At 41.3% G+C, this 288358-nt stretch overlaps 4 protein-coding genes and 1 long non-coding RNA gene across 24 annotated transcripts; 2 read left to right on the forward strand and 3 right to left on the reverse strand.

The window, feature by feature from the left end:
* Positions 1-29739: 29739 nt before the first annotated feature.
* LOC138747302 (uncharacterized) lies at positions 29740-33886 on the reverse strand. The gene is made up of 3 exons (XR_011347421.1): positions 33781-33886; positions 31885-32114; positions 29740-29888 (listed from the first exon to the last, which is right to left on the reverse strand). It is a non-coding gene; the product is annotated as an uncharacterized lncRNA (long non-coding RNA).
* A 905-nt stretch (positions 33887-34791) lies between these two features.
* On the forward strand, positions 34792-137948 carry LOC138747119 (katanin-interacting protein). 3 transcript variants are annotated; one of them, XM_069906062.1, is made up of 29 exons: positions 34792-34846; positions 38086-38194; positions 47133-47200; positions 49483-49574; positions 53681-53829; positions 55853-55962; positions 57281-57412; positions 59376-59510; positions 59834-60074; positions 63760-63900; positions 77013-77191; positions 77781-77881; positions 78523-78625; positions 78907-79131; positions 82735-82872; positions 84598-85645; positions 89271-90008; positions 94711-94916; positions 99751-99820; positions 106987-107164; positions 110398-110563; positions 113882-114045; positions 116914-116978; positions 118220-118330; positions 124478-124617; positions 126446-126547; positions 129125-129285; positions 134996-135081; positions 136730-137948. In XM_069906062.1, the coding sequence occupies exons 2-29, from the start codon at positions 38170-38172 to the stop codon at positions 136786-136788; spliced, it is 5133 nt and encodes a 1710-aa protein (XP_069762163.1). In that variant the 5' UTR covers positions 34792-34846; positions 38086-38169; the 3' UTR covers positions 136789-137948. The 3 variants fall into 3 exon arrangements, with proteins under 3 accessions (XP_069762163.1, XP_069762164.1, XP_069762165.1); XM_069906063.1 differs by lacking the exon at positions 38086-38194 and having other exon boundaries at positions 34804-34846; XM_069906064.1 differs by lacking the exons at positions 34792-34846; positions 38086-38194; positions 47133-47200; ... (2 more) ...; positions 55853-55962; positions 57281-57412 and adding an exon at positions 58880-58967.
* A 3169-nt stretch (positions 137949-141117) lies between these two features.
* LOC138747120 (cytochrome c oxidase subunit 6B1-like) lies at positions 141118-154739 on the reverse strand. 3 transcript variants are annotated; one of them, XM_069906067.1, is made up of 5 exons: positions 154616-154739; positions 152611-152686; positions 152394-152504; positions 147622-147722; positions 141118-141248 (listed from the first exon to the last, which is right to left on the reverse strand). In XM_069906067.1, exons 3-5 carry the CDS (start codon positions 152497-152499, stop codon positions 141195-141197), a joined length of 261 nt encoding a protein of 86 aa, XP_069762168.1. In that variant the 5' UTR covers positions 152500-152504; positions 152611-152686; positions 154616-154739; the 3' UTR covers positions 141118-141194. The 3 variants fall into 3 exon arrangements, with proteins under 3 accessions (XP_069762168.1, XP_069762166.1, XP_069762167.1); XM_069906065.1 differs by lacking the exon at positions 152611-152686; XM_069906066.1 differs by lacking the exon at positions 152611-152686 and having other exon boundaries at positions 152394-152527.
* Positions 154740-166342: 11603 nt separating this feature from the next.
* fam234a (family with sequence similarity 234 member A) lies at positions 166343-208880 on the reverse strand. Of its 10 annotated transcripts, none has more exons than XM_069905772.1 (13): positions 208588-208880; positions 200688-201048; positions 200323-200433; positions 197652-197840; positions 194742-194872; positions 188666-188825; positions 182538-182688; positions 182137-182283; positions 177341-177422; positions 175626-175775; positions 174331-174436; positions 171577-171787; positions 166343-169517 (listed from the first exon to the last, which is right to left on the reverse strand). In XM_069905772.1, the coding sequence occupies exons 2-12, from the start codon at positions 200965-200967 to the stop codon at positions 171579-171581; spliced, it is 1716 nt and encodes a 571-aa protein (XP_069761873.1). In that variant the 5' UTR covers positions 200968-201048; positions 208588-208880; the 3' UTR covers positions 166343-169517; positions 171577-171578. The 10 variants fall into 10 exon arrangements, with proteins under 10 accessions (XP_069761873.1, XP_069761872.1, XP_069761871.1 ...); XM_069905771.1 differs by lacking the exon at positions 208588-208880 and adding an exon at positions 208173-208565; XM_069905770.1 differs by lacking the exon at positions 208588-208880 and adding an exon at positions 208024-208125.
* luc7l (LUC7-like (S. cerevisiae)) lies at positions 208200-237701 on the forward strand. 7 transcript variants are annotated; one of them, XM_069905786.1, is made up of 11 exons: positions 208406-208427; positions 212091-212161; positions 213074-213168; positions 215841-215939; positions 224906-225016; positions 226634-226777; positions 228739-228915; positions 229135-229223; positions 229410-229439; positions 232459-232644; positions 235142-237701. In XM_069905786.1, the coding sequence occupies exons 4-11, from the start codon at positions 215844-215846 to the stop codon at positions 235287-235289; spliced, it is 981 nt and encodes a 326-aa protein (XP_069761887.1). In that variant the 5' UTR covers positions 208406-208427; positions 212091-212161; positions 213074-213168; positions 215841-215843; the 3' UTR covers positions 235290-237701. The 7 variants fall into 7 exon arrangements, with proteins under 7 accessions (XP_069761881.1, XP_069761882.1, XP_069761887.1 ...); XM_069905780.1 differs by lacking the exon at positions 212091-212161 and having other exon boundaries at positions 208200-208427; XM_069905783.1 differs by lacking the exons at positions 208406-208427; positions 212091-212161 and adding an exon at positions 213268-213345 and having other exon boundaries at positions 213081-213168.
* Positions 237702-288358: the final 50657 nt, after the last annotated feature.

Here is a 288358-nt window from a genome sequence, read left to right on the forward strand (position 1 = left end):
CCTTCAAAAATGTAGGTTAATGGGGCGTAAAATGGGCAGCATGGACTCATAGGGCTGAATTGGTCCGTGACAGTGCTGTTTGTCTAATTTTTAAAAATTGTTTCCCTTCCACCGATGCTACCTAATTTGTAAGTGTTTTGAGAATTTTCTGTTTTTACTTCAGTTTTCTAATAGTTGTAGTTTTTTTATACTTTCATTTGCTATTTTAGTCTCCGGTCTTGACTATGATGAACCTTCCTGAGTTTTTTGCTTAATGTCTTAAGTACAAGCCTCTTGTCTATTTCCCCAAGACATCAACCTCACCGCAGTTTAAGTGGAACCCCTCCCAGCAAAACAGAGTGAAACATGAAAGTCTGAAGACACTGGGATTGTAATAAAACTACAAAAATGCTGGAGGAACTCAGCAGGTCAGTAAGATCGTGGCTGATCTGATTGTGTCCTCATTCCTCTCTACCCTGGTAACTTTTCACCCTCTTGCCCACCATGTTTTTATATACTATACCTGCTCCTCAAAAGTATTCAAGGACTTTGCATCCACTGCCTTTGTGGTGGAATTGTCTAAAGATTTAAACCTCTCTGGAACTTTAGGGGATAAGTGGGCAATCCTTATTTTTAATTATTGATGCCTAGTTCTAGATTCACCCACAAGGAGAAATATTCTCTCCATATCTATCTTGCAAATATTTCAAACAAGCCTGCTCTCACTGCACCACTGTATCCAGTAGATACAAGCCCATTCAACCACGCCTCAAATCACCTATAAGTTTTGATCTCTTTCAGTTGCATGGGTGGGGTAGTCTTTCATTTTGTTTTACACTCCCACTGCTGGGTTTGGACAGCGTATGCATTGGTTCAAGGAACACAAACTGCCGCTGACATCTAATCAGCATTCCACAATTTTTGATGGCATAATATCCCTGTTCTTCATGTAGCTGCCAGTCATTAAATACGTACATACAACCTTTTTCGTTCCACTGTCCAATGTACTTCTCAATGGAAGGTGCACACCACTATCAAGCATTATATGGCCACACAGCACCTGGTAAAATGGGTATCACTGTCTAATTTTACTTTATTGTGCATAGAGTAAGAAGTTGATTTTAAGTGACCCTCACCAAAGGTTGTTTCTGCAGCTAATCGTGTATTGAAATGCAAAACCATGCTTAGTTGTTTGTTTTAACTGTGTGTTATCTACCAAGCTCACATGTTCCTTATCATTGAGCTGCAGTACCTGGTTTCTAATGTAGGAGAAATATGCGATCACAGATCTATTGACAGTAATTCAGACATTGTGTTCTTGAGTCCCTGCATCCTATTAGCTGTATGAATGATAATGCCACTGGCATGTTAATGTTGTTGGATTGAATCAATGGTGATCATATTTTGCCAATCAAAATGAACAAAATGAATATTTAGGTATCCATGTGAGAAAATCTATAGAGCTCGGAAGGACCCCATAACTAGAAAAAGTTGGCCAGATGGTCACGGTTTCAGAACCAAAGCTGATCGTTATCCCTTTTGCCTCGAAAACTTATTATTGAAGTCATTATTTTTTTCAATGTACCGTGCTGATTTGGTCTGAAATTATTTGGTCTGAAAGTGGAGATTTTACAATCCTTATGGGACCCACACTGACACACTCAATCTTTACATGCTCAGTTCTTGCCTACCCAGGCCTTCACTTCTTTGCTGTGTGGTTAAGGTAGCACTATTACAGTGACAGCACCTGGGTTCGAACCCACCACCATCTTTAGGAGTCTGCATGGGTTTTCTCTGGGTGCTCTAGTTTCCTCCCACCCTCCAAAATATTTAATTTAAATTAATTGGGTGACATGGGTGTCATGGGTCAGAAAGGTGTACATAAAATGTTTTCTTTCTTTCAGAAGTTATTTTCCAAATATAAAAAATCTCAAATGCTTAAGTTTTTTTTAACATTTAAAATAGAAAAGATATTAAGTAAACAAAGGAGACACACCAGTGTAATTGTGATGCTATTTAGTACAGCTGGCTGAATATTAAATTGCTTGGCTTCTTCAACTGAGCAAGCAAATCTTCTTTCTTTGGCTTGGCTTCGCGGACGAAGATTTATGGAGGGGGTAAAAAGTCCACGTCAGCTGCAGGCTCGTTTGTGGCTGACCAGTCCGATGCGGGACAGGCAGACACGATTGCAGCGGTTGCAAGGGAAAATTGGTTGGTTGGGGTTGGGTGTTGGGTTTTTCCTCCTTTGCCTTTTGTCAGTGAGGTGGGCTCTGCGGTCTTCTTCAAAGGAGGCTGCTGCCCGCCAAACTGTGAGGCGCCAAGATGCACGGTTTGAGGCGTTATCAGCCCACTGGCGGTGGTCAATGTGGCAGGCACCAAGAGATTTCTTTAGGCAGTCCTTGTACCTTTTCTTTGGTGCACCTCTGTCACGGTGGCCAGTGGAGAGCTCGCCATATAATACGATCTTGGGAAGGCGATGGTCCTCCATTCTGGAGACGTGACCCATCCAGCGCAGCTGGATCTTCAGCAGCGTGGACTCGATGCTGTCGACCTCTGCCATCTCGAGTACCTCGACGTTAGGGGTGTGAGCGCTCCAATGGATGTTGAGGATGGAGCGGAGACAAGTTCTTCAAATATGAGACAGATGACATTTGGTAGAAATAATCTCATAAACGTCTTGGGGCTAGAGAGATTCCCAGTGATAGAGTGAGGGGCAGTTGCTGAGGTTGAAGTGGAAGGGTCAGGGATTTGGAGAGGGCAATAAGTAGCTGTGGATGGGGAGAGGCTGTGGGTTTGGCTTGTTGATTAAGCAATCATTTGCTGGGTTCAAGTACACTGATAGGAGCAGAAAATGGTCAATTGGCCCAACAAGTCTGCTCCACTCTTCAATATGACATTGGCTTATCAGCGTAAGGCCCCAACTCCTTCCTCGATGTGCCTTTCAAAAATTTATTCATCTCCCCTTCAACTAGCTCCACTAAGCTAGCCTTCACAGTGTAGGGTAGAGAATTCCATGGATTCACCACTCTATGAAAATATCAATTACAATACATCTCAGTTTTAAATGACTCCATACATCCAAGACTCTCCCATTGAACCCCAACATCTACCTTGCCATGTCCCCTCATTCTTCTAAACTCCAATGAATGTAGTTCTAACTTTCTTACCCAGTCTTGATATGATAACTTTCGGATCCTGGGAATCAATGGAATGAATCTCTTTAGACTGCCTCTTTTGGATTGGTTGAGAATCACATGCTTCCTACCTTAAGTTCAGTTTGGTGTGGCTTGGATCAAGAAGTTGGTAATCAGGGGAGTTTGTCCACACTGAATATGGAAGATTCAAATCCATAATTCCAGCTGGGCAGAACACCATGTAGTCTGAGCTCACAGGGTAGTGACACTGTGGCAAGAATAAGTGCTGCTGACAACATCAGCGAGTGAATATTTAATACAAGTATTAGTCCAGAGGGAAAGAGACACATGGGGTTGCAGACTGAATGGAACTGCCAAGGTTGATTTCAAAGCTTCTCCCTGAACCTATTAACTTTTGAAGTGGACGGCAGAGACCCTTCAACCTTACCATCCAATTGGTCAAGTCAGGACAAGCTTCCGGAAGGCCACAAGTAGGATGAAACTAATTTCACATCAGCACTAGAGGGAGGGACATGTCTGTCCTGTTGGCCAACAGAATTTCAACAGAGAAACCAGTGAGGCCCAGTGACAGTCAACTTTGAATGTTCCTATCAAGGGACCAAAAACAGCACTAACATTACTTGACTAATCAAGTACACATGAATGTAAAGAAATTGTTGCACTAACTTCAGACTCCAGCAGCCCAGGGAAGACATCTGTGACTGGCCCAGAGTTTGATAGAATAGTGACTGGGATTTGGACAGATAGTGTGTGACAGAGTATATAGATAAGTATATAGATAAATTGGGAAAGGTCACATACAAACATATTAAAACAGATCTTATTTAAAATACTGGAGGTCTGTCACATGTTAGACATATCGGCTCCACAGCTTTTGCAAGAGCTTTGAAGAGTGGATTGTTGTTTACAAAAGGCAACAGATGAAAGATCTTGTTCGAGCTGCAGATTGTCTGGAAGAGAACTTCTTGTTCTAAGAGGGTCATGTAGTTTTGCAAGCAGATAGAGTCAAACAGACTTTCTCTCAGAGGGAGGGGGAGAGAGACACCACACACACACACACACACAGATCACTTCTACAGTGTTACAGCCAGCAGAAGCAACTGGGTCCGGAACAGGACAAGCTGGCAAGCTTATGGAAAGCCCTTGTGGTTCATGCAAGAGGAGAGGACTGGCTGTCTAATGTTTCACTTGGAATAAGTGAAACAAAAAGGAACTCTGTGATGACCTGAAAGAAAGAGGTTATCATCTGGAGAACCCTGAGGAGGCAAGTTTCGTCAGCAAGACATTGAAGTGGCTGATTAAAAAGGAACCAGTTGTGGAGATCCTGGAACAACAAATCTCTCTCTGAAAACCGACAAGAACCTTTCTGAGTGGTAACCATTTACCTTTCAAGCACCAAAGCCTGGTGAACTTTATAAATATTAAATTCTGTGCATAGTATAAGAATTGCCTGCAACCAGTGAACTTGGAGGAATGAGAAGTGAGATTGGACTGTGAACCAAAGAACCTTTCTGAACTTACACACACATTACATACACGTGTGCTTAGAATTAGAAGGGGGTTAAGTTAAGTTAAAGTGTGATTCTGCTTTCATGTTTAAAGATAATTAAAAGCAACTTTTAAGTAACCATTTGTATTGGTGAATACATATTGCTGCTGGGTTTTGGGGTCCTCTGGGCTCATAACAATAGTTAAAGCCAAAGTATTACATGATTAACAGTGTGTGCATGAATCAATTTGCACTTGCACTGGGATTCAACTAGTGTCCTTCTGTTTGTCTCAAAGGTATGGAACATCTGAGTAAAACACTCTTGAGGAGATATTGGTTGAAGCGCTCAGAAAAACTTTGGAATCTTCTCAAGCAATTCCCCTTATGACTCTCTGAGTGACTTGTGAGTGACCCAGGGGCTGTACACACATATGTGTCATAGAAGTGTCAAGGCTAGCAGTGAAAACTGTCTACCACTTTGAAGCACATCTGGAGTTAATAATGTTTTTGAATCATATACAAGGAGCATCCAGCATAAAAAAATCACATACCTTGTACAGCATGCAAATTCCTGATTTTGGATTACTTTTGGTTTTAAATTGAAATTAGATTACTCAGCATCCAAAAATTTGGGAACACAGAATCTAATTCCTAGGCACTTACGGAATTACTGTCTCAGGATAGCATTGTGAAAGATGCAAAAGCCTATCAAAACCAATTTGAAATACATCCTAAGATTATGACTATATTGCGCCTTTGTCAAATCCAAATAACTGTATTTATGACAAAGTGTAAATGAAGGTTACTGCAACAATTTCTTTGCATTCATGTGTACATGCCCTGCATATGAATTGAAGGTATTAGCATCCCAGCACAGAACAAATAAGATAGATAACCTCTTTCAATAGTTATTTTGCATATTCCAAAAAATATCAAATGTACAGTAAAAAATTGTTTTTGTTTAAAACAGAAAATATATTGATTTAGCAAGCAAAGAAAACATATTGGAATATGATTGTGATGTAACTTAGAGTTGCTGGCTGAATGTTAAATTGTTTGGTGAATGCAATCAAGCAAACAAATAGTTTTTTGAATTTGGGTCAGATAATGTTCAATAAAGTTTCTAACAAAAGTATCTCAGCACGATGCAAGCTCAAAGAACAGAGATTAAAAAAAACACCAAACTAACCCAATACACCACCATGTCCCCTAGCCGGCACCCTTCAAACACCACAGGCTGAGCAGAATGTTGGTTGCTGTAGATCACACATGTCAAACTCTGGCCCGCGGGCCAAATTTGGCCCGCGATATAATTATATTTGGCCCGCAAGATCATATTAAATATATATTAGAGTTGGCCCGCTGGCCGCCGCGCCAGTATAGCACATGCACACTGAAGGTGAAAATGAAGACGCCGGAGGTGTGGAGGGATCTCAGAGTCCCGAATCCTGGGGATCGGAGCGCCGCACTCAGCCCGCCCGGCTCCTGGACACACAGACGCGGCTGGAGTTGGGGACTATCCTCGCTGGGTCTGCGCTTCAGCGGCAACGCCGGACCGAACGTCTCGTTGGCAATGCCTTCCCCCTCGCTCCATGCGCGGCGGACCCTGCCTCCTGCTCCTTTTGTTGGAGACAAGCCCGGTGCCGTGAGATCACAGTTTAATCCCTCTCCAACCATGGGAGGGGGGTGGGAGCAACGCGCTCTTCTCAGCCAATTCCTCCACCGCCCCGGACGCCGGCGTTTCAACGGGGGGTTCGGGTGCCTTCATCAGGTGACCGACCTGTTGGTTCAAGACAAGGGGAGAGCATACAAACTCCACACAGACAGCATCTGAACTCGGGTGAACGTGGAGCTGCAACCCCACATTCCACATCAGGACTGTGTGTAAGATTGGGAGCAGTGAGACGGAAGCTTATTTTGTTCCTGTGATTTAAGCCTTTCTTGGGGTGGGGGGGGGGGTCCTTCTCTGACCACTTGCCTAACAATTAACCTAATCAGATGTGGAGTTACCACAATACAACAGTTCTCAACCTTTTTCTTTCCACTCGTGTCCCTGTGCCATTGGTGCTCTGTGATTAGTAAGGGATTGCTTAAGGTGGTCTGTGGGTGGAAAGAAAAAGTTTGAAGACCACTGCTTTAATCATCCCTCATTGACTCGTCATGTGCACGGTTTCAGAGCTCCAAAGGAAATGGGCCAGTGACAATGACAATGAAAGAGTTTATCCAAAACTATTATTAAACATTTATTTTAATAAGAAAAAGTTTAACATTACATATGTTGAAAGAAGAGAAAACACGCAGACGTTGTTGAAAATTTTCAATAAATATTTAGTTCGGCCCTCGACTTAGTCCAAGTTTTTAATTTTGGCCCTCCGTGAATTTGAGTTTGACACCCCTGGTGTAGATCATTTGCAACCTTGTATCATTTATACAAAACATCCAAAAAGAGTTCACAGAACTCTAAAGTTGGAAACCTCTTTTAAATCAACATTGTTGATGATTTAAAAATGTATTTTTTTATAATAACATTTTAAACAGCTTCATAATGGAAAAAAAAAGCCCCCAAGAAGCTTATCTTACTGGAGATTGGAACATCAGTGGTCAGGTCACAGGTTTGTCAGAGCAGCCTTTGATCAACCAATCGTGACAGCTGGGGAATTAATCTTCAATGACACAACTTGCTGGTCTTTAAAATTAATAGGAAGCTATCAAATGTGCTTCATTATATAGTGGTATTTGATTCTCAGATTGATAATTGGAGCAAGAGAAGCGTAATAATGCTTTGTGGTTGGAGTTCTTAAATTTACCAGCAGTGTCTGCTGGAGGTACATCCACAGGCACCAGTGACTCTGTGGTTTGATACCAATCACATCCTCATACAAAAGTCCAGACATCATCTGTTGCTGGCTCACAATGGCCAGAGAGAGTAATTAAATTGATGAAAATATATATATCACTGGTCTATTTGCCTAAAAGCTTGTGTATATGGTTATATAGTTATATGATCTCCTTTAGCTGTCCTAAAGCCTGGCTATCTTTGTCGCTGATTCGTCTGCATTAAATATGTCAGTCCACTGATTTTATTCTAGTGTTTCCTCAGTTGGTTCCTCCCTATATACTTTCAAACATGTCTAATTTGACCCTGCATTCATCCACACCTATGAAACTAGTTTCTTCCTGTCCACTGATCCGTTGTTTTCAGGACCTGTTTCTAGCAATTTGACTTGCTCTTCACTCAATATTTGAACCAACGTTTGGAGCTGAAGAGTCTTGGTGAACCCTAAACTGAGATTTGGTCACTAGATTAATAAATGGATTTTAGGAGTAAAAAACTATAAAATTTGAAGCACCTAAGAAAAACTAAAACATTTAGATGTTTCACAGCTAAATGGTCCATTGAATCCTGTATTAGGACCCCGACATGAGAGGCATCAGATGCTGAGTACAAATTAAAATCAGCGGCAAAACATTTTTAGGTCACTGGCTACATCCACAAAGCTGGGGAAATTCTGGTCAAGCAGTGTCCTTTATATAACAAAGATAACGAAGATTTTGTTTCCTGAACACTTTTGGGTGTATTTTGTGGGTTTTGGGCTGCTGATCACGAAAATCATCTTAAAATGTTCCTATCGTGCACCGTTTTTTTTTAGATAACCTATTTTTGTGATTTCCTCACATACAAAAGCATGAAGTGGAACATGTCATTAAATATTCATTTTATGTATTTGCACTTGGACTTCTTCCCCACTGATCTTGGTGACGAACATGGTGAAAGGTTTCACGAGGACATTGAGACTACGGAAAAGAAGCATCAGAGCAATTGGAATCCATTAATGCTGGCCAACTACTGTTGGACCCCGACATGAGAGGCATCAGATGCTGAGTACAAATTAAAATTAGCGGCAAAATATTTTTAGGTCAGTTGAAGCAAAGCAATGTGGCAGTGTCATGATGCGATTAAACATGCTAAATTCAATAAAAGTTATTTTAATGTTTCTCCAACTTCCTATGTAGTACAGCAACTCTGAAATTATCTTTGCGTTCAGCTTGAGGTTGTCTATCATAATCCCCAATTTATTTTCAGAAAGAATTGTTTTTTGAAAAAAAATTGTTGTCCAGTGCTAATTATGGTTAAAATACAGTTCACCAAACTCTGATAAGTAATTTAAAACATTAGAGGAAACAAAATAATGGTAAAAAGTAATTTTATTCCTTGTGGCCTCCAATATCTTTTCCCTCAAGTACCCCTTAAAATTAGTGGGGTCTCAGAATTCAGTTTAGGTCAGGTCTGATACAGGATTCAATGGACCATTTAGCAGTGAAATGCTGTGAAACATTAGAAAGACTACACTTGACAATCTGACTCCTTATGGAATTGGCAGATCCAGTCTCGTAGATCTATCAACAAGTCCCAAAGTTTGTTAATAAATGTGTGGTAGTTGGAGTAAAACATGAAAATCCGCAGACATCACGGTGACGAACATGGTGAAAGGTTTCACGAGGACGTTGAGACCACGGAAAAGCAGCATCAGGGCAAATGGAATCCATTAATGCTGGCCAATTGATTCCCAATGTTGGACCCCGACATGAGAGGCATCAGATGCTGAGTACAAATTAAAATCAGCGGCAAAACATTTTTAGGTCACTGGCTACATCCACAAAGCTGGGGAAATTCTGGTCAAGCAGTGTCCTTTATATAACAAAGATAAAAATACATAAACAGCGTTTCAGGTTAGAGCCCTTCATCGTTGGAGAATTAGTTCAGTTCCAGTGGCCAAATGTCATTGGGTATGAGGAACATTTGAAGGCTCTTGGACTGTACTCCTTGGAGTTCAGAAGGATGAGGGGAGAACTCATAGAGACATTTCAAATGTTGAAATGCCTGGACAGAGCATTTGTGGCAAAGTTGTTTTGCATGGCAGAGAAATCAAGGACAAGTGGGCACAACTTCAGGTTTGAAGGGTGCCATTTAAAACAGCGATACAGAGGATTTCTTTAGCCAGAGAGTGGTGAATCTCTGAAATTTTTTGCCATGGGCAGCTGTGGAGACCAGGTCATTGGGCGTATTTAAGGCAGAGATTGATAGGTATCTGAATAAGTTTCAAAGGTTATGGGGAGGAGGCAGGGGGTGGGGCTAAATGGAAGAATGGATCAGCTACTGATGGAATGGTGGAGCAGACTCAACAGACCAAAGAGCCTACTTCTGCTCCTTTATCTTATGAACATTAACAATTGTAATGAATTTGATCAGGTTGTTGGAAAACATTATTTGGCAAGGAAAATGCAGGTCATTGCCAGTTTAAAAAATCAGGCATAGCTTGAGTTTGAGACTCACATTTACTGCTAAAATATTGCAAAATCTATCTTTGTGTCGATGATATCCATGAATGGTAATTGTGAAATGGAATTCATATTATGTAAGGTAATATGGGGCATTTCAGATCCACATGATAATGGTTTTCTTTATTTGTTCAATGCTACTATTTCTTGTATTTTTACTCAATCTGAGGCATTACTTTTGATCAAAGATTGAATATGATAGTCAAGGAAATATCAGATCAGTGTGGAAATAAATGACTAGATGTGTACAAATGTAATAACTAGATCTTTGCACTTGAAAAAGCTTACATGTGTTTTCCACAAATCAAAATACATATACTTACTTGGATCATTTTTTGCTTAGAAGATAATGGGTTTGCCCTCATATTTATTATATATGAAGTAGATTAATTTGAAAACCCTGTGTCCCACTATCAAAGTTTAAGCATCGGAAATGCTCACTTTCTCTATTGAAATATTTCATAATTTATCCTCATTCTAGGAACTCTCTACACCTTCTCCAAATTATTTAAAGCTCTGAAAAGATCTTAATTGGTAGGTTTCCAATAAAATCACATTGAACTGTAACTGAACTGGAACATTTACTATAACAGTGAGATTGCTATAACATATATATATATATATATATATATAATAAACTTCACAGCCTGCTGGGATACCCCACATATGTATATATATGTATATATATATATATATATATGTGTGTGTGTGTGTATATATAGATATATATATATATCTATATATGTGGGGTATCCCAGCAGGCTGTGAAGTTTATGATTTTTGATTTGTGTAACAACTCTAAACACTAAATCAGTGAAGGAAATTTAAAAAAAAACTTCCTCTTACTTACTCCTTGAACAGGAGCCCACTAAAAATGATCAAGCCACAGTTTCACACACTTCCTCTGACCTCATCACTTCTGGTCATCTCCTTCCCACAGCCTCATTGATTCCCAACCCCACACTGCCGGTTCTACCTCCCATCCAAGGTCCACAAACCTAATTGTCCGAGAAGACCACTCCACATGTTCCTGCCCCATTGAACCAATATCATCTTACCTTGACTCCAAGTTGTCACCCTGGCCCAGTCTTTCCCTACCTACATCTGTGATACTTTACATGCCCTCCATCACATTAACAATTTTCAGTTCCCTGAACTCAACTGGCTTCATTTTCACCAAGGATGTCCAACGTCTATACACTTCCACCCCCATAAGGTTTGCTTCCTGAAAAGAAATTTGGGATTGTGGTAGACAACTTCAAGCTGAGCACAAATATAATTTCAGATTTGCTGTATCATGTAGGAAGTTGGAGAAACATGAACTCTTATTGAATTTAGCATAATGATGCTGACACATTGCGGTAGTTCAACTGACCTAAAAATATTTTGCCACTGATTTTTGTTTGTACTCAGCATCTGATGCCTCTCATGTCAGTGTCATACAATAGTCGGCCAGCATTGATGGATTCCAGTTCTCCTGAAACTCCTTTTTCATGGTCGCAATGTCCTGGAGAAACCTTTCACCATGTTTGTCACTGACTGCACCATGATCAGCAGGGAAGAAAGAAATTCAAGTGCAAATACAAAAAAAATAAATTTTCAATGGTATGTTGCACTTCATAATTTTGTATGCTTGAAGTTGACTCAAAATTTGACAGGAAGTCACAAAAGTAGGTTATATCTAAAAAGTGGGACGTGATAGGAAATTTTAAGGTGATTTTCATGATCAGCAGCGAAATCCATGAAAGTGTTCAGGAAGGAAAATCTTCGTTGTCCAGTGTATTCATAGCACCTCTGACTGGGTGTGGCCAGTGTGCACATTTCCTGGTTCTGCACCAACCATGGGCTGCATTTCACTGTGCCAGCTGCAGTCGGTTTACTTCTGCAAAATGGTGCCAGAGGTTTAATACTGTCACAATAATAACAGGTTCAAATGGGCAGTGAGAAGAGAAATGTTTTCCCTGCCATAAGCAAGAGATCTTCCTGTCTTTTGCAATTGAGTGGTGTGCAATTTAAAATCTTGGGTTCTCATGGTGAGACAACTTCTCACCAAGTTATCTTAATGCTCACATGACACGATCCTGTTGAAGGAGAAATTGCTGACACCACGATTACTGTCTCTATAGCTTTACCCAAAGGCAGAATATCTTTAATGAAGGATTTAAATGGTCATACAAACTGGAATAATTAGACTGGATTATACTAAAAGATAATACATTTCACATAATTTCTTTGAATAACATGATCTAGAGTACATAAGAATATTCCATATTTAAATTAATAGTGAACCAAATTAAGTTAATCGTTTAATGGTCAATGAATACTAATATAATAGGAATTAAAATACAATCAAGCTCAATTAAAATTTTGAAAGGGAGAAATTCAAGACACTCTGAAGATTTTTGTTTTAGTAAGGCTGACTTTCATGTTTTGAGATACAAGGCCATCTACTCATGGATAAAATGACAGTGTGGATGTAGGATATAAACCAGAATTATGGATAATCATGGAGGTAAGGGACAAAATAAAAATGACCAAGCCTAGTGCAAGTCCTGGTAACTAGGTTGCAAAATCAACCCAAAATGGCAACAGACACCATCTTATTGATTTTCCATTTCACCTAGCAATTACCAAAGAGAACCTTTTCAGAACGGCTCACACGTAGGTACATGTGATAATGAGTGACTGCATATTCTACTAAGCCACAGCCAATACCCAAGTATAAGTATCAATTCCCATGTTCTTCTTCTGTTTCTGAATTATTTATTCTGATGTAGGATCTCAAACCAATTCATTGACTGACTATTTCTCTCCATGCATACTGTTTGACTTGTAGTATTCCAAGTCGTTCCTTGTTTCCCCATATATTCCAACATCTGCAGTTCTCGTGTCTTGATGGGTCTAATTCTTAACCATTTCATGTTTATTAACATTTTAACGAGTAGGCAAATGAATTTTAAAACAAAAATAATGATGTTATCATTGCCAAGAGATGACCAGCACTTACAAATTTGATGATGAAATAACCTTGACTTGTTTCTGTATTTGGGAATCTTGTTAACAGATTGAGCCCAGGAGTTCAACAGGCAGAGCTGATAGTAGGTCTGAAGGCATATTCCATTGCATGACCTGATTAAAACACTCTTTTGACGCTTCCAATGTAAAGCATTACAAGGTCAGTCCATCTTGTCAGTATCTCATTCCTTAATTAGGGAATGAATCCCTTCTGAATTCCATTCTGATCAGATCAACTGGAAGATTAATTTTAAAGTCTCTTTGGACAACCAAGGAATTCAGTATTTACATGCATTCTTTCTGCAGATCTGACCACCGTACAACACTAATTTGGGGAATACACTGTGATTATAACAGTTGCCAGCTCATGGTGTGTCAGCAATGTTCATAAATGATCAACCGTCAGTTTGCTAGAAAGTCCCTACCTTCAGATCTCAGCTTTATTATCAGTGAGGTGGCATGGTTGACATAGCGCAACACCTTTACAGCACTAGCGATCAGTACCGGGGTTCGAATCCCGTGCTGTCTGGAAGGACTTATACATTCTCCCCATGTCTGGATGGGTTTTCCCTGGGGGCTCTGGTTTCCTCCCATTGTTCAAAACATATGAATTGTAGGTTAATTGGATATAAATTGGAAGGCATGGCCTCATGGGTCAAAATGGCTTGTTACCATGTCATATGTCTAAATTTAAATTTACATACAGCCATAAGGATTTTTTTTCCCTGCGGGAAAGGCAGAATTACCACTTACTGCCAGTGCAAAAGAAAACTGATTCAACATACACATGTAAACAAAATAAAATGTGAACAAACTGACTATGCAATACAGAGAGAGGAAAAAAAATCAATAAATAAATAAAATGCAAAAGTACGAGTCCTTAAATAAGTCCTTGATTGAGTTTGTTGTTGAGGAGTCTGATGATAGAGGGATAGCAGTTGTTCCTGAACCTGATGGTGCGAGTCTTGTGGTACATGTACCTCTTTCCTGATGGTAGCAGTGAGAACAGAGCATGTCCTGGGTGGTGGGGAACCTTGATGATTGGCACTACTCTCCAACGGCAGCATTCCCTGTAGATGTTTTCGATGGTGGGAGGGTGATGTCCTGGGCTGTGTCCACTACCCTTTTACAGGGCTTTACATTCAGAGGTATTGGTGTCTCCATACTAGACCATGATGGTCAGCATATTTTCCATTACACATCAATTGTAGGTTGCTAAGGTTTTCTATGTCATACCAAACCTTTGCCAACTCCTGAGAAAATAGAGGCATTGACGTGCTTTCTTCATGATGACATTAGTGTGTTGGGTCCAGGAAAGATCCTCTGAGATAGTGATTCTCAGGAATTTAAATTTTATCATTCTGTCCACCCTGAATTATACACCTCAGGTTTTCCCTTCCCATGCTATTTTATGAGATTATAAGCTTATGTTGTTTCTTCTTCCATTTGTAAAGCCCACAGAAGGAGGTGAACCAGGGGTGCAAGCAGTTTAAGGTGGTTTCAAGAATTTTTCAATTACCGTAACATGAGTGCTTTAGAAATCATTCATAGTCCGTGTAGAATCCCTAGAATGATGAAAGGGAAGTTGATAAGATTCAATTCTCTTGATCATGGTAGCAGTGGAAGAGATCAAAGAGAATGAAAGGATATTTAATATAGCAACTGTTAATAAGATCTAACATTGAGAGGATAAAACTTCCCTTGGTGTTATTCTTGTGTAAACTTTTGCTGGTCCCAGTTCTCCTATGCATCATAGCAGCAACCTGCAGAACTGCAGGCTTCAATAACATTGGAGGACATTTTCCTTTGCCATCCAATTTAGCTCTCTTCATGCTTTGTAAACTTTGGTACTATTATTGGTTTTCCAATTTGTTCCAATGAGTTGAATTATTTTTCTGATCAGACTGAGGTAATGTCACCATAGGGGAGCAAAAATAAAATGTGTTTATGTACAAATCACTAAAAAAGCTAGAGTCTTGGAACAAAAGAGTGATTAAAAAGAATTATGAAATGTTCTTTGTTTCAAGACAAAGACTTCAGACCCTGAAGTACAACAGAGAGAAAATTATGTTCATGTTGTGCTGACTTGGTGGGAATAATTTGAGTCTCGCTTTCTGTTCTGGGCATTACTTCTCAAGAAAGGTAGATAGGATTTGGGGAGTTATGTACATTTTACAGGTTGAACAAAGGGTTTAAATGGTGACACAATGAGACAGAAAGCATGCATTTGGCTTATGGAAGACTGAAGATTGATATAAGACAGAGATCAAAATGATGAAAATGGAATTAGAAAGACACTACCTTCAGGCTGTGACATTAATAGAGGAGATAAAAGGGAATAAAGAATATTTAAGATAGGAATTATCAAATATAGAGGTGATAAAACTTCTGACCTGAATTGTTTGCATTCCCTAACTATGCAAATAAATTCTGGGAGAAGTGACAGAGAAACTTTTATATATCGGATTATCCCTGGGTTTAAGGCAGTTTACTTCAATTGCTAGGATCAATCATTGCTATCTTTCAGTTCTATCCTTATAGATTCAGTGTCTAGCTTTATGTTAAATCTCTCTCATTTTATCTGCTATAAATATGTAATCTTTCATTAGAATAGCAACTGGATCTCTTTTTTAATGGTTTTTCCTGATCCTTTCCGCAGTATATCCTGAAATATTTAACAGCCAGTTCTGTTTTTTTATTTCTCCTCAAGCAAACTAATTTTATTGAGCATGTTTCAGTTAACTCTATTACATTTACTCTTCACTATGGTGTCTTCTGTTGCCCTAATGTTGCATGCTGTATACATTGCTTTGCAGCTAATTTAATTTGTATTTATTTTTCGCGCTCTCTTTTGCTTCTCTTTCTCTTACTGTATCGGGCAATGCTTATGGAGACTCTTTGTCCGCTTGACTGCAGGAAATTTTGTCTAATATTATATTTTCTGTATTATTACATGACCAGCACAAGGAATTTTGAATCTTGTTCTACTCAATTTATGCAATCGTTGAATCTGTTCTTGATAGTTTTATGTAATCTTTATTTTTTATCTTCACTCTTTTCTCATACATTTTATCTTCTACATTATCTTGTATTTACAATTATATTCATTTAAAGCCCTTATTTTCAATGCTACGTATATAGTCTTCTAGTTGATAACCTAAAAAGGTTATACAAATCACATAAAAAGTGTAAATCAGAAGGGTACTGTAATTATTTTCTTATCTCCTTCAAAACATCAAATTCTATAACTATATTGAGTTAACAATTAATCCATTACTCATAATATATCCAAAATTAGTAATGAATAGATAAGATACAATTAAAATTCCCTTATTAAAAAAGGGGTATTTTCATTTTATTCTGTGATATGATCTATAATAATCCACACTTAAACCCTTTATCTATTTACCTCTACTAACAAAACAAACACTAATCTAACCCCTCCCTCTAAATCAGGTTGACTTGTATAAATGATGAAGATATGGATCGAATAATGACCTTCAGATACCAGACAGGGAGTATCTGGAGCATCCATACATCTTAAATCTTCAAATTGTGATAATAATCCATGAATGGACTCCACAAATCCAAAATTCACATCTTTAATATTGAGTCTATTTTTTTCCAAACTTAAATAAGACAGAATATCATTGGATACGGGTGGGTGAAGAGTTACCTTTCCATTAGATTTGCTTGTTTGGCTATCAGTGAGATAAAAGCTAAGACTCTCTTTTAGGCTGAAGTCAGGGATATTTTCTCTTCCTGAGAAAAACTGACTAAAGCAATAAAAGGGGATGGTTCTAATTTGATCTTAAGAATCACTGATAAAGTTTGGAAAATATATTTCCAAATTCCCAGAACATATGAATCAATGAAGCTTCAAAGATTTTACCCTTATCACATAGTAGATCAACATCAGAATAAAAACGAGATAATTTGACTTTGGACCTATGTACTCTATGCACCACCTAATCTATATCTTCACTCTTTTCTCATATATTTTACCTTCCACATTGTCTTGTATTCACAATTATATTAATTTAAAGCCTTATCTACTTTCCTTTGTATCCTTCCCATTGAAATACATTAGATAACGAGGATTTTGCTTCCTTGGGTGGATTTTGTGGATTTTGGACTGTTGATGAAAAACACATTAAATTCAAATAAAGCTAATTTAATGTTTCTCCAACTTCTTTCGTGATACAGCAAATCTGAAATTATCGTTGTGTTCAGATTGATCCCCATTTCCTTTTCAGGAAGTAAACCTTTTGAAAAAAATTGTTGTCCAGTTATATCACTAAAATGAATGGCGGAGCGGAATGCACATTGAATGATATCTACACCAGAGATGGGAATATAACAAAAAAATCTGCAGGGAGTTAACAACTACTGTGAAAATAAATGGTGAAAAATACTTAGTTTCTGTTGACACTCCAGCAAAATATTTCATAGTTGTTGAAACAACCACTGTTATAACTTTGAAAATCTATCTAGTGAGAACAAATCTCCTGCCTTGCTCATCTTCTGGAAGACTGTGTTACAGGGGAGTTGCAAATAACAGTGTGTCAGTATTGGGTCTGGACTGGAACAGAGCTCCTGGGACTACGATTTTATGCACTGGTGGAGCTAGAAGAGTTAAGGAGCAAAAAGAAACATCTCTCCCTCCAAATCGTTTGCTTTGCCTTGATTGGACAAAGTGAAAGAGACAGCGATCCAAGAGAACCAATGATCAGAAGTGGCTGGGCAAATTAGAACTCTAACCAAAAGGGCAGCTCCAGGAATTAATGCAGCCACAGGGAAGATGCATATCATTACTCCATGCTTGAGGCTTTGTTTGAAGACATGATAAATGGCTGTTTTTACTTAATGCTCTATGTCTATACGTGTGACTGAGAAAAAAGATCGTCAGCTCCAGCCCAGATGGGAAAGGATCCACAACATATTACGCTCCTTTAATTAGTTCCCAGCCCTTTCCATCTTCAAGAGCCATTACCACTGCACATGGAGCAGATAATGGCGAAAACCATGTTTGTTTTCAACCTGGAATCACCGGCTTATACCTGCTCATGTCCACCCTCACCTGGATGGGATGCAGAGGCCTAGGTCATGACTTCTCCAGGCTCATCATCCCCTTGTGCAATCTTACCATGAAAGTACCCCAATTAAGGGTAAGTATGGATACTCTACTTAGATCTGCCTCTTTTCTTTTTCTTTGGCTTGGCTTCGCGGACGAAGATTTATGGAGGGGGTAAAAAGTCCACGTCAGCTGCAGGCTCGTTTGTGGCTGACAAGTCCGATGCGGGACAGGCAGACACGATTGCAGCGGTTGCAAGGGAAAATTTGTTGGTTGGGGTTGGGTGTTGGGTTTTTCCTCCTTTGCCTTTTGTCAGTGAGGTGGGCTCTGCGGTCTTCTTCAAAGGAGGTTGCTGCCCGCCAAACTGTGAGGCGCCAAGATGCACGGTTTGAGGCGTTATCAGCCCACTGGCGGTGGTCAATGTGGCAGGCACCAAGAGATTTCTTTAGGCAGTCCTTGTACCTTTTCTTTGGTGCACCTCTGTCACGGTGGCCAGTGGAGAGCTCGCCATATAACACGATCTTGGGAAGGCGATGGTCCTCCATTCTGGAGACGTGACCCATCCAGCGCAGCTGGATCTTCAGCAGCGTGGACTCGATGCTGTCGACCTCTGCCATCTCGAGTACTTCGACGTTAGGGGTGTAAGCGCTCCAATGGATGTTGAGGATGGAGCGGAGACAACGCTGGTGGAAGCGTTCTAGGAGCCGTAGGTGGTGCCGGTAGAGGACCCATGATTCGGAGCCGAACAGGAGTGTGGGTATGACAACGGCTCTGTATACGCTTATCTTTGTGAGGTTTTTCAGTTGGTTGTTTTTCCAGACTCTTTTGTGTAGTCTTCCAAAGGCGCTATTTGCCTTGGCGAGTCTGTTGTCTATCTCATTGTCGATCCTTGCATCTGATGAAATGGTGCAGCCGAGATAGGTAAACTGGTTGACCGTTTTGAGTTTTGTGTGCCCGATGGAGATGTGGGGGGGCTGGTAGTCATGGTGGGGAGCTGGCTGATGGAGGACCTCAGTTTTCTTCAGGCTGACTTCCAGGCCAAACATTTTGGCAGTTTCCGCAAAGCAGGACGTCAAGCGCTGAAGAGCTGGCTCTGAATGGGCAACTAAAGCGGCATCATCTGCAAAGAGTAGTTCACGGACAAGTTTCTCTTGTGTCTTGGTGTGAGCTTGCAGGCGCCTCAGATTGAAGAGACTGCCATCCGTGCGGTACCGGATGTAAACAGCGTCTTCATTGTTGGGGTCTTTCATGGCTTGGTTCAGCATCATGCTGAAGAAGATTGAAAAGAGGGTTGGTGCGAGAACACAGCCTTGCTTCACGCCATTATTAATGGAGAAGGGTTCAGGGAGCTCATTGCTGTATCTGACCCGACCTTGTTGGTTTTCGTGCAGTTGGATAATCATGTTGAGGAACTTTGGGGGACATCCGATGCGCTCTAGTATTTGCCAAAGCCCTCTCCTGCTCACGGTGTCGAAGGCTTTGGTGAGGTCAACAAAGGTGATGTAGAGTCCTTTGTTTTGTTCTCTGCACTTTTCTTGGAGCTGTCTGAGGGCAAAGACCATGTCAGTGGTTCCTCTGTTTGCGCGAAAGCCGCACTGTGATTCTGGGAGAATATTCTCGGCGACACTAGGTATTATTCTATTTAGTAGAATCCTAGCGAAGATTTTGCCTGCAATGGAGAGCAACGTGATTCCCCTGTAGTTTGAGCAGTCTGATTTCTCGCCTTTGTTTTTGTACAGGGTGATGATGGTGGCATCACGAAGATCCTGAGGCAGTTTACCTTGGTCCCAACAAAGCTTGAAAAACTCATGCAGTTTGGCATGCAGAGTTTTGCCGCCAGCCTTCCAGACTTCTGGGGGGATTCCATCCATACCTGCTGCTTTGCCACTTTTCAGTTGTTCGATCTGCCTCTACTATGCCACTAACCATCGTGCTGCCTGAGACAGCCTGGAGTACGTCCCTCGAGCTTAGTTGACCCTTCCATTAGAGTGATAGGTTCTTGAGAGATGCCAGGCACAAAGTTGCATTTTGTTACCATCATCATAGAGATTCCTCTCTTCCTCTGCTGCCTCCATTCTCCCTACTCTGAATGATGGCGTTCTGCAGAGGGGATGAAAGGGACCTCTTCTGATCGCTTGTGAAGACAACACAGAAGGTCGTTGACTTTTAAAAAGTTTCACTCACACTATCTTTAAGGTGTTGCAGTAGCTCAAATGATAATGGGGACTTTATGTAAATTAAATAATAGGGAATTAAGCCGTAAGAACTAAACAACACAAGAAATAAGAGCAGGAGCTGGTAGTCTGACTCAAGCCTGCCTCACTATTCAATATGATCATGGCTGATCTGGCCATAGATTCACCTCCACTTCCCCATCCTACACCATAATTCCTCAAAAATCTGTCTCAAATACATTTAATGAGGCTGCATTCTAATGCAACAAATTCCACAGGTTCCCTACTCTCTGACAGAAGTAGGTCTTCCTTATCTCTGTCTTCAGCCCTGAATTTGAGGCTATGCCCCCAAGTTCTAATCTCAGTTACCAGTGAGGAAACCCCCTCCCTGCTTCTATCTTATCTATTCCTATCATAATTTTATCAGGGTTCTAAAGTTAGAGAGAGCAAACACATAAAAAAGGTGCCATGACACATGCCAGATGGTGAGTCAGTGGTTGAATGCCAAGACGTACTGATTTTTCAGCAATGTCAGAGCCAGGGGGCGGGGGAAGGTGGAAGTGGAGCAGGGGTGGCGACAGCAGAATGGGGGAGGGGGGAGAAGGAGAAGGTGCCACTTTTGAAAAATGTGCTAAGGGGGAGCAGTTGTATCCCCTGTACCACCACTAGCTGCGCCACTGAATTTCATATGTTTCTGTAAGATTCCCCCTCATCTTTCTAAACTTCAATGAGTATAGTCCCAAGCTACTTAATCTCTCTTCATTAACCCCCCTCATTTTCGGAATCAACCTGGTAAAAATCCTCAGTGCCACCGCTAAAGTCAGTATATCCTTTCTCAAGTAAGGAGAACTGCACACAGTATTCCCAGAAATTATAATAAAGCATTCCTAGTGATCTTAGTATCCTTACAATCTCTGCACCTGAGGTGGGTTGGGCCTTGATATCCCCCTGCACATAAGATGGGGTTGAAGCTGAACTTCCCCTTCTATTTCTTGACATCTTAGCTTGAATAGAAAAGATGATTAACCTTGAGTAAACTCTTCATCATCCATGGTGTAACTTTTGTGTGGGGATGGAATGGGTAATATGTCGATGGTGAGATAATGATGTATATACGTGGAGGCATGGATTGAGTAACAGCCTGTATTATTGACAGTGTATTCATATTAATGTCAACATAATTATTGTTGCTGCAATCTGGTTGCTGTGTCCATTTAAGGCCCTTCTGTGATCACTGTATGTGACATTGAGTTCAATAAAAGCTGGCTGGGATCTGCTTAGGTCTAGCTTTAACATTTTCCTTTAATAACAGGTGATGCAGGGGTGTGTTTTAACAGGGGAGTAGTTCACCCTGACATTATTTCAAATCTCTTTTGATCTGTTTGTGATTTTTTTTTGAGTAGATGCTGGAGTCAGTGATGTAAAAAAAAATGAAATCCAACTTTTGGATATCATTTGCTTGTATATCATTGAAAATATACAAGGTGTTTGTCTGCTTAAAATGACTCCATTAAAATACTAGTTTATAACTATTTAATTCCAATGCAGTAACCTTTTATATGAAAGCATAACTGATGGCTAAACATATTCAGCTTTCACGTTAAAATAGATAAATAGGCAAATATATTACTTGATAAAATATGTTACTTCAGAAAGTCAGTAAAGCAAAGCTTTCACAAGATTAACTGGAACTGCAGTTCATTAAAATAAAACGACCTTTGGTTTGGTGAAAGTCTTTTTAAAGGGCATGAATGCAGGTTTTCACCACTCATTTGGAGCAAGACTGCCATCTAATGGAATATGCCAGCATGTCATTTACCACCGTGATCTTATTGTTACACAGCAAATGCCGGCTGAAATGAATCTGGGTGTCCTAAAAATCCAAATTTATATCAGGCTCTTCAAAGCAATGTCCAATAGCTTGTCATTTATAGCATCCTGAATTTTGCTTTCAACACAGCTGCTTCTGCACATCACCTGATTCTGTGGTTTTCTATGTGAGGAATGGCATGTCTTTGTCTCCACTGTCCGCCAGTGGGCTGATAACGCCTCAAACCGTGCATCTTGGCGCCTCACAGTTTGGCGGGCAGCAACCTCCTTTGAAGAAGACCGCAGAGCCCACCTCACTGACAAAAGGCAAAGGAGTAAAAACCCAACACCCAACCCCAACCCACCAATTTTCCCCTGCAACCGCTGCAACCGTGTCTGCCTGTCCCGCATCGGATTTGTCAGCCACAAACGAGCCTGCAGCTGACGTGGACATTTACCCCCTCCATAAATCTTCGTCTGCGAAGCCAAGCCAAAGAAAAGAGATTTATCCAGTCCTCAAACAGAAGCAAGGTTTTTATTTCACAAAAAAAAAGTAGGATTTAAATGAGTCTAAAAAGCCGGTGGTAAGAAGCCTTGAAGGGTTAAATTATGAGACTGGATTATGGAGAGAAGTAAAACACAAAAGTCTCCACACACTGTGACTGGAGAAACTCAGCAGGTTAAACAGTGTATTTTAGAAGGCAAAGATAAAAATACATAACCAACATTTCGAGCTTGAGCCCTTCAAGGTATGAGCAAAATGTAGCAGGCGCTTGAATAAGTTGATGGGGGGAGGGGGAGGGGCCCCACAGGCAGGAGGTAATAGGTGGATAAGGGAGGGAAGGCACACCAGAAAATTGGGGTGGGGGGGGAATGGATCTGAGAATGGAGAAGGAAGGAGGTGGAGAGTTAGAGGAAAAAAGATAGGGGTGTGGAGAACAGGGAGTGGGCGAGCATAAATAGGAGGTCAATTTTAATGTGATCCAGTTGGAGAGTGCCCAAACGGAATATTAGATGCTCCTCTAATTTACGGGAGGCCATGAACTACACCAGCGTGGGAGTGGGGTGAAGAATTGAAATGCTAGTCCACTGGAAGATCCCTGTCATTGATGTGGACAGAGTGAAAGACCTTAGCGAAGCAATCTCCCAGTCTGAATCCAGTCTCTCCATATGAAAAATAGTCTTATATACCTTCCCTGTGTGTATAAAACTCTGCGACGATTCAATATAAATATTTAAGATGATGGAAGGATTGATAGGTGATGGGAAGTCCAAAACAAAAGAGAGTAAAATAAGACCAAGGTTACTCAGGGGCAATGTCCATAGCAACTATTCACGCAAGAGATATTGGAAATCGTGAACACTTCCTCAACTAAGTTCCTGAGACTAACTCAATTAAAAATGTCAAAGTTGAGCTTTATAGATTTTTGAGAGGAAAAGGTATTAAAGGGTGCCTTTAATACAGATCTGCACTCCTTCACCTCCCATTCTTCCCTCTTCCCCAGCCTTTTAATATAGACACCTACCTTTCTTTACTCACACCTTGAAGAAGGGCTCAGGCCCGAAATGTCGTTAATATATCTTTACCTTCTGTGGATGCTGTGAGACCGGCTGAGTTCCTCCAGCATTTCTGTGTTATTACCGCAATCACGGCTTCTGCAGGCTTCATGTTTCATTTCAAGCTAATGGATTAGCACAAGTGGATATTTTCATTCTATTGAACGCACATTTGCTGGTTTGATATAGCAACTTCCCTTCTTGAAAACTACCGTGCCACCTCTGATTAAGTGCAAGGTGAATATGTTTAAAAGCCGTAGGGAACACTCTATTCATAGAGATTATCCACATCATGGAAGGCAAGCAAAATATGAACTTTGTAGCGGCAGCTACACTGCTACTGAAAGAACACACAACCAGACGGGTTGAGCTCAGTGAGCAGAACTTATACTCCCAGCCCAGACCTGGATGAGAACCGCGCTGGGGGACGCTGATGTCACCCGGGCGTCACATGGTCCCCCAGTGTGGGCTTCTGAGCCCTGTGCTGAAAAGGGGAAACACCCCCCCCCCCCCGATGGCGCTATTTTGGCCGGCTGCCCCGCTGCATGGATTACAAGCGGGGCCGGTTCGCCTACCTAGTGGTGTGCCGCCACACAGCACCCCCTCCCCCCCCCACCAGAACTGGTGCCAGTCCTTTTTAGCTGGATGGCCTCGCTTCTTGGGCTGGGCCACAATCACCGGTTCAGTGGGGTCCAGGTGCGCTGGCTTCAGCCTGTCCACAGTAAACAGTTCCTGCCTGCCGCCAATGTCCAGCGTGAACGTAGACCCTGAACGCTGGACAACCTCGTACGGCCCCTCATAAGGTCTCTGCAGAAGTGCTGCGGGTGGGCCCCACCGAATAAAAACGTACTCTGCCGAAAGCAGCTCACTGGGAACGTGAGATGGCTGTGTGCTGTGTCTGGGTGGTGGTGGGGGTGTGATGGAGTCCAAGCGGGCCCGGCGGTGACTGCTGCGGGTTATGAGGCATGTTGATGAACTCACCAGGAAGTGCCAGCAGTGCGTCGAAGACCAGCTCAGCTGATGAAGCCTGCAGATCCTCCTTGGGTGTGGAGCGGATGCCCAGGAGCACCCAAGGCAGTTCGTCCACCCAGTCAGGACCAGTGAGGCAAGCCATAAGTGTCTACTTAAGGAGGCGATGCAGACACTCGACCAGCCCATTGGCTTGCGGGTGATAGGCTGTGGTGTGGTGTAGCTTGATCCCCAACCTGTTGGCGAACTGTGCCCAGAGCGCCGAGGTGAACTGGGTGCCCCAATCACTGGTGAGGTGATTCGGAACGCCGAACCGGACACCCAATCGTGCAACAGCGCTCGGGAGCAGGAGTCTGTGGAGGCGTCTGGCATCGGGATTCCTTCGGGCCAACAAGTGGTGCGGTCCACCACCATGAACAGGTAACGGTTGCCCCGGGAAATGGGTAAGGGCCCGACTATGTCCAAGTGAATGTGGCTGAACTGTTCCCGGACGTGCTCGAACTCTTGCACGGGCCCGCTGGTGTGACTGTGTACCTTGGACATCTGACAATGGGTACATGTTCTGGCCCAGCCCGCGATCTGCTTCTGCAGTCTGTGCCAGATGAACTGCTCTGCCACCAACCGGACCGTGAACCTGATGGACGGGTACGAAAGGTCGTGGATGTGGTGGAAGACTTGACTGTGCCACTGCTGGGGAACCATTGGCTGTGGGGTGCCCATGGAGACATCGCACAGGATGGTAATTCCGCCGCTCAGAGTCGGGAGGTCTCGGAACCGCAGGCCCATGATGGCAATCCTGAAGGCTTGCGTCTCCTCGTTGGACTTCTCGTCCCGGGCGAGCTGGTCGAAGTCGAGGCCAGGCATCAGCGTGCAGATGGACGGTCACGAGAATGCATCGGCGACCACGTTGTCCTTCCCCATTTTGTCCCAAATGTCGGTGGTAAACTCCAAGACAAAGGAGAGGTGACGATGCTGGCGGGCCGACCAGGGGTCCTTCGCCATCATGAGTGCATGGGTGAGGGTTTTGTGGTCCGTGAAGATGGTAAAAGTCCTCCCCTCCAAGAAATAGCGGAAATGCAGCACCGCCAGGTACATGCCCAGTAACTCATGGTAAAAAGCGCTATACTTGCACACTGGTGGGCGGAGAAACCGGCTGAAGGATGCCAGCGGCTTCCATTGTCCGTTCACCTGCTGCTCCAGGACGACACTGATGGCTGTGGCAGAGGCATCAATGGAAAGCGCCATATGCAGGTCGGTGTGCAGGTGGGCGAGCATGGTAGCCTTCGCGAGGGCGTCATTGGTGGCCTCGAATGCACTGCAGGCCTCTGGGGTCCAGGTGAGTGTTTTGTGCTTGGCTGAGATGAAGGCGAATAGCGGCTGTATGATGTGCACGGCTCCCGGGATGAATCGGTTGTAAAGTTGACCCGACCCGCGAACTCCTACAGCCCGTTGAGATTGTCCAGATGTGGGAATTCCTTGATAGTGGCGACCTTCGTAGCGGTGGGCGTGGCTCCCTCGGCCGTGATGGTATGGCCCAGGAACTACATGGACACTTTCCCAAACTAGCACTTGGCTGGGTTGATAGTGAGGCCGAAGTTGGCCAGCCAGGTGGGCCTTGTGTTGCACCCGATCCCTGCTGGTAACGAGGATGTCATCTAAGTAAATGAAGAAGAAATCCAGGTCCCTGCCCACTGAGTCCATGAGGCCCTGGAATGTCTGAGCGACGTTCTTGAGCCCGAACATCATGGGAAGGAATTCAAACAAGCCAAAGGGGGCTGACAATGGCCTTCTTGGATATGTCCTCAGGGTGCACCGGGATTTGGTAATACTCGTGCGCCAGGTCAATCTTGGAGAAAACCCTTGCACCATGCAGGTTGGCCGTAAAATCCTGGATGTGAGGGATGGGGTAACGGTCAGGAACTGTTGCCTCGTTGAGCCGTCGATAGTCTCTGCAGGGGCGCCAGCCGCCGGAGCCTTCGGGGCCAGGTGGAGTGGCGAGACCCATGGGCTGTGGACCGCTGAATGATCCCCAGCTCCAACAGATGCAAAAACTCCTCCTTCGCCATCTGGAGCCTGTCAAGCGGGAACCGGCATGCCTTTGTATGAACCGGTGGGCCCTGGGTGGGGATGTGGTGGAACAACCCGTGGCATGGTGAGACAGTGGAGAACTGTGGCTTGAGGAGGGTCAGAAACTCATCCAGGATTCGCTGGAACTCGTCTCTGGGCGTGCTGATCATGCCCATCTGTGGCTGGTCTGTGCGGGCGGCGTTGAAGCGAACGGCCTGGAAAGTACAGGCATCCCTGAATGTCCATCAGAAGCCCGTGAACGAGGAGGAAGTCGGCACCCAGAATGGTGGTTGGAAGGGACGAGATGGAGAAACCTCCATGAGAACTTTCATTGGCCGATCTGGAAGTGACTGTCTTTTGTCTCCATACGTCTGGATCTCTGTTGCATTGGCTGCACGGAGGGGAGTCCTCGAGGTCGATGGCCGTGGCTGAGATGATGCTGATCTGGGCCCCAGTGTCAACGAGGAACCACCGGCCGCTGACTTGAGTCCCGCAGTTAGAGGAGGCTGTGTCTTTGGCCAGCCGCCGCAGCCATTAACAGCAGCGGCCTGCTCTTTTCCCTGAAACAAGCAGGGCTGACTACATTTCCGAGCCTTGGCTTCCCAGCACTGGTGGTAGAAGCAGAGGCCTGGAGCGGATGCTGGGCCCCTGGTTATGCTCTTGGTGGCCCCTGTAGGGGCTGGATGCTCTACCGCAGAACTAGGGGCAGGATTGGCGTGGTCATGCCTGTGCCTCATAACCTGCTGGACTGCCGAGCCCTCCGGGAATCGCTCGAGCCATAGCTCTTGGGCCTTCTGAGTGACCTTCCTCGGGTCGGTAAAGCTCTCTTGGGCCAGTAACAGCCGGATGTCCTCAATCAGATGGTCGAGGAAAATACACTCGAAGAGGGGTCAGTTGGTGTGATCATCCATGAGCATAAGTATCTTGTCCATCAGCTCCATCAGGGACCTGTCCCCCAAGGCATCGAGGTGCATCATCTGAGCAACACACTGGTGCCTGGATAGTCTGAGGGATCCCGTGAGCACTTGCTTGATGGTCTCGTATTTGTCTTCGGCGGGTGGGTACTGAATGAGGTGCAGCATGCGTTTGGCAGTGGGCTGGTCCAGGGCGCGACCACATGGTAGAATTTGGTCGTGTGGGATGAAATCTGGCAGAGGTGAAACTGAGCCTCCGCGTGGCCGAACCAGGTCTCTGGATCCTGAACCCAGAAGTCAGGTAGCTTGACGGCTATTGCACTGATCCCAGATTCGCTCATGGTGGGTTCAAAGTCATTTGAACCAGTCAGGGTCACCAATGTAGCGGCAGCTACACTACTACTCAAAGAACACACAACCAGACGGGTTGAGCTCAGTGAGCAGAACTGATTTATTGCAGGCTGGTGGGCTGGACTTATACTCCCAGCCCAGACCTGGATGAGAACCGCGCTGGGGGACGCTGACGTCACCCGGGCGTCACGTGGTCCCCCAGTGCGGGCTTCTGAGCCCTATGCTGAGAAGAAGGGGAAATCCTTGATGGCGCCATTTTGGCTGGCTGCCCCGCCGCGTGGATTACAAGCAGGGCCGGTTCGGCTGCCTAGTGGTGTGCCACCACAAACTACCTAAGACAAGGTCACACAGGTACCAGGAGCAATACAATGATAAAGGTGATGGAGCTTCTACTTCCGAGCACCAGTGATTCTGTTAGTTTCTGACCTCCAGTAATGTTCATTATCCCTGTGATTATGTATGTCTCCACTTTCCTCCCATGTTCCAGTCTTAGGTGGATTGGTAGGCTTGTTGGCTTCTGTAGATTGTCTCTATTGTGCAGGTGACTGGTAGAACCTGGGAGAAGTTGATGGGAATGTGGGAGAATCATATGGAATTAGTACAAAAGGGTGCATGGCATTCAGCAAAGAGTCTCTGTCTGTTTCATACAGAGTCTTGGCTTTGGGAGTGGGATTGGGCGACTATTTCACCAAATACACTGGACAACAAAAATTTTTCTTCCTGAAACTTTTGGGTCTATTTTATGGATTTTTGGCTGTTGATCACAAAAATCATCTTCAAATTTTCCTAACACGTACCATGTTTTATATATAACCTATTTTTGTGATTTCCTGTCATATTTTAAGTCTACTTCAAGCATTAAAAAAAACCATGAAGTGCAGCATTTAATTGAAATATTTATTTTTGTCATTTGCTTTATGTTGCCGGTTGCTTGAATTCTGGATAACAGGATAACAACTATATATAGTTGCTTGATCGTTTGTCGTTCGGGTTCGTGTGGGTCCCATACGATAAGAACCAGACCAAAGTGTAGGTACAAAGCACACGTTTATTTCAAGGATGGAATTGAGACAACAGGGTCGATATGTCAAGCAAACCTCTGCACATACACAATATGCAGGGGGTAAATATAAACTTTCGGGTGACGAGGGGGAAACTGACAGAAACTGGGGAAGTTACACATTCAACAATCAGATCAAGGTGATATTACATGCCCCCACCCCTTGACCGGTACGGACACAGCTCTGCTACCTAGCCTCAAGATTCATCCCAACCCACCGCAGAAGTTGATACTTACATGCCACAAGGAGTCCAAAGAGGCAGAACAAAGGGGCACATGGTCCTTTATAGTTCTGGGGGCAAAGCTGGGTGTCAGTGTGGGCCCTGTTGGTTGCTGTGACCAATAGCTCAAAGCCAAGTGCAGGGGCCCAGCAGGGGTGAACTGAGGTGATTCACTTGGGCCAATTGGGTGAAGGTCAGGGCTGAGTCTGGGCGGGCTGCCTGGACTGCAGCACCTGGTGATTTAGGTGGGCCAATCATAAGGGTCACCATAATGGCTTGGGGTGAGTCTTTGACCTTGATTGTCCTCCGAATAGGAGCACAGCAGCGCCACTCAGTGGTGGACGCTGCCTCTCCATTACTATCGTTCAGCTAATTCATGAATAACTAAAAATGGAAGGACCATGTTCAAGTACAAATTGCTTCTATGAGTGACCTCCTCAACTAATCACATTGCAATGAATAAATGTTCATGTGGAATTGATTCCCCATACTTCCTCCTCAGTAATCACTTTCTACACAATGTACCACCAGCTTCAACCGATGTTCTCTGATTTTTATTCTATAATATGAAGAGCAACATTCCCATGCTCCTTCCAACTCTGAAATGTTCCAGAAGTCATAGTATTTATGCAGGTAGACTTGTGGCATTTCTCAGCAATCATGTCCCAGGATGTTGATCATTCTGGTTCTAGCTATTGTTTAGTCACTTCAGGTCTAGAGAAGTTCATAAAACTTGTGTCAGAAATTGTTATTGTTTGGCACATTTTTAATGCCAGTTATTGATTACATTTGAGTTGAGGTGTGGATACTCTCAAGGGGTACTAATCCCAAATAATTTGGGTGATATTTGGACTCCTTGTTAACATTCTTGGTCAAATGGTGCTTTTACGTCAGTGAGTCGTTAATAATTGTGATATTTATCCAAAGTAAGTTCTTATGAGCCTGTAGCTACTATTGTGTAATTCAGATCAGAGGGTTTGGATCCAATTTGGCTGATTAGTTTTTGGTATACTTGAGAACCAATGGATTTAGTTGACCCATTGAAATGTAACAAAAATAATCTCACTAATACTGGATAAAGGAGTCTGGAAAATAAAGTGGAAGGCTAAGGAGATTCTCTTTGTCAGTGTCTGGATATTGCGGCAATTGGCCTTGTCTTGAGGGGCTTGTAGTTTGCTTGTTTTACCTGATGCAGCTAATGTTCACATTGAGTAGAATGACAACTATTGATTTTAAACATGTTCACCCTGCACATCTTCAGAGATGGCATGATAATGCTGCTCTTTATTTTTTTTTAAATTTTCCATTACCAAGGAAAATAAATGTTCTAAGCAAGCATTGCTTTGTAAAAATCTTGACCACTTTCCATAAAATGATAATTGCTTGTCCATTTAAAGTTTTCTGGACAAAGCTTTAATCGGCTTTCTGTTTGCATTCTTAGGACTTCACTGCTATTGGATTTCCTGTGACATTTCTGAACAAGCACTTAATTGAAGACCCCACACAGGAATTATTTGGCTTCAAACTGCTCAGCATTGCATTAATCACATTCAGTTACAGAAAGGCCTGGCTGCCTCCTTCACAGACAGAAAATAAAATAATTCGCCTACTGCAAATGTGCTGAAATGCAAGCTGTTCATCACATAACCACTGTCCATTAAACACTTACTCAGGAGATACAAATACCAAGCATCAAACAAGCCCTGATGACATTAAATGGATTGCCAAACACAATTTTGAATTATCAAATTTGTCAGTTGCTTTTCAAATGCCACATGGATGAATAAAAAGCTGTCTTCTTTGATAAGCGGTAAAGTCTTCACCATCTGATCTACATTCATCTGCAATCTATGGTGGGCTGAAAAGTTTCTGCACAGCTTAAGGTAATTTTAATTATTTATGTTCATTAATAATCTAAGATGCTTCATTCTAAAGGCATCTTATTCTGATAACAATCGTGTGCCCACAGAAGTCTATCACAAATGTATGTATAAACCTTTTTGGTGTTAACATGGGCTGTGAAATCACTGAGCATGTTGCATTTTTCTAAGTGGTCTGCATAAATTGTAGTTGATGTGGCAAACATTAGGCTTTAGGCATCTGCTGTGAAACTGTGAAAATTTTGTGAGAACAGGCATTAGTCTTTGGGGCAGCAAAAATTTCAAGACAAGCGGCAAAATTGGATTTATGAGCAGTTTAAAAAAAACTTTGTTTGGGTGATGTATTACCTTTAGCAGATCTTGCATTTCCTCTGAGATGCTGCATATAGAGTCAGTACAGAAAGAGCCCCTTCTGCACATCTTGCACACACCAACCTTACTGCCTATTTGACTACATTAAGACCATATTCTTCTGTGCCTTGCCTAATTAAATGTCTGTCCAAATGCTATTATGATGTGAGCTGATACTTGGTCCTTTCTATTCCTTGCCTTCTGGTGGACAAAATTCATACAATTCCTTGAATGAGATATTAATTTTTGAGTTTTTGTAAAGCACCGTATATTTTACTGTGTAAGTCGACCGGCGTACAAGTCTACCCCCATTTTTCAACCTAACTTTAAGAGTTTTATGGTAGATCTGGCGTACAAATCAGCCCCCATTTATTGGGCTGTCCGGGCCTCCCAGGAATAACCCAAAAAATTTTAAAACACCCCAATTGCAAGTAACAAAGTTGTAAATTTGGTAATATAAAAAAATAACCTCGGCTTACCGGGCAGGAGGAGTGATGGCCCACGGAGCTGGAGTGGCGACATGGAGCTCCTGGCGGGAGCAGGAATTTTGGCTTACCAGGCAGGAGCAGCGACGGCGACTTCAGTGTCCTACGTAGGAGCAGTTATGGCAGCATGCAGTGGTGAGGAGATGTCGGGGAGTGCGTCAAGCTGGATTTTTTTTGGTGAAGGTCTCAAAAGTATATCTGGTGTATAAGTCGACCCCCCCCGCCTGAAAAGTTTTTTAGAGTTTCACGACTCGACTTATACGTTGAAATATATGGGTAATTAAAAATAAAGACGGCATAACCAAAGTAATTAGAGAGTGTAGAATATACTTTACACCAAACAAGTTGTTCTGCCATTCACAACAAAGTTAGTTTATTCTGATGAATATTAAAGCATAAATTTAAAAGATATTCTTTGAATGGTTGCTTAAGATTAAGTACAGTTAATATTTATTTCCACAAGTTCAACAAGGGCAATAGATTGGCATATTCCATGAAGACTATGGTGTCTAACATTTGGTTGTGCATTCCTTAGGAATACTCAAAATATTAAACATCTTTCTAAATACTAGACTTAGGTGTAAATCTATAAATTTCCAAGAATTTGCAATGGGTTTTCGTGTTCTTTGTTTAATCCTGTTTCTTGAGGTACTGGGGTATATCCTTGGGCTTGGGGTGGCAGTTGGTAGAACCTTTGTCTCTTCATCAGAAGGAGTCACCTTCAAGTTCCACCTCAGAGATCTAATTCTAAAAAATGAACCGCAGGTTGGGGGTGGGGTGGGAGGAGGGGGCTTGAGGCTACAGTTGGTAGAACCTTTGTCAGAAGGCTCTATCTTCAGATTTCACCTGGGAGTTTTAACTTCAAAAATTAAGCTTGATGCCTCAATGTAACGGTAAGAGAAGGTAACATTGCAAGTGGTGCCACCATTTGGAGGGGCAGCCTCGGGTGATGATTTTGTAAATGATATTTGCAACTGTTTTGAAGAGGAGACACAGGTTCCAAGGGAAATCTCTCAAACATCAACAATAAACAGATCGTCCTACCATGATCTAATTGGAGTGGGGGGGGGGGGGGGTTGTTAGTCAAGTGCAGAGCACGGATACTGAGGTGGCATGAATACAGATGTTTGGAATCAATGGCCACTGAACCTGAGAGCCAAGCAAAGCCCAAGTCTGGGGAACCTGCAACGACTATAGATTTCTGACCAACAAGCCTAGGTCTACTAACACCAGGTGAAAACCTTAAGTCTGTGCACTGGTGTCACTTGGGGGGGGGGGGGGGTGGGTGTGGACTGCACCGGGTGACACCATCAGAAAGGGGTGACACCAAAATGACTGCCTATAAAATTTTTGTGTAGTGTTTCAGCAAAAAAAAATTTAAATAAAAATATCCCTGTCATTAGTTATAGCAAATAAAACAATTTTGAAGCCCATCTTACATGTATCAATATACCTACAAAACTCTCTGCTCATTTACTTTTTGAACCTAATGCGCTTCGGTCAGAGGTGTCATTATTACCCAATTACAACGACGCTTCGAATCATTTGGTTTCATCTGCACGTGCCACAAGCACGCGCTGTTGTTTTCGTTGCTGCTGCGCGTATGATATTGTAATTTAAAGGTGTAATTTTAATTTTGCCAGTTGTTTTTCTCACTACAATTGCCATTACATTCAGTGATATTCGGGTATTATGATTTATGCTAACGTTAGTACAAAAAACATTACTAAGGATTTTGTATGGTCTGGCACGGACCATACAAGGTGTCTTCAAACTGCTGTGTGAAATGGGATTACCAGGGCAATTTGCTACTCTCAAGGCAGCTTGAAAGGGTCAGTGTCATCCAAAGTCAACTTCTTGAAGGAAGTCAGGGTACCCAGTTAAACTTACCCAGGATGAGTCGAGTGGTGGCTTGAACAGCAAAATGGCCAACCTGATTACTGCTGTAACGTCAGTGCTTACACGCTGGCATCACAGGGAAACCCCGGCTGAAGTGTCTGCGGTGATCGGGCTGAGAGGTCGCTGCTGCAAGGTGGGGGGGGGGAGACAGAGGTCACAATCGGGGGAGTGAGGTCGCTGCCATGGTGGTGGGGGGGGGGGGAAGATGTTGATGTTGTAGGGAGGGAGGGGTGCCACGATCAGCGGGAGAAGGGGGGGTCGCAGCCGCGGTGGAGAGGAGGGGGGTCAGCTGCCGCGAGTCAGAGGGGTCAGCTGCCACGGGGTGGGGGAAGCGCGGATGGCAGTGGGAGGGAGACTGTCAGCTGGTGAGAGGGGATGGGGGAGACCAGCTTGTGTGATGGGTTGGCGATTTACTGGGGCTATCCCCCCTCAGCTTAAAGGGGGCTGGAGGCACCTTTGCCCCACTAATTACACCTGGGTCCTAGAAGGGCTACCAGGGTGTTGCAGTCACTGTGTTCTGTGGAGAAGGACATGGTCATAGGATACCATAGATATACAGTGAGTTTGCATTTGATGTTTTTTTAATTTAAATGGAATTGCAAAAAACAAACCATGTCCTCCTTTGGGATGGCCACCCTAGTAGAGGCAAAGATGGTCCTTGAGTTGCTGATCTTGGAGCGGTGGGTGGCTCTGAGCTGAGGACCCTCGAGCTGCAACCAGGGGGACGATATCGCCGGCCCCTGGATCTTGGGGCACAGGTTGGGTGTACCAGCCCCAGCCTGAGCGGGCGCCCAAGGTCCTCCAGCCCTGGCTCCGTGGTCCTTGATCCGGTTGCGCTCAGGCCGGAGCCTGGGTGACGAGCCGCGGACGAGAGCACCTCCTGCCAGCCCCGCCCCCTTCGCCTGGCAGAGAAACGACCGCCCACGATTGGTTGGCAGTGGCCGGAAGTGCGCTGTGGTTGGGCGTTGCCCCTCCCCCACGGTTACCGGCGCAACCTGCGGAGTCGCCGGAAGTTCGCGGAGGGAGTCGGAAGATTTGGGAAGCGGAGGCATGCGGCGTGAGTAGGCGGCGGCGGCGGTGGCGGCGGTGGCGGCGCCGGGGTGGGGGGTCTTCCCTCCCCTCCCTTTCTGCTGTAGCCCCGTGTCTGTCCCGACCATCACCCCCAGTCCATGCAACAGGCTCCTTCCCAAAATTGGTCCAGTTCCGTTTGCAACGGCCTCGGTCCACTCGGGAAGGACTCCGCATAGTCGTTGCTCCAGGTTCTCCAGCTCCTGGCTGATCCCCGTGGCTCCAGGTCCCCGAGCTCCTGGCTGATCCCCGTGGCTCCAGGTTCCCCAGCTCCTGGCTGATACCCGTGGCTCCAGGTTCCCCGGCTCCTGGCTGATCCCCGTGGCTCCAGGTCCCCCAGCTCCTGGCTGATCCCCTTGGCTCCAGGTCCCCCAGCTCCTGGCTAATCCCCGTGGCTCCAGGTTCTCCAGGTTCCCCAGCTCCTGGCTGATCCCCGTGGCTCCAGGTCCCCCAGCTCCTGGCTGATCCCCGTGGCTCCAGGTCCCCCAGCTCCTGGCTGATCCCCGTGGCTCCAGGTCCCCCAGCTCCTGGCTGATCCCCGTGGCTCCAGGTCCCCCAGCTCCTGGCTGATCCCCGTGGCTCAAGGTCCCCCAGCTCCTGGCTGATCCCCGTGGCTCAAGGTCCCCCAGCTCCTGGCTGATCCCCGTGGCTCCAGGTTCCCCAGCTCCTGGCTGATCCCCGTGGCTCCAGGTCCCCCAGCTCCTGGCTGATCCCCGTGGCTCCAGGTCCCCCAGCTCCTGGTTGATCCCCGTGGCTCCAGGTCCCCCAGCTCCTGGCTGATCCTAGTGGCTCCAGGTCTCCCAGCTCCTGGCTGATCCCCGTGGCTCCAGGTCTCCCAGCTCCTGGCTGATCCCCGTGGCTCCAGGTTCCCCAGCTCCTGGCTGATCCCCGTGGTTTCAGGTCCCTCAGCTCCTGTCTGATCCCCGTGGCTCCAGGTCCCCCAGCTCCTGGCTGATCCCCGTGGCTCCAGGTCCCCCAGCTCCTGGCTGATCCCCGTGGCTCCAGGTTCCCCAGCTCCTGGCTTATATCCGTGGCTTCAGAGTAGCAGGCATTTGCAGACAGTAACTGATCCCTTGGGATAAACCTGTTACTTCAGGTGCGGGGGTGGGGATGCAATGCTAATTGTTCCTTAGGTCTTTTAACCACTCTCAGGGATGCGATTTGTACAGCGTGCGATTAAAAGGTTATTCTGAAGTGTCAGAATTTGACGGACATTACAACTATTTTAGAGAGAAATTACCATTTTAATGATAATGACCTATGTCCACTGATTTGCAAATCAAAAATCGCTTTTTCCTATTCACTCAAAAGTTGATTATTTGGTTTCCCAGCGTTCTGTCTTTGCCCAAAAAGGAAGTTTTCTTGTCTCATTATAGCTGTATTTGTTGGGATTTACCAGTATGATGCAAGCAGTTTCTAATGTTTTGGGTATTCAAAACTACAGCGTCAGCGACCAGACACTGTCTGTAAGGAGTTTGCAGTTCTCCCCATGTTTCTGTAGGCTTCTTCAGGTGTATTCTCCACCAAGAATGCGCCTGCAGAAGCGGATTCAGACTTGTGGAATGGTCGTTCAGGTGGCCAGCGCTGAAAGCACAGTGCTGGTCATCAAAGGGACACTTCATGGGAGGTGCCTCGGGGCACACTCCAGCTCCTGTCCCTTTGGGCTGTCAGGGTTGGGATGGTTGGCTTTCAGGGCTGGGACAGCCGTGCGGGCTGTCAGCATGGGAACATCCCGCGCGAGATGTCCCCACGCTGACAGCCCGTGCCGGCTGCCCTACAGTGTGGGGACTGATACAGGGCTGTGGGGAGAGAGCGGGGAAGTGGAATCAGTATGGGGACGACCCGTGTCGGCTGCCCCAGAGCTAACAGACTGCGCCGGCTGCCCCTGCCCTGATGTCCCACGCCAGGGGCAGCTAGGAGGGGGCCTGTCAGGCGCTCGCCAGGTGATTATCATCCCCTTAGCAGCTGCTTTCTGGTGGCTGCATTCAGGTGCCGGGAGGTGGGGGGGACTCAGTGCTCCGGCGATTATCCCTCCCGGAGGAGGGTTACAAAGTTTGCTTCCTGCGCTTTCAAGTGGCCTTCCGACAGCCGCATATGGGCATAATATAGGGCTTTACATTGGGGGATTTTGGCCACCTGAAAGTGCCTCAATGTGTTTCCTCCTGATGCTCTGGTTTCCTCCCTCCCAAATCGAAGGGGGTTTGTAGGTTAATTAGGTGGTACGGGCTTGTGAGCTGAAAGGATCTGATTCCGTGCTATACATCTGAATAAAATAAAATACATATAACCTAAAATTTACTCATGCTGTAATCTGAAGCTAAACAATCTGCAGCAGGTACCCAGTGGGTTAAGTAGTATCAATGGGAGAAAAAGTGTAATGAGATCAGGTTTCAGCTTGAATTGTCGACTATTCTTTTTCTTCCACTGAGACTGTTTGACCTGCTGAATTCTCCAGCATATTATGTTTTGCTGCTGTCTAGGTAATCATAATTTCTTCTGAACCCATATCTGTAAAATTATAAACTGGGTAATGGTAATATTTTTGTTTAAAATAGCGTTTGATCAGGTTGCTTACAGAAGAATATAAGCTAAGTCTATCTTAATTCAATAATAACCATGGTATCATTGGGGTGAATCTGCATTTTGTCATTGGCCAATGTTGTATTGATGAGACTCCTACTCAGAACTGAAGACAGAAGTTCCATTTTCAGAACCAGAATTTATTGTCATGGGCATGTGTCATGAAATTTGTTGCTTTGCAGCAGTATCACAGGTCCAGTAATTGCTACAAATTACATGTAAACATATTTTAAAAAAGAGAAAAAGTGAGGAAGTATCTGGTTCATTTTCCAATCAGAAATCTGATGGCAGAGGGAAAGAAGCTATTTTTGTACCTTTGGGTGTTCAGGGCATGGCCTGGGTGGTGCGGGTCTTTGAGAAGGAGGCTGTTTTTTTTATTATAACTTTATTTTCATTTTGTGGACAGCGTGCATCAAGAAACAACCATAACTTAAATATGTAAATTAAGATGAAACAAAAAAAAGGTCAATGGTACAAATTGTCCATATCTTCAAACAGTCCCATTCTCCCACCCCCACTCCCAACAAAACCCCGAGGTTGAGGGAAAAAAAACCAAAAGAAATATGAAAACAGAAAAGCAAGAAAGAAAAGAAGGAACTGCTGGGACCTGGTATCCAGTTCATAGGATCTAATTCCTTTCTTACCCAGATCTCTAATAGGGGAAAGAACCAGGATGTAAAACTCGGAAATAGAATAAGTGTCCTGAAATATTCAACCCTGCATTCTGCAAGTATGGCTGCCATACCTGCAAAAACATGTAAGTAATTTTCTCCAGGAGAATATGACTATGCATTTCCACATTACATCAGTCTATGTCTAGAGGGAAATTAGATTTCCAAGTAACTGCAATACATTTCCTGGCCACTGCCAATGCAATTTTAAGAAATTCTAATTGACAGTTTCATTTTAGATTTTATGTCCACAGTATTTCCTAGGAGAAACAATTTTGGACTTTGTGGTAATTGTTTGCCAATAATTTGATCTAATAAAAATCTTAAATTTTCCCAAAAGTTTTTCACTTTAGAGCACGACCAGGTGGAATCAAAAAAGCTTCCTGTTTCTTCACTGCATCTAAAATATTAAAATTCATGTAATTTCTGCAGGGTACGATATAACTGATGCAAAAAATTATATTGCACCAATCTGTATCTTACATTTGTTGCATTGGTGGTCATGCAATCCTGACATAAATCAAAACAGTTCTTATCATCAATACTAATATTTCAAGTGTGATTCCCATCTTTGTTTTGATGTATATAACTCCTGCTCAGGAGTGCTCGACTGAAGTAAGGAATACATTGCAGATGTCAACTTTATTATGCTCCCCATTGGAATCATAATCTCCATTTCACTGCACTCTGGTAATATCATGGTTGGTCCTAATTGATCTCTGAAAAAAGCTCTTAATGGAAAGAAGCAGATGATTGTATTATACGATGTATGTATGGAGGCTGCTTTCTTGAGACACCATCTCTTGTAGATGTTTTTAATGGAATGGAGTAATGCCCATGATGGCGCTGGCTGAATTCACAACTCTCTGTAGTTCCTGTCATCTTCATGTCAGACAGTGATGCAACCAGTAAGAATGCTCTCCATGGTACACCTGTAGAAATATGCCAAGAATCTTTGGTGAAATACCAAATCTCCTCAAACTTGTAATGAAGCACAGTTGCTGGCGAGCCTTCTTCATCATTGCATCAACATGAAGGCCACAGGATAGATCTTCAGAGATGTTGACACCCAGGAATTTGAAGTTCTTTACTCTTTCCACTGCTGACCCCTTAATGAAGTCAGGTTTTCCTGAAGTCCACAAACAGTTTTCTTAGTTTTGCTAACCTTGTGCAATTTTGTTGTTGTGGCACTACTCAACTAACTGATCTATATCACTCCCGTACGCTTCTTTGTTACCGTTTGTTATTCTGCTGTTGACTGTGGTGTCATCGACGAATTTGTAGATGGCATTTGAATTATGCCTCACCATATGGTCATGAGTGTAGAGCAAGTAGAGCAGTTAGCTTACATCCTTGAGGTGTGCCTGTGTTGATTGTCAGTGAGGAGCATTGTTTCCGATTTCTACTGACTTGGTCTTCTGATGAGGAAGTCAAGGATTCAGTTGCAGAGGAGGGTGCAGAGGCCCAATTATTGAAGCTTGCTGACCAGTACTGAGGATATGATGGTGCTGAAAGCTGAGCTGGAGTCATTGAATGGCCGAATTAGTGTAGCGGTTAGTGAGGTTCGAATCCCGCGCTGTCTATAAGAAGCTTTTGTGTTCTCCCCGTGTCTGCATGGGTTTTCCCTGGGGACTCGGGTTTCCTCTCACCTTTCAAAGGTTGTAGGGTAATTGGGTGGCACAGGGTCATCGGCCGAAAGGGCCTGATACCATGCTGTATGTCTAAAAAAAGTAGCCTGATATACCTGTTGCTGTTCTTCAGGTGATCCAGGGCTGAGTGGAGAGCCAGTGAGATTGCATCTGCTGTGGAGCGATTACGGTGGTAGTCAAATTGCATTGGATCCAGATCTTTTCTTGGGTACATGTTAATTCTGACCATGACCAACCTCTCAAAGCATTTCATCATGGTAGATGTGAGTACTGGGAAATAGTCATTAAGGCAGTTCACTGTGCAATTCTTGGACACTGGTTTGATTTTGAAGCAGGTGGGAACCGTCAACTGCAGCAATGAGAGATTGAAATTCTCAATGAACAATCCAGCTAGTTAATTGGCACAGATTTTCAGTATCCTTCCAGGTAGGAGAGAGCCTGATGCCTTGCGAGGTTTCACCCTATAGAAAGAGGTTCCTATGTTGTCCTCAGAGACAGGTATTACAGGATCGCCAGCTTCTACAGGGATTCTCTTTGTTAAAAATTCCCTACACATGCACGCGCATTTTGCAGCCAGCACACAAAGGAAATTAATGTATGCACAAAAGATTAGTTACCTAAAATAATGTAGTTATATATAATTAATAGGTTACTTTGTAGAATGCAATCATAGAAGATTATATTAAAACACGCCAGTACAGTTTTATTAGCCATGATAATAAAATTATCTTGATACAATTTCAAGTTTACATTTGCACAAAAAAAATTGCATAATATTTTTACGCACACTGACTACTAAAAATTAGAGGGAATATTGTTGACCAGTAGCACTTAGATCAACAGTGATGAAGTGTTTTAAAAGGCTGATGTTGAAGCACATCAGCTCCTGACTGAGCATGGACATGGATCTGTTTCAGTTTGCCTGTCGTACCAACAGGTCTGTGGATTCCTTCTCACTGGCTCTACACAAGGCCCTGGAACTCCTGAACAGCAAAGATGCATACATAAGGATGCTTTTTTAAAAAATCAACTACAGTTCAGTATTTAACATCAATATCCCCTCAAAACTGATTAGCAAGCATCAAGACTTAGGACTCAACATCCCTCTATGTAATTGGATCCTGGATTTCCTCACCTCCAGACCACTATCAGTGAGGATTGGTTAAAAAAAATCTCCATCAGTACTGGAAAATCACGGGGCTGTGTTCTTATTAGCCTTCTGCTCTACTTACTTTTCACCTACGACTCTGTGGCTCAGTACAACAATACAGTTGCAGAGGATACCACAGTAGTGGGTTGTATTTAAAAAAAAAGGCAATTAGTCAGCCTACAGGAGGGAGATTGAACATTTGGCCAAATGGTGCACCAACAATAACTGCACTTAATGTCACTAAAACCAAGGAGCTGATTGTTGACTTCAAGAAGGGAAAGCAAGAGGTATACGATCCAGTGATCGTCGGGGGATCAGAGCCAACTTGAGTTCTTGGGAGTCTCAGAGGATCTTTCCTGAACACAAAACACAAATGGCATCATGAAGCAAGCACATCAGTGCCTCTACTTCCTCAGGAGTTTGTGGAGGTTGGTATGACATCAGAAACCCTAGAAAATTTCTACAGTGGTGTGGTGGAAAGTGTGCTGACCAGCGGCATCATGGTCTAGTAAAGCCCTGCAAAATGTAGTGGACACGACCCAGAACATCACAGGGAATGTTGCTGTCAGAGAGCATCAGCAATCATCAAGATTGACACCACCCAGCACATGTTCTGTTCGCACTGCTGCCATCTGGAAAGAGGTATAGGAACCACAAGACCACCGGGTTCAGGAACAGCTGCTACCGCTCCTTCATCAGATTCCTCAACACATACTCAATCAGGGGCTCATTTAGGGTCTCTTACTTGTACACTTTATTGATTTTTTTAAAATTCTCTTTGTATTTCTCAGTCAGTTTGTTTATATTTTGTTACCAGTTTACATTTCTTTATTTGTTTATGGACACATTGTGCAGTTTTCTTTTGCACTACCAATAAGTAGTAATTCTGCCTAGCCTGCAGGAGAAAGAATCTCAGGGTTGTATGTGATGTCATGTATGTACTCTGACAATGAATCTGAAATCTGTTGCAATGAATTCTTCTTTTCAAAGTCAGTGTAAAAGGTGTTTGGGTAGTGAAGCATCACAGTCATTTATGATGTTAGGCTTCACCTTGTAGGATGTAATAGCCTGCAAGGCCTGCCATAGCTGGCAAGTATGTGACTGTTTCTAGCTACCGTCCGAATTGCCTCTGCTGCTAAGATAGCGTTCTATAGGTCATACCTGGACTTCCGGTAGAGATCTAGATCCTGTCTTAAACTTCATTGATCTTGCCCAAACAGCAGGTTGCAAATCCTTTGATTCACCCACGCAAGTCCTGAGGTAGTCAGTGACATTCAAGTTTAAAGATGAGTCCTTGACTATGGTCCAGTCCACAGATTCAAAGCAGTTCTGCAGGCGCCCCTCTGCCTCCCTCAACCATAGTTCCACTGTCTTCCCGATTGGTGCTGTAGTCGTAAGCCTTTGCTTGTGCACCTGGAGTAGTTATACAGCTAAGTGATCGGAGTTGCCAAAGTGTGGGCGTGGAAAGGGTTAGTATGTGTTCTTAATCTATTTCTACCCCTCTGTATCCAGCCCTCTGTTTCTCCACCTTGGTTTCTCCCCCTCTGTTTCCACCTGTCTGTTTCCACCCATCTGTTTCCCCACCTCTGTTACCCCTCCTCTGTTTCCACCCCTCTGTTTCCACCCCTCTGTTTCCACCCCTCTGTTTCCACCCCTCTGTTTCCACCCCTCTGTTTCCACCCCTCTGTTTCCACCCCTCTGTTTCCCCACCTCTGTTTCCCCACCTCTGTTTCAACACCTCAGTTTCCAGTATGTTAGCTTCTCTGGTTGTGCACGTAATATGTTAGTGATAGCTTGTCAGAGACTTCTACAGATTGGTTGGTTGAAGTCCCCTTCAATGAATGGGAAGGCAATTTGATATGAACAAGCTTTATGAAGTTTAAGTACAACTTCTTTTATAGCTTCCACAACTGGATTTTAATTGCCTCAATACATGGCCCTGTCGTGGAGAGAATGGCTGATCTGTGGACTTGAGTTTCAAGGTTCTTTGCTCTTCACTGGTCTTAGCTTCTCCCGTTTGATAAAGTATTCTGCTTTATCTGTCATAGCTGTCAAGTGGATGACTTCACCCTATCGCTTTACTTTAGGTACTATAATTTTCTTTAGTCACTTAATCAATGTTCAATTGCAACATGTTGCACAGTTAATAATCTGCAATCCTGGATTTACAATTCACTGCTCTTCCATGCAAATCAGTGTTGAAGTTTAGTTTTCAGAATATTTTCCTGGGGGGGATGCAACTGCTGCCCATCCTTTACGCCTCCTCTGCACAACAAATTTTCATGCTAATTCTGTGCATTTTCATCTTACTTTGATGTACAATCATGTTCAAAAAAGACCTTCATAAGTTTATACAGGTACCCAATCCTTTATCCAGATCCCTTGGGGGACGGTGTGTTCCGAATTTCGGATTTTGGAAAGCCCACCCGTAACCACTCCCACCCCCTTCCAGTCGTCCGGCTGCCTCCCCCGACTGCCGGTCCCTCGGCTGCCTCCCCCAACTGCCTGTCCCCACTTGCCAGATTTTGGAGCTTTCCGGATTTTAGATGTCCGGATAAAGGATTGTGTACCTGTATTGGAAACCATCTCATGTCTCTGCTTTATTAATTAAATATGTTGGCTCTGTCTGCAGATTTGCTGTGCTGTCAGTGTGGAATAATTTTAATCAATTACAAAAGATGTACTACATGTACTCTCTTCCATTACTTGCACTTTTTTCTGACAATCAATCTGCTATTTAATGAAACCTGGAGTTGACTCATGACTGCACTGCCAGATTCAGTTCAAACAGAGCGATCAAATTTGCAGATGATGCAGCAATAGTTGGCAACAGTGATCAGTCGTCATACAGAGAGGAAGTTGAGAGGCTTGTAAAATGGTACAAGTACAATAAACTGAGTCTCATCATGGACAAGTCCAAGGAAACGATTGTGGACTTCAAGAGGATGGAAGTTGACCACTCAATGGCTCTGTTGTAGAGAGCACGAAGTTCCCTGGTGTGCATATAATAGAGGAACCTAACCTAGACTCTCAACGCCTCATTAGTCAGACGCAACAACACCTAAGAAGGTTGAAAAGGGTAATGCCACTAACCCCCATGTTGACAACATTTTATTGGAAGACATTTGAGTGTCTTGTCCATCGACATCATTGTCTGGTATGGTAGCTGAAAAGCATCAGGCTGGAAGTCAATGCAGAGGATCATCAGAATAGCCGAAATACCTTTCTTTTATTGACGACATTCACCGTGAGCATTGGTTAAATATTTAAAAATTTTAATTCAGAGATATGGCACAATTACAGGACCTTTCAGCCCATGAGCCTTTGCTGCTCAAGTACATTTCTTGTGACAGAATATTGAGGACCTCAATATCTAGCACACAGTATCTTTGACCTACTACCATGAGAAAGGGTATACGAGCATCAAAATCAGGACTGCCAGGCTGGGAAACGGCTTCTTCCCACAGTCTGTGAGATTGATTGATGAATACATGTGCTGTGTATTTTGTGTGTCCACCATGGTCTGGAGAAACATTGTTTATTCTGGTTGTATATGTATAAAAAAACCCAGATGTCCTTGATATCCAAAAGGTTAGGTAGCATCTATGGGGAAAAAAAAATATTTTCTTTTGTTCAGTTTAATTTTTTTATATAAGATGTGAGCCTTGCTTGCAGTGTCTGAATTTTTTTTAATCTACCCAATATTACTGATGACTTTGTTGGAACAAACCACCTCTTTGAACTGCTGTATTCTTCTTGGTGAAGGTACTCTTAATGACTGTTAATTATTGTGCGAGTTCTGTGATTAATCTCAAAGACGAAGGAATTAAAGAAGATAATGCATGATTTGGAGTGGGGTTTGCAGATGTCAGTGTTCTAAAGTAGCTCCTCCCTGTTTCCTTTTAAATGATAGATGTGGTAGGTATGGAATGCTCTAGGTAGCCTTGGTTAATACCCGCAGTGCATTTTGTAAATGTTATGCGCTGCAGCTTCTTTGGAACCTTTTGTGATTTGTTTAGTTTGATGAAAGGGATAAGAATCAAATGGATTACTTTCCTCTTCTGTGTCATCGAAGCTCCACTCAGTCAAACAAATGGAGATTATTCCATTATTCTTTGAGATGTACTTTGTCGAAAAGCTTTGGGGATTTTGAATGTGTGTCAGAATTGCACAATACCCATTCTTTTGCCCTGCTTTTATTTTTTAGCCCTAGTGTTTGGGCGGTTTAGTCAATGCTACCACTTGTACATTGAACTCAAGAACTCATCACCTCTCCTCGCAGTCAACCTCTGGCTGAGCTTTTGTTTCCAGATCCTATCAGTGACAAGAATCATCTACCCAGTCTCCATTATGATCGGCTCATCATTACAACTGATTTGCTTTGTGAACTTTCCTGGCTTATCTTCCAACTTGTTCGCTTTGTCAACTTTGACTTATCCACAATATTGGCTGTGTCTGCCTTGCATCATTTTGGTGATCACTTGTGCCTGATCTACACTGCTTCCTAGTCTCCCCAGACTTGGAATTTAAAATTCCAAAAGTTTTGGATCTCCTTGGAAGCTTTGTGAGACTCCTGATTCTTCAAGGATTCTTCATTTCTACGACTGAGTCCTGTACGTTCTTCGGGTCACTCCACCTTTTGAATGTTTTATTCCCAGTCACCTGGACCACACACTCTTTTTCTTCCTAAACTTTACAATTTTGTATTTTCCATTCAAAGTTCAGATTTATTGTCAGAGTACATGCATGACATTACATATAATCCTGAGATTTTTTTTTACTGCGGGCCAGGCAGAATTACTGCAAAAAATAAACTGCGCGTGTAAACAAACAAATCTGTGCGATACAGAGAGGAAAAAAAAATTAGTCCCCAAGTAAGAGTCCTTAAATGATTCTCGAGGCACTTTCAGGTGGCCAATTGCCCCGCATGTAAAGCCACATGTTTAGGCAATATCCGGCTATTTTGAGGCCACCTGAATGTGCAGGAGGCACTCGAGACGAGCTACGTAACCCTCCTCCGAGAGGGATAATCAGCTCAGCGGCTCCCCCAGCCACCTGAATGCAGCTGGCTGAAGGCGGATGTTAAAGGGTCAGGCTGCTGATCACAGCTGACACTGGGCAAGAGCCGGAGTGTGCTCAGAGCCACTTCCTGTGCAGCTTGTGTCCTTCAGGTGGCCAGCGTTGCACTTTAAACGCTGCCACCTGAATGGCAATTTAAAGGGCCACTTCTGCTTCTTCAGGCACATTCCTAGCATAGAATGCACCTGAAAAAGCCTTCTGTGTTTGTTGTCGAGTAGTCTGATAAAGGAGGGGTAGCAGCTGTTCCTGAACCTGGTAGTATAAGTCTTGTGGCACCTATGCCTCTTTCCCATGACAGTGTGCTGGGGGGAGGGGGTGGGGTGTGGATCCTTGATGATTGCTGCTGCTTTTTGATGGCAGCACTCTCTGTAGATGTTCTCAAAGATGGGGAGGGTTTTGTCTGTGATTGTCCTGGGCTGTGTCCATTACCTTATGCAGGGCTTTATGCTCAGGGGTATTGGTGTCCCCATAACAGGCTGCGATGCAGCTGGTCAGTACACATCTGCAGAAATTTGCCAGAGTTTCCAATGTCATACCAAACCTCTGCAAACTCCTGAGGAAGTAGAGGCGCTGGCGTGCTTTCTTCACAATGCCATTTTGGTTCCAGGAAAGATCCTCCGAGATAATGACTCCCAAGAACTTCAATTTGCTCACTATCTCCACCCCAATGATCGCTAGATTGTTCACCTCTGGTTTTCCCTTCCTGAAGTCAATTATCAGCTCCTTGGTTTTGGTGACATTGAGGGCTAGGTTGTTGGTGCAGTATTCAGCCAAGTTTTCAAACTCCCTCCGGTTTGCTGACTCATTGCCCCTTAAATGCAGGCATTCATGAAATCAGTGTCTCATCCATGCATTTTGAATTCCTGATGAGTAGTTTGATGAATGTTAATCAAGCAAGAAAGCCTTGCATCTGCTTATTTGCACTTACAAACACTAGAAGGTGGAAAAAGAAATTTCAAAATGGAAGACTACACACTTTCAACCTGTAAAGTAATTTAATTTCATTTGTGGTGAGTTACTGAAATTTGCGATAAAAGTGAAATTGTGTAATTTGCTGTTCTTTTGTAAGTTTGTTTCGAATAAAGTCAGTTTTATTTTCTGTCCCATGTAACCATTTCTAACACCACTTTGATTTTTTTTCCAAAGGGCACTGTTCGAGGGGATATGCAGCTCAGGCGAAAAGAGACAAAGGGAGGTCAAAGGAATGGGGCGAGGTAGGAATGGGCTCTTAAGGAAGTAGATTTTTATTTAATTTTGTGGTAATTTGAAAGATTTATGTAATTGCATTTATTTCGCTGTCACAAAATCTCCATTCAGAATGCATTATTGTGGCTTTAGAGACCTAAAGGCTTTAGAGATAAATAAATCTTGTTTTCCAAAAAAAATCTTACAAGTTGCAGGTAAACATAGAATCTAAATGAAGGTCTTTACCTCGGAACTGTCGGATTTTCTGAGTAAACTTACAATAGATTGGAATTTGAATGGCAAAAAAAATGGCATATTTTAAAACATGCTTATTTTTTCCCCACCTGAAAATGAATTAAAATGTGAAAGTTGGTTCCATTTGTTGCCTATCTTCCCATAATTGGTGGCATGAATTACTAAAGCCATTGCGTGTATGGGGCTCCAATATATTTGAAATTTCTCTTGTAAAAGTCGAAAATGTTGATATATAGCTTAGCAAGTCGGAATATCTGTTGCTTTAACAGTAAATTTTACATTTTTAAGTCTTTTCAGTCTTGTATCTCATATTCCTGGTGTTAATTTTTTTCTCTCACCCACAGATGCTATTTATTGTATTTTCACCGCTTCTTCTATCATTCATTCTCTCCCAGTCACCACCTTATCACTGAGCTTCCATGAATTCTCTCCATCCTGCTTCTTTCCCTCCAACTTTTTAATTTTTTTTTTCACTCTGTGAACCATATCAATCAAAATACATACAAACATTTCCCTCTTAAATATACACAGGGGCATTTTTTCCCCTTTTTTCCCCCCTACCTTCCCTCCCCCCCTTCCCACCCCCCTCCAAACCCATTAAATGTTCAACATATATAATACAATAAAACCATTAAACAATGTCATCACACACTGAAAATAAACAAGAAAATTGTGTCATCTACTTTTACACACTGGATCAAGTCATTTTGTCTTCTTATGATTTTAGGGGGTGGAGGTCCGAGGCAAGCCCTCTCTGTTATGTTCCATGTACGGTTCCCGAATTTGTTCAAATAATGTGACTTTATTTTTAAAATTATATACTTGAAGTCTTTTTATGCTATGGTTAGTGTAGTGGTTACTGCAGCGGTTTTACAGTGCCAGTGAGCTGGGTTTGAACCCGGTGCTGTCTGTCAGGAGTTTGCACTTTCTCCCTGTGTCTGCATGGGTTTCCTCTGGGTGCTCCGGTTCTCCCCCCCCCACCCCCCCCCACCCTTCAAAACGCATTGTGGTTGTAAGTCAGTTGGGCGTAAATGGGCGGCACGGGCCTGTTTCTGTGCTGTATGACTTTTTAAAAAAAATCTTATTTGAAAGGTGTTTGATGGAAATGCTCATTTGAAGAAGTAATCTGTGCTGTGGATAAAAAACAAAATAGAGGATATCCTGGACTTCGATTTCTAGGAAGTATTCTAAGATGCTGCATTAGAGGTGATTATGAAAATAAAATTTCATGATATCGAAATTGTGGACCAAACTGAAGGCTAATAGGAAACAGAAAGTAGGCATGAGTGGACTTTTTTTTGGTTGTCAGGATGTAACTATTAGTATACTTGTAGGCATTGATGCAATAGGTATGGATTGTTTATTTTATGTGCTTTGGTGGTTGCTATATTTGCTTTTGATTCAAAGATAGTAGGTAGATAAATTCTGAAGAAGACTTGAAAAAGCTATAAATGGGAAGATAGGTTAAGGGTGTGGGCAAAGCTCTGGTAAATAGATTGTAAAGTAATATTATCTACAGGGGATGGTGGAGATGGAGGTTTGGATGTCCTTGGGCATCATTCACAAAAGGGCTGGTATTTTAGGTGCAACAAATAAAGGTAAAGTGATGGGAAAAATAAGAATATTATCGTTTGTTGGAAAAGGAATTGATTACAAAAGCAGGGAGCTATATCTGGTACTGGTGAGATGGCGTTGAAATATTGTGTATAGTATTGGTCTTTATTTAAATTGGGTTGTAAAAGTCGGGATCACCCATTTGAGGTTGTGAATGTTTGAAATGCTTCCTCAAAGTCTCGTGAAAGAAGTGTCTTTGAATATTCCAAAAGCTTCTTGATCAGCAAGGGGATAACTACTGGGATGGTCTGACTGTGGAGTTGAATTTTCTATCAGATCTGCTGTGTTCTTACTGAATAGTGAAGCCTTTCAAGGGCCTGAGGGGTATACTCTTTTTACCCACACATCCTGTCTTACTGGCTAAATATTTCAGCTTCAGCAATTTTTTTTAAAGAATGCAAGCATCAATCTGTTGCTCAATTAAGATGTATTTATTATGTAGGTAGTTTCTGCAAATAGAACTGACCAAAATCCTTTGGTGAACTTTGCTGAAAAACATGATCGATATCTGCTACTACTTCAATGCAGGAACAGGTAATGTACTTTTAATCCTGACTTTTTTTTAAACTTGTGTACCTTTTTTTACATAAAGTTAATTTACTAGGCTTGTGAAAAGGGCTAGCCGGATTTTAGTTGTGGAATTGGTAAAATGTCTTACTGATATGGCATATCTTATGATGTCGCTATGTTGACTGAGGATGTGGCAGTTCGGTTTTGCCTATTTCAAATACAGGGAGAGGTAAGGATTGGGGTACAAATTAATATAAACATGTCCAAGTCCACACATATGACCAAATTATTTTTTGTGCTTGCATCAATACATTTTGATAATATTTTGCACTCATCAAAATAAACAGATGTTGATACTTTGAGGAACTAAAACAGGGTAGAAACAAAAACCTGGAAATCAGGAAAGAAAATTAGGATGGTAGTATTTTCCATAAGTAAAGCACAAAAATCTGTAGACAACGTCGTTGAAGTAAAAACCCACAACACTTGAGAAACTCAGCAGGTCAAACAGTGTCTATATAGTAAAGATAAAAAATACTTAACTCATGTTTCAGGTTTGAGCCCTTCATCAAGGAATGAGAGGATGTCGGCAGGCATCTGAGCAAAAGAGTAAGGGGGAAGATTCATAAAGGCAGGTGGAGAAGGGAGGGAGGGGACAGCAGTGATCAAGGGGAGGAGGGATGGCTGGGCGAAGGGAGGGGGGGGAGAACTGGAAGGGGGAAGAGCTCTCCTGGAAACTAATTAGTTTAATATTCTTTTCTGTTCTCCCAGTCTTTTTGGTTCTAATGGATATATTTGTCTTGTCCTGCTATGAAGAATTCCTAAAATTACACTGAATAGGCAGAACAAATAAAGACCAACTTTTTGTTTATATTCCATTTGAGTCTCCTATTAGTAAGCATTTTATAGGTAGCAGTTGGGGTTCATCACTCCTATTATACCCATTATTTTACAATGTTATCTACAAATGCTGAACATTTTTATTTTCACGAACCTACTGTATAGTATTAGCAAAGTGTGATGCTATGGTTCTGCTCGTGTATAGAGTTTCCCAAAAATTAAGGAAACAGTTTACAAATTTTATTAGAAAGTTAAGTAAAGATATAATGAATTTAGACTGATTCTCCACTGCCAGACTTTTGCATACAGTGACATCATATGTTCCTGCAGCTAAATGCATGACTGCCTTATGGTAGACAAAAAAGTTAAAGAATTTCATGTATGTTACATTCTAAATGAGGTATTACCTGAAAATAATGGAACCTTTACCTTTCACCAAAACAGCATTGCAAATGAGTTGACGTTACACAGTTTGATTCTTCCTGCATACTACTATTCCATCGTCTATTTCAATAAGCTGGTGCCTCAAATGTGCTGAACACAGTCTTCAGCACAGTGAAAGCTAATTGGTACTTGTGATATGTAAGCTACCGAATTTGCAGAACTGTCAAGTTTTTTAAATCGTTAATTAGCTGCAAATATTATTAACCAGGATCCTATTTTGTAATCTGCAAACAAGAGTGCTTCTATTGTGGAAAAGTTAATCGATCTCTGTCTTGCAGGAGTTAATTATCAGCTCTCAGAAGCATTGTTATATTTTCTTCTGGTCCATGATTTCACCAGCAAATATCACACCATTGCTTCCTAGTCACCAACCTTATTTCTTCAGGTGATCACTCCACAGCTTCCAGACTTGCAGTCGCCAATTTCTGCACAGCCCACTTGTACTTCCTGCCAAAAATCTTCAAGCAGTACTATTTGGGCAGCCTCATTGTTTCAGCTTACTCTTGTCCCACGGAACTTATTTCTTTCTACATTGCCTCCCCCATTTTCTTCCGGCTTACATCTGTAACACGTCTGATACTCAAACCCGTGCTTTTCAAACGTTTTTCTTTCCACTCACATGCCACCTTAAGTAATCCCTTTGCTATAGGTGCTCTGTGATTGGTAAGGGATTGCTTAAGGTGGTATGTGAGGGGGGAAAAAAAGGCTGAGAACCATTGCTCTCGACCCAATTGTTTGATTGAGAAAAATTGTCATTGGCCCATTTCCTTTGGAGATATGAAACCGTGCACATAATGAGTCAATTAGGTACAATTAAAACAGTGGTTTTCAAACTTTTTCTTTCCACTCACGTACCACCTTAAATAATCCCTTACAAATCACATTGGCATTGGGATTACTTAAGGTGGTATATGAGTGGGGGAAAAAAAGTTTGAAAGCCACTGCTCTAATCTCTTGGACGATTACCTGAAATCACTCCACATTTTGCATCCTTAACCAGAATGGTTTCAGGACCCTCAGCTTCCTTGAACAAAGGCCCCTTTACCACATGCTCAGTCACCTGAATGAATTTATTTCCACATTGAACAACTCCTCTCACTTTCAGGTCAGGCATAACCATAAGAACTCGCATGAGCCTATGATATACTTGTCCTTGAATGGAGTTGCTAGAACATTCCTTGTCTTAACCTACTCATGCCCCCTTCCTTTAACTCTTTTTCCAGTACATTGCTGCCTTCTATTCATAGAGAACTCGAAAATTTCATGACTTTTGCTGTCTAATTTCAGACCTGATTTCACTCTTTTTTTTTGCCTTTCTCAAATTTATTCCCACATGGGGAATAGGCTAGCAAACAAGCTGAAAGACTTCCACAGCAATCTTGGCTATACTTCCTTCACAGCATTTCCATGCTCCCAGTTCCTCTATGTCCATTGTATTTGCTTTAATGCTAAGATTTTTCTACACCGATGTTTCGGAGATGTCTTTATTCTTCCTGGCTTTCCCTTGAGTTAAGAGCTTATCACCATATCTGCATCTTCCCACCCTTCTTCTCTTTTCCCTTCTCTTCCTGTACTGAGCAATGATAGAGATACTCTGGTTATTACCTTCCATCTCTATCAGCCTCCACACTCTTTGCAATTTCTCTGAGCTTCAGCCAGATTTCACCACCAGATACATCTTCCTCTCTCCTACCTGACTGTTTATCAAAGGGATAATTTTTTATGCAATATCCAGGCCTGCTCTTCCATCCCAACCAACCCATGCTTTGAGGTACTTTCCCATGTAACTGTAGGAGATGCCACGCCTGCTCTTGTATCTCTTAATTTTCCATCTTCCACATGAAGCAAAGGTTCACTTGTACTTCCTTCCACCTAGGTTACAGCATTTTGTGATCATTATGTGGTTTCCTCTATACTGCAGAAACACAACATGGATTGGGAGATTGCATTGCAGAGTACCTAGTCTGCAGGAGAAACACAGATCTCCCTGTTTCCTGTTCTATCCACTATAAATCTGTATCCCAAATCCACACCGACCTACTTGTCTGTGACTGGCTGAGCTATTATAATAAGGCTTGGGGAACAACACCTCATTTATCTTGGCGCATTGCAGCTTTCTGGACTCTTAAATTGAGTTTTATAATTATAGATGACTTGCTTTATTTGGCTCAGAACTAGATACTTGAGTTGTATCATATTAACTTAAAACATAGCACACTACAGACCCTTCGGCCCTTGATGATGTGCCAACCTATATATTACTACTTTTTATAAATAAAAACTATATCCTCAATTTTTCTCTCGTCCATGTGCCTGTCGAGGAGTCTCTTAAATGCCCCTAATGTCCCAGCCTCCACCACCATCCCTGGCAAGGCATTCCAGGCACCCACAATTCTCTGTGTATAAAAATCAAATTTACCCTGATGTCTCCCCCAAACATTCCTCGTTTCACTTTGTGCAGGTCCTTCATTTTGTGTAGGACTTGATTTTTGCATCTCCATTAGTACAGACCCATGGTTTAAAATGCTGTTTTGTTTATATTATCATGTTCTGACTACATGCATTATCCCGTCACCTGGATGACCTTCACCACTTATTCCAAGGCAAACTTAGCCTTGCCATATCCGAGATATTCCTATTGTCCTATTCAACCCTCCCCACTTCTCTTCAACTTGTTTTCTCACTTTCCAGTTATGACAAAGGATCTTTGATTTGAAAGGTGAGCTCTTTTTTTCCCTACTGATACTGCTTGACAAGTTGAATATTTCCAGCAGTTTCCATTTATGTTTCTGATCTAAAGCCTATGTAATATATATATTTTTATTTTCTTGCTGTTTTACATTCAGGATATTGAAAAGATTGAAGGCAAAGGGCCCTAAACAAATCCAACTGGAGCGTTTGGAACAAGGATTTTCCATCTACGTAAATGGTGCTAACTCTGAATTTAAGCGGCAACCAAGATCGGAAGCTACTTCAAGATCAGTGTGGACAGCTGGTGAATAATTCCTTTTACCAAATAACAATATATGAAATTAACAACGAGTATTGGCAATTCACCATCCTGTGCCTCTTCTATTATTCATTGGTTGTAGCTAATTTTTGACCCATTTCTGTACACATCTTTCCCTTAATATTTAATTATCAAAAATTCAACACACTGAAATTCACAATAACCAGTTGACCTTGACTTCATTGAACTTTATATCTTTTGGTTTTATCTTGTTCCCTGTTACTCTACTGGTTCCTGAAAGTTCAAAAGCTTGGGGAAATAAAGTAAGTTCTTTTATAGGAAATATGATTTTTTTTTAAGGGTAGAACACATTTTGTTGAGGCTTCAGTCTGAAGGTAGATTCAAAGATGCAGAGAAAACGGTGGCAAGCCACTTCCTTGAGTCATTGCAGTCCTTCTGGTGCCACTGTTGGGTGGGGAGTTGCTGGATTCTAGTGGAACTTCTTGAAGAAAGGGGAATATATTCCCAGTTAATTTGATGTCTGATTTGCAGGAGAAGTCCAACTTTCCCTTTCTATTCACCTAGCCACCTATCTCATTCTGTCTGGTCCTTCTTGGTAGTGGAAGTCACAGGATTGGGAGAAGGTATTGCAGTGTCCTCAGTGGGAAACTGCTGGTATACACATTGTAGCTATGATGCTCTACCAGCAGTGGGAGATTTGGCATGTCATCAAATACTATCAAGCTTCTGCAGGTGTACTGTGGAAAGTACGCTGACAGGTTGCAGGTGACCTGGTTTAGTATTTAGAGTGCCCAAGAACATAGCAAAGCTGCAGAAGATAGCAAACATAGCCAGGTCTATCACAGACACTGCCTCAAGAAGGCAACAAGCATCATAAAGGACTCCTTTCTCCTTGGTCACAATCTTTTCTCACTCCTACTACCTTCAAGAAGATGGTACAGCATCTTGAAGTCAAGAAATATTTTTTTTTCCCCAATGGCTATCAAGCTCTTGGTCCTCTCCTTACTGGACATACATTACTTATCCACCACAAAAGACCTGTCTGCACTATTGAAGCACCACTTTTTTTTCTTCCACTACTGTAACTGTATGATCTTTTATATTACCTTTTTCCATACAGTAATTTAATGTTTGCTCTTGGAGTTTTTTTTTACTAAGTACTTTGGCGCGAGTAAGAATTTTAGTGGGCCTGTACATTGCTCTTGCTTTATGACATTATCATCATTATTTGGAGTGAATCAAATTGGCAGATGATTGTCTTCTGTATTGATTGATCATTCATTTTGTACTTTTGCTTGAACATGATTCTGAGTGCTACAGCCTTGTCTTTAGGGATCACATGTTGGGCCTCACTATTGTTGATGCTGAGGATGTTTGATAGTCTTCCCCATGTTGGTTGTTTAATCATTTGCCATCATGCACGACTGCAAAGCTTTGTTGGTTCTGAGATCACTTACCCCTTTGTTGCATGCTGTGTTTGCTTTTATCCTGTGTTTCTCACCTGCTTAATTTCCCATTTATAAGCCCACCTCTTGCTGGTTCTGACATGCTCTTCTGCACTCCTCATTGAACAAGGGTTGATTTACTGTCTTGATGTAACAGGAAAGGTAGAGAGAAGATGTACAGGACCATAAGGTTATGGACTGATTTGCTGCAGAGCACCTCATTGAAGCCCGGATTTGACCTGCCTAATGTGTTCTTTTTCCTTTGCATTTCATATTCTTGCAGTGTCGCTTAACAAAATTGTGTGAATCCTTGGTGTGAAGATGGAATGTCATCTGCTGCCACCATTTCTTCTTGCAGCAGTTTAAATGTATCTCTATGAATGAGGTCATTAGTTCCATTCATGTTTAAATGCTTTTTAAGATATTTCAGAATTTTATTGCAGATCTTTCTTGAGGCTTTTTGGAAAACAGTGGGAATGGAAGGGATCTTTTAGATTAAAAACATAATTTAAATGTTTAAAATGTTTCAAACTTTATGATGTAAACCAATATAGTCACATGTAGCCTGTACATTAAAAGTTTGGATGTAAACTTAATTTCAGACTCTGCTTCACAATCATCTTTCAATGCTGAAGAGCTACAAGAATTAGAAACACTAAAACGTAGAACCCAAACTGCTCCAGACAAAGTTCAACGGAAAGGTTGGGTGCAGGTAAAGTGAATTGTAATAAAACACTGGAGACAATCTATGATCTCTTTGTTATATCACAGACAGTCTGCCACATGGCCATTGCAAGATGCTGAAAACAGGTATCTGTAATATAATTCCAGTGACATTTCTCATTCTGACCATGAAGGACAGAATGTGACATCTCCTCTCCAATCCTTGAAGAGGTGGTTGGCTATTACTGTGGTTTGATGAATTACACTGCTACCATATCAAGCTAAATATTAAAAGTGTTTTTGGAGAGTTAAATCTCTTGGGTGTTTCTCAGACTAAGAAGAATTTAATTATACTTTTAAAATTGTGAGAGCTGAGGAAAAGAAGACAGAGGGAATGGAAAGGAGGGGGAAAGGAGAGCAGGTTAGCAGAAACCGGAGAAGTTGATGCTAATACAATCTGGCTGGAGAGTGCCCAGTGAAGTCGGTGCTAATGTCATCTGGCTGGAGAGTGGCCAGTGAAGTCGGTGCTAATGCCATCTGGCTGGAGAGTGCCCAGTGAAGTCGGTGCTAATGCCATCTGGCTGGAGAGTGCCCAGTGAAGTCGGTGCTAATGCCATCCAGCTGGAGAACGCCCAGTGAAGTCGGTGCTAATGCCATCTGGCTGGAGAGTGCCCAGTGAAGTCGGTGCTAATGCCATCCGGCTGGAGAACGCCCAGTGAAGTCGGTGCTAATGCCATCTGGCTGGAGAGTGCTCAGTGAAGTTGATGTGAATGCCATCTGGCTGGAGAATGCCCACTCTCCTGCCGGATGGCATTAACATCGACTTCTCTGGTTTCTGCTAACATGCTCCCCTTTTCCTTTCCCTTTCTATTCACCTAGCCTTGCTTGCTGCTGAGTCTTCCCTCCCTTCACCTATTACCTCCTGCCTTTGGGACCGTGCGCCTCCCCCCCTTACCTTTTCATTCAGACGCTCGCCAACACTTTTCCATACCTTGATTAAGGACTCAAGCCTGAAACGTCAGTTATGTATTTTTATCTTTGCTCTATAAAGGACACTGTTTGACCTGCTGAGTTTCTCCAGCATTGTGTTTATACTAAAAATTATATTCCTATTTGTAGGGTGTATTATATAAATATAATCACTCTAATATAACTTTAAAATTGTTATTAGCTCAAGATAATCTCACTTTTAAAATAACGTTTCCATGATTTTTCAATGTGAAAATTAGATATACATCGTGGGTTGGAATTCTTGAAACAAGCTAAGTATAATTGGTATAAGTTCTGTTCCATTTTAATGTCCATATACTGTAAGTACATGATAAACTCCTTAAGTTATAATCGAAATAACTGGTATTTCATTACAGTCATCGGTCCATATAAAAACAGAGAAAGGTCCACAGTTGCTTCTTGGTCCACCTGTAGATTACGCAGATGACTTTGAAGCTTATGAAAGTGTTAATATGGAGTCGCAGGAGATGCTGTGTCACTGCTCTCAGGTAACTATTTATAAAAAACACATCGTAGAGTAATAATTGTGATTTGTTTTAATGTAACTTTTAGCCAAGGATGATTTTCTTTTGATTCCTGTGAAGTTTTTTTCCAGTCGATTGCAGTTTGATTTATAAATTGCATAAAATTGCATCAGAGAAATGGGCTATTTAATTTTACTTGACTGCTACATTTTTAACTCTGTGTGAACTTCTTCCAACTTTAACTGCATTTACCCACTTTTAAGGTGGATAATAATAATTTTGGATTATAATGCAACATGTTTTATTCACAGTGTTGCCAATGCAATTTTAAAAAGCGCTCACTGGTTTCAAAATGAATAAATACATAAGGGAATCTGTGCACTTCTTGTCCTAGAGGGTCTTGAGGGTCTGAATAATCGTTCAGCTATCAATTTCACAGAGGATGTGTGGAGTCATGCAGTATAATATTTTTGTATTTTTACGTCAAGTTGAACAAATGTTTTGAGGGCAATAATCAAATGTCTTCAACTTCAAAATATTCCTACTTGCCCTCTCTGAATATTGATTCAAAAACACTTTCAGGATTTTCCTTATTTTTGAGTATGGCAAATCTTAACTTTCCATCAACTTTCCTGGTTGCAAATTAATGCTCTGTAAGAGGGTTACTTTTTTATTTTAATTTTTTAAAATTTTAATTTTTATGCCAAAATCTGAGAACTAGTAGTTTGAGGTCAATATGTGTCCTATCCAAATTTGAATTTTGAAGCTTATGAATTTAATGTCTCTGGGGTATAATCAACATGTAAGAAACAAATACAATTCTAATCAGTGGAAATTTTGACAAAAACACTTGGTTATAGGGTGGAATTTAAAGTTTAAAGTTCAGGTTTATTGTAACTTTTGGCCATGGTTGATTTTCTTTTGATTCCTGTGAAGTTTTTTTCCAGTCGATTGCAGTTTGAATTCTGAATTGCTTTATAAATTGCATAAAATTGCATCAGAGAAATGGGCTATTTAATTTTACTTGACTGCTACATTTTTAACTCTGTGTGAACTTCTTCTAACTTTAACTGCATTTACCCACTTTTAAGGTGGATAATAATAATTTTGGATTATAATGAAAATCCTGAAAGTGTTTTTGAATCAATATTCAGAGAGGGCAAGTAGGAATATTTTGAAGTTGAAGACATTTGATTATTGCCCTCAAAACATTTGTTCAACTTGGCATAAAAATACAAAAATATTATACTGCATGTCTCCACACATCCTCTGTGAAATTGATAGCTGAACGATTATTCAGACCCTCAAGACCCTCTAGGGCAGGAAGTACACAGATTCCCTTATGTATTTATTTATTTTGAAACCAGTGAGAGCTTTTTAAAATTTCATTGGCAACACTGTGATATCCATTTGTGATATCACAAACAATTCTGTGACGCTTTTTCCTGTGGGGCAGGCAGATTTTCTACTTATCGGTAGTAGAAAAAAACTACTGAACAGAAGATGCATATAGAAAAGAGAAATGTGAACCAACTGTGCAATGCAGAAAATAAATATTCAATAATAAATAATGTGCCAAGTAAGAGTCTTTAAATGTGTCTCTGATTGAGCCTGTTGTTTTGGTGGAGGGGTAGCAACTGTTCCTGAACCCGGTGATAGGAAATCTGTGGCACTTGTACCTCTTTCCCAATGATGAGAGCAGAACTTGTCCTGAGTGGTGTGGATCCATGCCGATTGCTGCTGCTCTCTTACTGCAGCATTCCATGTAGATTTTTTCTCAATGGTGGGAGAGTTGTACAAAATATGTTTCAAAAAAATATGAAGTTGGTTCAAGAATTTAAAACAATTTAAAATGTGGCTGCAGTAATTCCAGAGTGTTGATCTTACCAAAGATGCAGCTACCAGTGTCAGGGAAAACATAATTTTTAAATGTTTTATGAAAATACTGGCTTTTCATGCAATTTTAATTTTTCTCCATTCCTTGCAGAATCTTACTGATTCCAGGCACAGAGGCAACACCTGTACCATATCAGAGTACTCCTTCATAAATCCATCAAGGATATCAGAAACATGCAGTTGTGGAGGCAATGAAAAAATTCTGCTGAACATGCAAGATATTAAGGTGTGTATGACCCTTACAATACATTGTAATTATACAGATTGCACTTGTGAAACTAGTCCCATTTCTAAATATTAATTCTATCCTAAATAATACCTCAAATTTGATGTTGGATCTAGTTAAAAAAAATTATATATTTGACCACAAGTAGGAGAAAATCCTGTATTTGTGGCCAATCCCTTTGTGTTGTACATCAACTATGTAGCATTGGATTGAAGTCTTCACGAAAGCAGACACTGAAATTCATTATGATCACCATCTTAATGGCTTACTTTCTCTTGTTCTACATAAATGTTAGTTCTCTACTTATGATCATGTTGTATTAGCTATTGAGAAGAAGCCTGCAGGAGACTGATGATCTCCATCTTAATGAGAAGAGCATCGGCAGTGAGGACTCCGATTCGCTGGAGGATGATATTGTTGAGCAGCTTGAATCTCAAGAGCCCACTGAGAGCCCAAAAGATACACAAATAAATGAAGAGTTTTTGCAGAGAGACCTGGAGGTAAAGCACAATGGTCTACATCCTGGAGATCTGATTGTCCTCGACTTTGGACCTAATCTGAAAAGTAAGTTCATAAAATATAAAGTATCTAGTTTTGTTTTAACCTTAATAGAATTTAATAAACTGATTTTAAGAATGCATGAACAACATTTTGGAACAGTTATTTTCAGTTTGTATTGATAAGAGCTAGAGATTAGAGCAGAGGTTCTCAACCTTCTTTTTCCCTTCCACTCACATACCACCTTAAGAAATCCCTTACTAGCCACAGAGCACCAATGCCACAGATTACTCAGTAAGCGCAAAATGTTGGCAACTTCTCATTTCTCAAAGGTAAATCACGAAAATCTATAGACGCTGTGGTTGAAGTAAAAACACAAAATGCTGGAGAAACTCAACAGGTCAAACAGTGTTGTTTATGTAGCAAAAGCAAAGATACAGAACTGACATTTCGGGCTTGAGCCCCATCAAGGTATGAGAGAATGCTGGTAGGTGTCTGAATAAAAGATAGGGTGGAGGGGGAGATGGTAAAGTCAGGAGATGTTATGTGGAGAAGGGAGGGAGGGGACTGCAGCAATGAGGGGGGAGAAGGAAGGCTGGGTGGATAAGAGGGGAAGGGAGGGGACAAATGGAAAGACTGGAAAGGGGGAGGGGAAAAGAGGCGAGCAAGGTTAGCAGAAAGCAGAGAAGTCAATGTTAATGCCAACTGGCCGGAGAGTGCCCAGACGGAAAATACGGTGGTGGTCCTCCAATCTGTGGGTGATCAGGGTGGGATATTACATAATGCCATAGACAGACATGTGAGTATGACTCAGAATTGAAATGGTTGGCTACTGGGAGGTCACTGTTGTTGCGGACGGAGAGGAGTTGCTCAGCGAAGTGATCTCTCAATTTGCGACCAGTCTCTCCAATGTAGAGAAGGCAACAAAGGGAGCACTTGATATAGTAAATAAGTCCTGTGGATATAAAGGATTGATTATCTGAACTGAAGTTTTGAAGGGCGGTAGGTAGGTAGACTGAAGTAGACACAAAGGAAGATGATGTTTAATCCACCTGGTGGATCTCCTACTTGGAGGTGTAAGCAATGATGAGAGAACAAGAGATGTGAAAAACATAAATTAGAAGTCCGAAAATCCAGACTGCTTGGGGATTGCATCTGACTGGATTTTCAGATTTTATAGATTCTTGGGCAGTATTTTTAAAATTCAAATTTAAGGAGGAATAAGGAGATGAACATGTAAATTTTAATAATTTATTAATTAGCAAATACCACAAGCTTCATTTATCAAAATGGCCAGTTTTAAAGAAAAATAAAAATGCTGCTGTGCATCTGTGACACACATCACTCTCTCTCTCTCTCTCTCTCTTTCTCTCTCACACACACACACACACACACACACACACACACACACACACACTTCTGGCATTTTCTACTGTTGGTAGATTGTATCTCTGTTATTAAATGCATTGTATAACCTTGAACAAACTCGACATTTGCCAGAGAGCACAGAAAATACAAGAGTGGGTTCTGATGAGGTGATTTGTTGTCACATCCTTTAAGACTCTAATCTGCAAAGTTATCCACATAAAGTGAAGAATTCAATATGATAGTATGAGGGCATCAGGATGAAGTGGGGTAAAAATGTGTTTCGAATGCAGGTTGAAGGAAAAAAAGTTCAGAAAGGAATGAAAAATGTTTCAAGGTGGGTTTGGATAAATGCATTGAGAATGAAATTAAAGTTGCCACTTTGGTAATGATATAGAACAACTCCTATTATCTGAAATAGGATTCTCTGAATTCCTCATTTATAGGAATTTTTAAAATTTTTTGGATTATTGAGGATATCCAAAACAAATCAGAAATCCTCATTTATCCAAAATTTTTTCAGAGCCAAACTGACCTCACAGGTGAAAAAAAATCATCTGACGTGAAATTAGAATGACAATTGTCCTCGTTTCACGTAATGTCCTCTCCTTTCTCTTTCCATTTCTTCTTTATCTTCCCCTTTTCAGTTTTCTCTCCAACTCTCCCTCTCAAACTGCGTGCCACTATCTCCCAGCCTCAAGCGGTTGGAAGAATCCCTTGCCTCAGAGTGGCCTCCCGGGTAGGAGTGGGGCTTTGGGCTCAGTGGCATTCCATCCTATTCCCTTCCCTTCCTCCTTCCTCAGCACAGTGGACGTAGACTCTGATCCCTCCCTCCCCTCCGTGTGCATGTACGGTAGACCTTGGGGAGGATTCAGAGTCAGGACTCGGGTGTCGGGATCTCCGGTGACCATGGATATAGGAGCTCGCTGACTCGCCAGTGAGTGTTTCACTGGTCCAGGAAGGATCCCTGGGAATCAGTGGCGGCGGTGGGTACGTCTCTGGGATCGGCGGCTGTGATTGGGAGTTCTCAGTGAATATGCGTTGCGACCAGCATTTTTTTTTGGTGAGAATTAAACATTATTTTAATACTTAAAAAGCCTTCCCTTGCTGTTTAAACATTGATACGTGATTTGCTGTTGCTACTGGGCTTTTTTTTAAAAATGTCCAGGATTTTTTAAAAAAATGACCAGTTCTCTGAAAAAACCATTTATCTGATATAGGCTCAGACCCGATAATCTGAGTTGTGTACTATACTTTTAGAAGAGGCTTGACTGATATGATTGGAATTAAAAAAAACAATTTTTTTTTGTAAATGATGCAATCAAGGGATAGTAATACCCCAAAACTGATCAAAGCAATTGTTACAGTTCTAATGCAGAATAACATTTGATATGTTCATTTGATTTGAGGAAGAGAAGCTATATCATTCCTGGACATGCACATTAAGCAACTAAATGGGAGTTAATAGATCTGCAAGCCATGTGTTTAAAAAAAATCTATCAGCAATGCAGCTGTTAAAATTAGCTTTTAAATGTTTGGAAGAGCAGAATCAAATGCTTAAACTAAAAAAGAAATAATTAATGATCTGAACTTGGACATAACAGGAAAATTGTTTAAGTCTGTAGATGGCATGGATCATTAAATGTAGTGAACCGCATGGAGGACAGAATTTTGAAATAGGTATATATAGCTAAGAAAAATAAGGTGATTTGGTTTGGAAGGAAAAGATTCTCTCTCTTGCTCTCTTTCTCTCTCTCTCTCTCTCTCTCTCTCTCTCTCTATATATATATATAGTTTAAATATAAGCATTGAATGTGAGTGTTTCTCTATGATCCAAATATCCTGTAAAAAGCTATAATAACATTTAGGTTTTTATGGGCAGAGCGGTTAGTGCATTGCTGTTACATTATTTGCAGCAGGGTCTGGAGTTCAAATCCTGTGCTGTTTGTAAGGAGTTTGTATGTTCTCCCTGCATCTGCATGAGTTTTCCCTGGGGGCTCAGGTTCCTCCCACCCTTCAAAATTTATGGTTACGATGGGGTGGGGGGGCGAGGGTGTTGTTGCTCAATTGGGTGTAATTGGGCAGAATGGGCTCGTGGGCCGAAAGGGCCTGTTACCATGCTGTATGAATGTCTAAACATATTTCGAGTAGGGCTGAGAAAGCTTCACTCAAATTGGGTAACTTTTCAAGGGACCCAGCCACTAAAGTTGAATTGATTTTTCCAATGCTATACAATTCCACAATAGTTTGTGTTGACGTTTTTTTCCAGAAGAGGTAAAAAAATTAGGGGAAAATTTAGCGTTTAATAGAACTGATTCATCTATCTGAAAATAAATAAATATGAGTGAAGGTCGATTTTTTAATTTATTTATCAATTCATCTTCAGACAAGAAAAAACAGCAACTTCTAGCACCAAGAAAAGACGATGTTGCATCTTGCATTCCGATGAGGCCTCTTCTGGTGAGAAGTAAATCTTTTGACCGGACAGCCACTCCTGCTTCTGACCAACAAACAAATCTGATCTCAAGTAAGGTTCACTTCAATGTGTCAAGCAATATTTATAACTAGCATTCTGCAAGCTTGCACAACAGTATAAACTTTGAATATAGAATGATGTTGATTTTTCATAAAAACTTTTGAGGATTTAAGCAGCCAATTACAGATGTGCCTCCACATTTAGATTTCAAAGCTGTTTTGTGCACTAAATGTCATAACAGCAGGAAAGATGACTGAGTAGTTATCAAACTTCTTGGAGAACTATTTAAGAGACCCAGACTCATAATGTTGAATTATAATTACCAATAATTATGATTCCTCAATAGTTTATGTTTAATATTACTTTTTCTATAGAAGAGGTAAGAATGCAGGGGAAATCTGTGGGTAACAGAATTAACTAAACTACTGTACCATCTGATAACAAGATCAGATAAATGCAAAGTAAAAGTGGATTATTTCCCAAGTTATCGTACATCAGGCAAGCAAATTTCATTATTTCTCGCAGCAAGAAACCTGATGGAAAGTTAATCAGTCAATTGCTTGCAAGTCTTTAAGATTACTTTATTTCATCTTGGCAATCTCCAACCAGATGGCATGAAGTATTGACCTTAAATTTTTGCTAACCCCTGGTCTGTCTCCTTTCCCCCAGCTCCTACTCCCTTCCCTTTCTCCTATCAGATTGGTGCTTTCTGCTTTCTCCTCGTATCACTTCTCCACTTCTTTCTCTTCTATTCTCCCACCTGCATCCACCTATTATCTCTTACCTGTTAGCCTGTGCTCCTCCCCTTCCTCCCTCCTCTTCTGCACCACCTCCCCTACCTTTTTGTTAAGGCATCTATCTATTTTTTTCTTATTCCTGACAAAGGGCTTGGACCTGAAAGGTTGGTCATATTTTACCGCTATGTATTCTCCAATGCATTTGTGTATTGCACTTGGACCAGCATCTGAAGATTTTCTTCTTTAAATCCAAATTGTTTAGTGTTTTGTTTGTTAATTGTTATTAGCAATCTGATGTGAAATCATCTTTTATGGAAATCAGACCTGACCAATTCACTTTGAGTTTAGTATAAATGTAAATATGCTATTTATTATTGAGTTTAATTTGTGGCTCAGTAGAATTCTGATTTTATTTCCTTCAGGCAGGTTTATTTTTTTAATTTTGTATTTAATTAATTTTGAAGTCCCTGATTTGACAGTGTTTCTACCATGTTTACATGCCTTCCTGATTTTTTTAAGAAAGTTTTTATATTTCTTGCCATGAATTGGCTTACATTTTACCAGAATCAGAATTTATTGTCATGCACAAGGCATGAAATTCGATCATTTGCCACAGCATCATAGAGCAAGCATTCATATTATAGCTATACTGACAAAATTACTATATATAAAAATTAATAATGTACACAAATAAAGCAGTATCTTTTGTTCATTGATTATTCAGGAATCTGATGGCAGTGGGGACAAAACTGTCCTTATACTGTTGAGTGTTCATCTTTGGCTCTTGTCCCTTTTTCCCTGATGGGAGCAGAGTGAAGGGGGAATAGCCTGGATGGTGGGGGCCTTTAAGGATAGGGGCTGCTTTATTAAGACACCACCTCATGTAGATGTCCTCGATGGAATGAAGTCTTGTGCCTGTGATGTCGCAGGCTAAGTTAACAACCCTCTAAGTTTATTCTTGTCCTGAGAGTTGGCGCCTCCATAATCAGACAGTGATACAACCAGACAGAATACTCTGTAGAAGTTTATGAGAGTCTTTGGTGACGTACTGAATTTCCTCGGACACCTGGCTTATTTGTGATTGCATCAACATGGAGGCTCCAGGACAGATCTTTGGAGATGTTAACACCCCAAAATTTGAAGTTCTTGACCCTCTCCACTACTGAGCACTGCATCATGTTAACCTGACTTCTCCTTAAGTCCACAATCATCTCCTTGGTTTTGCTGACATTGAACACAAGGTTGTTATGGTTACACCATTCAACAAGCTGATTTATTTCCCACCTGAATGCTTCCTCATTGCAGTTTGTGATTCTGCCGACAACAGTGGTGTCATCGGCAAACGTAGATAGCATTGGAATTGTGTCTGACCACACAGTCATGGGTGTATAATGAGTAGAGCAGTGGGCTACACACATATCCTTGGGGTGCACCTGTGTTAATAATCAGTGAGGAGAAAACTTTGTTTCCAATTCGCACTGACTGTGGTTTTCTGATGAGAAACTCAAGGATCCTGTTGCAGAAGGGGGTACAGAGGCCTAGAGTTTGTAGCTTCTTGACCATCACTGAGGAAATAATGGAATTGAAGGCCTAGCTGTTGTCGATGAAGAGCAGCTGTATGTATGAATTGCTGTTTTTGAGATGATCTAAAGCTGAGTGGAGAGCCAGTGATATTGCATCTGCTGTGGAATGATTATGACAATAGGGGAATTGCAGTGGGTCCAAATCTTTGTTAGGTACATGTTAATTCGGGCCATGACCAGCATCTCAAAGCATTTCATCACAGTAGGAGTTAGTGCTACTACTGGGCAGTAGTCATTGAGGCAGCGCACACTACTCTTTTTAAGGGTTCCGGGATGATTGATGCTCCTTTGAAACAGTTGGGAACCTTTTACTGCAGAAATGAGAAGTTGACAATGTCCTTGAACACACTGGCTAGTTGGTTGGTGCAGATTTTCAGTACGCCATCTAACTTTTTGAGTTCACCAGAACTTTCTGTCATAAATTCAATGTGAACCAACTTCAACCTACATAGCACTGACTGCTTTGGCCCTGCTATCCTATTTGGCTTTCATCCATGTAAGAACTTCACTTAAGCCAATACTTGAGCACCAATTCCTGCTAAACCATTGGTCATTGTTGACCTTTTCATAGTTGAAGGGATCAAATTGTTAAAGAAATCATTATTCAGATGGTCTTTGAAATCTATTTTAAATGACAAATCTGGTTTACTACAGCAACCCATTTAATGATGTTACTCAGAGCTAATTCAGCCACAGAAAGATATATTACCAATTTTTATGCCTGCATTAGCTTTTTTGGGGGGTGGGTTTTGCCACCTTTGCCTATCCTGGAAATGGCCTTGAGAATATCAGGGAGAGTTGCCTTCTTGGACAACTGCAATCCTTCTGCTGAATGCTACTGGGGAAGGAATTGGAGGATTTAGACACAGTGACATTGCTGCTTGCCCTTGGAAATAGAATTAGAAGGTCTATTGAAATAGCTTCGATGAGCAACTAATGCCTTTATAGGTAATAGAGATTGCAGCCATGGTGCACTGGCAAAGAAGGGATGATTACTCAAGCTAGTAGATGAGTACCTACTTGAGGAGGACCATTACCTTGGATGGAATTGAGCTTTTTGAGTGTTTTTGGAATGAATTTACCCAGGCAAGCAGAGCATTCATGATAATAATGCCATTGACTATAAAAGGCATCTAGTTAGCTTCTCACCTCTCAATTGTGACCATTGTCATTTCTTGGTTGAATGTAATTTGTCAATTATCAGACCATGCCTGAATATTGTCTTATGTTTTTCCGTATGCAAGTATGGATTGCTTCATTTGTTGAGGAGGTATGAACGGAATTGAACATTGTCATCAGTGAATATCCCTATTTCTGGCCTTGTGGAAGTAGCTGAAGATTGATTGGACCTCAGACAATTCTCTGATGAACTTCTACAATGTTGACATGAGGATGGATAGATTGGCAAGCAAACACTGAAATCATCTTCCTTTGTGTGAGGAATGGCTCAAAACCACTGGCGTGATTTCCGCTTGATGCTCACTAATATTAGCTTTACCAGTGTCCCTGGGTGCTTCACTTGTCAGTGCTGCTTTGATGTCATGGGAAGTCATTTTCATCTCAACTCTTGAATTCAGCGTTTGGAGGAGTCACGTGATGGAGTAGTGGCCGGTAGAGGAATACCAGCCCTCTCCAGAAAAGAAGAAATAAAGTGAAGAAAATACAAAGTTCAAGAAACACAAAACATAACAAATAAAAGATAAAGTTGTAGAGAAAAGAAAGAAAATGGCACCCAAGAAGGAAAAAGTAAAAGCAACAGGGAAAAAAAAAGAAAAGACGCCGGAAAAGAAAGGAGAAGGCCTTACCTGCATGAAGAAACAGGGAGCCGTGGTGAAGAGCGCTCTTTCTCCGAGGTTGGTGACGGCCTTGCAGTGTTGCAACCCCCCTGACTGCTGGACTGCAAAAATGGCTCTCTGAGCTAAACAAAAGTGCGCAACTGCGCTTACTAAGGAGAAGGAGAACACCGACGGGAGGGGGGCTCAGCGGAGGAGCAGGCTCGCACAGTGCGACCAGCTGAGGGATGCCCGACACCAGAGCTCTCAGCTGGAAGAAGAGGAAAGCGACAGGAAAGGGAGTGAAAGGACAGAAGAGCAGCAGCAGGAGGCCCAACAGATGAGTAGCCCAGAAGAAGAGGACCAACAGCAAGAGGCCAAGCAAGAAGAAGCCCAGCAAAGTGAGACAAGCAACTCATCAGGAAAGTCAGAAGAGACACAGATACAAGGAAGAGAAGAAGAAGAAGACACAAACACAGGTACAGACACGGAAGAAGAAGACCAAGATCTGCACAGAGAAATAGAAGGTAAAACAGATGGACAGAATATAGATAAAGTTTTGTTTCAAGAACAAATGAGAGCATTAAAAGAATGGTTGACATTAGAATTTAGTGAAATGAAAAGAAAAATGAAAAGTACAGAAGAAAAAATGAATAGAATAGAGCTGGTCATGACAGAAATAGAGAAAAGATTAGAAAATGTGGAAGAACGAGAAACAACTGTAGAAATGGAAGTGAATGACTTAAGAAGAAAATTGGAAGAAAGTGATAAAAAAATTAAAGTGACACGAGAGTTGTTAGCTCAGAAAATTGATATGTTGGAAAATTATGGAAGGCCAAACAACATAAAAATATTGGGCCTAAAGGAAGATGAAGATGAAGAAGGCACAGATATGAAGGTCCTGGGAATGACAGAAATGCAGGAAGAAATGGAAATAGAAAGGGCACACAGAACACTAGCTCCGAAACCACAAACACACCAAAAACCAAGATCCATTTTAGTAAATATTTTGAGATGTACAACAAGAGAAAATATACTGGAGCGGGCAAGGAATAAAATTAGAGAAGACAATAAACCATTGGAATACAAGGGTCAAAAAATATTTTTTTATCCAGACTTAAGTTTTGAACACTTAAAGAAGAGGAAGGAGTTTCATATAGCAAAATCGATCTTGTGGAAAAAAGGTTATAAATTTATGTTAAGACATCCAGCTGTGCTTAAAATATTTATCCCTGGGGAGCAAAACAAACTGTTGTCGGATCTGGAGGAAACACGAGAATTTGCAGAATGCCTGCAGGACAGAAGGAGAGATGAAGAGTTGTAACAAGAATGAAGAACGGCAATAAAATATATATAAAGATGTAAAAATAATGTATATGTAAAGAACTAAAGAAGGGAAGAAAGGAAGTAAGGGGTGAAAAAAAGGTGAACTTTGTTATATGTGTAAAAAAAAAAGTGTTTTCGGGGGGGTTGGGGGGAGAGAATAATCGTCAATGCGAAATCAGTTGACGCTTGTGAGCAGGTTCGCAATCCAAATGGAGAGGGGAGTTGTGGTTGCCTGGCAAGGGATAAGGGGAAACTGAGATGGGGGGGACATTTGGGGCTAAGGGAATATTGGATGTGGGAGTTGTTGAAGTATTTATGTTTTGAATGTGTTGTCATACATTGAGGTTAAAAAGGAAAAACTGAGAGATGAAAATGGGGAAAAGTGTGTGAGGAAGCAGAAATGAGGTGTAAACAGGATATGAGATGGCCATGTTGAACTATATGACTATAAACATTAATGGAATACATAAACAAATTAAAAGGAAGTGGCTATTAAATTTACTGAAAAAATAAAAAATAGATATAGCATTTGTGCAGGAAATGCATCTAACTGAAGTGGAACATAATAAATTAAAGAGAGACTGGGTAGGACACGTAGCGGCAGCATCATACAATTCAAAAGCTAGAGGTGTAGCTATACTAATTAATAAAAATGTACCAATCAAAATAGAGGAAGAAATAATAGATCCAGCAGGGAGGTATGTAATGATAAAGTGTCAGATATATTCAGAATTTTGGAATTTGCTCAATATATATGCACCTAATGAAGAGGATCAAAAGTTTATGCAAGATATTTTTTTGAAGATTGTAGATACACAAGGAAATATATTGATAGGAGGGGATTTTAACCTTAATTTGGATCCAACGTTGGATAAAACTGGACAAAAGACTAGCAAAAAGAATAAAGTGGCCAAATTTATGGTTAAATCAATGCAGGAAATAAAACTTATGGATATATGGAGGAGGCTGCACCCAAGAGAGAAGGGAAGAAATACTCATATTTATTCAAGTAGGCATAAAACATACTCAAGGATTGATATGTTTTTGTTGTTGGCCTATATTCAAGGGAGAGTTAGGAAAACTGAATATAAAGCTAGATTACTATCTGATCATTCACCCCTGTTATTAGCAATAGAACTGGAGGACATCCCACCAAGAACATATAGATGGAGGTTAAACTCCATGCAACTTAAAAGGCAGTAATTTAGAGAGTTTATTGAACACCAAATTTTTGTGGAAAGGGGGAAAACCAAGGATAGCATTAGATAAATTAACAGAGAGGTACAACCAAGGTGGTTTGGAGTTACCAAACTTTAAAAATTATTATAGAGTAGCACAATTAAGGTATTTATCAGATTTTTATCAGACAAGGGAAAAACCAGACTGGACTAAGACAGAGCTGCATAAAATAGGGGAGAAGGTACCAGAACATATACTATATAAATGGGATGAAAAGCTGGTACAATATAAAAGCTCACCAGTACTGCATCATTTACTCAATATATGGAAGAAGATTCACTTAGAAAGGAAAAAAACGAATGACCAAATACCAAAATTATTATTGACGCAAAGTCCGCTAATCCCTTTTACAATAGATAACCTCTCCTTTAGAGAATGGGAGAGAAAAGGAATTAAAAGAATAGAAAATTGTTTTTTGGGAAATAATTTATTAACATTTGAACAATTGAAGTACAAATATGGAATAACTCATGGTACAATGTTTGCATACCATCAACTGAAAGCTTATTTAAAGGATAAATTGGGAAACAGACTGATATTACCAGAAGGAAGCAGCTTTGAAGATGTGATTACAGACACAATGATAATTAAAAGATTTATAACGAACATGTACATGAAGCTGGAAGAGAAAGAAAATGATGAAATAAGGTATAAACCCAAACAAAAGTGGGAAAAGGATTAAAAATAAAGATAAAAAATGAAACATGGGAAAAGTTATGTTCTGGAACTATGAAGAATATAATAAACACAAGGTTACGCATGATACAGTATAATTTGTTACACAAGTTATATATCACGCCCCAAAAGTTAAAAAAAAAATGGGATCCAACATTATCAGATAGAAGTTTACGCTGTAACAAGGAAATGGGAACAACAGTACATGCAATTTGGGCATGTGAGAAAGTGAAAAAGTTTTGGGAAGATCTAAATCAGATATTAAATAAAATCACAAAAAAAATACCAAAAAATCCAGAGATCTTTCTTCTAAGTAATACAAGAAGTAAGGAATTAGGCCTCAAGCTGGATAAAGCGCAAAAAAAGATTTATTATGATAGCCTTAGCAGTAGCAAAAAAATGTATAATGTCAACTTGGAAATTGGAAGAGAGCCTGAGAATACAGCAATGGTACGTGGAAATGAATAAATGTATTCCATTGGAAAAAATAACATATAATTTAAAAAATAAAATCACATTATTTGAACAAATTTGGGAAACGTACATGGAACATAACAGAGAGGGCTTGCCTCAGACCTCCACCCCTTAAATGATAAGAAGACAAAATGACTAGATCCACTGTGTAAAAGTAGATGACACATTTTTCTTGTTTATTTTTCATTGTGTGATGACATTGTTTAATAGCTTTATTGTATTGTAGATGTTGAATATTTATTGGTTTTGGAGGGGGGGAGGAGGGTAGGGGAAATAAAGGGAGAAAATGCCACTGTTTATATTTAAAAGTGAAACGTTTGTGTATATATAAATATATATATATATATATATATATATATTGGTTGATATGGTTCACAATATAAAAAATTATATTTAGAAAACATCTCTGGAATTCAGCGTTTTAATCTGTCTTTGAAAAAGGATGTGATGAAGCCTGAAGATGGGTAGACTTGGTGAAACTCTAAAAGACCAGGTTACCACAGAATCATAGTTTCATGCATCGATGATGAACTCATTGACTTCAAACACTTTGCTGTCAACTTCCATCCCTACCTCAAATTCACGTAGTCCATCTTTAGCAATATTCTCACCAACACTCTCGATCTCTCCGTCCCCATCTCAGTTTGGGGGGGGGGGGGGGGGGCAAACTCTCGACAGATATCTTCTACAAAGCCACCAGCTCTCACAGCTACCCTGTCCACACTTATTCACACCCTGTTACCCGTAAGGATTCCATTCCTTTCTCTCAATTCCTCCATCACCGACGCATCTACTCCCAGGATGAGGGTTTCTCTGCAAGATGACTTCATTCAAAAAATGTGGCTTCCCCTCTACCACCATCAACTTAGCCCTCACCCGCATATTCTTCATTTCCCACACATCTCCTCTGACACCCTCTGCCCCCACAAGCAATAAGAACAGGATTCCCCTTGTCCTCACCTATGAACCCACCAGTATCATCATCCAACATATCATCCTCCATCATTTTCACCACCTACAAGGTGATCCCACCTCTAAACACATCTTCCCTTGCCTATCTCTGCCTTCCTCAGGGACTCCCTCATCCATTCCTTCCTTCCCACCAATTCCCCCCTTGGTACCTCTCCCTGTGATCACAGGAGGTGCTGCACTTGCGCCCACATCTCCTCCCTCATTGCCATTTGGGACCCCAGTCCAAGTGAAGCAACACTTGTGAATCTGCAGGGCTCATCTACTGCATCAGGTGCTCCTGTTGTGGTCACCTCTACATTGGAGAGACTGGACGAAGACTGGGACATCGCTCCACTGAGCACGTTGGCTCTGTTTGCCACAATAACGTGGCTCCATTTCCTTGCCAACATGTTTCTCATGAACTGCCAAACTGAGCCCACCTGTAAATTGGAAGAACAACACCTCGTATTCCATCTGGACACCCTCCAACTAGATGGCATTAATATCAACTTCTCTGGTTTCCATTCACTCCTCTTTTGCTATGTCTCCTTTCCTCTTGCTCTTCCCTTTTCCCTCTGACTCCTTTCCCCCAGCTCGGAATTCACAGAGCCAAACCCACCTCTGCCTCAATCAAATCTCACCTTTCCTCGCTCCTGTCCTCCTATCCGTTTCCAATTAACACCTTTTGTCTGTACTTCCCCCTACCCTTTCTTTTAATTTTGGGTGAATCCTTTCTTTTTATTCATAAAATAAAGAATGGGTCAGGCCCGAATCGTTGGTTATATATCTTTACCTCCTATGGACGCTGTGAGACCTGCTAAATTCCTCTAACATTTGTGTTTTTACTCCAGTCATGACATCTGCAGTCTTTTGTATTGCACTACCTCTTATAGTCCTGAAGATGATACTTCCCATCACAATCTCAATTAGTTGGTTTGTATTTTCTCTGCTGTTTACTTGGGCAATTTTATTGGGGAGTGTCAGTGTTGAAACTCTGCAGGAACAGATTGACTAGAGGTATAGATAGTTCTGGTGAACCGAACTTTAATATTACCTTGTCTACTTCCAAAGACTTTGCTGCATTTAATTCTGTCAGCCATTTTTTTAAACTTTATTTATTTGTTCAAAAAAACAATTAATATATGACATATACAGCAATTAAACATGAACATGAAAGTTTTTTGAAAAAAAATAAGAAAAGAAGACCCCCCCCCCACCTCTGTCAGCCATTTCTTGATATCACATGGCGTGACCAATATCGACTGAAGACTGGAAAACACAAAATCTTGAACAGGCAATGAATTGTAGGAGGAACTCAGCAGGTCAGACAATATCCAAGGCTGAAATGCTCAATCAACGTACTTACCCAGAACCCTTTTGCTAGATGAGTAAAACTGGTTAAATGTCATGTATAAAAGCAGAGAAAAGTTGTGGGAGGGGCCCAGAGATGATGGAGTACAAGACAGAAGGTGGGAGAGGGGTAGAGAGAGAGAGAGTAATTAATTACAGAGGTAGGAAAAGAAGAGGTGGAAAATTCAATCAGAGGAGAGAGGCGTTAGCTAAAATGAAAAAAATCTGTTCTTTGGGTTTACAGTTGTCTAGGAGGAATATAATGTGTTCCTCAGGTTCAGTTTTGGCCTCATCCATTGTCAGTATGAGGCCAGGTACAGACATGTCACTGAAGGAATGATGTGGATGATGTAAAGATAGATGGAGGAGAAGGTAGTGATGAGCAAAGGGAGAGGCTGCAGAGAGACTTAAATTGATTAAGAAAAGAAATGGCAGATGAAATACAATGTTGGAAAGTACGGTCATGCTCTTTGGAAGAAGGTCAAAGTAAGTGTTCAAAGTGAAAGGGCAGACTATTATTTGGATGGGGAGAACATTCAAAATTCTGAGGTACAAAAGGGCTTGGGAGTCTTCAGGCGAGTTACCCTCCACATTAAGTTAATGATGAGGAAGGTGAATGCACATCATTCATGCCTGGAGGAATAGGAATGTAAGAGCAAGGATGTGATGCTGAAGCTTTATAAGGCACTAGTGAGACCTCACTTAGAGGAAGGCAGGGCCAGCCAACCTTTTAATTTAAGCATACAACACCGTAACAGGCAGTTTGGGGCCGCAAGTCCATGCTGCCCAATTAATCTACATCCCCGGCACGTAGGCCGAAATGGCTTGTTACCGTGCTGTATGTCTAAATTAAAAATTAAATGGTGGGGCACCCCTAGAATAAGGTATATAGTTTTGGGCTCCTTATTTGAGAAGGCATGGGCTGGCATTGGAGACCATTCAGAGAATATTTACAAGAATGATTCCTGCAATGAAGGGAACATTTGATGGCTCTTGGGCTGTATTCCTCGGAATTCAGGAGAATGAGAGGGGATCTCATCGAAGCATTTTGAATGTTGAAAGGCCTGGACAATGTGACAAAGTTGCATCCCATGGTAGGAGAATTGAGGACAAGAGGGCACAACTTCAGTATTGAAGGGCACCCATTTAAAAGAGAGATCCAGAGGAATTTAAGGGTGTATTTAAGGCTGATAGATAGCTGAATAGTCAATGTCTCAAAGCTTATGGGGAGAAGGCAGGGGAGTGGGAGAATGGATCAGCTAATGATGGAATGGAGAGTGGACTCAACAGGCCAGATGGCATACTCCTATACCTTGTGGTCTTATGGAATGGTTGGTGGAGATGAAATAGTTGGCTTCATGGAGTGTTTGGAATCTTTGTACAGTTAAATCGCTTTCTTCTTCACTGGCATGAACATAGGCCAGTGTTATCCAACATCTACATGTAGAAGTACCCCTCACCTCAGTGTCTTGATTCAATACAAATTATTATCTTTGGTTCAGACCCCAAAACTGAAGATAATACTTCAAATGAGGTCTCACCATTGAATCTCAGCATGGCTTTTCTCTGGAGTTCCAAATCAATTCCATTGAAGACCAATATAAATTTGCCTTGCAAGCAGCTTGTTGGACTTGCATCAGGGTTCAGTTTGGCAGCACATGAGGCCATGGAGAGACACCTTGGTGCAGAATTGAAATGGTTGGCCACTGGGGCATCTTGCTTATTGCAGTTGCATGGCACCTTACAAATTCAGCCTCTAAGATCCTGGTGCACCCCAACATTTATCATTTTCATTGTTTAAAGCTATTTCGTGGATCTTGTCAGCACAGACTCATCACCTGCAATCACCACCAAGGACTAAACTCTGAGGAAGTGGGGCCTAATTTGTAAACCAAGGCATTCTGAGATGAGCCTGTAACCTGTGGAAAGAATGTCACCTATCCTGACGTTGCTCTAACATCTTTAACAGCTTTCTCCTAATTTTGCTGGCTGTCGGTGTTCTGAGGATTTTCAAAACTTTCCGATGTCATTCAGTAAAAATTAAAATGAAAAAAAGAATAAATTTTAATAATGACATTTTAAAAATAAGAAAATAACAACAATATTATAACCTCTCCCCGACTTACGACCACCTGTACATATGACTGATAAAAGAAACAGCTGCGTACATATGATGGTGACCATCTCTCAGTTGTCCTTTAATAAGCATGCCAAAGAAGATGGCCAGCAAGAGGGAAGTTATATTTCAGAAGATCTCTCCTGAAGCCAGCTCATCAAGGCAGCAGTGAAGGAGGGACACCAACTTTCTAAGGAGTGTGAAGAGATTTGGCTTTATCATTGAATACTCCAGGTCAAACTTCTACAGTTGCAGTGTGGAAAATATACTGATCAGTTGCATCACAGCCTGGTTGGAGAATTTGATGCCCAGGATAACTACAAAAGGTAACAAACACAGCCAGATCCATCACAGGCTCTAACCGTCCATCCATTGAAGACATCAATATGAGGTGCTGTCTCAAGAAGGCAGCCAACGTCATAAAGGACCCCCACCATCCCGATCACAAACTCACTGCTACCTTTGGACTTGAAGCCCAGCACCTCTAGATTCAAGAATAGTTTCTTTCCAACAGTTATCAGACTCTTGAACCTTCCCTTGTTACACTAATCAGGGATTGCTCCAGCATCATAAAGAGCTTGTCTGCACTATGGCCAAATCAGTTTTTGCACTATATATATTGTTATCAATCTTTTTGAGTATTTATTGTCTCTTTCATTCAATTAAGAATATTATCATGGTTGTCTTTTAATTGTGTTTTAATTTTTTTTAAACAAGGTATCCGTTCAGCTGCAGCAAGTAAGAATTTGGGTGCATATTTGCATTCTATAAAAGTAGAATAAATGTGTTATGATTATTATCTGACAGGTTCCTCTTACAAATTCCAAATTTTTCCTGTTTTGTGAGTTTCCAGTTTTTTTTTTGCTGCATCTATAATCACATTACTTTTGACTTTGGACACATGACAAAACTAAGTTAAAAGAAAATTGTTTGCTTTCAGAGCAAGAGTGCCACAATGAAAGGAAACTTTCTGCTGCAAGAAGGAGTGCATGCCGTGTGAAGGATCCAGAATTATCTGCTTCAGTTGTTTTCCAAGCAATGCAGAAAGAAAATGAAGATGTGCTGAAAACAATAACAAAAGAGAGCACAATAGCAAAAACACCGACATGTTGGCAATCTGTATGTAATCGTCACAAAAAAAATCCCTCAGAGATCTTAAGCTTGTTAAAAGATTAGAAGGACTATTTTCTTGTCTACCTAGATTAAATTATCTTGCTTACCAACGATTGCATGCATAGTATAACTTAATTATAATGTGGAAGAAATGTATCACCATAGGGAATGAAGTTTTCACTGAACCAATGAACTATCCTTCAGTGGAAGAGCACAGCCCCAACGTGAGCAACCGGTTGTGTGGGTTCCAGGTTTTCTAATAACCGTACTTCACAGTGAAAGCTAAAACTTTGAATTTTTGTCCTCATGCAAATGTCACATTTGTTTAAATGCACATATTTATAGGTAATGGAATTAATGCTGCCATGGAAACACCAATTAAGATGTTTAGTTTAAATTTGTTAGTCTTTGTAACTCAGAAAGTAATTAGGTTTTCTGGAGAAGGATACTATTCTTGACAATTATTTCTGCATTCAGTGGAACAAAGATAGTTCACTGCATCAGAAAGAAAATAGAGTAAAAATGTATTATTTTAAAATGTGAGGAATTCTGTTATTTTGGTATATCAATTTTAATTTATTATTCCATTATTTAGCATTTACCAGATCCAGCTACGAATAGCAGTTCACAGTGTTCATCAGTAAAGAATGATACGATCAATAGAGCTATTGAACGAATCAACCTCTTGAAACCTAGGTAATCTCCGGTGTTTTCCTAAGTATCTTTCTTTTGATTGCAATGTACAAACATCTTGTCCTTCTTTCTCCCCTTCTTGCAGTATTTGATTTCTGGCTGTCAAATTTTTTGTACTCTTTTGTGACTAGTCATAAAACTGTAATCTGTAAAATGTTGAAATTACTGTCCATAATATTGTTCTAACCACAGCTCGGTTAGCATAGCAGTTAGTGCAATCCCATTACAGTGCCAGCGACCCAGGTTCAAAAAGACCTGTTCTAAGTGAGTTGTTAATATTATTAGAATTTATCAGTTTATAAGGCCCCAAAATTAAAATCCAAGTATTATGCCCCTCAGGGATAAATGAATTGGAGCTATAATTGATTGCATTTAAAGTAATTATTTGTGGATACTTCAGTATGAAATCATGGAACATTCTTTTAAATTTTGCAATCATATTGCCAATTGAAATCTTCCAGAAACTACACATGAAATCCTTTTGTTTCATTAACCAGCAATTTTAGCTGTAGTTCCAATCATAATTTCTGATTTATTTGATTCCCTTGCTCATCAAATCTTTTAGTTCTCAACTAATTTGGTTATTATTAAAGTTGTGAATTTTTCTGGTTGCATGCAATTATGTTTCTGCCTTGTGTGCTTAGTCAACAAAAGAAGCTTCGAAAAGTATTGGAGAAATTAGAGGATCCTTTGAATGACAGATCAAGTAGCAGTGCTTTAATGTCCAGAAATGCAATCAGTACGGAGGTGAATAAACTTATCTTTTTTCCTTGGAATGCCTCATTATACATGTCTGCATTGACAATCAGTAAATTGTCAATTGAAGTTTGCAACCAAATGCTGATGGTAACAATAATTTGATATTCCTTTATTGTATTTCTAATTTTAATACTGTAACTTGAAATAAAAATATTTTGATTCTGGCACGCTTCAATGATATGCATGGGAATTGGAAATGATATAAAGTATGAAGCTCTACAATTATTTTCTTTTGAGAATTTTAAAAAGGCAATTTCTTTTTCTGATAGACTCACTGGAGAGTTGGAGAATCTGATGCCCAATCAGCGAAGGATACAATTTACATCTCAATGGAAATTTTGTCAAATTGGGGCAATGATGACAAAGTGGGTTTAACAGAAGTGCAATTTTTTGACCTAAAACAACAGAAGATTTTTGTTTCCCCTCATGACGTTGACATCAGAAATGCGTATTATCCTGGAAATTTGCACTCTTTAGTAAATGGAAAGACAAAGGTAAGCAAAATAGAAGATATCAGCTAAATTTCAGAATTCAAGCAAACTGGTAAAATATTTTGAAGACAAAGTTTCTCCAGTTTGGAGCAAATAACAATCTGCTGGAGAATCTCAGCAGGTTGAGCAGCAACTGTGGGGGAGAAAAGGAATTGTTGGCGCTTTGGGTTTAAACCGGTCGTCACTGGCAAAAGGTTTTGACCCAAATCTTTAATCATTCCTTTTCCACCTCACCACAGAAGCTGATTTTAATAAGTAATGGGTGGTTTGTGTGAAAGTTGTGGATGAATTATAAATAATATCTGGATGCTAAATTGCATTTTTCCCTCTAAAATGCTTCAACAATTTTTCCGTTCCAATTGAAATCACCTATTAACAAACCATAGAATAAATTTTAAAAAGACATGAAAGTGGCTGAGAATGACCAGATAGTCTGCTGAATGTTCAATTAATGAATGCTGATCTCCATAGTAAATATTTTTGTGCCACTTTTCCCATATTATGCATATTAATATCTTTCATGGTATTTCACCTCACAAGAATTGAGCTCCCAAAGGAACAACAGCAAAAAAACTCCTACATTTTATAAATTAAAATCATTTATTAAAAGAGTTCTATTTAAATTATTCTAGATTTATGACCCATGCCACATGTCCATTTAATTGGTCAAATCTCAAGTTTAGATTTATTGTCAGATATTTTCCACATATTTCTAATACAGTACTACAATTCTTGATCTGTTTTTTTTAACATATAGTTTTATTTTCATGGTGGATTAACATCATGTATTTATAATTATTGGATTTAAATTTAGTCCCCATTGCTGGGATCAAAAGAGTTTGGGACCGAGACTTGAACATAATATTTTCAGATGAAGATTAGTACTCTACTCTCAGGTTGATTAATGATTCCTCATTTTGTGCAAGACACCATTTATTACCATTCAGGGTGGTGCATAGAATTTATATGTCCAAACTTGAATTCTCAAGTTTTTATGCAAATATTGATTCATTGTAGCTGTGCGCTACTCGAAAGAAGACACACACATTTGGTGTTAATCTGTGTTTTATTAGGGGCTCAGACCCGACTTCTGCCATTTCCCTGTTTTGCTTACATCATGATCCGCATAATAAAGGCAGGTTTCCTTCTTGCCTAACAATCCCTTTTTCCCCATGCGCTGTCCCTGTTGGCTGTGCAGTGGGGCCAGCGCCATTTTGGGGTTGCTAGCCTTTAAGCTGCTCTTGTTGTCCATCTGCCGGTTCGCCTATTGGGGCCAGTGCTGCTGCATGGGCTGCTGGCTTTTAGTTGCGCTCACTGCCCAAAGCGCCAGCTTAATTGCTGCAGTGGCATGTCACCACATAACTCCCCCACCCCCAGAATTGGCGGTATTGTCCTTGGTGCCTGGAGGCAGGGTCTCTGCAGACTTCAGTGGCCTGCCTCTCCAGCACGGTGCTGATGTCTCGACCAGGCAAGCTGGGTCCAGGTATGCTGTCTTTAGCCTGTCTGTGGTGAAGACCTCCATCTTGCCTCCGACCTCCAGCTCGAACGTGGCTCCGTTGTTACGGAAGACCGGGAATGGATCTTTGTACGGCTTCTGCAGTGGTGGACGATGCGGATCCCTGTGAATGAAAACATAGTCCTGTAGGTCTTTGGGTATGTTGGTTCTCGCGTGTCTGTGCCTGGAAGGCGGAGTCAATGCCAGGTTGCTGACTCTTTCCCTCAGTCTATGGAGGAATGTAGCCGAGTTGTCCTGCTGTCTGTCTGGGGATGGTACAATTCCCCCGGGACCATCAGTGGAGCTCCAGATGAGTTTGGCCGAGGAGGTGTTGAGGTCTTCCTTGGATGCCAGGCAGATCCCCAACATCGCCCATGGTAGCTCCAATTAGGTCCTTGGAGTCTGATTATGAGCACAGCCTTTAGGTACCTGTGGAAGTGCTCCACCAACCCATTTGTCTGGGGGTGGTAGGCTGTTGTGTGGTGCAGCTGGATGCCCCACAGGCAGGTGAGGTCAGACTACAGGCTGGTGGTGAATTGGGCTCCTCTGTCGGATGTGATGTGGGATGGAAACCCATACCGTGCTATCCAGGAAGAGATGACAGCCCTGGTGCATGAGGTTGTGGATATGTCTGCCTGCAGGACTGTTTCTGGCCATCTGGTGAAAGGTCGTACGTGGATGCAGTTGAACCTTCGTTCCGTGGGCTTGAAGTGCTGAGGTGGGGTCTTGGTACGCCACTGTACCTTGGTGGTTTGGTACTGCATACGTACCTTCGCCCAACTGCTGACCGGTTTCCGCAATCCATGCCACATGTATTTGCTGGCCACCAGCCGTGGTCCTGATGGATGGGTGAGCCTGCCCGTGGATGGAATCGAGAACCTGCCGCCTGACGTGGCCTGTGGGAACTGGGATGTTGTGGAGCTGCAGGTACCAATATGGCTGTCCTGTATTGGAGCATCTCCTCGTCACTCTGCTGCTCCTCCGCCAGGGCCACACTGTTGATAGTGCATGGATACGCTGTCTGGACAGGTCATCAACCATCACGTTGTCCTTGCCGGAGATGTGCCTTACATCAGTGGTGTACTCTAAGATGTAAGACAGGTGTCGCTGCTTGAGAGCTGACCAGGAGTCCGAGATTTTAGCCAAGGCGAAAGTCAAGAGCTTGAGGTCTGTGAAGGCCGTGAAAGACCTGCCCTCTAAGAAGTACCTGAAGTTGCAGATGGCGAAGTACATCGCCAGTAGCTCTCTGTCAATAGCTCTGTACTTCAGTTCTGGGGGCCACAGATGTTTTCTGAAGAAAGCCAGTAGTCGGCAACTTCCTTCGATCTGCTCCAGATCTTCACTGATTGTCGTTCCTGAGGCATCCACCATCAGGGTCATTCGAGTGTCTGCCCTGGGGTGTGCCTTGGCCTTGTGGGGGGGGGTGTTTCCTGCACGCGGGTACTTACTTGCATAACAATCCCTTTTCCCCCCCTGATTGTGCAGCAAGGCCAGTGCCATTTTGCTGCCCTTGCTGTCCATTTGCCGATTCGCCTGTCAGGGCCAGTAACTGCTGGCTTTTAGTTGTGCTCGCCGCCTGGAGTGACAGCTTGATCGCCGCTGCCGCACCATTCTGTAAAAATGTAAATTTTTAAAGCTTCTCTGATTCATATATTTTGAGAATGCCCAAATTTAGAGAGATTCTGAAAAGATATTTTTCAAACTCTCTCAACAATTCTCAAGACTAATTTGGATCCTTGCTTTGTTTGGTTTTTCTCGTGATCCAGATAAATTTTTACTGGCATCTCTGGATAAAGTTTTAGCTTTTTACCGCATTGATAGCCGGATGAGCAAGTTTATTGAAATAGAAAGGCGATTCATCCCCTACTCGTAAGCAGTGGTTACATGGTGCAATGTCTTATTTACATTTAGAGAAAATTAGAAATGATATTAAAGATAGAAAGTTTCAATTTTTGAAATTGTGGGGCCCATTCTTAGAATTTTTTTTATAATTGGAAGAATTAATAATGACTTTATGTTCTGGTGAATATATTAGTGTGTTTCTTATCTTTAGATCTGAGCAGGTTTAAGCATGGGTAATATTGAAATAATTTTCTTTCTGTTCTTCACAGACCACAAAAGATCGTCACATGTGGACGTGTTCTTTTCACGCACCTGTTCAATTATACTTTGTTCTCCGTAACCCTAACAAGTCACTTGACTTTGGTATTTCTAAGATCAAAGTTTGGAATTATAACAGAAGACTGAATGTAAGTTGCTTTTACATTTGCTGTGGGTGAGGAAGGCAGGAATACAGTCGTGTATCCTGTTGCTGCTTTAAAAAAGGACAATTGAAACGTGCTATAAATAGGTAGTAGTGGAGTACGTACGCCTCCAGACTTTCAGTCTGTTCACAGGATACATGAGCAAAGAAAGTAGAACAGGATGAGATTAACCTCATGGATTAGAGTTGAGCCTTATCCTGGTTTTACATATGCACAACCAATATTTTTAATTGACAAAGGTGTTTCTTTTTCGTGACTGGAGGTACTAATTTGTGCAACATAGCATGTAAGTATTATGTTACTGTCTTTATATCATTCTTCTTTGGCTTGGCTTCGCGGACGAAGATTTATGGAGGGGTAATGTCCACGTCAGCTGCAGGCTCGTTTGTGGCTGACAAGTCCGATGCAGGACAGGCAGGCACGGTTGCAAATATTGAAACCTACAAAAAAATGCCTTTTGAAAATTCTGGAATGTACTTTGGATAGGAATGAAGTTCAAGTTCAATGGTGTGACTGGCTTTTGTATATACTTGTATATTTACGTGTATTTTTAATGCTGATTAATAAAGGACAGTTAATATTTCTCAATGCTTCTAGTTATTTTCTTCAGTTCAATAAATTTAAGGCTGAAATAAATTTTGTGATGTAGAAACAAATTGATTTAGCCATTATGCTTGTCTTGATGTGCTATAGGTCATTGTAGCTGAGTGATGAAATGCATTTTGCAGAGATTTAAAAAGAAATAAATGCCCAGATTAAAATATTTAATAGTTCATACATTGGAACACTTATTGCCATCAGTAAGAATCCTATAATAGAGAGTATGTGCATCAAATAGTTATTGCCTTGTATGATGCCTACAAAAACCAGAAACACTATATATATCTGCAATATTGAAGATTCCTGACATCCAGCAACAAGGTTATGGGAGTGGGAGCAAGTCAGCAGACCTGTCTTAGAAATTTAAAATCCCCATCCATTGTAATGTTTGCTGGGTTATGGCGGTGCTGGATTTTCTCTTAGAAACCTACCTTGAAGAGAAAAAAGAAAATCCATTCAATGTGATTGCTTACTGTAGTCATTTATATGATGAACATTGTTTATAAAATATTGGATTTACAGAAGACAGCATCAAATAAGTGGAAGCAGATGATTTCCCAGTAATTGTGCATCAGGAATGAGGCACTGTAGATTCAAGGTTGCATTTAGAGCATGAGGTGGCAATCATGAATTTGTGGGATAAAAGTCCAGGGTTTATAGTATGGGGTGGGGGTGGGGAGAAGGCTGTCAGTATTCAAGAGTAGTTTGCACAAGGAAATGGAGTTCTTTGCATGTACAAATGAGAAACACCAACATTATCTGAATTAATCAAATTCCCAGTATAAATTAGAACATTTATACAGGTGACTTCAAGTTATGGGGGAGTAGGAGCTTGACTTCCTAGAAAACAGTGCGTTTCACAGACTTCCACAACACATAGCTGTCACCTATGCGCACATCAAGAAACACGAGTTGAATTTTTTTTGCCACACCTCAAATTTTGGCCTGCGATTCATGAATTCTGCAAGGGCAAATTTCTGTGGTTATAACGCAGAGGTTGATTTTTTTTTTAAATGTTCATCAACAGATTCCCTGAGGAAGCGTTTGTGTCAGAATTTTTTTGAACAAATACATTGTTTGCAATGTTGAAAATGTATTGATTTCTTCTAGGATCTCAATATTGGAGCAAAAAGTGTAAAGATTTATGTGGATGGAAAGCTGATGTGTGAAAAAGAGCTGGAAAAAGGCTGTGGAAACCAGGTGTTTGACTACAGCACAACCATTGACCTGAGGCTCAGTGAAAGAGGATTTTGTATGTCTAATGGGAGTGCTATGGAAGAAGAAGAAGTCAAAGAAAATGAAAGAGAACAGTGTATTGCATCTGCAGAACAAGCAAGTACCTCATTCTTTTTAAATTCAATGTTGGGTAATATAAGAAATACACTTGATGCTTCCAGCGGCAGTGATATAGAAGAGCAAACTAAAGAGATTGGCAGCTTGAAAAGAACCCCTGACAATTGGTTGCCACAGCAAACATATTCCTCATTTTTAAATTCAAGCTTAGACAGTGAGGAAAACATGTTATATTATTCCGTCTCACCAAAAAGCAAGAGTTCTGCCTTGGAGGAAGACATTATACTAGCACTTGAGGCTCCTGTTTCTCTCGAGGAGTCATTCTTAAGGATAAATATTTCAAAAGCCAGTAAGGAGAAGGAACAGGTTCATTGCCTTGAAACGCTGGACCCAGGGGATCAGCAGGAAAATCTCACTGGAACGAAAATCACAGAAATGTTATCAGTTTCAAAAGTGCCATTGTGGTTAAAATCACCAGATGAAGAAAAGTTGCGGCAAAGTAAACTGAAAAAGCCTCTGTGGCTGAGTGATGAAGTACCCGTGAATTTAAATCTGAACAATTCAAACAAAATCAGTGAGACCAATAGTAGTTGGCCTGATCCATTTGATCTTCTTCAAAGCCACAAAGATGCCTTTCATACCATTAATAAGATGTTAAGTTGCGAGAGAGTCAAGATGCACAGTGACAGAAGTGATTTGGACTTTCTAGACAAGCTCAGTGAAAGGGACTCTTCTATTCCTTTATCACTGGAGGAAGCAAACCCAAGGAATGATATCCCCATCAGTGGAAGGAGAAGCTCTTTGAAGAGGCCAAGAAATACAGAATTGCTTAATATAAATGACACTGAAGACTTACTTCAAACAGGTACAGTGAATTTAAGCTATCATGTACTCTTAAAATTCCTTCAGTTTTATCTTCACACTAATTACATAGTTGAATTCTTGAGGATGATATGCTTCCACTCCAGTTTTGTGCTTTTTCATGTGACTGAAGAGGCCAGTGTGGGATGGACACTTGCATAGTGAGGCAGGTGGGTGAGTAGTTTGTGACGTGATGCACTCCTTCTGTTTATACAGGTCTACTGTATGTCCTTGATGCACAGACTTGGGATTCTCAGCTTTGTCGCCACTGCATTTTGAGAGGTCATGGGCAAGAGATTCTCAATAATCAGTGGCAATACTGCAGTTTTGTTTTTAAAACATGAGGAGCAAGAATCAGCTATTAGGCCTGTAGACCCTGTTCCACCATTCAATAAGGTCATGGCTGATCTGGGAGTAGTCTCAAATTCATAACCCATAACCCTTAATTCCCCCACTAGGCAAAAAAAATCAAACTAACTCTTTTTTAAATGTATTTAATGAGTGGGCCTCTGCTGCTTCCTGCAGATCTACTGCTCTCTGGGGGAAAAGTTCCTCCTCCTCTGTCCTGAATCTACTCCCCAGAATGTTCTCCCCTCTTTCTAGTCTCTCCTACCAATCTATTCCTTTCATATGTTCCTGTAAGGACCCCTCTCATTATTTTGAGTTCCAGTGCATATAGTCTGAGGCAGACCAATCTCTCCTCATAGGCTAACCCCTTCATATTTTGAATCAACTTGGTAAACCACCTCTGCATGGCCTCCAAAGCCCGCATATCGTTTCTCAAGTCAGGAGACAAGAAATGCATGCAGTGCTCAGGTGTGGCCTCACCAGTACAGCTGCAGCAGAACCTCCCTTCTCTTGAATTCAAATGCTCTAGCAATGAAGATCAACATCCCATTTGCTTTCATGATTACTCGTTGCAACTCCAAACCGACCTTTTTATTCATGCACAAGACGCCAGTCTTAGTGCACAACGACGTGCTCCAATCTTTCACCATTTAAATAATAATCTGACCTTCTGTTTTACCTTACAAAATGAACGACTTCACATTTACCAACATTGTGCTCCCTCTGCCAGACCCTTGCCCGCTCCCTCTACCGATCTATAATCTCTCTGCAAACTCGCTCCATCCTCTGCACAATTTGGTCTTCTGCTCACTTTAGTGTCATCAGTAAACTTTGATGAGCTGCACTCAGTCCCCTTGTTAATATATATTTATTGGTAATGGCAGAGCACGCTTGGAAGGTTGATTGACTCTTGTGTTCTGATGTCCTTCCCTCTCTTCCTTGCAGGCATTCTTTCATGCCCTTCTCCCCAGTTTGGTGGTGCACTTTTTTCACTCTGGCCCGTTAAACTTGTCCACATCCTCTGCAGGTGGGCTTTTCACCTACTGGCCCATCCTTTTCCTTTATAGGGGCTATCCCCCTTCAAACCCCTCCTCTTTCCTGGGTGTTTTTTTGCCCGCCATCTCGCTGCTGCTAGTAATCTCATTTACAAATTTCATTCTTGTATTCTTTCAATCTTTTTTAATTCATCCATGAAGTTTGACATGGTTTCTATCTCAACTGCAGTGAAATCTTACTTCTCCTTGACTCCCTATCCAGAGAATCCTCTGTTCAAAATCTCTTGTATTCATTCTCGGGTGATCCACTATCTTAAACTAACGTGCTGTGCACAAAGACTTCAATCCTCCAAGTTCTTGTTGAGTGACGAGTTCATAGCAAAGGTTGTTGAATTTGTTACTACTCCTGTCTAATTGTACCTGCTCACCAGAATGGGAACCCAAACAACAAAAAGAATTTTCAGTGAATATTAGGTGCAATTTGCTAGGATTGCATTTTTCTTTAGTGATAAAGATGTTATTACTTCTGTTGTGCCTTCAGTGTTTCTTATTGGAAATACAATACAACTCTGGTTATCTGAAATGGTCAGGACCGGGCCCATTTCGGATAAATGTTTTTTTTTGGAGAACTTGTCATTTTTTTAAAAACAGCCCAATAGCAACAGCAAATCACTTGAAACATTGTTTAAATATCAACAAACAACAAGGGAAGACTTTTTAAGCATTAAAATAAAGTTTTAATTCTCACCCAAAAAAATGCTAGCCACCGCCGATCACTGACATCTCCCCACCAAGGTCCTGCTTGTGCTGGGAGCCTGAGGGTCGAGCTCTTGCCCGGGAGCTTGAGGTCCCCACTGCCGCTGGGAGCCCAGGTTCTGCTGCTGCCGGTGTTGGGAGCCCGAGGTCCAATGCGCTGCTGCCGCCTCCGGGAGCCCCACATCCCCGATCAGCTAGGCTCTGAAAATATTTTGTATAACCGAGGATTTCGGAGAATCGAAGTTGTACTGTATAGACATCCTCAGTTAACTTGATTCCATCCTTCAGTTTACTTAATCCTATCTCTGCATTTGTGACTTGTTACTCTATCTTTATCAAGAATTATGGCCTAATGGACTACACGCAAGGTTATCTCCTCTAAGCATGAACCCTCACACAAATGTGGCAGGGCAGAGGAAGTAGGATTTATATAAAAGATATGCATTTTCTGCACATTTCACAACCTCAAGACATCCTAAAGCACTTTACAGGCAGTGAAGTGTATTTAAGCTATTGAATTATTTAGAGCATTCAGAGATTATTTGAAGAACTGCCCAGATACGACTGATGCAGATATGTTTACCTGAGGAATTCATCCAATGATACAGGATTATGAGGGTCACTGGTTTCAAAGAAGCCAAGGGATTTTTTTTTTAAATAAAGCTTCTGGTGAATTTTCCTATTAAGCTTAATTTTACTCATATTCTTTGTTGTCAAGAACATTTTGCTCATATTCCTTGCTGTTGTATTCTGGATGCTTTTTGGAAATAAGGGCAGTGATTTCCCCCCTCATTGTTCAAATCTGGGTTCTGATAAATTTAATAAGAGAGGAGCAATGGTTGATTAACCATTGAAGAGTGTCGAGTTGTTGTCAGCTGAATTCTGCTGTTTTCTGGTCATCACTGTGAAGCTTCAAGGCTTTAGGGAAGATTCATTGGCAATTCACGAGGAATGGTACTGATGACGGTTGTGAGAAACTGGAGAAGTTATTGGAATGTAATGTTACGAAAATATTTTGAAAGACTAAATAATTTTTGTTAACACTGATATTAGTAGCCGGAGGATGTAGATTTAAGCTTAGTAGCAGAAGCGATTTTTTTTTCACAGGAAGCATTGTAGAATTTAGAATGGGTGGCTTGAAATGATGTGTGAACCAGGCTGATGGTGATTTTAAAAAATTGGATATTTATTTAATGGAAAAATTTGTAGGGCTGCAATGAAAAGTGAAGATCTGAATCTAATTGAGTAGTTTATTCAAATAGATTGGCCAATTAGTGGAGAGACCCTACTGAATGAACCTGGTCAGGTGGCTGCCTGTCAGTGGGGGAGCACTTTGGTAAGAGTGATGGTTGCTTGAGATTCCGTGTTGCATGATTGGTGAGCTGACCACTAAAGGGTGCCAATTTTAAACTTTTGTATTTTTTACTGATTTAGTTTCTGCAATTCTTAGGTGATTGAATTTCAGAGAAGGGGGGTTTTTTATTGTACTTGGTTTAAAATGTGTCTTGTGTGTGTGCTTTTTTTCCCTAGATTACCAGAAGCCTTCAAAACTTGTGGAATCTATAAGAGACAATTGGCCAAATGAGCAGGATGACACCCTAATGGAATCGTGGAATTCTTTATTAAAGTTCAACAAGTCACAGCGAGGACGTATAGCGAATATGGATTTCGAGGGAGACATATTTGATGAATTCTTGCAGGAACAAAAGATTGGAAGAGAAACGAGACTTAAATCCTCCCAACAGGAACCAGTGCAAGAGGTCAAAAAGGCAAAAGAACATGTAATTGATCCTGAAAGAGATGATGATGGAAGTGACTTTGAAATTCCAGTTTTACCATTTGGCAGTCATTTGATGATTAATATTATATCTACATGGGGTGATCGCCATTATGTTGGACTTAATGGCATTGAAATATTTAGTTCAATTGGAGAACCCGTAAAAATAGCACAAATAAAAGCAAATCCAGCAGATATTAACATTTTGCCTGCTTGTGGGAAAGATCCTAGGATAGTTTTAAATTTGATTGATGGTGTAAATAGGACACAAGATGATATGCACCTTTGGCTAGCACCTTTCACTCCTGATAGGCCACATTTCATCTATATTGACTTTGAAAATGCCTGTCACGTGGCTATGATTCGAATTTGGAATTATAACAAATCAAGAATACATTCTTTCCGTGGTATTAAAGATGTAGAAATCTTATTAAATGGAAAGTTCATCTTTAAAGGGGAAATAGCCAAGGCATCCGGAACACTAAGTGGAGGTAAATCATATTCAGTTCTTTGTTTGATGGTGTACTAAGTTTAGATGAGGCTGATTACACTGGACAATAATTTTTTGAAAAGGTTTGCTTCCTGAAAAAACAATGGAGATTATGAAAGACAACTTCAAGCTGAACACAGATAATTTCATATTCGCTGTCTTCTTCTTTCTTTCTTTGGCTTGGCTTCGCGGACGAAGATTTATGGAGGGGGTAAAAGTCCACGTCAGCTGCAGGCTCGTTTGTGGCTGACAAGTCCGATGCGGGACAGGCAGACACGGTTGCAGCGGCTGCAGGGTAAAATTGGTTGGTTGGGGTTGGGTGTTGGGTTTTTCCTCCTTTGCCTTTTGTCAGTGAGGTGGGCTCTGCGGTCTTCTTCAAAGGAGGTTGCTGCCCGCCTTAGGAAAATGGCGAAACATTAAATGAATTTAGCATGTTTGATGGCTGACACATGGCATTAATTCAACTGACCTAAAAATGTTTTACCACTGATTTTCATTTATACTCAGCATCTGATGCCTCTCTTGTTAGTGTCCAGCAATAATTGGGCAGCAAGAAGGTTGTGAATGGAAAAATTAAACAATTATGGCTGATGAGGGAAGTTAAAGCCAAAGTAAAATGCAAAAGAGAGGGCAAGCAAGGAAGATAGGGGACTGGGTAACTTAAAAACTTGGAGAAGGCAACTAAGAAGGAGATTAGGAAGGAAAATTATGAAAGGAGGTTAGCAAATAATATCAAAGAAGATTCAAAAAACATTTTTTAAGTATATAGAGAGCAAAAGAGTGACAAGCGTAACATAGGACAATTAGAAAATTATGCTTGAAAGATTGTATTGAGAGACAAGGAGATGGCAGAGGAACTAAATGAATATTTTGGATCAGTTTTCACATTCAAGACATTAGTAGCTTACTGGACTCTCAAGGGTCTCTAGGAAGTGAATTGAGTGCTGTCAAAATCACGAGAGAGAAGGTACTCGAGAAGCTAAATGGTCTAAGGGTAGTTAAGTCTCCCGGACACGATGCAATGCACCCTTGGGTTCTGAAGGAGGTTGCTGCAGAGATTGTGGAGACATCGGTAATGATCTTCCTGAAATCAGTGGATTCTGGCATGGTCCCAGAAGACTAGAGAATCGTGAATGTCATTCCGCTGTTCAAGAAGGGAAGGAGGCAGAAGAAAGGAAACTATAGACCTATTAGTCTGATGTCAGTGGTTGGGAAGATGTTAGAATCAATTGTCAAAGATGAGGTTATGGACTACCTAGAGGAGCATCACAAGATAGGTCCAAGTCAGCATGGTTCCTTAAAGGAAAATCATGCCTGACAAACCTATTACAGTTTTTTGAGGACAATTCAAACAGGATAGACAGGGGAGAAGTAGTGGATGTTGTGTATTTGGACTTTCAAAAGGTCTTTGACAAAGTGCCACATGTGAGGCTGTGGAATTAACAGGAAGGATACAAGTATGGGTAGAGCATTGGTTCATCAGCAAGAAGCAAAGGGTGGAAATAAGGGTATCCGATTTGGGTTGATTGGCTGTTACTAGTGGTGTTCCGCAGGGGTCAGTATTGGGGCCGCTTCTTTTTATGTTGTGTGTATATATATCTATATATATATATAGATATATATAGATATATATATCTATATATATATATATATAGATATATATGTATATGATTTGGATAATGGAATAGATGGCTTTGTGGCTAAATTTGCGGAATACACCAAAATAGGTGATAGACGAAAAGAACGGCTGCAGAAAGACTTGGATAGATGAGGAGAATGGGAAAGAGATGGCAAATGAAATACAATGTTGGGATGTGCACATTCATACACTTTGGTACAAGAAATGGGTGAGCAAACTATTATTTAGATGGGGGAAAATTCAAAATTCGGAGGTGCAAATGGACTTGGGAGTCCTCATGTAGGATACCCTAAAGGTTAACTTCTAGGTTGAGTCGGCAGTGAAGAAAGCGAATGCAATATTGACATTAATTACAAAAGGAATAGCATAAAACCTCTTGGTAACCTTCAATAGACTTTATTATATAAATGATTTATTTTCTTGGCATTCTCTGGTTTTTATTTCTTCCTTTTTCTTTCTTTTCCTTAAGGGGTGGAGGGATGGGGAGGGGGGTGTGGGATGATATAATGTATAATTATCCATGTATAATTTCTTTTGGAATAATTTAGAATTGAATGTAATGTAACTATTATTGTGGTTTAAAAATGTATAAATAAAGAATTAAAATAAAAAGGAATAGCATAAGAGCAGAATGATGAGACCTTATAGGGCACTGGTGTAACCTTACTTAGAGTACTGTGTTCAGTTTTGGGTGCCTTCTTTGAGAAAGGATGTGCTGGCATTTGAGAGGGTTTAGAGAAGATTTATTAGAATTATACCAGGAATGAAAGGGTTAGCATTTGAGGAACGATTGTTAGCTCTTGGACTGCTCTTGTTGGAGTTCAGAAGGATGAGGGGGTTCCTCACAGAGACATTTCGAATGCTGAAAGGCCTGGATGGAGTAGATGTGACGAAGTTTTTTCCCATGATAGGGGAGTCTAGGACAAGAGGGCACAATTTCAGGACAAAAGGGTGTCAATTTAAAACAGAAATGCAGAGAAATTTCTTTATCCAGTCTATGGAACTTGTTGCCACAGGCGGCAATGGAGCGAGATCATTGGGTATATTTAAGACAGAAATTGATAGGTATTTAATTAGTTAGGGTATCGAGGGTTACGGGGTGAAGGCCAGGGAATGGGCCTGAGTGATAAGCTCATGATTAAATAGCAGAGCAGACCTGACAGGCCTTTTTGGCTTACTTCTACACTTATATTCTGATCTTGTGGGCATTGATGGATTCTATTTGCCCTGATACTGATTTCCCGTGATCACAATATCCTGGAGAAACCTTTCACCATGTTTGTCACTGAGTGCACCAAGATCAGCAGGGAATAAGTTCAAGAGCAAATGCAGAAAATTAGTTTTTAATTACATGTTGCGCTTTATGGTTTTGTATGTTTGAAGCTCTTTGGTGCTCTGCGGTTGCCAAGAAAATTCTCAACTAAATCTTTAATTGACTTCCAAGCTATTTTCTGAATTGAGGAGACATTTCTGCTATATTGGATCTTCCTGAAGACAATAAATGCTATTGTTAAGTACACTCACTATGCTATTGCCTGAAGAACATGTGCATCAACATACATTCACTCTGTAATCAGTGTAATGCACAGCATGTGTATATGTGAGCTGGTTTTATAGCCTATACATGATATGAATTTTTTATTTTCTTGATCAACAGCTCAAAAACCATAAAATACACCCAAAAGTGTTCAGGAAGCAAGTTCTTTGTTGTCCACTGTTACTTCTAGATGAAAAATCCTTGCTATATAATTCATACAAACAAAATGTTATTCAATGAAGTATTAACATTGAATTTGGCAGCCAGGCAATCAATAATTAGCCTTTAATTATCTTATTTTCCATTTATTTAAATATGATGCTGATCATTTCTGTTTTTCCTTTTTTCTCTCTTTTGCTGCTCTCTACTGTTCTTTTCCTCTGGGCTTTCATTATTCCTCTCTAATTCTAAATTTTGATTAAATGAGTACTTTTTTCTCTTTTTAAATTATGACCTATGGAGGCCTGCTCCTGTTTTTTAAAAAAAACATGACATTTTTCAGCTACTGACCTACTCAATTTCTTTCCCACACCTTTTCCCTCGTCTGCTTTAAACAGTAAAGCTTTAAAAGGAAGTGTTTCCCCTCAACACCCCCCCCCCCCCCAAGTCTTTTTGTTTGTTAATTGTAGGAAGACCTAAAAGGAATTTCAAAGAAACAACTACTAAGCTGACAATTAAGCAAATTACAAGTTTCTCCAATGGATAGCTTTATTTTAAGGGAGCACACGATGCAATGAGTTTACTTGGTTTAATAGTAAAGGCTTATTTTTATGTACTTTTAACTGAATATTTACTTTAATAATAATGAAGGCCTCAGGCCTGAAACTTTGGTTATACAGTATATGTTTGCCTCTAATGGACTTTGCCAGACCTGTTGAGCTTCTCCAGCAATTTTGTGTATATAATTAGAAATTAATATTGTCCATTGGGAAAGCTAATTTAAGTTAGATTTGATCAATAACAATATGTTTATATATGTTGTAATATTTCTATTGGAACTATAAATTATTTTTTTTAACCTTCCAATACTGAAAATGTAATCCTTTAAAATAGTATGGCATAGAATTCCAGCATTATTAACCTTTTTATCAAACATCAACGCTGAGTTTTCTGCTTGTATCCACCATTCTTCATTTAACCTTATCCCATGACCCTTTCTTTTATTTCTGATGTGTCTTTATCCTTTAGCTATGTATCTGCAGCCCATCCTTTGGTTATGACATCTACTTCTATACTTTGTAAACAATCTCTGAATGCCTACATTCCCTTTTGGATCTATTGATACATGTATTTGTGCCTTGTGATATTGGATACACTGAATTAAGGGATGAAAAATGTAATGGATTTTCAGTTTATTAAGGTTCTGAAGAATAAATAATTGAGAAATATACATCATAGTTCCCATTTTTAACATATTCAGAACTTTGAGAAATTAGCCAGGATTCTATTTTGCTTTATTGTTTCCTTCAATATTTTTTTTCCAAAGTAATTGCTTCTGCGTTCACTTGTTGTGTTCTTTGCTTTCAGCTTTGGAACAGTTTGGTGATACGATATTGTTTACTACAGATGATGACATTCTAGATGCCATGTCCCAGTATGATGAGACATTTGTAGCTAATACTGATTATACTCTGCAACTGGCACATGAGGAAGAGCTTAACAGACCTGGTACTGCAAACGATGGAGATGAGAGACCAATCACAGAGGCTGGCTTTGCATCGAAGGATAAACTGGTAAAAGAAGTCTGCTATGCCGTTAATGTCATTCTTAAAAATATGCCTTAGCTTTAACACCCATAATGTTTGCAGAGTTTAAGATCAAGTTGAAAAGGCAGTGGCTGCACGGATAAAAGTTTGGATGGGAGAGGAAGTAATGCTCAATAGTTATTGGAGGAAGGTTTTCTGGTTCTGTCTTCCAGAGGTTGGCATTGAACTTATGTACATGATCAATCCATGCATTAAAATCATCAGCTGTGACCACAATATAAGTTTGACATTGTGGGTAATGAGAAGGAAACAGAGGCCCAAAGGAAGTACTTATTTGAACCACAGAGAGTGAACCACAGAGAGAGATAGAGATCAACTCTTCTCAGATGCACTGCATTTTGCAAGCAAGTTCTCTTTACATTCCCCATTAAGGGACCACAGCTGCTCAAAACCCAGTTAGACTTGATGGGCTGAGTCGCCTCCCACATACGATGAGTATGTGCCGCCAATTGGTGGAATCTATTGCAAAAAAAGCAGCTGAATAAACAATTGGAGCCTAAATCTCTTAAATCCCCATCCTCTATGGAGCCTACCCACGAACCTACCTCACAAGTTTCAATGAACCTTTCTGTAGATTTCATCTGTAAGCCACTCGAGTCCACATGAAGGAAAAGTCAGATCTGAGAAATAGGATTAGCAATTAGGATCCACTTCAGAGGTGGCCACTGATAGTCAGGCCACTTTCCCGCAACTTGAGCTGTTAATCAAAACAATGCTGGAGAAATTCTTCAGGTCAAGCAGTGTACGTTATGCTGTTGGTCTTTTGCTCTTGTACGTTATGCTGTTGGTCTTTTGCTCTTGTACGTTATGCTGTTGGTCTTTTGCTCTTGTACATTATGCTGTTGGCCATTTGCTCTTGTACGTTATGCTGTTGGTCTTTTGCTCTTGTACGTTATGCTGTTGGTCTTTTGCTCTTGTACATTATGCTGTTGGCCTTTTGCTCTTGTACGTTATGCTGTTGGTCTTTTGCTCTTGTACGTTATGCTGTTGGCCTTTTGCTCTTGTACGTTATGCTGTTGGTCTTTTGCTCTTGTACGTTATGCTGTTGGTCTTTTGCTCTTGTACGTTATGCTGTTGGCCTTTTGCTCTTGTACGTTATGCTGTTGGCCTTTTGCTCTTGTACGTTATGCTGTTGGTCTTTTGCTCTTGTACGTTATGCTGTTGGTCTTTTGCTCTTGTACGTTATGCTGTTGGCCTTTTGCTCTTGTACGTTATGCTGTTGGTCTTTTGCTCTTGTACGTTATGCTGTTGGCCTTTTGCTCTTGTACGTTATGCTGTTGGTCTTTTGCTCTTGTACGTTATGCTGTTGGTCTTTTGCTCTTGTACGTTATGCTGTTGGCCTTTTGCACTTGTACGTTATGCTGTTGGTCTTTTGCTCTTGTACGTTATGCTGTTGGCCTTTTGCTCTTGTACGTTATGCTGTTGGTCTTTTGCTCTTGTACGTTATGCTGTTGGTCTTTTGCTCTTGTACGTTATGCTGTTGGCCTTTTGCTCTTGTACGTTATGCTGTTGGCCTTTTGCTCTTGTACGTTATGCTGTTGGTCTTTTGCTCTTGTACGTTATGCTGTTGGTCTTTTGCTCTTGTACGTTATGCTGTTGGTCTTTTGCTCTTGTACGTTATGCTGTTGGCCTTTTGCTCTTGTACGTTATGCTGTTGGTCTTTTGCTCTTGTACGTTATGCTGTTGGCCTTTTGCTCTTGTACGTTATGCTGTTGGTCTTTTGCTCTTGTACGTTATGCTGTTGGTCTTTTGCTCTTGTACGTTATGCTGTTGGTCTTTTGCTCTTGTACGTTATGCTGTTGGTCTTTTGCTCTTGTACGTTATGCTGTTGGCCTTTTGCTCTTGTACGTTATGCTGTTGGTCTTTTGCTCTTGTACGTTATGCTGTTGGTCTTTTGCTCTTGTACGTTATGCTGTTGGCCTTTTGCTCTTGTACGTTATGCTGTTGGCCTTTTGCTCTTGTACGTTATGCTGTTGGTCTTTTGCTCTTGTACGTTATGCTGTTGGTCTTTTGCTCTTGTACGTTATGCTGTTGGTCTTTTGCTCTTGTACGTTATGCTGTTGGCCTTTTGCTCTTGTACGTTATGCTGTTGGTCTTTTGCTCTTGTACGTTATGCTGTTGGCCTTTTGCTCTTGTACGTTATGCTGTTGGTCTTTTGCTCTTGTACGTTATGCTGTTGGTCTTTTGCTCTTGTACGTTATGCTGTTGGTCTTTTGCTCTTGTACGTTATGCTGTTGGTCTTTTGCTCTTGTACGTTATGCTGTTGGTCTTTTGCTCTTGTACGTTATGCTGTTGGTCTTTTGCTCTTGTACGTTATGCTGTTGGTCTTTTGCTCTTGTACGTTATGCTGTTGGCCTTTTGCTCTTGTACGTTATGCTGTTGGCCTTTTGCTCTTGTACGTTATGCTGTTGGCCTTTTGCTCTTGTACGTTATGCTGTTGGTCTTTTGCTCTTGTACGTTATGCTGTTGGTCTTTTGCTCTTGTACGTTATGCTGTTGGTCTTTTGCTCTTGTACGTTATGCTGTTGGTCTTTTGCTCTTGTACGTTATGCTGTTGGTCTTTTGCTCTTGTACGTTATGCTGTTGGTCTTTTGCTCTTGTACGTTATGCTGTTGGTCTTTTGCTCTTGTACGTTATGCTGTTGGTCTTTTGCTCTTGTACGTTATGCTGTTGGTCTTTTGCTCTTGTACGTTATGCTGTTGGTCTTTTGCTCTTGTACGTTATGCTGTTGGTCTTTTGCTCTTGTACGTTATGCTGTTGGTCTTTTGCTCTTGTACGTTATGCTGTTGGTCTTTTGCTCTTGTACGTTATGCTGTTGGCCTTTTGCTCTTGTACGTTATGCTGTTGGCCTTTTGCTCTTGTACGTTATGCTGTTGGCCTTTTGCTCTTGTACGTTATGCTGTTGGTCTTTTGCTCTTGTACGTTATGCTGTTGGTCTTTTGCTCTTGTACGTTATGCTGTTGGTCTTTTGCTCTTGTACGTTATGCTGTTGGTCTTTTGCTCTTGTACGTTATGCTGTTGGTCTTTTGCTCTTGTACGTTATGCTGTTGGTCTTTTGCTCTTGTACGTTATGCTGTTGGTCTTTTGCTCTTGTACGTTATGCTGTTGGTCTTTTGCTCTTGTACGTTATGCTGTTGGTCTTTTGCTCTTGTACGTTATGCTGTTGGTCTTTTGCTCTTGTACGTTATGCTGTTGGTCTTTTGCTCTTGTACGTTATGCTGTTGGTCTTTTGCTCTTGTACGTTATGCTGTTGGTCTTTTGCTCTACCTTACTGCTTTAGTTCTGCTGCAGCTTTATAGTCTATCTGAACACTTACAGTTGATTGATGTTCAAGATTCCTTTATTGTCATGTAATGACATTTGTATAATATTACACAAAATTAGCTTTAGTCGGTCATAAGGCAGACAGATTTGCCATCAGCAGAAATTGCCTGGTGCCCCTTACAGTCAGAGAAAGGGAAGCAAAAAGAGTCACCCAGAGCCACTGAATGTCCGTGCATTGCCCTTCAGCGCTCCTGCAGCTTCCACAGCCACATCGACTTCAGTCCAATCCAACAGCAATTGGAGCTCCAGATCAGGAATCATGTACCCTCTGTGATTGAGATGCTAATGTGTGTGCAATGCAAGACATAAAAACAGAATATGCTAGAAATGCTCGGGTCAGGCTGCATTTGTGGAAAGAGAATCAGAGTCTGTGTTTCAGGTCAAAGACCTTTCATCAGAACCGAAGGGCCTTTGACCTGACGCGTTAACTTGGTTTCTGTTTGTGCAGATGCAGCCTGACCTGCTGAGTATTTCCAGCATTATTTCTTTAATTTCAGATTTCCAGCATCTGCAGTTTTATTAAAATTTTCTTCAATACAAGACAGGTCATTTGAACATTTTGCCATCCATGATTGATAGAAAATATTGGTTACTGTACAGCACGGAGCTGGTTGTACATTTAGGTAATGGTATTTGATGATGCTGACTGCGTGAGGCCATTGTACTTGTCGCACTTGGCATTGACCATGTTTGCTACCATCTCACTCTACTGTTTGACCATCTACCTGAAGCATTTCCTCCCCTTCAATGGGAGGAGGAGCTTTCTGCTCAAGTGAAGGCGTCAGAAAATGGTTATGGGTTTCAGTAAACTCCAAAAATTGGGAAACAGCTTTCACCACTGACTGGAGCCTTAAAGCATTATAAAGTGGTTCAGGCCAAATTTAATCAATTTGACTACTCAGAGCCACTTGCAAAATTAGGGCCAGTTTTTTTTCAGTTGTGTGAAAAGGCACAGTTAGTGAATTTAGAACTGAAATAAAATTAGCATAACACAAATTGTTTACATCCTCCATCAGGTCAGTGAGACCAGGCCTGTGATTATCTGTGCAACCCCCCAAATCTTTGGGTAAATAGGCACAAATACTCTGTGTCAATGCCATCTGCTGGCAAAATAGTAGTAGTACATGGTAACAAACACATTCAAATACTGCTAAAAACAGGACTGTGATGATGAAACAGGTTCTATGGGTTTAGAACAACACAAGGTCTAGTTTTTGTTTAGTTAGGTTTTTTATATATCATATAAATATTTCTTTATTTCTGTTTTCTTTGTTAGAATTATTTCTAATATGTCTCATTTTCACTCTGGAATTTATATATGATAATTAAACTATGTAGACTTGGACATAATATTTTAATTGTGTTATTTCTATTCTCATTATGCTGTGTATATTATGAAATGCTAATAAAAAGATTTTAAAAGATAGAGCTTTTGTAATAACTACCTACCATGTCTTTCAACTATTCTGCATTTACAGGAACAGGAACAATCATTCTTGCTGTCAGATGGACTAGCCAGTCAGGTACTTGGTGAATATACTGGGAAAGGTAAGTGTTTGTATGCAGAACTTAAGTTCTGATCCTTTCAAAGGAGTACTAATGTTTTTAATCATGTTTCCATTATGACTGGCACTATTAGATTGGCGATTAGAGCAATGCTATTTCAGTTCCAGCGAATCCGGTACTGTTTGCACAGAGTTGTATGTTCTCCCCACGAACTGCGTGGGTTTTCTCCGGGTGCTCCAGTTTCCTCCCACTCACCAAAACGTACGGGGTTGGTAGGCCTTCTAGGTTTTTCAAACCGTGAATAGCAAGTAGTTAATTGGTTTTTTAATTGTCTTATTTAAGTGTAATTTGGTACATATTAAAATCTGAAATGCTGCTGTGAAAATATTTCCTCCTTGTGGTTATGTCAGTAACCAGCCCATTCTTCCCAGTGCATTCTCATTCCAAATTCATAAGATTTCTGCACAATTAATAGACCTTCCGGCCACTGGGCAGCTGACTGAGAAGTCTCCACTACTGCAGCAACAATAAGGGAAAGAGGCAGCCATTCGTAGATGTGGTGAATTCAGAGAACACCTCAAAGTTGAGCTGCTCACGACACTCTTTCAATGCTCCAAGGAAAAGAGGTTCCATATACAGTGCTAAACAGATGTGGATCAGCTGTGAAGATCAAACATAGCAAAATCACAGGTTCTGCATTGCTTGAAGAAACATTAAATTCTTCAGGGCAGTCAACGTCATGTAATATTTTAATACTTGCAACAGTACCATTTTCCAATGTGGTACAACAGTACTTTTCAAAGCCACATCCTTTATCTGTACATGAAGGGGCTTTTATTGTCTCAGATTTGAAGTAAAGCAATAACTGGGCATCTATCAACCTCTGGGAAAGAAATGTCTAAAAGATGTACAATTCTCTGAGTGAATAATTTTTTTCTCGGTTCAAATGGTAGATCCAGATCTTGTGCTTATCTCTGTTAAAACCCCTGTTATCCAGAATTCAAGCAGCAGGCAGCCTCAAGCAACTGGCAAAAAAAATTGCTGAAAATAAATAGGCAAAAATTCTGTAAAGAAGTTCATATGTTCTCCCTGTGTCTGAATGGGTTTACCCTGGGGGCTCTGGTTTCCTCCTACTGTTTGAAATGTACTGGGGATGGAGACTAATTGGGTGTAAATTGGGCGGCACAGACTCATGGGCCGAAATGGCCTGTTACCATGCTGTATTTCTAAATTTAAGTTTTAAAAAATACAGAAATTTTAAATTAGCGCCTTGCTGTTAGTTTGCCAATCGTGCAACTTGCCATCTCAAGCAACTGGAAAATTAATTTATCTGGCATCTACCATTCCCCATAGGTGCTTGATACCAAATGTTTTACTGTATATCAATATGTTGAAATTATTATTGCTAGGTTAGTTCAAATAGAGACATTTTTGTGATTGGTTAGTCAAAATTGTGGAGACAAATTTAGGACAAAGATAAGATGTTTTTTTTAATGTACAGAGCATTGTGTTGCCAGAGATGGTGATTCTTTTCTGAGGCCGTATTTTGACAAGTCGAATCACCTGGCTGTGCTCCTTCTGCAATTCTGGGTAAAGAATGAAATTTGGAACGTGCTGAGAGCTAGATCACAGGCATTTAAGTCCGGAGATGCAGATCAATACAGAAGGATCAGGTATGACCTTCAGAAAACCATATCCTGGGGAAAGTGGAATTTCTGGATGAAAATGGAAACATCAAAGGATACCCGACAGCTGTGGCATGGTCTAAATGACATAACCTGCTACAAATCCAAATCTGGTGTAGTAGGAGGTGGAAAGGTTTCACACCCAGATGAACTCAATGCCTTCTATACCCTATTCATCCATAAGAACAAGGAAGAACCACCACAGTGCACTCCCATGTACCCCGATGACCCTCTCCTGACTGTATCCGAGGATGATGTGTGGGCTGCCGTCAGGAGAGTGAATCAGAGGAAAACATCTGGTCTGGATGGAGTACCCAGCCAAGTAGTAAAATTTCGTGCTGACCAACTTGCCAGCATATTCACAGTTAACTTCAACATCTCACTCCGGCAGGGCGTGTTACCCACCTGTTTCAAACAGGCATCAATTGTATCAGTGCCCAAGAAGACTGTAGTAACCTGCCTAAATGACGATCAACCTGTGGCACAGACATCAACAGTGATGAAGTTTTTTGGAAGCCCGGTGTTGAAGCAGATCAACTTCTGACTGAGCGGTGACATGGATACATTCCAATTCGCCTATCATAGCAACAGGTCTACGGCGGATGCCACCTCACTGGCTCTACACAAAGCCCTGGAGCACCTGGATAGCAAAGATGCATACACTAGGATACTCTTTATTGATCACAGTCCAGCATTTAACACCATCATCCCCCTCAAAATTGATCAGCAAACTCCCCACTGTGTAATTAGATCCTGGATTTCCTCACCTTCAGACCCCAATCATTGAGGATTGAGAAGAACATCTCCTTCACAATTACTGGAGCACCACAGGGCTGTTTTCTTAGCCGCCTCCTTTACACACTTTACACCTACGACTGAGTGGCTCAGTACAACGACAACACCATGTACAAAATCGCTGATGATACCACAGTAGTGGGTTGTATAAAAAGGGACAGTGAGGGAGATTGTAACTAGGCTGAATGGTGTCCCATCAACAACAATGCCACCAAAACTAAGGAGTTGATTATTGACTTCAGGAAAGGAAAGCCAGAGGAATGGAATGGAGATTGAAAACTTGGCTGGATGGTGCACCAACAACAACCTTGCACTCAATGTTACCAAAACTAAGGAGCTGATTGTTGACTTCAGGAAAGGAAAGCCAGAGGAATGGGATGGAGATTGAAAACTTGGCTGGATGGTGCACCAACAACAACCTTGCACTCAATGTTACCAAAACTAAGGAGTTGATTATTGACTTCAGGAAAGGAAAGCCAGAGGAATGGGATGGAGATTGAAAACTTGGCTGGATGGTGCACCAACAACAACCTTGCACTCAATGTTACCAAAACTAAGGAGCTGATTGTTGACTTCAGGAAAGGAAAGCCAGAGGAATGGGATGGAGATTGAAAACTTGGCTGGATGGTGCACCAACAACAACCTTGCACTCAATGTTACCAAAACTAAGGAGTTGATTATTGACTTCAGGAAAGGAAAGCCAGAGGAATGGGATGGAGATTGAAAACTTGGCTGGATGGTGCACCAACAACAACCTTGCACTCAATGTTACCAAAACTAAGGAGCTGATTGTTGACTTCAGGTAAGGAAAGCTAGAGGTACACAATCCAGTGATCATTGGGGAATCAGAAGTGGAGAGGGTGAGCAAATTTAAGGTCTTGGGATTCACTATCTTGGAGAATCTTTCCTGGACCCAACACACAATTGGCATCGTGAAGAAAGCACGTCAGTGCCTCTGCTTTCTCCGGAGTTTAAAGAAGTTTGGTATGGCATCGGAAACCCTGGGTAATTTCTACAGATGTGTGGTGGAAAGTGCTGACCAGCTGCATCACGGCCTGGTATGGGGACACCAATACTCCTGGAGCATAAAGCCCTGCAAAATGTAGTGGACACAGCCCAGGACATAACAGATAAAGCCCTACCCACCATCGAGAACATCTATGGGGAACGCTGCTTTTGGAAAGCAGCAGCAATCATCAAGGATCCACATCACTCAGCACACGCTCTGTTCTCACTGCTACCATCTGGCAAGAGATATCGGTGCCACAAGACTCGCACCACCAGGTTCAGGAACAGCTGCTACCCCTCCACCATCGGACTCCGCAACAACAAACTCAATCAGGGACTCATTTAAGGACTCGTACTTTTGCACTTTATTGATTTTTTTTTCTCTCTGTATTGCAGTCAGTTTGTTTGCATTTTCTTTTTTGTTTACATATGTATGTAAACATATGCGGAAACTGCCAAAATGTTTGGCCTGGAAGTCAGCCTGAAGAAAACTGAGGTCCTCCATCAGCCAGCTCCCCACCATGACTACCAGCCCCCCCACATCTCCATCGGGCACACAAAACTCAAAACGGTCAACCAGTTTACCTATCTCGGCTGCACCATTTCATCAGATGCAAGGATCGACAATGAGATAGACAACAGACTCGCCAAGGCAAATAGCGCCTTTGGAAGACTACACAAAAGAGTCTGGAAAAACAACCAACTGAAAAACCTCACAAAGATAAGCGTATACAGAGCCGTTGTCATACCCACACTCCTGTTCGGCTCCGAATCATGGGTCCTCTACCGGCACCACCTACGGCTCCTAGAACGCTTCCACCAGCGTTGTCTCCGCTCCATCCTCAACATCCATTGGAGCGCTCACACCCCTAACGTCGAGGTACTCGAGATGGCAGAGGTCGACAGCATCGAGTCCACGCTGCTGAAGATCCAGCTGCGCTGGATGGGTCACGTCTCCAGAATGGAGGACCATCGCCTTCCCAAGATCGTATTATATGGCGAGCTCTCCACTGGCCACCGTGACAGAGGTGCACCAAAGAAAAGGTACAAGGACTGCCTAAAGAAATCTCTTGGTGCCTGCCACATTGACCACCGCCAGTGGGCTGATAACGCCTCAAACCGTGCATCTTGGCGCCTCACAGTTTGGCGGGCAGCAGCCTCCTTTGAAGAAGACCGCAGAGCCCACCTCACTGACAAAAGGCAAAGGAGGAAAAACCCAACACCCAACCCCAACCAACCAATTTTCCCTTGCAACCGCTGCAATCGTGTCTGCCTGTCCCGCATCGGACTGGTCAGCCACAAACGAGCCTGCAGCTGACGTGGACTTTTTACCCCCTCCATAAATCTTCGTCCGCGAAGCCAAGCCAAAGAAGAACATATGTATGTTGAGTAGTTTTTTTTTTGCACTGCAAATATGTGGTAATTCTGCCTTGCCCGCAGGAAAAAGAATCTCAGGGTTGTATGTGATAACATGTATGTAATGTCAATAAATCTGAAATCTAAAGCAAACACCATTATAGTAGCTTATAATGGATTTGATCTGTCAGTAACAAATGCTTTGTGAGATTCAGGTTCCATACTGTGTGTTGCCACAAATATCTTGCCATTTCTCTTAGATCAGTTAAGATCACTTGCTTGAAGTGTTTCAGAGGCCATTTCTCTGGTTCTCATTGATGGATTGGCTGGCATCATCTTGTTTTATGGCTCTTTGCTGATTGGAAATAATGGAGCCTGAGACCTCTATTATGACACACCCACCTTTCCCATGAAAATGGGAAGACCTAAGGGTGAGGTGCCAGCTAAAATGGGAGACATTGCTGCCATAAACATCCAAAGACCGTCAAAGGGAGTTTTGGACATTGGTTCTGAAGACACTAAGATTGATTATTTTTCCCAGTCAAGTCCATTGTCATCTGATTGTACAAGTACAACCCGACGAAACAGCGTTCATTGGTGTTCGATGCAAAACACACAACCAGACATAACACTCATAGATACAAACAATACATATGCAGGGCAAGTATTTTATCTGTAAAAGCAAATAATTACATGTTGTTTCATACAAATGATAGTCTCATATGGTTAGAGTGAGCAGTTCCTTTGGTCGTTCAGCATTCTCACTGCCCATGGGAAGAAGCTGTTCCTCAGCCTGGAGGTGCTGGCTCTGATCCTCCTGTATCTCTTCCCTGATGGGAACAGCTGAATGATGCTGTGTAGAATAGGGAAGGACATGTCATACTCAAAGAGCTAGGGGCAAAGGGTAAGACTTTTAGAGGGGATCTGAGGGGACCTTTAACATCTGAGGAGTGATGAGTACCTGGAATACACTATCGGATGGAGTGGTAGAAGCAGTCACTTACAGCCTTTAAGAAATATCCAGATGAGGATTTGAATTGCCTTGGCATAGAGGACTATGGGCTAAATGCTTGAAGGTATGATTAATGATTTGCTTGGATGTGGAGGGGCTCAATGGCCTGTTTCCATGCTGCATTACTATGAGCTGGTTTTAAGAAAAGAGTTCCTGATGTATGGGGCATGGTGAGCAATTCTGGGGTTCACCTTTCAAATAGAGAACACAGTCCATATAGTTTGCAGGTGAGAAGAAACCAAATTTTGGAGGTATGAGGACAGAAGAAATAAGATCAGGAGTAGGCCATTTGGCCTGTCAAGCCTACTCTGCTATTCAATAAGATCGTGGCTGATCTGATGATGGGCTCATCTCCACCTATCTGCCTTTTCCCCATCTCCCTTAATTCCCCCACTATGTAAAAATCTATCCAATCTTGTCTTAAATAAGTCTACTGAGATCGCCTCCATTCCTTCCATGAGTAGAGAATTCTATCGATTCATCACTCTCTGGGAAAAGCAGTTCCTCCTCGCCTCTGTCCTAAATTGACTACCTGGAATCTTGAGGCTATGCCCCTCTAGTTGTCATTTCACCTACCAGTGGAAAAAACTTACTACCTCTATTCTAGTCCTTTCATCATTTTATGTTTTGTAAGATCCACTCTCATTCTTCTGAATTCCAGCAAATACAGCCCCAATGATTCGATCTCTCCTCATACGCTAACCCCCTCATGTCTGGAATCAATCCACTGAACCTCCTCTGCCCTGCATCCAAGGTTAGTATATCCTTCCTCAAGTAAGGAGGCCTGTACGCGGTACTCCAAATTTGGCCTCACTCCTGTACAGTTGCAGCATAGCCTCCCTGCTCTTCAATTCAATCTGTCAAGCAATGGCCAACATTCCATTTGCCTTTTTGACATCCTGCTGCACCTGCAAACTAACCTTTTGCAATTCATGCACCAGCACTTCAAGACCTTCTACACAGCAGAATGCTGCAATTGCTTGCCATTTAAGTTATAATCTGATCTTCCATTTTCCCTTCCAAAGTGAATAACCTCACATTTACCGACATTGTCCTCTGTGACGAGACTGGAGATGCTGGGATCTAGAGCATTAAAATAAGCTGCTGGAGGATCTCAGTGGATCAGACAGCATATGGAGAGGCAAAGGGATGGTCAGCCTTTCAGGCTGAGACCACCCTCTATCAGCCTTTATGAATAAATTGGATGAATGAAGAAAGGGCATGAAAGGAGTACTGGGAAAACAGAACAGAGAGGAAATGGACTGGTATCAAATGGAATTTGTTGCATTTATTTATGAATGCATATGTGAAAATCAGTGTGTTTTGACACAGCTTCCTTTCTTTAAATCTAGTGCTGCAGCTAAATTTCACGGCAACCTGGGGAGATTCCCACTACCTTGGATTGACTGGACTGGAAATTGTAGGCAAAGATGGGCAAGCACTACCTGTCACAATGGAGATTATTGAAGCTTCGCCAAGAGATCTGAATGAATTGCCAGAATACAATGAAGATAGCAGGACACTAGACAAGTATATAGTATTTATTGACCAAATTTATTTGAGATTATGTTATGTTTTTTAAACCAAAGGTCATCCCGTTGACCCTTAGTGCAAGTGCTTGACTTCCACTTCCTTTAATTTTATAAATGCAGACAATGATATGCCCTTTTGAATTCTGTGAAACTCGCAACTTGGAAAGAGCTATTAGTGTATTGTTTATTACCTCGCTGGTTGACAAATATTACACAATTAATATTTGTATCTGCCTTGTGATTAAAAATTATTGAAAGTGTTGATTTTAAACGAATGGCCATTTAGAATCCATGAAATGTGCCGAAGTAGCCCAGAAAGACATTGTGTTTAAGGCTGTGTTTTAAGCAAAAGCTTTGTGGGAGCAAATATTCTCCCTGTAGTGTTCCCATTCTTTGGCTTGGCTTCGCGGACGAAGATTTATGGAGGGGGTAAATGTCCACGTCAACTGCAGGCTTGTTTGTGGCTGACAAGTCCGATGCGGGACAGGCAGACACGGTTGCAGCGGTTGCAGGGGAAAATTGGTTGGTTGGGGTTGGGTGTTGGGTTTTTCCTCCTTTGCCTTTTGTCAGTGAGGTTAGTTCTATGCTATTGAATGGATAGCAAACCAATTGATGCCTAAGAACAGGAGGTTCTCAATAACTACACCGTATAATAGACCATCACTGTGAATGTTATGGGGGAAGTGAAAGAAGATGCAAAGCATTTTCTGAGAGCTTTGAGTAATTTTTCAGAGCACTGTAACATTTTCATCTATTAAGAGCCTGAAAATAAAGAACAACCCCCCCACCAAATAACAGGAGGCAGCTCCGTGAACTTCAGCAACCTTAATCCTGGAAGTCCAGCACATTAGTTTAAGAAGCAAAGCTGAAATGTATCCAAGTAGTATACTGCCAGGCCAATTCCTTGAACATAAAAGTAATACAGCCCAGAAACACACCCTTTCCTCACCATACCTGCACTGAACATGATGCCTTTCTAATCAATCCTCATGGTTTGCACATGGTCCCTATCCCTCCCATGAGTCTGTTTGAATACCTCTCAAATGTTGCTAACACATCTGCATCTCCCATCTCCCCAGGCTCTGTGTTCCAGGCACCTGTGATCTGGGTAGGGGAAAATCTTTAAACTTCCCCCTTCTCACCTTAAGCTTTTGCCCTCTTACGATTGGACATTTCTACCCTGGGTGAATGGCTCTGTCTATCCTATCTATTAAGTTTCTCATCAGTCTCTGACACTGCAGAGAAAACAGTCCAATCTCTTTATAGGTGATACTCTCCACTCTAAGCAACATCCCCTTCTGTACCCTCTCCAAAGACCACAACTACAAAGAATAATCCAGTGTGGCACAACTGAAGTTTCACACAGCTGCATGTGACTTCCTGACTTATATACTTGTCCTGACTGATGAGCCAAGCATATTTTATCACTACCCCATCTATTTGTGTTACCACTTTGAGAGAGCTACAGGCTGGCACCACATGATCCCTCTGTACATCATTGCCCCCAAGGGTCCTGCTATTTACTATAAGCTTATCTCTTGGGTTTAACCTCTCAAAATGCAACACCTCCCCCTTGCCCTGATTAAACTCCAACTGCCACTTCTCTGGCCATATTTCCAACTAACCCATATCCTTTGACAGCCTTCCTTACTCTACCTCATGGATTTTTGGTTGACTGCAATTGCTCTCATGTTTTGTCCTTTTGTTCATACCACTGGTCAAACAGTAGAGAGAGACCAGACTTTGCAGTGGCTAAGTTCTTCAACAGAACATGGAGATGTGCTGATGGCCCCTGATAATGGTGCTTTCTCCACTTCTGTGTGTCCTTCAGAGGCATTTTTAGTGCACCAGGACAGGGCCTGGGAAGTGGAGGAAGAATTTAACAAAAGTACACGAGGAAGGCTCAGAGGTTCCTGTTGAAATTCACTGTCCATTTTTAAACCATGTAGCCAATTAAGTGGTGCCTCCTACGGTTTCAGTCATCCTATGTAAATCCAAATTGCCTGGTCTCCTGTCAGTAGGAGCCATCTGCCAGTGCAAGGGAGTAAGCTACTGCTGGGAAGCTGAGCTCAGAGATCAGTGTCCTGACAGAGGCTCTGCTGGATTGATGCGTAGATTGGAAGTTGGGTAGTGGGTATCGAAGAAAATACTTTTTTCTGGCAGATATTCCCCCAGCGAGGATCTAGAGTTGGCATCTTGGACATATTGCCATTATATATTAGAGTTTAATTGTTCTCATGAGTCAAGTTATTCAGTACAGCTGCAACACATCGTCATATGGATGGGAGCACAGTCTGCATTTCATCGAATACGTGACAACGTATATTGGTGTACAGACAGAACGAGGGCAGTCATCCATGAAAGAATTGAAAGAATGTCTCATCAGTGATCAGTTGTGCCATCAGCCAACCCCCCCCCCGGCCCCATCTTATACACCAGCACATATAGCTTAAATGTTCCATTATCCTCTTGCTCCCCTTTCTCTCTCATAGCAGTAGGGCATTTGACTTGCCATGCCTGTACTGGCTCTGTACAAGAGCAATCGAACTATGCCCTCTCCACCACCACGGAATTACTTTCATTTCAGATACTTATCCAGCTCCCTTTTCAATATCCAGATTTAATCTGCTTCCACTGCTACCTCAGGTAGTGCATTCGACTCAATAACCACCTTCCATTTATCAACGTCTTTACTCATACTAATTTTGATTCTGTTACCAATTATCTTTATGGTACATCTCTAAGGGCCCTACTTTGTCTTTATCCTTCCTTATATTATCTATATTAGATCCCCTGCGCTAAGGAGAATAACCCCAGGCCATCTGGACTAACCACCATCTTCCCTAGAATCATTTTTGAGTTGATCTGTTCTGCACCGACTAATGCCCTTGCATCACTACCAAGTGTCAAGATCTGGACACATACTCCAATTATGGCTGAACCTGTGTTTTATAAAGTGTCATCATACCTTCTTATACTCTTTCTCCATTTGTTGAACACCGCCTTTTTTCCTCTCTCACTTTTCCATTTCCCCTTCTACATTTTATTTTTGCCTCCCTCTTCTCTATCACCCCCTTATAAGGCTTTTTCTTGATGCTTGCACAGAATTTAGGCTATAAATTTGAAGTTATCAGGGTATTATTGCTTCTAAAAATATAAACTTAAATATAAAGTGGAAATTTGGCCTTGGAGACTTACAAAGACTAACTGATTCCTGCTATGTTTGCTCAGGCTGATTGATGGGATTAATATCACCACTGAAGACAAACACATGTGGCTGATTCCTTTTACCTCTGGAGAGAATCACATCCTCACAATCAATTTCAATCAAGAACAACACATTGTGGGATTTCGCTTCTGGAACTATAACAAGTCCCCAGAAGATGCATACAGAGGGGTGAGTAATGGAAAGGATTTCTGAATGGGGTTTTACAAGAGTTTAAAAAAAGGCAGATTGAATATTTAATTTGCATATTTGGAACTAATAACAATTGACAACATGGTGCAATATTATCTGATGATAATTAGACAAGTAAATACGCTGTATAAATGTTTTAATTTATACTTAGACGCAGCACGGTAACAGGGCATTTCGGTCCACGAGTCCATGCTGCCCAATTGACACCTGTGATAGTACAGATCTATCACCAATGTATATAGTGTATATAGTTACAATATCTAGACTGTGCTTACAGCGATTGGCTGAGAGCTTAGCCACGCCTACTGTCTGGGCCTTAAAAGGTTGTGTCCCTAGCCAGGTCGGATCATTCCGGACTGGTCGGCCACCTGTGAAGAGCTCCTGTCTTTTGCTAATAAAAGCCTTGGTTTGGATCAACAAGTCTTTGATTCTTTCGATGAGCTCTACAACACCCAATTAACCTACACCCCCAGTATTTTTGAACGGTGGGAAGAAACTGGAGCCCAAGGGGAACACCCATGCAAACATGGGGAGAACGTACAAATTCTTTACAGATAAGCATGGGATTCGAACCCCAGTCCCGATCACTGGTGCTGTAAAGGCATTGCGCTAACTGTTACGCCAACCAAGCCACCCCTATAATAAGATATTGATCTTGTACAATAATAATGTATTGATTTTTTAAGATGATTGTTTATTGTGGCTTTTCCTATTCATGGCAGCATTTGGAATGGTGTCATTAGGGTTGTGCATGTGACTATAGTAGCCACTCCTCCTGCTGTAAGAGTTTACAAACATGGAAATTCATGGAGCAGAAGGAAATCCATCATGCCCACAATAGCCAATAGCAGTGATCCAACCCTATCCCCATCTTTAAGACCACAGGATCAACCCTTGTAGCTAATGAATTGGCCATTCTTTTCAAGCTCTTGAGTGGGGAAAAATAGTTCGCAGATCCTGTCTATTCTAAGTTAAAGTTTGTTGCCATGAGCACCTAGATATAATGGAAACGGACAGTTCACAATTGATACTGAGTCAGTCACTGAAAAACCTGTTTCCTTACTTATCTACGATGCTAACTTGCATTAATTGACTATTATTCCAAGTAGTTCTGTTAGTTGAAATAGATACTCATTCACTTTGTCTGGACCTCATAATTTTGTGTGCCTAAATTATAGCATTCCTTAGCTTTCTTTGTTTGAATGAAAACAGTCCTAAAATATCCAAGCTTGCTTTATCACTGAAATTCTCCAGTTATAGCAGCATCTAATCAATCAGCATCTCCTCCTCTGTTTCACAGCCTTGCTGTTAGGTGGCAGAACCATAAAAGGGCAATTACTTTCACTTGAGTAGTATTTATTTTTGTATAACTGCCATTCGTTCTGAGCCTTGGAAGCATTTGCCTTTTTAGCTGCCTATCTACTTGTTCTTCTAGCTTCAGGATATGGTGAGGTCCTTGCAATTCTACATAGCTCTCTGTCTCCCACCATTTATTGTGCATTCCTTTCTTTGTTTGCCATCTCCAATTTTTATTTCACGTTAGTAGCCTTCCAGTCTCCACATCACGTTTATAGACAGAGATGATTGAAAAACGACGGTAAAGCCTTTGTTAAGTTCTCATTTGCTTCTCAGAATGTTCTGAAATACATTTCAATCCTCTATGTGGAACCAAGCACACACTTAGGGATCGTTTTGAAGAGCTTCTGGGCTCTGTCTGCAATAGCAAATCTGACCTCCCAGTTGCATGACCTTTCAACTCTTCTGCCCATTCCCACACAAACCTGTCCATCCTTGCCTTTCACCATTGCAACAATGAAGCCCAATGTATAATAGAGGAACAACACATATTCTGCCTAAGCAATCTGTAGCCTAATGATACATATGCTAAATTTTTCAATTTCACTTGGTGTTTGTCAGAGCACCTCGTGTTCTTCCCCTTTCCCACACAGCCCCTCACCCACCCATTCTCATCTCCCTTTCCCTTTTCCACCTGCAAGATCCTCCCCCCCTCCTCAGTTCCATTTGTCTTATGTCTCTTCCCTAATAACTTTAATTCCCACCTTTTTTACTTAACAGATTCCTGCATTAGTAGTGCTTGTCTCCACTCGGTACCCATCTCGCTGTCTCCAACCCAATCTACATGAATCTTCTTCATCCAACTGACTCCCTTTTTTTCTCTTTTGCCTCCCTCTCCCTTTGTCTGGTATCTGCCAATAAACTCCCAGCCAACTGCCCATCTGTCTTTCATCCTTTAATCCTCCCTGGTTCATCAACCCCCTACTGGTCCCTGTTCAACCCCTCATTCCATGTCTTCATATCTCCTCTACGCTTTCAGTCTTGATAATGGGTTCTAACCTAAATCATCGACCATTCTTTTTCTCCCACTGATGGCTGCATGACATGCTGAGTTCCTCCAGCTAATTGTTTTTAATTTGCTCTACATTTCTCCTTAAAAATGCTCAACCCCTAATGTTTCTTCATCAGAATAAGTCCGTGTGCTTAGAACAGTGAAAGTGTCCGCCTGGATACTGAGGAAAAGTCTTGGGCAGAATTGCTGACATTTCCCTCCACAATAATAAACAATTTGAAATGTGCATGCAAGAGCAGTTTGAAAGTTGCTCATAGCCTTGGAATCCAGTGGCAATTCCTCATCACTCCCATTGGTGGGGGAGCTGAGAACTAGGGGACGTAGCCTCACGGTTCAGGGTAGTAGAGTTGATGAGCAGGAACTGCTTTTCCCAGAGGGTGGTAAATCTGTGGAATTCACTGCCATTGAGTCTACTAGCTCAGTAATTATATTTCAGACAAGGTTGGGTAGATTTTTACAGTGTCTGAGCATTATGGGGAAGAAGTAGCTGGATGGAGATGAGCCTCTATCATCAGATCAGCCATAATTGAATTGAATGGCAGAGCAGGCTCAACAGGGCAGACAGCCGACTCCTGCTCCTAGTTCTTATGTTCATCCTGGTCCACGATTGGTGTCTCTGCTTATTTAAACTGACAGGAACAGATATGAGTGACAAAATTAAAGCTTAGTTGTTTACATAAATGAGAATAAATATTTTAATATATTTTTGTGCTTGAATTTTGCACCTTGTTTTAATGGTTTGAATTAATTATAATTATGCATGTTTTTGAATGCTAGAAACATTCCCTGCCTTGGTGCAGGGTCATGCTAATCAGGATGTCACAATCCTCGTCCACTTGTTGCCCTAGTCCAAGATAAACAGAGCTTTAATGTGATGGAAAGTTTTGTGCATGGGCTATTGTTTTAAATTCAATCTACCCTTTGACTAGGCAAAGGTTGTTCACATCACCATTGATGGATACCGTATTTCACCACCAGAGGGCTACCTCGTTCGAAAAGGTCCAGGCAAATGTCATTTTGACTTTGCTCAGGAAATTCTCTTCATAGATTATCTCCAGAAGAATAGTGAAGCAGCACCAAATCATCAAATTAGGTCAGAAAATTCTTATTTATATTTCTCTTCATTTAATGAAAATTTAATTCCTTTTTATAAAGCTAATAAAATGGTTTAAGGCTGTAAATGCAACTCTGAATTTCTTGCAACTCTTGTTCTACAATTATTGATCACTTAAACATAAAGCTTGCAGAAAAAATTGCCTTTTTCAAAATTATTTGTATGAAATCTAAGACAACAAATACATGGGTTTGGGATATGGTTTGTTTTTATTGATCTAATTGATTTTGAAACTGTTAAGTTGACCATTTTGAAGAATTGCTTTATTATTTTTACCAACACCTCACTCTTTTAAGCAGAAATGAACATTTCCAGATATTAATGTCATTTATTTGCAGGGTTTTTTTAATAAAAGAACAGCACAGAACAGGCCTTTCAGGCCTCGATGTTGTGCCAACCCATATATTCCTCTCTGAAAAAATACCTACCCCTCCCTACCCCATAACCTCTATTTTTCTTTCATCTATGTGTCTAAGAGTCTCTTAAATCCCCCCAATATTTCAGCTTCCACCACCATTCCTGGCAAGGCATTCCAGACACCCACAAATCTGCATAAATAAAAGTTTCCCTGATGTCTCCCCTAAACTTCTCTCCCTTAACTTCATACATGTGTCCTCTGGTATTTGCTAATCCTACCCTGGGAAACAGGCGCTGGCTGTTAATGCTATCTATGCCTCTCATAATCTTGTAGTCCTCTATCAAGACTCCTCTCATCCTTCAACCATCCAAAATAAAAAGTTCCAACTCTGCTAATCTTGCCTCATAAGACTTGTTTCCAAATCCAGGCAACATCCTGGTAAATTTCCTCTGCACCCTCTCCATAACTTCCACATCCTTCCTATAATGAGATGAACAGAAATGAGCATAATATTCTAAGTGTGGTCTCACCAGAGATTTGTAGAGTTGCAACATGAACTCTCTACTGAATTCAATCACCCTATTAATGAATTCCAGCATCCCATGACCTTCTTAACTATATTGTCAACCTATGTGGCGACATTGAAGGATGTATGAATTTGAACCCTAAGGTTCATCCACACTCTTAAATAATGAATATACTCAGTCTTCTGCTGTGTCCTTCCAAAATACATCACCTCACACTTATCTAGATTGAAATCCATCTGCCATTTTCCTTCCCAACTCTGCATCCTCTCTATAATCTTCTTGTAACCTTCAACAATCTTCAGCTCCATCCACAATTCCTCCAACCTTCATATCATCCACAAACTTACTGAACCATCTTTCCGTCTCTTCATCCAGGTCATTTATTATAGAAACCACAAAGAGCAGGGGTCCAAAAACATACTGTTGTGCCACTTCACTAATCACCGACCTCCAGGTAAAATAGTGTCCTTCCATTACTACTCTCTGCTTTCTCCTACAAACCAATTTTTTATCCATAAAGCCCAGGTGCCACTGATCTCATGCCTCATGACTTTCTAGATGAATCTCTCATGGGGGACCTTGTCAAATACCTTGCTAAAATCCATGTAGACCACTGCCCCAGCTCTCTCTTCTCTCATTTCCCTCAGCAGCCTCTGGTAGATCGCATCTGGCCCCGGGGACTTATCAATCTTGATGTTTTTAAGAAGATCCAACACTTCCTTTATCTCCACATTGTCCAGCTCACAGACCTGTTCAATTTCCACTTCTTCATGACCAAGGTTCTTTTCTCTTTTGAATACTGATGCAAAGTATTTATTTAGGACCTCCCCAATCTCCTCTGCCTCCAGGCACATGTTGGCTCCTTTATCCTTTAGTGGTCCCACCTTCATTCTCGTCATCCCTCTGTTCTTCACATACGCATAGAACACCTTGGGGTTCTCCTTAATCCTACATGACATGGCCTTCTCATGCCCCCTTCAAGCTCTCCTATGACCTTTCTTAAGCTCCTTCCTGGCTACAATATACTTCTTATGAGTCCTTCCTGCTTCCTATATCTAACGTATGTTTTCTTCTTCCTCTTGACTAGTTGCCTGACCTATTTCGTCAGCCACGGTTCCCTTTTCCTACCATTTTTCCCTTGAAGCCGTGAGACAAACTTATCTTGATCCCTGCACAAGTGGTCCCTAAACTTCCTTCATATTACTTCTGTGCTTTCACCAACTGCTTCCAATTTATTCTTGCTAGTTCCTGCCTCATCCCTTCATAATTAGCCCTTCCCCAGTTTTTTTTTAAATCCTTTTCCATAGCTTTGCTAAAGCTAAGGCAGTTGTGGTCACTCTCCCCAAAATGTTCCCCCACCGAGAGGTCCACCACCTGACCAGGTTCATTCCTCAGAACCAGATCCAGTGTGCTCTCTCCTCTGTTTGGCTGGCCTACGTACTGCGTCAGGAATCCTTCTAGTGCACACCTGACAAAATCAACCCCATCTATCCTTTCTGCAGTCAGCAGATGCCAGTCAATATTAGGGAAGTTGAAATCACCCATTCCTACAACTCTATATTTCCCTGCACCATTCCAAAATCTGCCTGCTTATCTGCTCTTCCGAATACCGAGGGCTATTTAGGGGCCTGTAGACCACTCCCACCACAGTGATGGCTCCCTTCCTATTATGACTTCCATCCACACTGACTCAGTGGACACTCCCTCTGCAGTGTCCTCCCTTCCTATAGCTGTGATACCAACCCTGACCAGTTATGCAACTTCCCTTCCCCCCTCTTGTTAATTTTGATACATATTTGCCTGATACTAAACAAAAAAAATAAGTAGTTTAGTGAGTATACAATCTAGATATATGGTACCGTTAACACAAAAGGCAAATTAAATTTTTCTGCTGACCTCAAAGATTGTCTTTAGTGTCCTTAATATTCATAGTGACTTGTCTTTATTTTCTATATACGATAGAAACCATCGTGGGAAGATAGAACAGGCCAGTATGGACTATGAAGCTCCACTCATGCCGTGTGGCTGTATCCTCTCAGCTTCAGAAAGTTTTGATAATATGTGAATTATTCAATTAACAAAAGGGCTTAAGTTCCTACAACACTTTCATCAAGATGAAACACAGACACAAACCCAGTAGGTCAAATAATTACAATCTACAGAACAAGTAATTGCACCCATTGTGTATAATTTACCCTGTTTCAAATTGCCTCAGGCGCTCCCCAGTATTGGGAAAATACATTTTACACCCCTTGCATCTGATTAAAAACATTAATGACATTTTATTTATATCCCAGAGCATAATGACCTGTAGGTTCAGAAATCAGTAATCAATTGAATTTCACTCAGGTCTATTTCTTATGTAGTCCTTTAATAACTCTAAATTACTTCTGACGCTATTTAAGTTGATTAAAATTCCATCAGTTGTTCTGGCCTTGTTACATGAAATACCAACAGCTGGCATATTCTGCTGAAGCAATTATTTAAACACATTTAAGTTTAAATGTTATTACCTGTGTGCTAGCCAATTGTGTCAAAATTCAAGTTTGTTGTCAGAGTACATACATGACATCACATACGACACTAGGTTCTTTTTCTGCAGGCCAGAAACTGTATTCAAAGGTTGAAACTGCAAGCAAGCTGACTGAGCAAATACAGATGCATAAATATACAGTAATAAATAATGAGCAAAATACGAGTTCTTAAATGAGCAGATTCAAGGACATTTTGCTTTCAAGCACATGAGTTATGAATTTGAGAACACATCTTTGATATACCTCTGCCTTGAAAAATGAACTGGTGTCCAGTGCATACCTGGTGGAATTTTAGCGTCTGTCTCTACCAGACCCTGGTGTGTTGTAGATCAGTCTTCACCCATAACTAGATGAGAAGAAGGGGAATTTCAGTTTGGACTGGACGTCCAGTAGCTTTAGTGGTTAGTAATGGCATAATTAATTTAATAATTGATTCCTTGTATTCCCATGGTGCCCATTCAGTTGTAGGTGCACGTAGCATTGCCCTTAATGTGTTGTGTGAATAATATCACTAATCCTTTGTGAGTTGTTTTTCCATTTCAAGATGATGCAGGTGTTCAATATTTTAGTACTGCCTGAGACAGGTCTTTCTTTTTAGTAATTTTCTTGAAATATGAAGATGCTCTTGTGGAAAATGAAGCTTACATTTTCCTGTTGATTTGAAGTATTTGTGGTTATCTATGAATTTGTCCAAACTTGCACTGAGTTCTGTTCCTTGATGCAGATTCTTCCAGTTATTTTTCAGCTACAGTTGCTGACTACATGGGGAGATCCCTACTACATTGGTCTTAATGGATTGGAACTCTATGATGAGAATGGCGAAAAAATTCACCTGACAGAGAATAGTATCCTTTGCAGCCACTTTAATGAAAAAATACTAAGACTACTATTTATTCTGATTATAGGACGGCCTTTTAAATCCACACTCAGTTTCTTTATTAGGCACGACCTAACAAACAGTGAAGAGCCACATGAATAACAAATGGAGTGCTCAAATCCGTACGGTGCACTCTGTAACCTACGTTAGACTCCTTCTTCCTCTCTCTTTGGCCTTCTAGTCTCTCTTTTAACCCCATCATCAACAGCCACACATTCTGAAATTCCCTCCCTAATCGGATTGTTTCCTAACCTGACTTAATCTTTCTTGGAAAAAAAAACACCTTCCATTTTGAACATAGTTGTAAGAAAAAGCTTTGTGACATTCTGAGATCTTGACAGCTACTTCATAAATATAAGTTTTGAATGTTTTTAAATGTCATGCTTGATATTTTCTTGTTATCCATTTTCCCTCTGGAAAGAATTTAAGAATGCATTTCTACATAAAGGCTGTGCATCATGTGATTTGTGTTGTGTGATAGTACAGGATACTATCACCAATGTATATATTTACATATAGTAGTAGTGATTGGCTGAGAGCTGTAGCCACGCCCACTGGCAGGTCATAAAGGGACTGGTTGACCTCGATGTACTACGCTCCTGTCTTTTGCTAATAAAAGCCTTGGTTTGAGTCAACAAGTCTTTGAGTCATTCGATGCGCTACATGTTGTAAGCATTTTGATACCTCTATTTTAATTTTTTTTAATGCAGCGGCACGGTAACAGGCCCTTTCGGCCCACGAATCCGTACTGCCCAAGCACCAACAACTGGGACTCGAATCCTATGTTATCTACAAGGAGTTAGTATATTGTCCCCATGTCTGCATGCATTTCCTCCCAATTGACCTACACCCCCAGTACGTTTTTGAACGGAGGGAGGAAACTGGAGGAAACACATGCAGACACGGAAGAACGTACAAGCTCCTTACAGACAACATTGGATTCAAACCCCAGGCCTGGTGCTCAAATCTGGTGCTATCTGTAAGAAGTTTGTATGTTCTCTCTATATCTGCGTGGGTTTCCTTCCAGCCTTCAAAGCGTTCGGGGGTTTTAGGTTAATTGAGGTATTTGTGCGGCATAGACTCGTGGGCCAAAAGGGCCTATTACTGCAAGTCTAAATTTTAACAATTAAAATTAAAATATAGGTATCAAAATGAAGCCAACCATGTTTACAACACAAATCGCGTTATATACAATATTTATTGTAGAAATTCACTCTTAAATTCTTCTCAGATGCAAAAGGAACATGGATGGCAAATCAAACAAGAAAATATCAAGCATGACATTTAAAAACATTCAAAACAAAATTTGCATTTATGCAGTACCTTTCAAAATGTTACGAAGCTTTTTCTTACAACCATGTTTGGAATGGGAAGTGTTTTTTTCAATAATGATTACATGAGGTTAAGAAGCAATCTGATGAGGAGAGGGAATTTCAGAATGTGTGATCCATTCAATGTGAATTTCTCCAAGGTTTCTCAAATTTAAATTCTTTCCTCCAATCTGTTTTCCATATGAACATGACAGAGCTGCCAGCTGTTTTGATATGAAAGAGCATTTAAAAGCAATTGTATTTACAGCAATAATTGCTGAGTTGTCACTTTCCACACAAGCAAGGCATTTTCTGCCTGTATAGGTTTTAATGTGGAGATGTGATTTTCCCCCCTCACCCACCCCAACAGGCCACAATCTGCATTCTTTTCTAGAAAAAAGAGTTAAATAGCCAGCAGGTTGGGTGCACCAGTTGCAATATATTATTAATTTTGGAAGTGCAACCTAACCAGGGTGATCAGAGGCCAACAAATACCATAAAGACACTGTGCAATGTTGAGTGATCTAAAAGCTATGCCCTAAAACTGATTGATCCTTTTTGAGGATATTGCAAAATTGATTTGTAGAAGAGTGCCATGGATTGTCTGGAGTGAAATGCTCTTTATAAACCACCAATGAAGCAAGTGTTTTATTTCAGCACCCTTCACTTATAACCTGATCCTTCCTATTAGGTTTCTGGTTTTTCATCATTGTGTATCTCTCCTGGAGCTCCATTTTTTCTAAAGACTACTTAAAGGGGCTAAAATCACAACTAACCCTTTGACAATAATTTGGGCAGTTTTAGAATTTTAATTGTACTGACATCTGAAATTCCTCTTGCATATAATTTTAAGGCCTGTCAGTCATGTGTGCCTTAAAGTAAATTGGAAAGTATCAGAAATAACTACAGTCGAGCACTATTTTTGGAGAGAAAGAAATACTGTTCGCAATTTGGGTTGGTGATGTTTCATAAGAAGTGGAGAAAAGAGTTCTAACAAATATTAAAGATGCATAGTATATGGGAAGGAAAAAATAGACTGTAAAGGGGTGTAAGGCAAGAGAGCTTTTGAGCTTGCACTGGTTTGCCCAAACAGTGAATTCATTGCAACAAAGAAAAATGTGTTTGAGAGAAAATGGTATGTGTTTATTTCCTTTATGCTAAATTGAGTTGATTAAAGGTATTTAATTCTTTTTAATTATAGTTTATAATTTTAACCATTCAATACAATTTTAATAGTTTTTATATTTAATGAATTGTTAATGTTTCTGAATAATTTGGAATGACAGCTCCCATAGCTGTTAAACCTGTGAGTGGGTCTTCCCTGCCTGTTACAGTAAACATGTAATCTCTGCTTTGGAAAACTCTGCCCACTGGTCGATTGCAAAAAAGAGTTGACCCCAAGAGCAGGCATTTTGCTTGTAGATCCGCCATTATATGATCAAATGGTGTAAAAGAGGTTATTTTGCTCTATGTAATTCACTTCTCCCACTTTCCACCCTCTTGCAGGACTATTTTTTGTTTCTTTGCTCACTTTCAATGTACTTTATAGCAATACTTTATTTTTTTTTCCCAACTGTAATAAGAAGTCATTATTCTGCACAATTGTTACCTGCCTCGATTATTTCCAGCATTTTTTTTTTTGATTTTCAACATCCAATCTAATTTGCTTTTAGATAACGTGCAAGGGAAAATGAGCTGATCTCGTAAAATTAGCTGTAGGTTAGTCAATTCAATTAATGTTAGTGCAAAAAATGGTAAACTGCAAACAAAATGGAAATTCCTTTTGATAATCTATCAGTATATTATTGTTTGGAAAATCAATTTTTCTACTCTGACCATCGTGTCTAATTTTTTTAATTGCGCAACAGTAGTCCAATATGAGAACAGTGATTGCTTCTGCATTTGTTCGTCCTTCCAATTATTCAGGATAAAATAAAATAAAGAGAACGATTCTGGAATCATGTCCCTTTGAAAACTGGTTTAAAATGATTTTGTGCTCCCTCACTTCATCACGACGTAGCAAATGCTACAACGATTTTTATTTTCCTCTGGTGTCAACTGTAATTATTTGTTAATAACCTGACAAAATCTGCAACTGGTTTTATTATTGTTTTTTTTCAAACTTTATTTAAAAGATAACAAAAACATAACATACAGTATACAAATAATCAAAGAAAATTTTGCATTAATACCCATCCCACCGTCCCATCCCTACAGCCAACTTCCTTAAGGGGAGCAAAAAAATATATAGATTAAATATAAAAAGAAAATATTATAAATGTTAATAACATTTCAAAGTATATAAATGCATATATTTCAAATACAGAGACCACTTACTAACAAAAGAAGAAGAATTATCATGTAAATTATAAGTAATTTTTTCAATAACAATACATACTTTCAATTCATATGCCAACATGATATATTAATCTCAGTATCATCTTTCCAAGTATTAGCAACACATTTACGCGCAACTGATAACACTAAACATACAAAAGCAATTTGAATTTTATCCAATCCCATTCCCCTTAACGAATACAAATTTCCCAACCAGAAAATCGTTGGATCTAACAGTAATATAAAATTATATAATTTCTCCAAAACTACTTTAATTCCTTGCCAAAATTATTGAACTTTAACACAATTCCAAACTGCATGTAGAAAAGTTCCAATACATAAGCCACATCTAAAACAAGAATCCGAATTACTAAACCCATATTTTTTTAACTTTTCCGGGGTCAAATATAATTGATGTAAAAAATTATAATTAACCATTCCACATCTTACATTAGTCAATTTAATTACTTTGTCTTTATTATTGTCTTCTGTGGCAGTCACTGTGCTACTAGCAGCCACATTTTTTATCATATCCTAAGTGGAGTTCAAGCATGTCCTAGAGATTGCAATTTACAGTAATCAAAGTTGAGGAGTTTAATGTCCAAAGTATATATTGCTTAATTTAGGTTACTGAGAAATTAGAGAACATTTTCATTAGTTATAACCATCAAGCAACAGTTTTGTTAGAGAAATTACTGTAAATCTTATTCTGGATAAATAGCTGTCTTCATCACAGATTTTGCAATTAAAATGTTTTTTTTTCTCTCTCATTCTGTTCATAGGGGTTTGTGAATGTTGCATAAAATGAAAATGGTGATCTTTGCTTGAATTGGATCACCCAATGTGCTCAAAGAACCATTGGTCCAGAATAGATTCCTAGCACCTTATTGGTTATGCAGTATTTAGCATTTGTGATCCTTAAATAAAACATTAATGTATTGAAAGAAAAAGCAAGTAATGACTTTATACAGTGCATGCATGGCTAAAGTACTTTATAGCCAATTAAGTACTTTCTATTGTAATCAACAAAAAAATCAAATTGAAATAATCTACATTCCTGTCATCTCTTGGAATTCTTGATATAACTAATTGTATTTAATTATTACTGACTCTTAACTTTTGGTCAGATGAATTTGTTTTTTTAATCCTCTTTTTCAATCTTTTTATTGATTTTATCATAATAAAACATAAACACATAGTGTATATAGAATACAGGTACAGAAAGTAACACAACACTATACAAAGCTATTATAATCAGTACCCATGTTATTAATCTCTTCTAAACCCTAAATTGAAGAATGATATAGACTATTTTATTATAATACAGCTTCTAATATCTCTCCCCACTACCTAGGCCAGCATTGTAGAGCGAAAAAGTTAGTACTCTGCTTCAGAAAAAAGAAAGTTCAAAAAAAAACATAAAATGATCATTGAAATTGTTATTGTTATAAGTTCTGAAAATAGTTCACAAATGGTCCCCACATATTTTGAAAATTCATATTTGTGTCAGTTACATAGCATTGGATTTTATCTAGATTAAGGCAAAAAATCATTTCACATAACCATTGAGCATGAGTGGGCGGAGCAGCATCCTTCTACCTAAGTAGTGTTACACTTCTTGCTGTAAAGGAAGTAAAAGATGTTATTTGATGCTTATTTGGCATTAAAGTCATGCCATTCTCTCCAGTAGTGCCAAAAAGAGCAACTAAAGGATTCTCTAAGTCAAGAATTATTGAAAAGTCTGAAAAACCTCCATCCAGTATCTTCTCAGGCTCAAAAAAGTCAAAAACATGGATTAATGTAGCATTCCCATTGTTACATCTGTCACAATGAGAGCTCATATTTGGGTAGATACAAAAAAGTTTATCTTTGGACATGTGAGCTCTATGGACCACTTTAAATTGTAAGAGAGAATGATGAGCACATAATGATGAGGTATTAAATTCCTACTCTTCAGATATTGAAAAATTTAAGTCCTGTTCCCATGCTTTTTAAATTTCATCTAAAGGAGCTTTTCAACAACATTTCATAAATAGTAGATATTAAACCTTTCTGTGAAGGTTATAAATTAAAAATTGTATTCGGGTAAGGAGCATTAGGAAACTCAGATAATTAGAAAGTTTCTAATCTGCAAATACTTACAAAAATGAAATTTGGGTAAAGCAAATTTTCTTGCCAATTGTTCAATAAAGTAAGACTATTGTTAATAAATAAATCTTTAAAACTTATAATACCTATTCTATACAAGTCATAAAAAGATAAGTCATTCATAATGTTGATAAAAGTGTACCCAATTAAATACTTTCTATTGTAATCAACACATAAAAGTAAAAAATTTTAATGTTCAAATTGAAACAATCTACATCCCTGTCATTTCTTGATATAACTAATTGTAATTAATTATTGCTGATTCATACCTTTTGTGTAAATGAATTTGTCTTTTTTAATCCTTATCTAGTTATTTTCAGATATCGCTGCTTTTCCAGACAGTGTGAATGTTTTGGAGAGTGTTTCAGGAGATGTGCGAACACCAGAGAAATTAATTGATGGAGTAAACGACACAACTGATGGCAGACACATGTGGTTAGCCCCAATACTTCCTAATTTGGTAAGTGGTAAAGTAGATTATTTTATTTCTGTTAACTGTAGAACAAGAATCAGAATTTTATTGTCATGAATGAATCAAGAAATGTGTCGTTTTGTAGCAACATCACAGGGCAAATATTGCTCTAAATTACTTTTTTTAAAATAAATTGGTACAAAGAAGAGAAAGTGAGGTACTGTCTATGGTTCATTGTCCATTCAGAAATCTGATGGCAGATGGGAAGCTGTTTTTATACCATTGGGTGTTAGTCTTCCAGCTCCTGTACGTCCTTCCTGATGGTAGCAGCGTGAAGAGGGCATGACCTAGGTGGTGATGTTCCTTGAAGATAGAGGCTTCTTTATTAAGACACCACGTCTTGTAGATGTCCTTGATGGAATGAAGACTAATGCCCATAATGGTGCTGGTCGAGTTCACAACTCTCTGTAGCCTTTCCTACTTGGCACCTTCATACCAGACAGTGATGCAACTTCACGGTACACCTTCAGAAGCGTACAAGATTCTTTCGTGGCATACCAAATCTCCTCAAACTCGTAACGAAGTACAGCTGCTGACAAGCTACTTCATGATTATATTGACATGGAGGCCCCAGGATAGATCTTCAGAGATGTTGGCATTGAGGAATTTGAAGTTGTTTACCCTTTCCACTGCTAACCCCTCCGTGAGGACTGGTTTGTGTTCTCCAGATTTCAGCTTCCTGAAGTTTACAATCAGTTCCTTAGTGTTTCTAACATTGAGTGCAAGGTTGTTGTTGTGACACCACTTAACTAATTGATCTATTCGCTCCCATACACTTCCTCATTGCCACCTGTGATTCTACCCGTGTCCATGATGTCATCGGCAAATTTGTTGATAGCATTTGAACTGTGCCTAGCCATATATCATGGGTGTAGAGCAGGTAAAGTAATGGGCTAAGCACGCCTCTTTGAGGTGCACCTGTGTAGATTGTTAGTGAGGAAGAGATGTTTCCAATTTGCACTGACTGGTCTTCCAATGAAGAAGTTAAGAATCCAGTTGCAGAGGGAGGTGTGGAGGGCCAGGATTGTGGGGACGCAAGAGGCGGAGGCTTCAAGATGGAGGTTGTGGGGACGCAGGAGGCGGAGGCTTCAAGATGGAGATTGTGGGAACGCAGGAGGCGGAGGCTTCAAGATGGAGGTTGTGGGGATACAGGAGGCAGAGCCTTCAAGTTTATTTATCGTGCAATTGCACAAGTACCACCCGACGAAACTGTTCTCCAGTCTTCAGTGCAAACAGACAAGTAATAAATATGCAGGACAGATATACGTATATAAAAATAAATAAATATTATTTAATAAATGGATAGATTGACAGTTCATTTAGCTGTTCAACAGTCTCGCTGTCCGTGGGAAGAAGTGGTTTCTCAGCCTGATGGTGCTGGCTCTGATACTCCAGTATCTCTTTCCTGACAGGAGCAGCTGAAAGATGCTGTGTGTTGGGTGGCAGGAGTCCTCACTGATAATGCGTACCCTCTTCAGACAACATCACCATCAGGGGAAGTCGTGGGATCCACGGACACTCAATGCCTCTCATTTCCTTCTGTTACTCATCTTGAGTTGGGCTCTGAACTAGTGGCACCTCTTTGTGTGCCTTTACAGGAATAATAAAGGAAAACAAATGTGTATTCATAACAATAGAGGAATCTTGAAAGAATTTAAAGCCGTTTTGCAGTTAGTGAGTAGAATAGAGTTGGAGAATCAGCTGTGTGAATCGCTGATGAACATCCAATGAGCATCTCTGAAGTATGACTTTCTGATCACGAATAAAAATTGCAGTAAGATTTGTTGAATTTGTGATGAATTGCTTTCTGTTTCAGGTGAATCAGGTCTACATAATCTTTGATTGCCCCGTGGTTGTGTCGATGATTAAGCTCTGGAATTATTCAAAAACCCCTCTAAGAGGAGTAAAAGAATTTGGGGTAAGTTACCTTTAACCAACTTTATGTACACTAACTTTCCGTTTTTATGCTCCCTTTTGACCATGCCCAGCTTATTTTTGTGAGATGCCACATGAAGATTGTTTTTCGGGCAAATTGCATCTCGCCTGAACTGGAATCAATATGCTTGCAAAGAGTTTACGAGTGATATTGAGGAGAGTTGGGAGAGAAGTCACATACAGAAGTTTGTCGAAGAATTAACAATAGAATATTGGATGGAGAGTATTGTCTTTGACCATTTAAATTACCTATAAAGAGCGAATGAGCATCTCTCAAATCAAAGCTTTGTATGGTTTTCAGATCACTGGAAAAATAAAATAAAATCATCCAGATCCCTTGGCTGACTTGTCTGTGGCATCACAAACTCTGATCCACCCTAATCCTGTTTTCCAGCATTTGGGCCATATCCCTCTTTTTTTTTCTTATCCATATATTTGTCCAAATGCTTTGTAAATCTTGTGATTGTACGTCTCGAGCATTTGTTTTGTATACTCACCACCTTCTGTGTGAAAATGTTCCCCTCAAATCTCCTTTAGATATTTCCCTTTTCACCTTTAACCCATGTTCTCCACTTATGGAAACCCCTGCCCTTGGAAGAAGACTGTAACTACTTGCATTGAAAGAAAGAAAGGCATCCTAAAATAGTTCAAAGTGTGGAAATATGTCATGGCTAAATTAAGGATGCTCTAATTAAGTACTTACAGCTTTCTCAGCAAAGATAGATGAATTAAAATGCAGTGATCTAATGACCATTCTGGAGATGTGTTCGTAGATTGTAGTAGAGAATTTAGTGAGACGAGAAGCTGATTTATATCATGGATTTGATCCGCATAACCACATTCTAGAATTTTGAAAGAGTTGGCTATAGATGTAATGAATGCTTGTAAACATGTACAGATGTTGGAATATTTCCTGTGAATTTGAGGGTGGTAGAGCTTTTGTAAAAGGAAAATCATGCTTGACCAATCTAGAGCTTTTTAAGGCTGTGTCTTGAAGAATACACAAAAGGGAACTGGCAGAAATGTTGTGTCTGGAATTTCCAAAGGCTTTTGATAGGATCCCAAGCAGGAGGTTGGTCAATGAGATTAGCACAGAGAGAAGGTGTAATATATTGATTGAAAAATTAATGATCAAACAGAGCAGAATTAGAATTTTTTTGTTCTTTCAATTTGGCTGATGATGGTCTGGTGGGGTGCCGATGGAATGCATGCTGGGCCCCAGCTGGTCACTGTGAGGGGACCAAACCTCCATGTTTACTGAGGATACAGAACTAGATGGGAGGTTGATGTAAAGATGCTTCAAACAGATGAGGGCAAACTGAGTGACCAAGAACACGGCAGATATAATATAAACTGGGAACATGTGGAGTTAAAATGGTCAATTTCAAAATGAGAAAAAATGTAGTTTAAAAGTTCAAGGAAATTATACTTGCTCGAGTCTCTTGTTTGTCATGGCCATTTTAAAAAAAAAACATTTAATTGCATTATTTTAAGAAACTGTTTGCCTTCACTGTAAGCATTTTAAATGGGGATTTCCCTAAGAATTAGGAAATCTGAACCAAATATTTAGATCTATTCACACTGCTTAAAGTAGAAAGAAGATTATTTTAATTCTGCTTAATAATTAATGTGAACATCTTCACGGTCTAGATTTTCCTGAGAAATGCCAACTGCCCCCTGAAGCCGTGCAGGTTAAACTTGGTAAAGGAGCAATGACTGCATTAATTTGTCTATAATTGGTCTAATTATCTAATTGATCATTTACAATTTTTAGATCTTTGAGCTTCTTAAATATGTTCACATATTTTGGTTCTTTGGTGATATTTAATATTTTGTTTTAAAATTGTAATAACTGGATCAGTATTTGTTCATTTTTTTGTTACTAATTGTGGGTGATATTCGGAAGTACATCATTTTTGAGTTCTCACAGCAGATTAGGCTGGAGGCACAGATTAGTCTAATTCTATTGATTTTTCTAGTCAGGGTTTGTTATTTAATTTAATTTTTAAAATTTAAATTTATTCATACAGCATGATAACAGGCCATTTCGGCCCACAAGTCCGTGCCACCCTATTTATACGCAATTAACCTACACCCCGGTATGTTTCAAACAGTGGGAGGAAACCGGAGCCCCCAGAGAAAACCCATGGAGACACGGCGAGAACGTACAAACTCCTGACAGACTGCTGGATTTAAACCCTGATCTTGATCAGGCACTTTAGAGGCGTTGAACTAACCGCTACACCAACCATGCCACCCTTATGGATGAGCTGTGTATCTGGAAGACACCAGAAGCCCCTTGCCAGCAAGGAGTAAAAGGGTTTCTCTATGATATTACTAAAAGATCTGTACAGGCTAAGAACTGGCTCTACAGACAGATGAATAATAAGAATGGGTCGCTGGCTGCTGCCCAGAAATCCATTGTATTCATATATTCAGATCTACAGTTGGTTAGGAGAACAATTTTTTTTTGTTAACTTGTGCAATGTTACTGTGATCTGTTAGGTACAAAATTGTGTTATGTCATAACGCTTAATTTATATTTGATTTTATTTTGTAGCTACTTGTTGATGATTTATTAGTCTACAATGGAATTCTAGATATGGTGAGTCAAGTGGCCCGAGGTATCCTTCCAACGTGTGAGCCTGTTATTCCATATCATACCATTCTCTTCACTCACGATGAGAAGATGGGATTAAAAGAGAGAAATACAGTCATAAGGTACAGTGAATCCATTATGGATAAAATCTAATCTGCCTAACTGTTATATTTTTCTCTATAACATGTCTGCATTGGAATGGTTCCACAATCTTGCTTTGTCAGCCTAGATCTGCATTCAAGGGGATCATGAATGAAACTGATCGGGTGATGACAAAGTATCAATCCACTGTAGCGCTACTAAAGGCAGAGCTGCTGAAGTAAATGCTGTCCACACCAAACAAGTAAACCAGTAACTGCCACTTATTCAAACCGCACACGTTCCTTTTTAGGGGGAGGCGACAGGCTCATGGCAGTGATGTCGTAATGCTGCTGTGAGCCCTAGCCATTTCCCTAGCAATGTGCTCCTGCAGCCAAGAACTTCTGCGCAGTGGGGGGGGGGGGGGGGCAGCCCCCTGTACCCTGCTGCGCTGGCTATTCACTACAGCGATTCAGCCCATCGTGTGCGGGGTTGACCCAGCCCGCTGCACCACTTTCCAATTAAATCAAGGCCCCTTCTGAGACTATTGAATCACTCCAGACCTGACTGTGTAAAAGTTAAATGAATGGAAATGTGTTTTTGTTCATTGACAATATAATCTGCCATGTGGGGGGGGGTGGGGGGCTACAACGATGGCAAAGGCTGGTTCTGTCCCAAATTTTGCCTGATATTTGCCCTGACGAATGATTTCCAAAAATGTCTGTATATTGACTAGAAGCTCTTCATGGTAAAGTTGTACAACGAAATCAATGATTCTCTTGTTTCTTGAAGGAGAAATATTGGGCAATACATTGCAATAATACATTTGTCTTTCGAATACAGTTAACTCCCCATTATCTGGCACCTTCAAGGATCTCAGATGCTGGCTATGTGAATTTTCTGATTGACTGAGACTCACTCTTCCAATACCTAACAAAGAACCTGCATTAAAAATACACCGTTTATATATAAAAAAAACAGAAGAGTGCAAAATGTAATTTGAAAAAAATCAGTATTGTAGTGTTTAATTATGTAAAGATCACTTTCTTTTTTTTCTTTGGCTTGGCTTCGCGGACGAAGATTTATGGAGGGGGTAAAAAGTCCACGTCAGCTGCAGGCTCGTTTGTGGCTGACAAGTCCGATGCGGGACAGGCAGACACGATTGCAGCGGTTGCAAGGGAAAATTGGTTGGTTGGGGTTGGGTGTTGGGTTTTTATTCCCATAACAAAATTTAAATTTGAACCATGGTGTCTCTGCCACTGTAACAGTGTTGTGCTATTTTACTATGCCAATAATCAACCCCCTCCAAGTTTACAGATAAAGCCTTACTAATATACTTAATACTAATAAAAATAAAGACTCTTACTAGGCATGGATAGGGAGACATTTTGGAAGAGTCTCCTCAACAGCAAGCAGCATCGACTAGCTCTTCATCCTGGGTGCTGCCATTTCATTCCAATGCAACTTTATTGAAACTTTATTAAAACAGCTGCTGTGGCTGGGTCATGACTGGGTTGCTTGCTGGCTGAATGTTTGCTCCTATCTTTACCAAGGCAACCTAACTCACCTCTGTGCAAGTGTTCCGGTCAGGCCCTCAGCGCATCTTCCTCGTGCTGATATCCCGGCTCACCTCCGCACAAGTGCTCCAGTCAGCCCTTGGCGCACCCTGACAGCTTGACAAGTGGAGATGGTGGAAAGAATGTGCGCGCATTGAGGGGCATTGTGAGTTCAGCAGGGCAAACCTGTGCGTGTCCAATTAAGTGTCAGCGCTCCCCTGTGGAGTCCGTCCGCCCAGTCTTATTAATTCAAAATTATTTATTTACTTCTTTTCTGCCAGTTGTTTGAGTTTCTGGTTGATTGAATTCTGAATAATTGGGATTTTACTGTAGTTCTATATAGTTCTTGGTCTTTGTGAGAGAACAGGCATCAGTTTAGATATCTCATTCAAAAGATGTCACCTCCAACCCTTTTAAAAGCATCAGTTGAAATGCTCAGGCATGAATGAATTTAAACTCACATTCATCCGTGTAGGTTTTACAGAACAACTTGAACTTTTACAGCATTTTTCCTTGAACTTGGAATGTTCCAAAACATTTGAAGTTCATCAGTTTAAATATGTGAAATATGGCAACTGATTTGTCATAACAAAATCCCACAAAAAGTGAAGTCCTCACAAGGTAATATTTTATTGATACTGATTAGAAAATAGTTTTGGCAAGTGGGCAAGAGAAACTCCATTGCTCTTCAAATAATATCAAATAATAACTGCTCAAAGAACTAACAGACCTTAGTTTAATACCTCATCTGTTTAGACAACTTCTTTATAAATTCCAAGTACAGTTATGTGTTCAGGATCAGAGCTACATTAAGACAACGTACTCCAATTCCCCTGAGTGGGGCTATAAACAATTGGGCTTATATATACACCATGTTTTCCTTTAATAACTACCGTATATATTTGTGTAATACTCGATTTTTGGATCAAATTTGGGGGTCGACTTTTACCTGGATATAACTTTTGACTGTGGTAAGTGCCTGCATCGTTCAAGGTGTCAAGAGTCCGGATGGCTAGGACCAAGTGCTATGTCGCCATTCAGGGCATCGGGAGCGCTGGTGTGTGGGCAGCCGGGGCGAGGATCTGCGGTTAGGGCATCGAGTGGTCAAGTGGGAGGGCAGTCAGGAGCTTGAATAGGCAGATGGCCAGGATGAGGATCTGTGGTTGGGACATCGGGATCTCAGATGGGTGGGGCCAAAAGTAGGAGGGTCAACCTTTTCTGGGATATATGGAAAATACAAGATTTTACATGGGATTGACTATCACACAAGTGTATACAGTATGTTGCATGCACACCATCCACAAAATATGTTATGTTCTGTCTGAATGAAATTACAACCAGTGAAAAGCCAGAATGGCTCCTAGTTTTGAAGTGGGCAGTAGTTTGCAACAGCAGGGGAATCAGAGGTGAATTTTGAGGATGGTTGCCTTGTAAGTAAAATAGCAATTAATTGGGGCGCAGGTTTCTCAATGCCAATCTACCAGTGGGATAGGTCAGCAGTTTCCACAGAGTGGATTCAAAGATTCATGAGGTGGATCTCAAAATCTTGAGCATTGTTCATGGAAGCATGCTGATGGTACTGGAGTAAGAAGTGAATATTTCTGAGCTTGGTAAGAATTTTGCTGGGGATTGAGGTGTCATCCAGAGAATTCTCTGATTGGAAGGTCCAACTTAAAGATGTCTTCAGGAACAATTTCTTAGCTGTAAGTTCAGGTTTCTCTGAACATTTAGTTCACTAACAATGTGATAAATGTTGATATCATATTTTGGATACGGGCATTGTTTGCAAGGCTGGCCATGACTGTCATTGAGAACATGGCAGTGAGCAATCCTTGATCTACAGTTCTTTTGATTAAATAATTTCCACAATTGTATCAAGTAAAAACAATTCCAGGATTTGGATGAGTGACAATGAAGGAGCAGTGAAATGTTTAAATAGCAAAGCTGTTGCGTTTTGCAATAGAACGCTCTCCTATGATCTATCTATGCAAAAGAATGTATATGCCCATGACCTTGTTATTTTGCATAACCTTGTTCGGTTTCCTTTTATTCAAAATCATAATTCTGGTTTGATATGAAGTGAACTTAATCTTCAATGAAAATTTAGATTAAAGTCTTACTTCATTTTGATGATCTCAGGAATCATCTATATTGGGGTATGTTTCTAGATCCTGAAATAGTTTGTGTGCACAAGAATGTTGTCAGTTTAGAGCTTGTGGTTTATTATACGATTTAAGAAATAGATGCTTTAGGAAAGATTTTAAAACTATTCTGTGCGTATATTTGATGCTGACGATCAAAGGTGATACAACCTTAGAATGGCACACATAATCTAAAAGAATGCAAAACCAATTAAAGACAGTACTCAGACAGAATTGTGGATATCTGACCCGTAAAACCTATGGGGCCTGTTTCCATGCTGTATTTCTCTGTGGATATAATGGTGTGGTTGAGTTTTTCTGTTTTAAATTAGGTAATTAACACACAGGGCTTTGTTAGAATTGAGGCTTACTCCATCCGCTATTATTCAGGCAGCACTTCCAGCTGCCGGTGAGTCATGACAGGAGGAGTTGGTCATAATGAGTCAGTGTTGTGGTGGGGTTGGCAGTGGAGGGAAGACAGAGGTTGTGTGAAGAACATTGCCCATAGGAGACGTATTCTTTCCACACCCTGCAGAGCCCTCGGACCGACACTCCTGGCAGGAGGTTGCCAGGATGGTCTCCAATCCATGTTATACTTACCTGGGTGCAATCCACAAGTGTCTGCACTCGGGAATCCTGTCATCCAGGCAAATCCACCTACCCTGCTCTACCTGCATTCATAGGCAGAAGGTGATCTTGACTTGAATATGAAGCTTGACTGATGACCCAACTACAGCAGTGAGTAGCAAACATCATTATGGTCAAAGTTAGCACAGTAATTTTGATTAGGTCTGAAGTGAAGAATCTTCATTTGTGGAGGTCAAGACACACTCCAGCAGCCAGACACACATGAGGACATGGTTAAAGTCGCACAAGGTCCAATCTCACGGAAAAGAATGTAATTGAAGATGGTTGTTTCAATGGAAGTTTCAAGGAAAATGTGTGGGTGACACCTTGCGTTTCGTCAGTAGTTAAAAACAGTTCTTTTTCAGAATATTTACCTTGAAATCACGGCGGACTTTGCATGTCGTAGCACTGTTGATTTCTTTATGAGAAGTCTTACTCCAAACACAAGAGTGACAACGGCCCCAAAAAGTTAGGAGCTCGAGCATCCAGTAATGTACAGTTTTGCTTTCTTCTGGTTTCAACTGAATTTTTTCAGATACACAACCCTGGTTTCCCTGGAGGTTATGTCAAATAATTTTCTGCCCTGTGATATCACACGATTTAAGAAATGATGAATAATCTAATCAATTAAAATTTTGTCTGTTCAGGAGGGAGGCTAATACTTGATTCAGGTGTCCATTTGTTGCAAAAGAGTGGTCACCAAACAGTATAATCTGATTGCATAAAAGTGGTTTACTTGCATTTTACATATGCCACTATTGTGCTTTCATTAACATAGAAAATCTGTGGGTGCCCACAGGGCCGCAGGGATTGAGGAAGTAAATTCCTTACCACTTGTGTAAGTCTGCAAGTGTACATGGCTCATCAACACCCTTAGTGTTTCTTGACAAATCTTCAAAAATTCAGAGAATCTTGCTCCATAGGAGATCCAGATGATTCAAGATGTCTTTACAGGCTGTCCAATTAGTCCCACTACTCTCTCCTTTCCCCATTGCCGTGAGAATCTTTCCTTTTCCTACTCAACTTTCTTTAATTATTTCAGGTATTAGTTTCAAGAACATGTCAGAAATATGCATTTGCATTGCCATACTGACTTGGCAACAGATTGAATCTACACCAATATTTTTTTCATGGACATCTCTGGTTCCCTGCTGATGTATCTGTCCTTCACAAAAGCTATTCCCTAGTAAACCTACTTGTATATTTCTAGTAAAGATTTTGCATTAGTCTTTGCATTTAATTTTGTATAGTCCTTGGTGGGCAAGCAAATAAGTTTCTCGTGGAATTTTGGAAAGAATTGACTCAGGCACTTAATTACAGTAAGTTGATGACACGAAATTTGGAGTACATGAAGAGGACAAGAAAGACATGTTAATTTAAGCCAATGTGAAAGTTCCTTCTATTTTGCTTCATTTTATTATTTTGATCAGCAACCAAGTCGAAGACCAGGACGTGAAAATGACCAATGAGCACCAAATTATTCATCGATCCAAGAAGAAACAAACTGCTGACCCAGGTTAGATTTTCCTTTCCTTTTTCTATTCAGCCTCAGTGAATATCACCAAGAATAGAAATCGTTAAAGCTAAAGTTGGTCTAAACAGTCAGGAGATTAAAAGAACAAACTAATTGGAAATCATACTCATTGTAGAAAGTTCTGAGGAAGGGAAGATTTGTAGAGATGGTGTGAAATTGAGTCGGGAGCATTAATTACAAGATTATGGATTAGGTACAAGGAACGGAAGATGTTAAAAGGTATATTTTTATGCTTGGAGTATAATGAGGAGAGTAAGCCTTGTGTTTTGAAAATGTAAGTCATGGGTCGGGAAGCATCATTTGCGAGAGACCAACACATTTTGCAGCAGAGTTCAGGAAGGAGGTGTCACTTTGGGAATCGGATTCAGCGTCTCGAATCTGCTTGTTATTTGAAAAGAATGAGTAATACGCATGTTTCTGGACAGCATCTATACAAGGGAGGCTGGAGGATTTCAATCTTACATGTATTGTCTAGATTGGATAATGCAAAATGTCTGATGATTTTGGTTTTTGAGAGGCTAATTTCTCAGAGTATGTTGAGACTCCAGTTACTCTCTATCAACTCTGTTGGGTTGGCCACATCATTTACACGTTTGACACCAGACTTTCAAAGCTTGCTAGGGACATCATTGACTCCTGGGAACCTATGGCCCACAACAGTAACAAAGAAGGGTGGTAGCGTGACATGATCTTTGGATGAGCAAGTAGAAGGAAGAGCATCGGTGGAAATAGGAGCTAGCAAGAGACAAAAATAAAACCTGGTGGGTGAAGTCTACAGGCCCAAAGTTAAATTGTTGGAGCTGTGTGCTGCTTTCAAAAAGCTTTTTCCAGGGTCGATGGGCAGTGCCGTTTTTCTCATAGCCAAACTTTGATTCGTCGGTGAAGCTGTAAACTTTTTGTCATGTTTTGCGATGTTATCCAGATGCAAGGACAATTGTTCATTGGAAATTTAAAGTCAAGTTGACCTTCAGTTCTGCAAACAGAAAAATGTTCCTTTGGGACATGTCGGCAGTAAAGATATCTTGGGTAGAATAAAACAGAAAAGAACTGAAGAATGTTGTCATAAAAATGTCATGAGCTAATTTTTTGTCTCAAAAGCAATCAAGTGGAAGACCATGAAAATGATGAAGATTCAATTAATCATGAACACTTGATCATATATCTTGTTGGATAGGGAGAAATCTAAAGCATTTTAAATTTAGCTGAGGCTAAATTTATGCATTGAGACAGATTGACTGACAATGGGTAAAATAATTGATTTTTTTTACTATGAAACAAAGGGGAATTGCCATACAAGCTTAAAAAAAACTGCCTCAAATCACCTAGTGTTAAGAGATAAAACACATCTAGAGGTCAAAACTAGTACAGATTCTGTCAATGTTTGATGAAATCAAAATAGTTTTAATGAAGAGAGAATAAAAACATGTAAGGTATATCAAAATGATCACTATCATTTATTATGGGGATAAATGATCGGGAGCAAGAAATGGTAAACATTGAATAATTTGCATCACTATTTAAAGGAAAAAGAATGTAGAATGCAAGATTATAGTTTACCTTGTTTCTTTTCAGTTATTTGGATTCTCCTCCTTAAGTCATGCTTATAAGCAAGTTTAATCTTTCCTTTTAGCTCTACGACCAAATACATGCATCACTGACAGGGGATCAATTGGGAGAAGAAGACTTTGAAAATATCTCAATACAGTGAATTGCCTTAAAATCTTAGGTATTCCTTTGGTTAAGATTTGGATGGAACTCTCTTTTATTAATGACTGAAGCGCAGCTATGTTGACAGGAAATTTTCAAAGTGGCACCAGATTGATCACACCTAATAAGTACCCAAATGTGATTTGAAAATTGATGTGCATGAATCATACTTTGGGGTTTTTTTTAAAGTTCCCTTTTGGTTGTTTATGGAGAAATGAAAATGCTGTGTCACCCAGTATTGAGACATGGTACTTCCAAATCAAAAAGAGTATGGCCAAATACAGAGTAAGTAAGCTATGTTACTCAATCCTTTGATGTGCCTTGATCTCGAGCAACCCTTACAACACCTTTCAAGATGTCCTTCTCACCAATGTGTGCCAATTAAGTCGTATCATCATAAAATTGAATTGGCTTCTGCGACAAAGTGATTATACATCAAATATATTCTAAATCTCAAAGCTTTTTTTAAAAAAATTTGGCGCCACCTTGGCCTCAATACACTCATCAACATTTAGTGATGGGTATCCATCTGGGTCAAGTAGATTTGTGTTCAGCTTAAGAAAATGCTTTCAATGCAGGTCTAAAGAAATATTTAAAGTATTTTGTAATCAAATTCAACTGAAGAACAAACATTCATTAACGTATTTTTTAGAAATATTTTGGATTATTTAAGCAAACTCCTTTTTAAGATCTAGCCCTTGTTACACATTAGAATATGTTCCTACCTTTAGAATATCCGTTCAATGTAAACACTAAGTGGCCTTTCAGCCACTTAGACAGTGCAAGACCCCATTAAGAATTTGTTAAATGTGAATAGTTTAATGATGCATCAGTTCCATAGAATGGAAAGTATAAAATGCTGTGCATGTTTATTGGAAAGTAGCTTTGTCTCATATTGAGAACTGTTAGTTGTTAATATCTCACTACAAATGACATGTACTATTAAAAATCAATGAAGTCGAGATCCACGACGATCGATTCCATTGCACGTAATTGATGTTTTTGTCTTTTGAACCTGACAATGTTGACAGCATTTTAAAAGGTGTATTATGCTGTCTTCTAGTTAGACCTCCAACCTTTTTACATTTTCCGTGTAATAATTGTGTATATCTGTTTTCATTGTGTAAAGAAAATAAAATCTAATTAAGAAAATTATAATTTTAAACTTCAGTGAAAAATTTGTTTTGCAATTTTAAATAAAAAAGTTAAGCAAAACAACTTTTTTGAATATTTTATTTCAATTTTTATCCATGCATGTAATCAAATATATTTAATATCAGTTCGATTAGACATGATGGTATAAACCCCAACTTCCCCCCACAGTAAATCCCCATAGAGTAAGAGAAAAAAGAAAGCAAAGAGATAGAGAGAGATGAAACCAATTTTCCTTTTTCAATCTTTTGATTATTATTATAATTTATAAACACATACAGTTCAAAGAGATATAAAAAATACATAGTAAGTAATGAATTAATACAGAGATATTAATAATATTACAGAATAAAAATATATCATAAAAAAAAATTTTAGATCAGTTTAGGGTGTGAACTATCTCTAAAAAAAGAGATGAAACCAATTTTCCATATTAATTGTTTTGGTAGAAGTAAACTAATTTTGTTATCTAAAAGGAATACTTTCACAAGAACTATTTTTTTGTCTACTATTTTAAACATAATTTTGTGTGCAGTTTAATGAATAAAAATCAGCTTTTTCAACCACTCAATTCTGCAAGGTTCAGAATGAAGCTACAACATGGTTCATTGTTTTGCCAAGTAAGTGCTTAGCCCAAAGCTATTACAGTGAAGACGACATGTGTTTAAATCCAGCCCTATCTGCAAGGAGTTTGGACGTTCTCCCCATCTCTGCGTGCATTTCCTCCAAAGCCATAAGCTTTGGATTAAGCATTAGGCTGAGTAGACTAAAGCCTAGGGGCCCAGAGGGTAAGGGGGCCGAGTTGTGACTCCCTGTGAGATTGTGTTTACCATGTCCAGTGTGGGCCAATCGGCGCCACGCTGTTCCTGGGGCGATGTGTGGGAGTGGTTTCTGGGAGTTGGCGGTGGTGGCATGAAGATTTGCGGCGTGTGCAAGGAGGGTCTCCGAAATACCAATGTCCAGCTTGTCACCTGTTGTAGTGAGTGGAGGGGTTCACAGCCAGCAGTCTCTCAGTAACTGTATAAAAGTGAGCCCACCAACCTTGCGAGACGGGTTGAGTTCCTCCGGCATTTCTTTGTGTATTTCACCGCTAACCTTATAAACCGCAGCACTGATCCCCTGCTCAGGGCAGCCTTTGGGCACCAATCGCCTTTGAGCACGTAAGCACAACCTCTACAGCTCAAAAGTACTTTTTTTTCCCCCAAATTAAAACATTAATTGGTTATACAATATCATTATACTTATAGCAGTGGGAGGGCCAGCCACAAGGTAGAAGGAAAATTCCACAGTGGTGATAGCCCATTCCCAGTGAGTAGCTCTTTCAGAGCTATGAATGAACAAGTGTGCCAAAATGTCAGTAGCACGGCACTTTTTAAGAGTTGCCCTTTTGAGATAAACCTGCCGTCGTGCGAGCACCTGAGTTCACCACGGTTCGTGCTCTCTCCAGCTAGAATGCCCTTGAAGTACCTTAGCCTGGTACTTCTCACGTCCATGGGACTCCGCCACATTCCAGTGGTTACAAGGGCTCCATCACTCTGTTCCACTTATTTAGAAAGAAATATCACAGGAAGCGGTACATTACCTGGTGGGAGCCTTGACTCCAAGGTATCGATCTATTTTAATAGCGAGAAGCAAAAGGATAGAGCTTTGGGACGGTACCAGGACAGTGCAGGAGAAGAGGAGGCAGCTGTAGAAGCGGGTCCGGAGTTCAATGCTGATGGCCAAGGGGATGACCAGAGTTCTCACAAAATGATGTCAGCCAAGGCCAACCACACGATGAAGCAGAAGGCGGTTTCCCTGAGAGCCAGCAGACCAGCACATTGCCCAGGACAGATATAACTGTGATCAGCACCTCCATCCCAATGTAGATCACCGGAGAGGGAGAGATGGCCACGGTCTCACCTTCCTGTGCAGTTATCATGCTTGCATCTGCCCTCATTGGGATGGAGGGACACAAGTAAGGAAGGATCCGTGGCCAAGTGACATGGGGAGAAAATTATCTGGCGAACATTTTGAAACATCTTGGCGTTGCCTGCCCTAAGCAACAAGGTGGTATTGGAACAGGAAGGGAGGGGGAGGGTTTAAACAGGACTTTGATGTTAAAATCAGTTGGAGAGCAAAGCCAAGAAGGAGAATGGTAACCCTTCCCGGTTTTAAGGCTCTACTTGAGTTAACCATGTGATCACCCCCTTTCATTGAATTACTAATACCAGAAAAGAAACAACAAAATTTAGGCTCATTACAGAATTCCAGAACAAAAAGTTCAAGTAGGATCAGAACATTAAATTAATTGATGGATTTATATTAAACTAAGAAAGTGATCTCTTCAAATAATAGAACCGATTGTTTGAACTTTAATATGTCTCCATTTTTAATCATCATTGTTCAGTTAATTTGCATTATCAAGTTTTATTAATAAATGTTTGTTCCTTTGCTGCGGGGATATTTGGGTTATTATTCATGCGACAGTTGTAGAAAACCTGTAATGTATAAATTGTTTTGAATGAAATCTGAGCAAAACAAAAGGGAGAAGCCGAACTTGCGCCTGTAAATCACAAATGCTGGAGGAACTCAGCCGGTCTCGTAGCATCAGGAGGAGGGAAAAGATGTGTTACCAACGTTTCAGTCCTGAACCCTTTAAGGTATCTTTACCCCCTGTGACGCTACGAGGCCAGCTGAGTTCCTCCAGCATTTGTGTGTTTTAACAGTCACGGCGTTGGACGAGGGGTGGGGGTAGGGGGTCCTTACTAAAGCTCGGGTGGTAGTTGGTCTGCCACTGGTTGTAAGGGGTTAGTAGATTAATTAATCATGTGGTTGATGCAGGCTCATGGGCTGGAAAGGCCTGTGGCTGTGCTACATCTTTAAATTAAAACCAATTCGCAATACGTATACCTCCCACTCATTCCGATGTTTAGTTCAGTGACCACTGTAACCTATGAATAACCAAAACAATATGCATATGATGCCCATCAAAGCTGTAACATTGATGACCTTAGAGGTTTATTTTAATATCATGTTTTACACATTTTTGAATGAAAATGTGAACATAAATGTGTCTTCATTATATTGGCCATCCCTCTTATGCACTCTGAATGAAACTCCGACATGTAATTCCACAACTATGTAATTATACAAACAAAATAAGACTAGAAGAGTGAGTAAGTTCAATGTTTAGAATTTAATCTGATGTAAGATGCAAGTTTTGCAAACATTTAACGATTGGCTGCAATAATTGCTTAGATTTTTCCAGGGAAGGTTCCTTTTTCCAATTGATCATCCCATTTCTTTATCTAAAAGGTGAAAAATTTCAATAGTTATTTCACTACAAGAGATTTAATGGATTCAGTAAAATTTCAAATTGACCAGATATGTATGTTTTCTCAACTGCAAGATGTGGTCAAGGTACATTAATTTACATCTGCGGTTGGTCACTTCCACGACAGTATACTGAGGGAGAAGATATGCCTGCATTTGTGTGGACAGTCAGCATAGTTTTGTAACTGGGACGTTGTATCTCAAGATGTGACCAAAAAGATTGACGAGGGCAGAGCTTCGGATGTTGTTTGCAGTAAAATCCCTGGTACTATGGGGATAGAATTTCAATTGCTTGAGATTGTGTGTTTGGCAAACTAACTTCCATAATTTTAGCTGGTTGCTTGAATTCTAGATAACGGGTTTCAGCAAGGCATTTGATATAGTTCCACACGGCAGGGTGCTCTGGAAGGATAGGTTGCATGGGATCCAAGATGAGAGAGCAGACTGGATAGAAATTGACTTCATGGTAGAAAGCAGAAGGTGATGGTGGAGGCCTGTTGTGTGTGCCACAGGGTTTGTTGCTTGGCCCATTGCTGTGAGTTATCTATATCAATAATTTAGATGAAAACGTACAGGGTATGATTAAAGCACTAAAGAGTTCAGTATTGTAAACAGTAAAAACAGCTGTCAAAGATTGTAGCAGCATTTTAATTGGTTTGGCAAGAGGAACTGTTGATGGAATTTAATACAGGGAATTGTGAAGTGTTGCATTTTGGGATGTCTGTCGTTGGTAGGACTTACACAGTTAATGATCTGGGGGTGTCGTTGAGCAGAGGGAATGGATGAGTACAGGTACGTGGTGTCACAGGTAGATAGGGTGTTTAAAAAGGCTTTCAGCATATTGGCCTTCATCATTCTGTACTGTATATAAACATTGATGAAGCCCATTTGGAGTACTGTGTTCAGTTTCCATCACCACACTCTAGAGAAGATACTGTCACGCTGCACAGGGTGCAGAGAAGACGTTGCCAGGACTTGGGAGGCCTGAGCTGCAGTGGAGAGCAAGAGAGGTCAGGTGACCTGAGGAGCGGTAGTAGTTAGAATTTAAAACAGGGGTGAGGCAGCAGCAGGAAGCTGAGTATCACTATAAAAGTGACAGACTGGGTGGTGGAGCGGTCATCATGGAACGGGCTGAGTCAGTGGTGAGGCTTTGGCTCAGAAGGCTTGGCAAGAACAGGTAAGAGGCGGGGAGTTGAAGGAAGAAAAGGCCGTTCTATTCCAGGAACAAATAAAGGATCCAGCAGGTAGGTTGAGGGCAGGTTTCAGATACCACATTCCCACCCCCCAGTCATAAACAGTGGCAAGGAATGTTCCTCTTGCAGAATGTGTGTTGTCAGGGAAGCCAGCAGTTTCCCTGAGGACTTCATCAGTGAAAAGTGCATCCAGCTGCAGCTCCTGACAAGCCAAGTTAAGGAGCTGGAGTTGGATGAATCAGATCATTCAGGAGGCAGAGAGGATGATAGATAGGAGTTGCAGGAGGAGGGTAGGTGGGTGACAGTCTGGAGAAAGGGAACAGGCTGGTAGTGTAGGGCAGCCCTGTGGCCATTCCCCACAATAATAAGTATACCATTTTGGATACTGTTGAGGGGGCGACCTACCAGGGACAAGCTATAGTGATCAGGTCTCTGTTGCAGAGTCTGGTCCTGTGGAGAAGAGGCGAGCTGTAGTGATAGGGGATTCCATAGTTAGGGGCACAGATAAGGTTCTGTGGAAGGGATCGTTTCCCGGATGGCATGTTGGCTCCTGGGTGTCAGGGTCCAAGATTTCTCAGATTGAGTTCATGGCAACCTCAGGAGGGAGAGGGAGCAGCCAAATGTTGTGGTCCATATAGAGACCAAAGACGGGGGTAGAAAGGTCGAGGAGGTCCTGCAAGGAGAGTTCAGGAGTTAGGTGCCAGGTTGAAGGAAGGACCTCCAAGGCTGTGATCTCAGGATTGCTATCCTTGCTAATGAGGTTAGAAATAAGAGGATAATGCAGCTTAACACATGGCTAAGAACATGGTGCAGGAGGGATGGCTTCAGGTCTCTGGGTCATTGGGCTCTCTTCCAGGGAAGGTGGGACCTGTTCCGACTGGATGGTTTGCTTCTTAATGGGAGGGAGACTATTATCCTTGCAGAAAGGTTTGCTGGTGGTGCTCCGGTGAGTTTAAACTAGATTTTCAGGGGGGCGGGAACCAGAGTGCCAAAGCAGATAGAGGAGGGAAAAAATAATGTGAAAATTGCATGCACCGTTAGAAGTCGACGGGTTGAATGTGGTGGAAATCTTCTCAGGTGCATCTATTTCAATGCAAGGAGTATTGTAGGAAAGGGAGACAAGGTTAGAGCGTGGATTGGCACGTGGAATTATGACATTGAGGCCATTAGTGAAAATTGGTGGCAAGAGGAGCAGGACTGGGCTTCCGATGGTTGAGACGCGATAGAATTGGGGGGGGGGGGTGGTGAAAAAGGGGAGGAGTGGTGTTGCTCATCAGAGAAAATATCACAGCTGTGCTCAGGCTGTGCTCAGGCAAAACAGACCAGAGGGCTCGTCTACCGAGACTATATGAGTGGAGCTGATGAACGGGAAAGGTATGACCACTCAGATGGGGTTGTATTATACACTGCCCAATAGTTAGCGAGAATTGGAGAGGAAAAAAAAGTCTGTAGAGAGATAGCAGCCAGCTGCAGGAAACATAAGGTTGTAATAGTAGGAGACTTTAATTTTCCACATATTGACTGGGACTCCCATACTGTGAAAGGGCTGGATGGCTTGGAGTTTGTCAAATGTGTTCGGGAAAGTTTACTTAATCAATACTGTATAGAGGTACCAACTAGAAAGTGCAATACTGGATCTCCTCTTAGGAAACGAGACAAGACAGGTGACAGAAGTGCGTGTAGGAGAGAACATTTTGGGTCCAGTGATCATAATTCCATTAGTTTCAATTTGACCATGGAGGATAGGTCTGGGCCACGGGTTGAGGTTCTAAATTGGAGAAAGGCCAATTTTAAGAAAATAAGAAAGGATCTAGAATGTGTGGATTGGGTTAAGTTGTTTTCAGGCAAGGATGTGTGAGGTAAGTGGAAGACCTTCAAAGGTGAAACCTTGAGAGTTTCAGGATTAAAGGCAAGGTTAGCAGACATAGGGAACCTTGGTTTTTGAGAGATATTGGGGTTCTGGTTTGGAAGAAGAGAGATGTATAGTAGGTATGGGCAACATGGAGCAAATAAGGTACTCGAGGAATATTAAAAAAAATGCAAGAAAAACCTAAAGAAATCAGGAAGGCTAAAAGAAGACACGAGGTTGCTTTGGCAAACAACGTGAAGGAAAATCCTAAGGGTTTCTACAGGTATATTAAGAGCAGAAGGATAGTAAGGGACAAAAATTGGTCCCCTTGAAGATCAGAGTGGTTGGCTTTGTATGGAGCCAAAAGAGATGGGGGAGATCTTGTATGTTTTATTCACTCAGGAAATGGGCACAGAGATGTGGGAAGTGAAGAAAACAAGCAGTGAGGTATCTGTACATGGTACCAGTACAGATTGAAGAGGAGGAATGCTTGCTGACTTAAAGCTAGTAAGGGGGTGGGGAGGGGGAGGAAAACCTGGATGATAATGTGGTAAATTGGATCAGTAAGTTTGCAGATGACACTAAGATTGGAGGTGTTGTGGATAGCGAATAAGGTTTTCAAAGTTGCCGAGGGATCTGGACCAGCTAGAAAAATGGCAGATGGAATTTAATGCAGACAAGTGTGAGGTGTTGCATTTTGGAAGGACAAACCAAGAAAGGACATACATGTAAATGGTAGGGCACTGAGGAATGCGGTACAACACATGGATCTGAGAATACAGATACATAATTCCCTGAAAGTGGCGTCACAGGTGGATAGGGTTGTAATGAAGGCATATTGGCCTTCATAAATCAAAGTATTGAGTATAGGAGTTGGGATGTTATGGTAAAGTTGTACAGGTGCCTAACCTTTTATCCAGAATTCCAAAATCTGGCAAACTCCAAAAATCGGCACGTTGCTCATCAAAGATGGAGTTTGGCACCAAATATGACCTGTCGTGTCCCTCGCTCAATTCCTGTTATGTTCCGCTACTTTTATAAGTGCCTCCGAATCGCCTGTACTGATGCCCATCCAGTGTTGTGGTGCTTTCAGTCGCCCTGGTGGTGGCTCAATGGCTGTCGTTGCTACCCATAATCCCCTACACAGCTGAAACCTCTGCCACAGCAGCGTGACTCGGGCGAGTGAGGGGGGGAGAGAGACGGCAGCGCGACGGAAATCAAAATGATTCTGAAATCTGGAAAATTCCCAGGTGCCCAGTCCCAACAATCCCGGATAAAAGGTTAGATACCTGTATAAGACATTGGTGAGGCCAAATTTGGAGCATTGTGTGCAGTTTTTGTCACCTAACTACAGGAAAGATATCAATAAGATGGAAAGAGTGCAGAGAAGATTTCCTAGCTTGTTGCCCAAACTTCAGGAACTGAATTACAAGGAAAGGTTAAACAGGCTATAACTTTATTCCCTGCAACATAGAAAAATGAGGGGCGATTTTTGACAGAGGTATTTAAAGTTATGAGGGGAATCGACAGGTAGCCTTTTTGCACTGAGGGATGGTGAGATACAAACCAGAGGACATGGGGTAAGAGTGAACGGGGAAAGGTTGAAGGGGAATTTCTTCACTCAGATAGTGGTTGGAGTGTGGAACAAGCTGTCAATTGAAGTGGTGAAAGCAGGTCAATTTTAACAGGTACATGGACGGGAGAGGTATGTAGTGCTATGGACTGGGTTCAAGTCAGTGGGATTAGGCAAAAAAATGGTTCGGCGCAGACTTGAAGGGCTGAAGGAGTTGTTTCTGTGCTGTCATGTTCTATGGAGAGGTGAGCAAGCTAGGACTTTATTCCTTAGAGCAGAGGAGGATAAGGAGCGAACTCAGAGGAGCACAAAATCATAAGGAATAATAGATCAGATGAGCACAGAGACTTTTGCCCAAGGAATATGTGACCAGAGGACAATAATGTCTGGAAATGGCTGCCAGAGGAGGTCCTATTGCAACATTTAAGAAAAATTTGGATGAATACATGGATAGGATGAGTGTCAATGGACATGGGCAAATGCAGCCATGTGGGAACTAGTTTAACTGGGTCATTTTGATCGGCATGGACAAGTTAGACTGAAAGGCCTGTTTCCACACTGTATATTGATTTAAATTGAAGATTTACAAATTAAATGTCCAGTTTAAATGTTAACTTTAAACAATATTATTGTGTAATACCTACCGTATATTTTGGCGTATAAATCTAGTCATGAAACCCAAAAAAAAACTCATAAAATGGGGGTCGACTTATAAGCTGGATATACTTTTAAGATCTTAGATTCAGCTCTAAATCCAATCCATGCTGATCCGGTGAATAAGTCGACCCCTGAAAAACCCACAAAAAACCCTGACTGCGACAGATTTTAATTGAAAACAACAACACATTTAGAACCCTTCAAAATCACTCTCGCTAACATCGTCTGAGGCAAAGATGGCAGCGAGCACGTCCATACTCTCACTGCTTAAACAGTCATCATATGGGTCCCAGTCTGCATCCGATGAGGCAGTTTCAGCTTCGTCGTCAGTGTCCCATAATAAATCATTTTTCTTGCCATCAGTTGTACAAGAGATACTGCCCTTTTTAAATGATTTTAATCACACTCTCTACTTTCACTTTGCCACATGCCTTGAGCGAGAAGTCACACAGCACATCAAGTGATGCAGAACACGTTGCCCTGCCTTTTCTGCACTCGACATCCATGTACTTCCTTCCTCGCACACGTGTTTGAAATGGCTTGTTCAAGCAGACATCAAGAAGTTGCAATATAAATGTCAAACCACCTGGGATAACCTCCTTGTAACTATTACGTAGCACTAATCTACTTTTAGTGTTCTCAATTAAGTGATTATGAAACACATCCTAGACCAGCCAACTCTCTTCCTTACATAAACTGCCTGTTCCACACATTGTCCATCCATAGTTTTGCACCATTTTCATCCATCTATCATTTTTCTTGAAAATGTACAAAACTACCCGCAGGGAATTTCATTTTCAGTTTAATTTTGCATTTGACAATTCCCATGGGTCTTAGCTTTCTCCCATCAGCCACGTACAGTAACACCTCTGTAAACCTGGCCTGTGCAGTTTTCACACCTTTCCATTCCACTGTTCTATTGCCCATCTCAGGCATTGCAAGCTTTATATACCATAAGCTTTATACGCCAGATATACCATAAAACTCTTAAATTAAATGAGGCTGAAAAAGGGGGTCAACTTATGAGCCGGTCAAACTGTACGCCGAATTATACGGTAGATATTGCCTTCACTTACCCATGATATTGGGCAAATCGACTTGGACACCCTCTGGTACCATTCACAGGGAGATGTATCAACTCCTTTTGCAGTCAGTGTTTTCGTACAACGATGGAAGTCTGCAAAACAATTACAAATATATTATGATCACAGCTGATGTTATGAAATTATATTCATTTAATGACCTCAATTAAAATAAACTGATGTGTGGAATGGGCTGCTGCTTCGCATCAATTGTGCACTGCTGGTGTGTCCCACAGCGGAGTGAATAAAACATAGAAATACAAAAAAACAAGAATTTGGATTGAAAGAGGCAAGATTATGAAGTCTGTCAAACCTCAGAGACTGTGCAATGTCCAAAGCAACCTTGGATCTCTGCTTCCTGCCCTGATCCAATTTTGAAATGCACATTGCACAATTCCACGGATACTTTTTTCTGTGGCAAGTCTATCATCAGACACCTTGCGAAGATGCAGGTCAGCTCAATCATCTGCCCGAACTTCCATTATACATCCTGAAAAACAGAGTCCTTTAACACGTCCCTACAGTCCTTGAATAATAATGAATGTCCCTTGAAATGTTTCAATAATGTTCCCGCCAGCAATATTAGGGCGAATTCTAATTAGTCAATTCATTTTTTTTTAATGTAGTCCAATGTAGATTGGAAACTGAAAAACAAAGCCTCAGCTATTTCTTCTCTTGCAAGTTTAGATACATTTTAAGTGGATTTTCTGCTTTATCAACTCACAGAGATGGAAAAATTATTTAAAATGCATTTGCAAACAACATGTGAAGTATTAATTAAGAACCATATTCATGACTTTTCTTCGGTAACTGTTAGGCTTCTATAGACCATAATCTTGGGCTCAATTGTACTCTTTGCCACACTCATTTTCTTTTAGCATTTCACTCCTGCATTTTCCATACTTTAAACTTTTTGCAGTATCTAACTCAAATGCATTTCTTGCATGATTCTACTGCAGATGCTTTGATATTCCAGAGGGCTTTAGATTTGATCAGGCTTGCTCTGATCACCTCCTCTCTGTCTCCAATGTTTCTCGTGGCTTTGAAACTTTGAGCTTCAAGTTGCTGTTTCCTGAGTACGTTGGTAATTTATCTTGTAACTCAGTAAAGGCCTTTTCCATGCTGAACTTGTTCTTTGCCATAAAAATGTTCAATCTAGCTCATTTGCAAATTTTATTGCCAAAATGGTCTTTTTAAATCTAGCTACCTGGTTTCATTTCCTAAAATTGTCCAGAAATGTTCCCTCTTTAGTTGAATATTGCACACAGTCTAAAGTTCTGAACATAAGGATCTTGCGTAATTAATAGTTGATTCAGATAGCTGAAAAATCTATCCATGCCCAATTAGTACTGCACTTTTGAAAAGTTTCCACTCCCATTTCCTCCACTCTGCCACTTTTATTGAAGGCGGTTGTGCAAGTGTCTTTTGTTCATTTCATCCATTCAATTTGATACACAATTCACAATTTTAGTTCAGTGATTCTCATCCTTTGTCTTTCTCTATGCTGTAAGTGCTCTGTGATTAGTAAGGGATTGCTTAAGGTGGGATGTGGGTGGAAAGACAAAGGTTGAGAGCCAGTACATTCTTCTTAAGTGTTTTCTCAGCCCATTGACTATTCCTTGTTCCCTGCTTTACACTGTTAAATAATGCAAATACTTTTCTCTACCTGTTGCCAACATTTGGCTAAATTTTCATTTCCAAACTCTCCGACACATACTTTTTTTTTGCTAAATCTGCCCAGTAGAAGTTTCTTCATTCCACCCATCTCGACAGATCTTGAATTTTAGCTTGTAAAACAATCCTCTTCATGTAATACAGTGATACCTCCTGATACTCGAGATCCAAAGCTAACAGCTGCAGATACTCCAGACAGCAATACCACCTGTAAATGTGAGTTGTCACGATGCCACTTTGATTGGATTGAAGTGTCTTGACGCACCAGTTTTCTGCCAAATATTCTTGATTTTCATTTTTTTAATGTAGCAGAACTAGAACATTTAATGAAAATTGTGAATTTGCAATCTTAGGGTAAATGAAGAAATGGATGAAAGTTTGGTTTTGAAAATCTGATGAAAATAGATGATGACCATTAACTTTCATTCCCCCCCCCCCCCCCCCCCACAATCTCACTGAAGCCAAGAGGTTTTATAATACAATGCAATAGCTATGTTTGCTATGTAATAAAACCTTTTGGAAAAGCTTTACCAATACCACAGTAGTTTATAGCAAGGTAACAAAGTTTAAAATAATTTCGACATCAGCTTTAGGCAAGAAAGAATTAGAGCCCTCCACAACAGCTTTTCCCACACACTCCCAAATGAAATCTCAAAATCGTAACTTCAACCCAAACACAGTACAACTCCAATTCTCCAAAATCCTCAATTATCCAATTTCTTTTTAAAATTTTGGAGTCGAACTAACTGGGGATGTCGGGTTCCCCGGCAGGAGCGGGAACCTCAGGCTCCCAGCAACAGTGGGGCTTTGGTGGGGAGCCAGCATTTTTTTTTGATGAGAATTAAATTGTATTTTAAAGCTTAAAAAGCCTTCCCTTGTCTTTGTTTGTTGTTTAAACATTGTTACAAGTGATTTTCTGTTGCTACTGGGCAGTTTTTAATAAATGACCAGTTCGTGGAAAAAACATTTATCCGACATGGGCCCGGTCCCAACCATTTTGGATAATCGGAGTTATACTGTAGCTAATCTAAAACAACCAGTTTGTAATGGAATTAAACTCTCACCATCTCCAACTCTAGCTTGTATTCCAAACAATAGTCTCCTGTGGCTTGCATTAATGATTGGGAAAATGTCTGGCAGACAGACTGGTAAATGTCATAAACTTTGAAAAGTAAAATAGTTGAACAGACTATCATTTAAAAGGTGAAAGGATGCAGCATGCTATTGTGTCACAATCTGAGAGTACTTGTGCATGTTGCCAAAAAGTTGGTTTAGAGATACAACAGGTAATCGAGGCAGCAAAATGGATATTGGCCTTCATCGCGAGGGGTTGAATTTAAAAGCAAGGAGGTTCTGCTGCAGTTGTACAGGGGACTGGTGAGGCTGCACCTGTGTGCAGTTCTGGTCTCGTTACACGAGGAAAAATATCTTGTCTTTGCATGCAGAGCAGACAAAGTTCACCAAGTTGATTGTGGAAATTAAGCTTATGAGGAAACATTGAGTATCCTAGGACTATACTCATTGGAGTTTAGAAGGATGAGGGAGGAAATCTTCGTGACCCACAAAATGAAAGGTGAGGATAGCAGGGAGAATGTTTTCACTAGCATGTATGAGTAGAATTAGGGGCGTAGCCTCAAGATTCGAGGGAGTAAATTTCAGGCAGAGATAATGAGAATCTGCTTCTCCTAAAGAGTGGTGAATGTGGAATTCTCCATCAAAAGAAGCAGTTTTGCACTGTTATTTCAAACAGATAGAATTTTTAACAATAAGGGAATTAAAATTACGGAGAACAGGCAGGTAAATGGAGCTGAATCCGTGGCCAGGTCAACCATGATTTTGTTGAATGGTGGAGCAGGCTCAATGGGCCAGATGGCCGACTCCTACTCATAGGGTAGTTTGGCCCGACTTGTCAGTGTTGTCCAAAATGTGCCACTCACACTAGCCCTGTCTGCATTTGGCCTATACCTATAAACTTGGCCTATACCTATAAACCCATCCTAAACTCAAAATATATCAACATTCTTTTAAAATACAAAAGTCAATACATGTATATTTTCTTGCCTTTATATTTTTGTTCAATTGGTGGTATTTCCTCACAAACAATTTTCCTGCTGTGCTGGTGAAGTGAGGGATGGTGGCGGGGTGAAATAAATATGTTTTAACGGGGGGTGGGGGGGGCGAATGCAATTTCAGTGTTTGCCACAGGCACTATATACCCTAGATACACCACTGATTCAATTAGATCAGCACTCATCTTCCTGCACTCCAAGGACTGCTCAGCCTCTCCCTATAGCTGGGCCCTGACTGCTGGAACATCTTCAGAAATCTTCTCTGCACCCCTTCCAGCTCGATGGCATCTTTCCTAAGGACGATAACCAAAACTGACCATTATACTCCAAATGGAGCCTCACTAACATCTTTCAACCACAACATGATCTCCCAACTTCTAGACTAAGTATTCCGATTGATGAAGGCTAATGTGCTGACAGCCTCTTTGATTTTCCCATCTAACCTGTCATACCACTTTCAATGTATTGTGTCCCTGCTCTCTTCTTCTTTGGCTTGGCTTCGCGGACGAAGATTTATGGAGGGGGTAAATGTCCACGTCAGCTGCAGGCTCGTTTGTGGCTGACAAGTCGGATGCGGGACAGGCAGACACGGTTGCAGGGGAAAATTGGTTGGCTGGGGTTGGGTGTTGGGTTTTTCCTCCTTTGCCTTTTGTCAGTGAGGTGGGCTCTGCGGTCTTCTTCAAAGGAGGTTGCTGCCCTTTGCTCTACATCCCTATTATTCTCACATCCAACCCCCATTAGGTGTCCAAAATGCAACACCTCACATTTTTCTGTATCACCCATCCCTCGGTCCAAGCAGTCAATATTCTGCTGCAACCTTCTCTGTCCACAATACCAGACACCTTAGTGTCATCACAAACTTCCTCCAGTTTCTGGTGTTCCATGTGAATAGCACAGGATGCCACAAGTCTCGTGTATGACAACATCTTGTAGCAAAATGGCCTGAAGTAAACTGTCTACCACAGTGTTTATTTAACACCTTTAGTGAAGCCAGTTTCTAGATTCCAACAACATTTTTCTCACCCATGTAATTTTGGAAGCAGTTCCTGGTTTGATTTTGATTGGGAAATCTAGCATCGAAAGGAGCAGTCTTGTAGTTCTTTAGCTTTTCCTGGATGGTCTCTGCCATAGTGCCTGCCAAAAGATTTGAAAAACGACTGCAGGACTTGTTAAAATTTGTTTTTAAATCCAACAAAAGAGCAAATAAATGACATTTGGAGAACAGGAATGAAAACAAAACCTGCATCTTTATTTAAACAGGGCTTCTCCAGGTGCCTTTACACGTGCCAGTCACACTGCTTAGGGCTCACTTCCCCCTGGAGAGAAAGGTATTTGCACCTTGTGATAAAAACTATCAGCATTTCACTACCAACAACTGGGTGACCCAGAGAGACCCAGTCATGAACGCATCAAATCGAGTACAGCCAGCATCACTACCTACCAATAGCCGAAGTGGCAAAAGCCAGACTCTCTCAGACCACCCCGTTTGAAAAGTTGAACGCCTCATGACAGCAAAATAAATAAAACCGCAAAGTAGTTGCTTTTTTTTCCAAAGTTGGGTCACGTTAAATGTTCCAGATTTTTTTTAAAACAAAATGTGGAGGGTTGATTTCCCTTTGTCTGTGTTGCAGTCTGTTTCGATCCCTTATCTGTTTACATGTGCAGTTTAATGTTGCACTCGTGGGGATTCTGCCCCGCCTGCGGGAGAAAGGAACCTCAGGGCAGTACGTGACTCAGCCAATCGAGCCGGCGGGTGGAAAGTCAGTTCCTCGCCGTTTAAAATCCATCAAAGATCAATTTCATGTAGCTGCTGTCAACTCGCCCCCGATGGGCAGCAAAGCCTGGCCCCCCGATGCTGGCCCCCGACGGGCACCAAAGCCTGGCCCCCGATGCTGGACCCCGACGGGAAGCAAAGCCTGGCCCCCGATGCTGGACCCCGACGGGCAGCAAAGCCTGCCCCCCCGATGCTGGCCCCCGACGGGCAGCAAAGCCTGGCCCCCCGATGCTGGCCCCCGACGGGCAGCAAAGCCTGGCCCCCCGATGCTGGCCCCCGACGGGCAGCAAAGCCTGCCCCCCCCCCCGATGCTGGCCCCCGACGGGCAGCAAAGCCTGGCCCCCCCGATGCTGGCCCCCGACGGGCAGCAAAGCCTGGCCCCCCGATGCTGGCCCCCGACGGGCAGCAAAGCCTGGCCCCCCCCCGATGCTGGCCCCCGACGGGCAGCAAAGCCTGGCCCCCCGATGCTGGCCCCCGACGGGCAGCAAAGCCTGGCCCCCCGATGCTGGCCCCCGACGGGCAGCAAAGCCTGGCCCCCCGATGCTGGCCCCCGACGGGCAGCAAAGCCTGGCCCCCGACGGGCAGCAAAGCCTGCCCCCCCGATGCTGGCCCCCGACGGGCAGCAAAGCCTGCCCCCCCCCCCCGATGCTGGCCCCCGACGGGCAGCAAAGCCTGGCCCCCCGATGCTGGCCCCCGACGGGCAGCAAAGCCTGGCCCCCCCCCCGATGCTGGCCCCCGACGGGCAGCAAAGCCTGGCCCCCCCCCCGATGCTGGCCCCCGACGGGCAGCAAAGCCTGGCCTCCCGATGCTGGCCCCCGACGGGCAGCAAAGCCTGCCCCCCCCCCCGATGCTGGCCCCCGACGGGCAGCAAAGCCTGGCCCCCGACGGGCAGCAAAGCCTGGCCCCCCGATGCTGGCCCCCGACGGGCAGCAAAGCCTGCCCCCCCCCCCCCCGATGCTGGCCCCCGACGGGCAGCAAAGCCTGGCCCGCCGCCCTCCATTGCGCTCAGCACTTCCTACTTTCTGTTTCATGTATCAGTTTCAACCCCCCCCGCGGAACTTCTGGAGCCGCCACCTGGGTCACATCTGACCAAATAATATCCCGACAAGGTCGCTTCCCCAGAGCGGTGATTCCGGTGTTTAATCAGCCAAACCGGGGTATCAAATGGCAGGTGGGGGAACCGGGTCGTTCATCGCCCAATTCTTGAAGCCCAAACTATCAGCGTTATGCAGTAAGGTTCATCTCCGTCTCCTTCCACTCCATTGCCCCACACCCAAGGGCAAACGAAACTCTCGACACTCACTGTCCCGGGGCCGGCCTGGCTGGGGGCTTTCCGGGGTACAGGTTGGGTCGAGGGGCTTGCGAATTTACCGGTGCTCCCATTGCCCTTGGTTTGACCCAATATCCCCCCGCTGCGCGAAGCCAGACCCCCCGCCTCACCCCGCCCCACCCCACCCCACCCTCACCCTACCTGTTGCTTCAGCGCGCTCGCCCGACCTTTCAGAGGAGTTGCGCCGAATGACAGGCGGTTCACGTACAGCACGACGGCAGCTTCACTTCCTCACGGCTGCTGCCCGACCAACCAGCTCCGTGCGCTGACGGCAACAATGCAGAGCGGATGAGGGCAGGGCACACGGCGAGAGGTAGACGAGAGGGGATGGGGGGGGTGGACGAGAGGGGATGGGGGGGGTGGACGAGAGGGGATGGACGAGAGGGGATGGGGGGGTGGACGAGAGGGGATGGGGGGGGTGGACGAGAGGGGATGGACGAGAGGGGATGGGGGGGTGGACGAGAGGGGATGGGGGGGGTGGACGAGAGGGGATGGGGGGGGTGGACGAGAGGGGATGGGGGGGGTGGACGAGAGGGGATGGGGGGGTGGACGAGAGGGGATGGGGGGGGTGGACGAGAGGGGATGGGGGGGTGGACGAGAGGGGATGGGGGGGGTGGACGAGAGGGGATGGGGGGTGGACGAGAGGGGATGGGGGGGTGGACGAGAGGGGATGGGGGGGTGGACGAGAGGGGATGGGGGGGTGGACGAGAGGGGATGGGGGGGTGGACGAGAGGGGATGGGGGTGGTGGACGAGAGGGGATGGGGGGTGGACGAGAGGGGATGGGTATATGGGGATGGGGTGGACGGTGGGGAGAGGAGAGAGGGGGTGGACGGTGGGGAGAGGAGAGAGGGGGTGGACGGTGGGGAGAGGGGGTGGGTGGACGGTGGGGAGAGGGGGTGGACGGTGGGGAGAGGGGAGAGGGGGTGGACGGTGGGGAGAGGGGGTGGACGGTGGGGAGAGGGGGTGGACGGTGGGGAGAGGGGGTGGACGGTGGGGAGAGGGGGTGGACGGAGATGAGGGTGGACGGAGGGGAGGGCTGGACGGAGGGGAGGGCTGGACGGAGGGGAGGTGAGTGGACGGAGTGGTGTGGAGAGAGTTGAACGGAGGGGAGGGGAGAGGGGTGGATGGAGGGGAGGGTGGTTGGAACGAGGGAAGGGGAGAGGGGGTGGACGGAGGGGAGAGGAGAGGGGGTGGACGGTGGGGAGAGGAGAGGGGGTGGACGGTGGGGAGAGGAGAGGGGTGGAATGAGCGGAGAGGGGGTGGAATGAGCGGAGAGGGGGTGGAATGAGCGGAGAGGGGTGGACGGAGGAGTGGACGGAGAGGAAGGGGGTGGACGGAGGGGAGAGAGGTTGACAAGAGGGAAAGGGGTTGAGCGGAGAGCAGTGGAGGAGAGGGGGTAGGAGAGGGTGTGGACAGAGGGGGTAGGGGGAGGGTGTGGACAGAGGGGGTAGGGGAGGGTGTGGACAGAGGGGGTAGGGGGAGGGTGTGCGGTGGACTGAGGGGAGGGGTGGACAGTGGTCGGAGCTGGGCAATGTGGGTACTAGTCGTGTGGGAAATGATGGGCAGGGGAAGGGGAGGGAAGGGAAGGGGTTGACGGACACAGTGAAGGTGGGAGGAGGAGGAGGAGCAACAGCGAGGGAGGGAGGGGTCCGGGCTGAGGAACCCCCAACTCACCCAGGTCCAACAGCACCCCGAGCACGACTCACCAGTCGCCGGGTGGAACTCGGCGATGCCTGTTCACCACCTTACTGGAAGCGCTGTGATCAACTCAAAGTGGCCGCTGGAAAAGCTGCGCCGGCTGCTGTCACCTGTAAACCGAACTGCGCTGGAAGGAGCGGTCACAGCCCGCGGACTTGCCGACCAGGGCCGGCACTGTCCAGTTTCGCAGCTGGAGAGCCGGGAATGTGCAGCCACGCACAATGTGGTGCAAGGTCCCAGCGGGTGGATCAGTATCGCCGACTGCAGCTTCCACGCCCAGCGAGTCGTCCACTACATATATCATACCAGCCGGTAGATGAGCCCGAGTGAAACCCACTCACTCCCCAACCCCTCCTGCAGTTTAAGAATTGGGACTTTGCCATCGATGTCTCCGCTACTCCCACATCAGGTCCCCAACGAACTCTTAGCCTACTTCTGCATCTCGTTTGGACAATATCCTTCTCAAGCCCACAGCCTCCCACCCTGTACGGAAAATATTCCGACCCATTTTTTCTGATCACACCTTGACGAAGGGGCTGAGGCTCCGTGATCTGCCGGGTTTCTTCAACTCTGTGTGTGTGTGTAGTACACAAATCACAGCTCTGCAGTCTTTCGTGTTTCACTTCACGTTCCATTACAGCTGTTCTGGCTCTGAGATTTTATCGGTAGAACAATTACAGACCGTTGCGCCATCCTTGATAAATCAAATCAATGATCAAAACCTCCTTACCCGCAACCCTCTCTCTCTTACTTTCATCCGTGTTCGTGTCTAATCTTGTCAATGTCCCTATTATACCAAGCCTCCTCTTCTCTCCCCACCCCAGCAATACATTCCAAGGACCCACTTCCTTCTGCTAAAAATACTCCTGGTATCTGGACTCCCCTGAACCGTTCACCTTAAACAGATGCCCTCTGGTATTTCTAAAAAAAAGGCGGAGAAACTCAGCAGGTCTTTATGTAGCAAAAAATAACGTTGGTTACCTTTGCTGTTAAATGGACACTGACCCGCTGAGTTTCTCCAGCACTATTTTTACTTCAGCCACATGTCTGAAGACTTGTCTTCTGGTACTTCCTAATGTCACCCAGGGAGAAAAGGTGCTAGCTGTCCAACCTACACCTCCCATAATCTTGTAGACTTCCATTAAGTCACCTCCCATCCTTCCCTCCAAAGAGAAAAGCCCTAGCTTGGTTAACCTTGCCTCATAAGGCATGTTTTCCAATTTACAATCATCCTTGTAAATCTCTACACCTACAAAACGTCCACATCCTGCCTTTAATGAGGCAACCAGAACTGAACACAATATTCCAATGGTGGCCTAACTAGTTTTAGAGAGCTGCAACATTACCCCCTGACTCTTGAACTCAGTCCCCTGCTATTAGCCTTTTTTAACTACCATGGCACACGAGACATCTATGGATTTGAACCCCAAGGTTTCTCAGTTCTTCCACGCTGGTAAGAATCCTGTTATTAACCATGTACTCTGGCTTCAAGTTCGACCTTGCAAAATGCATCACTTCACACTTACCCAGTATGAACTCCATCTGCCACTTCACCAACCTGTCTATATCATGTTGTAACCTACAACAACCTTCTATACTATCCACACCACCACAATCTTTGTGTGATCTGCAAACTTACCATTCTACTTCTTTGTCCATGCCATTTATAAAAATCAAGAGGGGTTCCAGAACAAATCCTGGTAGAACTCTACACATCACTGCCCTCTAGCAGAATAAGTTCCGTCTACAGACAGGCCACATCTGAATCCGCACAGCCAAGATTCTATGGATCCCATGCCTCACAACTTTCTGAATGAGTCTACCATGGTGGGCCTTGTCAAATGCCATTCAGCCTATCTACAGCCCTCATTAAATCAATTTCTTTTGTCACTTCTTCAAAAACCTGACTTTGGCTCATGAGGCATGTCCTTTCCTCACAAAAGCTTGGCGGACTATCCTGGAAAAGACTACTTCTCTAAATATTCATAAACCCTGTGTCTAAGAATCCCACCACTGGCACAAAACTAATTCCCAGGATTCTCCCTATTACTATTTTTAAACAAAGGGACTATATTTGCCATTCTCCAATCCTCCAGTACCTTCTCTGTGGCCATGTTGGATGCAAAGATTATTGCCAACACCCCACCAATCTCTCCCCTCGTTTCTTGTAGTAAGATGGGATACAACTCATCTAGTGCTGGGAACTTATCAATCTAAATGTTTTTAAGAAGATACAGCGCTTTCTCTTTCTTAACCTCAACGTTCTCCAGTACACACATCTGTTCTGCAGACATCACATTTACCAAGGCCTTTCTGATGAACACAACGGCAGCTTCACTTCCTCACGGAAGTTAGGACCTCCTCTACCTCCAGGGAGGTTTCCTCTCTTATCCTTAAGTGACCCTACCTTAACTTGAGTCAACCTTCTGCTATTCACATTTGCATGGGTAGCCTTAGGGTATTCCCTAATCCTACTTGCCAAGACCTCCTTGTGTCACTGTCTGCTTCTTCCAAATCCTTTCTGGTTACTATATAATTCTCATGAGCCTTCCTGCCCTTTGTTTCCCTGAATCTTGTGTATGCTTCCCTTAGTTGTCTCACCTCTTTTGTCAACCATTTATATTTTCAGTCTTAGTGGAACAACCCTATCCAGGACCCCATGCAAGGGTTCCAAAAACATCCTCCACATTACTTCTGTGCTTTTCCCCAAGAACATGTGTTCCCAATTTACTGACCCAAATTCCTGCCTAATCCCATCATAATTAGCCATTCCCCAATTAAACACTTTTCCGTTTGTCTCCCATCTTGCCCATGGTTATGCTAAAGGTCAGAGTTGTGTTCCCTGATACCAAAATGCTCCCCCACCAAGAGATCTATCACCTGGCCAGCCTCATCACCTTTTACTAGATCCAGTATGGCTTCTCCTCTGGTTGGCTTGTGTCAGGAATCCTTGGACACACTTGAGAAATTCTTCCCCAATCTATCCCTCTTGCAGTAAGGAGGTGCAAGTCAAGTTGAAGTCTCCCATAACAACAACTGTTATTTTTGCACCATTCCAAAATCTGCCTACTTATCTACTCCTCCGTGTCCTGAGGGCTATTTGAGGGCTTCTAGGCTACTCCCAACAAAGTGATCGCTCCCTTCCCGATTCTGAATTCCACCCAGTAGACAATCCCTCTGCAATGTTCTCCCTTTACATCCAAACCCCAGTACCTACATCAGCCAATCCTGTCCTTGTGTCAGCCAGGTCTACTTTATTCCCATTCTTCTTGCATTACAGTAAACACATCTCAATCCTTCCATCTGCCTAACATTATTCTCCCTCCATTGCCTGACCTTCCTCACAATCTCACGACACATTGCATCAACATTTACATCAAAGTTCTGCTGTGATCGCTTAATTAATTGACCTTCCCTGCACTGTAGTTAACAGGACTTACAACTACTTTTATTTGTTTCCCACACTTACTCTCACCTCATTCCTGTCCTTATGAAAGGACGTTTAATGAATAGGCTTAACAAAGGGTTAATGAGTTTGGTGAGAACATAGTTGCCTTGTTACATAGATGGGAATGTAACTTTTCTAACAGTGAGATAATAACTACCACAAAGAATGTCCTATTAGAAACACCACTTTGGTGGCCAACTGCTGACATTCCTCTCTCAGCCTACCCATCTCGCAATTATAGAATGGGATGCCTATACCAAGGCCTTGTATCCCTTGGGAATGCTTACACAGATGCAACTGCAAAAGCTGCTGCTATAAACAGTCCCCTCACTATTTATTCAGAAAGCGATAAATTGCTTGTGAATAAAACGGTCTTGCTTGATATGGAGGATGTAGCAAAACTTTGGGGGGGGGGGGGGTCCCTGCTCACTTGATTAAGATCTTAAAACAGCAGAGGGGTGCCACAGATCCAGAAACCTGTGCTGGACTCATTTTTGTACCTGATGCATTTTTACCTGTACTTTACATGCAATGACACATTTGGGTAAGGTGGGAATGACACAAAAGTGATACATCTTAATTTGAAAAAATAGGCACAGGAATATATTATCTGTCAGTAAAATAATCCTATTAAAGCCCTCCAGGTAGGACACGAATGCCTATGGGGTTGTCTGAGTGTATACTGATTGATTTTAGAGAATTGCCTCGGAGGATACAGGTACAGTCTTATTATTAATATACCTCAAATAGCTGGGAATAAGAATGGTTCTGGAACTGGGAGCAGGAGTTTGGCATGGAAATAATTGATAAAAAGTAAAATTATAATTTATTGTACTTAATTTTGGAACTCACTTCCTTTTAGCGTAATGGGATTTCCTACACTCAGAGAAATGCAGCAAGCCAAGGTGGCAGATTATCTCCTCTGGTGGTGTCGAAATCCCCAAAATGAATAATAAAAAATGTGATCAGTGGTATTTCTCAACGTTGCACAAGTTTGAAATAAATCTGCAACACTGGATCAGATCTTTTCTGTAATGTTACCTACGACAAACACAGATACAAAGCAAGCAAGTTCTTCTTGAATGACAGTTGAAAATAAAGTATATATTTTCTTCATTCCCGTCAGAAACCAAATGCTCTCCCAGTGACCTTGTTTGCTTTGCTGAATTTGAGGAGTGTAAGGTAAAACATCATGAGATGGGAATGTGTAAGGAGTTACCCTATACAGGGCTGTAACAAGATGTGAATGCATCCTTGTACTTACAAGATAAGAGAGACATTGATGGATTGAGAGGCAGGAAGCTAGCAGGGAAAGGATAGCAACAGTTTTAGTCATTGGACAAGTAATGATATGATGATGTTCTAAGCATGTATCCAAGGGTATAAAAAATCACCATTTTGCTGATAACGGCAGAATGCATTCTCCGACTAACATGGTTAGTCGCAAGTGTTACAATCCGGTAATAAAGAACAAAGAACCCTGATTTCGACTCAGTCTGGTGTTTGTCTCACTCATTCATGAACAAAGCAGACCTAACAGGAGGCGTTTTCTTACATGACCCCAGAACAACAAAATCATTGAGAATGTTAGGGTGAGCTGGAGTTGAATATAGTTCTGGATGTACACCCTGGGCAGCATATAAAAACGCAGAAGTGTGTCTTGATCTACATGCCCTTTGTGAAAGAATGATTATGTGCAAAAATTAATTGAAATTCTTGAGACCTTACATTCACAAGGAGGTCAAGACAGAGACCAAAAATCGAGCCAGGGGATTATGCTCTGATAAAGAATTGGGAGTGGAAAAAGTTGGCACCAAGACTGAAGGACAAGCAAGGGCCCTGACTAGGCTCCCGAGTGGCGAAAATGGACAATTATTGCATTTATGGGCATTTTGGATGTTGCTTTGGGCATCCTAGCAATGAATGATTTGATAAAGGAGAATCCAAATTAGATGTTTAAACAGGAATGATAGATTTGAATAGTTTTATTTGTTTCCTTCTATTAACATCAGCAGCAAGAGATTGACAATTTTTTTTTAAAATGGGACAATACTAGTTTGTTAGAAGGATTGTTTTCTTTCTACAGCATGCTTGAAATTCAGGCTAAATGTTTTGCTGGGCTCTGCCAATTACAGGCCATCTAATCAGTTACGAACAGGGAGCTGAAAAATGAACCATATTCTAACTGTGACATCAGACAGCAGCAGCAATAGAAATTCACCAAGGTCCGCTGTTGTTGTTTTCTTTTAAAAGTATATATTATTAATAACTATAGCACATTAGTTCAATCAGGCCCAATGATAGGGTGTGGGAGTGTGCGTGTCTGTGCGTGAGATACCCAAACCATTGCTGCTTAGGCACAATTCTGCAAAGTCATTCCAAGTTCAATCTTGCAAATCCTATGTCAAAAGTAGACTCTTAAACTTATGTCATGAAGGAGGTGGGAGGGACCGAGGGTCCGGTTTGCTGAAAACTCACGAATCCTTGTCCAGTTTCTTGCTGAGAAATATCCTTTACATTGTCACAACTCCCCTTTTCCTTGTGTAGGGAAAATAAAACGTGTGACTTCCACAACCCAGGAATGGATCAGTTTCAATAATTCCCGACAGGGAGAATCAGCCGAATTGTCATTTCACACAGAGTCACTCCACCTCAGTGTTCCATCAGATGGCTGGTGGTCAATCATAAATGCTGTTTCCTTCAGTATCCCACTCTCTGGAGCCTCTCACCACCTGTGTTCCTGGATAAAGCAACAAATGTTCTTTCTCTTCCTCCATAATATGAACTTTGGGTACAGTCTGTTCTAGATGTTGCCACCCAGTGTCTCCACTGCTGGTACTAGACCTGAAAGTGATACTCCCACTAAATGAAATGGGACCTTGTCATATAAAATCGAAATAAGTTATCATGGAATAAGAAAAATAAGTTTAATGAATATGGTTAAAGTGTTAATGAGTTGGGTGAGAATATCACATGGATGGGAATGTGACTGCCTTCTAACATGACCCTCCCTGTGCTATAGTGAGATAGTGACCAACACCACAAAGAATGCAAGACCAAATAGATAAAGAAGTAAGATCATGCTGTTTTTTCCCAGCTTGTCTGCAGACACTACAGGGGAGCATGTGTTGTAAAAACAAGAATAGCCCCCAGTGTAAAATTCGTAGGGTCTAACAGACCCTTGCCTAAAGGTGTATAAAAATGGGATGCTTTGAGTGGGGATCAGTGAAGAGAACGAGTTACTGAACTCTTTCTTTGTACCCCTCACTCCCACCAACATTATCAAGGCTGAATAAAGAAACTGTTATATACTTAATTGGTTCCGCGGTTCATTTTATTACAGCGCAGGCCGACTTTCACATCCTCATCTATTGCACTAACCTCCATCAGCCATGGATCATCTTTAAGTTCTACCACATTCAATGTGATGCTATAACTGGATGCAGATTCCTATCTCCTGTGTATTTCCAAAGGGACACAAAAGGTAATAAAAGCAGGATTGAATGATGGCTGCCCCATCATTCAGTATTATCTTTGTGTTCTATTCCAGGCCTCAATTCCTTCTCTGTATCATAGCCTTCATACTATTCAAAAATCTATCTGCCTCCATTGTTCATACTCTTCATGGGCTCTAGCCAAAATACACTGTAGCAGGGCATTCCAGAGCTTCACCACTATTCTACATATATAGTTTCTCCAGCACTTTAAAAAAAAAATTTCTTGAAACTCTGTCCCTTCCTGCCATTATTTATCGTATATTCCTCTAATTTAAATGTCCCCATTGTATTATTCCTCATTCTTCTGAAATCCAAAGGATATAGACTCAATTTGTTTGCCTCTCTTAATAAGACAATTCACTTATCCCAAAAATAAAAGCCAGGTGAATATCCCTTGGACTGCCCTCCAATGCCACTTTTTTGTTTTGTTCCTTGTAAAAATGTACAGTATTCAAATTATGTCCTCACCTACACAAAACTTTTCTAAACTTCACTCTGCAATAAAAGCCATTATGCTACTTGCCCTTTTAAACTACTTGCTGTATTCGGCTTCTAATTTCACTTTTGAATCTACTAATTTCCATTCCTGCAGCAACGGCTGATGTTGTTCTTTTCCTTCCGTTCTCCAAGGACCCAACCATTTCCAGCTGAAGCAACGATACGCCCGTATTCCTTCTAATGAAAGCATTGGAAGGAAGCCAAACATCGACTGGCTGACAACTTTACAGAAGCAGTCCAACTTTCCGGATACCTTCTCTTTTGTCTGCTTGAAGGCTCCCTGATCACTTTGGATGTTTGGATCTGGGCTCAAGTTGCCTGATGAATCAAACAAGAGTCTGTGAGGCTGCAGGAACGCTGGAGGCAAATCCACAGACACTCAGTGTCTCTGAAAGAACTCCCTCTTGCTCAGTATTTTCATTTTATTCCAGATTCTATGGTCCGGCGTTCCATCAAATTTTTCTCCCCGTTCTCTTCGATTTTCCTTTATTTCTTCATATAAACCAGTTATGATTGACAGCATCCCCTCAGCAGCATCTAAGTCAATCTTTCTGGGCCTTCACCTCACTTGCTTTGATCTCTCGACACTTCCCCCCCTCACATGCATCTTAAAACGTAATTTTACTTTTAACCTTTTTGTACTTCTGACAAAACAAATACTGACCTGAAACATTGACTCTTTCCACAGATAGTGCCTTACCTACTGTGTATTTCAGAACATTGCCAAGTGCTTCAGGGTTGAAGTGTTTATTGGTGTAGACAAGAGCAAACCCCACTGTCAAGTCAAGGTTCCAGATGAGCAAAAGGGCATTTCAGCAGACAGTACTTGAATTACTCTATTAATTCTAAATCAATTCTAAAATCGTTGTCATTCAATTGTTTCATTACAATCAACTTGCCCTTCAGTTGTTTTTGTCTGCAATTGTTTCTGCTTTGCAGTTACTTGTATAAATACGCATTATTAGAACCATAGAACACTTCAGAACAGAAAACAGGCCATTCAGCCCTATTATGATGCAAATAAAAATGTTTTCACAGAAAATAGGTGCAGGAGTAGACCATTTGGCCCTTCAAGCTTACACCGCCATGCATTTTGATCATGGCTGAGCATCTACTCAGTACCTGCCTTCTCCCCATACCCCCCTTAGCCGCAAGGGCCAAATCTAACTCCCTCTTAAATATAGATAAAGAACTGGCTTCAACCATTTCCTGTGGCAAAGAATTCCACAGATTCACCACCCTCGGAGAGAAAAAAAAAATCTCATCTCAGTCCTAAACTGCGACCCCCTAGTTCTGGTTTTCCCCAACATAAGGAACAACCTTCCTGCATCTTGCCTGTCTAATCCCTTAAGAATTTTATATGTTTCTATAAGATTCCCCCCCCCCCCCACCTCAATCTTCTAAATTCCAGTGAGTATAAGCCTTGCTGATCCAGCCTTCCTTCATATGCAAGTCCTACCATCCCTGGTATCAATCTAGTAAACCTTCTTTGCACTCTCTCTATGGCAAGGATGTCTTTCCTCAGATAAGGAGACCAACACTGAACACAATACTCTAGGTGTGGGCTGACCAGGCCCTGTACAACTGCAGTAGAACCTCTCTGCTCCTGTACTCAAATCCTCTTGTTATGAATGCCAACATACTATTCACTTTCCTCACTGCCTGCTATATCTGCAGGCCCACTTTCAATGACTGGTGCACAGCGACACCCAGGTCTCATTGCGTCTCTCCTTTTCCTAATCGGACACCATCTTCTCTCCTGTTCTTGTGGATCACCTCACATTTCTTCACATTATATTGCGTCTGCCATGCCTTGGCCCACTCACCTCACTTGCCCAAGTCACCCTGCATCCTCTACACAGCTAACTCTGCCGTCTCCACTGAAAATGACAATTTTAAAATGGGTGCAGGAATTGAAGTGCATTCAGATCTTTTTATAGGTTGGAGGCAGATTAAGAACAAACTTTAAAAATAATTTCATTAGTGCTTTGGCTTTCAAAGGTCACTGAACAAAAAGATGGTGTGAAGAATATCCAAATCATTCATTTGGCCACATCTATAGTAATAATTTCAGTTTAATAGAATATTTGGACAGGTACTTCAAGAGGACAGCAGTGGAGGGATACGAGCCTTGGTGTAGGTAAGCATCATGTTGGTGACCATGAATCCTATCTACGCCAAGCCCATTTGACTGCATCTATGAAAGAAATGGTTCCCATATAGTGATCCATGATAATTTCCCATAGGTGCAGGACAATTTCACTCATACACCCACAGTTCAACCAAGATTATTCGTCCATTGTAAAGGCTTCCACTTCAGGTGCAGCTGGTGTGGAACAATAAAGGATATTATGCAGTGATCACAAGATTTGCACTGAACTGCCAAATTGCTTTAGTCCCGTGGCAGCCCCAAAAACATATGGAAGCATATGTGAAGGATTAATATTGGAAGGCAAGAGATATCAACAATAATTGAGATGTCCAAAGGCACTTCAGTGAATAGCATTTCACCAGGAAACAAAGTGCACAGACTGCTGCTCTGGCAGCTGAGATGCTCTTTGAGAGAACTGGCAACTTTCGAAGCCGGTGAGCACCTATCAATGATGGTTCCACCTGCTTATTGAAAAGTGAAATATACATTTTAAAAATCCACTTAATTGAATTGTTGGGATTCACCAAATCACCACGACATGAAAGAAAACATTAATTTATGGTTACAAGATAAATTAGCAGCAGGATAAAACAAGAATTTATTACTAACCACATTTCTCTTACTTACAGCTCTTTACAAGTTATTTCATCTTTGATACAGTACAAAACATTTGTGCAAAGTAACACTCAATCTGCCATTACAGCAAAATGTAAAAGGTACTCAAACCATATGTAGTTCATTCAACGTGCATTAATAGTACACATGGTTAAGTACATTTTCATTTACAATCAGGTGAGCGCAATGGAGTGCATACAAAGAAAACCACACAGCATGAACTATTATTGTCAAACTCCCAAGATAACCTACTCAGCGCACAAAGACACCAATGAAGAAATACAGTTTTGAAATGTAAGTATTTTAGTAATGTCACATTTTGTTTTCTTCTAAAATTCAATTTTCCAATTTGTGTGCAAATCCTTTTTACCTGCATTTGGATTTAATTGACAATAGTTTATCAGTCTTTGGCATATTTTATAAAAAGTAAATAGAAAGGTTTGAAGCCCCAAAAGTTTGGCCTTTGTGTAATCAATTTCTGTCTTCTTCTACTAATAAAAAGCTTTAGTCAATAGTTAATACAAAATAGATGGCGAGAAAGTGTGTGTGTGTGCATGTATATGCATGTACATACATACATATAATCCACAGTGACTCTGGGAGGGACTCTCTTTCACTTTTTTTCTGACTGTTAGGGGTGTCAGGCAGATAGAGATAGATGTGTGTTTTTAATATATTACACACACACACACCATATTTTCACTTATAACGTGCAGAATATCAAAATGAGTAAACATATTTTTGTATAGCACTCATGCATATACTGTGCAGGTGTAGTATTCTACATTCCAACTCACAAGAGCAATTTGGATTTCTTGGGACATGAGACAAAAACAATCCATAGTCCCACTATCTGCCACAGGTAATCTCCCACGATTTACACCCAATCAATTTTGCCCAAAGGTGTCCATCATCCATTATATAGATAATATCCTCCAGCAGCATATTAACAAGCTTTGGAGAGAAATCAATTAAATAGATCAAAGACAGGCTTCAGAGTTAAGCAGGATTTTAATTCTGTCATAATTTAAAAAGCCTTTCTTTAAAAAGAAACCTTATCTTGTTAAAACTAGTGTGCAATTGAGAAATTTATGGTTTGATTTGATGTAATGAGGATGATTAAACTGATGCCATGGGGCAGAATCATCCTAATGTTGTTTCAGATCAGAGGCACTTGATATGTATGTTAATCTCTGCCCTCAGGGGATGGGTCTGGGCAATTATCATTAGGCCCTTTCAGGCGGACCCTTCACCTTGAGGGCGGCAGCAGAAGCGGATTTTAACTTCCGGGCTCACCTTTCATAAGGCAGCCCTAAAAGGCTACTGCAGCATTGCCTGGTCCACCTGAAAGGGCCTATTTATATCCAGAGGTGCCTCTAGTGCCTCTGGATCTGATGGAGGCGGGGTGACTGGTGCCTCAGCGCCATCTGTCAAAGGAATGCGGCATAGCAATGGCCATCTTTCCTATCCATAATCCCCCACGCAGGTGGAATCCCTCTGTGTTTCCCACAACAGTTCCAGCTGCATGGGGGATTATGGGTATGGAAGACCGCCATTGCTATTCCGTGTTTTGAGCAACAGAGAGCGGCCAGCCGGGCTGTGACAGCCTGCACCAGCCGTCCCTGCCCTGAGATACCCCAATGGTTGCCCCAGCCCCAATATCTCCAGCCGGGCGCCCCTGCCATGCCCTCCCAATGACCTCCAACGACTTCCCCTCCCCAATGGGGCAGGGGGGCGTCGGGCAGCAGGGAGTTGGGTCGCCGTTCGATGGAGTCATCAGCCCACTCCCCAGGTAGCCGCTTACAGCGCATTCAGGTGCGTCGGCAGAGTGCAGCGCTCCACCAATTATCCCTCCCGAAGGAGGGTTGGCATCTCAGAAGAACTTCTTCCACCTTCAGGTGAGTATGTCTTTAGCCACAAGAGGGGAAATTTTTCAGCTTTACACTGGGGTGTTCAGGCCACCTGAAAGGGCTTATTGATATGGTGCAGTGCCCAAGCCAGAATATCCTGTTTCTCAGAATACTATGGCACTCAACCCAATTTTCCAAAGATCAAAATTTTGAATTTTTCCATGTTGTATGTATCCATTCCCATGCCTGCAATAAACTGTGCTCGTTCTTTCATTGCCATTATTACATTCCCACGCTTGCTATCAATTGTCGTGGTGTCTTTACCATGTCTGTGTTATGTGTAAAAAAAACTGTACACATATACTTTGTATATACATACACATAAATGTATACATACATATACAGTATATACACATTCTCATTTTGTCTATATCATAAATATTTTCATACTGAATTTACTTTCTTCATGCAGACAGCAATAATTAATTTCTGTGGCCACAAACTATCTTTTTGTCCTCACCAGTATTCCAGTTTTTATTATTGCAACAACTTTCATGACTTCAGGAAATTATAAAGTACTTGTAACCTAGGAAGTATAGGAACTTCAGAAGCCTGGTTACATGCAGAAAATAAGGTAGACAATTTACCCACAGCAAGCTCCCAGAATCAATAATGAAATAAATAACCTAAAAATATCCAAATGATCTGTTATATTCATTGAAGAATAAATAGTGGTTAGTACTCCAACCCCATAAAATATTTTAATTCGTCAAAGGCGGCAGGTTCATGGTCTTCTCCAAAAAAGTAGCAAATGAGTCAAAGTTGATCTGATGCGCCAACATGAATTATAAGATCATGGCTCTTGAATAAACTTTAAGCTTTAATTTTATGACTCATGGACAAACGTTTTACAGCTGACCAGATTAAAGACTTATTGTGCATTAGTTCTGCAATTTCAGCCATTATTTGTTGTAAATTGTACATTTATAATAGAATTTATTGCAAACTATTATTTAATCTTTCTCCATTAAAATATTCATTTAAAATCAGCTCAATACTGGCATTAAATAATTTAAGGTCCTTTGGGATATCTTCAGCAAAAGCGGCAGAAACATTTCATTGTTAAAGATGGCACACATTCATAATCTAATCACAAATTAGGGCTTCTTGATATCTCAATCATTCCTTTCACCTATATATTAATTTACCTGTAGTAAATTCAACAACTCTTTTCAAAGATGCACCAGGCTTCACTGTTCAGCCAAATTTCTTCATTAATAAAACCTAAAAGGAAAATTTGCTGTTTAACTGTCATTTTAAAATATGCAACTTCATTGTGATTAGCACAATTTTAATCAATACACCACGTGCGATATTTAACACAAATCAAAGAGCAGTTTTTATCACTATCTCCCAATAACAATCTGAATTTTTTTTTCCAATCAGGCCCTGCCATAGCCCTTATAACTCTGAAGCACAAATAATAAATCAAACATTTTTAAAATCATGCAATTTGCTAAAAAAACTAAATAAGAGAGAAATCTCTGAATGTTAAAACATTTTAAAAAAAACAAGGAAGTCCTAGAAATTGTTTCAGCATGCATTTGAGTTTGGGATGATCAGATTTAATAATTTAAAAATTAAGCTTGAATGCCTCCTCCAGTAGCCAATGCAAAATTTGATTGAGTACAAGATACATTTTCACATTTTACATAATGATTATTTTCTTATAATTTTTTTTTATTTTTAGTCTAAAATTGGAAGTGCAACAAAACGTGGAAGTAGTAAAATGAATTATTCCATGTTCATTTGATCTTACATTTCCCTGACATCATTCAAATATAGAGAAAAAAGTACCTTTCCCATTATACTTTAATGCTCATTCATCCCCAAACTACTACATTTGCAACAGAATTTGATTTTAAATTGAACCCAAAGGACAGCATGTTTTTGCCACAATATTTATAAAGTCGTTCCAGTGTCCAGACTAGATGTTCGCTTAAAGTCCTCTCATTTCAAAAGTTAAAGGAGCAATTTAGAATCCCTTTACAAAAAATCTTTGATTAAAGTGTTGGCTATCTGGATTCTGTGCACTTAATTCCATAGGGACTTCCCATTAGTAAATAAGATATCAGTTTTGAATGAGTGTATTTTAACATGGAACAGACCCCCAAAAACAGACCCTTCAGTAGATTTCGATATTGAGCAAGTGCACTGGGTTTTTTCACTAATGTATGCTTGCTAATACACTTGACATTAAGTTTAAAATTATTATTAAAATTGCAAATATATCATGGGCAGATACTAACATGAATGACCAAAACCTGCTTTGCAATCAGGGAAAAGATTGACTTAACTATCTTTAATAAGTAGAATTAAACGTCTAAAAGAAACTGGTAATCAAATTGAAGCTTAATTAAAAAAAAAACAAAAGTTGTAGTTGCTGGGATCTTGAGCAAACAAAGAATTGCTGGGGGAACTCAGCAGGTCAGGCAGCTGTCACAAGTACAAGTGGTCAGTCAACATTTTGGGTGTGAACCCTTTATCATGATTAATATAGATAGGTGAAAAAATAAATAAAAAGGGGGAAAGAAGCTGGAGGAAGGACTAAGAGGTCATTTTTGATATTAGTCTTGATAAATAATTAGATTTCCCCTGGGTCCCTCCTGTTCCCACTTTTTTGTTTGTATTTTCACTTAATCTTGATAAAGGGTTCACACCCAAATACTGTCCGTTATCATGCATGCGGTCTGACCCGGAGATCCTCCAGCAATTCTTTGCTGAAGTTTAATCAAGTCAGAAGTAGTTAAACTCCACCCCCAAATTCGAGATTATGTACTGCAAATTCCAGTTAATAATCACACTTGAGTTGGAATGTAAAGATTTGAAAGGATTCAGAACTGCCTGACTATAGTTGGGTTTGTGTACAATGCCTTTATATATAGGTTAAATAATAAAGGCTTTTTTTGATTAAAGGTAGGCTTTCCGATTTGGGAATTTTTTCTGTTCTGCTCAAGAAAATTTTATTGCTTTCCAAATCAGAACCTTGAATTTGTCATTTTAAAATACTGTGTTTAATTAATCGATTATAGCAAATTCTATGAAGCAATATGCTGATGAACTATTCAATAAAGTCCACTGCAATTATTCTTTTAACATTAGTGAGGCTATACAGCCTCAATTATTAGAAATTTATTGTACTTTCTCAACCATTGTTTTACAATATGAAGAATTTTCAAATTCACATTTTGGGAGCTAAATATCAGGTCAAACTTCAAAGAATTTGGTTAGAAAATGAAACAAAAATAAAGCATTATAAAAATTCATTATCTTTCCAATTTACCATTAGCTGCTGTATCTTATTCTGTAAAAATATTCTTTAATTTCATCATCACCAAAGTTATCATGTCCTTTCTTTAGACGTCTAACCCTGCTCAAATAGATGAGATCCTTCAGTTTTTGTTTGATGATCGTCAAAGGTCCTGGTTTATTGCCCATTGGTTGTCCCAATAACAATACACTCGCAGCATGTCTGCTTTGTTCAAATAAGGCAGCTGCAATAAAATGGGAAATTTGTGATTTTTTTTAAAAAAAGAATAAGAATTCATTACCATCTGAAGAACATTTTCAAGAGTCAATGGTAAATTAGCATCAGTGATGAGATAACTACGTTCTTTAAGTGTGTATAAAATTCTCCACCATTTAACAAGATCACGACCGATCTATTGCAGTACCATATTCCTGCCCAATCTCCATTTCTCTTAATTCCTTAATTACACAGGTATCCATCAGTTTGACTGCAGGGCTTCTTACAAGCTTTCAGGTTAAATAATTTGAAAGATTCACCACCCTCTAAATGAAGTAAATGCTTGTAATTTCAGTCTCAAACGGCCTACACTTATTTAGAGCCTATGAACACTAGTTCTAGATTCTATCCAAGGATACATATAACCCGCATCCACCATGTCAATAATGTTCAATGAGGTCACCTCTCATTCTTATGAGCTTTACAGAACATAGGTCTCACCTACTATTTCTCTCCTCATTGGAGCAGTCAGTCTGAGAACCTGGGTGTTGAGTGGTGATGCACTCCAATAGGTCTTGTGTTTTTTTTTAGGCAAGGAGACTAAACTGCACAAGTACATCCCCTGATCTCACCAAGGCCCTGTATAATTGTGATTAGGAAACTTTACTCTTGTACTTGCATACTCTCATGCAATGAAAGCCTTCCAAAATGCCTGCTGTAAGTGCACATTAGGTTTCAGTGATCGAGTTGTAGTACTTGCAGACCCATTTGAGAATCACTATTACCCCATCTCTCACCAGTTTAAAAAAAAACTCAGCTGTGTTTATCTACTGAACTAGATAAATCTCACTTCCCCACATTGTACTCTATCTGCCATGGTGTTGCCCACTGACTCAGTTAGTCTCAATTCCCTTGAAGCGTCTTTTTATGTTTGATACTAGTAACATTCCCACTTCACTGCATCTCATCAGCAAACTTTATATTTCGTCCTATCAGCCAAATCATTGAATTAGAGGGTGCAAACAGTTGGTTGGGACCATATGCTAATCCCAGTGGTACTCATTCGTCACAACTGCCAACATGGCAATGATTCATTTAGAGAGAGTTATTCAGAATGGAAACACACCTTTAGCCCAACTGGTCCATATTAGCCAAGTTGTCTAATTGAGCTAGTCCCTTTGTCCAATAAACCACTTCTAGCCATATACCTGCCCAGATGACTTTTAAATATTAGTAATTGTACCTGGTTCTACCATTTCCTCTGGCAGTTTGTTTCGTATACCCACCACCCTCTGAAAATTTTGCCACTCAGGTTCCCTTTAAATATTTCCCCATCTTAATACTATGCCCTTTGGTTTTAGACTTCCTAAGTTGTATATATCTACGCCCCGCCCCCTTCAGCATCCCATGAAGGTGGAATTTCATTAAAACTCTAGCCCTCCCGCCCCAGTAACAAATATGAATCTTTTCTACATTCTTTTCAGCTTAATGCCCCCCTTCCTTTAGCTCGGCAATCAGAATTGCACACAGTACTCCAAGTGCATTCTCTTGCACAGCTGTAATAATGATGTCCCAACTCTTCTACTCGGTTCACTGACCAATAAAGACCACCCACGTCAAAAGCCTCTTCACCACTGTGCCCATCTGTATCACCACTTTAAGGGAATTATGTATCTGCATTCCCAGGGCTCTCTATTCCACCATACTCTTCAAGGCCTTGCCATTTACTGAGCAAGTCCTGCCCTGGTTTAACTTCTTAAAATGCAACACCTTGCACTTGTCAGAGTTAAATTCCATCTGTTTTTTCTTGGCCCAGTTCCCAAACATATCTCGGTCCAGTAGTAACTAAGATAACTTTCTTCACTATACTGCCAATTTTGGTGTCAACTGCAAACTTACTAACCAATACATTCTCATCCAAATCGTTAATACAGATGACAAACCACAGCAGATCTTTGGAGCACACCACTGGTTGCAGACCTCCAATTTTATCCTTACTTCTTCCATGCTGGTACTTTACCAATTCTACGTGTTTTAATCTTGTTTGCAAATCCCATGAGAAGCTTTTTCAAAATTCTTCTGAAAATCCAAATCACATCCTCTGATCCTATTTCTCTATTCAGTAAAGACACCTCCTCAAGGGACTCCAATAACTTAGTCAAATATGTTAAGTCTGCGCAGTCAGCTCATTCTATCTATCCATTTATTTATTTAACAAAAAAGTTTCTTGAGATTGCATTCTTAACAACAGATTCTGGCATTTTCCCACTACCAATGTCAAGCTAATAGATCAGATGTTCCTGGGTTTCCCTCCCCCCACCCCCCTTCTTCCATTCTTGAGGATTAGGTCACCTTTACTGCCCTCCAATCTGCAGGAGCCCTTTCAGAATCAATAATATAGTTATGTTTTAACAAATTCACAATTTGAAGATAGACATACAAATTAAACAATGGTTACAGAATCACAAGCAAATCATTCTTAGTTTCTACAATACATCACATTAACAAAATATTATCTTTCAAGTTAAATTGAAATTGAAATTGATCAACCAGAATAGTAGGAAGACTTACTGCTAAAGGCAATCACATTCTCAGTATTATTTTTTAACTCAAGAATGACATTCGGATGTGATGGATGAACCATATAGAGGTTATAACTTTTCTCAGAGAACCTTCCCTGTAGCAGAGGAAATTGAAGAAAAAAATACGTCATCCACAAATTATTTTAGAAGAGGAAAGAGAGAAAGGCGTGCTGATTGAGGTTAGATAAAGCAGTCCATTAGAAGGAAAATCAGCATAAAACTGGTAACTCCTTTTAAATTTTAAAAGAATCAGAAAATGAGCCATTTAAAAAAGAAACAGCCATTTTCCAAATAACTAACAAAATACAGTACAAAAGAATGTCATATTTAAGAGATAACTTCAAAACGGTACAGTAGATATACAGTGAATATTCACTGCCTCCTTCAAGGAATAAGCAAAAACAGGAAGTCTCAGAAGACATACAGTGCGGGCTGGGGTGAAGTCCACACCAACAAAAGGGGTGAGGAGAGAATTGATCATGTCTATGTGAAAGGAGACAGAGAAAAGGGAGAGAGACAGAGCCGGGAAAGAAGTGGGGGTGGGGGTTAACAAAAGCCAGAGAGGTTACTATTAATGCCATCTGGTTGGAGGGTGCCCAGTCGGAAGATGAAAATTTTGTTCCTCCAATTTGTGGGTGATCTGAGTCTGGCAGTGCAAGAGACCATGTACAGACATGTTAGCATGGAAATGGAATGAGGAATGGAAATGGGTGACCACTGGGAGATCCACACTATTGTGGCAGACAAAGCTAAGGGGTCCTCCAACCAGATGGTATTAATATCGACTTCTCTGGCTTTTGTTAACCCTTATCATATCCAATTAACACCTTTTGTTGGTCTGGACACCTCCCTCAACCAGCACTGTCTACATTCTGAGATTTCCTGTTTTTGCTCATTCTACTTATTCCTTGAAGAAAGGCCCAAAATGTCAGCAGTATATCTTTGTCTCTTATGGACACTGAAAAACCGGCTGAGTTCCTCCAGCATTTCTGTGTGTTTTTACTATAGAGTTTTATTATACCACTCATATTTTTAAACCAGATCATTTTTAAGTAACAACAGTTGATCCCTATGTTAAGTCAGTTTGGGTAAAGAAATTTCACCTCTACAGAATACACAAATCACTATCAAAACATCTAGGATACCAATTACAAATTTGCTCAAAATTTAGGGGAGAAATGACACACAGATGACATATCTTCCTATTAAGAAATATCACAGGCACCCCTATTATACCTGGATTTGAACAAAGTTGTTAATTATTTTTCTTTAAAAAAGACTTACAGAAGCACTGCTTTGTGTTGGAAGTTCACCCCAGAAAAGAAAAATTGATTGGGATACAGTGTTGATGGAAGATGGTTTTGGACAGTTCTCCCTGTATCTTAATTCTTCCTCCCAGAGTACTTTACCATTTTTACCATCCACAATTGTAACCTAGAGAATAAATCAATATTTGGTCTTTATTTTGTATTTTTGCTACAGTATGAAGTACAAGCCTGACTTAAAGTCTCCTTTTTTCAATTAACATTGGGCCAACAACTTGTTTACCAATAATCCACTTCAAAAGAACAAAGCAGCTACTATCTGACATATATTGTTCGATCCTTTCTGTATTTCAAAGTCAACACTCCCTTTCGTACTCACTAATCTGTTCTCTTGTTCCCACAGATCAGTTCCCATCTTAAGGCAATTTGTGTTTATTAAACTCTTCAATTTGCACATCTCGGGACCCAAATAGTCTTGAAAGGGGATTCAGCAATTGACTTCCACATCTTCTAATCTAGTCCACTATAGTGTCCATAATGCAGAGAAAGCACAGATTGGGTAAACAAGAAGTCTGCAAACTGGGTGATTGCTTTGAGGAGTAACTGCATTTAGCCTGCAGGAGTTATCCTTCATGTCCAATTTCCTGACACTTTCTTGCTCCTTCCCATTCTGACTTGCACTGTACAACAAGGACCAATGCAAGCTGGAGGAACACGTTCTTTCTAGGCACAGACTTTTGGACTCTTTTGATGAATTTGAGGTAACTCATTCTTTCAGTCTGTATCATTTCTGATCATCAGCCATTTCTACAAAACATCTGTGATTTTGGGTCAATTTTTTTCCTCAGCATCTGAACTGCCTGAACTATGGGTTCACATAATGCAGACAATGAAAAACCATCTGCTTCTAAATGCTATACTATCACATTTGGTATCATCCTGTCATAGACATTCTTTTTGTTCTGCAACCTGCCCTAAATATTCTCCCCAACTGAAAACCAACCTGTTTCTTCTTTCCCAGTTCAGCAAATTAAATCTCTTATCCTTTCCACTGAAGCTTTCTGACCTGCAGTTTCCAGCACTTTCTGGGTTATTTTAGATTTCCAGCATCTGCTTTTTTCTAAATTATTTTCGGTTCAAAACCTAGCCTCTGCTCATTGGTGGGTCATAATTTAAGAAGCTCCAGGAAATTATTCATATCTAATTTTTTCCAATCCAATTAACACAATTGGAAATAATTTAATTATTTTTAACTGAAGGCAATATTATTTCATGAAATGGTTCGTTTGTTGCTCTGATGTTTGGTATCTAGGTCTAGAGTTTAATTATATACTGTTCTGTGTTAAAACAACAACTCCACTTTATTCCTACAAATTCAGAAGTTTAAGAAATTGGTCAATAAAATGAATATTAACTTTCCCTGTAGATTTTCTAATATCCTTAAAGGGAGGTGATTTCTACCAAGTTAGACGTTCATATAACTTCAGCCTGATTTGTTCACTTAACTTATTTACTACTCAGTTACATTAAATAGCAGCACAGAGATCTTTTATAAATTCTGATTCTGTCAGGGACATCTACTATTTTGAGAATGAAGATCACAAAATGACCTGATTAAATAATAACCTCCATTACAAAAGGAAGAAAGTGATTGAACCATAAAGCTAATGCATTTTTATGAATTAACGATCTAAATTTAGGTTGCATTACATAAAAGTATTCAAGATATCAAACCTTCTTTTTGTCCTCTGCAATTAAATCCTCGATTAGAAAATCAAATACACCATCCACGTTAAAATAACCAGGTAGTGGTACCCTGGAAATAAAAGTCGTGCATCATTCCAAGACTTTTTTTTAATATATAGCGCAAAATTCTTTCCTGAAAATGATATCTATTCTTTCTTACTTCAACTTAAAAATATACATCACCGAATTAACACATTACAGTAACTGCATTTTCACAATATCTTCAGCACATCTTGAAACTCTGTCTATTGCCTTTCTACAAAGAGACCTTTTAGGAAATGCTTAAATTTGTCAGCAAACAAATACTAAATAGCACAAAGCCATTTGTCCCGTGTGTGTGCTGACTAAGCAGCAATGCAGCTCATCCGACACCATGTCCTTTCATAATCAGGATGTATTGTCATGAAATTCAGTGTTTGCAGTAGCATTATAGAGGAAACATTCATATCATAACCATCTTATGACATTACTATATTTTTTTAAAAAGTGCACGAAAAGTAAGGCAGTATCTTTGGTTCATTGATTATTCAGGAATCTGATGGCAGTGGAGAAAGAGCTGATTTTGAGGTTAGAGGCTGCTTTTCTAAGACGCCACCTCATGTAGATGTCCCTGATGGAGCGAAGTCTAGTGCCTGTGAGGTTGCAGGCCGAGTCACAACCCTCTGGAGTTTATTCTTATCCTGAGTGTTGGCACCTCCATACCAGACAGTGATGCAACCAGCCAGAATGCTCTCCACAGTACACCTGCAGAGAAGTTTACAATTCTTTGGTAACATACCACATCTCCTCAGAAACCTCAAAGTATAGGCGCAAGCAAGCTTTCAACATGGGAGGCTCCAGGACAGATTCTCAGATATGTGGACACCCAGGAATTTGAAGTTCTTGACCCTCTTTACTATTGAGCCCTCGATGCAGACAGGGTCGTGTTCCCCTGACTTCCTCCTGAAGTCCACATCATCTCCTTGGTTTTGCTGACGACGACCGCAAGGTGGGTGTCGTAACACCATTCATCGAGCTGATCTACCTCTCTCCTGGACGCTTCCTCATTTGCCCTTTGTGATTCTACCGACAACTTGTAGATGGCATTGGAATTGTGCCTGGCTCACAGTCATGGGTATATTATGAGTAGAGCAGTGGGCTTAGCACGCATCCTTGGGGTGCGCCTGTGTTGATAATCAGTGAGGAGGAGACGTTGTTTCCAATTCATACTGACTCTAGTCTTCCAATGAGGAAGTCAAGGATCCAGTTTCAGAGGGGGGGGTACAGAGACCTAGAGTTTGTAGCTTCTTGACCAGCACCGAGGGAATAATGGTATTGAAGGGAGAGCTGTAGCCGATGAAAAGCAGCCATATGTATGAATTGCTGTTTTTGAAATGATCTTGAGCTGAGTGTAGAGCCAGCGATATTGCATCTGCTGTGGAGTGATTGTGGCAGTAGGTGAATTGAAGTGGGTCCAGATTTTTACTTAGGTATGTGTTAATTCTGGCCATGACTAGCCTCTCAAACCATTTAATCACAGTAGAAGTTAGAGCTACTGGACAGTAGTCGTTGAGCCAGCTCACACTATTCTTCTTGATTGAAGCCCTTTTGAAGCAGGTGGGAACCTCTGACTGCTACAATGAGAGGTTGAAAATGCCTGAGAACACCGGCTAGTTGATTGGTACAGATTTTCAGTACCTTGCCAGGTACATCGTCAGGGCCTGATGCCTTGCAATGGTTCACCCTCTTAAATGATGTTCTGACATCTCCCCTCAGAGACAGATTTCACAAGTTCCTCAGCTTTTTCAGGGATTCTAGTCGGCACTGTTTGGTTGTTCTTCTCAAAGTGGGCGTAGAAGGTGTTCAGTGAAGAACCACAGCCATGTATAGTGCTTGCCTTCGCCTTGTAGGCTGTAATGGCCTGCTCTCCCTGCCATTGCTGGCGTGTATCTGTCTCGGTTTCTAGCTTCCTCCAGAATTGCCACTTTGCTTCAGAGACGGCCTTCCAGAAGTCGTACCTGGTCCTCTTGTAAAGATCATGATCCCCAGCCTTAAACACCTTTGTTCTAGCCCTCAGCAGGCTGCAAATTCTGATCCATCCAGGGCTTCTGGTTGAGGAACACCTGGTATTTGCATGTGGTCAAACACTCATTCACACAGGTCTTGATGAAGTCGGTGACACCTATTGCATATTCATTCTGCAGATGAGTTCTTGAATATGTTCCAGTCCACTGTCCAAAGCAGTCCTGTAGAAACTCCTCCACGTCCCTCGACCATACTTTCACTGCCTTCACCACTGGTGCTGTGGTCTTCAGTCTTTGCTTGTATGTCGAGAGTACATGTACAGCCAGACTTATCGAAGTGCAGTTCTGATATGGCTTGGTATGCGTTCTTCATGGTGGCGGTGCAGTGGTCAAGTTTGTTGGTTCCCCTGGTCTCGCATGTGATATGCTGGTGGTAGTTTATCAGAGACATCTTCCGGTCAGCCTGATTGAAGTCTCCCACAATGATCAGGAAGACATCAGGATGTGCTGCCTCATGGCTGTTTATCAACAGTGCTCAGTCCCTCCAGTGCCTGCCTGACGTTAGCCTGTGGTGGACTGTACACTGTGATCATGATGATGGTGGCACAAACACTGGCTCCCCTGGTTTTTCCAGATGCCAGTGTTCGGTCAGCACGATGTAGGACGTTTCCCCACAATCCCAAATCATTTATTTTCTTTTAAATATTTATCCAGTTCCTTTTTGAACGCCCTAATTGAATCTATTGTCAGTACATTTCAGATTCTATCCACTCACTACACATAAAAACCTCTAAGTAAATACGTTTTGAATCAATTCCCTCTTTTCTAAACTCTAACAAATACAAACAGAGTCAACTTAATCTCTCCTCACATTATAGTCCTGTTATGCCAGGAATCAGTCTGCATTCCCTCTGTGACAAGTATATCCTTTCGCGGGTAAGGGGACCAAGATTGCTCATAATACTCTGCATCTCTCATTAAGACCTTGTATAATCATCTTTCAAATGTTCATTCTTCCATTCTTTATTTGACTCCTGCTCTTTCTCTCTTTTAAGAGTTCTGATTAATTGCCTTCCTTTCACCTCATGGGAATATAGCCACACTGTAGCTGAGCCACCTCCTTCCTAAAAGGCTTCCCATTATTAACTTCGTTTTGTCTGGCAACCTTTAATTCCAATTCAAGCATAAAGTACTGTGTGGAAAGAAAAATCACTATTAATGTTTCAGGATTGCAAGCTTTAATAAGACAGGGAAAGATTTAAAAAACTGAGTATTGTTTTAAGTTGCAAAGGAAGAAGTGAAAGCAGAGAGAGAACCACAGAGAAAATGAATAATAGCCATCAGGAAGGACCGCATTACAAAAGTGGTAGAGATACCAGATGAGAGAGGCTGATCACAAAGGCTAGTGAAAAAAAGAGTGCAAGCCTGGATGGGCTGGAAGCAGGTGACAGCAAATCTAAAATTGTTGATAGAGGAGAAAGAAACTAAACGTGGTGGAGTGGCAGAAGTTGCTGAATGTTGAGCTCAGTAGACTGTAACCTGCTAACCATAATAACCTGCCAGAATCTCAAAATTCAGCAACTGCTAATTTCATCGGCCTGAAAATAAATCTCTTTCCATAGATGCTGTCCGACTTGGCACCTTGAGCATATCTGACATTTTCTTTCATTATAAATTTCCAGAATTTGCAGGTTTTTTTTTTGTCTTTTGATTCCAATTTGCCCAGGTCAGGTCAATTCTATCCATTTACAATGAGTTCTTCTCCGACTAACAAATTTTATCATGAAGCAGTATTTCATTTTTCATAACAATTCTAAACTTATAATGATGGCTGTTTCTTAAATATTCCATCGTAGAAACTTAGCGCAACAATGTAACAGCAGGGTTTGAATCCAAAGCTGTCAATAAGGAATTTGTACATTCTCCCCGTGTCTCCCATCGTCAGAACGTACCAGGGGGTGTAGGTTAATTGGGTGAAATTGGGCGGCATGGACTCAAGAGTCGAAAGGGCCTGTAACCATGCTGTATGTCGAAATTTTTTTTTAATTTTAAATTTTTAATAAATGTAATTTATTACATAGACAAGACATCCTTAAGGATGCCTATTTTATGACTATTCCAGTCCATGTGAAAAGTTGAAATTCCTCATGAGCTCATTAATTTTTGACTGGAGATATCTACAATGTTCTTGTAAATTTGCTCCTCTTTTTCCTTCCTAGTGGTTGATAGTCTATAAACATCCCATTGATGAAATTATACTTCTATAGTTTCTCAACTTTAACCAATTAGATTCTCACCCACTAATGGGCAAACTCTCTCTCAAAATTCTTATTCTTCTTAAACAACACTACGACTGAAAGCCACCGATGCTTTCCCCAATTCCCAGTTCCATTTTTCCTGTACACCATGTGGTATATTTGGTACCCAATCCTACTCTTAAAAAAAGTTATAAATCTTAATCCCACTTGACTATTTGTCCTGGGAGCCATTTTCTGTCAACATCCGTCGCTGCAGGAGAGTATGAACACACAATTTTCTAATAAAAACACCAACAGACTCCCAACTGAGAATATGATGTGGCATAATTATGTAAGTACAAATTGGTTAATAAAAAACGACATATTCCATTAGAGCATGGGAGCATTTACCGGGTAACAATGAATGTTAACTTGAGATGGCAAGTTCCTAAATTTCCAGCATTCTCGTTAACGCTGACCTGGTACCCATAGAATTGTCATTCCAACACTACTGCTTTAGTTGTAACTCAAATTGCAAAATTACCCTTGAATGTGAGACACATTATGGAGCCAATATGTCTGGAAGCTTTGTCCATCCAAAAGTTCAACTGTGTGATTTGTGCTGATGAGCAGTTTGCCAGCATTTGTTCCTGGGACCTGCACGTGCTGAAGAAACTTAGCTGGCTGGGTGCTGGAAGGAAGAAAGATGGAGGGAAGAAACAACAAGTGTAGAAAAATTAGCAATTTCTCCATACTTACAATTTTAAGTGGTTTTAAATTTCATTACACTGCTGACCAACGATTATTAAAATGTCCTGTCTGTACAATCCTCAAAATTTTAAAAAAACTTAACATGCTTTAAAATACTTGATTTTGTCTTCAAAATAACTGACATTTATTATTAAATGACAATAATATATTAGATATACACATTCAGAAACTCACTTGTATACTTCAACTTTTCCAGACATGGGGTCAGACTTTTTCTCCCATTCTGGATCAGACTTTTTTAATATTGGATTTAGCTTGGATGCTGAAAGGGGTATTCCACTTGCTTGCTCATAAATATCTTTTAGCGCCACTCCTTGCACAGTTCCTGGAAATTTAGAAAATGATTTTTTCCCCTCCATTTATGAGATGGTTCATGAATTGCACACACACACAATTAAAGTTGGTGGAATGAGTGTCGACAATAATTATTCACCACCTTGCAATGAAATCAGTGTTAATCCCCCGGCATCTTTTCCAATGTTTACACATCAATCAACATCATTAACAATCAACATGCTGATCTCGATCACATTGCTGTTAAAGGAGAAAATCTGCAGATGCTGGGGTCCAATGCAATGCACAAAAGTGCTGCTCTGGATGCTGCGCGACCTGCTGAGCTTCTCCAGCACTTTTGTACTTTTCACATTTTTGTTTGGGGAGGTTGCTGTGTCCAATTAGTTTCAGATCACTTTCAGTATCTGAATAAATTTACATAATAAAGCACCATTCAGCCAATCCTATCACGATTTTCTCACATAAACTAACCGCTTCCTTGAAAGATGCAGTCCTTGTCCTCACTCTTGCACTGTCGTCACCTAGTTTAGAACAACTAATTATCCTTATTAATCCCATTAAGTGCTTCTGAATATTCAAATTGTTTATTAGATCTCTCTTCAACCTAATGGACTAGGAATATGCCTCCCAATCTCTCAATACTCGCATCATTTACGTAATATAATTTGGCTCACTGAAAGGTCATTGTAACTGTCTCTTTCTTCTTTCTCTTTGGCTTGGCTTCGCGGACGAAGATTTATGGAGGGGGTAAAAGGCTCGTTTGTGGCTGACAAGTCCGATGCGGCACAGGCAGACACGGTTGCAGCGGCTTCCCCTGCAGCGGCTGCAGGGGAAAATTGGTTGGTTGGGGTTGGGTGTTGGGTTTTTCCTCCTTTGCCTTTTGTCAGTGAGGTGGGCTCTGCGGTCTTCTTCAAAGGAGGTTGCTGCCCGCCAAACTGTGAGGCGCCAAGATGCACGGTTTGAGGCGATATTAGCCCACTGGCGGTGGTCAATGTGGCAGGCACCAAGAGATTTCTTTAGGCAGTCCTTGTACCTTTTCTTTGGTGCACCTCTGTCACGGTGGCCAGTGGAGAGCTCGCCATATAACACGATCTTGGGAAGGCGATGGTCCTCCATTCTGGAGACGTGACCCACCCAGCGCAGCTGGATCTTCAGCAGCGTGGACTCGATGCTGTCGACCTCTGCCATCTCGAGTACTTCGACGTTAGGGATGAAAGCGCTCCAATGGATGTTGAGGATGGAGAGGAGACAACGCTGGTGGAAGCGTTCTCGGAGCCGTAGGTGATGCCGGTAGAGGACCCATGATTCGGAGCCGAACAGGAATGTGGGTATGACAACGGCTCTTTGTGAGGTTTTTCAGTTGGTTGTTTTTCCAGACTCTTTAGTGTAGTCTTCCAAAGGCGCTATTTGCCTTGGCGAGTCTGTTGTCTATCTCATTGTCGATCCTTGCATCTGATGAAATGGTGCAGCCGAGATAGGTAAACTAGTTGACCGTTTTGAGTTTTGTGTGCCCGATGGAGATGTGGGGGGGCTGGTAGTCATGGTGGGGAGCTGGCTGATGGAGGACCTCAGTTTTCTTCAGGCTGACTTCCAGGCCAAACATTTTGGCAGTTTCCGCAAAACAGGACGTCAAGCGCTGAAGAGCTGGCTCTGAATGGGCAACTAAAGCGGCATCGTCTGCAAAGAGTAGTTCACGGATAAGTTTCTCTTGTGTCTTGGTGTGAGCTTGCAGGCGCCTCAGATTGAAGAGACTGCCATCCGTGCGGTACCGGATGTAAACAGCGTCTTCATTGTTGAGGTCTTTCATGGCTTGGTTCAGCATCATGCTGAAGATGATTGAAAAGAGGGTTGGTGCGAGAACGCAGCCTTGCTTCACGCCATTGTTAATGGAGAAGGGTTCAGAGAGCTCATTGCTGTATCTGACCCGACCTTGTTGGTTTTCGTGCAGTTGGATAATCATGTTGAGGAAATGTACAGCAACATGATATCACTGTTGCTATTAAGTATGAAAACTATTTTTAACAAATACAGAAAACATTGTTGTTTCAACTCAGCCTCATCTTTTTATGTTCAAGGTGGAATTCAGGTAGGGCCTGAATAATTACTGAGTTTTATGTTTACTAGATACAACACCAACTAGTAACTGGCTCTCCTAAAGAATGCCAACTTTCATGACGATGGAACTCCATCTCCAGGACCACACTCGGTCAAATGTTACCATTATGTCACCTCTGAGAAATTGATGCAAAGGAAGTTGTTCAAAACAAGGGTCTGACATGGTCACCAGTTCAGGACAAACAGGTTCTAGGGGAGTTGAGAAGAGACTTCCGTGGACCTGGACAAAGTTTTGAGCATGCTGGACAGGTTTTGATGTTAACTAATAAAGGATATTGTTATAATCTCACTGGATTTAGGCAGCTGGCAGTTTGTATCGATGCAAATTTTAGGCAACGCAGATGTAATTTTATAAGAGCACAAAACGTCATTATAATCGGTCTACTTTTAGGTGTCATGTTGAGTGAACCAAATTGACTGGATGTTTGAAAGTATGACTGTTGGCAGCCATGGAAATTAAGTATTTGTGATTTTTGAGTAAAGTTGCTTAAAAATACATCAAGCAAGTTCCCCACCTGCACTCTGTAGATTGTACCACAGCTGTTATGGGTTATTTTTGGAGCCTCCTAATTCTGTAGTTGCCCACTGTCAGTCGCCATTCTCAAATGATGGGGTATAGCTACTTTTATTCAGTCTGACATAAAGGATTCTTTTCCTTTGGATTACAATATAGTTCATTTGATACGTAGGGTCCACCTTGCCTTGTGCTGCAGCATCATAGGATAGTTTTAAGTCGACGAGACCAGAACTATGCTATTCAGCCCATCGAGTCTGCTCAGTGTACTCCCGTTAACATTTGATGCCCTGGCTAATCAAGAACCTTAAATATACCCAATGATTTGGCCTGCACAACCACCTCTTGCACAAATTCCACAGATTTACCACCCTCAGGCTAAAGAAATTCTCCTGCATCTCTGTTCTAAGCAGACACTCTTCAATCCTGAAGTTGTGCCCTCTTGTCCTAGATTGTCCATGCCTTTCAATATTCAAAATGTTTCAATGAGATCCCCTCCCTCATTCTCTTAAAATTCCAATGAATTCAGGCCAAAAGCTGTCAAATGTTTCTCATATAACCCTTTCATTCCTGTAATCATCCTGGAGAACCTCCTCTGAATCCTCTCCAATGTCAGCACATCCAATCTTAAATGAGGAGTCCCAAACTGCTCACAATACTCTGTGAGGTTCATCAGTGCCTTATAAAGCCACAACATAACATCCCTGCTCTTGTATTCTATTCCTCTTGAAATGAAATGAATGGCTCATCCTGCAAGTTTACCTTCAAGCTATTCTGCACGAAAACTCCCAAGTTTGTTTGCATCTGGGTATTTTCAATTTTCTGCCCGTACAGAAAATAGTTTGCCCATTTATTTTTTCTACCAATGTGCACGACCGTACACTTTCCGACATAATATTAATTTGCCACTTCTTTGCCCACTCTCCTAATCTGTTTAAGTCCTTCTGCAGCCTCCCCGTTTCCTCCACCTACCTTCATATTATCTGCAAATTTGGCCACAAAGCCATTCAATCCATGATCTAAAACACTGACATACAAGGCAAGGAGAAGCAGCCAAACACCAACCCTCGTGGAACAGCACTAAACCCTCCCTCTAATCAAGGATAACGTATAAATTGTGAAACTATGGAGCTAATAGCGATCTCCAGACACTTGACAGAGAGTCTCCTGAGCATCCAAACTTATCAAATCTTCCAATTATGATAGTAATTTTTGAATGGGCCCCACATCTAGTCAAATTTAAACTTTATATCTTTAATTTTGTAACTAATTTTCTCCATGCTTAAACAGGGCATTACATCATGTAACCACTGGGCATTAGCAGGTGGAGAGTCATCCATCCATTTCATTAAAATTGCTCGTCTAGTGATCAATGAGGTAAAAGCTAGAATTTACTCTTGGGTTGGAGTCAATAACACATCCTCTTCTTAAGAAAAGCCAAACAAAGCAATGAGAGGGCATGGTTCTAATTTGATTTGAAAAATCTTTCCAAAATTTTTCTAAATTAGGACATCCCAAAAACATACAAATTAATGAGGGTTCAAAAGATTTTAAAACATCGCATAATCACCATCAGAGCTGAAACTCCATCCACTGCTGCTCTGCCGCCTGTTAGTGCCCCTTTCCAATCGAATTTGGCCATTTCCTTTATCATACCACGAAAATACTGACACTTCTGATCTTTACTTTCTCCTTGTAAAATCTCAAATAGAACCCAGTCATATTGTGATCACTGCCCCCTAAATGGTTCCTTTACTCTAATCACCTCTGTTGCATTAAACACCCAATCTAGAACAGTCATTTCCCCTCGTGGGCTCATCAACAAGCTGGTCTAAAACAAAAACCATCCCGTAGGCATTCTACAAATTCTCTCTCTCGAGATCCAATCCAACCTAGTTCAGTGTTGAATCAATTGATAGCTAAATTAGGGAAATTAGTGATTTGTAAATCAGAATAAATCAAGATCTGCAATTAGTCTTACCTAATCTTAACCATAATGTTCACAGCACTTTACTCCCAACTCAACTGCAAGGTTCAAGATTGAAGAATGAGTAGAATATCACATTTTCAAAATATTTCCAAACATCATAGCCAATGAATAATTGGTGACATTTACAGTTCTTTTTGTGAACCAAAGTAGCATCAAAGAATGAGATAAAGAACTTCATAAGTGATTTTGATGGTATCTGTTAAATATGAATGTTGGCCACGATTTTAAGAGAACTTCTCAAACATCTCCCATGAAAATAGGCTGACAGTGCAGAAGTTTAACATCTAATCAAAATGGATGGATCTAGAACATTGTATTCCAGTGAAGTACAAGCCAAATGAGCCTAGGACCTACTACAGTAGCTTTGATTCAAAAAAAGGTCTGATCTCTACCACCATCTCTCTTTGGCTTGGCTTCGCAGTCGAAGATTTATGGAGGGGTAAATGTCCACGTCAGCTGCAGGCTCGTTTGTGGCTGACAGGTCCGATGCAGGACAGGCAGACAGTTGCAGGGGAATATTGGTTGGTTGGGTTTGGGTGTTGGGTTTTTCCTCCTTTGTCTTTTGTCAGTGAGGTGGGCTCTGCGGTCTTCTTCAAAAGGAGGTTGCTGCCCGCCGAACTGAGGCGCCAAGATGCACGGTTTGAGGCGATATCAGCCCACTGGCGGTGGTCAATGTGGCAGGCACCAAGAGATTTCTTTAGGCAGTCCTAGGACCTCTTCTTTGGTGCACCTCTGTCACGGTGGCCAGTGGAGAGCTCGCCATATAACACGATTTTGGGAAGGCGATGGTCCTCCATTCTGGAGACGTGACCTACCCAGCGCAGTTGGATCTTCAGCAGCGTGGATTCGATGCTGTCGGCCTCTGCCATCTCGAGTACTTCAATGTTAGGGATGAAGTCGCTCCAATGAATGTTGAGGATGGAGCGGAGACAATGCTGGTGGAAGCGTTCTAGGAGCCGTAGGTGATGTCGGTAGAGGACCCATGATTCGGAGCCGAACAGGAGTGTGGGTATGACAACGGCTCTGTATACGCTAATCTTTGTGAGGTTTTTCAGTTGGTTGTTTTTCCAGACTCTTTTGTGAGGTCTTCCAAAGGCGCTATTTGCCTTGGCGAGTCTGTTGTCTACCTCGTTGTCGACCCTTGCATCCGATGAAATGGTGCAGCTGAGATAGGTAAACTGGTTGACCGTCACCACCCATACAATCATCTTGCTATGTCATTGTCAAACAATCCAACAAACGTTGTTCACATTCACCTGAGGAACTGGGATACAAGTATTCAAGAGTCTATTAATTGTGAAAAGATATCCTAAAGTGAAGCATATCTTTTTAGGAAAGCCGTACATAAAGGAAGGGGTGAAAATTGAAAAGATAAACATAAACAATTACCTTGAATAAAAAGAACATAGTAGGCCCCAGCAATGGTAACATGAATCAGTGGACTGGAAGGTACCAAACCTTTGGCAATATTGTGATACACTTTTCGACCTATGGGATCTCCACTCTTTCCAGATATTAGCAGGAAGATCAACTTATTAACAGATGCATCCTGGAAAAAGACACAACTCACTTAAATCCATACATTATCTGCAATTCATATACAAGGTAAGGAAGCATAAAATGCTTGTAACTCATGTTCACTACAGGAAAATTGGCAAATACATTACTATTTGAAATATAATTTGATAGTTCTGTAATACAAAGGATCGCATTGTTTTGCCATGATCTGAAGGACTATGAAAATTGAGCCTCAATGCACGTAGGAAGCTTTAGCATCACCAATTTGGCTTGAATTCTTGACCCTGTGTCAAATTCAGAAAGAAGTGCCACAGTTCTATTTACAGGAAACAACTGCAGATGCTGAATCTGAAATAAAAACTCCTTTTACACTGAAAAGCTGCATTATTGCAGTATACACAACCCGACTCTGGAAGCTGGCTTTCTTGTTCACAAAGAATAGAAAAAAACCCGGATCGCTGGGTCCTTTTACACACCAAGCCGGATTCGCAAAGCAAAAGAGGTGGGATATGTAGCACAACAGCATCAGTGCCTAGTGTGATGTCGTGTTGTATTGAGAAAAGAATCAGATTCAGTGGGTCTGGACACAAGGGTTTGCAATCACATATAGCTTTTATTAAAACACAATTATAGAAGATTGTGGGAAAATATCACACACACAATTCATAAAACGGTAATTGTGTACTTTTTTTTACATTTTCGCATGCTCTTTTATAAATTGTGCATGTTTTATTCCCGTATCATTTTCCCATGCTCCTTTATAAATTGCATGAATGTGTGTTTTATACCAGTTAACATTCTGCCACGCTCTTCTACAAATTGTTGTGTTAAAAAAAGCTCTGTGTCATTGCAAACCCTTGTGTCCAGTCCCACCAATTTGGATTTACACAGGTGGTGGTGGCAACATTAGCACAGTATGCACCTAGAAGAGTCTCCTGCTCTACTTGCTGTGCACCTATGACTATGCACCTTTTCTGGACCCAACATCACATCATCTTCCCTTGCCATTTTGATCTGGCAACACAGGTCATCAGTATGAGACTGGTACCGCATCAATACGCTCCACCTCTGTTATTATTTACCTGGTGGATTGAAGCAAGGTAAAACGGATTTAGACCCCGCCCACCCACCCCCCTCCCCCAATCTTCCTTAAATGCATTCATTCACACAGTGCTTGAAAAGCAGATTATACAAGGCTTTCAAGTGCTGTGCAAAAGGGGTAAATAACAGGCAACCCTAGAACATTACCTTTGTTTTTCTCTTCCACCACAAATGCTGCCCAATGTGATGAAGATCTCAAATATTTTCTGATTTTTTTCCCCCCTACTATTTATATTTAGCTCATAGTATCTACATTAAAAGCACTGGTAGAAATGTTCCTATTCTGATCAAGCAGAAGGTTAAGATGGATGGCCCTTTAAACAGTGCATCAAAGATACTGATAACTGAGGGCAGTATGTCAAAAATTAAAATTCCTTGACACTTTGAGTCAATTTCATCTTCAACCTATTTAAAGTTTCTGGTGGACTGGAAAGGCTCCTCCCAGACTAGTAGTCTGGTTAGTCATGCAGGGCATTTATCACTTTTGCCTCTAAACAGCCAAGAGATCATTCCTGCACTATATTCTGCTCCAGTGGGTTTTGATGCTTGTATCTGCAGAACAAATATCTAATGAAATGGAGAAAATTAGTTTGGAAGAAAATAGGATCTTTCTAAGGTGGTTGGCTGAAATGTTAAAAGAGGGAAAGGTATATGAGGATGCTAGCTAGTTTAGAATCTATTGTTCATCACTAACTGTCCATCAGGTGCAGGAAATGAGCCACCAACTTGAAATTTTGTATTCCCTTTTGCTAAAGGTGCTTCCACTCAGCAAGTTACAAGATTTCTAAACCAGAATGATGGAAGATTTGGAGAACAATCTATAGATGGTGCTACTCTCACACACCACTGAGGTGAGGACCGTAACTTTGACAGCTGCTGTCAGTCATTTTGGCAACCCATGTATTTTACAAATGTCACACGCAATGGTGTGCGGGGGCGCGTGTCCCTGCATGTGTGTGTGTGTGTGTGCGCCCGACTCTGTGCACATCTGTGCATACGTCCCCCAGTGTGTGCATCTGTATGTGCATGCCCGTGTGTATCGCTCTGTCTTTGGGTGTCTGACCATCTCAGTTTGTGTGCATGAGTTCATAGCAGGGAATTGAAAAGTAATAACTGTGGCTTCTTTTTCAATAAAGGGTGCTTGTAGTACATTCCCATGAATAAGCCAAGTAGTTGAATATTTGCTGGCAGGTAACATTTTGGAAAAATATAATCTGGGAAAAATTAATGGAGGCTTGGAAAAGATTTCAGTATTTTTAGTTAAACAAGGACAGCCAGCATATATTTGTAAAAGACAGGCCATGTTTGAATTCCAAGTTTGATGAAGAAATATTATTCTTATGAATTCTCAGAAGTTGGGTAACAGGATTTAAATTCATGAGGATCAGCATTAGCCTGGATTTTAAAAGTCAATGAACTAGAAAATGGGAGTGCGGTGTGAGTACGAGTGCCAGAATCGGCACTTTTGTTTTGAATATTTTATTTTTCATTTTCCATCAATAAACACAGAGAAAACGTCACAAACTTACAAAATACACAGGTATCCCCCAACAATCTATGTACATGTGATGTTTCTCCCCTTCCCTCTCCCACCCCCTTAAAAAAGAGGCTGGAAGTGGTGTCAGCGCTTTTGACCTCTATGCAATTTCTTTTGTTAATCCATCCATTAGTAATTTTTGTTGGGATGTGGCTACAGCTGTGCAGATATTGCATCCTTATTAAAATATGGCAGCTATGTCAGTTTCTAAGATATTATGTGATTTTTTTTTTCTCATTGGTCTACAGCTTTGCATCTTGCTAGTCCACCTACTGAAAAGAGGGGAGTCAGATTTCCAGGTCATCGCTATGCTTTTTTATTTGCTATGGATAAAGCGATAAATATGAATTGAATGTTTATAGCTTATGTCCATGAGGTACCCCAGCAGATACAATATTGGGTCTGGCAGAAAGGTTACTTTTGTTATCTTGGTTAGTATAATCAGTCAAATCCTGCCAAAATGGGGCTACTTTTGCACAGGATCATGTTGCGTGAATAAATGTTCCCAGCTCCACTCCACATCTGAAACATGTCTCGGCACCTCAGATTTTGCCTTGTGTATCTTTTGTGGCATGAGGTAAAGCTGGTGCAGGAAGTGGTATTGAACCAGTTTGTATCTAGAATTGATCAACGTTGTCACATTGTCTCTACACCAATCTGACCAGCATCTCTCGTCACTTATGATGCCTAGGTCTGACTCCCATCTCCCTCTCTTGGTCTGTATAGCTCTTGTTGGGCTTTCACCTTGGAGTACTGAGCACATTCTTGAAATAAATTTGAGTGTCTTTCCCAGTTGAAACATCCCTTCAACCTCGCTAGGTGTAGGCAGGGTCATTGCGGGGCCCAACCTATCCTTTAGAAACTTTTAACTGGAAGAAACAATGAAAGGTCCCATAAGACAAATTGCATTTACCTTTTAGCTGCTAGAAGGACATAAGCTGCCTCCCTTTGTAGCAATTCTCTATGTATCAGATCCCTTGCCGATGCCAAATCTCCAGGATTTTGTTACCCATGTTCATAAGTGTTTGTTGCGAGTTAGTGGTGCCTTTCACTCCAAAACACTAATTGATCTCGTGCCATATTTTAATCAGATGTTTCAGTAATGGGTTATCCGTTTTTTTTCCTTATTAGTTTGACATCCCACAGCATTTTTCTTTTTATAAATGACATTGGAATAACATGTAAATTCCAAAATGTGCTTATATCAAGCTTAGAGATTTGGCTAATCATGTAGTTTTATCAATCAATTACTGCAAAATTATGATATGGAATTTAACAGAGAACTGTGAGGTGATGAATTGGCAGAAGAGATGGGGAGTGGCAAAGCAGATTTAATTTCAGTTCTAAAGAGTAGTATGAGAACAGAAGGTACACAAATCTTTGAAGGTGGCAAAATACAATGAGGAAAAAATAATGGCTTCACAATTCCTGACAGAGCAGTTAACAAAACAAATGGCATCTTGAGTATAATGTACAGACAAATTGAACAAAAATACAGAAGGTTACAAAAGACCTTTAGAAAGTCCTGGTAAGGCTACCAGTAAATCTCATTCGGCCCTGGTCACTGCACTAGGAGCATGTATAGCATTGGTTTTCAAACTGCCCCTCTAAACTCACATTCCACCTTAAGCAATCCCTATACCATAGGTGCTCTGTGATTAGCAAGGGATTGCTTAAGGTGGTAGGTGGGTAGAAAGAAAAAGGTTTGAAAAATCACTATTTTAATCGTGCCTCATTGACCTGCTTTGTGTTTCATAACTCCAAAGGAAATGGGCCAATGACAAATTTTCTCAATCAAAATATTTCAGCAACATTTGGGTCCAGAGCAGTAGTTCTCCACCTACCCACATCCCACCTTAAGCCATCCCTTCCGAATCAGAGCACTTAAGGCATAGGGATGGCTTAAGGTGGAAGGTGGGATGTGGGATGGGGGCAGTTTGAAAACCACTGGTGTATAGGAATATGAGAGACTGCAGATGAGGGATTTTAGCAATAAAAGTTCAGTTGAAGAATGTTGTCTCTCGTTGGTTGAGGAGATTTAATAGAGGAATACAAAAGTACAATAAGTTCCAACAAAGTACACAAAAGAAAAGCCTTTCTTTATCTTATAATTACAGGGGTGGCCAAGCTTTTAATATTTAATTTAGACCTACAGCTCGGTAACAAGCCATTTCGGCCCACGAGTCCATGCTGTCTAGGTTAACTACACCCCCAGCATGGACTCGTGGGCCAAAATGGCCTGTTACCGTGCTGTAGGTCTAAATTAAATATTATAAGGTTCGCCACCCCTGTTATAATACATTAATGGATACGGATTTTAGATTTGGGGCCAAAAATGTGGGGAAACAACTCCGATTTTCTTTTCACACTAAGTAATAACAACCTAGTATTCTTAGCCCAAGTCTCAGAAGCAGAGATTATCAATTATTTCAGAAATTAGATAACCATCGGGAAATAAATTTGCAGGACAATGGGGCCAAAGCAGGGGAATGATACAGACAGGATTGTTCTACTAAATACTAACATAGCACAATTGGGTAAAAGGCCATATGGCAGTCTTCTTTGTCATAATGACCTACTCAAATGGTTATCCCAAATTTGTAATAACACAACGATATCCAAAGCTACAGAAAGACGGAGCCAATCATTATTACTGTATATTTTGGCGAACAAGTTGGGTCCCCAATTTCAGTTTCATTTTCATGTTTTTAAATCATAGATTGTGTGTACAAGTTGATCCTCCAATTTTCTGCAAGTAATGTGCTGGAAACTGGGTCTGAGCCTCCCAGCAACAACCTAAACTTTGTTATAACACTCCAATCGTCAAGAAACAAATCTGTAAATCAAGCAAGGAAGTTCAAAAAAAAACCTTTGTTTCTGGCCAGAATGATGCCAGATGGAGCGGAGTCAGCGACTCCATTCTCAATATCGGGTGTGGTGCTGTCTGCATCAAAGAAGTTACGTCGCTGCCCAAGTGTGCTCAGTGCATGAACCATGGATACCTGTTGGCTCCCAGAAAGGAGCAGCAACCTTGGGCTCTACAATTGTAGAATGTCTGGGAGGGTTTATGGTGGCCCCTGGCTGTGAGGAGGTGCTTCCAGAGTTGTCTTATATGTCAAATTTATGTCTTGTTTTTTTTTTTAAAAAGTTAAATTTAAGGTCTCAAAAGTATATCTGGCCCCCCCATTTTTGAGGGTTTCAAGACTTGAATTTAAATTCAAAGTAATGCCAAAATATACAGTACTTTTTTTAATATATAAATGCACATTTGATCACCTCAATAATATCAGAAGCAATCATTTCCCATACCTGATTGGCAGGTGTGAAAAGTAACAAAAGATCTCCAACGTCATCACCATCTAGATCGGGAAGTACTAATGGAGGGCTAATCACAAATAACTCAGCAGCAAGGCTGGTATTGAGTCTCCACAATATTTCTCCTTAAATATAATACAAAAGATAAAATTTTAAATATCCACAACAATAAAAATGCCAGCTTTAGGCTGTTTTTTTTAAATGAGCAGCAATCAATAAATTGGATTATCGATGTTCTCTTATAATTAAGCCATCAATAACTCAAGTTTTGTGCGTGCTTGCATGGCAATGAAGGTGGAAATAATACAAAATTAGGGTACCTGAAATGCAGGTTTCATGATGAAACCTACAAAAAGCTTCAAAGCTTATTTTGTAAAAATAATGGCCCATATCAAAAAGTACCACCTGCTGGCTGCACTACACCGTACAATTCCAGATCTCGTAGCTGTGCATTGCAGCATGTTTAGCCTTGTGCTGCACCCCCAGGCTCACAGAAAAGGTGAAGCCAAGTGGTTTGTTTACACCCCTTTAAAAAAAAACATTGAAAAGGGCAATTTAAAATAATATTTTCTTTTCAAAAAAACCTTTTTATTTGGTTACATTTAACAGGCAGCTTGGGAGAATGGTGACGGTTGTGCTCTGCCTTGCCTTGTAGTAGGCCCTCCAAACTATTGAGAGTTATGTGACTGCAAAAAGGTAGCCATGACCATGGGCATCTCACAAGGGGTTGATGCAAGGCCCAGGGAAGGTTAAAGTTAACATGTCCCATTATACATAGAATTTGGAAACACTTTAGAGAATCACAAAACTTCCATTGCACAACCGAAGCAAGCCGTCTGGTCAACTGTGTCCAGGGCACCCAAATCACAGATCTGATTACCAAAACAAGATTGCTTGCCTTGTATCACTGTGGTTACCCTTTTAAAAAAAAAATCAAACCATACTGCATTAACAGACTTCTGGTCCTCTGATCTGTAGGATTGGAAAGCTTTGGTTGGGGCCTCCATTATTCCTTCCCTTAAACCACATTTGAATGAGCTGAACAGTATATTAAAGTCTAATGATTTATTCACTTTTAAAGATATACATAACCCTTTAATATTTCTTCACTTTGTTTATATCGATTACTGCAAACTAGCCTTCCACACCTATATCATCCTCCATTTTACTTGACGGTTTTATAACCATCTCCAAGTAGTTCACTCCATACTCATCTTACCTTTTCATCTCAAAATTGTCCTATTTGTCTCATAGATACACTTCCTTTTACAAAACCTTTTAGAAATATACTTGAATTTGCATGCCAATATTATCCTTCATAAATTCCGGTTTAATTTCACTCCTGTATACCCTTCCAGGCTTGCTTTCTGCTATTCTGAAAAATGCATGTCATCAAATATGTTGAAAGAAGTTTTGACCAGGGCAATTCTAGGAATGATAATGACATTTGTGTGATTTTTTTTGGTGGAGCAGCTGGTTTAGGAAGGTCACCAGAATTCTTTACTTGTCTTCAAATACTGTCTTATGAACTTTAAATTCCAATTGCCCGCAGAATGAAACTCAAACTTAATATTTCATCTGAAAAACACCATCTACTATTGATATATGTGTAATCCCACAGATATTCAAGATAATTCAGCTAAAACTTCAGACATCTGTATTGATAATTGTACAAATTGAATCAGTTTTTTTTTATATATATATAGACAATAGGTTGCATGTTAATTGATCACTAAATGTTGCTTCATTATCTAGCATCACACTTCTGAATGCTGTTGGCATAATTTATTTACAATTATAAAATAATAAAGCACATTTTCTGATCAAAATTTTCCTTCCAGTAGCTAAAATGAAATTGATCTAATATCTGCAGGGTTCATCATACAGAAGTGTTTCAGAGCCAGTCCATAGCCTTTAAAATTGAAATGCAATAAAGAAGTCATTGAATTTAATGGATCATAAAAATCAATTAACTAAAGTCAGGAGATCACAAGACAATAGGTACAGGAGTAGCCTCTTACACCCTTCAAATAGTTGCTGTTCTGAAACTCAATCAAGTTACTGGTCACATGAAAGTGGTAATTGGTTCTCTCTCCACGTGGCCTTTATTTCCAGCATTTCCTATTTAATTTACCTTGGTCTGCAGTTGTATCTTTTTATTTGGGTGGGGTGGGGTGCTAATGGCAATTGGTGGAAAATGCTTCAGTCCTAAATGCTTAGTTCTAAGAATCCTTGTCGTGCATGAATGTTCCAAAACACATTTTAATCAAATACTTTAATCATAAGGAAAATGATCCAACTCTGCAATTCTGTATAATTATTTATGGTAGCATTTCAACATCTACAATTCCAAGGCATAGATCCAAAAAAAAAATCAATAAAAGGTAAAGCCTCAACAGTATCCTCAATAAATAGAAGCTATTTCCTTGATGAGCAGTGAGTGATTCCCATGTGCAAGGATATCACTACTAACCTTACCATAACCTTGGAGTCAGGGAGAGCAAGGTGGTTCCTCAAATATTCCCAGGCCACCATGGTCAGAAAAAATGTCCAACCATAAGGAAGAACAAATCACAATTCATTCCTTATCCTGTTGAAAGTTTGCCATAATTTTTCTCCCCATTCCTCCCTCTCCTTCAATTCTCATTTTTTCCACATTTCCCTCTCTCCTTTCCCCACTTATCCCTCTACCCCATCCATTGGTCCCTAATGTCCTAAACATCTCCCTCCCCTTTCCAGTTTTGATCAATATTATGCAGATTTTCATATTTATGGAAATTACTGGACTCATTAAATCTATTTAAACAACTGTTCCATGATTTAATTTTGTAAGTATTCAAAATATTTCAGGTAAAGTCCTTCAGAGAACAATATCATGAAGTTAAATGATTCTAAAATATATACCAGTAGAATTGATTGCAGTAAAGTAATGAGGGATTCCAATAACTAGGCATCCTGAAGACTTTGGGCCACCAAGATGTTGAACCCCACACTGAATGTGTTGAACATCCTCCACTATGGCTTTCTTCCAGAGGAGGCTCCCATTTGTTCCAGACAAAACAGTTAGATGTGCGCAAGGAAATGAAATCCCTTCTGAAAAAATAAACAGAATAAAATTTTCTATCTCCAACAAAATAATACTATGTATTATACAATTAGGCATTTTACCGTGCATATGGAAATTTAGTGTTTTACCATTTCTTTGCAACCCAAGTTCAGCAAGAGATTAGACCACAGGACCATAAGACATAGGAACAGAAATAGGCTATTCAGCCCATCAAGTCTGCCCCATCATTCTATCATGAGCTGATCTTTGTTCCTAATCAGCTCCACTGCCTGGCCATCTCCCCGTAACCTTTGATGCCCTGGCTAATCAAGAACCCATTAATCTCTCCCTTAAATACAGCCAATAACTTGGTCCCCACTTCCTCCTGAGGCAACAAATTCCAGATTTACCTCCCTCAGGCTAAATAAAATTTTCTTCATCTCTGTTCTAAGTGGACAGTCTGCAATCCTGAAATTGTGCCCTCTCATCCTAGATTCTCCCACCATGGTAAACAAACTTTCTACATCTACTCTGTCTATGCTCTTCAACTCGAAAGGTTTCAGTGTTCCTCCCTCATAAATCCCAACAAGGACAGTCCAAGACTTGTCAAACATTCCTCATATGAAACCTTTTCAATCCCAGAATCATCCTTGTGAACCTCCTCTGAACCCTCTCCAACATCAGCACATTCTTTCTTAAATGAGAAGCCCAAAACTGTTCACAATACTCCAAGTGACTTACCACAGTGCCTTAATATCACATCCCTGCTCTGATGCTCTATTCCTCTTGAAATGAATGCAAGAATTGCATTCTTCACCACTGACTCAACCTACAAGTTTATTACCTTCAGGCTATCCTGCACGAGGACTCCCAGGTCTCTTTGTATCTGGGTATTTTCAATTTTCTCCCATTCAGAAAATAGTTTGCCCATTTTATTCTTTCCACCCAACTGCATGACCGTACACTTTTCAACATTATATTTCATTTGTCATTTCTCTGCCCATTCTCCTAATATATCCAAGTCTTTCTGTTGCCTCCCTTTTCCTGAATGTGTGCTGCACCTCCATCATCTTTGTATCATCTGCAAACAAAGCCATTCATTCCATAATCTAAATCATTAATATCTAACATAAAATGGATCAGACCCAACACTGACCCCTACGGAACACCACCAGCAACTGGCAGCTGACTAGAATATGATCCTTGTATTCCAACGCTTTGCTTCCTGCCAATCAGCCAATGCTCTACCCTTGCTATAGGTTTCCTGTTATACCATTGGCTTTTATCTCGAGTAGCCTCATGTGTGACACTTTGTCAAAGACCTTCTGAAAAATCAAAATACACAATATCCACTGCATCTCCTTTATCTAGTCTACCAATCACTTCTTCAAAGAATTTCAATAGGTTTGTCAAGTAAGATTTTCCATTAAGGAAAGCATGCTGGCTTTAGCCCATCTTGTCATGTGCTTCCAAGTACTCTGTTACCTCATCCTTGACAATAGACTCCACATCTTCACAACCACTGATGTCAAGGTAACCAATCTACAATTTCCTTTTTGTCTCGCTCCCTTCTTGAATAGTAGAGTGAAGAAACACGATACAAAATTTCAAAGCAGGAAACACAGTAATATTGTACACGAGAAGTTTGAAAATCTGGACTGCTTGGGGATTGGGCAGTACTTTTAAAATTCAAATTTATGGAGGTATAAAGAAGAACAGATAAATTTTGTTAATTTATTAGCAAATACAGCATGATTCATTTATCAAAATGAGCAGTTATAAAGAAAAATAAAGTGGTCGCTTGTTGCCTTTGTGGCACTTGTGCATCATTTTTCGAAAAGTGTCCAAATTCTCGGGTTATCCAGATTTCTGGAATCCAGATTTTTGGACTTCTACTGTAACTTGACCAGCTTGCACTTGGCATATATTTTGTATTTTCATTGTAATTTGTAATTTCATTGTATTTTCATTCTAATAGAAACAAAAAATAGCCACAAATAGAAGCCTTCTCACTTTCAATTTGACTTTTCTAGCTCAAAGTAGGTTACATTATTTACACTTTATTTGCCATTGCTAAATTAACAAATGTGTGCAATAGAAATTGGAATTTTTTTTTGCCCAAGATTGAGACGTAGAGCACTCACCTGCAAATCTTCATGCTGTGACATACATTTTCAGAAAAGAGTGATACAGAATATTTTAAATATTTTCCCTCAATGCATAATAGGCCAGTATATAATTTAGCAAACTATGGATGGTGATTATACTGCCTTCAAATTATATAAAACAGAAAGTAGAAAGTCAGTTTGTAAGAACACCAAAGAAAAGGATATTGTTTACTCACTATTGATAATATTCATGATTCTGAAATTCAATGCACAAATAGCCAGCTTAATTTAATTATTGAAAAGTCTGGATGAATCGTAATCCAAATAAGATGAAGGCATCAAGTTAACAGCAAACAGTGATGCAGAAATCTGAGCTTCAGCAGAAAGTAGAACAAAAATGCCACACACAGCTACAACTTGCCTTCATTTACACAAGATCCATTGTTGGTGTTGTTAGAATCCTTGAACACAAACATCACATCTGTAACTTTGTCTTTGTTCGCATCCCACAGAGTGAGAAAAGGGAAAGTAACTAAAATAAATGCAAATGATAAAATTTTTAGGCTTCAAATGCTATTTCTCTTTAATGAATTCAAGCTTTCTTGCACCTTCTAAAATATCAGAAACTCATCAACTACTTTTAGAATACATGCCAATGAACCAATATCTTGTCTATAAAAACAAGCAAAATTTCAAAAGTAAACCAATCTATATTGATCTTATCAGTTTACTTAATTTAACAATTATCTAAGGCAATGGCACGTGAAAGAACACATTTAATATTACCAGCGTTTTCAAAAGTTCTGATCCACGTCCTTTGAGTTGAAGGCCTCACTGGGCAAGGAATTATGAAGGAAAATGCAAATACCACAATTAGGCATAAAAATAACACCAAGAAAAAGGCAGCAGTTCTCCAATGAGAAAACTGTCCAAATTTTGTAAACTTCTTGAACTTCATTTCTTTGGGATTGCCACCAGCTTCATTCAAGTCTCGAGTTCTGACTTCTTCATTTTTCAGAGGATGTATCTCTGCCTCCAAATCTTTGTTTTCTGTCATATTCCCCATCTATAATCACAATATTTCTTGCTCAGCACAAACTTTTTTTCTCCTCTTTCAGCGACTCTTCTCAATTTGCCAGTGTTCTTCCTGTAAAGGTTTAAGATGGGATTTAGAAATGAGAAAACTTCTAAACATTTGTTACTGCAAATGTCAGTTAAAAGATTATCCATTCAGCAGAACTAATAACTTTCCATTTGCTCATCACATTGCTTGTAATAAAGAACTTCCGGAGGATACAATTACCAATCCTAAACAACCACAATTTTATAAAACTCAGCAAGAGAGAGGAAGGAAAATTACACAAGGCTGAACAAAATGTGCACACTTGTACCACTGCTACAACATAAAAGCATATTACATTATCACACAAATACTTTATTACAGAAGTATTAAAAATTTCCCACTTAGCCCAAACCAATCCAGGGAGGAATGTTTTTTTTTTAAAAAAATGTTGATCCACGGGGCTTTCTTTCCCTTGTTTAGAATTAAAAATTAAGGATGTACTTACTGGCTTTGGAGGCAGCACAGAGGAGGTCGAACAGGTTGAAACCAGGGATGAAGGGGTTGGCCCATGAGGAGGGATTGAGTATCTGGGACTGTACTAGCTGGAATTTAGAAGAATGAAAGGGATACATCTTCTAGAAATATTTTTTTTTAAATCATGAAAAGCATAGATAAGATTGATGTAGGCAAGTTGTTTCCATTGGTGGGAGAGACCAGAACTAGGGGACATAGCTTCACAATTCAGGGTAATAAATTTAGGACAGAGATGAGGAAGAACTGCTTTTCCCCAGAGGGTTAGGGTTAGGAATTCACTGCCCATTGAAGCAGTGGAGATAACCTCAGTACTGTAAATATATTTAAGGTTAGATAAATTTCTACAGAGCAAGGAAATTAAGGGATATGGGGAAAAGAAAGGTAGGTGGAATGAGCCCATCATTAGATCAGCCAAGCTCACATTGAATGGCAGAGTAGGTTTGATGGGCTGGATGGTCTACTCCTCTTCCTATTTCTTATGTTCTTATTGTCAGATTCTTGACTTTCAGAAGAGCAAAGTAAAAATGGTTTGGTGCTGAGGTATAAGAGTGGTCAACAGACCATGCAGCAGCTCTGGCACCAGCAAGCGAACCAGTGGACAAGCGGCAAGGGCAGTGCAAAGGGCAGCAACCCCAAAATGGTGCCGGCTACGCTGCACAGCCAGCAGACAGGAACAGCAAGCGGGGAAGCGGGTCGTTGAGTTAGCCAATGAACGAGAGAGGTTTAAAAGTCGGGCTTGAGCACCAATAAAACAGAGAGCTTAACCTGACTACATTCGTGAGTGTGTCTTTCTTTCGAGTAGCACGCAGCTACAATACAAAAATGACAGGGGATGTGTTCATATTGATTGAAGGTTTCGTGGAGTATATTCACAGTTTATTTTGGGCCTTGCACTACACAAACAATTAAGATTGACAATGTTTGCAGTAAACTAGCCTTCAAGAACTCAAACCATAGCATCATGGAATTTCATAGCAAGTTTGGGAGAATTCTTCAATTCTGAAACTAGGATATACAGTACAAATTAAAAGAAACAACAACAAAAAAAATCACCATCTTTACAATTATTCCCACACATGTGCAATAGCAAATGTCACCTCACTGTACAAAAAAGGATTAAATTTTAGACATACAGCAGGCCCTTTCAGCCCACAAGCCCACACTCAATTGACCTACATCCTTGGTATGTTTTGAAGGGTGGGAGGAAACCGGAGCCCCTGGATAAAAGCCATGCAGACACGGTGAGAACCCTAACCCTAACCCTAGACACCACAGGATACATTGACCAGTTAGCTTGATTCGAGTAGTAAGAAAAATGCTATGGTTTTTTTTTGGAAAAGAATGTTGTGCTAACCTGCTGAGGCCACTTAGCTTCTTGTCATTTGCACTACCAAAAGCATTTACCCAGTGACATTGTGAAGAGAAAACTATATTTGGCAAATCTTTTATAATTTTCTGATGTAACAATGGATGTAGTGTATTTAGATTGGCAAAATTTATTTCTTTAGCTGCCATTGGGTTGGCATAGATTGAGAATTGGAGAGAGCAGAACCAAATAAGAAAGAGCAAGTTATTGAATTTTGGAGATTTGGATGCTGAGTCCTGCCAGATGCAACATGGCCAGACAAAAGATTTATAGTTCTCAAGCTTTCATTGCAAAAAGAGCATGAAAGCCAGACAGAGACCTGAGTGGGATGAGAACGCAAGTGGCAGGCTACTAGAAAATCTGGGTCAGATTTCTTGTTAGAGCATGTACAAACCTGAAATTTCTTTTTCCTGGTGGGCAAGCAGAATTACCACTAATTGGCGGTGCAAAAAAATGTACACAGCATAAATAACGAATGTAAACAAACCAACTGTTCAATACGGAAGCTCCTTTCACACTAGCACTTAAACACAGTAATTAACTGCCAATCTACCAGTTCACCTGCCAATGTGAACACTCCCGAACCAGTAAAGAGGGAGGCCAAATCGCCCTGGGGAATAAATCACCTAGGTAGTTGTATCATTGCAATTCATTTTGAACCAGCGTACTGGGTCACCTAATGTGAATGGGGCACCCGATATGCTGGGTCCAATTAGTGACCATTCTAGTGTGCAGGAACATGAAGGAAACAAAAGATCTTCCTCCAACACCAGTTTAAAAAGGTTAAATTTTGTATTCAACTTACTGAATTTGCAATCCCAATCAATGGATTATGACCTTGTGAACAAAAGAGCATGGGAGAATACGCGCACAACTCAATAAAGCACAATTTATAGTAAGCGTGGGAAAGTCACAGTGGGGATGAAATACATGGAGACACAACGAAGTGGGTACATACAACAATCAAGGATTGACTATCCAGATAGAGAGATATTTCTAAGAAAGACAGAGGGAAGGGAGAGAAAGATGGAGAGAGAGAGAGAGAAAGGATAGGGAGAGAAGAGGAAGAGAGAGATAAAAAACAGAGAACGTGCAAGCAAGTTGCTTCATTACACGTGGCCACCACCATATTGTCCTGGGTAAACTTGCACCTCTCACTTTATTCATTTTAGATTGGTCACAGTGTTCGAGCTACCGAAAAGAAAATAGACACACACACCGAGAGCAGTTCAGTTTATACAAATGTTTATTATAAATTCAAAAGCTGATTTCAATTTACAATATGCAAGCCCTTCCCAATTATACTTATCAACGCCTGGTCCCAACTGCCGAAGCGAGGCTTGTAGTAGGTTGTCGGGGTGCCGGTAGCAGCTTCTCCACCTCCCCCGACTGGGACATTATCTGGACTCTAGAAGTTCTTCTTGCTAAGAGACGTTTCCACCCCTCAGAGAGTCTTCACTTCAGCAATGGGACCATGGCTTATATTACCCAAAAAATTGTTTACTCATAGCTTATCTCTTTGAATAAATGATTTAATTATCTTCAAGGTCTCCTGACAGTCTGCAGCCAACAAAAGACAACTGCATCTCTGGGCCCCATGGTGGAATTTAGAGTGTCTACTAATTCATATGCATCCCTGGGCCTCATAGTGTAAATTAGATTATGTCTTCTGGATTCAACTGCATCCTGGGTCCCATGGTGGAATTTAGATTATGTCTTCTGATGGATCTGCATCCCTTCTTGCATCAGCTGGTCTAGGGCCCCATTACATATCTAAACATTAGCAACTTATGCTGCTGAATTTGGGTCCTTTTCCTATTGGATGAAGACCTTGCTCTGTCAAGTTTTTGTGGAAGATCTTGTGCAATGGTCATGTTTCGTTGAACGAAACTACACTTTAAATTTAAAAACTTTCCTTTAAAGACCACATGTTCCAGTGTTCTTTGGCATAATAAAAGGGCTGTATGCATGGAGCACTCATGGAGGGATTTCTCTGTCACATGGAATTCTGCGAGGGCAGGTCCACCATCGCTCGATGTGTCACTCAGGGCATCGCCTCTGGAAGATTGACACCACTTTGCTCTGCGCTTCCAGGTAGGCAGTGTGAAAGGGCGCACAGAACCATTTTTTCTTGGTTCAATGGTTCAATCGCCTGCCAATTTAGCGGTTTGCCAGTGTGAAAGGGCCATGAGAACAAAGAAAATCAATCAATAAAGTGCACAAGTAAACCTGCAGACGCACCTCAAAGCATCTACCTTACCTGTAGCAAAAAAAAAATTGCCTGAGTAATTCAGCATCTTAAGCAGCAAGTGTGGATGTAGACAGATAGTCAATATTTCAGGACCTAGGCAAGGGACTGAGACCTCCTCTACCATCCATACTATTGGCAAATGTAGACATTAGAAAATAAAATTGACCATCTCAGGGCAAAATTGCTTTATCAGAGACAGGGAAGACAAATTTCAGTTGTTTGCTACACTGAGACCTGGCTAAAAGAGAACACATCGGATGCTGCGATCTGTCCATAGGATTTCACCTTTCACTGACTGGATCAGAACTTGGATTCTGGCAACGTGAGAGGGGGCGTGTGTTTTTTAGTTAATGTCAGCTGGCACCTGGATGTTGGGGGTCACGTCGACCTCCTGCCACACAGCCTTAGAGCAAATCTTCATTAAATGCAGATCCTTGTACATACGCTGAGTATTTTCATCAGTGATTTTCACCAGTGCTTATATCCCTCATGATGCTGCTTACAAACAGGCACTTGTACGAGGTGGTCACTAAACAAGAAACAGCCTTCCAGGATGCATACAAATCACAGTCAGTGACTTTAACCAGACTTACCTCAAGAAAACCATGTCCAATTACTGCCCACAAACTGCTGAACCAGAGGTCCAAGCATACTTGGACTAAGGAAGGCCAACCGTTCTTTCCCAAGATCGCATTTTGGCGTCAGATTACCTGGTTGTGCTCCTTCTATTTTCATACAGACAGAGCCTATAAAGAGAGGGTCCAGAGAGCAAAATGGCCAGAAGGTCATTGCTGGAGGCTAAAGAACAGTTACAGGACTGCCTTAAGTCAGGGGATTGGTCAGTGTTCACAAAATCATCTGAGTGATAACATCAGGGCCGAAACAGCTGTGAACGAGTGTGTCCTCTCCAAGTCGTTCAGGGTTTTCTCCAACCAGAAGCCCTGGATGAACAGTGAAATCCAGAACCTGTGGAGTGCCAGATCACAGGCATTTAAGTCCAGAAACTACACAAAAAGCAGGTACAACCTTCAAAAAGCCATCTCCCAGCAAAGTAAGAATGTAAACAACGAAGCTGTGCAGGGCCTAAATGACAAAACCTGCTACAAAACCAAATCCGGTGCAATAGGAGACAGCAAAGCTTCCCTCTCAGATGAACACAATGCCTTCTACACCCGATTTGATTACCAGAACAAGGAAGATACAATGCGCACCCTATATCCTCTGATAATCCTATGCTATCAATATCCAAGGATGATGTGTGGCCTAACTTCAGGAGAGTGAATTCACAGAAAGCATCGAGATGGAGTATCTGGCTGAGTATTAAAAATTTGTGCTGATCAACTTCCCAATGTATTTACAGATTTCTTCAACATCTCACTCTGGCAGGGCATGGTATCCACCTGTTTCAAACAGGCCTCAATCAAGAAGAGTCAGATTCCTAGTTCAGATTTATTATCATAGAGTACACACATCAAATATAACCATGAGATTCTTTATCTTGCAGGCCAGGCAGGATTTCTGCAGTGCAAAAATCTATACTATACTCGAAAAGATACGTATACAAAAGTGTTACAAGTCCAGAGGACCCCAAAACCCAGCAGCAATAGAAATTCACCAAGCAAATGGTTACTTAAACAAAAGTTGCTTTTAATTTTCTTTAAACATAAAAGCAGGATCAAACTTTAACTTATTACTATTAACTTAACCCCACTCTAATTCTAAGTCCACGTGTATGTAATGTGTATATGTTCTGAAAATTTTTCTGATTCACAGTCCAATCTCACTCCTCCAAGTTTACCGGTTTCAGGCAATTCAGGTGCAGAATTTAATATTTACGAATTTTCACCAGGGTCTGGTGCTTAGAGATAAATGGTTACCACTCAAGAAAGTTCTCGGTTTCAGAGAGAGATTTGCTGCTCGTTGGACACACACAAACTCTGACCAGCCACTTCAGTGTCTTGCCAAAGAAACTTGCCCCATCATGGGTTTTCCAAATGATAACCTCTCCTTCCAGGTCACTCTTATTTAGGAGAAACACTCTAGCCAGCTATTTCCTCTTGTAAGGACTACAAGGGTTCTCAACAGGCTGAACTCCAAACTCACAACCCATTTTGAAAATGGGAATTTCAACGTGCCTGCCAGCCCCCAAAAGCTACTGCAGAACTATTAAACGTCTCCCTCTCCAAATAATCATTTTTTTTTCTCTCTCTGTTTGCAAAATCACATGACCCCTCTTCAAACAACAAACTGCAACCAGACACTCCAATTACTGCATCTGCAGTCACTTATTTCTGGGTCACCCAATCTGTATTTGGTTTTTGAGTGCTGAGATGGTAGGCATAAAATATAGTCACGTCTTTCATGTGTTTTTGTTTTCAAATTGACATATCCTGCCTGACTGGACATGTGCTGCCACGTTAGTTGGATAAAGGTGATTAACATCCACATTTCAACACTCTGTCACAGAAATTCTCTTTGCCTTCCACCTTCCCTTCAGACCATGCTCGCACAGCAAAAGACGAGATCTCCACGACCACAAAGCATATTTACCTCCCCAAGTAACCAGATTTCTCGCTGCAAAACCTTGAAGCATTTCAACCCAAAGCATTCACGGTTTCTTTTCTCCCCCACGACATGCTGAGTTCTTCCATGCTCCTTGACGTGCTGAGTATTTCCCCAGTCTCTCTGTGTTTTTAACTACAATCACAATGTCTTGCAGACCTTTCACCATCCCCCCCCCCCGCACCCCCAAACACCACCACCCACCACCCCAGGAATCAACAGTTATGAAATGTCAGCAAAATAAAATCAGCTTTCTCCAAACCCGAAGACACTGCGAACAAAGCAGCATTTTTTTTTAAGTGATAACCAACCATCCCTCGACATAAATATTTAAACAAACCCTTACTACAAGGACCAACCGCCCACCGAGGCAGCCTCCAAGGGGCAGCCGCGCACGCCTCCCGACGTCACATCCGCCTCACCACCTCAGCGCTGGTTCCGCGGGGCTCGCTGGGTATTGTAGTCCCGCTCCCGCGGGCGGCGCGCAACCCTCACCCCAGGCAGACTCCAACTCCCGACAAGCCCTCGCGCTTCGGTCGTCGTGCGAATACCGGAAGGTCGGTCGGTCGGTCGGTCCGTTACCGAGGGAGAGCGCCGATTAGGCCTCGAATTCACGGCGCAGTGTTTCCGATATTTATGCACGTAGTCTATTTATCTCACAGTTAGCAAACTAATCTTGAAGCGATAAAATGTCTGCTCAAGCTCAAATGAGAGCGATGTTGGACCAGTTAATGGGCACATCCAGAGACGGTAAGTACGGTGGGAGTCGGTTCTCTCGCCTGTCGTTCCTTGAGCTGTTTCTTTTTTTTTCCGGGTTCTGTTTTCTCTCAAAAATCAATGAATTCGGTTTAAAATATATATAAAGCCCGTCGAGTTCGTCGCTAATGAAGAGGAAAATAGGCAACAGTACCCAAAGTGCTCTTCACTCGAGACGGAAGGCGGTCGGGGCTCACAGTCGGAACTGACCCGCACTAGTGTGCGGTCGGAGGCCACATGGAGCGGCTGCTGCCTCGTAGGCCCCTCTCCCTTTAGTGCTGGTGAAACTGGGCCGTGCCAGGACACGGTTGCAATTAATCACGAGCCATGCATTGAATTCGGAGTAACTTGCTCCGAAGAGAAAGTGGAACCAAGGGGGGCAGGCTCAACTCGCACTTTGCTTTTAGAAAATAGAAGCCCAATGGCTGGAAAGACTCATTACACTGGGAAGAGAGAGAGAGAAAAAAAACAGAGCTCATGTTTCAAAATGGATGATTTCACCCCCCCCCCACCCCCCCATCAGCAATTGGGGGGGGGGGGGGGGGAGAAAACTTTTTTTCACTCTTCCTGGTTCACCCAAATCTCTTTCTCCTTCCCTTGATGCTGACTGATTTTTACCAGCAGTTATTTTAGATTTCCGTCATCTGCAGGGTTTCTTCCACCCCACTTGTTAAAATATTGTAAGTGACCTACAATCTTGAAGGGAATTTCCAGAAAATGATTTTGAAATCAAAATCAGCAGGTCAGGCTGAAGAGAGAAATGGGGGCCTTTTATCAGGTCTTAAATATTACCTATTCTCTCTTGCAGATGGCATCATTTCTGTTTAACACCAAGTGTTTCTATTTCAAATTTCCTAAGCCTTTTTTTTGGCTTCAAAACAATCTGAATTTTGTTTCTTACCAATTAAGTTCAAGAAATTTTAAGTCTTCATGGAAAGCATTTGGGACTCTACAATGAGAATGACACATTAGCATATTTGATGCACCAATATCGAAGAATGCTTTGGAATTTTTTGAGATGATTAGTATCAGAATAGATCAGGAAGCACCAGTCAAGGAGGTGCATTTGGACTTTCTTGAAGCCTTCAATTAGGTGTTATTAAATAAGTACATGAGATTGGAGATGTATACATGAATATTCTGGTAAAAATATTGTCATTGAACTGAAAATGGAAACAAAACAAATCGGATGTTAATTGGTTGTCAAACTGACAAGTGGGTTGTTGTAGGGATTCAAGAGGTGTTGAGGGTGCCAAAGTGTCACTGACCATGTCAGAGGTTCAGATCTGGAGCTTGGATTGCTAATGGTTTGGACTGGACTCTGGGTGGCTGCAGAAGCGCTGGAGACAAATCTACAACCACTTGGTAACTCTGGAGGGACTCTCTTTTGCTTCTCTTTCTCTAAGAAATCTAAGAGGTTTAAGCAATTTCTACTGGTGGCAAATCTGTCTGCCTTGCAACAAGCAAATGGGAATTTCATGTAATAGGATGCTGTTTTATTACTATGACATTAAATTGAATCTTGAGGCCCCAATGGTCAGTGATTTGGGTGAGAGGATCAAATACAGTAAAATGCCTGTTATTCAGAATTCAAGCAACCACCAAATAAAAATTGCTGAAAATAAATGGGTAAAAAAGACAAGTTTAAAATTGGCACACCTTGCTGTTAGTTTTCTATTCATGCAACACAGTCTCAAGCAACTGGAAACTCATTTATCCAGCATCTACCAATCCCCATAGGTGCTGGATTCAAGGGTTTTTATACTGTACAATGCATTCAGTCTTTTGACAGATGGAATATGATACCTTTTGGTAGGGAAATAGAAAGTTTTTTTAGCAACTTGGGAATGTGCTCTTTTGAGTTTAGAAGAATGGGGGTTTGATCTTCCTGAAATAGAATTCATATGGGCTTTGACAAGATTATGACAGGGATTATATTACTTCAGGCAGTGATATCGAACCAAGAACCACAATGTCAGCACAAAGGATACATTCAGGATTGAGATGAGAAACTTCTTCATCCAAAGGGGAGTGAATCTTTGGCATTTTCTACCCAGAGGACTATGGAAACTCAGTAATTTCAAGACGAAGATCATTTCCTATTTGAATATTTGGAGAATTGAGAAATTAGGTGATGATTCTGCGGTAAAAGATTAGCCATTATTGAATGGCAGTATAATCCAAATACCCAATGACTTGTGTCGATTTCCTATGTTCTCACAGCATCGGACGGAGAAAAGTGTTTTAAACATACACCATCCAACTTTTAATTAAAATGGAAACATCTTGCCATTAACTTGTATTAAATGTTTATGGGTTTAGTTTGTTCGACAGGTATGCAGCATGTCTCCTGTTCTGATGCTTAATAAAAATGTATTAAAAAATCATGCTGTGGAATGGTGTTGAGACAGTAGTGAGAAATTTTCAAGTGGAAGAGGGATTTTCCTGAAAACTGTTCATTATAAATGCGATTGGGGCACAGTGTTTGACTTAGGCAATTACATTGAAAGCAATTAAAAAAAAATTAAGTGTCTTATTGTATTTACAACATTGAACAATACAGCACAGGAACAAGCAGTTTGGTTCACATGTGCATCAAATATGATGCCAAAAAAATTGTAGTTGTAAGCTTGAAAACTGAATAGTTTCAGTGTTCAACAAAATAAATATTCCTCATGAATGAAGTATGGTCATTTTTTCCTCTCTTTTATACTTGTACCTGATACCCAAGTAAAGCAAAATAATAGTCCTTTGAAACTTGAAATTCCATGAGTTTTGGCACACATTGGAAGTTTGCAGACAATTCTATTGACAGGGAAAAAGTGCCTAAGACAGTAATATTTTATTTAAAACAAAAGCAGCTCATCTTTTGAAGTCTATCTTGTTAAAACTGAAGCAGAATACGGCTGCATTTTGATAATTTATGCACATAAAGACCTTTGAACGGCAGCATCCTTAATGTCAATAGTGAGCACTGTAAATGTGTATCATAAATCTACTTTTTAACATTATATCTCTACCCTTTTGATAATACTTTAAAACCAATTTTTTTTCCGCTGTGATGGGACACATGGGTACTGTTGATTTATTTTCACTACTTTCAAGCATTGCATTACATTTACTTTGATACAAAGTTTTTATTACGAATGTACATAATACCTGACTTTATGTGAATAGTAAAGTTTTAGAACTTCTAAAAGATAACAATTTTCATTCCATAATTTATATTGAAAATAACCCTAAAAAGTTTTGTATCTTTTTTAATGCTGTATCTTTCAAAATAGTTTGAAATATTTTTAAATGGTCTTACGGGTGTTTTATGTATAAGGCAAATGAGAACCTGTAACTTTAAAAGAGATTAAACCAAACAGTGACACTTCCCATTTTTTAACCTGTCAAACAAGTCTGCAGTTATGAGAAGTAATTTATTCTTTCACTGACTGTCAAATGTTTGATTTTTGTCAACTGTTTCCCATTCTAAACTAAAAGACACTGTGTAGGATTTTAACTTTTAACAGTTTTGTGCAAATTAAGGATTGCACTTCAATTTCTTACAGGAAACGCAATTATGTTTTATTTAGTTACATTTACAATTTGCTTCCCATATCTCTATTCATACAAACTGAACAATTGTGGCCCCTTGTTTTATTTATAAAGGTTCAATGTATCTTTGCCTGCCTACATCAATCTGCAAGGGAGTTGCAGAAAAGCCTCATGTTCATCGAGCCGTGAGTCATGAAAAATTTTTAAAGCTGTTATGAATATAAAAAAAGTGTTTGCTTTTCAAAAGTAATTAATATAAACAACATAGTTTAGACAAAATATAAACTGCATACAGTGAGAACACTACATGGTATTTGGATGCTTGCAAATCTAGAAAAATTATATTTAAATATTACACATTTTATCATATACACAAAGTTAGCATTAAATTGTCACATCAATTAAATTTCAGCTTTCCTTTAAACACCTTGCTTTAGGATGTGGCTCAGAAAACTTTTTTTTTTACAGCAAGATGAGGCGCAAAGGTTGAGAATGCTGTATGGTTTCTTTTGGACTCGTGTGTTCAAATCCTAACCTGAGTTCTTTTGTTTCTGAAAGTGTTGGCTGCTGTCATGTGCTGTCAGTAAATGTGGACTCTGCCCATCATTCACTTAAAGTACTTAAGCCTATTTTGGGTATTTTTGGCATTTTGCAAAGTTTTTTTTTAATAAAAAGGCATGCCTTTGTTGGATTTTCTGTTTCATATGATTAAAGTATCACATTCCGAGGGCCCAAGATGCAAGAAGAATGTATTCCCAAGTGTTATAATGAATTTTATGGGTCCTGTCCAAAGAATATTCCTATTCTGCAACAAAGATGAGGAATTAATTTTTAATTTAATTTAGATATACAGCTGGCACGGGGAGAGCGTACAAACTCTTTGCAGCCAGCGATGGGATTCGAACCCCAGTCCCAATCGTTGGTGCTGTAAAGGAGTTGTGCTAACCACTAGGCCAACCGTACTGCCCATAAGTCCTAGTATTTCATGTAAGAAGACGTTAATACAGTAACTTGGCTATAAAAAGCCTGGTGATGACCGTTTATTTAGAGGCTCTGATCAATTTTGAGCTCATGAGCTTTAAACTGCCTTGTTTCAGGAGATGCAACACGACAACGTGTGAAATTCTCAGATGATAGAGTTTGCAAGAGTCATCTTCTTGGTTGCTGTCCTCATGATATTCTTTCTGGAACGGTATGTAATTCTGTTAATCCTTTTTACTGATTTGGGAGGGAAAGAAGAAAAATTAACACTTGTCACACAATCTGCTTTATGGTTTCTCTCTCCTCTCAGTTTTTAGAATGGATGGTCTGTCCTTCAAATTTCTCTGATTGCAATATGTTCCTCTAGTCACCCAACTCTGTAAGCAGGGCAAGTAAAACATTTTTCAGTTCCAATATATGACCTTTCTCGTGTCAATTCAAAACATCGATGTAAGCTTCAAAATGTATCTTGATATTTGATTTGTAGCCCAGACTATAATTAAATGGGAACAGTGAAGCCATATTGTTATCGCACACATGAAATGGTTAAAAGTTGCAGTATACTTCCATTTTTGTTTGACGTCTCATATTTATTGGACAAAATAACGTTATGGAGTTTGTTTTGTATTACAAATGAAAAATAATACAGGTCGAGTGCCCCATATCTAAAATGCTTGGGACCAGACTTTTTTCGGTTTTTGGGTTTTTTGGATTTTGGAACCATGGAACGAAGCACAGTAGCGTCAGTGGAATGTCTGTATCAGCGATTAAACAGCAAAAACAAACAACAGCATGCTTTTTTGAGAGCCGAGATGACGCCACGTGAAAGGGGCAACTTCAATGTGGACGGCACTGCACCCGATGTTGAGAATGGAGTTGCTGACTCTTGGCTGTAGCTGATGCTAAAGACTTGGACCCAGCTCTATTTGGCATCTTCTTGGCCAGAAGCAAAGATTTTGGTTTTTTTTTTTACTGTTACTGTAGTCAAATTGGCACCAACAGAGCATCAGGAGCCCCACATAGGCAAGTCAGGTGTTGAATTTCTTTCCACTTGTGATGTCATGACGGCACTTAAAAAAATTCTGTTTTTGGATCGTCGGATAAGGGGTACTCAACCTGTACAACCATAATTTCTTTCAAGCTATTTATGATAGATTTCACCAGTGTGTTTGTTATTATAATTTTTCATTCAGTCAAGACAAGCTTGCATTACAATTAACTTTTTAACTTGAGCCTTTCTTTTAATATTTCACTGTTCACTTTCAAATTAAGATCATTGGAATCAAACTATATTGCACGTTTTTAACAAAGCAATTTATCTCAAATTTGTAATAATTCTTGCCTTCCTTTACTATTTACTCAGAACCCATATTAATACGAAGGGTTTTCTGTTGGAATTAAAAGTAGGAAGATTTCTGTATTATCAACATCCTCTTCCCATGGCCATATTGTTGCTAACTTGCTGCAGTGCACCCTGCCTTACTTTGGCTTCTCTGCCAATGTTCTGTCTATGGCCTTGTGCTCTCTGAAAATATTAAACATTTCTCCTGTGAAAGGATGTCGAACCTTTTTGGAAATTGTATTAATAGGGAAAGAGCATTCATAGTTGAAGGAAAATAACACCATTTAAAGCAGATAGTCATTTGGTAATGTAGAGATCACCAATTGTCTAAACTCCATGCTGAAGCATGCCTGAAGGATTGAATGGCTGCTCTCTAATTTAGAAATTTAATAACTTGTTGAAATCTTGCAAATTCCTTCACCCCTTCTACGATAGGTCATGACTTTAAACATTCAGCACGGTAACAGGTCATATTGGCCCTCAAGTCCGTGCTGCCCTATTTACGCTCCAGATATGTTTTGAATGGTGTGAGGAAACCAGAATCCACGGAGAAAGCCCACGCAGGCACGGGGGGAGGGGCACAGGGTGGGGGGATGGGGGGGGGAAGAATGTACAAATTCTTTACAGACAGTGTGGGATTCAAACCTCCGTCCTGATCGCTGGCACAGTAAAAGCATTGCACTAGCTACTGCACCAACTGGGATGCTTTCTCAGACTTGACCAATTCTGGAATTTTCTTCCAGAAAAAAAAAATTAAAGATCCCTCCCTTTTTAGGTGGCTGGCAATTTGTCTGATTTAATACCCTGCGAAGCATCCAAGATTGTTGAATGCATTAAAGGCTCTTTTTGATTAAAGTTGTTGTCATACTGTGTGGCATTGCTTAGGTGGGATAATTTTACCTTGAAAATGGACCACACAGCACAATTCTATTGCAACACCAGTCACCTGGGTTCAAATCTGGCACTGTTTGTAAGGAATTTGTTTGCTCTCACAGTGTCTGAGGGTTTCCTCTGGGTGATCCAGCTTCTTCTCACTCTTCAAAACATTGTGTTAATTGAGGTATTTGGGCAGTACGGGTTTGTGGACTGGAAGGGCCTGTTACTGTGGTGTATATGCAAGTTAAAATAAAATTAAAAGTACTTCAGGTCAAAATTTGGCAATATGTTCAATTATGCTTTTTACAAACAGTTAATCTGTCAGTCTTCATTTTTTTAAATTCCTTGGAACAGAATTGGAGCATGTGCTACAGGATTCAGGATATTTTGTTGTCAATGGTTCAGCTACAAGGCTATACCAATATATTGAAGTTCATTTTTGTATTTGGAATTTAATCACATTTAACAAATAGCATTTTGATCATTATAAATTTGTTAACTTTTTAAACTTTACAATTTTACTGATGAATAGAGGTAGTAAGATTATAATTAATTGTGGAATTGTACCAGTTAGCTCATGTTACACAATTGTAGCATATGGATTGGTGCTACAAAATATTTTGAATTTTGACTACTGGTTACACTCAAAATCTTCTGTTTGCTAGCGTATGGACCTGGGAGAATGCACAAAGATCCATGACCTCGCTTTGAGAGCTGACTATGAAATTGCTGCAAAAGAAAGAGATTTATTCTTTGAACTCGACGTAAGTTACCCCTAAGTTTTTTGTGTTTTTCATCGTGAATGGTGGGGAAAGAGCAACTTCCTGTTTACTTTTTATTGCACTTCTACTTTCATTATTCTTTTCTACTAATATTTACATTAGTAGAAAAAAAGACTAAATTTGCATAATTTCCTAACCAGCACAGAACTTGTCTGTAATGGTTCCACAACCAACTGAAGTTTACATGTTTAATTTAGGTGTTTACAAAGTTGATAACCGTGCATCTTGGCGCCTCACAGTTTGGCGGGCAGCAACCTCCTTTGAAGAAGACCGCAGAGCCCACCTCACTGACAAAAGGCAAAGGAGGAAAAACCCAACACCAAACCCCAACCAACCAATTTTCCCTTGCAACCGCTGCAATCATGTCTGCCTGTCCCGCATCGGACTTGTCAGCCACAAACGAGCCTGCAGCTGACGTGGACTTTTTACCCCCTCCATAAATCTTCGTCCGCGAAGCCAAGCCAAAGATTATTGGTACATATGTGGTCCTTAAATTGTTGAGGTAAAACTTGATTGGCTCACTTGTATTCCCTAAAGTAAATTGCTCCCTTTACACTGTCTGGCCAATTATAGGAATGGAGATTTCCTGCTGATTTAAATGATCCAGCTCGTATTAAATCATGACTAAATGTAACAGCATTTAGGATAATACAATCAAAAGCAGAAACTGCAGGAAATGCTCCTCTAGTGAGGCAGCATCTGCAGAGAAAGAAATGGAGGTAATGTTTCAGAAAAGTAACTGCTATCGTAAAAGTCAAATGATGAAGGGTTAGCGATCATCAGGGCACAAATTGAACAGAAATGTGCACCTCAAAGTTTGTCACTCCTCGCATGACAATGCAGTCCATGCTCATAGAAGGGAAGGCCTGAATGCAAATGAACTGGTTACCTAACCATCATCTTGCTACCTACTTTTGAAATTCAGTGATGTTCACATATTTAAGTAACCATCGGTAATACCTAAATGATTATCAATGTCTAGACAATTAATTGAACCAGCTTCTTAAATGCGGTGGCAAAATGTATGATAGATATCTTGGGTTAACTGCAACAACTAACTTGCTTCCTGGCTCCCTACTCTCTCCATTATTCTATTTGCTACTCAAACATTCATAGTTACTCCATCAGCATTTTCCAAATCATGGCTTCTGTCATCTAGATTATGAGAAATCAGTAGGTCTTATGGAATCAGTGTCATCCCCAATTCTGCATAAACTTTGCGCTTAATCCCAACTTTAAAATATATTGATTTTTTTTTTAAACTGCAGATTTTGTACATTTTAAATGAAAACAGAAAATGTCGGAGAAACATAGCAGATGAGGCAACTCTGGGTATGGAGAAATGGTTAACTTTTCAAATCTGGAACTCTTTGTCAGAACTGGGTAAGAGACCTGACAAATTAGTTGGAGAGATGGGATGTATGAAACAAAGGGAATATCTTTGATAAGATGAGTCCAAACAGATTGATGGTGCACTAACTAACTAACTAGGATATGCTCAGCAGGTCCGTATCATACATATTGAAAAAGAAACATTGAGCCAAAACGATGGCCTAGAAATGGCCACTTCTGGTGCAGGCGGAAAGAGCGAGTTCTCTAAAATTGGCGGTACTGATGCTACATGTCCAGACCAAGCACAAGATGTGCCCTTTGGGCCTTGCTGAAACAATTCAGAAGGTCACAGATAGAAAGGTCAGGGTGGGTGTGTTAATTAAAGTGGCACTAAATTTCATAAAAAAGCTTGAGAAATTCAAGTCCTGCAGAGTCCTTTAAGTAGGAATGGTAAAGATGCATAACCAGCGTTTCGGGCCTGAGCCTTTCATCAAGCTCTGAGCAAAATACCCTGAATAAAATGGTGGATGGAAGGACATGGGGAGGAGCATAGGCCCACAGCAAAGCTTGTGGGGCACAAGAAAAAAGCTGATCTGAAGGAGTGAAGGGATAGAGATGGCTCTCTGAATGGAGAAGGGAGTGGAGAGCAAGGGGGAAGGAGACAGTGGGATGGGGAAGAAGGTGCAGGCAAGAGGTCATGGGTGTATATTGGTGGCAGGGCACAAGAGGAAAATGCTGAAAAGTGATGGGGGAGGAGATCGCTCAGTGTTATTTTAAAGTGATGGGGGAGGAGATCGCTCAGTGTTATTTTTGTGGTCTGAAGCAGGTGTCCAGCAAAGTGATCAGCCAATCTGCATTTGGTTTCTCCATGGCAGAGAAGACTGCAGTGTGAGCACTGAATGCAGTTCACTCTATTAAAAATGCAAGTAAATTGCTTTGCCTGTAGAGAGTCTTTGGATAACAGAAGCAGGTTGTCCACTTGGCCACTTGAGTCATTCACTCCCATCACCATGTCACTACACTATGTACTACAGCCACTAGGCCTTTTCACACTGCGGGCAAGGGATGACCCTACTTGGACCCAAGTGAAATTTTCAAGAAGGCAGGACCTCCTGAGCCTTTCACACCGCGGTCCAAATTCCCTGTACTTTACCCCCAGCCCCAGCAATTAAGGGGGAGGCGTGATGGTGATGTAGTGAGTGGTGCATTATACACTCACAGGAAGTCCTATCAGAAGTTGGATTGCACAGTTCTGGCGAACGAGACTGGCCTAACAACAGTGACAGTTCCCACTGAAATGACAACAAAATAATGCAGGCACCCAAGTGGTGACGCAGCACCTAAGCACTGACATCACGACGCTTCCCCTTCTCGGCCATTTGCCGATTCAGACCATAGGGAGAGGGTGGGCCGGGGAAATTACTCGGGTCTGCGGCCCTACCTCTTTGGTTGGGCCGCGGAATCAGGTAATCTTTCTGGGCTGACATTTTCACACCGCAGGTTCATGGGAGGGTTCCCGGAAAATTTCCTGGGAATCCCCATTTTACACGGTGACATGAAAAGAACTACTGTTTGTTGTGTGATTTATAGCTGCTTGCCATGTTGTCCTTGAACAATAATGTTGAAGAACAGTAATTAAGTGCAACTAATCGTAATCAAAAGATTGTCTTGCACTTTATATACAAATGCATGTTGGTGGAAATCAAATTATGTATTTTATGTAAGATATGTTGCATAAAATGTATCCAACTTATGAGCAATACCAATGGAAACTTGCCTATGGATCTATAATATACTTAAGACTTGGATCATGTGACTAAACTTAATAGTGCACAATATTTTAGACTTTTGGGATGCTTAAGAACCTATTATTAAAACAATTAATGTATTTTTTGAAATTATCAAGTTGTTTCCAGCAATCACATTCAGATTGTGTTTTATTTGAGCGAGTTTTGACTGATTCGTTTCTCATGAGGATGAATGTTCCAAAGCATTAATTTGTTCCTGCCAAAAAAAACTGAAGTACTGTTTCTGTATAAATTTTTTCCTTTTTCATTTTCTGGTATATTAAAGCTTATTATACTTCACTATCTACAAATGGGAGTTCTTCGAGTTTGGTCTGTAGCAGGGTCGCTATGGTTAAAGCTCAAGGTAGAAAGAAGACTCGCACTGACTTTAGTGGGCTGCAGCTGGCTGTGTCACCACCGGGGCGTGGCTTGAGTGAGGCCAGCTGCTGATTAGTGTTCCCAGATGTGTGGGCCCGGATTGGACCCCCTGCAATCCGCTGGCTGTGATTGGCTGATTCGACTGCTATTCCTGCGGCCTATGGGAGCAGATGGCTTATCCCGCATGCTGTCTGCCTGATCATCGTGTTGGACAACTGTTTGTTATGTCAGCCAGCGGAGCGGGTCACGGGCCACTACACAACCCCCCCACAGAACCGGGAATGAGGAAACTGACTTCTGGCGGCCGACCCCTGCGCCATGGGCTCGAATAAATAACTGGCTGGTTAACGTCAAAATGGACCGGTTTCAGCTAGTCGAGTGTGAAGGTGTCCTCTCTGCTGGCAATGTCCAATGCAGGTAGAGCCATTGTGCCTGACGACGTGGTATGGTTCTTCATAAGGCAGTGGCCCTGCATTGGACAGAAATGTAGTGACAGTCTGCAAAGTTTTTTGGGACAAAGGAGCTGGTTTGCCCATGAGCTCTGGGCTTAACTGGGGCTAGTGAGCCCAGGTGCTCGCGCATTCGAGACAGTGTAGCTGCTGAGAGCTCCCCCAAGTTCTTGGAAGCCACCACGAATTTGCCCGGGATAACTTAGGGGCGTGCCATAGACCAACTCAGCAGATGATGCCTCGAGATCCTCTTTTGGGGCGGTGCAGATGCCTGGTAGGACTCAAGGGAGTTCGTTTGCCCAGTTCGGCCCAGTGTGTCAGGCCATCAGCTGTCTTCAGGTATCTGTGGAACCTCTCCACCAGCCTGTTGGTATGTTGTGGTGGAGTTGTGTCCCCAGGGCATTTGCCAAGGCAGTCCACAGGCTGGAAGTGAATTGGGCCTCCCTGTCAGACGTTTTGTTTGGGGACACTGAAATGTACCACCCAGGTGTTCAGTAATGCCCATGCACATGTCTCCATAGAGATTTCTGGTAGCAGCACCGCCTCTGGCCATCTAGTCATTCTGGTCAACCAATAGATATCGTGCACTTCTGGAAACAGGTAGGGGCCCCACAATATATATGTGCATGTGGCTGAAATGGCGGCGTGCTGGTTCGAAAAGCTGTGGAGGGGCTTTAATGTGGGTCTGGACCTTTTGATGCCTGGTACTGAGTACTTGTTTTGGCCCACTGAGTGACCTCTTTACGGAGGCTGTGCCAGACATAATTGATGGCCACCATTCTAACTGTAGACCTGATAGTAGGGTAAGACAAATTGTGGACTGAATTGAAAACTTGCGTCCTCCATGTGACCGGAATGACGGGGCATGATTTACCAGTCAATGTGTCGCAGAGCAGCGTGCGGTTACCTGGGGTGATCTGGATGTCCTCCAGTTTCAGGCCGGTAAATGCTGTCTGGTACGCCGGTAATGTCAGGGTCCAATGAATGTCTTTACCAGGCCTGCCATGAGAGGAAATAGTGGGCTCATGATGCGGGCCATTGCAGGTATTGAGCGATGATAAAAATTTACCATATCTGTAAACTGTTGCAGTCCCTTCACAGTCGTTAGTCTGGGGAATGAACAAATAGCATCCACTTTGGTTGCCTTCCCCCATGTTGGTCAATGCGATGGCCCAGGAAATCAATTGACTCTCGGCCAAACTGGCACTTGACCAGATTGATGGCTAAACCAAATTTACTTAGCCTGGAGAACAATAGTCTTTAAGTGAGCGGCGTGCTCGGCGCGAGTGTGGCTGACTATTAAAATATCATCGAGATAGACAAAGGCGATGTTCAGATTCCAGCCCACTGCGTCCAGAAAACTTTGGAAAGTCTCAGCTGAATTTTTCAGCCCTAATGGCATGTTGAGGAAATCAAACAATCCAAAGAAGGTTATGATGGCAGTTTTTGGGAATGTCATCGGGGTAGATTTGGATCTGATGATAACCCCTGATGAGGTCCACTGTAGAGAATATCTGTGCCCCTTGTAGATTAGTGGTGAAATCCTGGATATGGGGGACAGGATACTTGTTGAATGTGGTGGCCTCACTAAGGTGGCGGTAGTCTCCACATGGCTTCCAACCTCCAGTTGCCTTAGGTACCATATGGAGAGGGAAGGCCTATGGGCTATCAGAGCATTGCACAATGCCAAGTTCCTTCATCTTTCAAAACTTCTCTAGCAAGGTTAAGTTTCTCGGGGGGAAGACTGAGCCCTGGAATGGAGTGGAGGGCCATCCGTAATAATTTAGTGTCTTGCCCTGTGTTTGGGTTCCGCTGAGTTGAAATGGGAAGTAGTGGTGGAGGAGAATTCCCCTAAGACTTGAGCGAATTTGTTGTCAGCAGTACTCACTGAGTGAAGAGGGGTGTTAGTAAGTTCGGTGTCTGGCTGTCCAGGCCTGTACAAATCAATGCCTCTTAATGTCCACCAGTAGCGAGTTGGCTCTCAGGAATTTGGCTCCCAATAATGGTTGTTGTACGGCTGCTACTGTAAACTTCCAGATGAATTGTCTGTCCCCAAAGCAGAGGAGAACGTATAGGTGCCAAATGTCCGAATGTTGGAGCTGTTTGCTTCTTGAAGCTCTCAGCCCACCTTGCTGCTGGACAGGGGAAGGATGCTGTACTGTGCCCTGGTTTCCACCAAGAAACGTCAGCCTGACAGGGAGTCTTCGATGTAGAGGAGGCTATGCAGTTGGCTGGTCGTCGCAGCCATCAAAGACAGCCAGCCTTGGCATCTCCCTTGAAAGCACGAGGAGAGACATCGATGGGCCTCGGTACCCCACCATTGATGATAGAAACAGTACTTCTCACTGGTTGGGGGCGTCGATCAGTCGGTCAGACAAACAGCTTCCTGGCTGGGGTTTGCTGACAGATGCCGTCACCTATTCTAGTGAAGCGCAGGCACCCCTCTTTGCCACCCATAGTATGTTTCCTCAGGCAGCCACCCTCCTGGGGTCGTTGGAGTCTTCCTCCGCGATGAGCAGCTGGATCTCTTCAGGCAGCCGCTCCAGAAAGATCCGCTGGAACAATGGGCAAGAGGTGTGGTCATCATTGAGAGTGAGCATGTCGCTCCTGAGGGCGGAAGGGGCCCTGTCCCCCAAATTGTCGATGTGCATCAATTAGAGAGCCCAAAACTGTGGGTTAATAGCTCCTTGATGGCCATACTCTTCCCTTCAGGGGCTGCTGGAGAAAATTGATGACGCGGGCTGCAGTGTCTTGATTGAGGACGCTGACCATATATTAGCGCGTATAGTCTCTGGCGAACTGTGCCTCAGCATGCTGGAATCACACCCGTGGTTGCGACGTCCAGAAGCCTGGCAGTTTCAATGCTACGGTGTTGATTGTAGGCTGTTCCTCCATCGTTGGGACCAAAGTGCCATTTGGACCAGTCGGGGTCACCGCTGTAGCAGGGTCGCTACGATTATAGCTCGAGGTAGAAAGAAGACTCGCAAACCGAGGGATTGTAATCGACAGACTTTATTGGGCTGCAGCTCTGCCTTTTAAGGCAGCCGGCTGTGTCACCACCGGGGTGTGGCTTGAGTGAAGCCAGTTGCTGATTGGTTGTCCCAGATGTACGGGCCCAGATTGGACCCCCTGTGATCCGCTGGTTGTGATTGGCCGATTCGACAGCTATTCCTGCGGCCTATGGGAGAGGGTATCTCATCCCGTGTGCTATCTGCCCAATCGTGTTCAACAACTGTTTGCTGTATCAGCCTACGGAGCCGGCTGCTACAGGCCCTGGATTTCCAAAAATGTATAGAAATTATTAGGTCAGTTATTTGTTCACAAATCTTGGATCTGCTTCTATGTATAAATGTTTTTATTAAGGCTCCATTTGATACATGTGTACCTGCTACATTTGAAAGACCTTGGGTTTCATATACAGTACTTGAGTAGTTACCCAATACAGCTACACGATCCTTTATCCGGAACCCTTGGGGGACGGTGTGTTCCGAATTTCGGACTTTTCCGGATTTTGGAAAGCCAGACTTAAGCCCACCCGAATTGTGCTGCCGTATCCACCCCCACCCCCTTCCAGTTGCCCTGTCATCTTTCCCCGCCCCCCTTGCCCGCCCAACTCGCACTGCCGCCTCTCTCCCCACTTGCCGGATTTTGGAGCTTTCTGGATTTTAGATGTCCAGATAAAGAATCTTGTACCTGTACAGTTAATGCAAAACTAAACAGATCATTGTTGTTGAGACTTTCTCACTAATGTAATTTCAAAAAGAAACATTGGAGGGAGCTCTTTAACAAATGTTCTGTCGTAGTCCGTTGTATATTGTTAGTTGTTATTCAAATTAACATGATAAATTTGAGGCAATCTATGTAATTGAAAATCTTGCTGCAACATTGTGCTAATGTTAAGAATTGGTTATTGTTTGTATGTTAAAGATCTGTTTTACATTAATGACCTTGTGACTGGAGATTTTGGAGCAGCAGAATGCAAAATGGGTAAGTAACTTGGCATTGGAACAAAGAAAAGAAGCCAGTTAATAACATGAGTGGGGAACCTCTTGAAAGTTGAATATATAGGTAGTATGCTCCCTGATTTACAGCTGTAATTCTGACCAAAGGATCGGTCGTATCTCGGAATGGACATAAGTCGGAATTGTGTTCATTTGCTTAAAAAATAAGAAACAATATGAAATTTGCTTGCTTTATGTTGTATTTGACAAATTGTAACAGGAATAGAGGAAATGTAAGAGCCAAAATGTGCCCACTTACCTTGTTTATCAGTGTCCCGAGGTCCGTAGGCTGGCCTTGGCCATCTTGATTCCTGTGCACGTGCGATGGGTTCACATATTGGGAGTTCAGTTGGGGCATGCATGAGAGTTAAACACACTAACAATATTGAATCTGCACTCTTAAATCTCACGCATGCCCCAACCGAACTCCAATACTCAAACCCACCGCGCATGCACCAACCGAAGACTTGCATATACACACAGGAATCAAGATGGTTGCGCCCAGCTTACTGGTCATGGGATGCCAACTAACAAGGTAAGTATGGACATTTTGGCTCTTGCATTGCCCTGTATCCCTCTTATGGTTCGTCAAATACAACATAAATTTAGTAAATTTATTTAATTTTTTTAACAAATTTTTGGTCGTATATGCAGACGGACATAATTTCATAGGTTGCAAGTTGGGGAGTACCTGTATTACAATTGAGGATAACAAATTTGAAACCCATGCTAGGCACTGGCAACTAAGAGCTTGAAGAGAGTGGAGATCACTGTATCTAAGGCTTGAAAAGCTATAATGAAGCACAATTGTTTTGGGTAAGCTTAAGAAGTTCCACTAAAATACTATTGTGACTTGCTTTGATAGGAACAGCTTGAGCTAAATATAGAAATGGAAAAGTCATATTGAGCAAGGAAATAACTGGAGAATTGAAAAGTATTTGCTATCCAAAAATTTAATTATTTTTACTATTATGGGAAATTGGTCATTTTTCATTTTTTAGGCCATGGAACATCTTGAAAGTTTTATCGTTGATTGTGACAGAAGAACAGATATTGCCAAGAAGCGTTTGGCAGAAACACAAGAAGAAATAAGTGCTGAAGTAGCTGCTAAGGTATTTTTGCCATTTGCCTCAATTCCAGTGAACATTCAGTTTTCTATTTGACACTTAATCTTTCAAAATTAATGATTTTAATTGTTAACTCAACCAATGTTTACTAGATTCATTTCTGGGTGAGATTGAATAAAAGACGATGAGGAGATTGCTTATGTAGAGAAAGTTTTTTAGAAGGATAAATTGCCTTTTGGCATCATGGTCAAAAAATATAAATGCAGATATGAAGATGCGTCAGTGAGAACACTGAGGCAAGTCTGAACCAGAGGGTTTGGGCAAGCTTTGGCATTAGAGCCCTCTAACCTAGGTCACTGCTGGATAATTCATTTTCCTCCAGGTAGGTATCTTTGATGTTGTATTTAGTTATCATCCCCCTCACTGCTAGTGATTTTACTCAGCCGGCTGTTCTCAGGCTGTGATATTAGATGTTCAATCTGGATAGAATAAAGTTCTAGCTGAGTAGCATATTCCACAATATCAGGCCTCAGCTACGAGGAAGTAAATTGTGCATTTAGATACTCCCTTCTCTCAGCTCCTACTTGGCACTCAAGGTCATTTCAGCTGCTTGAGGTATACAGCATCAGCCACTCCTAGTTTTTGCCCTAAACTAACCAGACTTCAATCCCAGGCTCATTGGATTAGCATATTAAATATTCATATGTCTTAAGGTGTTCTTCCCCAAAACAAATTGAACTTGCTTATTTATGTTTGCCAATTACAACAATTAATAAAAGAAAATACAGTAGAAGTTCAAAAATCTGGATGCCAGAAATTCAGCCCACCCAAGCATCTGGACTTTTCTCTATCTCTTATTCTTTTTAAATTTAGCAGGCTTTCGGGTGTGTCCATGCGTAACCACCATAGATGTTCAGTGGCAACAAGAGAATGTCTTACGATTATGTTTTTCAATTGTTTATTTTTCTTTAAAACTTCGTTTTTATAAATGAAGCTGCTATTTTTGCTAATGAATAAACTATCAAAATGTACCTGTTTGTCTCCTTATTTCTCCTTAAATTTGAATTTTAAAAGTACTGCTCAAGAAAATCCCATCTTACCCAATCCCCAAGCAGTCTGGATTTTCATCATTCTGCCTGCTACTTAAATACAAATACCCAAGTTATGATGCTTTCATTCAATCACATGAGCAATAGAGCTTTATTTGCTTGATTTTCTTGGTTTTATGTTATGGTCAATATAAAATATAAATGGAGACTTCCACTAAATGCAGACTTGTAGAATGCCTTTTTGTATTTGGGTGAAATATAAAACTTTAAAATGCTGTGTAAAGTTTATAACTGTGTATTGGAACTGACAAACTTGTGAATTAATTTGCTTAAAATTAATGTTGCTTGGCTTGTGTTGATTTGACAAAATAAAATAATTTGCACCAGAGCCGAGATTTTTATATTTATTTAGTTTTCGTGAATTAGATCAAAACCACCATATTTTAAATGTTAGCATCTTGAATCCATTCCGTGTGCTTTAAATTATAAAGATGGGATCATGCTTATTCTATTTTCAAGCTACTTCATGAAAAATATATGCATGAAAATGTGGGATTGAGCTCTGACACATGTGATGCCTTTTCTTTACAATAATAAATGGATATTTTGACAGGCAGAAAAGGTGCATGAGCTCAATGAAGAAATAGGAAAGCTTTTGGCTAAAGCTGAACAACTTGGAGCTGAAGGAAATGTGGAAGAATCTCAGAAGGTCATGCAAGAAGTAGAAAGAGTGCGAACAAAAAAGAGGGAAGCAGAGGTATCAACTATATCACCTTAATATTTAGAAACAATACAGCTGGTTTTATATTGTGCCACTAGCTAATCTGAAACATCTGAGCTTTTATATTTCCCTTTGGTGAATTTTCTACCATTTTTATTTGAAATAGGTGCCTCTTGCAAACAATCAATTACTAGAGGTGGTGGGGGGGGGGGGGTGGTGTGGTGCTTGGGCAAGCAGAATTTCACAAATATTAATAAGATGTTGCACCAAATAATCGTGTTTTATATTTTTTTTAAAAGATATTGAAACAATATATTTAAACAATGAATTCTAGAAAACACTGTGCTCTTGGAAAACTGTTGTTGGCAGTCAGTGTAGCAGTTAGTGCAATGCTTTTACAGCGCCAGCTACCAGGACCGGGGTTCAAATCCAGAACTGTGTCGAGTTCATATGTTCTCTCCATTGGTTTTCCCCAGGGTCTCTGGTTTGCTGTATATCTTTTTTTAAATGTCCAACTGAAATTTCTGATTCAACGGTATCATTTAATAAAATGTTATTGCGTAAATCCCTGCCCAGATATTATTTGAAGACTTCTTGTCAATTACAGTACAACTCTGATTATCCAAAATTGGATTCTCTGAAATCCTCATTTATCATTTAAAAACTTCAGATAAATGAGGATATCCAAAACAAATCAGAAATCCTCATTTATCTAAAATTTTTTTCGGAACCAAATTGACCTCAGCGATCGGTTTAAAAAAAAATAAAAAAAAGAATTCACCCATCCTGAAATTGGAATGATAATTGTCTTTGTTTCAGGTAACTCAATTTCTTCTTCACCTATTGACTTTTTTCTCCAACTTACCCTCTCAAACTGCATTCCACTGTCTCCCAGCTGCAAGTGGTTGAAAGAATCCCTTGTCCTGGCATCATCAAGGAGAGTGGCCTCCTGGGCAGGAGTGGGGACGTCAGGCTCCCAGGCAGGAGCAGGACCTCTGGCTCAGTGACGTTCCCTCCCTTCCTATTCCTTCCCCTCCCTCCCTCTCTGCTTGACACACCGGATGCCGACTCTGAATCTCCCCCTGGCCTACCTCCCCGGTAAACAGAAGGGATAGGGGAGGATTGGGAGTCAGGACTCTGGTGTCCAGAGCTTCAGTGACCAGGGAGATGGGAGCCCGCCAACTTGTCAGTGAATGTTCCATTGGCCTGGGAAGCCTCCCTGGGGATTGGTAGCAGCAGTTGAGTGGTCTCTGTGATCGCGGCCGTGTTGGGTTTGTCTTGGTGAACGGTGGTGGCCAGTATTTTTTGTTTTGGTGAGAATTATTATTTAAATGCTTAAAAGCCTTCCCGTGTTTGTTGCTGTTCAAACATTGATGCAAGTGATTTGATGTTGCTGCTGGGCTGTTTTGAAAAAATGACCAATTATCCAAAAAAAGAAGAAAAAATTTTATCCAACATGGGCCCAGTTCAGACCATTCCGGATAATTGGAGTTGTACTGCATCTTAATCAGCAATTAACTACCTGTATAAAAATAATTTGGGAAAACTTGACACATTAGGGATGCTAGGAAATCAAAGGAAATATATTTGAAGTATAACATCAGTTGAGCATATTTTTGGAGAAACGCTTATGAATAAAATTGCAATGATTTGTGTCAAATTACTTAACTACCGGTAATTACTTATAATAAAAATACAAATGCTAGAGGAACTGAGCATGTCACAGTGTTAATCAGAGGTTTCAAGCCTGAACCCTTCACTATCTACAAATGGGAGTTTTATATATATATATATATATATATATATTTACCTCCTATTGATGTTGTGTGATTTGCTGAGTTACTCCAACTTTTGTTTCATTTTTAAAAAAAAAACTGCAATCACAGCATCTGCAGATTTTTGTATTTCACTAATCACTTGTAAGTTTATAATATTTTAACTGTTAAATTTTGTTTTGATATTACAAAGGTTCCCTTTTCATATTTTATTTTATATAGGATGAATACAGGAATTCAATGCCTGCTTCCAGCTTCCAGCAACAGAAATTGCGTGTCTGTGAAATATGCTCTGCATACTTGGGTCTTCACGACAACGATCGCCGACTTGCTGATCATTTTGGGGGGAAACTGCACTTAGGATTCATCCAAATACGGGAGAAATTAGATCATCTGAAGGTATTTTTTTTTAATTGCATTGTAAAAGTATTAAAATGTAGAAGTGTATATTGGGATAAAAGGCTTTTATTAAGCAGATGTTTTCCTCTTAGATTTATATCTTGCCACAATTACTGTCATTTAATTTGCTTTCTATAGGTAAAATGTAAGTGTGTAATGTTAACTATAATCAAGATGAATGTTCTGCAGAATCATTTACTCATCCATTTCGAATTCTAGAAAATCGTTGCAGAGAAACAAGAAAGAAGGAATCAAGAAAGATTAAAAAGGAGAGAAGAAAGGGAGAAAGAAGAGCGGATGAAAAGAAAGTAAGATCATTTGTATATATACCTCTAAATTAGGAAGCTCTATTGTAGCTAATTAAAACCATGGTCTGAAATTTCTGGATTCTGATTATTAATTAATTAATCTTAAATGTGTTTGCTAAGCAACTAAAGTACAAAATATTTTTTGTATATTATGTTTCCATTAATCAATTAAATACTGTTTTGCAGGTCAAGATCACGTAGCAGGGATCATAAGCGGTAGGTTTATTGTAAAATAGCATTAGATTTTGTTTTTTTTCTAAAATCCAGATATTTCATCACATATTCAGCTGCCTTCATTTTGAATTTTTCCAAATCTTCAGTTTTACCATTTATTGTATTTGTGTTGACAAAAATAATCTGATATTGGGGTTGCTCATAGAAAAAAAATTGATTTTTTTTTAAAATGGGATGGACTGACTTTCCCATAATGTTATTGCTTAAACACAAATTTATCACATTGGATGTTTTTTAAAAAAAACACTAATGGCATAATCTTTCTGTAAATTGTTTTTAATTGCATCTGATTGTTTAAAAACTGGGTTCATTTCCCAATTTATTATGCTGCATCTTTGAGTTTTAAAAAAGCAGATGGTAATGGTAATAATCTTGGAAATCACCTGAAGGCAGAAGGGGTGATGGAAGATAGGTTTGTGAGGTGAAGACTTGACATTCAGGAAACTGGGTGGGAACTTTGGTTCCAGGTAGGTTGGCACCATTTTCAGTTTGATGCAACTTGACCTCTTTCCCCTCCTTCACAAGCCTATTGGTTGTTGTGAAACTACTTTTTAGCAGAAATGGAACCTTCACTACTGCCAAGCACTTTCTTTATTCCCAAATCTACAGAGCTATTTTCTCAGTCTTGCAAGATCTCAGGCACAATTTTTAATTTCCAAACTGCATTTGGAGTTTTCCTCAATTCCAGGCCCTGAGACCTTTCTCCCTTATCCCTCCAGATCCCAGGATACCTGTTCCAGGGTCTGACAAATTATTCCTTGAACTTTTCTCTGCAATGTTCTAGAGACCTCAGGGTTGTCTCCAGTGCTGTTATTGTAAGTGTCCATGGTAATGCTACCTGTTGTGTACTAATATTTACAAATCCTCTGGCTCACTGAGAAAAGGCATTGTAAATCTGCTGGTCACATTCTAAATTAAGATGAACATTACTTGCAAGCTGAGGGAATTCCTTGGAGTGAATGAATATATGGAAATATTATAAACAAAGGAAAGGAAGTGTCAGGCCAAAAATGAAATGAGAAAATACTTCAGACGTTTGTATTTTCTGGAATGCACCACCTGAAGGAAGCAAAATCAATAATAACTTTCATAAAGAAATGTAAAAAATATGGAATGGAGAATGTTGGTTGTGAAACCATGTACAGTAGAATCCCCATTATCTGGCACTTACGGGTTTCGAGGTTGCCATATATGGCGGCAAGGTTAGCATAGCGACTAGCGCAATGCTGTGACAGTGCCAGTGACTAGGGTTCGAATTCAGTGTTCTCCCCGTGCCTGTGTGGGTTTCTTCCAATTGCTCTGGTTTCCTCCCACCATTCAAAAATGTACTGGGAGTATAGGTCAATTGGATGTAATTGGACGGCATGGGCCAAAAGGGCCTATTAACGTGCTATATGTCATTTTTTTTTAAATGAGCATTTTCTGGTTGACTGAGATGCAGTGTTGCAAAGCCTAACTAATACACCTGGATCAAGAATACACAGTTTAAAAGACAATGACAAATGTAAAGTTATTTGAAAAAAATCACTTGTTGTATTTAATTATGTAAAGTTCACTTTAATCAGATAATTCTCATAACTTACAAAATTTAAATTCGAAGTCCGGTCGATGGCACTGTAACACGTTGCATTAGCCGCTACGCTAAGCATGCTGCCTTCATAAATAATCCACTTTCCCCCCACCCCCCACCCCCCCCCCCCCACCAGCCAGTTTACAGATAAAGCTTTACTCATATACCTAATACGAATAAATTTAAAGATTCTTACTTGGCAGGGATCGGAAGACACTTTAGGAGAGTCGCCCCAGTGGCAAGCGGCATCAGCTGTCTCTTCATTCTGGGCTCCGTCATTATATTTAAACATAACTTTATTGAAAATTTATTCAAATAGCTACTACATGACCAGGATGCTCTGCTGGCTGAATGTTTGTTCCCAACTTCACCAAGGGGTTGTGTGTTGCTTTGGAGAACATTTACAATTTTAAACTTTTATTTAAACTATATTGAAACTTTTTTTATTTAAGCTTTTATTTAGTTTCTTCTTTCCTTGTTTTTTTTTGCCTGTTGATTGAATACTTGATAATGGGGATTCTACTGTATTTACCCCTTTCAAAGAGTTAAGATTTATAGCTACATTAGTAGTTGCCCACAGTCAAGGGGAGCTTAAATAAAAAGACACATTATTGCTTGTTAGCAACACTCTTGTCTTCACTTGTGTATAGTCTCTTCAGCATCCTGAATGTGTCCTCAGTTAAATAGGCTTCCACTGCTTTTAGAATTCTGATAGAAAGATGTCCTTTCTGACACCGTAACCTTGTAATAGAGTTTATACAACTTGTAGCAGTGGTGTTGGGCAAGTTCATCTTGAGTTTTTTAATTAACTAGTGTTAAAAGTACTGTTGATATAGTCTGGTTGCCATTTGTGTGCTTTTCTTAATAATGATATTTATTAATTACTCAAGTGTTTCACATGGGTCAGGTGAAAAGCCAACATCTGGAAACACGGGGAATTAAATGGATGGCATGGTGTGTGTGATGCTATTACAGTGCCAGCTACCAGAATTTGAATCCGGCGCTGACTTTAAGGAGTTTGTACCATCTCCCTGTGTTTGTGTGGATTTTCCCCGGTGCTCCAGTTTCCTCCCACCCTTCAATATGTACACAGTTGTAGGTTAATTTGGGTGTAATTGGGTGGCACTGATTTAAATGGCTGGAATTGGCTTCTCCCATGGTGTAAATTTTTTAAAATTTAAATGTGAGCAAGCAGATTTACTACCAAATTTACTGTTGCAAAATTTTACTGAAATTTGGATTGCACAGCCTTTCAAGTAATACTAATTTTTGGCTGTAAAATAATGAAGTACTTTTAGGTGAAGGCAACTGTGATGCCTGAGGGGATAAACTGCTTACATTTATCCTGCTATTTTATACTTCATGATGCTAGAAATGTGTTTGTAGGTTCTCCATCCTACCATCATTGACCATAGCTCGAAATATTTACAGATCAAGATCACGCGATCACAGGCGAAAACGCTCCAGTTCTCCTCATGACCGCCGCAAATCCAGATCAAGATCCAGATCCAGAGATCGAGAAAGGCGCCGAAGGCACAGGTCCCGTTCTCCTAGCCGCAGCAGAGGGCATTGTCGCAGTTCAAGAGACAAAAGCAGGGACCGGAGTTCAAAGCATAAGTAAGAAGCGAAGTTATTGAAGTTTTAAATTTCTGGAATATCATTCCAAATCACAAGACAGTAATTCTGTGTTAAGTCTGCAGCAGGTTATAATCCTTTATATGACAAAACATGACCTGTGCAGTTAGTTACCATTTTTATTTGTATTAATTTCTATTGTTGATATGGATTTTAAGAGGAATCTGTATACAATGGTCCTGAAAGCAGGTTATGTCTGTAAAATGTTGGCAAAATTATTTACCTGATCCTCCGTAACTGGCTTAGATTTCAATGATTAATGTATGATTTATTGTATTTAATAGTTTGAGATTTGTAGCTTTTGCCAAGGTTCAGTTGTTCCACCAAACCATCCATAATCTTGGAATTGTAAAATAGACTTTCAAATTAACTTCCTTTCCCCTTGGAGGGAACAGATTATAGTGATGGGATGATGTGTTGTCATACATATGAGTGTCTTTTTAACCTTATTCAAGAAATGTAACTGAGAAATATGGATAAAGTTAAACTAGTTTATCACCACGAGCACAAATTATTTTTGCTGTGATTGAGAAACCTGTTTGTCATTTCTTATGAGTCTCTATTTTCTCATAGAATTAACCCTTTCAAAATTGCATTCTCTAATTACTTCTGAAATAAAACTTGAAAAGATCACAATTAGGTAAACAGCAGGTTTTTTGGGAGGGGGAGATAAATCAAGTAATATCCCAAATTATAACATAATCACATTAACCCAACTCATTTAACGTTTCGGTTAAAAAAAACCTCGGCAAGTTGCATTTCAGCCTTTAAGCTTTCATCTGCATTTCATTGAGAGCATCTTCCTTTGGATGGGACTAATTTACAAGTGATCCTAGAAGTTGCATTTTAATTCTATGAATATTAAAAACATTTGGATCTGTGTATAAAGAGAGATTAACAAATGATGGTGGCAAAAAGTAGAGAGATTGGTGAATGGCTGAAAGCAAGAAGATACATGGAGAAGACAAATGAAAGGGAGTGAATGTAGAGGAAGAAACCTGAGCACAGTAAGAAAGTAAAATGGTGTGGAGGAAAGTGAATGAAGAGATGAGGAGAAGGGTACTGGAAGAAAAACTTCAGTGATGGCAAAGAGGAATGCAGAGCATGTACCAAGGCAGCGTGGGGTGAGAAGGGAAATGGAAAGCGGACGTGTGGAGGAGAACTTGAGTGTGGGGGGGAGGGGGGGGATGTTTTTGAGTGCTTTTGACATCGTAATAATTTTTGAACCAACTTCTGAAATGATTGGACCTTGGTGCTTGTTCATTGGTGGTGCTTCTTCAGTATTTCCAACGACATTTCAAGCTGTTCAGGTATTTTCCTTAAACCAACTCCCTCCTCCCCTGACCTATTCTTCTCTCGCTGCTGGGTTGTAAAAAAAAAAAAATTAGTTAATTCCGAGTGACTACTTTTGGCTTATTTGGTAACCTAATTTGACAACCTTGCGGATGTAGTACATGTATGAAATGATGATCACTCGCTGATGTTGTGCATACTAAAGCTTGAATTTTTTTTTCCACTTTGACTAATTTAAAAGTGGGAAACGTACTGAAAGGCCACCTAGAAAATAGTTTTTCGACATATTTTTCCATCAATAAAGCCCTGCACTCAGTGAATGTCAACTTGTATTTTCATTCAGCTTGCTGCTGCACCCAAATTTCAGAATGCTTTTATAGGTCACAGGTCAATCGCATTGAGGGAAGCATTAGTCAGTGTTGTGGAGATAGTGAAAAAGGTCAGAAGAGTAAAAGAACAAGCTGAAATGGCTACGGGGAGGAAACCACAGTTTTGGCATTGTCCAAAAAAGTAATTAATTGAGATAATTTCAACTTTCACCATTACCACTTTCCATTTGGTTGAACTTGGAGATTGAAAGTTATTGCAAACCCTTGAGGGAAGTTCTTTGTTAATAAGTGGAAATACTTGATTTTGAGGAATATAAATAAACAAAATACCTGAACTAAATGAGAAAAAGACAAATATTCATGCCTGGTATATGTAATTTTCATTTTGAAAGCAAGCTTACTACTGTAGTATCCAATGCTGAAATAAAACAGTCTTTAATTTCAAAACCAAATTAAACATACTCTTTCCCACCTTGTATCCTATTTCCCATTTTATCGTCCAGTTTTCTTTTCTTCATCCTGTCCATTCCACTACAATCTATCTCACACATGGCCTATTTCTATGCATAAGCTGCAGTCTTCGAAATGGTCCCTCAAAGTAAAATGGATGGGAAAGCCCAACCAACTTATTTAACCTGCATTTTTAGCACATTGGTCAAAAGGAAGTGTGTGGCAGCTCTGTTGATCTCTCCTTCGAGATACTCCGACAATTATATATCTTCTCTACTGATTTCTCTTGGGGTTGAAATTGGAGACCAGCTCTGGTGCTGCTTCTCTTGGAGGGTTTTCCCTGTAGAGGCCGATTTGAAAGCTGAAGTGCTGGAGGTTTGTATTAAATAAAAGTGTTGTTTTTCAAGGTCATCACGGGATCGATCTCCTAGGGAAAAATCAAGAGATAAGGATCGAAAGGAGAAGAGTTCGTCAGAAAGGAAACATGAGAGTACAAATGGGAAGTCAGAATTAAATGCAACAAGTCCGGAAGAAAGGGAGGCTGGTGAAATCTGAAGTATTCACTGAACCCAAAAAAAATTGTAAAACTGAAAATACTCTTAAAGCCCTTTTTGAGTTTCCCTTGTTTACACATCTGCCACTTAGTGTTTCATTTTGGCAAAGAAAATTTTGTAGCTCTAGGTATGTGTTAGTTTTCCCTTCATGTTCCAAGTTTTCCTCTGGTGCAGTTTATTCTTCAAAGAAATAAGCAAGTAGACTTTAAAAAAACAAAAAAAAAAAAAATAAAGACCCTTTTGGAACCAGGATGAAATGCAACAACCTTGAGCTTTTCTAGCAGTTTGGTCTCATGAGATACAAGAACTTTGCATCTGGTTAACTGCCTTTGGAGTTCTTTTGCTTGTTTGCCGTAATTTCAGTATAAGACCCACAAAATTAAAGGGAATGAATTATTTTTTTTTCTCCAGTGTTCCTTTTGGCTCTTCAGAAGTTGGGGTTGGGAGGGGGGAGGGGGGGGTGGGGAATCTCTGAAGTGTTACTTCCATGGACATTTTATCTGTAAGAAAAATGATTTTTAATTTTTACCATTCTAGTGTATTCATAGTATTTCATTGGGGAGGGTTGCAGAATGTTTAAGTGTCTAGGTTAATGTAACAACCAGGTTTCAGTGAAGTCAGTGAACTTGCATTGAGATCTTTTTTGTACGACAAAAAATTCCATGAATTTCTCTTTGCTTGGAACTTATTTGAAAAAAGCCACCTCCCTGTAAAAGAAATATAAGTTGGCACCATAAGCCTTTGATGTTATTTGGATTGTGATCAATAATTATAATCAGTATCTAATATTGTACTCTCCATTTTGCATCACTGTTATGTTGTGTCATGAATAAGATTGCAAGAGTGATGATGTAAATTAAATTCTCGCTGCAATAAAGTTAGGATATAAATCGGGCTTTCGCCAGCTATCTTTGAACTCCTCGAGCTTCATTCACAGCCGTATTTTGAAGTACCCTTTTATTCATCGGCACTTCATGGATTTATTTGCTATCCTTTTATGAAAGAAGCTGTAGGCTTTTAGTAGCTACCTGGCAGATGAGAGCTTGGCTCTCTGAAGATCATAGTGATACTGGGTGGCATTGTAACTCTGGTCTGCTCTCTGCATATAATCCATTGCATTTACCAATGTTAGAAAATAAAATGGAAGTTTGTATGTAGTTCCTGAAAAGTACCACGAGTTTGAAATGTATTTTGGAAATGGAAAGTTTCAGTTTGAGCATCAAACCTTTATTTCTTCCACTGCTCAGTGTAGACTTGGATTAAAAGAGGTTTCTGGTTGCTTGTGGCAGAGCAAAGATGACCATAGAAGTCCTGTAAATAGCTTCTAATACAGATCTAGGCAACCAATTAATAAATCACTTAAGATTTTGACTAATTTTGTGTGTATATATTGAGAACACATTGCAGAGTTTGGAAGTACCATAAATCTTAAGTTAATAATTTTCTACCTACATGTAATATTTTACAAGTTGTATCATAGAATAGATACGTTTAGATGTCCAGAATAATTAAATTGTGATTTGAATTTGCCAATCAATAAAATCTACTGCGAGTCACTCTTTTACACGTACTGAAATTTCAATGCAATTTTTTGTCAGTTACACCAATAGAGAATCAATACTACTGAACATTCAGTTGGTTTTTATAAACTACATGAAATGATAGATAATAGTTTTGCTATTCCCTTTAATGAAAACATGCTCTCTTCAGTAAAGGATTCTTTTGTTAGTATTATTTAGTTGTGCAACTAGTTTCAATTGGTAAATTGTTGGTCATTCCACTATACTGGAATAATATAATTCTCGTAATCAACAAAATTTAAAGTAGGTAATGTCTTTTGTACTTTGCTAAATTCTGTCCCTTTAATTTTAAAAGCTTGGTCTGATTGATACCTTTTATTGACTTTTGGTTTAATTTTTTTCCAGTTCTGTCAATGAATGTAGGTTGCATCAGATGTCCTGAATCCACTAATGCTGACATTTATTGGAGCAGTTGTAAATAGTAAGTTGTAAATTGGGTCGCCATATATTTAAGATGTAAATCACTCATACCAAATGCGCAGAAATAACATTTTCAGTGTTGGCTGTGACTTCCCTTTAAATACAGATTGTTGGAAATTTATTGGGTGATTATGATTTGATGCTCAGGATTCAGAACTTGGAGTGAGAAATTCACTCTGCAAATCTTGAGATGGTTTATTGAAATGTAAAGGATTCCTGGGATTTGTTGCACGTTCTAACAGTGTCTCATTGGAAAATTTAATAATACTTGTGTTAAGAACTTAAAATGTTTTCATTTCTATATTTACATTCCTTTCATTGATTAACATAAAACATTTGCTGTTTCCATATTTTGGGGAGTGGAGGTGATAGACAAGTTTCAACCTATCATTATAAATAAAAAGATTGTTCAACTGATGTCAAATTATTTCATTCCATTCAGTTTGCATTTTGAATTTTCAGTCTTTTGCCCCTCTGTTCCTAATCATCCTGCATGTACAGACTAACTTTTCATCCTTTGTACTGTATGTTTTGACAAAGCAACATGAAAGTCTAGGCATTTTCTGGAGACTTTTAGTTAACTGGATGTTGGGAAAATACTCGAGTGTCGTTTTGTTGATTTCTAATTCTCTGCCTGATTCGTTGTCATGTGCCTGCACCTTGTAGATTGTCATGACTGAGTTTACTCGTTAGAAAAGTTTGCAAATTAAAGATTTAATGTATGATAAATAATCTTATTTGCAGTTATCATTCAAGGCGGGACAGTTAGTGTAGCAGTTAGCACAATGCTGTTACAGCGCCAATGACTGGGGTTTGGATCTGGCACTGTGTGCCAGGAGTTTGTATGTTCTCCCTGTGTCTGCATGAGTTCCCTAACAATGCTCCGGTTTACTCTCACCCTTCAAAACGTACAGGGTTGTAGTCATTTTGGTGTAATTGGACAGGCTGGAGGGAAGAAAGGGCCAGTCGCCGTGTTGTATGACTAAATTTAAATGCAAAACAAAATGTTGAAAGAGCCAAGATAATAAGTCAACACATGAAGGGGATTTGCTGATTTTTGGCCAGGTAAATCTTTGGTTAAATATAGATTTTCTTTAAAATCTGAAAGGGATCTACAACCATTCTTCATATATTCACAGTAGCATAGAGGAGGAAGGATTGGAAGAATATGAGGCAACCTATTCTGAGCAGCAGAATTATAGAAGAAAATGTAGAATTGTTGAGAAATACAAAATTGGAAAGGGAAATCCACATCAAGAGCAAATTAAAGTGATCTGAACCATGTGGAAGTTTATCTGAAGATTGCTAAGATCAAAGACCAATCTGAAAGGCTCTTGAAAGCATTACCTAAATAAATCAAAGGATCTTGCTTCTCTGTATAAAGCACTGGAGGAAAATGAGGTAAATTGAAAGACAAATGGATTAAATAGAACAATGGCTGAACACCAGGTTCCTTGTGTACTGTAAAAGGTTATATAAAAACCTATGAATTGTATAAATCACTCGTGTTTGCATTGTTATTCATTTGTGACTGATACTGAATTTGTTTTGAGCAGGTGCACCAGAAGAATATCAGGAAATGATACATTATAGAAAGTATCAGGTATTTCATTGAGAATAGATGTCGTGTTTAAAAGGTTTGGTTGAATAACTAGAAATAAAATATTTCCTCTCATTTACGAGACAAGATGGCAAAGATTACAAGATCTCCCTTTCCAGAATGGAAACGCGCCCCCCCCCCCCCCCCCCCCCATACATAGAGTAAATATACATTAACAACATTTGCCCAACGAGTAATTAGGAGCAGAAACCTGCAGGAGGTCAGCGTACTCTATTCCTCTCTGAGGTTGTGAACTGTACGTTTAAAAAAAAAACACTTAGCTGGTTGTGGCCTTCGCTTACGAGTTGTTCTTTATCTCCTCCCTCTTCCCTCGATGTTCTCACTGTTCATTCCCTCAGTCAGGTGGTATTCACTGCAATGCCCATTAATTTACAAAAAAAAAATTTACAAGCTTCTTCAGTAACAGTTGCAGTATTCCTTGTCGTCACTGCTACCCAGGAGAAGTTGGTGAGCAATGAACCTCCAAGTACTTAGAGTCCTTTCCATTGTTAATCTTTTATTTGGATTTTGGCAAGATTATTTTCAACTGAGGTGCGGAGCTCTTATTTGTTGGTACTGGCTTCAACACAATGGCGATTCGTCTCTTTCTTGATGGTGGATATATCCTGTGAGAAGAGATGGATTATGCCAGGCCTCTTCTCCAGAGATTAAAGAATGAAAGATGATCTCATAGAAGCTAGAGGGTTGAACAAAGGAGCTGCAGGGAGGATGTTTCCCTTGGCTAAGAAACCTGTAATCATAGAATGTAGCCTCAAAATATGTGGTTGGCCATTTAGGACTTGAATGAGGAGAAATATCTACCCCCCCACCCCATTGTAACCGTAGAAAATCTATCCCATTAGGCTGTGTAAGTTCAGCTCTTAATTGCATTCAAAATAGAGATCCATAGACTTTATCAATCTTAAAACAATCCAAAGATGTGGGTGAAAATGGTGTCAAGATTTTGTTGAATGGCAGAGGCAGTTCAGGGAACTGAGTGTATTCTTGCTTCTATTATGTTTTTATAGCATAATATATTTGGACAGTGAGGTAAAATAAAAATACAGAATGATAGGTCTACTTGTCAGCATATGCAAATACATTAATATTTTCAATAGAGTGCATTAAAACAAATTTATTTCAGGAATGAAGCATACTTCCAAATAATTCCTAAAATACTGAGAACTCATTTTCTAGACTTCTGTGAGTAAATGGGATTATTTAATGTAGAAGGTTTGTGTAGTTAATCCATGTGTATTGTATATTGGGTGAAGTGGGCAACAGTTAAGGATGTTCAAAGTGAGCCTGGGCTACTTCACTGGAGCTCCTGTGCACACTGAGGAGGCCACTAGTGCCAAGATACTGGTAAACCCTTGAAACTGAAGGAGCAGAAGCATCCCATGTAACCACCCTCACTGCTTATCTGATTTCTTGTCGATCAAAATATTTTTTGTTCAGCCACCCACATCTTCCATCCAAGCCAGCAATCAAAAGCTTCCATCTCCCATTTCACGCAAGTGGCTGACCAGTAGGTATTGGTGAAGTAAAGGTGTTGAACTGTTTTAAAACTTGTGTATCAAACAGTCCAAACCCCTGTTGTTGGTGACTCATGAGTTCAGTTTGGTTTTTTCATTGCCTTTCTTGTAAAAGGGAAGGTAGCTAGGAGAATTAGAAACTTCAAATGCACAGTAATGGAGTAATCTGAATATAGCAGATCTCAGAAGATTGAAGTTTGAGGATAAGGGTGATATAGTGTGGGATAATGGTTGTGAAATGCCACTAATATGTGGCTCAGCTGTAATCCTCCAATCCTTATCTCTTACAAATCCATAGCATCAGGAAGCCTGACGTGTCATATCAGTATAATTATGATTTAAAATTTTAAGTGACTCATAAGGTTTGCTCAATCTGGGTATTAACTATTGCAGAAATTGATAATTAAAATCTTGGATGGACATGTTTCTACAAGGAAGTTAGAGTAAACTTTGCAATTTGATAATGCTTGGTATTTAAGGAAATGTTATTCCAAAAGTAATGTGATCTTTTCTCTTTGATGTGTAATTCTAATTACAGCTGCGTAGGAGCTCGAATTTCTCTAGTGTCGAAATATTTCTTTCATCAGTTTTGAATTGTGCACACACAATAACTGGCAAGAACCTCCAACATCTTTCTCAAGTCAAGTGTATTATTATCTGATTGCAAAAGTATCAACCTGACGAAGTAGTGTTCTCTGGTCAGGGCAAAGCACGCAGACACACAACCAAACATAACACACATACAGACAAACAATAAATATGCAGGACAAGTACTCGTATACAAAAAAATATCGTTTCATGAATATGAGAGTCTTGGATTGTTAGTGTGAGCAGTTCCTTTGGTCGTTCAGTGTTCTCACTGCCTGGTAATGCAGGCTCTGATACTCCTGTATCTCATGGCAGGAGCAGCTGAAAGATGATGTGTGCAGGGTGGAAGGGGTCCTCAATCATTTAATGTGCCCTCTTCAGACAACGACCTAAATAGATCATCTCGCTCCGGTGGTGGGGGGGGGGGGGGGGGGGGGGTGGAGAGGAGAGGGAGGAAGGAAGATGCCAGTGATCCTTTCTGCCACTCTTCTTCTTTCTTTGGCTTGGCTTCGCGGACGAAGATTTATGAATTGACCTCCAATCCATTTCTTTGTAGCATATGTACCACACTGATGCAGCTGGCCAGGGCACACTCAATTGAGCTCCTATAGTGGTGGCCAGTAGCCTTGCCCGCTTCAATCTTCTCCGGAAGTGTAGTCGCTGTTGTACCATCCTGACAAGTGAAGAGATGTGTGTGTATGATAGGTAATCTTTTGTGCAAGAGAAAGGAAAATACGTCTCAATTATGAGGCTCAGCTCTTACTTGTATTTTAGTTGACTAGTCCTTTTAGCCTGTCAGCATTTTACCTATATATTTATGATTAATCTAAATTGGATATTGCTCTATTGTTTTTCTGAAGCTTGTAGTGGATCCCAAAATACATTTTACTGAAACCAAGGCTTGATTGTCTGATGTGCTGACTGTCAGTTATTTTCTTTAAAATCGGTAACCAGTGGAATTGCTCACTGCTTGAGACTGACTGTCTCCTTGCTGGTGAAGCAAGGAATCTTCCAGCCTTTTCCTGGGTAAGCAAACTTGTTAGCAACAGCCCAGACCTCACTGAAAACTTTGTTAAATTTAAAAATACAGCATCATAACAGGCCCTTTCTGCCCATCAGCCCGTTAACACACAATTGAGCTATAACTCCTGGTATGTTTTGAATGATGGGAAGAAACTACTGTCCATTGCTCAGTTTGTTAAGCCTCAACAAAAGATATGTAAAGAGAAATAACAAAATAGGCAGCATCTGAGGAGAGAATCAGATCTATCAGCTGTGTGCTGTTGTAGCAACTGTTGCAATGCGAAATGAAGAACGAGAAAATGATCAGACGCAGGTCAAGTCGGTTCAGTCGTTTACTTAGTCACACACAGCTTTTTAATACCCCACATGGTCCAAATGACATCATCATTGTGACATTATGATGTCACTCGGAACCTCCCGCACCAGTTCAATTAAGCCTCCGGTGAGCCACTTACATGCCCCCCCCCCCTGAAATGACGACAGGAGGCTAAACCTCTGCTGCTATTACTGTCCACCACTCTTGGGCGGTCGTCTAGACATCGGGGGTCGTGGCAAGGGCTGATCAAGTCCGAGATGAGGGGCTTTAGTCGGTCAATCGTAGATGTCTGGATGCCCCTCTCCCCCCCAATGTCCAGTACACCAGTTGTACAATTGTTTTGTAGCACTCGGAAGGGACCCTCATACGGCCTCTGTAAGGGTGACTCGTGCACCTCTATGCACAAACACTAACTCACAATCCTGGAGTTCGTTTGAGATGAAGGGTGTCATTCCATGCCTTGACGTGGGAACTAGGGTCAATTTTCCAAGCTGATCCTTCAAGCTGCCTAAGACTTCAGTGGGTGGCACCTTATGTCCACGTGCTGTGGGCAAAAACTCTACAGGGACAATGATCAGCCGATGAGTTGAGATTCTCCTTGCGTGCTGTTCACATTCCTAGGAGGATCTGGGGCAGCTTGTCTGCCCAATCAGGTCCCTGGAGGCAGGCCAACAGTGTAGCCTTCATGTGCCTATGGAACTGCTCCACTAGGCCATTTGACTGCGGGTGGTCGGCTGTCGTGTGGTGGAGCTGCATTCCCAGCAGTAGTGACAAAACGTCCTGGAGGGCGGAGATAAATTGTGGGCCTCTGTCAGATGATGTGTGACTGAACCGAGATGCCCAGGCAGAAATACAAGCTCTGGTTCATGAATCGGTCAATGAGTCAGTCATATGAACTGCCTCTAGTCACCTAGTGAATATGTCAATGCATTAACAAGTACCTATACTCTCGTGACACTGCAAGCGGGCCAATAATGTTGACATGCACATGGTCAAATCTGCACTGCGGTGGCTGGAAAGGCTGAAGCAGTGCCTTCACATGCCTTTGCACTTTTGCAGATTGGCAGCCCATGCATGTCTGCCCAGTACACAACCTGCTTTTTGAGTCTATGCCATACAAACATGCTGGCTATCAGGTGGACTGCCATTCAAATGGAGGGGTGGGACAGACCATGAATGGCATTGAAAATGCCCTGTCTCCACGTAGCAGGGACAATTGGATGAGGCTGATTTGTGGAAACGTTGCGCAGCGGCCCAAAGGTTTCATCCTCAAGTTGCAGGCTCATGACAGTAGTCCTACAAGTTGGGAGTTGTCCTGGCGTTGAGCTTTGGCAAGTGCCATGTAGTCTACTCTCAAAGAGAGGGCACATACGGCTTGAACAAAGGAGCAGGACAGGGCATCAGCCACCACATTGCTCTTAAAGGAGATGTGTTTAATCCTGTTTGAAAACTCGGATATGTATGGCGTTGCTGGCAGGCTGACCAGGGAGGGATCTGATGGCTTCGTGAAGATCTCACCTACTGCCATGTCGAACACGTCTATTGTCAAGGTGGTTGGTATATCCATTTGTGAATGGAGCAGCCTTTGCTAGGGCATCTTCATTCTGCTGAAATGCTACCATCATCTCATTTGTCCATGAGTTCTTTGGCACTGCTAGACATGAGGTTGAAGAAGGGTTTCATAATATGAGCTGCAGAGGGTAGAAAGAGGAGATAGAAACTGACCACCTCCACAAATTCCTGGTCTTTTGATTGTATGGGTCCTTGCAAATTTGAGGATGGATTCCACCTTGCTAGGCAATGGAATGACACCCTGGCTGCTGATCTGATGTCCCAAGAACTTGATAGAGGACTGCCCAAATTTGCACTTGGCAGGGTTCACAGTTAGCCCGAACTCCTGTAGGCGGGAGCAGAGTAAACACAGATGCTGCAGGTGCTCTTTGTGGGACTGGCTGGCGATAAGTATGTCATCCAAGTCTATAAAAAGGAAGTCCATTGCCATGCCCCACTCAAAAATTCGAAGAGGCCGAATGTCGTTATGATGGCGGTCTTGGGCACATCCTCCAGATTTACAGTTATTTGGTGGTACCCTTGAACCAAATCAATTTTAGAAAATATCCTAGCTCCATGAAGATTAGCTGTAAAGTCCTGTATATGGGGCAGTCTGCAGTGGTAGTGTCATTGAGACATCTGTAATCCCCACAATGTCTCCAGCCTCCCTCGGCTTTGGGCACCATATTTAGCAGGGAAGCCCAAGGGGCTATCAGACCTGCAGATAATTCCAAGTTCTTCCATTTTGTGGAACTCTTGCAATTTGCAACTTGTCAGGAGACTGGTGTCGGGCTTGGGTGTGTAAAGGAGGTCCTTGGGTGAGGATGTGGTGTGTGACAATGTCCAGAAACTCCACAAGAAGTTTGGCAAATTCGTTGTTCAAGTATTCCATGGCATACAGGTGCAGGGTGGGTAGTTTGGCTTTTCCAAGGAGGAAAGTCTGGAACATTCCGTTCACCAATCGGCACCCTTTGAAGTCCACCACCAGTGAGTGGGCTCTGAGGAAGTCAGCACCCAGCAATGGCTGGGATTCAGCAGTAAGAATGAACTTCCATGTGAACTTACTGTCACCGAATTTCAGAGGGGTATAGACCATGTGCGGTGCGTACGCTGGCCATGGCATTTTCCTGGAAACGTGCAAGGGGCTCAGTGGCGAGCTCCAGATGGAAAAAACACCAGGTAGTTGTCACGGAGTCATGGTTGTCTGGGAGAATGTGCGCCCTTGTTGCTGGTTCTCATGGAGCCGGGCCTTTGTGTGTGGCACAGCACTAATTTCTGTGGGTCTTGTGCCCTGCTGTTCCATGCATCACAGAATTTCTGCTTGGTTGGCCACTGTTTGAGGGTTATCAAAGTCCTCATCAGCCAACATGAGGCAGATGTATTCTGGCATATGTTCGAAGGGCAAGCAAGGCCTATGGCCATCTGCCAACCAACATGTCGTTCATTAACTCCAAAGGGGCGCGGATCTCCAGTCTATCATTATGGAGGAGCCGTGCAGCTCGCTTGCGTCATGAGAGACCATAAATCTGGAGAAGGAGGGCTTTTAGGGCTCTGTACTTGTTGAGAGCTGGTGGGCCCTGAAGGAGATCTTCTACACGACCAGTGTGTCCTGGTTGAGGGTGTTTACCACTTGATAATACTTAATGGCATCCACTCCTATTTTGCGAATGTGAAACTGCGCCTCAGCCTGCCTGAACCAAATTGCAGGTTAAGTGGTCCAAATGACAGGCAGTTTGACCGAAACCACTGCATGATCCATGTTGGGTCCAAAATCTGTTTGGGCCCATTGGGGTCACCAATGTAGCAACTGTGTCGCAGGGTGAAATGAAGAATGAGAAAATGATCAGATGTCGTCCAGTTGAAGTTCAGAAAAGTCATTTACTCAAACAGTCACACACAGGTTTTTAAAACCCCGCACGTTCCAAATGACGTCATCTCATTTTGACATCATGACGTCACTCGGAACCTCCCGAGCCGGTTCGATTAAGCCTCTGGTGAGCAGCTAAACTGCTTTCATTTTAGACTTATAGCAACAGGTTTTATTTTTATCTTTTGTTCCATAGCCTCTACTGAACTTTTTCTTATTTCCCTTAATGTTATTAGAGACAATATGATTGATTAACATTCAGGCAAGGTGCTTATAGAATTCCATCTTCCATCAAATTCTCCTTTAAGCAGAAAAAGACCCTGAGAACTAGGAGCAGGAGAAGGCCATCTGTCCTGGTGAATGTGTTCTGCTATTCAGTAGGTTAATGGCTTATCTTTGTATTTGCTTTCTCCTTTGCATTTAAAATCTCTCCTTTTAAGAAATATTTTCTGCATTCATTTTGACTTCTTATGTTTATTTCTGCTTTGTGAGGTTTTTTTTTCATGTTCCCTGCAATCTTTCACAACTTTTAAGATCTTTGAGATTGGTAATTCCTTTCACCTTTCTTCTGTATGTCTGTAATTAAAGAAACCTCAAATGCAGCCTTCCATGTTGATATCTGCAGAGTTCAAGATTCATCCCAGCCAAGCCACAGGTTCCTAGAATAACACAGGAGCATTCTATCTTTCTGCAGGGGAGTGATGAGCTTCACGGGTTATAAAGAACAAAGGCAGTGTGTCCTCCAGCTCACTTCCTTGACAATGTCAGTTGATGTCACTCCCATTGCTTCAAAAATGTGATTCATTCGCAGTAAAGTTAAGACAGCTTTAACGCCTTCAATCATATTGAGTGGGATGACCTTCAGAGTAATCCTTCAGGCTCACACTGAGTGTCTGGTTTGAATTGTTGCTGCTATGCACAACAAACTGGCAGTGTGGCAGCTGTCAAGGTGCTGTGTCACACTTAACTTCTCTTTAACAATACATCCTATGAACTTGTCTATTTCTGTAGCTTTTGACAAGAGCTGGGACCTATGAGCTTGAGACTGGCAACTGTGTGTGTGAGACGGTGTACGTGACCACTGGGTGCAGAATAAACTGCAAATGTTTGTGAGGGCTTCACTGTCTCCAGTAGAACCTTCAACATAATAATTGAAAAGGCCAACAGACTCCAGCACCATTTTAATCAAAATCCGTAGTTACCAATATTAAATTGAGCTTTAGGTCAGCAATTGGGGACATGTCAGAGTTCTACAGCAGGGGAACAGGTCCATCAGTCTGTTTGTCTAATTGTGACCCATATCCCTCCTATCTATGTACCTATCTAAATGTCTCTTAAACTTTATAATTGTCCCGACCTCTACCACTTCCTCTGAAGCTCATTCTATGTTCCTATTACTGTGATCCATCTATCAGGAACCTAATTGTGATTGATAGAGTAATTGGAAAAAGTTGGGCTACAACTCAGGGGGAGAAAAAAGTTTTCCTTGCTGTCACAGCAGATCTGAGTTGTTTATTCCATGAGACATGACATAGAAATGCATGTGGCAAATGGAAATGAAGCAAGGATAACTCTATGTGACTGAAGTAGTTGACCTGGTTGTGATTGGACTTAGCTGAATGCATCAACAAGTCCTGTCACTTGCTGATCATGTCATTCAGAATCGATGGGAATCCCTCTCTGGAAATGCTGTCAGGGACAATTTAATTGTTGAAGATTCCTCTCCAAGGATTCCACACCTGCCTCCTTACAACTGGAGCCATAGCCATCCCTAATCACTTGGTGTGTTTAATTAGCTTAGCCAATCTTTTCTTCAACTGTATTAATTATCTCTTGCAAGATTTGGCAATCCAGCCATTTACATCCAGCATTATACTTTATTGAATGAAAGGTATTTGATTAAGTAATACCATCCAAATAAAAATGAAACATCGAGATGACATGTTGAAGACTCTAGTGCAGGGGTTGTCAACCTTTTTTAAACTCGCATCCTGCCTTAAATATTCCCTAGGCCATAAGTGCTCTGTAATTGGTAAGGGATAGCTGAAGGTGGTATGTGAGTAGGAAGGTTGAGAACCATTGCTCTAGACCCAATTAATGCTGAAATATTCTGCTTGAGAAAAATTGTCAATGGCTCACTTATTTTGGGGTTATAAAACCATGCACATATTGAGTCAATTGAATACGATTTTAAACTGGTTTTCAAACTTTTTCTTTTCACCCACCATACCACCTTCAGCAATCCCTTACTAATTGTAGAGCACTAATGGCATAGGGCACACATGTCAAACTCTGGCCCGCGATATAATTATATTTGGCCCGCAAGATCATTTCAAAAATGTATTAGAGGTGGCCCACTGGCCGCTGCGCCAGTATAGCGCATGCACAGCTAATACTATAAATCACAGAATGCATTGGCGTCAGCCCGCTAATCGTCCCCACCTCCTCTGTTTACGTTGCAGGGTCTCACCGTGGACTCTGGTTTTGGGGCCTGGCCAGTGTCAGGGGAAGCCAAGGCTGCTTCCCAGCGCCCGGAACCGGAGACCTCGGGCCTGACCTCACCAGGACCGTTGCCCACTCCCCCTCCCTGATGCAGGCCGACCCGCGACTCACGGTGACGGGGCCGCTGATCCGCCGAGATGCCGCCCTGCAGCGAGAGCCGATGCCCCTGCACTGTCGTGTCCCCCCGCCCGCCCCCCACCGCAGCGCGGCCTGACCGATGTCAAGGGAAGCCAAGGCAGCTTCCCAGCGCCCGGAACCGGAGGCCTCGGGCCTGACCTCGCCAGGACCGTTGCCCACACCCCCTCCCTGCCGCAGGCCGACCCACGACTCACGGTGACGGGGCCGCTGATCCGCCGAGATGCCGCCCTGCAGCGAGAGCCGATGCCCCCGCACTGTCGTTGTCCAACCCGATCGCCCGCAAACCCCGCCCTCCCGCACACAGGCCTGAGTAAGTATTATGAACTTTAATCTCAGGATAAAACGATCTTCCAATAGTTTCATGTCACAGTGATAAATATATTCCTGGTTAAAAATGGTCCTGCACCTGGATACAAGCTCATTAGGCATAAAACTTGAAAAGTGTGTAAATCAAAGGATATCTGTACCAATGGAAAAAGGGCATGGCAAATAACCCTGCTAGAGTTCATGCCCACAATCAGTCACCCATTTGATTGTTTCAGGAATCATGTTATTCTCCCACATTCTCAATAGCCCTCAGATTTTACTATTCGACAGCACACTAGCAACATTTGACAAATCCTCTATAGAGAAATATTTATTGAATATTTTATTTCTCATTTGTTAATGCTTCTGGAAAGAGTTTATCGAAAACTATTATTAAACATTTATTTTAATAAGAAAAAGTTTAACATTACATATGTTGAAAGAAGAGAAAACATGCAGATTTTGTTGAAACTTTTCAATAAATATTTAGTTCGGCCCTCGACTTAGTCCAAGTTTTTAATTTTGGCCCTCCGTGAATTTGAGTTTGACACCCCTGGCATAGGGTATTCTTAAGGTGGAATGTGAGTTTGTTTTTTTAAAAGTTGGCCACCTCTGCTCTCGTGCTCACCCTTTGCTCTGCTCTTCAATAAAATTGCTGCCAGACTGGTAGAAGGATGCTCTAGTCAATTATGGGGGACAACAGAGGGTGGCACAGTTAGCCTAGCGGTTAGCGCAATACTGTTACAGCACCAGTGCCTCAGGTTTGAATGTGTCGGGACATGGGATATATTTAAAAATGCACCTGTAATAAATTGATAAATGAAACTTGTATTTTGTTTCAATTGCTTTAAGTTGAGTTGCAAGGAATGAGTTTGCTTTCCATGAACTATCATCACACGACCATGTGTATTAGCTATAGTTTTGTTGATAGCAAATTTACTTCATGTTTGATTTCCCACACCAAAGTATTTAGTGCAAAATGCTTAACTGACATCCAGTGCAGTACAGAGGTAGGGCTGCACTTTTAGTGATGTGGCTTTGAAAATGAAATGTCGGACCAAGATCCCATTCACACTCTCATAGAAACATAGAAAATGTACTAAATAGAAAGAAGCCATTTGGCCCATTCTGTTTGGTCCAGTCAATAAAGCAACATGTCTAATACCTCCTTCCAACACTAGATTTATCGTCCTTAAAGTCACAGCTTTTCAAGTGCCCTACCATCTGCAAGGATAACTGTTTCTTTAATTTTCAGCAGGGAGTTCTGGACCCTTTTCACACTCAGCAAACAAAAAAAAAGCCTTCTAGCAAATAATATAGTTTGATTATGATTCTACTGTATTCCACTTAACATCACATCTGCCCATTGTTCTTATCCTCAGGAGTCCACTCTGGATCCTCCTTGTGTCAAATTTGATTTGTTTGTGATGATTCCTCTCAAGATTTCCTCTGGCAGGAACTTCCCAGGGACCCTCACTGATCTCTCTGACGCCAGCTCCCTATGGTGTTGGTAAGAATGAGTTTGTCCAAGGTTTGGACTCTAATCTGTAATAAAATTGTTACCTCCTTCCCCTCCCTGAAAACTGCCTTGAAATCTACATCCTTGTGAAACCATAAAATTCCCTCACACAGATCATGAGGTGTCCAGGCCAATATTTGTAGTTTAATGCTGTTATTTAATTACATGACTGCTGCTTGTTCTCAGATCAATAAAGGATATCAGATTTCAGCTAGCTCCTGTGGCTCCACACCAGGAGTCTCTAAAGTGGTCGATGTTGACTCCTGGGGACCGATGGGACTATTCCAGGGGTCAATAAATGCCTGGAGGTCGATAAAAGGCTGGGGGGACAATTGAACTTTTGCGGTTGAAAGCAGGGGTATCTATGGAAAACAGCACCTATGGCAGGGATGACCAACCTCTCACCAGGGCTGGCCTTGATGGCCACCATGTTGTATCTTTTAATATCCTTTAATAACTTGAGATTGAATGGGAGGACGAGGGAGGATGGACAGAGCAGAGTGTTCTTCATACATTGGGGAAGGGCCTCCACCAACCTGGCCAGTGCCACCACCACCCAACATAAGGTGGGGGTCCATGCCCGGGGGTTGATGAGGGATCATGGATTTGATGAAGGGGTCGATGGACTAAAAGGTTTGGGGGCCCCTGCTCTGCACACTCTCAGCAAGGAAATGAACAGGAGAGAATGGCAGCTCCAAAAATTGTAGACCTGGGGAGGGGTGGGGGTGGGGCGGGGGGGTTGGAGAATCATAAAAGTAGCAAATAAGAAAATTGCAGGCTAGCTGAAAATATGTTGTCTATTTTCCTTTTAATCAAAAGTCCTCGACAAATTCCCTTATGATTATGGAGGCTATCTTTTGGCTCTGGAATCTTGTAGTTTCTGTCTCGACACACATTTGAAATACACATAATTGCAGCATTCAACACATCTCACAGTCAAGTGTGCACACACACACACACACAAACTTGTGTGTGTGTATATACATATATATATATATATATATATATACACACATATATATACACACACACACCCACCGACATGCACCATTCACATATGTGAACACTTGCATTGTTGCACATGGACACACATAAACACATGCATTCTCTCATACGCATGCACACAAATGACAAGCAAATCAGATGATTGTAGGCACAAATCCAAAGAACAGAAAGACTTTGTTGTACCAGGAAGAGTTCTGTTTTTCAAATAAGCAATGGGCTCTTTTCTGGTTCATCGTCTTTTTTAAAATATTTTTACTGAAGTTACCATAGCCATCCATATACAAAATGTTAAAAAGCATAACAAAATAATAATGTATGCATTCCATCCCTTAATATTAATTGTGATTATCTATGAATGAATTAATTACTTTTAAAACAAATCACAATATTATCTTAAGATCTAAAAAAAGATATTATACAGGATAATTATAATTAAACCAGGAAAAAACCCTAAAACTAATCTAAACCTCCCATCCCACCCCGGCCAACCAAGGTTACAAGAAAAATAAAAAGATAGATCAGGTCGCGACCTCTAGAAGAAGGACGAAACAGTACTTGAGCACCCAAATCCTCTAAAACTGACAATTATGATAATAGTCAATAAATGGATCCATAAATTTCTCTAAGCTTAAATATGATATTACATCTTGTAGCCACTGTGCAGGAGTCCGTGGGAATTCATCTTTCTATTTCATTAAAACTGCCCACCTGGCTATCAAGTGCTAAAAGCTAAAACTTCTGATTCAACATCTTAATACCATCTTTCTTTGGCTTGGCTTCGCGGACGAAGATTTATGGAGGGGTAAATGTCCACGTCAGCTGCAGGCTCGTTTGTGGCTGACAAGTCCGATGCGGGACAGGCAGACACGGTTGCAGCGGAAAATTGGTTGGTTGGGGTTGGGTGTTGGGCTTTTCCTCCTTTGTCTTTTGTCAGTGAGGTGGGCTCTGCGGTCTTCTTCAAAGGAGGTTGCTGCCCGCCGAACTGTGAGGCGCCAAGATGCACGGTTTGAGGCGATATCAGCCCACTGGCGGTGGTCAATGTGGCAGGCACCAAGAGATTTCTTTAGGCAGTCCTTGTACCTCTTCTTTGGTGCACCTCTGACTAATCTGCATTATAGGTCGGCAGGTGCGAAGTTTTGTGGAATACATTAGAATTGCCGTCAAAATATCTGATTTGCTTTGGTTGGAAGTCATGACCCAGAAAGTTGATTTGCACATTTTATTCCACAAATGATACTTGGCCTGCTGAGTTCTTCCAGCATACTGTTTTTGATCTTAACCCTGCAACTCGCTGTCTCTGAGACATAACAGTTCATTGTGAGCAAGGAGGTACAATAGCTTGTCAAAGCAAAATAAGTTAACATTCTGAGCAAATAGCTTGCATTTTTTACACCCAGTCAGCACAAGCTGTAGATGAATCCCTTGCCAAAGGTATAGTGAAGTAATTAATATGCTTGGTATGTTACCTTCAACTACTGTTATTAATACATAAATATCAATACTTTGAACTCCGTGATCTCGTTGATTTATCCAATGAAAAACAGCCTCCAATATGGATCCACAGGTGCATCATTTGTCATGTCCTGAATATGTCCTAATCTATGTCTTCTCTCTGTTAACTAATCACTAACCTTTATCCAACCGCCTTGGTATGCATCTATTGAATATTTTCTGGAGGTCCACGTAAATTGTATCATTGCTTTATCTGATACCTTGGTCATAAGAATCAAAGTAAACTAGATTCATCGGACATTTGTAACTGTTTGGAAATTCAAGTATGCTCTAACTCATCAGCTCAGATTTATCTCTATGTTTAATTGCTCTACCACTAACAACAGATTCTAATAAATCTCCCATGAACAAAAGTTAAATTATGACATTTTTTCCAAGTTTACCTTTATTATCTAACTTAAATGGTGGGGTGGCATTAACACTTCCATAACTGAAGAAGGTCATTCCAACAAAAGGAAACAAAGAGAACATAATGCAGAGCAGATGGGCACCTTCAAAGATAGAGCTTTGATGGATACGTCTTTCATTATCTTAAGATGTATGACTGTCAGCAGACAGTTTCTCAGGAGGCAAAACTCAGTGGATGATCCAACGAACAGAGTAAGAAAATTATGCACTGATATTGCAAGTAGGTGCAAGTGGTGGATTAAATAACAAATCCAGTCTCATGCTGAACCACTGGAGGAAGCCAGCTTGTCCACAGGAGGGCAACAGTTGTCCCAATGGCTCTACAGAAAGGTACAGCTTGTCATGAACAAGTCACATTTTTTTTTGCGGCAACCTCATAGTGCAAGCATTCATATAAATCACTTTTACAACAATATTTAAAAAAAAAAGTAGTGCACAAAAAATAAGGTAGTCTTTGGCTCATTGATTATTCAGGAATCTGATGGCAGCGGGGAAGAAGCTGTTCTTCTGCTGAGTGCTCGTCTTTAGGCTCCTGTACCTTTTTTTCCAATGGTAGCAGAGTGAAGAGGGCATGGCCTGGGTGATGGGGGGGGGGGGGGGGAGGTGGAGAGGCTGCTTTATTAAGATACCGCCTTAAGGGTGGTGCCTGTGATATTGCAGGCAACCCTCAAATTTTTTCTTGTTCTGAGAGTTGGCGCCTCCACACCAGACAGTGATGCAACCAGCCAAAATGCTCTCCAGGATACACCTGTAGAAGTTTTCAAGAGTCTTTGGTGGCATACCAAATCTCGTCAAACACCTCACCAAGTATAGCCACTGGCAAGCCTTCTTTGTGATTGCATAGACATGGAAGCTCCAGGACAGAATCTTGGAGATGTGGCTTGAAGACGGGTGCGCATTGAAAAGATTTAAATTATTGAATAACTGGCATTATTTAATTTCCTGTCTTAATATAGCCATGATGTTTGTGAATTATTTAAACCAGTTGAACTAGACTGGTTCAACTTGTTTAATGAAACTGAAAAAGTTTGTGTTGTATACTGCAGTGGCACACCCACCTCCATCTCTGCTTCCTTTTGCTTGATCTGTACTTTCATAACATCAACTCTTAAATAGTCCAATTTGTAATCCCTCGTTAAAAAATTTGTTCGACAATGACTCCTGGTTAACCATTTTTTCAATCTTAAATGTCATTCATCGCTTTCAAATCTTTTAGTGGACTTTCGCTACCCCATACCCATAACCCTCTATTTTGTTATATTCTAAGAGTCTTTTAAATGTTCCTATTGTTGATGTCTCTCCAAAACTTCCCTCCCCTCACCTTGTACAGATGTTCTCTAGTGTTTGCTACTCTTGATCCAGGTGAAACGTTTATCTATGTGTCTCATAATCTTGTGGTCCTCTATTAAGTCACCTCTCATCTTTCTTCACTCCAAAGAGAAAAAACCCTAGTTCAGTTAACGTTTCCTCATAAGACACCTTCTTCAATTGAGGCATCATCTTCGTAAACCTCCTCTGCACCATCTACAAAGCTTCCACGTCCTTCCTTTAGTGATGCAACCAGAACTGAATACAATATCCTAAGTGTGGTCTAACCAGAGTTTTGTAGAACCACAACATTACCTCATGACTCTTGACACTGAAGGCTTCCTGATCATACTGGAGTTTTGGAATTGGAGCCCATGGTTGCCAAGGGATTGAACAGGGGCCTCTGTGGTGACAGGCTGTGAGAGTGCTGGAGGCAAATCCACGTAAAGGCAATGACTGAAGCGATTCTCTTTACCTTCTCTCTCTTACTATAAGGGACATAGGGTAATATTAATGCTGACATGTTTCCTGCCTTACAACGGGCAAAAGAAAATGTTGCGTAATATTTCATTTTCTGTATTACTCCATGAAAATAAAGGAACCTTGAATCTTCAAAAAGCTTTCTTAACTACTATCAACCTATGAGGCAACCTTGAGAGAGCCATGGATTTGGATCCCAAGATCCCTCTGTTCTTCAACACTCCATGAACCCTACAAGTTTGACCTACCAATCACTTCACACTTACCCAGATTGAACTTCATCTGCCATTTTTCTGCCCAACTCTGCATCCAGTCTATATCCTGTTGTAACCTACCACAACATTCCACACCATCCATCTACAGTACCTCCAAACTTTGTCATCCGCACACTTTCTTTTTTAAAATTTTTTTTACTTATTTAAAAGATCATTAAGAAAAAACAGTATACAATCCAATAAGAACAATTTTGTATAAGTATATATATATTTAAAAAAAACAACCCCCCCCCCACCATCAGCCAACTCTCTTAAGGAGAACCAAGAATATAAACAAAACTGAAAGTATTTAATAAATCAAAGTACATCCAAATGCATAAATTACAAATAAGGTAGCCAGTTTATTAACAAAAAAAGAATAATTATGCAGATTATATGTAATGTTTTCCATAATCAAGCTTTCAATTCATTATGCCAACATATTATACTAATCGCTATATTATCTTTCCATGTACTAGCTACACATTTTCGTGCCACAGACAACACTAATTGTACAAATGCAATTTGAAACTTATCCAACCCTAATCCCCTTAAAGGAACCATGTAGCCAATTCGAAAAATAGATGGGTCTAATGATAACTTAATATTGTATAATTTTTCAAAAACTAACCTAATTTCTTCCCAAAATGATTGTATTTTAACACAGGACCAAACAGCATGTAAAAAAGTTCCTGTACATAAACCACATCTAAAACAAGAATCCAAATTACTAAAACCATATTTTTTCAATTTCTCCTTCGTTAACTATAACTGATGTAAAAAATTATAATTAACCATTCCATATTGTACATTCATCAATTTAGTTACACTATCATAACACTTATCCGCCCAATTATCTTCCGGAAAAATAAAGGTTAAATCATTTTCCCATTTAAGCTTAGACTTCTCCCATTCTGGTTTATCCATACTATCTTGTTACTCTTGATACATAACTGAAATATAACCCTTTTTGGTATAGAGGAAATCAAAGATTCAAATTTCATCAATACAGGTAGAATCATCTCTTTACCATAGATATATTTTACCAAAGCTCTAAGTTGGTAATAAACAAACAAAGAATTTTCAGAAATATCAAATCGTTCCCTCAATTGATTAAAAGAAAAAAGTTGTTCTTCCTCAAAACAATCCTGCAATATCTTTATACCCTTAGAATCCAAACTCGTTAAATGATTATTAAACATTGAAAAAGGAATAAGCTGATTATTATATAATGGGGTTAAAATTGATAATTTACCTTTTGATCCAAGAATCTTATTTCTTCTAGTCCATACCTTTAACAAATGTTTCAGTACCGGCATATTATATTCCCAGAACAAATTCATATTCCATCAAAATATAAATTGATGCCCCTCAACTTCAGAAATACAAGCCATCTCCACTTTTGCCCAACTTGGAGGTTGGTCCAAGTGCATCAATCTACTAATAAATTTCAACTGAGCTGCTTCATAATAAGTTTGAAAATGAGGTAACTGAAGTCCATCTAATGCATATTTCCATGTAAGTTTATACAATGCAACCCGCAGTAATTTACCTTTCCATAAGAATTCCCTCACAACTTTATTTAAATCCTGAAAAAAAACCTTTGAAAGGGAATATGGTATCGATTGAAATAAATATTGAATTTGAGGAAAAATGTTCATCCTAATATAATTTACTCGATTAATTAAAGTAAACTGAAGGTCTTTCCATTTAATTAAATCTACTTTAATCTTTTTTAATAAAGAAACATAATTTAACTTACATAATGATTTTGATAATCAGCATTTACAGTTATTCCTAAATATTTAATTTTATCTGACCATTTCAATTTTATAATATTTTTATACTCTGAATAATCACCCTCTCCAACTGGGAAAATTTAACTCTTATCCCAATTAACTTTATATCCAGATAATTTTCCAAATTGTAATAAACATTCCTGCAAATGTAACAATGACTGTTTTGGCTCTGTCAAGTATATCAAAACATCATCTGCAAATAGATTAATCTTATATTCCTCATCCATAACTCTCATCCCTCTTATCTTTTCATTCTGTCTTATTGTCTGAGCTAATGGTTCAATAGCCAATGCAAACAAAGCTGGTGAGAATGGACACCCTTGCTGGGTCGAACATATCAATTTAAATGGTAAGGAAACGTGACCATTTGTCATCACCCTAGCAATTGGGTTTGTATATAAAGCTTTAACCCAACCAATTAAAAAGGGGCCAAATTTTAACTTCTCTAACACCTTAAATAAAAAAATCCCATTCAACCTTATCAAAGGCTTTTTCCGCATCTAATGTTTGGGCTGCTTTCGATATGCATTGACCAAAGTTATCAATCAAAGAATATTATCTGACACATTCCTATTTTTAATAAAAGCTGTTTGATCAATATGTATCAACTTAGGTAAGTACTTGGCAAGCCGGTTTGCTAACACTTTTGCTATAATTTTATAATCTACATTCAATAAAGAAATAGGTCTATACGAAAACACTTTCAATGAATCTCTATCTTTTTTTGGAATTACAGTAATTAATGCACTCAAACAAGATTCCTGTAGCACCCGTTCTTCAGTTTTTTTGTTGTAATACATCTGCACACTTTCTAGGCACTTTTATAGTGAAAGAATGTGACAGTAAAGGTGGAGATTCTCTGCCCTTGCATCACAGAACTTATCATCATAAATGCTCCGTGAGTGGCTCCAAGACCTCTTCAACCTTGTGTCAGAGGTGGAGCGGTGTGCTCCACCACAGATCATAAATATACAGCCACTGCAAGCAGCTGACCAGGGGCTGCCTGTTTGATGCCATTAGCCAGTGACCCAGGAGCCACCAACATGGCTCCCACATTGATTGGTGCTGGGATTAGGGCTCCCTGCTCCAATCCAGAAATGTTCTCTTCTCATTTCCCCCTCTGCCCCTTGCTCCTTCACCAAGGCTGTCAAGACTGAGGAGCGGGAGGGCAGTGAGGAACCAAAGGCTGCCGGGGCCAGAGGGTGAAGGGACCTGGGTGCTGAGCTCTGTGGTCTGGGAGAAAGGAGGATAGATGCTGAAGAGAGAAGATGGAGAAGCAGAGCCGGGGAGTCCAACGGATGCAAGAGGGGAGCAAAGAGCCAGTGGAGCAGCGCTGGGCAGAAGAGCTGGAAGAATGATCAATGGCCGTCTTCGTTACCCATATTCTCCCATGCAACTGAAACCGCCATTCCTTGGCGCATATGTTAGACCTCATGGCAATGGGCAGTGCTATGGCACCACTTGCCCCTGCTCCATATGCTCTGGAGGATGCTACAAGGTGCTGCTTTTCATAAAAGGGCTGCTCTGTAAGAAGGTATTTTTCTTTGTAGATGGAGCCAGCCTCGAGGCAAAGGCCTGTCATAAAAATACCTACTGACCCATTCCACTTATTCTTCATCCAAGTAATTTATAAAAATCACAGAGAGCAGGGGTCCCAGAACAGATCCCTACAGAACTCCACTAGTCACTGACCTCTAGACAGAATACATTCCATTTACTACTACCATCTGCTTTCTGCACACAAGCCAACACTGAATTCACACAGCCAAGATTCTATAGATCCCATGCCTCATGACTTTCTGAATGAGTCTACAATGGGGGCCTTACTAAACTCCATAAACACCACATCCACCACTTTACCTTCATCAATTTCATTTGTTACTTCCTCAAAAAACTCAATTAGGATCATGAGTGCTGACTATCCCTGAGAGTACTACACTTTCTAAATGCTCGCAAATCCTGTCCCCTAAGAAACTCTCCAATAGTTTGCCTACCACTGATATAAAACTCACTGGCCTATAATCACTAGAGTTCTCCCTTCTTTCATTTTTAAACAAGGGAATGGCACTTGCCATTCTCCAATCCTCCTGTGTCAAGGGAGGATGTGAAGATTATTGCCAATGCCTCAACAATTTTTTCTCTCAATTCCTTTTGTAACCTTGGGTATATTTCATCTGATCCTGTGAACTTATCAATCCTAATGTACTTCCTCTTAACCTCAACATGCTAAAGCACGTAACCTTGTTCTACACCTTGACCAAGTTCCTCCAACATTTCTGTGTGTTTTTGCCTACAACTGCAGACAATCGTCAAGCTACGGCAGTGCATACTTTTTTTTATATTTTCTTTACAAATTTTCAAGTCAAACAGTGCAAAAGATAGGTGGAGCATACTTTATAGAGGTTTAGCACAAATTTTTCCCTTCATATCTACCAGTAAATTAGGGATTTCACCTCAAGTCAAGTCACCTTTATTTATCGTTCATACCGTGCATTGCACGGTAAAGACAAGAGAGCGTTCCTCCAAGACCGCGGAGCATATTTACATAAATGTAAGTTAGAATAGAAGTTAAACACATTGAAATATTAAATATTAAGACGCATACAGTAAATGTCCATGGTACACTATGCACATTTGCTCTGGGAATTCAGGAGCCTGATGGCTTTGGGGGGGGGAATAAAAAAAACTGTTGCCCAATCTGGATGTATCGACCTCAGTGCTACGGTACCTCCTACCAGATGGCAGAAGGGAGAACAGTTTACGTGAGGGGTGCGTGGAGTCCTTCACAATGTTTATTGCCTTTCACCTGCATTGAGTGATCTTTTCCACCGATTTCACTATACTCTGCAGGGTCTTGCGGTCTGAGGAGGTACAGCTACCAAACCAGGCAGTGATGCAGATGCACAGGATGCTCTCAATACATCCTCTGCAGAATTTAGTGAGCATGGAGGGTGAGAGATGGACTTTCCTCAGCCTTCGCAGGAAGTAGAGGTGCTGCTGGGCTTTCTTGGCTATGGAGCTGGTGATAAGGGACCAGGTGAGATTCTCTGCCAAGTGTACTCTTGATGACCTAAATGGTGGAGGTTCCCCCGGGCCCTCCTGAAGTCAACAACCATCTCTTTTGTTTTTTTAACATTGTTGGCTCTGCACCAGTCCGTTAGCGACTGCATCTCATCTCTGGTATGCTGACCTGTCACGCTAATGAGGCCCACCATGTTCATGTCATCTGCGAACTTTATGATGTGGTTCGAGATGTGTTTAGCTGCACAGTCGTGGGTCAGCAGAGTGAATAGCAGGGGACTGAGCACACAGCCCTGGGTGGGGGTGTTGCTCAAGGTTCATTGCCATTGTTCAACCAATAATTATTCTGCACAGTTAATTGATGTCAGCTTTGTTTCTCATCCAACTGATGTGGTTTGACCTGATGAGTGTTACCAGCATTTTCTGCTTTTTTTAATAATATTTCTAGCATCTGCAGTTTTTTTGATTTTTCACTTTTTTTATTTTCCTGGCTGCTCCCAGATTGACTGACTTTGGTCTGCAAACACCACAAAAACGGGCCCTTTATTAATAAATTCTAGGGATATCATTTGCTTTTAAATAGTTTTCTCAATTTATCACACTAGCACAGAGAACCAGGAACGTCCAACTCCCTGGCTCGTTTATTTCTGCACCTGTCAAATTGTATAATTTGGTTTCGATTGCCCTCATACTTGCTGCCAAAACAAATGACTTTGCATTTGTATTGTGTGTGTTTGCTCAAATTACAAGTCTATTACATGTTTCTTTATGAAGATTGTTTTCTGCTTTCCATCATTTATTATATTTTTTAACTTTTTCTGTCAACTGAAATCTTTAGAATTATTCTTTTAACCCTAACCCCCACTCCTTCTAGTCTGCACAGAGTTTTTATGTGGTGGGGAGAGACTTGTTAGTGATTTAGCTGATCAGATGGGCCATGTCAAAGATTCTTTGGGACTTCGTTAAGTTTAAATTTATTTGTCAAGTTTATTGTCATCTGATTGTACAAGTACAACCCGACAAAATAGCTTGGTTCCAAACACGCAGACATTCAAGCAGACATAACACACATACAGAAAAACCATACAAATGCAGGACAAGTATTCATCTTTACAAATAAATATTGTTTCATGAAGATGAGAGTATCGAATGGTGATCAGACTGACGTGTTATCTCTAACATCCAACCATGTAACAGAACACAGGATTGCAATGACAAGAAAGATCAATTGGCACTGACAGTATGATGGCCCTATTATGGGGTTTATTCAGGAGCCTGATGGAATCCACGTTGCTGAAGATCCAACTGCGCTGGGCAGGTCACGTCTCCAGAATGGAGGTCCATCGCCTTCCCAAGATCGTGTTATATGGCGAGCTCTCCACTGGCCACCGTGACAGAGGTGCACCAAAGAAGAGGTACAAGGACTGCCTAAAGAAATCTCTTGGTGCCTGCCACATTGACCACCGCCAATGTGATCTCACCTCAAACTGTGCATCTTGGCGCCTCACAGTTCGGCGGGCAGCAACCTCCTTTGAAGAAGACCGCAAAGCCCACCTCACTGACAGAAGACAAAGGAGGAAAAACCCAACACCCAACCCCAACCCACCAATTTTCCGCTGCAACCGTGTCTGCCTGTCCCGCATCGGACTTGTCAGCCACAAACGAACCTGCAGCTGACGTGGACATTACCCCTCCATAAATCTTCGTCCGCGAAGCCAAGCCAAAGAAAGAAAAGATGGTTGCGGGGAAGAAATTGTCTTTCAGCCTGTCGGTGCGTGATCTTTCAGCCTTTTCCCCAATGGGAGGAGGGAGAAGAGTGTGTACCCAGGCTTAAAGGGTCCTTCAGTATGTTGGCTAGCTTTCGGGAGATGAAGGTGGAGTCAATGGAGGGGACATAGGTTAACGTTATGTTCTGAACTGTACTCATTGTCTTCTGTTGTTTTTTATGATCTTGAGCCAAGCAGTTCCAAAATCATGATGTGATATTAGATCCAGCAAGTATGCTTTCACAGAGTCATACAGAATGGAAAAGGTTCTTCAGCCCAACATGCCCACACTGACCAAAATGTCCCACTCTCACTAGTCCCTCCTGCGTGCAGTTGGCCCATATCCCTCTTGTTGAGGGGCAAAATTTCTTAGACTTCCAACAAAGCAGAGGCATTGGTTTGCTTTATTGACTGCCTGGGACAATGTGTTTGTCCCAGGCCTGGTCATTGGCGATATTTATTCCTAATATCACTGATAATATTTCTCATCCTTTCTGCCCCACCTCATTCATGCTGAACATGATGCCAATCTAGGCTAATCCCATTTGCCTGTTGTAGGTCTATATCTTTCTACTCCCTTCCATTCCAATGAGACCATGGATTTTCCTTGGGGAAACACAAAAACTGGAGATGCTGATTCTAGAGTGACCAAAGAGACATTGGAGGGTTTCGGCAGGCTTTCCAGCATCCATGGATGAAAGTGGTCAGTCAATGTTTTGGGTTAGGGCCCTTTTTAGAGACCCAAAACTTTGACTCTTTTTCTCCATGGATGCTGCCTGAACACTCTAGCTTCTCTTTGTTCACTCAACTGAAGAAGCCTGAAGGCAGCAGGTATCCTCACTGACTTAGTCAATCATAGGGAAGTTTACAAAGAAGTAAGATGAATTGTTGTGTGCAACAAAGGTGCATGCTATCCAGAGAAGTCAGACCATAAGTACAGCGAATGGGGGAGTGTTTTTTGGGAATCTTTTGAAACTGGATAGGCTGAATGGCTCCTCTGTTGTAGGTTATATGATACAGGTACTCCCTGCCTTGCAACCTATGTGACTTCCGTTCATCCACATACATGACCAAAAATTTTTTTTAAATGACAGTGAAAATTGGACCTATCTATGGTGGCTGCCACAATGGCTGGTGTCCAACCTCTCGCGAGAGCTGGCTTTGGTGGCCACCATATTGAGATATTTCACCACATTTTAACTCCTTGTGCCCTGTATTTTTCTGATCCTGTTACTCAACATTCTGATGGTCAGACAGATTTTAGAGGCCAGTAGAGTCCGCAGGGTGCTTTGGGGCCGCAACAATAGAGAGAATGAGAAAATTCAGAGATAGAGAATGGAAGGAAAATCGATCGTTTTACTCTTCAGTATCACAAGCAGAGAATTTCCGACATACGTCCATCCCGAGATACAACCGGTCGTCCAGAACTGAACACGGACGTTTGTCGGGGAGTACCTGTATATGAAAACATGAGGCCTGTTATTTTCCTCATTTTAAGCAGTGGTCAGCCAATTACAATTATCCAGTCCTGTATTATCCTTCTTGGACTCAATAATTGTATTTTGTCTGGAGGAACTTTATTGTTTTTTTTATATTCATATTTATATTATTAATATTTCTCCTTTCCACTGCTGTTTAATCGCATGCAAAGATTTCTTACCCTCGAGGCTGTTTGGTCTTGTATTTCACTATGTGCTTCTAAAACAGTTCCAATTTCTCATTCCACACATTCAATTGTGATCAATGTCTGCCTCACCTCAATTCAATCTAAAATCTGCCTTACCTGAAGATTTAGCTCATGACCCACTCTTCTCAAATCCACAGTCAAAATTAAGGATACTACAGTCACTTTTTGCCAGGTGTTCACTTCCTAATCATTTTTTAACTAATTCAGGGTCATTATTTATCACAAAATCTAATATGAGTTGAATTGAATGGAATTGTTTATTGTCATATGTACAAAGTGTTACAAGATCAAACCAGTAACCAGAAAGAAGGCATATCACACAGGGGTAAAGATGAACAATTACTTTATTCACAAAAATTCACCTTCAAACTTTAATTCAAAACCCCCCTTTTATAACAATGCCCACTGGTTACTATGCAAATTTCTATAACAGTGTAAAACTAATAAATTCCCCAGCCTAATATAACATTATGTAATTAAAGTCTAAGCTACACTTCCAACCAGCCCACAGAAAAACTTAGACACAAAGCACACAAGATTCACAAAACTTTGATCTCAACTGAAGGAAAGGTCATAAACAAAATTCAGTTTGGTAAACTGAAGCCAAAAGATCTTTGAGAGAGAGAGAGAGAGCACAAAATTCGAAGTTGCAGAGAGAGGAACCACTGACTTGGTCCGGATCCTTCTGGCTGCCCTCAGAATGTTCATCCTTTTTGAAATCCCAACATTCTAAACTGTTCTCCAGACCATGACTCAGGCTCTGGGCCTTCTTCCACTCCACAGCACCCCCAGTGGTGGTTTATCTTCCAAGTCCAGAATTCTTTTTCAGTTTCTGCACATGCTTTGTCCATCTCCCACTCTCTCAGCAGTCCACCTTCACCTTGGCAAAGGTAAACTGTCACTTTTAACATAAAACCACACAACACATAGGCCAATACACAACACCGAACTCTGTAACAAGATACAGTAAAAAAAACTTTTTCTATGTGCTATCCAGGCAAGTCAATACACACAGCAGATAGCACAATAATAACAAATAAAGAAGACAATAGTATAGAGAGTAGCATAAGAGGCAGCACTGTTAGCGTAGCAGTTAGTGCAATGCTGTTACAGCGCCAGCAACCACGGTTCGAATCCAGCGCTGTCTGTACAGTGTTTGTACGTTCTCCCTGTGTCTGCATGGGTTTCCTCCCACTGTTCAAAATGTACCAGGGTTGTAGGTCAAATGGGTGTAAATTGGGTAGCACCAGCTCGTGGGCCGAAAGGACCTGTTACTATGCTGTATATCTGTGATAGTACGGATTCTATTACCAATGTGTATATGTATATATTGTGGTATAGGATGCTGGTGATTGGCTGAGAGCGTAGCCACGTCTACTAGCAGGTCTTAAAGGGTTGCTCCTAGTCAGACCCAGATCATTCTGCACTGGTCGACCTACATGTGATATGCTCCATTCTTCTAGTTAATAAAAGCCTTGGTTTGGATCAACAAGCTTTTGATTCTTTCAACGTGGACTACATTTTATTAACTAGAAAGTTTTCAAGGGATGGAGCGTATGCTGTGACTGGAACGCCTCAACATCGACCTGCAGTCGGCTACAGCTTTGAATGACTTTAAGCACTGGGTGAGGTGTTTCAAAGCTTACCTACAACTCTCTGACCCTGCCGTGGAGGTGGACAGCCATCGACTACTAATATTGATGTCTATGGTGTCCCCGAGAGTCTATGAGAGCGTCTAGGACACAGCCACTTACATCACAGCCGTGAAGGTGTTGAAAGGACTCCACGAGCGACTGGTAAACAGGGTCTATGCCCAGTACAAACTAGCAACCAGGAGGCAACTGCCCGGTGAGTCCTGTAGAGCTTATAGCCAAGCACTAAGGGCACTGGGGAGACCTGTGCCTGCTCAGACAGAACTGCTGCTGAGACCACCGACGATCTCATTCGGGATGCTTACATGGCCGGGGTCCGATCGAATGAGGTGAGGCAGTGCCTGCTAGAGCATGGGGGACAAACCTAGAGGACGTGATCTGGATCGCAGAGACAATGGAGGATGCGGTCTTAAGTATAGACGTTTACTCTCAGGGCTGGATCCCACGCTATGAAGTGAGTAGGATGCCCTCCCTCAACCCTACTACCCCACGGCCCACCAATGGCCTGTCGGCCGCTGCTACACTGCCTGATGCGACCCTGAAGTGCTACTTCTGCGGGAGGGATAAGTACAGCAGGTCCCAGTGTCCGGAATGGAAAGCCATCTGCCAGAAGTGCTTTAAAAATAGCCACTTTGTTGTAGTCTGTTGCTCCAAAATGGCCGTCGTCAAACACAGCGCCTCATGTGAGGCCCTCCCATTCAAACATCCCTTCTTCAGAGCTCTTGTCTAAAGAGAGCGAGGGCTCCACTGCGTGGCAGCGCCTGACATCACGGGGCAGGCGCCGAGCATGGAAGGTACAGCCCACCCTCGCTGTGATGACATTGGCCTTCTTGGACCTCCCACTCGGAGGAACAACCGCCCAGGCCCGAGCCCCGACTTCAATGACCACTGCCACCGCCATCGCCGCTACCGATGATGCCAACCAGGTACCCATCACCGCCATCACCACTACAGACGCTAACGACCTGGGACCCACTGCTGCGGCTGTCACTGCCAACCAGGGACCCGATGCTTCCGTCCAGGGACCTGCCACCACTGATGCTGCCGACCAGGTACCTGCCAACGCTGCCGCCACCACTGACACTGCCAACCTGGTACCCATCGCCGCTATCGCCAACGACTGCCCGACTGACCGCCCTACCACAGCCGAATGCAAGCAGCGATCCCCAGCACTTACCGTTGGCTGGCCAACACCCCTAGCAGACTGCAGGCAGCAGCCCCAGCTCCTCGATGTTGACAGCTCCAGCCTGACTGCTTCTGTGATGTCATCATGCACACGCAATGCACTTCAGGCCTGGCGCTGCGTGACATCATCACGTAAGACTCCACTGTTCCCAGCACAGGTTTCTGCATTAGTGACCCTGGACCAGGACCATCCCCTTACAAAAGCAATGGAACTGATTAAAGTGCATGGACACCATACCAATTGTTTATTTGACTCGGGGTCAACCGAGAGTTTTATCCGTCCAGACCTGGCCCACTGTTGCGAACTGGTCATTCTCCCCACTGACCAGAAGATTTCATTGGTGACCAGATCACACTCGATTGGGGTGAAAAAGTATTGCGTGATGACCCTGAATGTCCAGGGCATCACATTTACAGATTTTAAACTGTTAGTCCTCCCTCAACTGTGCGCACCCGTATTGCTGGGATTGGATTTTCAGTGCCATTTCCGAACTATTTCCCTACACTATGGGGGGCCCCATGCCCCACTCTCTGTCTGTAACCACTCCACCCCGGAGACCTCCTGCCAGTGATAGCCCACACTACCAGCCCCCACGCCCCGGTACTCCACTTGTAGCCTCTCCACCCTTCGGGTCACTCTTCCAGCACTCTTTGCAAACCTCACCCCTGGCTGGAAACCAGTGGCCACCAAAAGCTGGCAGTATTGTTATGAAGAGAGGAAATTCATCACAAGCGAGGTGCGCAGACTGCTGGACGAGGGCATTATCGAACCCAGCTCAAGTCCCTGGAGGGCTCAGGTGGTGGTTGCTAAAAACAGGGAGAAGCCGCAGATGGTGGTTGACTACAGCCAGGCAGTCAACCGCTTCACGCTGCTGGATGCGTACCCCCTCCCATGGATCATGGATGTGGTGAATCAAATCGCCCAATACCGTGTGTTCTCTACCACTGACTTACGTTCGGCCTATCACCAGCTCCTGATCTGCCAAGAAGACCAACTTTTCACGGCCTTCAAAGCGAATGGGCGGCTGTATCAATTCCTCAGGGTATCCTTTGGGGTCATGAAATAGTGTCGCAATTTTCCAGTGGGAAATGGACCAGATGGTAGACCAGAACGGGCTAACAGCCACTTTAACATTTCTGGACAATGTCACCATCTGTGGCCATGACACGCAGGACCATGATGCCAACCTCGAGAAATTTTTTCAGACTGCGATTCGGCTGAACTTAACCTACAATTTTGACAAGTGTGTCTTCCGGATCACTCGGCTCGCAATTCTAGGTTGTGTGGTGGAGAACGGGGTGGTAATGCCAGACCCTAACTGCATGCATCTACTCATGGACTTGCCCCCCACCACCGACACCCAAAAGGCACTCAGACGCTGCCTGGGCTTTTTCTCCTACTATGCCGACAAGGCACAGCCACTTATCAAGACCACCTCCTTCCCCCTGTCAACTGAAGCCAAAGCGGCCTTCGACCGCATCAAATCAAACATCGTTGCTGCAACACTGCACGCCATCAACGAGTCCATTCCGTTCCAAGTAGAGAGCGATGCATCCGATTTTACACTGGCGGCCACTTTGAACCAGGCTGGCTGGCCGGTAGCCTTCTTCTCCAGGACCTCCAGGGCCCTGAGAGCTGACGCTCCTCTGTTGAGAAGGAGGCCCAAGCCGTAGTCGAAGCAGTATGTCATTGGAGACACTACCTCACTGGCAGGCGCTTTACACTGCTGACCGACCAATGTGCGGTCTCCTTCATGTTTAGCAATACTCAGCGAGGTAAGATCAAGAACAACAAGATCGCTAGGTGGAGAATCGAACTCTCCACCTTCAATTATGATGTATTGTATCGGCTTGGTAAACTTCATGACCCGCCAGATGCACTCTCAGGGTACTTGCGCCAACATACAACTGGACAGGCTGCAGAGACTCCACGAGGAGCTTTGTCATCCAGTGTTCACTAGGTATGAGCTTTGTTAAGGCTTGCAACCTGCCCTACAGGTTCGAAGAGATTTGCTCCATGACCTGAGCTTGCCCGGTGTGTGCTGAGTGTAAGCCCCACTTCTTCTGTCCAGAGAACACCCACGTCATCAAAGCCACCCGACCCTTTGAACGTCTAAGCGTGGACTTCAAGGGGCCCCTACCATCGACCAACCATAACACCTACATTCTTATGGTGATCAACAAGTATTCTCGCTTTTCATTCGCTGTACCCTGCTCGGACATGACCGCCTCCTAGTCATAGAGGCCCTGCACAGCATCTTCGCCATCTTCGGGTACCCCAGTTACATCCACAGTGACTGGGGGTCCTCGTTTATGAGCGCAGAGCTGCGGCAGTACCTTCTGGATCATGGTATTGCTTCGAGCAGTATAACCCACGCGGTAACGGGCAGGTTGAAAGTGAGAATGCCACCATCTGGAAATCAGTTACGCTTGCCCTCTGGTCCAAAGGCCTCCCCACTGCTCGCTGGCAGGATGTGCTCACTAGCACCCTAAATTCCATCCGCTCCCTCCTATGCACCACGACCAATACCACCCCCCATGAAAGGATGTTCTCTTTCCCGAGGAAATCAGAATCGGGAATAACCACGCTGGCGTGGTTCATGGTTCCCGGGCCTGTCCTGCAACGCCATGTCCGGTACTCAAAGAATGACCCTTTGGTTGACCGAGTGATGCTGCTCCATGCAAACATGCATTATGCATAGATTGAGTACTTGGACGGGCGGGAGGACACAGTCTCGGTAAGGGACCTAGCCCAAGCCGGATCGGACCCAGCAGTGTGCCCAACCCAACCTCTTCCAACTCCTTCTCCCCTAGGTCACGTGCTCGAACAGAGGGATCAGCACCACCCCACCAACTCAGGCCAGCCTGTCGACAATGCCATTGGGGAATTGAGCGAAGCGGTGGCTGCACCTAACGAGCTCGCCAGTGACACAACTCCAGCGACCCCAATCCCAGCACCACGGCAGTCATGCCGGATGATCAGGCCCCCAGACTATTACAGCCCCTAACCTCCCACCAGTTTCCCCCCTTTTTCTTTCCTCCCTTTTCCTTTTTTACAGCCCTCTATTCACCCCGGGGTCAGTTCTCAAATAAGAGGTGAATGTGACAATATGGATTCTATCACCAATATGTATATGTATATATTGTGGTATAGGATGGTGGTGATTGGCTGAGAGTGTAGCCACGCCTACTGGCAGGTCTTAAAGGGTTGCTCCTAGCCAGACCCAGATCATTCTGGACTGGTCGACCTACATGTGATACGCTCCAGTCCTCTAATTAATAAAAGCCTTGGTTTGGATCAACAAGCTTTTGATTCTTTCGACATACACTTCAATGTCTAAATTTAAATTGCATGAGAAATAGTGCAGGGTATGAGAAAAGAACAAAAATGTAGGGCAGCATATGCAGAAAGGAACAGTTAAAAACAATGCGAGGGAAATATGGAAAAATATAATAAGGTTGCCATTATTACCTTTACGGAAATATGGAAAAAGAAATATGGTCTGCTCCCTTGCTGCTTCAAGATCATTCTATTCACAATGTAGCAGGGAATGAGCAAGAGAACACACAAGTGTGAGAATCCCTGGAAACATGGAGATCCTATTGAATTTAGTAGCATATTTGCCCAGTATCAATTTATCATTCTATTTCCTGCCCGTTAGCTCACATGGGAAAAGTAGATTAGGGGACACATTGGAGGCCTGTGAAGTCAGTCCCAGTGCATGGAGAAAGGCAATTCTGTGGGAAGAGCAGTGTAGCTTGGTGCATTGGTTGTGGCAATGTAGGGGTCAGATGAGTCAACAGGAAGAAGGAGGGGAAATTGTGGGATAGAATTGGTGTGGAGGGAGTGGGAGCCTGTCAAACCAGATGAAGCCTGGCCTGGAGACATTCAATTTAAATCAAGTTTGCCATAACAGACAGATTTATAGTTAATAAAGAAGATTATCTCCTTTGTAGGATGGGACTTGTAATAGGATCCTACCCACCTCCACTACCCAATGTAGTGTCAACTCACACTGCAGTTTTAGGGTACACAGTGTGCTTTTGAAATTATTCTTGCCTTTAACTGCCCATTTTGGGAGTTTAATATTTATCATATTATTCTAGAAGGCTGCCTTAGTGCATTTCAGAGAATCTCGGATTCTTCTGCTTCTCCCAGTCAATGTAAAGAATAAACAATCTATGATAACCTTTATCTTTTACAACTAGCACTAAGCTCTGTATTTCTATTTCCAGCTGTCTGGAGGTCACAACAATTCCCATCAAAATTACGCTCCCTTTACTAATTCTCAGTTCTACCCAGGATTTCTACACTTCCTGTTACCCTTCAGGTCCAATTATGCTCTCCTGTTTAATTTCCATGACCTAATTTCCAGTAAATTCTATCCCCTGGACATGCCTTGTCTCTCTGATGCCCAGTAACTTGGTTTCAAGCATTTAATTAGTTTTTTTTACATTTCTCACATCTCTTCACTTGTCAGTAAAGCACAGTAATGACTGCACTTAGAAGACTGAGGCAGGCAAGGCTACTGGCCACTATCCTATCAAATTTCTACAGGAGCTCCAACAAGAGCATCCTGGCCGGCTGATTCACGGTGTGCAGAGCATTGGATTGCAGGTTAATCCACAAGACCATAAAAGAAGCAAAGAGGATAGCTGGGGCATCCTTTCCCTCCCCCTTCCCCATTGATGGGATTTACCGGGATTGTTGTTTACAGAGGGCTTATAAAATCAGTGGGGTCCCTTACCGCCCCACACTCAGCACCTTCCAGCCTTTCCCGTCGGAAAAGGGTATGGAAGTATTAGAGCCAGAACCACCAGGCTGAGGAACAGATTCTTTCCATGGGCTGAATGTTAAACTGCTAAAAGAACTATCTGAGACTCCACTCTTTATTAATAATATTTAATTTAAATATATGTATACATGTACTGTACTTTCTGCACATGTGTTATGTTTCTATGTTTCACACTTGTGCACTGTGGACCGAAGAACTCTGTTTCGTCGCATTGTACTGGTACAGTTCATTGACAATGTGCATTAGTGATAGAACTTTGATTGGTGATTTATCCTGAACTTTAGGTTTGGTGCTGTTTTTATAATATCTTTTATCATGTTTTATTTTCTTATCCTTTTTATTTTTGTTGTAATTTCTTTGTTTCCTATTTATCTCTGAACCTGAAATATTTATCTGCCATTAATGCAGTTTATGATCAGGTTTTTGTTCCACATCCACCATTTCTTATCATTAGACTATACCCGCATTTTATTTTGATGTAACCCTGTCACTCAACTCATTGAAAGTCTGTTGCGCCGTCCTCAGTAATCCAGTTTCTATGTTGTTCTCAAGCTACTTCAGGTAAACTTCAGAACATAGAAATAGGAGCTGGAGTCAGTCATTCAACCACTCGCATTTCCTCTGGCATTCAGTACGATCATGGCTAACCTTTTAAAGTCACGGGAGTCATAAGATCATACAATCATGGACCATGCAACAAGCCCTTTGTTGCAACTCATCCATGCTGACAAAGTTGCCATTCCATGTTTATGATGACCTCATTTACCTGCGTTTGTTTCATATTGTTCTAAATCCTTCCTATCCATTTATCTGTCCAATTGTCTTTTGTATGTTGTAGTTGTACTCATTTCTATAGCTACCTCTGACAGCTCATTTCTGATATGAGCTATCCTCTAGGTCAGAGGCCTCCAAAGTGGTCGATATCGACCCCTGGGAGTCGATGGGACTATCCAAGGGATCGAAAAATGCCAGGGGTTTTGTAAGGGGGTCAGTAATCGCCAGGGGGCAGGGTCTATTGAACTTTTGGGGTTGAAAGAATTATAGAACCCAAGGCCCCTGCTCCTGCTGGGATTCCAATGTCCCCACATCTGCCGGGTTCCTGCTCCTGTCCTGGAACCCAAGGCTACTTCTTTGATGCGGATGGCACCGCACCCGATGTTGAGAATGGAGTCTTCATCGCTGATGCTGAACACTTGGACACTACTCCATTTGGCAACTTCCCAACCAGAAGCAAAGGGGTTGTTTTTACTGGTATTGTAATCACTTGCTTGCTTCATTTACAGCTTTATTACTTGGCAATTGGCGTGTTGTAACAAAGTTTGGGTTGTTGCTGGGAGGCTCAAACACCATGCATATGATATGCAGTTTCCCTCACATATGGAAACTGTACGTCTACTTATTTATCTATTTATTTATTTATACACGCCTGGGGGTTTATGAGGGATCAAGGATTCATTGAAGGGGTCGATGGTCCAAAAGGTTTGGGGACCCCTGCTCTAAGTGAAAAGGTTGTTCATCAGGTCTCTCAAATTTCTCCCCTTCCACCTTAAACCTATGTCCTCTAGTTCTAAAATTGTCTACCCCTGGGGAAAAAAAAACTGACCATTCACATTATCTATGATTTTATATACAGTATCTCTACAAGGTCACCTCAGCCTCCTACCTCAATTGTATTTTCTAACACCGACCTCCCTCCCCATTTCCCTTCATTTCTTCAAGACTGAGCCTCTGCAGTACACTTGGGGAGAAGAGTCCGTATCCACGGTGAAAATTTCTGTCTCAGTCCTGGTGTCAAGGTTGGCATGCAGCACCAGCGATCGGGACCAGGGTTTGATTCCCGCGCAGTTTATAAGGAATTGTACATTCTCCCTGTGTTTATATGGGTTTTCCTCGGGGGCTCCAATTTCCTCCCACTGTTTGAAACATAAGGGGGTGTAGGTTAATTGGGTGGCAAGGACTCGTGAGCCGAAATGGCCTGTAACTGTGCTGCATGTCTAAATTTAAATTTTTTAAATTGTCCCAAGAAACAAACCTTTCACCTGACACCATTCCTTCAACCCTGTGTTTACCCTCCCAATCAGTTTATCAAGGTCAGTTTGTAAATTGCTTAAGTAATAATCACAGGGTTATTGCTCTCAATCCTCTGTGTTAATTTCTCATCATGCTCTCTGCAGGTCCTTGTATGTTATTTGTCATGAAATAGACTGTGACCATCCCTGGATTCCCCTATCCTTCTTTCTCAATAAATAACAAGGCACAAAAAAAAAGCTGTATATCTTTGTGGAAGAAAACAGGGGGGGAAAAAACTGGAATAATCTAGCACATCAGGCGGCATCAATGGAAGGGCAAACAATTAATGTTTCCGGTTAGAGACGTCAGAACTGAAAAGGGGAGAAGTTGATCAGGGATGCAGCGGGAATGGGGAGGTTATTGGGTGGACTATGGTATATCTGTAAAAGGGTGACATGGTGCAGCTGGTAGGGTGCATTCAACCTTTGTCTGTATCATGTGCTGCTAATGTTGTACAATCTAGGCAATTTTTCAAGTCGGGCTGACTGAGACATGCTGTGCAAGCTGGAATAAACAAAAAATTGAAAAGAGGGATGACAGGAGAAAAACAAACAGAAAGAAGAAGAAAGTTATATAGTGTCAAATCTGGGACTGCGAGAACAGAAAATACTTTCAAGTTACTTTATTACAGATTTTGTAATAACATACTTGCACTCTACTTTTTCTTTTAGTGTGTAAACTCCGACTCCATTTGGTCAAGACGGTGGGTTTTTCTCTGTCTTGGTCCTTATGATCACAGCTTGCAAATACCTTTCTTTTCTTTGGCTTGGCTTCGCGGACGAAGATTTATGGAGGGGGTAAATGTCCACGTCAGCTGCAGGCTCGTTTGTGGCTGACAAGTCCGATGCGGGACAGGCAGACACGGTTGCAGCGGTTGCAGGGGAAAATTGGTTGGTTTGGATTGGGTGTTGGGTTTTTCCTCCTTTGCCTTTTGTCAGTGAGGTGGGCTCTGCGGTCTTCTTCAAAGGAGGTTGCTGCCCGCCAAACTGTGAGGCGCCAAGATGCACGGTTTGAGGCGATATCAGCCCACTGGCAGTGGTCAATGTGGCAGGCACCAAGAGATTTCTTTAGGCAGTCCTTGTACCTTTTCTTTGGTGCACCTCTGTCACGGTGGCCAGTGGAGAGCTCGCCATATAACACGATCTTGGGAAGGCGATGGTCCTCCATTCTGGAGACGTGACCCACCCAGCGCAGCTGGATCTTCAGCAGCGTGGATTCGATGCTGTCGACCTCTGCCATCTCGAGTACTTCGACGTTAGGGATGAAAGCGCTCCAATGAATGTTGAGGATGGAGCGGAGACAACGCTGGTGGAAGCGTTCTAGGAGCCGTAGGTGATGCCGGTAGAGGACCCATGATTCGGAGCCGAACATGAGTGTGGGTATGACAACGGCTCTGTATACGCTTATCTTTGTGAGGTTTTTCGGTTGGTTGTTTTTCCAGACTCTTTTGTGTAGTCTTCCAAAGGCGCTATTTGCCTTGGCGAGTCTGTTGTCTATCTCGTTGTCGATCCTTGCATCTGATGAAATGGTGCAGCCGAGATAGGTAAACTGGTTGACCGTTTTGAGTTTTGTGTGCCCGATGGAGATGTGGCGGGGCTGGTAGTCATGGTGGGGAGCTGGCTGATGGAGGACCTCAGTTTTCTTCAGGCTGACTTCCAGGCCAAACATTTTGGCAGTTTCCGCAAAACAGGACATCAAGCGCTGAAGAGCTGGCTCTGAATGGGCAACTAAAGCGGCATCGTCTGCAAAGAGTAGTTCACGGACAAGTTTCTCTTGTGTCTTGGTGTGAGCTTGCAGGCGCCTCAGATTGAAGAGACTGCCATCCATGCGGAATCCGGATGTAAACAGCGTCTTCATTGTTGAGTAACGTTTGAATTGTACAGTGGGTTTTCCTTCTCCATTCTGCTTTGGTTTTCTCTACCCTGCTGATCAACTCTCCTTTCCTTCTATAAGCTTTCCTCTGAGGACAAAGGAACTAAAAGCAGGAATCAGCCATTCTGCCCCACACGTGATCTCCGCTGATTATTTTACCTAAGTCTCACTCAGGTAAAATAATCACTGCCTTCACCCCATTTTCTGGCATTCCAATAGTTAATATCGCTCAAAGCTGGAAGAATGTCTCTGGCCAATCCTCCTTAGTGCAAGAGTAATTCCAACTCACACTCTTTTTCAATGAATCGGCCTTGGAGTGTCTCTCACAGAAGCATAGAAGCAGAGATGTCTGCCAGGTTCATCAGTCTGCACCTTGGCCACTTGTAGAGAAAGATGTGACAGCAGTGGAGAGGATGCAGAGGCGAACCACCAGGATGTTGCCTTGGATGGAACTTTTCATTTATGAGGAGAGAATGGAGAGGTGGGATCTGTTTTATCTGGAGCAGAGGATGTTAAGAGGAGACGAGATTGAGGCATATAGGTGAAGGTTATAGGAAGGGTAGATGCAGCAATTTTTTTCCCTTGATCAGAGGATGTAGATTTAGAGGGGATAATTTCAACCAGACATCAGTGAACACTGCGAAAGCAAAGATGGAGGCAGAGTTACTGAAAGCATTTAATAAGTGTTGAGATGAGTACTGAGATCACTCAAGCAATGGCCAAGTGCTGGAACATAGGATGGGTAGGCCACTGCTTGGTGTGGTTGTGCTGAGATAAAAGGCCTAATTGCATGCTCTGCCATCTCGAATTCCTCAACAATTGCTCTCTTCCCTCTTGATTATTATAGCACTTTTTCATGCTAGCATCTCTGCTGCCATTCTATCCTCTATTTCTGCTGGTCCTCCAATTCCTGATGCTCTCTGTTATATTCCTTTCCCCCACTTAATCTCCATAGCCAAGAAAGCCCAGCAGCACCTCTACTTCCTGCGAAGGCTGAGGAAAGTTCATCTCCCACCCTCCAACCTCACTACATTCTACAGAGGATGTATTGAGAGCATCTTGTGCAACTGCATCAGCGCCTGGTTTGGAAGCTGTATCTCCTCAGACCACAAGATTCTACCGAGGATAGTGAAGTCAGCAGAAAAGATCATTGGGGGCTCTCTTCCTACCATGAAGGACACCTACAACACTTGATGCAGGCGAAAGGCAATAAACATTGTGAAGGACTCTACACACCCATCACCTAAACTGTTCACCCTTCTGCCAACTGGTAGAAGGTAGTGTAGCTCTCGGGCCCTAACATCCAGATTGGGCTACAGAGTTTTCTCCCCAAGCCATCAGACTCCTGAATTCTCAGAACATATGTGGATAGTGTACTGTGGACTTTTACTGTATACATTTTATCGTGTTTAATTCTAACTTGTATTCTTATATTTATGTAAATATGCTCCAATGTCCTAGAGAAATGCTCTCTTGTCTTTACCGTGCGAGCATGGTATGGACAATAAATAAAAGTGATAATTTAATCCTTCACATTTCTCACTGTTGCATCCCTGCATTAATTTTGTTCTATTCCCAACTATCTCTGATTCCCCCTTCACTCTCTTGCTGATTTAATGTACCTCTTATCACCTTTAACTATTTAATACAATAATTATTGACTCGCTGACCAATCACTGCCTATCAATTTATCTTTACAAAGTTTTCAGAATCAGGCACAAGGTCAGCTTCTTCCCCGCTGCCATCAGATTCCTGAATGATCGATGAACCAAAGACACTGCCTGACTTGACTTTTGTGCACTCTTTTCATTTATTGTTGTAAGGTGGTTTATATGAATGTTTGCACCGTGATGCTGCTACAAAACAATGAATTTTGTTACTTGTTCATGATAATAAATTCTGATTCTAATGGCAGACATTGTGGCACCTTGCACAGAGCTATTGCAGAGGACACACAGTAATCCTCCCCCACACATGCACTGAGTTAGGAAATGTTATTCTGAACATTTTCTTCTTTCTTGCCCTTATTTCCCAGATTATTTTGAAATCTACATTTTCAGAGAATTAATTTTTGTCTGCGCTTTTCCATTTAATTTTAACTCTTGATTAGCTGCAAAAGATGTTGTAAGGACACGCTTGGAGTATTGTGTGAAATTATGGTTGGGCAAGATGTCATTAAAGTGGAAAAGGTGGAAAACAGATTCATGAGCATGTTCCGGGACTGGAGGTTTAAGTTATAAGGAGAGATTAGATGGCCTGGGTTATTTATCTCTGGAGCTTTGAGGGTTAAGGGGTGGCCTTATAGAGGTATGTGAGATAATGCGGGGCTTAGATAGACGATCAGTCATAATGTTTACCCCAGGATTGGGTAGTCTAAAACTAGAAGGCAGAGGTTTAAGGTAAGAAGGGAAAGATTTTAAAGGGATGTGACAGGCAACCTTTTCACACAGAGGGTGGTGGTTATTTGGAATGAGCTGCCAGAGAAGCTGTAAAGGTGGGTTCATTTGGACAAATACCTGGATAGAGAAGATTTAGAAGGATATGGGCAAAATGCAGCCAAATGGGGTGAGCTGAGGGACACATCTTGCCTGGCATGGGCAAATTGAACCAAAGGGTCTGTTTCTGTGCCCTAATGCTCTATGACTGCATTCCCGGAACCCTTCCTATTTTTTATGATACTGTTCTTTGGAACATTCACTTCTTAAGTGTATTTATTTTCTGTTACTCATTTCTCTCCTTAGAGCATTTTTTTTCTTCTATTTACCTTCACTTAAACCGACATTAAAAAAATCTTCCAAGGGAATTTTAAAATGTGATTTTTATAGGAGAGATAGAACAAGTGCCAGCCTGGATATTTTCTTAGAATTTGTAAATCCTGCCCTGGATCAAGACAGTTTATACACCAGTGATAGCTAGAGCCAGAATTCATACAAAAGCTTTGGTACTAAGATTTTACAACTTTAAGATCCAACATGTGAATTTACTGATGAACTATATCACAAATTAAGTTCTAATATGCAGCTCTGTGTTCTTTGTACAATAGCTGCTTGCCAAGTTAATGTATAGAAATTCTAATCCCTCCTTTAAATCCATTTATTCTAACCTTTCAAGGCAGTAGAAAGCAGAACTCTGTATAGTTGATTCACTGGGGATAATTAATATGATAATACTTCAATGCATCAGCAATATTTCAATGGATTCTATTTTTTCTCCTTTGATGGTATGCTCACGAAGGTATCTGTTCTGATGTGAAATGTTTGTATTGTGGCACAGTGCCTAGTGTCTTCCACCCATGTTGGTTCGAGATGAACAAGCCTTAGTGTAAAGTATTCCATGTTACAAAATTAAATACAATATTCTTTGTGTTGCAATCAAATAACCTTATTTATAATTAACACAACAATCATGAATCAGGTAAAAAAAATTCTTATGTAGACCATGAGCTTTTATTAGACATTAGAAGGACGATGCAAAGGAGAAGACAAAAGGAGGCCTGGTATCAATCACACAACAAACCTGCGCACTGACGTTGTGCAGACAATTGTTCAGTCATTTGGTATTTCTCTTGAGCTTTGTCTTTACCCTTAAAGATGTGCTGATTTGAATTCCTGCGAGTAATCCAAATGAAATGAATCATTAATTGTGAAAGTGCAGTAGATAAACTTATAAGAAATATAAAGCAATTGGAGTCAATAGCTTGGAATCTTGATCACACAGATCTATTTAACACCATAGCCGAGAAATTCATTCATATGGCACTTTCTTTTTTAAGTTGTCATACAATTGAATTGAATTTTTTTTTTAAAAAGCAATTGCTCAATGATATCTGAAGTTTTCAGGGTCAAAGTCTGAATTTTATAATTCACTTGTAGACTCCGTGTGCACGACATGTCCATGCATGGAGAGCGCTGGTAGCAGAAACCTGAACCAGGAAAGCAAGTATGAATAGCAAGGCGACCTGCATTGTCAGGGATTATAGGGAACCACAGTTGAAATGTTTGCCACAGGGAAGAATGACTGTTGATTCTTCTCAAAATGACCTAATACTTGTGCGTGCTTTAGTTCAGGCCTTTGACTTTGTTTAGGGTTGGGAGGGTGGAGTATGATGGTGAGGGACAGGTTTATTAATTTCTCAACTACCTCTGTTGCTAAGGTGTCTGAGTTTGCTTGCGAGCAGGGGCTTATCCATTCCTGGGACTCAGCCAGGTGGGGCTGAGTCTAAATGCTGGAATTCTATTCCCAAGAGTACTATGGGAATATATAGTCATTGAATCATAGAGTATGGAAACAAACCATTCAACTCATCTCATCCATGCTGACTAGTTGGCATGCATTCATACATAGCAGATCTTCCAATACTTGGCCCACAGTCTTTCATTTCCACCCCCAAGACCAGCAGACACATGGCGTAAACATTGTCACCATCGTTGAGCGCAAAAGAGATGCAAGAGACTGCAGAGTTTGGAATCCAGAGCAAAAAATCTAACTGCTGGAGCAGCTCAGCAGGTCAGATAACATCTGTGCAGGCAAAGAGATGGTCGACATTTGAGGCTGGGATCAGGACTGAATGGGAAAAGGAGGTGAGACTGGGGTTGGTAGATAATCGGTGGAACCAAATGAGGTGAAGAATGATGGTCTGATGGAGCCACATGGGGTCTGGAGAAGGGGAAGATAGCGATAAATGTTAAAGGATGATTAGGGAAATCAAGAAATGGTGGGACGAATGTCAAATGGAACCCAGTGGGGGTGAGGGGGAGGGGAGGTGGGGGGTGATGGATGGAAATGGATATAAAGAAACAGATTAGGCAGATGTAGCCATTCAGAGAGAGGGAAGGGGAAGTTAGAGACAGCTGAAAAGTGCTGGAACCAAGTAAAAAAAGGGATGATGGACCAGATAGGGGAGGGGATAAGAAGGGAAAAAAAGTGAGGTGGATAGGTGTGTGGGTGATGGGAATCAGGCAGGTGAGGTCATAGGGAGTGGGTGTAAAAGGTGAAAAAAAGGGAGAAAAACTCCCCTCTGTTCCCCTCCCCCAACCTGGCTCCATCTACCCATCATCCCTCACCTCTCCTGGTTCCACTGATCACCTATCAGCCCCTGTCTTACTTTGTACTGGCTATCTTCCCTCTGCATCCCTCTCCTGATATAGGGACCCCGACCTTCCTAACCTGCAATTTCAGTGTCTCCCTACAATTTTTGTACTTGATGGACATTCTTCATTACTAGTCCTCCATACTTGTCACATACTTCCTTTTTTTTCTTTATCCAACACTTGATATTCCTCAACTACCAGAGTTCCCTAAACTTGGTTTTCACCCTTATAGGAACATAGTGGCTCTAAACTTCCCACCATTCAGATGTAGACACATCTGTACGTCGATACTCCCATTCTACCTCTGTCAGGTCTAGGCTTACTTTACTCAAATTGGCCTTGCCCCAATTTATGACATTTGCTCCTGGCCATCCCTATTTTTCAATAACCACTGTGAAATATACAGAATTACACAGATACTGTTTCTAAAACAGTCCCCCATGGACGCTTCCATAACTCGGCCAGCTGCATTTCTAATGATCTCATCCAGTTGCATTATTGGCTTATTTACATTCTGTATATGTGTGAAAAAGAAATAGTGTATATCATGGCTAATGTGATTTATGGTGTGAAAAATAAAAAATTTAAAAAAAAAAGCTTCCTGGACACACCTCAAAAATGCTGTCTCCTTTTATGCTTAGGTAATCCCAGTTCATATTTAGGAAATGGAAATTACCTACTTGTGGTGATATGTATATACTGTTCTGTGTATAAATGGCTGACCCGCCTACTGATGACTCGATCCCCTGTAACCCCTCCTCCTGTGACTTGGCCATAAAGGTCGACCTCCCTGCCCCCTTCCATTCATTCGAGCACATGGAGTTGGGCCAGCTGAAATCTAATGTGTATTAAAGCCTATTGTTCCTCACTCAGCCTTTGGAGTCATTGATAGAGCATATCGCTACTACTATAATTCCACTTTTTATTACATCTCTCTGTTCCTCTGTCTACTGTTGTCCATTAGGTGCTCTATAATACACTCCCAGAAAATTGACAGCACCCTTTTTTGCTCCTTATCTCTGCTGATATGATCTTATGTGTCGAATCTTCTGGGAATATCTACCCACAATACTGAAGTAATGTATTCCTTAACTAGCAGTGCAATGAAGGTTGCAAACATCGCCAGGTCCATTACAGGCTCTGAGCTCCCATCCATTGAAAACATCTATGTGAAACGCTTCCTTAAGAAGGCAGCCATCAAGACAAACCCATCCCCTAACACCTTGATCATGACCTTATAGTCCTTACCACTGTTTGGTATATCTGGTTTGGTCTCCTTTGGTGCAATCCAAGGAGGCTTGATTTCATGACTTAAACATTAACCAGATCCAGAATAAAGAACAAATTTATCAAATTTCATTTCTAATAATTGAAAATGTTTCCCCATGCCTTTATACCATTGTTTCCTAATATGGTGTTCCTATAAATGTTCAGCCTTTTGAGGAGTGAAGAAGCTATCCCGAGTCCTACCAGAGTACTTTAGACATATAGCACGGTAACAGACCATTTCGGCCCACGAGTGTATGCTGTCCAATTTACCCCCAATTAACCTACACCCCTGGTATGTTTTTTGAACCAAGGCCCCTGGAGAAAACCCACGCAGACATGAGGAGAACGTACAAACTCCTTACAGACAGCACGGGATTGGAACCACAGTCTGGTCCTGATCAAAATATTGTGTTGGCAACCAAAAAGAGAGCAGCATCAATTTTTTTTCAAGGAGTGAAACCTAGCTTTCCTTTGTCAGAGGCAGAGAGACAAAGCAGTAAATCTGGTCAAATATAAATCTGCTTTTGTACCAAACGATATTAGAATAATAAGGAAACCCTGGAAGGTTTGGTCAGAGAGGTCAATGTCAATCTCAAGGAGACTTCTATTGTGAAGAATGGCACACTAACTCACCTCATTAGACCTGAAAAGCTTAAGCAAGGCTATCAAGCAAGAGGATTATCCTCTACCTTTTGATTGAACATATGGTTATAGGTCTGGACACTGCTATAATCTTCACTATACTTAAAATAAGATTAGATGCATGAGACTTAATGATCAATAATCATATCTTACACATTCCACATCTCTGATATGATGTTTCATTCAGCATTGCTTCAATACACAGAGGTCAGCAATGAAAACATATTAACTTGTGAAGGAGGTCATAGCTCAAAAATCAGTCCTTTGGTGCAGTAGCTTTCAGAAAATTAACATAGCAATATTGGCAACAAGGGGAGCTAATTGTGTCTATATCGATAATGGTCTGCCGACAGCTGTGAGAGACAAGCTGTGTGTGAGAGAGAGGGGGGAGTTGGAACCACACCAGCAGTGCGAGTATAAGACAGCTTTAATAAACTAATATGTACACTAAGAGGTCTTGTCTCTCTGCAAGACAAACATGGAAGGCTAAACTGTAGCTCTGGACTGCTTTATATACAAGGTCACCGGGATGACCCCTGATGACCTAGTGGTGTAATTACATATCACCACAGGAGTCTTTGTGTATCAGAAGAGATAGCCTTTAGAATACGGTCCTATAACAAGGCTCCTTGGATGTCTAGGTTTAACCAGCAGAAGCTTTTAGAATATCGCCATCAACAAATGCTTCTGAAATTTCAAAGTTGTCAACACTTAAAAAGTGCTTCCTCTCTAAGTGTATAGCTCTGTGGAATCATTCTTTCTCACAAAGAAAAAGTATTCTGTAGTATTACTGAAATTGTATTTAATCACCATTTCATCAGATGCAAGGATCGACAACGAGATAAACAACAGACTCGCCAAGGCAAATAGCGCCTTTGGAATACTACACAAAAGAGTCTGGAAAAACAACTAACTGAAAAACCTCACAAAGATTAGTGTATACAGAGCCGTTGTCATACCCACACTCCTGTTCGGCTCCGAATCATAGGTCCTTTACCGGCATCACCTACGGCTCCTAGAACGCTTCCACCAGCGTTGTCTCCGCTCCATCCTCAACATTCATTGGAGCGACTTCATCTCCAACATCGAAGTACTCGAGATGGCAGAGGTCGACAGCATCGAATCCACACTGCTGAAGATCCAACTGCACTGGGTAGGTCACGTCTCCAGAATGGAGGACCATCGCCTTCCCAAGATCGTGTTATATGGCGAGCTCTCCACTGGCCACCGAGGCAGAGCTGCACCAAAGAAGAGGTACAAGGACTGCCTAAAGAAAGCTCTTGGTGCCTGCCACATTGACCACCGCCAGTGGGCTGATATCGCCTCAAACCGTGCATCTTGGCGCCTCACAGTTCGGCGGGCAGCAACTTCCTTTGAAGAAGACCGCAGAGCCCACCTCACTGTCAAAAGACAAAGGAGGAAAAACGCAACACCCAACCCCAACCAACCAATTTTCCCTTGCAACCGCTGCAACCGTGTCTGCCTGTCCCACATCGGACTTGTCAGCCACAAACGAGCCTGCAGCTGATGTGGACTTTACCCCTCCATAAATCTTCGTCCGCAAAGCCAAGCCAAAGAAGAAAGATTTAATCACCTGGAATGCATTTTAAAGTTGTGATGTTACTACATTAAAATGGCAATAACAGCTGAGTTAGGAAAATTGAGGAGGAGGTTCGTGAGGGAAGAGCTGAAATATTGTTGGTAAATGGTCAAGTGGTGTAAAGTGTGTGGTGCCCTCTAAGGCAGAGCTGCAAAGGAAAACACCGACTCACGTAATCAGCAAAGAACAGTTTTAATCTCTTTTTAGACCACTGCTTAAGTTACTTTCGGTTCGGCCATTCCAAAATCGGAAATGATGTCATAAAACTCATGACGCATTTCTCAGCCCATGGGCTTTGTCCCCGAGGTGGAGGGGATCCACTGCCATCTCAGTGCGGGCCCCCGGGACTTGTGGTTGGCCAGCATTACAGGGATGATTTGAACGAGAAATTCCCCCCCCCCATCGGCTGCCACTATAGTACCCCCCCAAGAATCGTCCCCTGGTACGATAGTCTGAGTCTTTGGCTTTTTTGGGGGGGGGGGCTGACCATGGCGACACAGCGGTGGAAATGGCACTGCTTGGCATTGTTCACGTGGGTGGATTTGAGCTGGTCCCTTGTACACAGCTCATGTTTGCCCCCAATGTCCAACAACAGGGTGGACCCGTTGTTTTTTAGCACTTTGTACGGTCCGATGTAGGGATGCTGTAGCTGTGTCACCTGTGTCGGGCTGCAGACAAACACAAAAAGCGCCAAGTCGTGGGTGGTGAGCCATGTGTTGTGGCTGTGACTGGAGTCAATACCCCCAGACAGTGTTCTTCCGATGCCATGGAATCGCCACCGTCAGGTGGGAGTGGAATGTCGGCTGTAACTAACAGGGGTGTGCTATAAACCAGCTTGACTGACAAAGCCTGCAAGAACTCTTTTGGAGCGATGAGTATTCCCAGCATCACCCAGCACAGTGCATCCAACCACTGTAGGCCCATGATATGTGCTCTCAAAGCCTGCTTCAGGTGCCGGTGAAAGCGCTCCACTAGCCCGTTGGCTTGTGTGTGGTAGGATGTGGGGAAATGGAGTTGTGCGGTGCAGAGGTGCGACAGTGCAGCCCAAAGTGCGGAAGTAAACTGTGCACCTCTGTCAGAGGTGATATGCACAGGTTCCCTAAACGTGTCCCCCAGGTAGATAAAAATGTCCTGGCACAAGTCTCAGTTGTTATGCAGCTTCCGGCCAGCGGGTAAATGGATTGACCATGGTGAGAATGTATTTGTGGCCACGCGACATGGGCAGAGGTCCAGTGATGACAATGTGGATGTGTTGGAATCTCTGGGTAGTGGGAGGGAAATGCTGCACTGGACCCTTGGTGTGCTTATGCACTTTGACAAGCCAGACAAGTCTTTGTCCATTGAGAGACATGTTTTTTTCAACCCATGCTAGACATATTTGGATGCTATAAGTTTGACTGTAGAGTATCGAGGGGTGCGACAGTCCCGGTACATGGTTGAAAAGTCTTTTGCGCCATGATGTGGATATGAGGGGCCAGGCTCTTCCTGTGGAAATGTCACAGAGTAGGGTAGTCTATCTGGGCCCTTGCAAGTGAAGTCCTGTGACTGCAGTCCAGGGCTTGCACCCCCGTATCCTCTTGCTGGGCCTTGGCCAAAGCGTTCAAGTCCAGGCTGCCCATGATGGAACTAATCTCAAGTCTGGAGAGTGTGTCTGCAATTATGTTGTCTTTCCTCAATGCATGCCGAATGTCCAAGTGAATTCTGAGACAAAAGAAAGACATCGTTGTTGTCTTGTCGTCCGATATTTTCGATGGGGCAAAGGCGAGGGGTTTGCGGTCGGTGAATGCAATGAACTGCCGTCCCTCTAGGAAATTGCAGAAGTGCTTCATGGCCAGATAAAGTGCCAACAGTTCCCAATCGAAGGTGCTGTATTTCAGTTTGGGATTACGTAGTGGGTGGCTAATAAAGGCAAGTGGCGCCCAGCGGCACTGTTCTAAGACTGCTCCGATGGATGTGTCTGATGATAGTCAACCCAAACAGAATTCTCAGAAATTCAAAAATCTCAATTGGGGTTATAATGGCTGTCTTGGGCATATCATCTTGGTGTACGGGGATTTGGTGGTAACCTTTCACAAGGCCCACTCTGAAAAAGAACCATTTCCGATGCAGATTTGCGGCTAAATCCTGAATGTGCGGTATTGGGTAGCGTTGCACTGTTCAGTCTTCAGTAGTCTCCACATGGTCACCAGCCCCGCTTGCTTTAAGGACCATAACCAATGATTCGGACTTGAGCCTTTCATCAAACTATGAGCAAAATGTAGGCAGGTGCCCGAACAAAATGGTGTGGGGGAGGGGCAGGAGGAGGAGCACAAAACCCACAGGCAGGCGGTAATAGGTGGATAGAGAGGGAGGGCACAGCAGTGAAAGGTTTAATTCAAAGGATGAAAGAAAGTCCTCCGAAAGGGAATCCTAGTGTCAGCTAGATCAGCTGGATTAAGATTGCTCTAAGTTCTCAGTGCCAAATAGAAGCATTTCACCACTTCATAAAATATTCTATTTTGTTGTCATTTACTATAAAATTGTCAGGATTTCTATACTGCTGTCAATAATCACATTACCACTCTGCAATAAACAGAGTCGGGGAGAGTGAAGTTCTACAGTAATGACAAGATCTTCGTCAGTACTCACGTTCATCAAATCAAAAATTATGGGGATGCAAAGTTATTTCTCGAGGCTTATCCTGATGAACCGCACGTATAGGATCCTGCTGTATGGACTGTTTCCAGGAGTGCACACTGAACGAAAAAATGTCACTGGAGTCAAAGGATCGCACTGGTCTGCCTGTAGGTCACTGGTGTTCCAGTGCTACAGGACGAAGTGCGAAGGAATGGCTGAAGCTGGGGACAGCCACTGTAAGGGTTATCTGGGAAGGTTCGAACTTTAGGGCCTCTTTTCACTCCACACTGATCAGTTGAAATCAGAAAGATAGCTCCATAAATGATTTGCTTTAAGGTCATAAATAAGAGATATATAAGGACATTAAGTACTGGGAACAGAGTGATTTGCGATGAAACGATTGACTTGAAGATCAAAATGCATCTTGAAATAGAAGAAACAAGTATTGAATGACATTATATGACAACTATATGATTATTTTTCAAATAAATAAATCTCTTTGAATAAGATTCTTTGTATCATGATGATTTGGCATACATCCATCCAAATATTGAAAAAGAATTGATGATAATGTCACCATACTTAGTCATTTCTGCTCAAATCTAAATTTTCCCTAGATTTAGCGAACAAAATAAAATGGTCTGCAGGCTGAAACTGAAGTGATGTAGGCAAAAATTTAAGTTTCAGATGAAGGCTCTGTCCTTCATGGGCTGCTGGATCACCAGAATTGGTTGGAGGCCATATTGAGCTGATGATGAAGAGATTATGTACTTTGCGGATGTATAACACTTACTGGGACACATTAGTGATCGGGGGAAATTTTGCCCCATTGGAGTAAGCCCTGGTTGGATTTACATTAGCAAGGTGTCAAATGAATCAACAAAAAAGACACAGCAGAATCTGTGTTGTGTGGCCTCAGAAAAGCATCTTGATTTCTCTGGAAAGTCAACTGATAGCTCATACTTGCACAACACTGGAGATGAGCTGTGCATATATTGTGAAGGAGCTTGAAGTTTCAACTATAAATGTACGGGAGATGACAAGTCACTCTGTATCAATGTTGTTAAACACAGGGAGGATGAGAATTACCTGATATCAGATATTGCAGAAGGCAGTGGTGATTGGATACACACCACAAACCAGAGGTCATGACCGAGGAGAAATAGGTATCATCTCAGGAAGAGCACAGGTGGAAACTGATATGGAGATGCTGTGTTAATCCCACAGAGCAAGGACTCAACAGCTTGGGCCCAGGGTAAACAAGGCACAACCATTCAAGATAAAAGGCTATGGTCTTGGATCTTTCCTGGGGATGACCCAATCCTGGGCTTGGATTCTGTCGGTGCTGATACCACTGCACCCATTCACAACTGAAAAAGGGTGAACCGTGGCAGTAGGGAAAGCAACTCAATTAAATTATGTTCATTTATTATGTTACCTGCTCAAAAATGCACAACTGACTCATCCATCAGGTATATCAGTATTATTGGAGAAATGAACTTGTGATATTCCGAAAGTATTGTAAAATGAACAACCCCCCCCCCCCCCACTACTTTTCTCCCTTTCTTCTGAGTATTTAGTTTTATATCAGATTCCTAGCATCTGCACTTGGCAATAATAAATGGTAGGAAATGTGCATGCGCGCGTATGTAGAGTCTGAAGTGATTTGCTCCTCTGGCCATTTGAATGCACTGCCAGACTTCCTTCATTTTAAAAGATCGGTTGTAGTGTGAGAAAGTCTGGGAGATCTATCAAGGCAAGGAACCACGCAGGCTGCGGGCTGCTGGAGACTGCGTTTAAGGGACTCGCCCCTGGCGGCAGACTGCGGGTGACTGGCTTGAAACTGGCTGAAAGGGTACCAGGTATCAGAACTAGGATGTGAGAGAGTGCTGACGGCACTGAAGAACTCTTGATCGCGTCAGAAGTTCGGATCTGGAGCTCGGGTTGCTAATGGTTTGGACTGGACTCTATGTGGCTGTGGAGGCTGCGGGAGAGCTGGAGGTGAATCCACGGACACTCAGTGATGGGGGAGGGGGTGTGGGGTAGGAACTCACTTTTGCTTCTCTTTCTCTGACTGTAAGAGGTAAATCTGT

The sequence above is a fragment of the Narcine bancroftii genome, chromosome 12, assembly GCF_036971445.1.
Source record: "Narcine bancroftii isolate sNarBan1 chromosome 12, sNarBan1.hap1, whole genome shotgun sequence".
NCBI classification, from domain to species: Eukaryota; Metazoa; Chordata; class Chondrichthyes; order Torpediniformes; family Narcinidae; genus Narcine; species Narcine bancroftii.

What these genes read in the sequence shown, in the direction of transcription:
- LOC138747119 (XM_069906062.1), top strand. Translation starts at nt 38,170, where the DNA reads ATGGCTGCCATACCTGCAAAAACAT. An exon ending in GCACCAAATCATCAAATTAG is followed by an intron (nt 114,046 to 116,913) that starts GTCAGAAAATTC and finishes TATATACGATAG; the next exon opens with AAACCATCGTGGGAAGATAG. An exon ending in GAGGAGTAAAAGAATTTGGG is followed by an intron (nt 126,548 to 129,124) that starts GTAAGTTACCTT and finishes TTTATTTTGTAG; the next exon opens with CTACTTGTTGATGATTTATT.
- LOC138747120 (XM_069906065.1), bottom strand. Translation starts at nt 152,499, where the DNA reads ATGGCAGAGACCATCCAGGAAAAGCTAAAGAACTACAAGACTGCTCCT. An exon ending in CTGCTTCCAAAATTACATGG is followed by an intron (nt 147,723 to 152,393) that starts GTGAGAAAAATG and finishes ATTGTTTTGCAG; the next exon opens with ACTTCCATCGTTGTACGAAA. An exon ending in CGATTTGCCCAATATCATGG is followed by an intron (nt 141,249 to 147,621) that starts GTAAGTGAAGGC and finishes TTCACCTTTTAG; the next exon opens with ATAAAGAAATGGGATGATCA.
- fam234a (XM_069905772.1), bottom strand. Translation starts at nt 200,967, where the DNA reads ATGGGGAATATGACAGAAAACAAAGATTTGGAGGCAGAGATACATCCT. An exon ending in TACTGCAATCAATTCTACTG is followed by an intron (nt 194,873 to 197,651) that starts GTATATATTTTA and finishes ATTATATTTAAG; the next exon opens with GAGAAATATTGTGGAGACTC. An exon ending in CAACACAAAGCAGTGCTTCT is followed by an intron (nt 174,437 to 175,625) that starts GTAAGTCTTTTT and finishes CCTCTGCTACAG; the next exon opens with GGAAGGTTCTCTGAGAAAAG.
- luc7l (XM_069905780.1), top strand. Translation starts at nt 208,367, where the DNA reads ATGTCTGCTCAAGCTCAAATGAGAGCGATGTTGGACCAGTTAATGGGC. An exon ending in AATGGGCACATCCAGAGACG is followed by an intron (nt 208,428 to 213,073) that starts GTAAGTACGGTG and finishes GCCTTGTTTCAG; the next exon opens with GAGATGCAACACGACAACGT. An exon ending in ATTTATTCTTTGAACTCGAC is followed by an intron (nt 215,940 to 224,905) that starts GTAAGTTACCCC and finishes TTCATTTTTTAG; the next exon opens with GCCATGGAACATCTTGAAAG.